Source organism: Leucoraja erinacea, chromosome 7 (assembly GCF_028641065.1).
Source record: "Leucoraja erinacea ecotype New England chromosome 7, Leri_hhj_1, whole genome shotgun sequence".
NCBI classification, from domain to species: Eukaryota; Metazoa; Chordata; class Chondrichthyes; order Rajiformes; family Rajidae; genus Leucoraja; species Leucoraja erinaceus.
Genome location: NC_073383.1, coordinates 24,373,608 through 24,661,965, shown reverse-complemented (window position 1 = coordinate 24,661,965; position 288,358 = coordinate 24,373,608). Strand labels below are relative to the sequence as shown.

At 41.1% G+C, this 288,358-nt stretch overlaps 3 protein-coding genes and 3 long non-coding RNA genes across 6 annotated transcripts in view; 4 read left to right on the top strand and 2 right to left on the bottom strand.

Moving 5' to 3' along the window:
- Positions 1-62,998: 62,998 nt before the first annotated feature.
- Positions 62,999-69,086, bottom strand: LOC129698756 (uncharacterized). Its single transcript, XR_008723719.1, has 3 exons — positions 68,980-69,086; positions 64,621-64,669; positions 62,999-63,347 (listed from the first exon to the last, which is right to left on the bottom strand). It is a non-coding gene; the product is annotated as an uncharacterized LOC129698756 (long non-coding RNA).
- LOC129698755 (cytoplasmic dynein 1 intermediate chain 2-like) lies at positions 69,033-143,709 on the top strand. Its single transcript, XM_055637989.1, has 16 exons — positions 69,033-69,169; positions 85,887-86,010; positions 88,640-88,747; positions 93,426-93,520; positions 106,509-106,624; positions 118,536-118,619; positions 119,138-119,300; positions 119,390-119,489; positions 123,683-123,808; positions 124,996-125,142; positions 126,694-126,807; positions 127,211-127,344; positions 132,774-132,918; positions 135,543-135,683; positions 135,875-136,000; positions 142,312-143,709. Exons 2-16 carry the CDS (start codon positions 85,897-85,899, stop codon positions 142,411-142,413), a joined length of 1,815 nt encoding a protein of 604 aa, XP_055493964.1. The 5' UTR covers positions 69,033-69,169; positions 85,887-85,896; the 3' UTR covers positions 142,414-143,709.
- A 280-nt stretch (positions 143,710-143,989) lies between these two features.
- On the bottom strand, positions 143,990-209,687 carry LOC129698753 (electrogenic aspartate/glutamate antiporter SLC25A12, mitochondrial-like). Its single transcript, XM_055637986.1, has 18 exons — positions 209,612-209,687; positions 208,864-208,917; positions 193,895-194,037; positions 182,245-182,360; positions 180,172-180,311; positions 178,431-178,577; positions 173,812-173,950; positions 172,512-172,605; positions 172,180-172,264; positions 168,025-168,109; positions 166,408-166,566; positions 162,817-162,869; positions 161,511-161,591; positions 153,265-153,405; positions 151,043-151,181; positions 147,796-147,954; positions 147,593-147,683; positions 143,990-145,928 (listed from the first exon to the last, which is right to left on the bottom strand). Exons 1-18 carry the CDS (start codon positions 209,621-209,623, stop codon positions 145,724-145,726), a joined length of 2,043 nt encoding a protein of 680 aa, XP_055493961.1. The 5' UTR covers positions 209,624-209,687; the 3' UTR covers positions 143,990-145,723.
- On the top strand, positions 185,868-193,883 carry LOC129698758 (uncharacterized). The gene is made up of 3 exons (XR_008723721.1): positions 185,868-186,329; positions 186,443-188,605; positions 193,493-193,883. It is a non-coding gene; the product is annotated as an uncharacterized LOC129698758 (long non-coding RNA).
- On the top strand, positions 209,682-214,181 carry LOC129698757 (uncharacterized). The gene is made up of 2 exons (XR_008723720.1): positions 209,682-209,888; positions 214,118-214,181. It is a non-coding gene; the product is annotated as an uncharacterized LOC129698757 (long non-coding RNA).
- A 54,308-nt stretch (positions 214,182-268,489) lies between these two features.
- Positions 268,490-288,358, top strand: part of metap1d (methionyl aminopeptidase type 1D (mitochondrial)) — a 130,057-nt gene continuing 110,188 nt past the window's right edge. Inside the window, exon 1 of the mRNA XM_055637978.1 lies at positions 268,490-269,501. Coding sequence (XP_055493953.1) covers positions 269,468-269,501 — 34 coding nt within the window. The 5' untranslated portion in view covers positions 268,490-269,467. The remainder of the gene's footprint in view (positions 269,502-288,358) is intronic.

Here is a 288,358-nt window from a genome sequence, read left to right as displayed (position 1 = left end):
CGTTTTGGATATATTTGGGGGTGAAATCCTCTCAGGGGCAAATAGTAACAGCAGACAATGGCACCACATCCGGGCCTGTTAAACACCAGGATAGAGCACAGTCTTGGTGAATCATAGGGACAGGGGGCTATATAGTTAGTGGTACAGACAGACATTTATGTTGTGGCAAACGAGACTCCAGCATGGTCTGTTGTCTCCAAGGTGCCAGGGTGAATGATGGCTCGGAGCAAATTCAAAACATTCTGATAGAGGGGAGTGAGCAGCCGGAGGTTCTGGTTCATATTGCATAGTGGAAGGGAGATGAGGTTCTACAAAGATAATTTAGGGAGAAAGTTGCTAGTGAGGAAAGGAATTGAAAGATGTGCACATGACTAAGGAGATAGTGCAGGAGGAGGGCTTAACAAACGTGGATCATTGGGCTCTCCTCCAGGACAGGTGGGTTCTGTACAAAAGGGGTGGGTTGCACCTGAACTAGATGGGAATCAATATCCAAGCATTGGTGTTTGCTAGTAGTACTTGGGATGCTTCAGACTAGAGTGGCATGGGATGGGAACCAAAGCAGCAGGTTAGCAAATGGAAAGACTGATGGGAAGGTAGAGATTCTGACCAGTAAGCCTCAAGGGGTGGACAGGCAGGGAGAGGTGAATGAACATGCTGAAACTAATTGGCTGATGTGTGTTCATTTCAACGCAAGGAGTCTTGTGGGTAGATGAATTTAGAGACTGGGTCAGTGCTTGGAATTATGGCCATATGGAGATTTGCTTGCTAGACGGACAACACTGGCAATTCCACATTCCAGGTTCACAATGTTTTAGATGTGATAGAGAGGGCGGTAATGAGGTGGAGGAGTTGTACTACGAATCTGGGAGAATACCATTGCGGCCCTCAGAGAGGACATACTATTATAGGTTTCCCAATAACCAGCGGGAGATAGAGGAACAAATATGAAGACAGTTGTAAAAGCAACAGGATTGTTATATGGAGTGACTTTAACCACCCCAATATGGACTGGTACTTTCTGAGTGCAAAAGGCTTGAATGGAGCAGAATTTGTTAGGCGTATCCAAGTGGCTTTCTTAAAATAATATATGGATAAACCAGCTTGGGAAGGGGCCAAATGGGCCTCGTATTGGAAAACGAGCCTAGCTGGGTTATTGGTGTTTCACTGGAAGAACATTTTGAGGATAGTGATCATAAGTCTTATGATAGTTATTAATAAGGATAAATCTGGACCTTGGGTTATTTACTAGGGGTAAAGCAGATTACAACATTATTAGGCAGTAGCGAGGGAGAATACATTGGGAACAGCTTTTACTGTTTAAGTCCACATCAATCACGTGTGAGTTGGTTAAAGATCATCTGAGAGCTCAGGACTGGCATGTTCCAGTAAGGAGATGGGAAAGGAATGGCAAGATAAGGGAATCTTGGGTGACCAGAGAGGTTCTGAATTTGGTCAAAAAATAAAATAAAGAAAATGTAAGGTTTAGGAAGATGCAATCAGACAGGACTTTAAGGAATATAAAGCCAGTGGTAAAAAACTCAAGAAGGCAATCAGAGAGAGCCATGAATGTCAATGGCCAGTTGGATTATAGAAAAGCCAAGGCTTTTTAAATGTGCATTAAAACCAAGAGAGTAATTAGGGAGAACCACGCATGGATAAAGGAGGGAATGTATGCCCGAAGGCAGAGGATGTAGGCAAAATACTAAACAAGTACTTTTCCTCTGTATTCACCAAGGAGAAAGACATGGTGTGAGATCAGTGTAAGGTATACTAATATACTTGGGCAGTATGAGATCAAGGAGGAGGTGATGTTGGCATTAAGATGGTCAAGTCCCCAGGGCTTGATAGGATTTATCCCAGATTTTTCATAGAGACAAGAGAGGAGATTGCAGGTGCATTGACGAAGATCTTTGTATCCTCTCTAGACACAAGCGAGGAGGATGAGTAGAGAGTAGACTATGTTATTCTTTTGTTTAAGTAATAAAATAAAGAAAATCCAGGAAATTATAGGCTAGTGAGCCTTGCGTAGGAAGCTTTTAGAGGAGATTTTTCAGGATAAGATTTACTTGCATTTAAGAGAATGGGATAGTTAGGGACAGTCATGGCTTTATCCACAGCAGGCTAAGTCTTCCGATCTTGATTGAGTTTTTTGAGGAGATGACGAAAATAATTGATGAGGGTAAGGCAGTGGATTTGAAGACACAAGAAACTGCAGGTGATGAAATCTTGAGCAAAACGTAAAGTGCTGGAGGATCTCAGCGGCTCAGGTAGCAACAGTGCGAGGGTGGACAGATGATGTTTCTGAAGGGTCCTGAACTGAAACAGCATCTCTCCATTCTTCCACTTATGCTGTCTGGTCTTTGAGTTCCTCCAGTACTTTGTGGTTCAACCTTGATTTATAACCCTATTCTGACTTTCATCAACCCCTAATCTCAGATTTACCATGTACTATAGCATTTAGGATTCTTAGAACATGTATATAAAAGACTTCATTGGAAAAAGTGTATAATTAATAGTGTTTTAAGTGTATGATGATGGAACAATGCCGTCAGCCATCGTTCGACAAGCCTGAAATGTTAATAAATGTCAATAGTTTATGATACCATCTGAAGCTTTCGTTGTGCTCTTCTGATGCTTCAGAGTGTATTTAGACTCAATAGCCATCAATGCTTAGTGCATGACAATTCTATATTGCACACCTAAATTATATTATAATGTGTAAAATGTCCACTAACACTAAATTGGAGTGCACTCTGAGCCACAATTCATTCAGTCTGCTATTTTGTTTTATTGATTTGGAAAATGATAACTTAGAAACACTAGTTTTTACACTTTAATTCTTACTATGTAATTAATAATGATCAATAAATATGTGGTGTGGTTGGCAATTCTGAAGTATTTTCAGAATTGTTTAACACAATATTCATATTTTGCATTGTTTTGCCATCTTTTTTATCTTGCTTGATGTGTTAACATCTTTTAATCTCCAGGTCTTTATTATAAGGAAAATCATTGCATGATAAAATGGGCAATCTCTAAAGATTGTCCTTATCTTTCAATAAAATAGCACTTGCAATTTTATTCTTGATAAACATTCTTCTGATTACATCTTGTTCAGGGATTGGGTATAAAAAGCCATTGACAAAACAGTCACTGCAGTTTTTTTATTCCACTGAATATATATTGACAACTAATACAAGATGTTGAACATTTCTAACAGGCTTTTGTAGATATCTATTTAATCTGAAAACCTATCAATAAACAGAAAAAAATAAATGTTTTATATAAATTTATTTAAGGTTTCATACTTTAAATTTGAATACATTTCTTTAGAAGTCTAAAATTTGTTACATAAAATGTACCATACTAAAATTGGTTCTGAATGCACTGGGATCATCGGAATTACATGAATTAGATCAGGTCCATGTGAAAGTAAAATTATATTTTTCATTACTGCAATGTATATCTATTTTGTCATATCCTAATAGTAACTTCAATTTTAAAGTAGAAATACAGTAATGAAAATGACCAAAATCTTATCAAACTAATTCATAAATGCTCTGAAAGTGACAGTGTGATCCCACATAGCACAAATGTTGTCACTGTTAACATTTTAAATACAGTCATTTAATCATGTTGTTATGGTTAGGTATCTTTTCTAATGGTCTAGAACTAGGTCACATCATTAGAACAGTCACTTCAGAGACAGTTTGCTGAATTGAAATAAATAAATTCATTGAATGAGTTGAATTTGCTCATTATTTCATTTATGCAAACTGTATTTGAAATTACATTAAAGCCTTCTATCAATAATGAAACTGATTAATCAGATATCAATATAACAGAATTTTATAGATTACATAAGTCTATATTAGATAAGTAATTTTCTCTGATTACAAATCTGATTGTATCATGTAAAATCTAGAACTCTGTATATAGCTTTCATTTCCAAGCAAATTGCTTTCACATTATTTGTCATATTGAGGGTTCAAGTTGTAGTTCTGTAGATCTTGTAAAAACTTTGTAGCGTTTGAACCTAAAATAACGAAGAGAATTTGTGAATCAGAAGCTAACTTAACATCTGTTGCTGATTTCTCTTCAACTCCTTTTAATTTAGGTGACAGAGCCCTCTAGTGAAAATCAGGTGCATTTATATTGTTTCGCCATTTTCCACAGATCTTTACTTTAGATTGTCTCTGATCATTGAAAAAATAATTGAAAGAAGACCAAATATCATGCTCTCAGATAAATACTAATACAGTGTTTGGACAAAATCCAATCTGGTTAAAAAAACAAACAATGGCTGATACTTAAACATTAAAATCAAACACAAAGTGTTTGAAATACTCAGTAAAAAGAGAAACATTTAATTTGGATGATCAATAACTTTTCATTCTCCAAAAACAAACTTTTTCTCTCGTCATAAATGTTATCTGACCAGCTGAGTCTGAATCTATAAATAGTCATTTTTTTAATAGTTATTAATACAATAGAAAAATACACCTTTTCAGTGCCTTTCCAACATCCCAAACCAACTTGCAGGCATACAAGTACTTCTTAAATGTAGAGAATGCTAACTAGGAAGTAATATTGTTCCATAATAGTTATTCCCTGATCATGCTTAAATTTGGCAGAAGAATAAAATTGTTAAACCATTTTCAGTCGTGTGTTTAATCATTAATCTTATAAATCGCATGCAGTCTCAAAACAGAATACTTTGTGTATGTGAACTATAATTGCAAAATTCATACTACAATCCAATCAGCATTAATACTTCCTTATGAGTATTGAAATGAGTATTAGTATAAAAATTAATGTTAGTACAACGATTTATACACTGGGACATTTTCTGTAACATTTAGAAGACCAGGCTTTGACCTTGGATCAGCAGTTTTATCTTAAAGAGCATTGTGATTCTCTTACTTAAGGGAAATGAGTGGAATAGTATAATTGTCAATGATAATCTTATCACAATCAATTTTAACCTACCAGAAAATAGACACAATAAGCTGAAGTAACTCAGCAGGTCAGACAGCATCTCAGGAGAAAAGGAATAGGTGACTGCAGAAATGTCTCGACCCGAAACGTCACCTATTCCTTTTCTTCAGTGATGCTCTCAGACCGGCTGCGTTACTCCAGTTTTTAGTGTCTGTCTTCGGTTGAAACCCGCATCTACAGTTCCTTCCTACACATTTAACCTACCAGATCTACCCGCTGTCCGCTTCGTTGATCTTTTACCCATCAGGGACACGAAGCAATCCTTCCAATTCTGCCCGGTACAACTGGACTCTGAATCGGATCGAGATCGTCTCATCAACATTGCATATTTATATAGTCTTGGAGACAATTCCTTCAACATTTCAGCGATCTAGAAGGAGAAACCAATACAAACATATACCACATCAATATGCTTTGACTGGTTGGAGTTTCCCAAGGTGGTTGGTTTTGGATAAATCATTATCAAAATTAGACAGAAAGTGCTGGAGTAATTCAGCAGGTCAGGCAGCATCTTTAGGGGATATAGATGGAACCTTCTTCCTCAGTCTGAAGAAGGATCCCGACCCAAAACGTCACCTGTCCATGTTCTCCAGAGATTCTGCTTGACCCGCTGAGTTATTCCAGCACTTTGTCCTTTTTTTGTAAACCAGCTTCTGCATTTTCTTGTTTCCACATTATTTGAATTATTTCATCTATTCCTGGAGGGGGGGGGAAGCAAATTTGGTAGATTGTCATAAACAGGTAACACAAGTTAGGAATGACTGGGATCATCCTAATAATATGTTTACGTTTTGAAGTGTTAAAATGATTGAAATGTACAGGAACGCGTGGATCTGTTTTAGAATATTCGGACGAGACTGTGAAAAACTGTATATAAATTCCTGATCGTTTCCCCATTCGGATAGAGAGTCATAGAGTTATATGACTCGGAAACAGGCTCTTCGGACCAACTTGCCCACGCCGACCAATATGCCCCATCTACACTTGTCCTACCTGCCCACATTTGGCCCCTATCCCGCTAAACCTTTCCCATACATAATATCGCGGATGTGTCGCAGGTTGAAAGACAAGTGAAAACTGTAGATGCTGCAAATCGAATAAAAACGTGACATCATGGAGATAGACGGCAGGAGTTCTCCCCGCCGGTGTGGCCTGACCAGCTGAGGAAGTTCGGCTGATGGTGTGGATCTGAGGTTGAGATGCTCAACAGACTTACCGTGGCGCAGGGACAACACAAGTTCCAAATGTATGCAGCTTAAAGCTTCCTAAAGTTAGTCAATGTTTGAGAAAGGTTAGGCGATAACGGGGAAGGACACAGATATTGTTCACCTATTCACGCTGATAAATTCTATTATGGAGCAATTCCTCTATGAAACCATGAAAAAGAGAACTTTAGTATTATCTTTTTCCTGGCATCTTCTGCCAGGTATACTTATCTAATACTTATCTATAATTATCACTCTTTGTAAATCAAGCTTTTCACAGGAAACAGCAACAGCTGTGCGTTTGAAACTGTAGACTTAATAACAAGTAGCGGTACAAATCAGAACCCATCTCATTGGCCTTGCAGAGGGCTCGAAAATAACCTTTCGACTTTCCGATAAAATCTCTGTCAAGAGAGGTGCAAAAAAGAGTCTTGTTCCCGAGAATGTGAATTTTATCAATACATATTTCTAAAGTTTATTATTTTGACCAGTGCTCAGAATTGTCCATATTTGTGGCCTGACTATTTACCTGCTTTGGCAGTTCAGACTCCTCTTCGTCTCGTAACATATCCCGCCAACACGTTGCCTGGATTATTAGCATGGAGACGACAGTGGCAAAGACAATAGCTCTCATCATTTTGGAAACTCTCCCGATTGTCGAAGGTAGCTAAAGTCAGAATTTACAAAACATAAGAGCACAATCCTCCATAATTCCAAACGGCACTGAATGGCTTGATGTAAACTGAACAGTTACCTGGTCAGGAGTGGCGATTTCAATAACATTTGGAGCAGATCAGGAGCGTATAAATAGTGCTGGATCTTTTTATTCCTGGGAGGAGCCAGGAATTGTTTTTTTTTTTAACTAAGCTCCCTCCTACATCACGTCAATATTACCTGCGGATAATTTGGCGATTCTGGAGGAATCCTATTTCTGCTTCATTTCCTTTGAGATTAGTTCATGCTGAAATAATCACAACTAATTTCAATTAAAACAATGCAATTCACTTTTAATAGCTAGCTTTCAGATTATATTAGACAGTATAAACACAATCACTGTGTGATGGTTAAATATTTATATACATGACAATTTACTGGATAAATATATTTTTAAACAATCTTTCCGTTAATTTAGGGATATTCAGAGTGATTTAATTTTTTTCATAGATTTTCCAAGTCTATTCATATGAACTCCTTCTTGGATCCTTCTTTGGTACTCTAGTATAGTTGATACTTATTGCAATTGCAAAATATTTTTGAAGATAATTATTTAGACTATCAAGTCACTTTGGGTGACAGGGTGGCACAGCTGGTAGAGTTGCTACCTCACAGTGCCAGACCTCGAGTGCTATCTGTGTGGAGTTTGCACATTCTCTCTGTGATAACGTGGGTTTCCTCCGGATGCTCTGGTTACCTCCCATATCCCAAAGATGTGTGTTTTTTGTAAGTTAATTGGCCTCTGTAAATTGTTCCTGGTGTGCAGGGTGTGGATGCGAAAGTAGGTTAACATAGAACTAGCGTCAACAGGTGATCCATGATTACACCGACTCGGTGGGCTGAAGGGCCAGTTTCCATGTTGTATCTTGCAATTAATTCACAGTTAACAAGGTAAACTTAATAAGAAGAATAGGTGTTTACTACCGTAAGAAATTACTGACAAGCAAAGGGAGAAATATAGGTTAACTCTTTTGATGGGAATCTTTATCAATTGAAAGGATCTTGATGAAATAATGTCAACGTATGTCCCTCAGATTGTATATTACTTCTATTTGAGATTTCCAGCAGCTTCAGTTTTTACTTAAGAATTTGTATATTTTCAGTAATCACTACATAATTGTTTTAAATGAGCGTTGCATCTACATGTTTTTCAAATGAATTGGATTTTATATTTCTTGAATAGATATTCTTCAGATCGTAAGAAGTTATCCTGTAGCAAAGCATTAACTTGCAGGATCTGGTCAAAGGCCTTGTTGCTAGAACTTGACCAAGTATCAGATTTCAGATCTGGATTTAATCACCAGGTGGGGATGCTGTGAGTGGTGGTCACATGCAGCTTCCCACTCTTGGTCAGTAAACATAGAATGCTTCAAGAACTTGGAAATCTTTCCACTTTCTCAATGTCTGGATAAATTAACTCCTTCTACACTTCACACTGCCTCAGCAAGGCCAGCAGAATAATCAAGAACCATTCTCACCCTCTTCCATCAGGCACAAGGTACAGAAGTTTAAAAATGTATTCCTGCAGAGTTTCTTCCCAGCTGTTATCAGGAAACTGAATTGTCCTCTCATCAGCTAGTGTGCGGCCTGACCTCCCATCTACCTCATTGGAGACCTTTGCTCTATCTTTAACCAAACTTTATCCAATGTTATATGTTGCACTGAATGTTGTACCCTTTATTTGTGGACTGTGGATGGCTTGATTGTATTCATGTGTAGTCTTTTTACTTTAGACTTTAAATACAGTGTGGAAACAGACCCTTTGGCCCACTGAGACCATGCCAACCAGCAATCACCCTGTACCTTAGAACTATCCTACACACTAGGAACAATTTATAATTTACTGAAGCCAATTAACTTACAAACCTGTACATCTTTGGAGTGTGGGACGAAACAGGAGCACCCGGAGAAAACCCACAAGGTTACAGGGAGAATGTACACGATCAGTACAGACAGCACCCATAGTCAAAATCGAACATGGGTCTCTAGTGCTGTAAGGCAATAACTCTACCGCTGTGCCACTGTGCTGCCTGTTCTTTGACTGGATAGCATGCAAACAAAGGGTTTTCACTGTACCTTGGAACACAAGACAATAATAAACTAAACTAAACCAAACTAAAATTAGAGAAATGTCTTGAACTGTTTGCAACCCAATTTAATTATGCAATTCATCTAATATGGAACGGATTGCGTTTAGCAGCAAAATTAAATCTGACTTGAAGGTTAACCTACCATTAAAAAAAATGCATGGTAAGAAAAAATTCAATTTGCAATCTTTTAGCTTTAATAACACTTCTAACATTATTACTATGGATGTAGCTACCCATCAGGGGAACAATATAGATTTTGAAGGAACTGTAAACTGAGAAGTTCCAGTCCTGCAAAGTTGCAGGAAATGAAAAATAACAGGCATTAAATGATGTCTGCAACAGAGGAAATAAAGGAACATCAGAAAAGCCTGGATAGAGTGGATGTGGAGAGGATATTTTCACCAGTGGTAGAGTCTTGGATCAGAGATAAAAGGATCAGGAAAAAGGATGTACCTTTAGAAAGGAGATAAGGAGGAAGTTGTTCAGCCAGAGGGTGGTGAATCTGTGGAATTCAGTGCCACAGATGGCTGTGGAGGCCAAGTCAATGGATATTATTAAGGCAGCGATTGACAGATTCTTGATTAGTAAGGATGTCAGAGGCTATGGGGAGAAGGCAGAGGAATGGGGTTGAGACGGAAAGATACATCAGCCATGATTGAATGGTGGAGTAGACGATGGGCCAGATGGCCTAATTCTGCTCCTTGACCTTCTGAATTTATGAAAGGTTTAATCTTCACGTCTTTTTCAATTTGGTTCCATATATCTTTAACTATTAGTATGTAGACGTCATTAAAAACGGCTGCTTTTACTGAGTCTCCCTATTCGTCCAGATGGTATTTTGAGGCAACAATAAAATACGGGTTGGAGGTTTTACAAATTTCCTTCTGTAAAGGGCACTGGGTTTTGTAAAGTAATCATTTAATATAAGATCAATATGATTCAAATTAAACATCACAACTTGCTATGGTTGGATTATGAATTTATTGGTTTACAAGTCCTCTAAGTAGTTAATAAATAACCTGCGGCTGTACATTTAGTTGTGTAGTTTGTTCTGTGTGGTTGCTAACTCTGATTTTAGTTTATTTTTCACTTTTTTTTCAGAATCCCATTATTTTTCTCGTAACAGCAGATGGTGCTTTTAAGAATAGATTAAACCATATAGCATGGAAAGAGACCCTTTGGCCCAACTTGTTCATGCAGATCATAAAACAGATCATTTGGTGAGCACCTATGCTAGATGACTGATGCTTCTTATATTTAACACTAAATAGTGTGAAAGTCACTAAGATAAAAGGGACTAAGATACATTTTTAAAAGGGACATCAACATTTGTCTGATTTAATTCTTCAGAGAAGATGACGATGTTAACAATGTTATGATAGCTTTAAAGAGGCTTTCATCATGTACAACCATGACTAATTGGTAAACATAATATCCCTTGCTTCATTTGTGTCATAAACATCTTTATTTTTCCATATGTTATTCCGGATATTTTGCAATGAAAAAAAAGTGCAAAGGTTCTGTTTACTAAATTAGACAGCAATGACAAAAGCTTCACTCATTGTCAGCACTACCGTTATAATAAACTACAAATGTTATTGGCTTCTAAAAGCAACAAATAAGTATTTTATTCTGGAAACAGTGGAGTCCTAAACCAAACAGTTGCCAGAATAAGTTGCTGTTGTTGCTGCTGTTGTGAGCCATCAATTTGAGGTCTGGCACAAGATAAAGTCAACAATGAAACAAAAGTTGTTGATATCACAGTGTTATGCTTCACTTAAGTTGCAACCATCTTATCTGCATCACCATTGTAGAAATAGTTTAAATGTAGCGGGAATCTTGTCAGAGCCTGGCCTGATCATCCAATTACATCTCATAAGCTCTTTCAAACAGGATCTTATTTTGGTTTGCATCAAAATCACCTAACAGCCAATAACATTCAAGAAGTTGAGGATCTCCACACAGCTGAATGCAATCTTGGTAGTGGTAAAGTACCTCTCAGGCGATTACTGCTATTGTTTTGGCTATGCTCCAGTGTTGGAATTCAGCAGTGAAGCACAATCCTTCTGGCGTGGTTACTTGTGCACCCTGGGATGCTGCTGGCATGGTGACTGGGGGTGGAGAGGAGGGGAGGCGAGGGGAGAGGAGGAGGGGAGAGGAGGGGGGAGAGGGGGGGGGGGGGGGGGGGGGGGGGGGGAGAAAGGAAGGGGAAGAGGAGGGGAAAGGAGGGAGGAGGGGGGGAGAGGAGCAGCGTGCAGCGGGCAGAGGGGAGTTGGCGTCAACCAACAGAGGAAGGGGGGGGGGGGAGGTGACGACACCCGCAGGTCAAGCAAGACAGCCCAGACTTCAAAGTTTGTCAGATTTTTGAAGATTTTCATTAAAAACTTGAAAAATAAAGCATGACATTTTCAGATAAAGCGGTTTTGGACTCCAGGGGTAAAGTCTCTACCGGAATATGCAAAAAGTTTATCGTTAACGTGTCGTTTTTTCGAGAAGATGTGATAATGCACAAACTAACAAACACACTCACATCCAAGATCAGACTTTTAAAAGTTACTAGACCAAGTGGGACTCTTTGGGTCCCATTCCCTCAATGTGCGGTTGAGGTAATGGGACCCCTCTCAACCCCCTTGATAGGTTAATATTATTAATTTGTCCCTTCTACGGAAGAGGGGCAGAGACAAAGAGAGGGGGGGGAGAGAGAGAGGGGGGGAGAGAGAGAGGGAAGAGAGAGAGAGAGAGAGGTGAGAAATAGGGAGAGAGAGAGAGATAGGGAGAGAGAGAGGGAGGAGAGAGGGAGAGGAGGGGGAGAGAGAGAGAGAGAGAGGGGGAGAGAGGGAGAGGTAGAGAGAGAGAGAGAGAGAGAGAGAGGGAGAGAGGGAGAGAGAGAGGGAGAGAGAGAGAGAGAGAGAGAGAGAGATCTAGTACAGGGCCCGACTTGCTCATTTTCCCCTCGCAGTGCGTGCCGTAGTCTTCAGCAATGATCTTTGGTCTTCAATCAATGACCACACCTTTGAAATATGGGGGAGGAGGGAGGGGTGGGAGGTGATGCCAGAAGCAGAACGAGCAGATGGCAGTTAGATCCATTGTCACTTCATCAGCGAAAAACAGGCATTTTGATTTCAAAGTTTGATCGGATTTGTGAACATTTTTGTTAATAACTCAAGAAATAAAGCACAAAATTTTCAGGTAAATGGTGGTAGATTTTAAGGAGATGGTGGTTGACTTCAGGAGGGCGGGGAAACATCACCATGCACCTCTGCACATCGATGGAGCTGATGTGGAAAGGGTCAGCAGCATGAAGTTCTTAGGACTACATCTGTCTGATGACCTGACGTCCACGGCCAACACCACAGCTCTGGTCAAGAGAGCCCAGCAGCGACTTCACCCCCTACGAAGACTACGGAAAGCAGGCCTCCCCACCACACATCTACGGACTTTTTACAGGGGGACTGTCGAGAGCACACTGACATACGGCATCACTTCCTGGTTCGGGAGCTGCAAGGCGTACGAGCGGCACCAACTGGACAGGATAGTGAAGACCGCAAGCAGGATTATTGGTGCTCCACTCCCCTTCCTGCTGGACATATACAAGAAGAGATGCATCAACAGAGCCATCTCCATCATCAAAGACCCTTACCACCCATCGCATGACTTTTTCACCATCCTCCCATCTGGGAAGAGGTACAGGAGCATCAGCTGCAAAACCAGCAGGATGCTCCTCAGCTTCTTCCCACAGGCTATAAGACTGTTAAATGAACTTTTCCCCCTGCCAAGTATCGCGCACAAACCCCCCACACTGCAGCAGAGCCACTGTTGTGCCGCTGCCGGTCGGAACGGCTGTTGAATGTTATTGAATGTTATTAGAGGGTTAAATTGTTCATGACATGTATTTTAATTCTAATTGCTATTTATTTTGTAACGAAAACTGAATGGACACTGGTTGAGAAACGTTTTTTTGTTTCCTCTGAGTATGCGAATACTCAGGAAATGACAATAAAGATTTACAATTACAATTACAAGGTAAAAGATTTCGGACTCCAGGGGGTAAATCTCTACCAGAATATATAAAAGTTTTCCCGTTCGCCCGTCGTTTTTTCGAGAAGATGTGAAAACACACAAACAAATAAATAAATGCACACACACACACAATCCAAGATCAGAGTTTTATACTTATAAGGATAAGATATGTGATTGAATCAAAATCAAGAATTAAAAACTCACATTTCAAAAATGGTTTCACAATTCAGTAGTACTGATTTTCAGTATTCCATACTGATATTTGAGAATACATGAGGTTGCCTGCAAAATACTGATTTTCAAAAACCCAGTTTCTGTGTAATACGTTCCATTGCATTTATGTGAGAAATACCAATTTCCCCAATCAAATACTGATTTTCAGCCATCAATATACGGAAATGCTCCTTCTGAACCTTCTGAATTTTGTAGTCAGCAGGGCAGCACTCTGCATATCGCCACTTGGACAATTTTACATTTTTATCAAGCCAATGAACCTACAAACAAACCTACTACGTGTTTGGAGTGTGGGAGGAAACCGAAGATTTCGGAGAAAACCCACGCAGATCATGGAGAGAACTCCATACAGACAGCACCCATAGTCGGGATCGAACCCGGATCTCTGACTCTGCATTTTGCTGTAAGGCAGCAACTCTACCGCTGTGCCACCGTGACCACTCGGTGAAACTTGGCAACTCTGCTATTATTCACAATCACATTGTGTTTGAGAATTCCAAATGTGATTTGTGATCTTGTTTATGAGTCATCATGGAACTAGAATTTGTTATAATAGTATGACAGTAAAATAGGTTAGTTTGAAAGTGATCATAGTAATGTAATGCATCATTTAGTTTGACCAATTTTCATGTTGGAAATTGAAGTTGAACTAAATGTTGTATTCACATCACTATTCCAAGTTGAAATTGATGTGATGTGAAGTTGTTAGGTCAGGAGGACCATTAAAGGTGCACTGCACACATTAACACAGTCTAACAGTAAAAGGCAATCAAATCAAACACAAAACATTTTCTAAAAAAAGGTTTTCTTTACTTCAAAAATTTACAGTATTTTATTTGCAGTTTTTGCATGCCCCTTTATAACATTTTACATAACATTTTACAACAGTACTACTTGATTATTAGAACAAGGACAACTTCAATTCTTGATTTAAAAAAATGTATGCAACAATCACCTCAATCATTCCATTCCACCCACTCATTACTCAGGACTCAACCAAAATTATTTCTGAAATATTGGTCATAAATTTGATGCAAAAATGCTCCAAAATAAGGCTCAGAATACACCAGAGAGCATCTAAAACCCTAGAGCTTCCAGGGCCCTTAAGCGGGCACTGGGCCCCGGTCGCGAGGAACTTCAAGCTTCGCGCTCATGATGTGTGCTGCGCGTACATTATTTCACATAAAATTCTTGTAATCCTGTCATGCCACCCCCTTTTAAAAAGTTTTGTACGGGCCTGTCTCTTATCTTTGACATTTCCATCTTGGGAAAAAGGTTCTGACTTTCTACCCTGTCTATGCAATGTTTCTGTTCTGGAAGTATCAATCTTGAACAGGAGATGGATGACATTCTGTACTCATGCTGCAGTAATAAGGAGGTTTTAAAATTGTAACAACCAGAACAATGTTCATGTTATCACTTTGGTTCAGCCAAAACATTGAGGAGAGTTGTTGAGTCATATAAGAAGGATGCTATGAGTAAAAACATTTCCTACATTAGGGAAAAATAGGCCTTTCAACTGCTCAAGTCTATCCCACTGTCAATAAAGGGTAAATTAATAGATGAATCCAACATAGTTTATTTTCAATTCCCTATTTAAAAATTGCTGGCTTTAGTCATGCACATTTCATGAACTAATTAAATTTGGGGGATCTGTCTAAATATTACGCATTAACAATCAAACTTTGGGCTCATTTCCTTTGTATGAGGTAATCAATGGGATGAAATATTAATGTGTAATGTGACTTGAGAACTTTATTAGGAAAATATGATTTTTATAGCAAAGTTGTTCTCACTACCAAATCTATTTCCCAATGTAATCCATGTTATGCCATATTTAATAGTAAATAAAAGTTCAAATATCTTATTAAGCATCTTTTATTTTAAGTGGACTCATGTAAACTGATATTACTGTAAGAACAGGTTATATTTGATCCTACACAGTTTACTGTTTGTGTCAGGAAGAAACAAAGCTTTTCACTGGACCTAACAAAGATAAACCTAAACCTGAATATTAAGACTGATTTGAAGTTTCCTCGCCCATGAAGGAGCACTAGCTGCAAACTAGCTGATAGGTCAAATCTGAAACATCTAGTGTCGTTTTATGACTGTTTCAAAGTATTATACAAAGATACGATGATACAAATGTAGGTGGAGGGGTAGGTAGTGTAGAGAAAGCAGGAACTCTGAAGAGTTCTATGATTCTAACCCTGGGACTCTGAAGAGTCAGCGGCTTATTTCCAAGCCCCAAGGGTTTGCAATATGGAAGGGAAACTGAAGAAGGTGATGTTCCCATGCAATTGTTGCCCATGTCTTTCCACTCTGTGGAGGTTATGGATTTGGGTGGTGCTGTTGAAGAACCCCAGGCAATTTGCTACTGTACATCTGGAGGATGGTATACCCGGCAGCCATAATGTACCCATGACACAGTTCCATGCTGTCTTTTTGTTCCATGTGACGTCAATCAAATGTGCTGCTTTGCTCTGGAATGCCTGGAGCTATTTGAATATAGTTGTATCTGCACTAGTCTTGATAAATAGAGGGTATTCCACTTAGTGGCAAAGCCCAGCAGAGGGTGACAATGGTAGAGCTGCTGCCTCACAGCTCCAGAGGCCCATGTTTGATCCTGACCTCGGGCTCTGTGTGGAATTTTCATGTTCTGCCTGAGACTACATGGGTTTCCTCCAGGTGCTCCCACATTCCAAATACGTGCGTGTTTGTAGGTTAACTGGCCTCTGTAAAATTGCGGCTAGTGTGTGTTGGGAGTATTTGCAAAAGTGGGATAGTACTAATGTGAACAGGTGATTGATAGTCAGCTGTGACTCAGAACTTGGTTGGCTGAAGGACCTGTTGCCATGCTGTATCTCAAAACTAAACTAAACTAAATAAAAATAAACTATACCATTATATTCCTGACATGCCTTGTAGACATTGAAATGGCCTGGGATACCAGGAGATAAACCATTGCCACGGAATAATCATCCTGTGACCGGGGTTTCTAGCCACACTGTTTATATTGTTGGTCCAGTTACATTTCTGGCTTGTAGTGATTTCCATTAGAGTATGAGGATTTAGAAATGATAAGCCCATTGATTGTCAGGAGAAAAACAGACACAAAGTGCTGGAGAAAATCAGCAGGTCAGGCAGTATCTCTGGAGAACATGGATAGGTGAAGTTTTGGCTTGGAGGCCTTCTTGTGATAGTGAGGGGAGAAAGCTGGAAAAGAGATTGGGAGGGACAAAACAAGTGATAATGGATACAGGTGAAGGAGTTTGATTGCTCGAGGCTGGACAATCAGATGGAATGGAGATAGAAGGGTATAAGATCAGGAGAGAAAAGGAGCAAAATGTGAAGCCAGGATAAGAAATATAGGTGGAAGGGGAAGGGGGAAGGGCGGCAGCATAGTGGGAGAAATGCCTGCACACCCAGGTGTGGTACAGGGAAGAGTGCGGGAAGAGGGTGGGGGAATGTGGTGTTACCTATAATCAGAGAATTCAATGTTCTTACCTTCAGCTTGTCAGGTGCACATGCAGAATAAGAGGTCCTGTTTCTCCAGTTTGCACATGGTCTCACTCTGGCAATGGAGGAGAAAGTTGGTTAGACAGTTAATAAACTTAATTGTCTGGCATTTCTGCTGTGGAGATGGTACAAACCTGGATGTGTAGGAAGGAACTGCAGATTCTGAGTTTTTTCTGAAGATCGACACAAAATGCTAGAGTAACACAGGTAAAGAAAAGGGGACATATCGGGTCGGGACCCATCCTCAGACTGACTCAAACTCATCTGAGAAAGGGTCCCAATCTGAAACATCACCTATTCCCTTTCTCCAGAGATGCTGCCTGATCTGGTGAGTTATGCCCCTGTCCCACTTAGGAAACCTGAACGGAAACCTCTGGCGACTTTGCGCGCCACCCAAGGTTTCCGTGCGGTTCCCGGAGGTTTTTGTCAGTCTCCCTAACTGCTTCCACTACCTGCAACCTCCGGCAACCACCTGCAACCTCCGGGAACCGCAAGGATACCTTGGGTGGGGCGCAAAGTCTCCAGAGGTTTCCGTTCAGGTTTACTAAGTGGGACAGGGGCATTACTCCAACATTTTGTGTTTACAAATCTGAATGTTGACCAGGTCATGCTGAACGCAGACATTAAATGAGGAGCTGTGAATGGAACTTTACAAAATTGTCCCTCCTTCTTGAGCTATCGGTGGAAGCAATGTCAGTGATGGAGGAGCTGAAGATGGTTGGGGCTTTCATCCTGCCTTGAGAAATCCTGCTGCGACATCCAAGGGCTGAAATGATTAATGGTGGAGTCCACAGAAAATTATATTGGAATCTAGAAGATGTCACAAGAGCTCAATCTGCATGTAATTCTCGTGTTTCTTCGTGGGGAATTTTAGCCCCCGAAATCTAGATGGGCTTGAAAATGTGACTGCACGGGCCTAAGACAAAAAAGTAGACATAAGTTTAACTTGATGATTGTCGCTCACTACAGTAACACTCACACTCAAAAGCAGGGTTATAGAGAGACGAGGAACTCCCAAAATGTCCTGGCAATTAGTTAAAACTGGTTTGATTATGCTTCATTTTCTCTCTGCATTTTGCTGTATACAAATAGCTTTCTGAGGAAATGAAGAGGTAAATTTGGATATGTGACTGATTACCAAGGGCTTTATAATCTACTAGACCAAGTGCAGACCCGTTGGGTCTGTTCCCCCAACGTGCGGTTGAGGGGGGGGAGGAGGCGGCATGCAGGAGAGGAGGGGGGGGGGGGGGGGGGGAGGGGGGGGGGGGGGGTAGGAGAGGGGGGAGATAGTGCCTTTTTATTTCAACCCAAACCCCCCAAACAGCCATTTGCAAGCAGTGCTTTTTTTCGTTAACCATATTTTCATTTTCAAACCACATTAAGGGTACTTACTCACAATTGTGTGGACATGTGTTCAGTGTTATTCACAGCTCAGAGAAACGTGACCCTCTGCCTTCCTCCAGCTTGCAGACTAATTGAGGCACACCACTTCCTGGTTTTATAGTCCATCCTCCTGCCACCAGCGGGGGCAGCAGAGAGAATGGGGAATTTTGTAAAATCATTAATATCTCTGTCATTTTTCATCGACAGGAAAAATCCTCGGCACACATGCGGCGGAGGGGGACTCTGAGTGAGGTGACCAAAAATGACGGCCGTAGGTGGCGGCGTTCTCTCGGAAATCGCAGCACAGATCGCCAAAACCGGTCAAGAACAGACTTTTAGTAATATAGATTCAGGACAGAATCCATTTTTACTTTAGCCCCATTTAATGGTAGCAGAGCAGGAAATGTTTATGCTGGCAAATATTAATAAGGCCTAGCACTAGGTTGATGATCAGGATTTGTATCAACATTTTTAAAGTGATCTTTCTGTCATCTGTCTAGGCAAGTTTCATGGTTCAGTGCTCTTCAACAATGGAAAATTAATTATCATACATATTTTGAATTTGTTGAGAACATGCAGTAAAATAGCATATGAAAATATTCAGGATGCTACTGTGGCAGATTTCCTTTTTGACTTGGAATATTTTGATGAGCTTTGTGATAATTGATGAAGCAAGTAAATAAAAATAATTGAATTTTAGAATGAAAAATTTCATAAATGTGTACTGCAAGAGTTATGGCAATTGCAGATCATTTTTCTGCTCTTCTGAATGTTATTTTAGGAGCTGATTAATTTTGATTGAAGTGTATGTTAGATGCCTAAAAATACACATATATCTTAGTTTCTGATCATTAGGAGTGCATGATGCATCCATGTATTTTGGAGGAGATAGGTTCTGATTTAAAAGGAAAATATTAGAGGGCTGATTTCAAGGCTTAGTTTACTTTCATCTGATGTTAGTACATGCAGGATGTAAAATAATTTTAATTAAAATTGTGTTTGTGGTGTCCAAACATTGTTTGAGTTTTTTGAGCAAACTGCAACCTGTAAACTATTTTGCAATTAAATGTTTTTCATTGAAGTCTGAGTTAATTTGATAGCTAAATCTGTTGTAAACAAACAATAAAATGAAGATTTTTGATGTGAAAGGCTCTTGTACACAGAATATTACAATGTTTGGATATTTCTTCATAAATTTAAGTGTAACATAAATTTTGTCTTTTTAATTTATGCTACAAATAGATTGGTCATTTTAAGAGCGGTTATTAGGTATTTACAGTTCTGATTGGCAATGATGTAAGATATCCTTCTCTCCAGAGATGCCATCTGTCCTGCTGAGTTACTCCCGCATTTTGTGTCTATCTTCAAGATATATTGGTTGGGTGCCTTAAGATGAATGCAGACCACAACCTAATGTTTCATAATGGTTCAATGGTTCTTTATTGTCACATATGCCCTACACCGTGAAACTCTTGCACCCATCGCCATATTTTGGCACCATTTACAAAAGTCCAAAGTCCATGCTGGATGTAGTGGGGCGCCTCTGATCCAGGCAAGCCCGAGTCTTCTGCAGGGCTTCCTCCAACCAATGTCCCTCTCCTCCCCCGACCACCTCTATGCTCCAGGGGGCACCTCCTGCAGCTGACCTTGCAGGTGCTGGAGTCATTACTGGCCCACTCCTTGCATCTGTCATCGCCAGTGGCACCCTCCTCCTCAACTCTCCATATTCAGTATTCAGATCATTAGAATTTTAATCATCCTCCACCACCACCTCCTGAAAACTTGAAAATCCACAGGGTTTCTACTTATTTATCACCAAACCTTCATTGGAAAACAGATGGACCTCTTGAAAACAGTGGAAACTGGGTCCACATTACATCTTGTTCAAGAAAGAACTGCAGATGCTGGAAAATGGAAGGTACACAAAAATGCTGGAGAAACTCAGCGGGTGCAGCAGCATCTATGGAGCGAAGGAAATAGGTGACGTTTCGGGCCCAAACCTTTCTTCAGACTGATAGGGGGTGAGGGGAGGGGAGAAGGAAGGAAAAGGGGAGGAGGAGGAGCCTGAGGGCGGGGGGGGGGGGGAGGGGGGGGGGGGGGGGGGGGGAGACAGCTTGAGGGTTAAGGAAGGGGAGGAGACAGCAAGGGCTAGCAAAATTGGGAGAATTCAATGTTCATGCCCGCCGGCCGCAGGCTACCCAGGCGGAATATGAGGTGCTGTTCCTCCAATTTCCGGTGTTGCTCACTCTGGCAATGGAGGAGACCCAGGACAGAGAGGTCAGATTGGGAATGGGAGGGGGAGTTGAAGTGCTGAGCCACCGGGAGTTCAGGTAGGTTCTTGCGGACTGAGCGGAGGTGTTCGGCGAAACGATCGCCCAACCTCCGCTTAGTCTCACCGATGTAAATCAGCTGGCATCTAGAGCTGACATCACGGATGCAGTAGATGAGGTTGGAGGAGATACAGGTGAACCTTTGTCGCACCTGGAACGACTGCTTGGGTCCTTGAATGGAGTTGAGGAGGGAGGTAAAGGGACAGGTGTTGCATTTCTTGTGGTTGCAACGGAAAGTGCCCGGGGAGGGGGTGGTACGGGAGGGAAGGTGTAAAATGACTTACTGCACACACAAGTCTTTTACTGTAACTGTTTATTAAAGTAACTCTTTGGCACTATGCTGTAGCTGTCCGTGGTCATCACTGGAGCTAGAGAGCGAGCTAGAGGTGGGGACACTACAATTATAATGGAGACAATGGGGAGTGGTTAGTAATGGGGAGGTCACTATGGTTAAAGGAACATGCACTGATCTACATCCTTCCTCTTGGAAACAAAAGCATGGCAGGTACTATACAGAGTGACCACGGCTCATACGCTACGAACACCAACCGCACCGGCAACAGTACAACACTATGCGAGTTCCCCGTAGCGGACAGGCGGCCTGACCAGCCGGCCAGAGCGGGTGCGTAAACCGCCCTCCTCCTCATCGTCGGGAACAGAAGGGACAGCAGCCGGGGGATGGGCAGGAGAGGCGGGCGGAGGAGAACGCGGGGCTGCGGGCGGAGAAAGAGGCTTGGCAGGCGAGGCAGGTTTGACGGGCGAGGCCGGCTTGACAGGCGAGGCAGGGGAACGGGCGGACAGTTGTGAAGGTAGGGTGCGTGGCATGCGAGGTGTTGCCGGGGCGTGAGGGGCAACGGGAGGTCGAGAAGAGATGGGGGGGGGTGAGAAGGATCCGCGGGAGGCGGAGCGGGCTCATTCACAAGGAGTAGGTGCTGGCGGGAGCGACGGTAGATAGCCCCCTCGTAGTCGACGAAGTAGGAGTGCGGAGAACCGGTGTCGGCGACTACGACGGCCAGGCGGTAGTGGCCAGTGGGGGATTGCATTCGGACAACCTGCCCCGGGAGCAAACGTGGAAGTAGCCGGGCGGATTTGTCGAAGGAGCGCTTCTGGGTCACCTGTTTTTTGACAATGCGCTCAGTGACAGTGGCAGGATTTTGTACTGAGGGCTTGAGGGACTGCTGGGAGACCGGCAGGGGAGGTCTGGTGGTGCGAGACATAAGGCGCTGGGCAGGGGAACCGAGCGCGGGGTCGCGGGAAATGTTGCGGAGGTTAAGCAGGGCAAGGTGGAAATCAGCACGGAACAGGCGGCAGTGTTCCAGCAGCTCCTTGGCGCTACGTACGGCCCGCTCAGCAAGTCCGTTGCTCTGAGGATACTCAGGGCTGCTGGTAATGTGGTGAAAGTTCCAACGGGCAGCAAAGGTTTTAAACTCGTCGCTGGATAATTGGCTGCCGTTGTCGGACCGGAGGGACACCGGGGAGCCGAAGGTGGAGAAGTGGCGGCGAAGCTTCCCGATGACAGCGGCAGAGGTGATGGAGGTCAGCTGGTCGACCTCGAACCAGCTGGAATAGGAGTCCACCAGGACCAGGAAGTGCTTTCCGCGCCACTCAAAGAGGTCGGTGGCAACGGCCATCCATGGGAGCTCTGGAGCCGGCGGCTGCAGGAGAGGCTGGCGCTGCAGATGGGGGTGCAGGGCGTTGCAGGCAGCGCAGGCGGAGACCCTGTCACGGATGTCCTGAGCCATACCTGGCCAGTAGAATTGGCTCTGGGCATGGGATAGAGTAGCTTCCACCCCAGGGTGGCCGCTGTGAGCAGTCTGGAAGTAATGATCCCGCAGTGCGGCAGGCACCACGACTTTGTGACCCTTTACCACCACGCCGGCGTGAAGCACCAGTTCATCGCGAACGAGGAAATAAGGTACAGCGCCAGCAGGCAGTTCGGAGCGACGGTCAGGCCAACCACGGCGGATAACGTCCGCAAGTTGTTGCAGGGCAGGATCATCAGCAGTGTGTTGCACCAGGGACTGCATCTGCTGTGAAGGAACAATGTTGACGTTTAGTACCAGAAGGTCGGAGGATTCGTACGGGTGGCGGACAACGGAAGGCAGCGGAGCACGAGAAAGGGTGTCAGCTACAAACATGTCTTTGCCCTTACGGTAGACGATCTGGAACGTGAAACGCTGGAGCTGCAGCATCATGCGCTGCAACCGGGAAGAAGCAACATGGATAGGTTTATTCAGGATTGTCACCAACGGCTGGTGGTCAGTCTCGATGGTGAAAGAGTTGCCGAGGATGTAGTCTTTAAACTTGGAGCAAGCGAAGACCACGGCAAGCAGTTCTTTTTCAATCTGGGCGTAGCGCTGCTCGGCAGGGGTCATGGTGCGAGAAGCGTAGGAGACGGGCAGCTGAAGGCCGTCATAGAGCTGCAGACAAGCGGCACCGAGACCAAACTTGGAGGCATCGCAAGTGAGGATAATGGGTCGGTGCAGGTCGAAAAATTTCAAAGTCGGGGTAGCGGCAAGCTTCAACTTCAGAGTCACGAAAGCCGACTGGTGGTGCGGGAGCCAGACCCACGCGGAGTCCTTTTTGATTAGTTCCCGCAGGGGGGCACTCAGTTCACTGAGGTCGGGTATGAACTTACCCAGGTAATTGACCATGCCCATGTCACAGCGGTAGACCTGCGTCTCCTGTTTATTGGTTTTTATTTTATTATTTCTTTCTCCTAGTCCTTCCCTCCGTTCCTTTTATCGTATCCCACTTCTGACACCATGTAAAATGACTTACTGCACACACACAAGTCTTTTACTGTAACTGTTTATTAAAGTAACTCTTTGGCACTATGCTGTAGCTGTCCGTGGTCATCACTAGAGCTAGAGAGCGAGCTAGAGGTGGGGACACTACAATTATACTGGAGACAATGGGGAGTGGTTAGTAATACGGGAGGTCACTATGGTTAAAGGAACATGCACTGATCTACAGAAGGGAAGAATTGACAAGGTAGTTGCGGAGGGAGCGGTCTTTGCGGAAGGCAGACATGGGGGGAGATGGGAAGATGTGGCGAGTGGTGGGGTCACGTTGGAGGTGGCGAAAATGGCAGAGGATGATTTGTTGTATTTGCCGGCTGGTGGGGTGAAAGGTGAGGACTAGGGGGACTCTGCTCTTGTTGCGAGTGCGGGGATGGGGAGAGAGAGCAGTGTTGCGGGGTATGGATGAGACCCTGGTGCGAGCCTCATCTATGGTGGAGGAGGGAATCCCCGTTCCCTGAAGAGCGAGGACATTTCCGATGCCCTGGTGTGGAACGTCTCATCCTGGGACAGTGGCGGAGGAATTGGGAGTAGGGGATGGAGTCCTTACAGGAGGCAGGGTGGGAAGACGTGTAGTCCAGATAGCCATGTGAGTCAGTGGGTTTGTAGTGTATGTCGGTCAGAAGTCTGTCCCCTGCGATGGAGATGGTGAGGTCAAGGAATGGTAGGAAATGGTCCAGGTGTATTGGAGAGCCGGTGGAAGTTGGTGGTGAAGTGGATGAAGTCAGTCAGTTGTGTGTGGGTGCAGGAGGTGGCCCCAAAGCAGTTGTCAATGTAATGGAGGTAGAGGTCGGGGATGGGGCCCTGGTACGTATTGAACAAGGATTGTTCAACGTACCCGACAAAGAGGCAGGCGTAGCTGGGGCCCATGCATGTGCCCATAGCTATGCCTTGTGTTTGGAGGAAATGGGAGGAGTCAAACGTAAAGTTGTTGAGGGTGAGTACCAACTCCGCTAGGCGGAGGAGAGTGTCAGTGGCTGGGTATAGGGTGCTCCTCTGGTCGAGGAAGAACCGGAGGGCTTTGAGGCCATCCTGGTGGGGGATGGAGGTGTAGAGTGACTGGACGTCCATGGTGAAAATGAGGGGGTGAGGGCCTAGAGAGTGGAATGCGCGGAGGCGGCGGAGAGTGTCTGAGGTGTCTAGAACATAGGTGGGAAGGGATTTGACCAAGGGGGATAGTATAGAGTCAAGGTATGTGGAGATGAGTTCGGTGGGGCACGAACAAGCAGAGACAATGGGTCTGCCAGGAGAGCCGGGTTTGTGGATTTTGGGGAGAAGGTAAAACCGGGCCGTGCGGGGCTGGGGAACGATGAGGTTGGAAGCTTGGTCGGGCAGGGCGTGGGAGTTAATGAAGTCGGTGATGGTGCTAGATATGGTGGCCTGGTGCTCGTCAGTGGGGTCATGGTCCAGGGGTAAGTAGGAGGAGGTGTCTGGGAGTTGGCGCGGGGCATGAACATTGAATTCTCCCAATTTTGCTAGCCCTTGCTGTCTCCTCCCCTTCCTTAACCCTCGAGCTGCCTCCTCCCATCCCCCCGCCCTCGGGCTCCTCCTCCTCCCCTTTTCCTTCCTTCTCCCCCCCCAACCCCTATCAGTCCTTCGCCCCATAGATGCTGCTGCACCCGCTGAGTTTCTCCAGCATTTTTGTGTACCCACACTACATCTTGTTAGTTTCTGTGGTCACTTACAAGGGGATAGTTCTTGTCCATGCTTTGAAGGAAAGTAGAAATCTGTAACATAGTTTTTTGGGTTTTTTTTAATATTTACTAGACTAAGTGGGATCCGTTGGGTCCCAGCATCACACAGGAGGGCTGGTCATCCAACGCAATATTCCACCTCTCCACCAATTCTAATATTGGTGGCCAGTTGGGGGGGGGGGGGGGGGGGGGGGGGGGGGGGGGCTTTCTGGAGCGCTAGTATGGGTGTTGTGGGCTGAAGGGACTGGTTTCCAGAGGGCTAGTATGCAAATTGTGCGCCAAATGGATTCTTGGGCTGGCGTCTCAGTTAATCAAGCCTGTTGTGCTGGCAACTCACTCACTCACAGCTGGTGGGCTGGTAGTTGACTCACGGCTAATCCTTGAAATTCTATTTCAAGCAGGGTATAAGGCCACCAAATTCAAGTGCAGCTTCTTCCCACTTCTAGCAAGGTGCAAGTCCACCAAATTCAAGTGCAGTTTCATATCATTTGAAGTAATAATAATAATAATAATAATGCATTTTATTTGCTGGCGCCTTTCTGGACACCCAAGGACACCTTACAGGACATAAAATCACAATACATTCATCAATATTAAAATCAAGTTGATTAAAAACAAAAAAACAAAAAAAAAAAAAAAATACACAAAACATTTTAAGTCATTAAAATCAGGGTGAACATGGTGGAAGTTATGTCGGGTATGCTAATCTAAACAGGTGTGTTTTGAGTTGTGATTTGAATTGATCGATAGTGTCCAGGTGACGGATGGGAGGTGGGAGAGTGTTCCAGAGACGTGGGGCAGAGCAGCTGAAGGCTCTGGCACCCATGGTGCTGAGTCTAAATGTGGGGACAGTTAAAATTGCAGCTGAGGAGGAAGGAGTGTATGGTAGCAGCAGGTCAGAGAGGTATTGGGGAGCAAGGTGGTGTAGGGCTTTGAAGGTCAGCAGTAAAATCTTGTAGTTAATCCGGTGGTGCACAGGGAGCCAGTGGAGCTGAGTGAGGATGGGTGTGATGTGGTCCGATGATCTGGTGCGGGTGATGATCCGGGCTGCAGAGTTCTGAAAGCATTGGAGGCGATGAAGAAGTTTATTGGAGGTGCAAGTGAGGTGGGCGTTGCAGTAATCGATGCGGGATGTGACCAGAGCGTGGATGAGGACTTTTGTATTGTCTTTGGAGAGGGAGGGGCGGAGTCTGTAGATGTTGCGGAGATGAAATTATGCAGAGAGTGTGATATTGCTGATGTGGGGGCCAAAGGAAAGTGTACTGTCCAGAATGACGCCGAGACTTTTGACATGGGAGGAGGTGGGTATGGGTGAGCCATCAACTGAAATGGTGAACGGGTGGGTTTTTGGAGAGTATGGACTTTGAGCCAATTAGCATGATTTCTGTTTTATTTCCATTGAGTTTTAGAAGGTTGAATGACATCCAGTTGCTGATAGCTTGAAGACAGGTGGTGAGGGCAGTTGGGGGAAGGGAGGTGTTTGGTTTTGTGGAGAGGTAAAGTTGTGTATCATCGGCGTAGCAGTGAAAATTGATTCCAAAATGACGGAGAATATTGCCAAGAGGTTGAATATAGATGATAAAAAGCAGTGGCCCCAGCACCGATCCCTGAGGAACACCATGGGTGACTGTAGCAGTTGTGGATGTGACTTTATTTCCCTGGATGAACTGTTTTCTGTCGTGTAGATAGGACCTGAACCAAAGTAGTGCATTGTTGTTGATGCCGGTGGCAGATAGACGTTCCAGAAGAATTGGGTGGGAGATGGTGTCAAAGGCTGCTGTGAGGTCGAGGAGGATCAGAATGGATAAGTGTCAGCTGCGAGAAGGAGATCATTTGTAAAATTTACCAAGGCTGTTTCAGTGCTGTGATTGTGGCGAAAACCGGACTGAAATGGTTCATAGAGGTTATTGTTTTGAAGGTGGACTTGAAGTTGTGTCACTACTGTCCTTTCCAGAAGTTTAGTGATGAATGGGAGGTTGGAGATGGGGCGGTAGTTATTTGGATTGTTTGGATCAGAACCTGTTTTTTTTAGAATCGGGGTCACAGAAGCTGTTTTGAGAGATGTAGGGACAGTAGCAGTTGATAGGGAGGCGTTAATTATGCACGTTATGATGGGTGAGATAGAGGGCAGACAGGATTTAACCAGGACAGTAGGGATGGGATCAAGCAAGCAGGAGGAATTCTTGGACTTGGTGATGAGTTTAGTTATTCATTCGACTGTTGGAATCTGGAAAGTAGATAGGTTGGAGAGTGGGGAGTCCAGGGTGGGCTGTTGTGAGCAGAAGCTGAGAAAGAGTTCAATTGGTGATGAATGCTGGTGATTTTGGTACTGAAGAAGTCCAAAAAACGTATTACGCTGAGCAGTGGAGGTGAGGTGATTCGAGGTTTCAGGAGGCTTAAGCAGTTTGTTGACAGTGGAGAATAAAGTCCGAGTGTTATTTTCACTGTTGTTGATGATGTTGGAGTAGTAGGAGGATTTAGCAGCAGTCAGGGCATTTTTATATGAGAGAAGATGATCTGTATGCATTTGGTGGTGAATAGTTAGTCCAGTTTTCTTTGTAAGTCTCTCCAGACGCCGGCCCACCATTTTCATATGGCGGAGTTCAGGAGTGTACCACGGAGATGACCTGCTAAAAGAGACTGTACGGGTTTTCAGAGGAGCCAAGGAGTTTAATGAGTGGGATAAACAGTCATTGTAGTGATCAACAAGGTTAGCAATGCAGAGTGGGGGGAAGTAGGATGAAGAGAGTTACTGATTAGTCTGTTGAGTTCCACTTGATTAATGTTTTTCAGATTACGGAAGGATATGGTGCGCTTCAGATTGCGTTTAGGGAGTGGCAGATTAATATCAAAAAGGACAGTTTTATGGTCTGAAATGGGAAGCTCTGTAGATTTAAGATTGTATGGTGTCACTCCAGAGCAACAGACTAAATCTAAAATATGGCCTTTATTATGGGTTGGGAAATCGATGTACTGAGTGAGGCCAAAACTATCCAGAACAGAAATAGGGTGCAAAGCCACTAAAGACAGCGAGTCGTGACCTCTCCCTCCTCCATCTTGCAGAGACTGAGCCACACCCACATTTCCGGGTTTTATAACCCCTCCCCCCCCCACCGGAAAAGGTGTGGCTTTCATGGAGTGATTGACAGGAGAGAGATTCTCAACATTTTTTCAAAAACGAATAACACTTTTATTTTTCATTGATGGGAAGAATTCTCTGCACCTGCTCAGCGGAGGGGGACTGAGTAAGATGGCCAAAAAATCACAGCCGTAAGTGGTAGCATTTTATCTAAAATCAATATACAGTGCAAACAGGAAGTAAGTGCATTTACAGTAGTGCCTTTTAACTTCAAGCCAAAGCTCCCAAGCCACCATTTGCAGTAAGTAGTGCCTTTCAACTTCAAGCCAAAGCAACCAAGCCATCATTTGCAGTAAGTAGTGCCTTTCAACTTCAAGCCAAAGCAACCAAGCCACCATTTGCAGTAATAGTGCCTTTCAACTTCAAGCCAAAGCTCCCAAGCCACCATTTGCAGTAAGTAGTGCTTTCAACTTCAAACCAAAGCACCCAAGCCACCATTTGCAGTTAGTAGTGCCTTTCAACTTCAAACCAAAGCTCCCAAGCCACCATTTGCAGTAAGTAGTGCTTTCAACTTCAAGCCAAAGCACCCAAGCCACCATTTTCAGTAAGTAGTGCATTTCAACTTCATGCCACCATTTGCAGTAAGTAATGCCTTTCAACTTCAAGCCATTGCACCCAAGCCACCATTTGCAGTAAGTAGTGCCTTTCAACTTCAAACCACCACCCATCAGTAAAGCCACACCCAAGCCACCATTAGCAGTAAGAGATGCCTTTCAAATTCAAGTCAAAGCTCCCAAGCCACCACCATTTGCAGTAAGTAGTGCCTTGCAACTTCAAAGCTCCCAAGCCACCATTTGCAGTAAGTAGTGCCTTTCAACTTCATGCCACCATTTGCAGTAAGTGGTGTCTTTCAATTTCAAGCCACACCCAAGCCATCAATTGCAGGAAGTAGTGCCTTTCAACTTCAAAGCTCCCAAGCCACCATTTGCAATAAGTAGTGCCTTTCAACTTCAAGCCAAAGCAACCAAGCCATCATTTGCAGTAATAGTGCCTTTCAACTTCAAGCCAAAGCTCCCAAGCCAGCATTTGCAGTAAGTAGTGCCTTTCAACTTCAAACCAAAGCTCCGAAGCCACCATTTGCAGTAGGTAGTGCTTTCAACTTCAAGCCAAAGCACCTGCCACCATTTGCAGTAAGTAGTGCCTTTCAACTTCAAGCCATTGCACCCAAGCCACCATTTGCTGTAAGTACTGCCTTTCAACTGCAAGCCAAAGCACCCAAGCCACCATTTGCAGTAAGTAGTGCCTTTCAACTTCATTCCACCATTTGCAGTAAGTAGTGCCTTTCAACTTCAAGCCACAATTTGCAGTAAGTAGTGCCTTTCAACTTCAAGCCAATGCACCCACGCCCCCCATTTGCAGTAAGTAGTGCCTTTCAACTTCAAGCCACACCCAAGCCATCATTTGCAGGAAGTAGTGCCTTTCAACTTCAAGTCAAAGCTCCCAAGCCACCATTTGCAGTAAGTAGTGCCTTTCAACTTCATGCCACCATTTGCAGTAAGTGGTGTCTTTCAACTTCAAGCCACACCCAAGCCACCATTTGCAGTAAGTAGTGCCTTTCAACTTCAAGCCAAAGCAACCAAGCCACCATTTGCAGTAAGTAGTGCCTTTCAACTTCAAGCCAAAGCAACCAAGCCACAAGTGGCAGTAATAGTGCCTTTCAACTTCAAGCCAAAGCCTCCAAGCCACCATTTGCAGTAAGTAGTGCCTTTCAACTTCATGCCACCGTTTGCAGTAAGTAGTGCCTTTCAATTTCAAGACACGCCCAAGCAAAGCCAACCGGGGGGGGGGGCTTTCTGGAGCGCTAGTATGAACCATTTTAGAACCAATAGTCATTTTGTTGCAAGCTTTAGAACCAATAGACTTTTTTTTGCAAGCTTTAGAACCAATAGACATACTTTTTGCAAGCTTTAGAACCAATAGACATTTTTTTGCAAGCTTTAGAACCAATAGACATTTTTTTGCAAGGTTTAGAACCAATAGAGACACTTTATGCAAGCTTTAGAACCAATAGACATTTTTGGCAAGCTTTAGAACCAATAGACATTTTTTTGCAAGCTTTAGAACCAATAAACATTTTTTTTTAGCAAACTTTAGAACCAATAGACATTTTTTTGCAAGCTTTAGAACCAATAGACATTTTTTTTGTAAGCTTTAGAACCAATAGACATTTTTTTGCAAGCTTTAGAACCAATAGAGACACTTTTTGCAAGCTTTAGAACCAATAGACATTTTTTTGCAAGCTTTAGAACCAATAGACATTTTTTGCAAGCTTTAGAACCAATGGACATTTTTTTGCAAGCTTTAGAACCAATAGACACTTTTTGCAAGCTTTAGAACCAATAGACATTTTTTTGCAAGCTTTAGAACCAATAGACATTTTTTGCAAGCTTTAGAACCAAGCATTTTTTTTTTGCAAGCTTTAGAACCAATAGACACATTCTGCAAGCATTTTAGAACCACTAAGGGCACTTACATTTGAGTAGGCATTCAGTGTTATTCACAGCTCAGAGAAACATGAAGGGTAGCTTCTTGGAGGTGACATTTATCACAGAGAGGGGAGACAGTTGGGAAAATCTTATTCAATTTGGTCTTTGAGTAGTATAACCTATGCAATACTTTGAATTGTATCAGGCAATTCCTGACATTTAAAGAACAGCAATGTATATATAGTAGGCTTTCCTCCCATATATCTTTTGAAATGGGTAAACCCAACTCGTCCTCCCTAGCTCGCCCATAATCTCAGAAGGTGGGGTATCAATATTTAAGAGAGTGTTATAAATGTAAGATATCAACTTACTTGTATCAGCATGTCTATTCAAACAATCGTCTAATATATCTGGACCCATAAGAGGACAGTCTTGTGTATATGTTTTCACATAATCCGGATTTGAAGGTATCTAAAAAAATTGTTGGCGTTCAAGTGATATTTCTCCTGTAGTTCTTGAAAAGAAAAGAGAGTCCCCTTCTTATAGAGGTCTCCCACAGTATTAATTCCCAGGTTCTTCCATTGAACAAACACCAAATCTAAAGTAGACGGTTTAAACGGTGGATTGTTTGCAATAGGAAGAAGGATAAACATGTTTCTCAATTTAAGACTGAATTTCAATTGTTTCCAGATACCGATAGCACTACATATTATTGGATTTTGTTCATACGTTGACTTATTCAAATGTGTTGGAGATAGGAGGATCGAGCCTATACTAAAAGGCAAACAATCTTCCCTCTCCATTTTTAACCAATTTACATATTGACATGCATCGTCCAACCAGAAGGTTATATTTCTAAGTTAGTTGCCCAGTAGTAAAAAAGAAAATTAGGAAGAGCTAATCCTCCATTTTCTTTGGATTTGCACAAATGTCTTTTGTGTATTCACTGGGTTTTGTAGTCCCAAATAAAGTTAGTGACAATAGAATCAATTTTTTTTTTTTAACTTTTAGGGAGATATATCGGTATTGATTGAAATAAATAAATATAAGATTTGCGGAAGGAAGATCTTCTTTATGGCATTTACCCTACCTATAAGAGAGATAGGAAGTGTTTCCCAAAATTGAATGTAGGCATATAGTTTAGTAATTAATGGTGGAAAGTTTATTTTAAACAGCGAGGAATACTTTCTAGTCACGTAAATTCCGAGATATCTGAACTTTTCATTAACAATTCTGAAAGGAAATTTTTGGAGTTGAGAAGGGTCTTGTTCTTTTACTGGCATAATTTCACTTTTATTCCAATTTATTCTATATCCTGATAAATAACCAAATTCTTCTATAATGTTTAGAACATTTGGAATACTAACTTGGGGATTAGTAATGTATTTGCATCATCAGCATATAACAAGATTTTATTGGTGGTATATTTGGTATTATATCCATAAATGCCTGAATGGGACCTGATACTCTCAGCAAGGGGTTCTATGGCTAAAGCAAATAACATCGGAGAAAGGGCACATCCTTGTCTGTTACCCCTAGATAAATAGAATTTAGGTGAAAGCATTTGATTTGTCAGTATTCTGGCTCTCGGATTAGCGTATAAAAGCTTTGAAAAAGCTACTTTTATAACTACTAAACCAGGTTCGCTTCTTAATAAACAGACACCACACAAACTGTTTGGTAGACCAGTTCAAAACTTTACTTAACATCGGCCGATGGAAGGGAGGGAGAACTCCAGTCAAGTGACCAACACAGACACTTGACTGTCCTCAGCCACCTTCTCTGAACAACAGAATTACATTGCCTTAAATAGGGTTTTTTTGTCCCTTTAGCACATTCCACAGACATTAGTCATGGTCAGAGGTACAGGAAAAGGTTTCCACAGAATGCATCACATCAAACCTTTTGTTTACATGGTACAAGATATACTAAAAACATTGGCCATTTGCTTTAGATTCATTTTATCTCCAAATAGACCACCCTAGCTCTTTTCGCTGCTTCCTCTGTCATTTGGTCCCTCATAAACATAGGTCATTTGTTTACAAAGATGTGACTATCTATTTCTCTCTTCCTTTATTGCCTCCTCCCCCATAAACATTGGTAATTTAGTTTATGGCATCTTACTTCAAAGATATCTCTAGCTTCTCCAATGTTATAGGATTTATTATCTCACACACCCACAACCTAAGGCAAGCCTAATTTGAGACTAAATATAAGCTGTAAGCTAGCCCAGAAGCCAATTTAATATCTTCTTATATTTTTAACTAAAATTCGGCTTCATCATTCCATCCTTTTATGAAAATTTTGATAACAACTACAGTCCTTGCTGAGTACATACGAAAGACCATAAGCATCTCATCAGACAAATTAATAATACACTAGTAACACAATCAATTCATAGTGGACAATCGTTTCACAAGTCCCTCCAAACATTTTAAATGGCCTCCAACCTCCCCCGGACGTGACACTAAGATACTACCATAGGACAGGAAAAGGATCATAAAAATTGCTCAGCCTTTATTCGGCTTCATTTGGAATTCCCCGTGTACTGGTGTAACTGGTTCATGCTTCTCTTGTGTGGCACTGAATTTGCAACATAACAATGCCCTGTCACAAATATACTGTTTCCTTAAAATACACCAGTGCCTTGGTTGTGGCAAAAACAGGTAGATTTAACTGGCCTTTGCAGACCTCTTACTGTCTGTAGTCAGGGTATCTTTGCTGCGCTTGTCATGTTTGACTTCAATCTTGTTTAAAAGGAGGTGTGTACCATCCTTTAAATGTGGGTTAGTCCGCAAGTTTGCCATTCTGAAGAAAGTTCAGTCATGTGGGCTGGGCCACCCCAGAATAAAGGGAGCATCAATAGCCCATCGTCCTTGTTTCCACAAACTGTTCACAGTCAATCAAATGTATCCAGCGACGATGATCTTCAATCTTTACAGCAGTTCATGTTGTTAGCAACACTTGGTTGTTCTTTTCAATACAGTTTCAATTTCTTCTTGTCCCAGCACCATCATCGTATAGCTTTTATGGCTCCCAGCAAAGCTCCTCCAACCTGGGAATGTAGATCTGGCAAGACATGGGTTAATTGCCGACCATACATAATTAGTTAATTGCCCAGGGCCTGTAAGTGGCTTCCCCCCACTCTCCAGGGGCAATAAAAAGTTGTAAATCTTGTTCACCAGCTGTTTCTCCAGCACTTTTGTCTACCTTCAATCCTCCATTCCTTCCTAACACTTCCTTGTGAATTTATTCTTTAATCCGATTATATCCGAAGAGGCTCTCCCCACCTAAATATTCAATTCTCCAAATATGTTCTCTTCCCCAATCTACTTTATCTTCTCACCCTCATTGTGAGTTCCCTCAAACCCCCTTTTGTAAGTCATAAGACAATTTTTCATCTACCTTCATTTCTCTCACACAGCACATGCTTCAACATCTTTGTTTGGTTGAAAACAGTAATCTTGCTTCATTTACATTTTAAAAGACAACCTCTGTTATCATATCAAAACAAACTTTCCCAAAAGAACTCATTCAGAATCAGTAATCAATAATATATTTTCTTTTTCTCTGTAATTTTGACATTTCCAATCTCATTTAACACTTTAATCGGGATGAGTCTTTTTTTTTAACGGTTCAAAAGATTTATAATCAACCAACACATTTTATCCATCGAGTATAGCTCCGCCCCCCATTCATGCCTGTTTCTTTTCGGAGCACACCATAAACTTTGGGTATTTGCATTTTAAAAGACAAACTTCTTAAAGCGACACACAACTTTGCTCATTGCTTCGAATTTCACACATTCCACATTCAAAAAACATTGCTTTACAAGCAGTACATATACAAAAACATTGTTTTACCAGCAGTATATAATATTTCATCTTCAAAGACGTCTCTTTGTAATTTACTTTCCCTTTTTCTGACAAGACTTCTGTTTACCAAAATCCTGGTTACCTAACCCTAATTGGACATTGATCCAGATCATGATTAGTCAGACTCCCCTTGACTTTTCAGTCTCCCTATCCTATCCTCATTTCTCCATTGAATTTTCCTTCATCCCCAATTTTTTTATAACATAGTTGCTTGTCAGAAAAAGAATTTACCTGCGGGGTAATTTTGTTTTGCAATCCCCATTGACTCTTTCCACCATCCCAGATACCTGTGGGTGGTGTGCACAGTGAATTGCTGTCAGATATTAAAATGTGAACATTTTTCCTTAGTAATAGTGGTTGGTAGAGCTTTACTCCACCTACTAAATAAATCTAAAATGACTACGCAATATTTATAACACTGGGCCCTTGGCATTTCAATAAAATGAATCTGTATGCATTCAAACGATCGTGATGGCATTGGCGTCACCCCTGAGGGTATCTTAAAATGGTTTGCCTGGATTACTTCATTGGCAAATTTTACATTCAGAGGCCTGCTTCAGTGCCTCATCAAATTTTCGGGTGTCACCACATTTCCTTTGTTATCCTATCATTCCCTCCTTACCAGCATGGGTAAGACGGGTAAAAATGTATTGTATACACCAACTTGTCCAAGCGGGGTGTGCTGAATCAATGGCACAGCCCTCTTGTTTCCATAGTTATTACTATATATAAGAGGCGTCCCTCTGTAATGTACATACCTCCCTCATGTTTGGCAGGACCGTTCTATTTGCTAGCATCTGTTTAGCTGCTGTCACTATGCATTTGGATGTACAAGCTGCACTGTTTGGATTCACTATCAGCAACCTATTACCTTTTGCTATAGGGTCCCCAGCACCAGTGTGTGCAGTACATTTAATAAAGACCAGCTGATCTGGTAGCATCAATGCCTTAAACAAATTACACACAGAAAGGGATTCCCGTGCTCCCAATCCTGGAGAGCTTTGTAAGGTCAGAACTTCAAGTTATAGGGATGTTACTGACGGAACTGTCCCAGGTAAAGATGCCATTGCTACTGGTGGACATAGAGAGGTGGACATCTCACAAGATTATCTAACTCCTCATCTTCATTACCAAATAGGGTCGTCGTGCCAGACATGAAGTCTCCTCCAGAGGATTTACCAGTACTGGGTTTATTTTTACTAACCATCACCTGTTTCTCACCTCCTGTCTGTCTTTTAATTCTATTCTCTTGTTCCTCTGCCCACTGGCATTCTAGTTGCAATAATTTCCATCCTTTCCGAGTGCTATCCTTGTTTCTTAACTCTATCTAGCAATGTTACAAAATTGTGAGATTTAAAAAATCAAGTCTGCAATTTATCCCATCAGATAAAGCATAACAATAAGTTTAATTTGACACCTAATTCACTTTCATATCTCAAGTAATAAAAAAGTTATGGCCATTTTCATACTCGGAAATTAGCATCTTGTTCCCTATTGATTTTCTATGGACATAACAAAAAAAGCTGTGATCATGGACAGTCAAAAGCCCATAACCTTCTTAAAAATTAAGAGAACTGAATGAAATTTTCAGTTATCATAGATTGAAGCATTCTGAAACAAATATAAAATAATCTTACTTGGATGACCTGAAATTAAAGCATATAATTAGTTAGCTACCCAATTGTAGCTAATTTCAAACTTCAATTACTAGATCTAAACATCTATCCATTTCTTAATAAATGATTAACATTTTTAAATAGCCTAAGTGTCCAAATAATATTCACAAATAATTCACAATAAAACATGATTTTTAAATCTCATTTACATCAATTTATAGGCCAAATGGAAGGAATTTAGTGTTCAATTGCTGTAAATTAAAGTCTATTTTAAATCGGCTTTCTAGTGGGTTCCTGTGAACGCGCTGGTTTAGAACGTTCACATTGCGCTGGATTTGTGCCCTCAAATGCCCAGAAAAATACTGCGGGATATAAAAAGCCGAAAATGAGCTACTTGCTACTGAAAACTTTATATACAGAGTTCTTAAGAAGCCCCTTTTAATGTAAAAATAAGGTACATACCTTTAATTGTGTGCTTTATAAAACCCTGGGGCTGCGAGAGATCGCGGGTTTAGAGAGTGATTTTTAAACTACTATAACTATTATACAAGGCCATAAAAACTAATAATACCTTTTGCGACGGGGTCTTTCAGCGATTTTCGTTAATGATTTACTAGGTTGAACATTTTCGATTGCAACAGCCTAGTAAAAATCGCGTTTTAAACCTGCCCCCTCTAAACAGCGCCAAAATCACGCACACGGCCTGGGGGCAGATTCTCATCGACGATTCAGGTAGGTTTTGTAACATACCTACTCTATCCCCTTCTTACATGCAGTATCCATCCAACTTCGAACTCTACTCTCCTCATGCTTCTCCTCTGTTCCTGATTTCCATGTTTTAATTCCTTTCTTTCCCATATCAACACCTCTGCTTTTTTAATTGTCTCAACATTCCATGTGCCCCCTACTGGCCAGGCTTCATCCCCTAACCATTTGGTCAACTTGTAACTTAACATTCTAAATTTCTTATTATACATAGGATTCAAATAACACATATATAGGACCGGTAACCATAGCATTCCCCATAGATAGATAGAAAGAGAGAGAGAGAAAACAGACTTCTTAATTCCGAATCGTTCCAAATATATCAACCAGGCCGACCCACTAAATGAGACCCCAGTTTCTCAATTTGGCTGACTTTTAACTCTTTAATATACAACCCAAGTGTCTCAACAAAGCAGACCCGTTAACCGAGACCCCAGTTTTTTTTCAAATTGGCAGACTTCTTAATACTGTAATATACAACGTCACTTATTTCTCAACCCGACAACTCTTCGGATGTCTCAATAAGCCAGACACACACCTCAACCCCCGTATCTCAACCCGACAAATCACGGATATCTCAACAAGGCTGATGAGCCCTTAGAGAAAAAGAAAAAGAAAACAAAGAGAGATAGACAGAGAGATAGAGGAACCGCTCAAGTCCTTCTTAACAATATACACAAGCCCTTCTTAAAAATACATGCACAATTCTGTCTTAAAAATACACAATCCCTTCTTTAAAAAAAACATATAAAGCCCAAATGGTCTTACCTTTGTCTGTGTCTAAGAACCTCGGCAGGGAACCAATTCAATGTCTGATGAAGGACCACAGAAGTTCCCGGGAGTTTCTAGGGAGTCGGTCTTACAAGGGGGCCGATAGAGCTCAGTTATCTCCCTTCCAATCCCGGCAACCACTGCAACCTCTTGCACAGTCAGCCGTTGATGTGGTCCCAGCGAGGCCTGCATAACTACGCCAATGAAAAAGCTACTTTTATAACTACTAAACCAGGTTCGCTTCTTAATAAACAGACACCACACAAACTGTTTGGTAGACCAGTTCAAAACTTTACTTAACATCGGCCGATGGAAGGGAGGGAGAACTCCAGTCAAGTGACCAACACAGACACTTGACTTTCCTCAGCCACCTTCTCTGAACAACAGAATTACATTGCCTTAAATAGGGGTTTTTTGTCCCTTTAGCACATTCCACAGACATTAGTCATGGTCAGAGGTACAGGAAAAGGTTTCCACAGATTGCATCACATCAAACCTTTTGTTTACATGGTACAAGATATACTAAAAACATTGGCCATTTGCTTTAGATTGATTTTATCTCCAAATAGACCACCCTAGCTCTTTTCGCTGCTTCCTCTGTCATTTGGTCCCTCATAAACATAGGTCATTTGTTTACAAAGATGTGACTATCTATTTCTCTCTTCCTTTATTGCCTCCTCCCCCATAAACATTGGTAATTTAGTTTATGGCATCTTACTTCAAAGATATCTCTAGCTTCTCCAATGTTATAGGATTTATTATCTCACACACCCACAACCTAAGCCAAGCCTAATTTGAGACTAAATATAAGCTGTAAGCTAGCCCAGAAGCCAATTTAATATCTTCTTATATTTTTAACTAAAATTCGACTTCATCAGCTTCACCCATAAAATTTTCTCCCAATTGAAATTTTTCCAACACAGTGAAAAGATAAGACTATTCCACTTGGTCGAAAGCTTTTTCTGCATCTAGAGAATTAATTGTTAGATCTTCAATTGTCATTCTCTGCGAATATATTATGTTAAACAAACGTCTCAAATTATAAAACGAATGTCATTTAGGTATAAACCCTGTTTGATTTGGATGTATTAGTTTACTGATAACCAAATTTAATCTGCGAGCCAAAGTCTTAGCTAGTATCTCCTGATCCATATTTAAAAGGGCTATTGCCCTATAGGATCCAGGTTCCTTGAGATTTTTATCTTTTTTAGGAATCAATGTGATAGTTGATTCAGCTAGAGTTTGTGGTAAAGTCTGTTCTTTAAATGCTTGAATATAAAGGGCGTGTAAATGTGGGGAAATTAAATTTTATAAAATTCGTTACTAAACCCGTCCGGACCTGGAGTTTTTCCACTTTTCAATGATTTAATAGTCTCTACGATGTCTTTTGTTGTTATCACTGCTCCTAATTCATTCTGTTAGGGAATGCGAGATTGCAATTCTCAAGAAAATGTTTCATCTTTGTAGGATCGGCTGTTGTTTTTGATGAGTATAGTGCTTGGTAGAATTGTAAGAATCTTTCATTAATCTCTTTAGGCAATGTAAGCAGATCTCCATTTCCTGATCTGATTTTGTGTATTGTACGGTCATTCTCTAATTTGCGGAGTTGACGTGCCAGTAGCTTGTGTGGTTTATCACCAAATTCAAATTTGTTTTGCTTAGTATAATGAAATATCCTAATAATTTTTGCAGAAAGAATCTGATTTATCATAGTTAAGGATGCGATTCACAAACCCAATTATTCTCATGACTTGATGTCATGATGATAGGTTTATCTAATGAGTGTTCATATTTTTGTTTTAAGTTCTTGTTGACTCAAATACTAGGCAGATTTCATACTGTGAAAACTAGGCAGATTTTATTCGGACACCTACTACCAACTCCTGGATTGATAGGATCTGGATTAAGTGGCTTGGGAAAATACAATGATGTACCAGTGCTGAAAACAGCATGGATTGGTGGCAAAACATAAAACAGTACAGCACAAGAACAGGCCGTCGATCTTCACCTCACATGCTCACAGGCATCGATCTTCCCCTCCAACCGCTGCCACTGCCATCTTCCTTGGGATGGCATTGTACAGGGTTAGAATGAGAATATGTCTAACCCTAGAAATTCAATCTAGCAAGTACTTCTCCCGTGTAGTGTACGATGAGCTAGAAATTCTTTTTGCTAACATGATCGGCATAAGGATTCTTAGGGTTTGGGCATTTCCAGTGTTAAGACAAATGAATTGGTCCGATATGAATAGGAAGAATTTAGAGGGATATAGGCCAAATGCAGGCAAATGGGACTAGTGTAGGAAGCCTACTTGATCAGCATGGACGAGGTGGGCCAATGGGGTTGATACTGTACAGCTGACTATGACTCTCAGATTGTCTCATGCACAGAACACAAAAGGGAAAATGATGCTTTGTGTGCTTCCATATTTGTGACACATCTACTCCTGAGGGCCATTGGACAGACACAACACTGATATAAATCGTCATGTAACACAAAGTTGGCATTCCTGAACAAAAAATGTTGATGAGGGCAGAGGCATAGGCGTTGTCTATATGGATTTCAGCAAGGTGTTTGATAAGGTTCCACATGGTAGACTGCTCTGGAAGTCTAGATCACATGGGATCCAGGGAGAGCTGGCTGACTGGATAAAAAATTGACTTCATGGAAGGCAGCAGAGGGTGATGGTGGAGGCTTGTTTTTCAGACTGGAAACCAGTGACTAGTGGTGCACTTCAAGTTTCGGTACTAGGTCTATTGCTGTTTGTAGTTTATATCAACTATTTGGATGAGAATGTACAAGACATGATTAGTAAGTTTGCAGATGATACTAAAGTGGGTGGTATTGTAGATAGCGAAGATGGTTATCAAACATTACAGCAGGATCTTGCTCGGTTGGGCAAGTGGGCTGCAGAATAGTTGATGGAGTTTAATGCAGATAAGTGCAAGGTGTTACATTTTGGGATGTCAAACCAGAATAAGATCATAGAGCAGAGGGATCTACAAGTGTAAGTATATAGTTCCTTGAAAGTGGCATCACAGGTAGATAGGGTGGTCAGGAGGGCTATCAGCACAGTGGCCTTCATCAGTCAGAGTAATTGAGTACAGAAGTTGGGATGTTATGTTTCAGTTGTACAAGATGTTCAGTTTTGGTCACACTGCTATAGGAAAATTGTTGTTAAGCTGGAAAGAAGGCATAGAAGCTTTAGGTGGATTTTAGGACTCCTGGGCCTGAGTTATAGGGAGAAGTTAAGACTTTATTCCTTGGAATGCAGGAGGAAGAGGTGGGTGAGCAGGCAGTTCAGGAGTGAAGAGGTGGAAAAAGTGATGGGAATAAGTGAGTTGAGGACATGCAGTGTGGGTGAGATGGAAGATGCTTTGAAAGGATAGAATGGGAGAAGCAGGAATAATCGGGTAAGAAGTGATACTTGAAGATCACAGTTGTGTGACAATCCCAGCCCAAAGCCAACCTTCATGAATTTGTCTTACCTTCTCTTGCATGATAAATGGCATGTCAGTTTTTATTCCAGGAAGGTTGCTGTTTAGAAACAGTGAAGTATTGTTACATCTGTGCAAGGTATTGGTGAGACCACACCTGGAGCACTGTGCATAGTTTAGGCCTGCTTATTTAAGAAAGAATATAGTGGCATTGAATGTAAATAATATTCATTGGGCCAATTCTGGGACGACAAGAGCTTTGGGCTGAGATTGTTACACAAGCTCCCCCAAAAATAATCACATATATATTTATTTGGCATTTAGAAGAATCAGAGGTGATTAAAATCCTCAGGAAATGTGACATGGTTGATGTTGAAAAGTTTCCACTAGTGGTAGAATCTTGAATTAAAATATATTTTGACAAAATTAGGGGGCAGTTGTTTAGGGGGCAATTGAGGTGCGTTTTTGTTCTTGCTGAGGGTGGTCAATCTCTAGATTTCTTGCTTCCTACGGTACAATAACAACATTTAAAAGACACTTGGACAGGTACATGGATGGGAAAGGTTTAGAAGAATATGGGCCAAATGCGAGCAAATGGGACTAGCTTAGATGGAGCATCTAGGACAGCATGGATGAGTTGGGCTGAAGGGGCTGTGTGCATGCTCTAGGCTATGATCATTGGAAATATTTAAAGTGAAGTAAGTATTTTTTTTTGAAAAATTAGAGAACTGAGGATTGGGAAATTAAAACTGAAGAGAAGATGAGGCTTGGGACAGATTGGTCTTGAACATCTTGAATGAAGGAAGAGGCTTGTGGTGCTGAGGGACCCACTCCTGCTCCTAGTTTCTCAAGTTTTTCTGTTCTCTCTGCAACTTAAGGAGAATCTTCAAATCCACCCCAGGCAGAAGGTTAATGTAGGTTAATTGGCTTTGGTAAAATTATAAATTGTCTCTGGAGTGTGGGATAGTGTGATCAGGGTGATCACTACTGGTTGGCGTGGACTCGAAGCGGCAAAGGGCTTTTTCCCATTTTCTCTAAAGTCTGAAAAGTAAAGATCAGATAGATAAGCTAGAAAAAAAATTAGGAAAAAATTGAGAGGAAGAGAAAAATAAGTAAAAATTGGAAAATAGCAGGAGAGAAATATAGACTATTAAGAAGACCAAATGTTGTAAGTAAATGGAATACAACAACTAAACTTGTCTTGAAAATCTTACGGGGTGTTCACACTACTCATCTACACTTATTTCCTTCATTTATTATCTTTGACAAACTTTGATGTGAATGTTTGACATTAAAATTCAATTATTCACAAAACAGAAATAATTCTTGTAAATTGATCACTTTGCTACTGTGTTACCACTGGGTGGTGCTATATTATCAATTCTCCATTAGTGCTTTCTGAAGAAATTTCATCCATCATTACACTCAGTAACACAGAACTTCTAAGCTGGAAAGGCAGCAAAGAAGCTTTACGAGGATGTTAAGACTCGAGGGAGTGGTTGAGCCGGCTTGGGGTGCAGGAGAATGAGGGGTGATCTTATAGGATCATGAGAGGAACAATGCACAGGGTAAATGCACAGAGTCATTAACCCAGCGTAGAGAAATTAAGAACCAGAGGACATAGGTTTAAGGTGAAGGGGGAAAGATTTAATATGAACCTGTGAGGCAACTTTTTTACGCAAAGGATGGTAGGTAAATGGAATGAGTTGCCAGAGGAGATTGTTCGAATCAGGTATTATCGCAACGTTTAAGAAACATTTAGACAGATACATGGATTGGACAGGTTTAGAGGGATATGGGCCAAACGCAGGCAGGTGGGACTAGTGTAGATGGGGCATATTGGTCGGCATGGGCTAGTTGGGCCAAAGGGCCTGTTTCCACGCTGTCTGACTCTATGACACTACATAACCCATGGTGGCATAAGTAGATTTATTTATCTATTAATGGACGTAAAGGTAGATAAATATTTACCTGTTGCATTTTCAAAGAGATAACCTGCAAACAATGTCCAAAGCTTTCACCCGTATCCCAGTATAATTTGCAATGGGTGAATAACAGTGGAGGAAGATGCACCTCATGCGTCTTCCCATGAAGAGTTAAGCGAGAGAGAACTCCAAGCAGACTGATGTGAGAAAGCCTACTGGGGAGGTTGCCAAATGCTGAGGTTGCGGTTTGGGTTCCCCGTCATTTTGTGACATAATTGTTACTGAATTTGAATTAAAGATCAATATTGCTCACAATCATTGTAATCAAGCATATTTCACAATATCAGAAATGCTCCTTACAGCATGAAAGTCTTTGACATTGGAGGGGATACACTTACTAGTGTGGTGGCAACGCTCAGCAAATAAATTAGGTATGTGAGAATCTTTTGCGACCTGATTCTGTGGAAATCTTTCTATATGAAAATCCACCATAAAATAAATGAATGTTATCTGAATTATACTATTCAGATAAACTATTTTCCTAGAAATGTTGTATTGTTCCTCTTCATATGGCTCTTTCCAAACCAGTCTGATCACTTTGGTGCATATTTGCAATGCTAAGGGTACCTGTTTCAAGTTTCTATAATAAACACAAAACTCAGCAGGTCGGGCAGCATCTCTGCAGAAAAAGAATAGGTGATGCTTCTGATCGGAACCCTTCTTCTGTTCCCACCCGAAACGGCACCTATTCTTTTTCTCCAGAGATGTTGCCCGACCCGCCGATTTACACCAGCATTTGGTGTCTTTCTTTGGTATAAACCAGCATTTGCAGTTCCATCCTAGACATTAAGTTTCTGCGAGGTTACTACAGAGAATGTAAGAAGGGAAAATTAGGAATGTTCAGCAGATGAAGGAGAAATTGGAAATGATTAAGAAATGACAGGAACCAGTGATCAGTTATCACTAGTCATTGATAGAGTCATAAACCAAGGAAACAGGCCCTTTGGCCCAACTCATCCATGCTGACAATTAAATGGGGCACATTGTGCTGTATGTATGCAAAATATTCAGCAAAGAGCTCATACTGGCTTGGAAAGTCTGAAAACGATTTGGGATATTGATAGGAAGGAGGCTAGCATAAGTGGGACAGATGCAGTAGTTTAGAGATACAGCATGGAACTAGGCCCTTGGTCTCACTGAATCCAAGCTGACCATCGATCTCTTGTTCACATTAGCTCTGTTATCCCACTTTCTCATCCAATTTCTACGCATTAGGGGCAATTGTACTGAGACCAATTAACCTACAAACCTGCACGTCTTTGGGATGTGGGAGGAAACAGAAGCCACCGAAGGCGCTCATCTTCCAAGTTTCCACTATACACCAGCACCCACACTCCCTCACCATCCCCGACATCCCATGGACAATACTTTCCCACACGCAGTATTCAGACAGGCCTGATGATAGGTTTTAGATGAGACGAGCAAAGTTTAAAGGAGACATGCAGAGCATGCTTTTTGCACAGAGGGTGGTAGATGCCTGGAATTCATTGCCAGGGGTGATACTGGAGGCAGATATGACAGTGGCATTAAATAAGCTTTTGGATAGGCACATGAATTTGCAGGGAATGAGGGAAATATATCACGTGCAGGCAGAGGAGACTAGTTTAACTTGGTATCATGTTTGGCATGGACATTATGGGCCGAAGGGCCTAATTCCTGGGCTGTAGAGGTTTTTTTAGAGATACAGTGCGGAAACAGGCCCTTTGGCCCAATGAGTCCATGCCTACCAGCAATCACCCATACACTAGGTCCATCCTACACACTATGGGCAATTTACAAAAGCCAATTAACCGACAAACTGCACGTCTTTGGAGTGTGGGAGGAAACTGAAGCACCTGGAGAAAACCCATGCGGTCACAGAGAGAATGTATAAACTCTGTACGGACTGCACCTGTAGTCAGGATTGAACCTAGATCCCTGCTGCTGTGAGGCAGCAACTCTACCACTGCGCCACCGTGCTGCCCACAAGTGCGAGCCACCATTCAGGTGCTTTCTTTCCTTGCCCCAACATTCCACACAATGTCTTATTGCAAGTTGCGGAGTGCTGGGATGGTCCTGGTAATTGTCCAGATCAAGAAATCCCGGAGCTCCTGGATTTTCTCAGGAGCAGAGCACTTTCTAGCTGAGATTCACTGACCATGCCACCTACTCACATTGGTAGACAGACAGAGAAATTTTGATCAAATCTGTGAAATTCAGCAAGCAGTCACTTAGTGCATGGTTTAAATTTTGAAGTAAGACCCCCACACAGGACAGAAGCAAAACCTTGTTTTCTTGCCTAAAATGATTAAGCCAAGAAGATGCAGTTCATGTGCACTGAAATAGACATCTTGTTAAAGTTGGAGTAAGTGCAATCTATAATTCTGTTTGCACTAACATTTGTCTTCAAGGCAAATTTACTCCATTGTACAAGCTTATGAGTAAAATAATCAATATTTTTCGATTCTAGTAATAGTTCATTCTGATGGCATAATCCTTAGTCTTGGTTCACCCTTTTGTTGAACTCATTCTTGGTTGTAAAAGAAGAGGGTTTGGTGGGTAGACTTTATATATCTTCTTCCATTTCTTATATCCTAAGACGGTCTTGTGAATAAATGTGGTGTTGTGATGTTTTCCATGTGAAGTAAATCTGGGGGTCTTGTAATTTGTTACCATGGGCACATCTGGAAATGTTTTTCTGTTCACTCAGAATTGTGCTGCAAGCAATCTGCTCTCCGGAAAGCTGCTGTCTGCAAGGTTAATTACAGGATCAACTTCATACACAAGGACTAACAGGGAATGGACTAACAGGGAATGGAAACTAATAAATGTAGGGCAATGTTTGTGACAATATTCAATTACAAAATTATTCTTTTATTTGCAATATCGTGCTGCATTTTAGGAAGATTTTATGAATAAAGTATAATAATTTTACAGGTTTCTGTTGTGTGATTTGAAAAAAAATCCTTATTCAAATGCTTTTATCTAAGGTATGAAGACTTTGGTTCTTTCCCATGGTGAGAGTTGTGAAAAAAAATATTCAGTGCATTTTAGTATGTAGAAATATGTGGAATGTACACGATTCTAAGGGGAATTGATGGCAATATATTAATCAAAAGGTCATTAAGAAGCCTTTTGTGTCTAATTATGCTGGAATCAAATACTGAAGGTCTGAGGCAAATCTTGTCTGTAGGTGCAAAAATAGCACCTTTTTGTTTTTATATTATTTGTTTACTCATAGAAGAATAAACTTAAACCATTTTTAAGTAATACAATTTTAACATGGTCTTGGAATTTTATGATAACAAAAAGCAATTACAAAGACCTAACCTCTAATCCATATCTTTATTTGGCATTAAATGCAAAAAATAATATTTCCATTAACACTGAATGTTTAAGTTTCAGATTTTTAATATTTAGTCAACCTTTTAAGCTAACAAAATAAAATTCTATAACTACAAGTTAACCCATAGTTAATATAATGATTGTAGGATATCAGTTTCTGGCAGTTTTCATTTCATCAATGGATAGTAATTGCTGAGCAAAATAGCTCAAGTTTCATTCACAAAGTTACATGTGGAACTGAAGCTGTAAATGTTTATTGTCTAAATTGTTAATGTGGACCTGCTGAGATGCCAGCAATGTATCTGAAAACAGCTAAAATCCTGGATTTTATTTCCCAAAACAGTTCTGGAAAGAACAAAAAAACACCAACATGTCAATTTCCTCTCCATCCAAGACTGAATGATCCCTAGATGATTTTAACGGACGGATTTCATTTAATCATCTTAGAAGCTGCAAAAATTCAGAGGCCAATTGCTGATACTAGCGAGGTGGTGGGGTCAGGTTGTTGGAATCTCACCATCAGTAGCTGGGGGGGGGGGGAGATATGCAAGTCGGTAGACAGGGTGGCCTATGTTCTCACTGTGTGGCCCATAGAATTGTTTCCCCCTCTTTCCTCCTGGCCCCAAAGGAAAGTTCATAAGAAAAAAGCCTGGCATTTTGGGCCTCATCTGGTCACGATGCACTCCAATGTTACTTTCACCTGGAGGGGAATCACTGCAACTTCCAGCTCAAGAGTTCACGTTGACAGGATTCCTAAGGTCATCTCCAGGACAGGACCACCTGACATTCGTTTATGAATAGCCCTGGGACAAAAAGGGATAGGGGCATGTAACGTTGCATCCCAGGCACCAGGAGGTCATTGCTTTGTTGGAAGTGATTGTGGCAGCTCCACCCACCTGAACATGTGGGTTTGTCGTGTTTGAAACGCATGCAGAGAATATCAATTTATTTTCCTCCCATTGCAAAGAGCAAATTACATTTGTTGTTAAATATTCATTTCCACAGACGACCAAATCACTGGGTATTTTTAAAGAGGAGATTGACAGGTTCTTGATCAGTAAGGGTGTCAAAGGTTGCAGGGAGAAGGCAGGAGAATGGTGTTGAGGGGGAATTAGCTATAATTGAATGGCAGAGTAGTCTCGTGGGCCAATTCTGCTCCTATGACATGAGATTACTGTATATCACATGGAAATAATGTAAATGATATTGACATGAAACTCTGTGTTCTGGTGTCTTGAACCTTAAACTACTGGTGGAAATAGTTGTCCTGCTTCAAATGAACATTTTAAATGGGTAATATTTCAGTTTGTGCTATACCACCTATGCTGAGCAGTCAACAGTTTTCTCCCCCCTCCTACTCTACCCCCCCCCCCCCCCCCCCCCCCCCCCCCTACCACCCCTGCCTCTCCCTTCCCTCTCTAAGGAGTGGTGAGTATTGGGATCTATGGGTGAGCTGTGGAATATTGCGTTCGGGGACCAGCCCTCCCCTGTGACGCCGTGCGGTTCCCCCCCCCTGCGATTTGGGACAGGACCCAACGGGTCCCACTTGGTCTTGTATATTTCTAAATCTATTCTATCTATGTACCTCACCTTAAACCTACAGTATAACCTCGGGTTATTGATTCTCTGGGTAAAAGACTTTGTGCATTTACTCTATCCAATCCCCTCATAGCAACAGAATAAAAGGACGTACATTTAGAAAGGAGATGAGGAGAAATGTCTTTTGTCAGAGAGTGGTGAATCTGTGGATTACTTTTCTTCATTATGATTAATGTGTTTGTCAAGATTTTCCTGAATTTACATGTTAAATGTTTTTTGTACAATTCAATGTCTTAGTTATTTGCATGTTCCTTTTTGTAAAATCACTTTTCATTAACCTTACAATAACATTTTCACTATAATTTTGCATATTTCTATTTCACTTGAGCATTCAGTGAGTCATTTAGTACTTTATTGCTTGTGTTTCAACGTGTATCTTTTGCACTTTCCTTTACTTTGTTCCTTTTGTTCCACTTAATTCCCTTCTGGTTTATGTTCTCTTTAATGGTGATGATTGATCAACTATATATTTTGTAATCATTTAGATTAGTTTAATGATTCAGCGCAGAAACAGGCCCTTCGGTCCAGGAAGTCCGCACCCACCAATGACCCTGCACACTAACGCTATCCTCTACACACATAAGGGATAATTTATAATTATACCAAGCCAATTAACCTACACACCTGTATGTTTTTGGAGTGTGGGGGGAAACCAGAGATCCCTGAGAAAACCCACGCAGGTCACGGGGAGAACGTATAAACTCCATACAGACAGCACCGTAGTCAGGATCCAACCCGGGTCTCTAGTGCTGCAAGGCAGCAACCCTACCGTTTTTATTTGTTTTTATTTCTCAAAGGTAGGTCAGGTTGTCAAGTTTGACACCACTTGCATTTTTCAACATAATTTATTTGCAAAATTACGATAGCATTTGTTTAATGTCTTAAATGCAATTGTGATTTTAAAACTGAGTAGGAGATAAGTACACATAAGTACACATGTAATTATGGTCTACTATTGACTTCAATGTTTTTCTCTCCATCCACAACATCTGGAACTGTGTAATGACTGCAAGAAAGTACAAACAACTGAAGATATCTTTACCTTTGTTTGGTATGCTTTCTGTGCTAAATTGTCTATTTTCCAATTTAAATAAAAACATTGAAAACGTTTTTATCTCCCTTGTAAGATTACCAGTGGTAAAAAATGAGTAGTTTTATTGTGGTGTTTTTACTGAGTGACTCTGCAGTTTTAAAACGTATGCCAATGATATCCCAGTTGGCTTTGTCCATGCCAACTGTGAATTCTGCTGTTGGGCCTGAGGCTTTGCATCAATGACTTGGATGAATTGAAGATCTGTTACATCACCAGGCAGTGTTTTACATCCACACCCACCCTTCTTAGTGAAGGACCAAGCACAGGACAATGCTTTTGTACTGACAATTAGTATTCCTGAACAGTGCAGGGATGCTGCCTGATCCCCTGAGTTACTCCAGCATCTTGTATGTACCTTTGGTATAAACCAGCATCTGCAGTTCCTTGTTACCACAGGGTTTATAACTGTTTATTTCTTTAAACACTAACATTTAAAAAAAATTATGGAGTACATTGAAGATGCACAATCTTTGAGAACTTCTGGTGCTGCATCAGTTCTGTTGGCTTCTGGTGCTGCATCAGCGCCAGAGATCCAGGTTCAATTCTGACGTCAGGTGCTGTCTGTGTGGAGTTTGCTTATTCTCCTTGTGGCCTCATGGCTTTCAGTTCAGTTCAGTTTAGTTTATTGTCACGTGTACCGAGGTACAGTAAAAAGCTGTTGTTACGTGCTAACCAGTCAGCTGAAAGACAATACTTGATTACAATCAAGCCATTCACATTGTACAGATACAAGATAATGGAATACACTTAGTGAAAGTAAGAAATGTTGCTGTAGGAGTAGATATTTAAAAGTGTGGAGTGATTCTAATATGTGATTGTAGATTTGCTTCTACAATCTAGCACACAAATAGTCCTGGTTTGGGTGCCATCGGTTTCCACTGGGTACTCCAGTTTCCTTCTACCTCCCAAAAACATAAGGGTCTGTAGGTTCATTGTCTTCTTTAAATTGCCCCTAATGTGAACAGAGTGGATGAGAAAGTTGGATAATGTAGAACTGGGTGTGAATGGGTGATCAATAGTCAGGATTGAACCCTGGGCCTGGTGGGCTGAAGGGCTTGTTTCCATGCTGTATTTTTCAATCTATTTAATCAATATTTTCACAATGTTGTAAGGTAAGTAGTTCCAGAATTTGGACACAGAGTGCAATGTGAAGACCAGCTCAATAAATGAAATGCCAGATGCTAACTTTGTTCTGAATATCTGCAAGGAATTATCGCTGCAACTATTTTGTGTGGTTCTGCACTGGCTTTACCATGTTTCCATGTACTTGGGAGCAAAACCATCTGAAATAAAAACACTTGTTCCTGTTTATAAAAAAGGTAAATTTAAAACTGCTTTTAGAACTGCAGCACAGTGGTGCAACTGATGGAGCTGCTGCACCACAGCGCCAGAGACCAGGGTTTGATCCTGACCTTGGGTGCTGTCTGTGTGGAGATTGCATGTTTTCCCTGTGACCGGTTTCCTCCCACTTCCAAAGACATGCGGGTTTGTATGTTAATTAGCCTCTGTAAATTGTCGCCAGCGTACAGAGAATAGATTAACATGTGGGATAACAGAACTGTGTGAATGGATGATCAATGGTCAGTGTAGACTTGATGGGCTGAAGGGCCTATTGCCATGCTCTATCTCTAAACTAAAACAATTCCGCTTAGCAATACCGATTGGAATATTGCCCTCAGCTCACTTCTGAAGTGAGAGGGTAGGTGAGGGTAGGTAAAGCACTAAGAACCATTGAAAGAATATAATTTGGAATTCAATCATTCTCTGAAGGGAATAAAGGACGAATTGTCACTTCACATTCAATTTGAATCAACATCAATTTCCAATGATATCCTGTCGCTGACCCATCGCAGATGAGCAGCAGCTCAGAGCTTCTTTCATTTCAGTCAATCTTCTTATCATTTTCATAGACAGAATAATTGAATTAGCAATACATTTTACATCTGACTGGTGTGTGATTTAATCAAAATAGGCTGCTTGGGAGGTTCAGCAATCCTGATATTTTCCACTGGGTTAACTGAGAAAGCAGCAAACAATTCAAACATTAAATAGATAAACAAAGGAGGTGAGGATCAGTTAAAGTCTGACAAAATGAGCAGTGGGTTTGAAATTGACATTACTAAATTCTAATAATATGTCTATCTGTAAATTATAAATTTAATATATTTTGAAAACAACTGATTATGAAGCTATTTGGAATATACAGTATGTTAAAGTCCTTGTGAAACTCCTCAAAACAGGTCAGTTGTGTTTGCCTATATTTTCGCTGTTGCAAAGATTTGTATTTAATTAATTCACAATATTTTAGTAATAGATGAAACATGCAACAAAAATCATGAAGTATTTTTTGGAGTCACAAAGAACTACAGATGGCGGTGTTAATCCTGGTCAAATTGGGGAGGCCAGGACCCTAAAATTGAGTAATGGCTTCTGGGCTGCCAGGCCATTTGGTCAATTTAAAAGTGCTTTCTGTAGAAATGGGACAGGCTGCAGAGTGGTGCCAGTTTGGCTAGAGCCTAGATCAGAGGTGCAGAAAGAGAATGGGAACATCTGCAGATCCTGACAATTAGGTGCAAAATGCATAGAATGGATTGGATGAATGCAAACCAGACATACACGTTGTAAGTAATGTTGCAAAGCTTTACTTTGCTGAATGTTGATTGGATTAGGTATCTTGTCTGGTTTTCTTGCATATCAGGGCAAATGTTTCGATGTTCGTTTCCTTTGAGAAACACTTATTTGAATACAATGTATTAGCCACTGTATTATTGGGTTGGGGAAATGTCTCTCGTGTATGGGGTTAATCGATATCTGTAATTGGATTGTAAAGAGACCACCCCCATGTGGTTCGACCCCTCGAGGTCCGGGGACCTATAAAATTTGGGGGACCTGCCACAAGGTCCTTTCTCGATCTTATGGGAGAACGCTTAGGACTGAGTGACCTTCTGGAGTGTCTCTGTTTGAGCGAGGCCAAGAGGGCTTGGCCAGTCAGAATCGAGGATCAAACCCGTGGTGGTTAGGTGCAGTAGTGGGAACTGTAATTGTGTTTTGTCAAAATGAAGTTTAGATGCGCAAGTGCTTGACTCAGTGATTTTTGACTGAAACTAGACTGGGTGAGAGCTTAGAAAGAGCAATTTACAGTGGAATCTTGAACAAAATACAAAGTGCTGGATGACTTGGTCAGACCGCATCTCTGGACAGAATGGATAGTGATGTTTAGGATCTGAACCCTTCTTACGTATTTCATAATGTGTAGCTACTCCTGGTTCAAGTCATGAACATGTTTAATTAATTAGGAATAATATAATCGCTTGCCTATATATTAAATATCTTAAAGTTGTTAGATCATCGTAATCCAGGCAAGGACCTATGCAAGGATTTTGTTTGTTGATTTTTGCTCTGCATTCAACACCATTGTGCCAGAGCTACTACACTCCAAACCTTCCGAGTTGACTGTGCCTGAACCCCTCTGTCAGTGGATCTCCAGCTTCCTGACAGACAGGAAGCAGCATGTGAGGCTGGGAAAGCACATCTCGGACCCGTAAACTCTCAGTTTAGGAGCACCGCAAGGCTGCATACTCTCCCTTCTCCTGTACTCTCTCTACACCAATCACTGCACCTCCACTGACTCCTCTGTCAAGCTTCTCAAGTTTGCGGATGACACAACCCTGATTGAACTGATCCAGAATGGGGAGGAATCTGCCTACAGGCAGGAAGTGTCACAGCTGGCATCCTGGTGCCATCGCAACAACCTGGAGCTCAATACTCAAGACAGTGGAATTGATTGTAGACTTTAGGAGAGCTCCCCCTCCCCTCACTCCCTACAACATCAACAACACCACAGTCACATCTGTGGAGTATTTTAAGTTCCTGGGAACCATCATCTCCAAGGACCTTAAGTGGGGGGCACCATCGACTCCACAGTCAAAAAGGCACAACAGAGGATGTACTTCCTGCAGCAGCTGACGAAGCACAATCTGCCACTGGCAATGATGGTCCAATTCTATACGGCCATTGTAGAGTCCGTCCTCACCTTCTCCATCATGGTCTGGTTTGGCTCAGCCACCAAGCATGACAACCGGAGGCTGCAGCGAATCGTCCGATCAGCTGAGAAGGTTAATGGCTGCAACCTTCCCTCCATTAACGAACTGTACACTGCAAGGGCCAGGAAGCGAGCGGGCAAGATCATCTCTTACCCATCTCACCCTGGCCACAAACTCTTTGAATCACTTCCCTCTGGAAGGAGACTCCGGACCATCAAAGCTGCCACAGCCAGACAAAAAACAACCTTTTTCCACTAGTAGCTCTATTCAATAACCAAAAATCTGTAGCCTCCTTTTGCTCTGGTATTTTATTTAATTCACATGCTTAATCAATAATGTTTTATTATTAATGTTTAATGTTTTATGTATCATTCTTAACTGTCACTGTATGTCATGTTGTCACTTGTGGGCAGAGTACCAAGGCAAATTCCTTGTATCTGAATACTTGGCCAATAAACTTATTCATTCATTCATTAATTCAATCAATCATCATCATCATTGATGATTACTCGGTCGAATGTATGATTGCCCAGCTGGTGGGTCCTTTCAGTGGGTCTAGAGATGGCTGAAGGGGCTGCTCCTGGAGCCACAGACTTCACTGTTGGCATGGATGAGTGGCATTGGTTGTATGAATGTGGTCAGGCCATCTTGGTGGTGAGCCTCTTCTTTCGTTGCTGGCTTTTGTGTATTGCACCCTATTGGAGGTTCATGAGTTCATAACTTATAGGAGCAGAATTAGGCCTTTCGCCCCATCAAGCTTACTCCTCCATTTAATCATGTCTGATCTATCTTTCCCTCTCAACCCTGTTCTCCTGCCTCCTCCCCATAACCCCTGACACCCTTACTAATCAAGAAGTCTTTTTCATGGAATGCAGCTGCTTTGTGAACCATGATTCTCCAAGTTGCTCTATCCTTTTGCTAAGTCCTCCCAGGTGGGGGTGATGTAGCATTGTTTGAGATTACTCTGTTATCCTTGTACCGGGGGCTCACTGTCCTGCCAGTAGTTGGCAGTAGAGGCTCTTGAACTTGGTGGATCATCATGATGATTGTGCTACTAATCTGATATTTTTGTTTTGGTGTTTGCTTCGGGGCTACTCCTTTCAACCTAGTCCCAGTGAGAGTCTGAAAATTCACAGAGCTGGAAAGGAAGGCGGGGGAAGAGTTAGGATTGAATGCAACTTCGCCCCTTCACATTATTGGATTCCAGTCTTCTGAAATCATGACATGAGGATCGTTATCATATTATTAGCCTCTCCTTTTATTCTCTTTCTAACCTAAATAATGGCAACTTTAACTCAAGAATTTCATTTAGGTTTTTATCCTAAGGGTGCCTGTTTTACACTGATCGTGCGGGTTTCATCCCACACTCTAAAGATGTACAGGTTTGGAGGTTAATTGGCTTCTGTAAATTGTCCCTAGTGTGTAGGATAGTGCTAGTGTGTGGAATGATCCCTGGACAACGCGTATGGTGGGCTGAAGGGCCTGCTTCTATGCTGTCTCTCTAAAGTCTAAAATAAGTCCAAAGTCTATATGTTAGAAGCCAATAACAGTACAAGGTTATCTCTGTCTGCAGCTAACACATATTTAACAGGGGATTGAAACCTTGGAGCAAAACCATTTTTTTTTAAACAGAAATTCACAAGTCTTTCTGTGAGTTTGGTTTACTACTTTAGGAGATATCTCAGCAGCCCGTGCTAAATTTATGATTAAGGTAATTAACAGTAACATCTATCCTGCAAAAAATAAATAAAAACTTACATTATTTATAATTAAATTGCATGTTATCAGCTGGCATATTTGTTCTCATTGAGAAGTTCTGAATAACGAAAGGCCGAGATAGAGTGGATGTGAAGAGGATGTTTCCAGTGGTGGGAGAGCATAGGGTGAGAGGGCACAGCCTTAGAATAAAAGGGTGTATCTTTAGAATGGAAATGAGGAGGAATTTATTTAGCCAGAGGGTGGTGAATCTGTGGAATTCATTGGGTATTTTTAAAACGGAGATTGACAGAAGGGTGTCAAAGTTTTTGGGGAGAAGGCAGGTGATTGGGGTTGAGAGGGAAAGATAGACTAGCCATGATTGGTCTAGCAGGCCTCCCCACTACACACGTACGGACTTTTTATAGGGGGACTGTCGAGAGCACATTGACCTACGGCATCACTTCCTGGTTCGGGAGCTGCAAGGCGTACGAACGGCACCAACTAGACAGGATAGTGAAGACCGCCAGCAGGATTATTGGTGCTCCACTCCCCTTCCTGCTGGACATATACAGGAAGAGATGTATCAGCAGAGCCATCTCCATCATCAAAGACCCTTACCACCCATTGCATGACATTTTCTCCATCCTGCCTTCTGGGAAGAGGTACAGGAGCATTAGCTGCAAAACCAGCAGGATGCTCCTCAGCTTCTTCCCACAGGCTATAAGACTGCTAAATGGACTTTGCCCCCTGCCAAGTATTGCGCACAAACCCCCACACTGCAGCAGAGCCACTGTTGTGCCGCTGCCGGTCGGAACGCCTGTTGAATGTTTAGTAGAGTGTTAAATTTGTTCATGATACATGTATTTTTTTTTATTTCTATTTATTTTTTCATGCACACTGAATGGACACTGGTTGAGCAACGTTTTTTTCTTTTCCTCTGGGTATGCGAATACTAAGGAAATGACAATAAAGATATACAATACAATATACAATACAATACAATACAATTGAATGACGGAGCAGATTCGATGGGCTGAATGGCCTAATTCTGCTCCGATGTCTTATATTTCCAGTTGAAAATTTCAGTATAAAATTTGTATTGAATATGTATTATTTAATGTGCATCGTTGAATATTTTTCCTTATCGGGAATAGATTTAAAACCATGTACGTACAACCATCTGAATCTGAACCAATCTGAATCTGAAATTAAATTAAAATTGAATCTGAATCCATGGTGTAGATTATGTAATACGTAATGAATTTACTATTAAACTTTATTTAAAAGCTCTGAAATCATGTATATAAATTACATCTGACATTGCTTTGTTTGACTTTGCCATTACTTTATGTAATGCATACTCTACAATTGATAAAGTATTGAATTATTATCCATGCTGACAAAAGAAAATTCAACAAGCAATTTATGTAACAAATTGTGTCAAATTTAGGATATTTTAAGGTCAAATGAAATGGCTTTTGTCATTTCGATGCAATATTTTGTGTGTCACAAATGAATTTTCTCAGAGATGAAATGCTCAATAACGTGAGAAAGATTAAATTTTGAAGCAAAGAAAGAACATTCAATTTTTTTTATTAGAAAAAGAAATGAAAGCCTCCACAGAGAATTTCAATCAAAGAGTGTGACGGCAGTCAATCCGTTTGAGGTCTGGGTCATAACCCATCTTTCATAGCAAGTTTCAAACCCGCCTAATCATGAATCTTCCAAAACGGTGCATAGAAATGAAGGAATTGCTCACTCAAGTCAATCAATGGCACATAAATGAGCATTTTAGTAAAGGATTTTGGTAAGTGTGTGACTGAAGATTCAATGTGATTTTTCCGATTCAGTGGAAACTTTTCCATAGCCAGGGTTGGAGGAAGGGTTTAAACAATTTCCATCTCATGCCCATCAGTGTTTTAACTTAACATTATTATTTATCTGGCTTACATTAGGTTTTGTACAGTTAATATTTGCCTTTACATTGCAAAACAAGTTTACATTTCAAACTTGCCTAACAGATTGTTTTGAGGGATTTATAATGATTTAACTCCCTTGTTTCATTTAAAACTAGACACACACATAGTTTCTACACCTCTGTAGTGTGCAGGAATACACAATGGCTTATTATTCAACTTTCTGTCATTACGGTTCATAAATTTAATTAATTCTCTCCAGCACTTTCTCTCTAGAGAAGAAAGTCTTCTAAATCGGACAGCAATTAAATCATGACGTGAGAATCATTGGACCTGTACTCAAGATGTACCACATGAAAAAAATCTAGATTTGCATTTTTTAAATAATGGATTTTAGTTTCCATCATCTTTTCAATTATTTTACTGGGTAGGGGTCGATCACCAATCAACATCGACCAACAATCACCCTTTCGCACCAGCTAAATGATATTCCACGTTTTATCCACTCCCTATACACTGGGGGCAATTTACAGAGGCTAATTAACTTACAAACCACATGTCTTTGGGATGTGGGAGGAAACCAGAGCACCACATCATCTGAGGTCAGGATCAAACTCGGGTTTCTGGTGCTGTGAGGCAGCAGCTCTACCAGCTGCGCCATTGTGCCGCCCTTGTCATTTAGCATCTTCTGCCCTGCTATTCAGTGAGGTTATTCTCTGTGACCCGACTCTGAATGCACATCTTTTCCATTAGCTCGTATTGCATATAATTATCAATCTCTGATTTTGAATTGATCTATAGTTGAATAACATTGTAGAAGTGAGTTCCAAATTTCTGCAATACACGGCATGTATAATTTCCTTCACATCTGAAAAGCCTCATTTTAGGTCATGCGCCGCTCAGAGTTCCCAACTCATGAAAATAGTTTTGCTTTAACCTTTCAGTTCCCACTAATGCATTTTGAGCCATATTACAATTCATCTTCTAACTTGTGGGGATGCAATCCTAGCAACATCTAGGGTTGTATCCCCAGATTAGGTACTAACCCTAGATGGAATTAAAAAAAACCCTAAATACCATGACAATTTAGATTTGGAATACTCCATGCGATAGATACCATGTTAGAAATGGATTCAGTGGGGACCTGAATAATACTTAAGGAAAAATCATTCCTGGTGTACTGGCAGCTCAGTCACTCAAGCTTGGTGTGCTGGCAGCTCACTCACTCACGGCTAGTGGGCTGGCAGTTGACACGGCTATTCCTTGAAATGCCACTTCAGGCAGGGTGCAAGACCACCAAACTCAATTGCAGTTTCATGCCACTTCAGGCAGGGCAATCCCACCAAACTCAAATGCAGTTTCATGCCACTTCAGGCAGGGTGCAAGGCCACCAAACTCAAGTGCAGTTTCACGCCACTTCAAGCAGGGTGCAAGACCACCAAACGCAAATGCATGTCATGCTGACACCGAGATCCTGCTGAAAATGGGCAGCCGCCCGCTGGATGAAGTGGCAGCGGGTACTGTAGGGGCAGAAGCCGATGGTGTGCAAGATACATCTTGTACTTGGGGTGGTGGCTGAGGGAGCGCAGCTTGGGTGGTGGGCGAACTGGCAGTTGTCGCTGTAGCGGCCCATCGGGGAGCGGGTTCCTCTGGAGTTGGAGCAAGGTTGGGCTGGAGTTGGCACTGGCTGTGGGTTTGTGGGTTCTCCGTGCTGGCGGTGGGCCTGGTGGGCCCTGGGGGGATGAACCGGAGATGGTCCAGTGGCGGTGCGGCAGTGTTTGCGCCGCCGGGGATCGACACGATTCTGGGGATGAGAGCCGGTCTCCCCCTCCTCCCCATGGTCCCCTCCCCCCCCCCCCCCCTTTCTCCCCTTTCCCCCCCCTCCCTCCTCCCCCCCCCCCCCCCCCCCCCTCCCCCCTCCCCCCCCCCCCCCCCCCCCTTCCCCCCTGGTCTCTCCCCCCCCCCTCCAGTTTCCCACTGAAAAAAATACAAAAAAACGGACCCAATGACTATACTCACTGAATCTACAGCGTTTCGTTCGATTTTTATTTACAGCATTCGACCTTTGACAAATCCCATGATTCCTTGCGTTTTTCGGTATACCGAACTCACTTATTGTGAAGAACAGTCCAGTTGGGCTCCCACCACTCCGTACCCATACATCTGAATGATTTTTCTTTAAGTATTAATTCAGGCCCCCACTGAATCAATTTCGAACACATTATCGCATGGAGTATTCCAAATCTAAATTGTCATGGTATTTATGTTTTTTTTATTCCATCTCTGGTTAGACCTAATCTGGGGGTATAACCCTAGATGTTGCTAGGATTGCATCCCCACAAGTTAGATGATGAAATGTGATTTGACTCAAAATGCATTAGTGAGAACTGAAAGGATAAAGCAAAGCTATTTTCATGGGTTGGGAACTCTGAGCTGTGCATGACCTAAAATGAGGCTTTTCAGATGTGAAGGAAATTATACATGCCGTGTATTGCAGAAATTTGGAACTCTCTTCTACAATGTTATTCAACTATAGATCGATTCAAAATCAGAGATTGATAATTATATGCAATATGAGCTAATGGAAAAGATGTGCATTCAAGAGTCAGGTTACAGAGAATGACCTCACTGAATAGCAGGGCAGAAGATGCTAAATGACAAGGGCAGCACATGTATCTAATTTTGGGAGGTACTAATATAAAATTGAAAATACTAGCTCAAAGTTATTATGTTATTCCATATTTGACTGTGTTTATCTAGGATAAACAAAGCCTAAGAGTTTAAATTAAAATGACAACCAGTTGGAGCACACGCTGGCATCCTTTAATGTTCCATGAATTCTGCAGGAGTAATGAAAATATTGCAATCCTGGCCCCTGCACATTGCTTCTGCTGTTTTGTTATCCTCCCTTCAGTTCGATTTCCCACTTACTAAACAAATCAATAACCCAAACTTCTATCAAAGCAAACTGCATAATCTTAACTGCAGATGGAAATTTGTGACTTCAGGCCAGAATATCAACAGAAGAAACCATGTGAGCATTTGGGTTACAGAAGTCTCTTTTTGATACTTAGTCCCTTCAGTACTAAACAAAAATCAACTTTAAAAATTTACATCTGTGATCCTTATCATAATAGGATAATGAAGTAGTTTAGCCTATAATGTAGAGACACCACATTTTGGCTGTATGCAATGCAAACACCTAACGTATAAATAAATGATAAGTTTAAGAAGAATCCTTTTGGCTTAACTTTTAAGTATTTGGTGATCAGCAATGATCTTATTGAGTCGGCTTGAGAGGTTATGCTCCTGCTCCTATTACTTTTGTTCTATCTTCTTTTTCTAGAATATTACTGGGTGTCCAATGATGTGGTCACAAGTTCCGGGTTATCTAAACACGGACCTGTGTGTGGACTGGAGCTTGGGCCTTTCAACTGATGTGCCCCAAAGCTGTACTTACATACTTAAAATTGCTGACTGCATATGTGCCAATTAAAGCTCGAGACCATTAAGATTCTTAGGATCATCTCAGTTGAAAAGTTCCCACATGTAATTGTAATGCTGATATTCATCCTAGACTGGAACACAGGCCTCATTGTTATTCAGCTGGTGATAAATTGATGTGGTGTGGACAGTAAATTGGAAAATATAACTGATATGTTCAACTCCAGTCTGGAAGGAGCCAGAAACAAAGACTTTAAGGTCTACCAAGACATTGACTGTTGCAGACACAGGCCAGGCAAAAAGTGATGGATTGCTCCCACATTCCTTTCAAGACTTCATCAAACAACAGTGAACTTTATACCAGATCCACAAGGGGTTACACAGGCTAAATCATAACCTGTGCATGATCACCCTGAGAAGATTTAAACAAAGATACCCAGGGAGCTTGCACAATTCCTTTTTGTTGGGCAGTCAACTGTTTCCACTGAAATCCAGCCAACATAACAGACCACTCATAGTTACTAGCGACATGAAAGCTGCTGCACTCTTATCTGGCTGCGAACCCTACTCAGGACTGTGAGAAGCAGAGCAATCAATTTTACACTGGGAGGCATGTAGCCATAAGGAATATATTGGAGATCACCATAGGTACTGTGAACCAAAATTCCAGATACCTAGATGGGTTTGGAAGTGCATTCCAGGCACATGTCTCCTTTAGGATGGCACAGTGATGCAGCTAGTGGAGCTGCTGCCTCGCGGCTCCAAGTTCAATGCTGACCTCATGTGCTATCTATACGGAGTTTATATAAACTCGATGTGTCAGCATAAGTTTTCTCCTCATGCGCTGGTTTACTCCCACATACCAAAGACTTGCAGATTGATAGGTTAATTGGATTAACGTAAATTGCCATTAGTGGGTAAATTAATGATAGGATCTGCAGGGGGTTGATGAGCACGTGGAGACAAAAAAAGAGATTAATGTAGAATTAATGTAAATGGGTGGTTGATGGTCAGCATGAATTCAAAGGGCCAAAGGGCCTGTTTCTCTACTTTATTACTCTAATTATTGATGACATCGAATCAACCATAACCTATCAATGACATATATTATGTCCTTGCCGATGGTTGTGCAGCAGGAAGAAGAGGGAAAACAGGGAGAGCAAGAAAGAGTTGTAGCACAAGTCTCAGTAGCATCTCCAAAGCTCAGATAATAAGAGAGCAACAGTTGCTTAGCAATAGTTAGAAACCTTTATTCTACACAGTGACCACACAGTGACCATCCTGAATAGGAGAAGGTTTAATCAGTTCTCTGTCAATGAATCCCAGCCATATACATATTGCTGTGTTACCATTGACAACAAACTTACTTGGACCAAATACAAAGTAATTGCAGCTGTGCAAACAGACCTTGTAATTCACAGTAGATGGGAGGAGTAATTTGACCCATTGCGTCTACACCAGCTCCCAGTATAGCAATCATGTCAGTATCATTCCTTCATTCTTTCCACTCTTTACTCTTGGGCCTGCAAATTATTCTTTGCCAAGTGCCTATCCTGGTCCCTTTTGAAGGCCTGTGTTTTATCCACAACTCCGACAGGCAATGGATTCCAAATATTAACCATCTCGAGAAAATCTGTCACAAGAGGCACATGACAATTACTTTATTGTTTAAGAAGGAACTGCAGATGCTGGAAAAATAGAAGGTAGACAAAAATGCTGGAGAAACTCAGCGGGTGAGGCAGCATCTATGGAGCGAAGGAATAAAGTCATGACTTTATTGTGATCAGTTCTGTGAGGAAGAATATTGAGAAGATTAAAAGGGGGGAAAACAGCACCAAAACGTTCTCTGCCTCACTATGAAAATACTTAATGATTCAGCCTCACACCTTTCTGCACAGATCGTGAAAATCTATTTCCTCTGGAGAGGAGACCCAGGTCAAAAGAATGGAGCTAGGAATTACTTCTTCACAAAATGAGTTGTGAAAATCTGAAACCTTTTCCCCAAGAAACCTTTCAAGGCTAGATTGATATAATAGATATAATAAGGAATACTCGCATATTTATATTCCATTCATTTTTTGAAGTTTCTCCAAAATAGTGGACCCTCCAGCTCTAAACCATGTTTAATTAATGAGCTTCCATTGGGTTAGTGAGATTACCCCAACTTCATGGTATATTGTCCTTCGAGGAGAAAATGTAAGAGAAATACTTTCAAACCACATACCAAGGCAGGCTGTGAAAAGAGAGAGTGGAAAAAGTAGATAAATAAGAATATAATTGGATCTATTTTTATAGGCAATGTAAATGGGAATTATGCCTTCTTTGCTTCCTGACATTATTGCGTAGTTAGTAAAAGCAGTGCTCCATGATGTGTGTATAATGAAATGCACACACGGGGTATTACTCACTAGCTTCCTGCTGCCTAGTGAAGTCTTAATGATTAAAAACAGCTGTCAAGATAATAAGCTCTCTTCAGTCATAGATAGGTGAATTTTGGATTTGGTTGAGTGATATAACTCTTATCAGGATCTTAAACACCATTAAAACCCAAGGACAAAATCCAGACTCGTTTCAATAGGGAAATGAGAACTGAGGTATTGCTGGATCTTCTCTCATTTGGTTTTGGCATTCAAATAAACAAATCATTAAAAGCAGTAACATACATTAAAAGCAATAACATACATTTTTTTTTAAAGCATTTGGGTTTCTGTTTTATAAATGCCATTGGGTAAGTTTAGCATCCAAAAATGAGTAAAATCGCTTTATTATTCATGTTAAAATAATTTAACCTCTTGGGATGTGATTCTAACACGTCCACTTAATCTTTCAATGAAGACTGTTGGGAATTTACATATTTTAATGAGGTCAGAAGCCAATAATTTAAAATGCTTTAGTCAAGTTTATTGTCAAATACAGAGGTGAGGTGAGATTCAGGTACAATTAAAATTGCAGCAGCAAAGGCACAGAGCCTCAGACAAACTCATAAAAACAAATTACACATAAATTACAAGTAAAATTTCCGAAGAGAGAAAAAAAGCTTTATAGGTTTGTGATCTTTTAGTTTTGCCGGGACTTGGTCTTCCTGGTGGGACATAGGAGCAGGAAGTGCTTCAGGAAGGAGGCAAAGTTCTCTCCAGCTTCATGCTTGCTACCAGCAGAATGCCCGCCCCACACCACTCCATCACCCAGGAAGATACGAATTCCCTTTCTGCCAGAGCATCCCAAGACCTGGAGATACAAGGAACTGTAGATGCTGGTTTACAAAACACAACAAGGTACTGGAGTAACTCAGCAGGTCAGGCAGCACCTTATCATAGACATTTTTGCCTAAAACATTGGTGAAGACAGTAACCTTAATCACGTTTGAACAATATTTGGTTGTGTACTTGACCCACGGGACAATGACCCACAGGACAATACCCTGACCCACAGGACAATGGCATTAATGTTGGCAGGTTATTTAATTGCAGTGTTATGAGAGTCTAATTCATCTCCAGTTGATTGGCAGGTGGCTGTTTAGGTTATTATTGTCGGGTACTGAGGTACAGTAAAAACTTTTTTTGCATGCTATCTAAACAGATCAGACAAAGCGGAAGATAGAGTGCAGAATATATTTTGCAGCATTGTAGCACATTAGTATTAGTTCCGTAGACAAAGTCCTATATCCTAAAGGGGGTTGAGGTGAATCAGACAGTACCCCAGCTATGGATGGATCGTTCAGAAGCCTGATAACAGAGGGGAAGAAGCTGTTCCTGAATTGGGGTGGTACGCGCTTTCAGGCTTCTGTACCTTCTGCAGGATGGGAGCAGGGAGAAGGAGGAATGACGTGATGTGGGGCAAAGATTATAGAGCGGAGCAAAGAGACGGGATCAACAAGGATCCACTTCTCTGCGGGCCATACGAGATGTAGAGGTAAAGGCAGAGTTTTTAAAGATGTCTGAACACCCGTGTTGAAGAAGATTTATCATGGTGGCAATTATTTGTAGCATGCAATGGGATTTTCTGCCTTTGGATCTCCTGCTTAAGTTTCGAAGTCACAAAAAGGTTTAGGGTTATTATTGTCACGTGTGTACCACAGTAAGTGAAAAGCCTAATCTAGCCATGAATACAATCAAGCCAAACTCCATTTCTATTATCTAGATCACTTGAGATACACGAGTCTCCAGGTAAAAACATAATTATTTTTCTGTTTGGACCCAGTGAGTGTCAGAGTTGGTGTACATTAGATATGAGTACAGTGTCTTTGTGCCACCAATGAGTAAAAGGATGAATTTTGAAGAAAAGGAAGAATTTCCATCAGGACTTACAGTCATTGTAATCCCTCTGTTAGTAATGTGAGAAATTAATGGCATGAATTAGAATTAGGAAAACAAAAATTAAGGTTATCACCGTGCATGTATTTGTTTTAAATTAGCTCCTGTAATCAATCTAACACGAGTGAGAATTCTGGTATCAGATGGCTTTTAAGTCCAAATTTCTTGCTGCTGATATAAAAACTTACCATATATTTGGCCATACCAGTTTTTCCAGGGCTACCCTCTGTGCCATTTCTGCAATGAGGGAATCAGAGTATTTGAGTGGGTCAGATCAATGGATAAAAAAACATTTGTTTATATTGACAATGAGAAAGGCATAACATTTAGCAATGTTACAAATTTTTGAGATTTTAAAAATCAAGTCTGCAATTTATCCCATCAGATAAAGCACAAAAAGAAGTTTAATTTGACACCTAATTCACTTTCATATCTTCAGTATTGAAAAAGTTATGGCCATTTTCATACTCGGAAATTAGCATCTTGTTCCCTATTGATTTTCCATTGACTTAACACAAAAGCTGTGAACAAGAACAGTCAAAAGTCCATAACTTTATTAAAAATTAAGAGAACTGAAATAAATTTTCAGTTATTATAGATTGAAGCATTCTGAAACAAATATTAAACAATCTTACTTGGATGACCTGAAATTAAAGCATATAATTAGTTAGTTACCCAATTGTAGCTAATTCCAAAATTCAATTACTAGATCTAAACATCTATCCATTTCTTAAGGAAAGATTAACATTTTTAAATAGCCTAAGTGTCCAAAGAACATTCACACAAGAATTCACAATAAAACATGATGTTTAAATCTCATTGACATTAATTTATAGGCCAAATGGAAGGGATTTAGTGTTCATTTGCTCTAAATTAATGGCCATTTAAATCAGCTTGCGAGTGGAATGCGCTGGTTTGGAACACTGCCATTGCGGTGAATTTGAAGCCCATATGGCATGAAAAATACTGTGGGATTGAATGGGCCCCCAAGTCAGCTACTCGCAACATAAAATTTTGTATAAAGGGATCTTAAGAAGCCCTTTTTAATGTAAAAATAAACAACCTATCTTGCCTTGTCCCCTACATGAGATCCGTCCCGTTGTCGGGGTTCACGGCTTTAGAGGATGATTTTTAATCTACTATAACAATTAAATAACCCAATTCAGTTTAAAAATACCTGCAGCGAACAAGTTTCGCAACGATTTTTCGTCAGCAACTAAGTAGGCTGAACAACATTGATTTCAACAGCCTCGAGAAAATCGTGTTTTAAACCCGCCCCCCTCTTGAAGGCGCCAAAGTCGCGCACACGGGCAGCGGCAGAACTGCAGCGCTGCTGAAGGTAAGTTTTGCAACATACCTATAACATTGGCTTCAGTGTTATTTGTAAGCAATGTTGGTAACATTTAAGTAGATGATTGAGTGGGATGGAGCATTATGGCGGAGGTGTTGATGGAGGAAGGTGTACACCTTGCCCAATCTGATGGAGCATAATCCACTTCCAGCAATAAATAAAAACATTTCTTTCTAGTCATAGCGGTTTTTATATGGTAGTCAGGGCAGGATGTGGGAGATAAAGGAAACTTCCAATGTGACTATGGCTGTGGGAAGTACATCCAGCTGCAACTCCTGACTGACCACACCCGGTGGCTGGAGCTGCAGGTGAACTCATCCAGGAAGATCCATGAAGCTGAGAGCATCATAGATAGGAGCTTTAGTGAGCACCAGGTGGTGTAGTGTGGTGTAGTGAGTAGTGTAGGAAGAAACTGAAAATGCTGGTTTATACCAAAAATAGACACAAAATGTTGGAGTAACTCAGCTGGACAGGCAACATCTCTGAAGAGAAGGAATGGGTGACGTTTTGGGTCGAGACCCTCCTTCAGACTGAGAGTGAGGGGAGAGGCAGACAATATGGAGGAGTAAGGTGTGAAAACACAGATGGAAAATGAAACTAGTCGGAGAACAAGCTTGGGAGAGGGAAAGCAATGGTTGCTTGAAGATAGAGAAGTCAAAACTCATACCGCTGGGTTATAAGCTGCCCAAGCGAACTATGAGGTGCTGTTCCTCCAATTTACATTGTGCCTCACTCTAACAGTGGAGACGGCCCAGGCCAGAAAGGTCAGTATGGAAATGTGAGAGGGAGTTAAAGTGTTTAGCAGCCGGGAGATCACGTAGGCCTAGGCGGACAGGTAGAGTGCAGGATTCGCCAGTGGCCATTTGCCTCACAAACAAGTATCCCATTTTAGATACAGATGGGTGGACTTGACTTTTTAGAGGAGAGCACCAGCAGTCAGCCAGCTCTGAAGCATAGAAACATAGAAATTAGGTGCAGGAGTAGGCCATTCGGCCCTTCGAGCCTGCACCGCCATTCAATATGATCATGGCTGATCATCCAACTCAGTATCCCATACCTGCCTTCTCTCCATACCCTCTGATCCCCTTGGCCACAAGGGCCACATCTAACTCCCTCTTAAATATAGCCAATGAACTGGCCTCAACTACCCTCTGTGGCAGAGAGTTCCAGAGATTCACCACTCTCTGTGTGAAAAAAGTTCTCCTCATCTCGGTTTTAAAGGATTTCCCCCTTATCCTTAAGCTGTGACCCCTTGTCCTGGACTTCCCCAACATCGGGAACAATCTTCCTGCATCTAGCCTGTCCAGCCCCTTAAGAATTTTGTAAGTTTCTATAAGATCCCCTCTCAATCTCCTAAATTCTAGAGAGTATAAACCAAGTCTATCCAGTCTTTCTTCATAAGACAGTCCTGACATCCCAGGAATCAGTCTGGTGAACCTTCTCTGCACTCCCTCTATGGCAATAATGTCCTTCCTCAGATTTGGAGACCAAAACTGCACGCAATACTCCAGGTGTGGTCTCACCAAGACACCAAGCATAGCAGGGGAGGGTTAAGGTAAGAACAGCTGTAGTGATAGGAGACTGAGTAATCAGGGGTAGGGATTCTGTGGCTGTGAGCAAGACTCTAGCATTGCTTATTGCCTCTTGGATACCAGAGGCAAGGGTTTCTCTGAGTGACTACACAATATTCTCAAGACCTTTGCGAAGTCAGAGGTCATTGCACACTTTGGTACCAACAACATAGGTAGGGAAAGGAACGAGGTACTGCAGAGCGAATACAGGGAATTAGGGAGGTTTAAAAAGCTGGACCTCTGCATTACTCCCAGGGTCTTGTGCAGGTGAAGTTAGGAATAGTAGGGACCAACACATGAGCACTAGAAACGAGACAATATTAGATGTGCCAAATAGATGGTCTCCTCTTGAGATTCCTTCCACAGAACCTACTCTTCAGCTAAATTTTTAATTTAGTTTAGTTTGGTTTATTGTCAAGTGTAAAGCTTTTGTTGCATGCTAACCAGTCAGCGGAAAGATTATACAGGATTACAATCGATTCATTCGCAGTGTACAGATAGTGCAGGTTTAAAAGAGTGGAGTGATTGTAATGCGTGATTGCAGATCCACTTATGGGACCAGCACGCAGAGGCATGGCCACCATCTTGTAATTATTCTGGACCCTGGAAATTTGATTCACTCCACAAAGAAGTGGCTAAGCACAGGGGATGCAGCAAAGGCAACATTGAAAATGTAGTACTGGAGTAATACACTTCAGAACTAGCTGAGCCTCTGGCTGTATAGTTACAAACAAGGATTTTGCACACACTTTGTTTCCATTCAGATGTCTATCTTGATCCTATCTTGATCAAGTTTAGACAATAAGTATTAGCAGCAGTGACTCGATAGGGGTAGGGTGGGCCCACAGTGGGTGCTGGAAGTAGGATAGGCCCACACAGTGGATGCTGGAGGTAGGATAGGCCCACAGTGGGTGCTGGAGGTAGGATAGGCCCACAGTGGGTGCTGGAGGTAGGATAGGCCCACAGTGGGTGCTGGAGGTAGGATAGGCCCACAGTGGGTGCTGGAGGTAGGATAGGCCCACAGTGGGTGCTGGAGGTAGGATAGGCCCACAGTGGATGCTGGAGGTAGGATAGGCCCACAGTGGGTACTGGGGGTAGGATAGGCCCACAGTGGGTACTGGGGGTAGGATAGGCCCACAGTGGGTACTGGGGGTAGGGTAGGCCCACAGTGGGTGCTGGAGGTAGGATAGGTCCACAGTGGGTGCTGGAGGTAGGATAGGCCCACAGTGGGTACTGGGGGTAGGATAGGCCCACAGTGGGTACTGGGGGTAGGGTAGGCCCACAGTGGGTGCTGGAGGTAGGATAGGTCCACAGTGGGTGCTGGAGGTAGGATAGGTCCACAGTGGGTACTGGGGGTAGGATAGGCCCACACAGTGGGTGCTGGAGGTAGGGTAGACCCACAGTGGGTGCTGGAGGTAGGATAGGCCCACTGGGGGTCGATGGGCCCACTGAGAACAAGGAGGGACCTGTCGTGGAGAACGAAGGACTATTGGGACTACACTGACTGAAGACTTTGCCACCTTGTCGGCACACTATACACTTTGCATATTTTGTGTATGGTATGGAAAACAAAGTATTTCACTGCGATATGTCACATGTGATAATAAATGATCATTCATTCATACTATCTTGGTGAATTTGTCTTTGTTCCTTGTCCATCTGTGGCTGGGCCAGGCCGCTGGGCTCCTCCTCCTCCTCCTCCTCCTCCTCTCGCCGTCAGCTGGGCGGAAGTGGAGCGCCGAGCGGAGGGGAGGGCGGCTCCATCTTGTGCGAGTCGGGAGCGGCGGCCGGAGGAGGAGGAGTGTCGGCGCTCAGGTCAGTCAGGTCGCCGCTAGCAACTTAGATTAAAGTCGCCACGAGACCCTTGTAGCCGTGGGCTGTTTGGCGGAGGGGCGAGGCGAGGCCCGGCCTGGCGGCGAGTGCGACCTCGGCCGCCGCTGCTCAGTCTCAGCTGGTCGGGATGGGGCGAGCAGGCCGTCGTTCCCCTCAACCACCAGCCTTCTCTGCAAAACTAACACCGCTTTAGGGTCCTGTGCACGTTATTGGAAACATTTTATCTTAACAAGAACTGTCCCGGAGTGAGCAGTTGTTTCTTGCATTTCACAGCATTATACGGTGGTAATTCTAACGTTGTAAATCTTATACCCGCAACAGACAGCCTTGGCCTTTGAGGAAGGGTCTCGACCCGAAACGTCACCCATTCCTTCTCTCCAGAGGTGCTGCTTGTCCCGCAGTTACTCCAGCTTTTGGTATCTATCTTCGGTTTAAACCAGCATCTGCAGTTCCTTCTACACAGCTTGGCCTTTATGCTGCCTCCAGATGTTCAGGCGGTTCGGTTCTGTTCCGTTCCGTTCCGTGTGATTTGTGTGGGATGGCAAATGAGTAACCAGAGCAAGAGTAGGGAACGATTTACATTGGGACCTGAGGGGCAGGTCTTTTGACACGCTTTTAAGTATATAGAACGAAATGTCATAGGATAGACAGAAAATGCTGGAGTACTTCAGCGGAATAGGCAGCATCTCTGGAGAGAAGGAATGGATGATGTTTTAGGTTGAGAACCTTCTTCAGACTAGTCAAGGGAACGGGAAACGAGAGATATAGACAGTGATGTAGAGAGACATAGAATGAATGAATAAAAGATATACAAAAAAAGTGACAATCATAAAGAAGACAAGCTATTGTTAGGTGAAAATGGGAACCTGGTGTGACTTGGGTGGGGGACAGATGAAGAGAGAGGGAGTGCAGGGGTTACTTGAAGTTAGAGGAATCAATATTCATACCACTGGGTTGTAAGTGGAAATATGAGATGCTGTTCCTCTAATTTGCAATTAGCCTCACTCTGACAATGGGGGAGACCGTGGGCAGAAAGGTCAGTGTGGAAATGGGAAGGAGAATTTAAGTGTTTAGCAATAGGGAGACCAGGTAGGTTCAGGCGAACTGAGTAAAGATGTTCAGCGAAACGATTGCCCAGTTTGTTTGGTTTCGCCGATGTACAAGAGTCTACATCTTGAACAACAGATACAGTAGATAGAGTCATATAGTGTGGAAACAGGTCCTTCGGCCCAACTTGCACACACCGGCCAACATGTCCTAGCTATACAAGTCCCACCTGCCTGTGCTTGGTCCATATCCTTCCAAACCTGCCCTATCCATGTATTGGATGAGATTGGAGGAGTTCCAAGTGATCCTCTGCCTAACCTGAAAGGACTATTGGGGTACACAAAATTGTTGGAGAAACTCAGCGGGTGCAGCAGCAGCTATGGAGCGAAGGAAATAGGCGACGTTTCGGGCCAAAACCCTTCTTCAGGACTATTGGGGTCCCTGGGCAGAGTTCACGAGGGAGGGAGGGAGGGGGGGGGGGGGGGGTGGTGGTTGGTTACAGGGACAGGAGATTGGTGTGGGTCTTTCATATTAATTTCCTTCATGAGGTAGTGCCTTCCTGAGTATTTGGCAAAATGTTGAATCCCCTCAAACGTATGAGGAAATAGAGTTTTTTTATTTTAATGGCATCAATGTCTGGAACAAGGACAGATCATCCAAGACGTGAATGTCCTGGGACTTGAAGCCGTGGACACTCTTCTGCCGTTCCTCCAGTGAAGACAGGTTCATAGACCCTCTTCTTTCCCTTCGTGAAGTCAACAACAGCTCCTTGATCTTGTTAACGTTGCGAGCAAGATTGCTTTTTGGACCCCATTCCACCAGATTATCAATGTCCCTCCTGTACTCTGACTCATTACCTGTTATTCATCCAACAATTTCTTTGAAATTTAAAAATGGTGTTGGGGCTGTGTCTGTATATGCAGTCATGGGTATAGCGAGAGAGTAGAATACTTGTGCATTCTCTCACCCTTTTACACTATTTACTATGCCCTCCTACACTTATTTTTATTCTACGTTGCCTTATCCAACTTCCCTTAAGTGCATCCAAGCTATTCACATTGACTACTCCACTCTCTAGTGAATTCTACTTTCTAATAATGGGTCTGTCCCACTTAGGCGATTTTTTGGGCGACTGCCGCAAAATTTTCAACACGTTGAAACATTTTCGGCGAAAATGTTTGCTGTCCTAGGTTGACGTAGGTGAATCCCATTAAAATTAGTCAACTCATTAGGCAGTCGCCTAAGTGGGACAAGCCCATAAGTACTCTAGGTTATTTTTGAAAAAAGTTGTCTTTATTTGGTTAGACCTTTGGGTCTAGTCTGTAATCATGGCTGCCCTGCCATTCATTAACACCATGAGTTTTTTTTAACCTCTGCCAATTTTCAGCATTATCTCCCTAACCTTTGATTCCCTTAATGTCCAGAAATCTGTGATTTGAATGAACAAGTGATTGATCCTTTACAGCTCTTTTGGGTAAAAAATGTCAATGGTTGTCTCTTTTAATCCTCTGAGTTAAAAGAGAATCTGCTCACTTGAATGGCCTATCCCTATTCTTAAACTGTGCCTCCTGATGCTACTAGGACCTGGGAAACATCTTCCCTGCATCTACTCTGTCAAGCTGTTTAAGTAGTTTGTATCTTTCGATGAGATTTACACTCCTAAACTTGTGAAAATGTAATCTCAGCCTATTTAATTTCTCATCATGGCAATCGTAGCAACCAAGGAAGAGTCCAATGAATCGTCACTGCATTCCCGCTTTAGGAATTACATATTTTCCTATGTCAGAGAGCAAAACTACTCCGTACTCCAGGTGTAGTCCTATCCAAGGCCCTATACAATTAAAATAGGAGTTCCTTACTCCAGCATTCAAATATACTCATAATAGATGCTAACATGATATTTACCAAGTGTACCCATTGCTTCTTCAACTATCTCATCAAAAGCAGAATTTTAAAAGTCTCTACAAGATCCTCGTACAAGCTCTACTTTTCCTTTCTAGTGAGAGAGTCATCAGACTATTGAATTTATTCTTACAGGTGCACAACCTTTTATCCGAAAGCCTTGGGACCAGACACTTGTCGGATTTCGGACATTTTCGGATTTCAGAATGGAAGATTTTTAGCGTAGATTAGGTAGGTAGCGCGGGCGGCTTGAAAAGTCTGGAGCAGCTGCCTCCTCCCCGGAGACCGGGAGAATCATTGCATAAATGTTAGTCACTTAGTTTGGAGGGATTTTATGTGGTGGTGGTGGTGTAGGGGTGAAGGGGGAAACTTTAATTCTTAGTCCCCTACCGACCTGGTCGGCGACTCCCAACCTCGCGGAGCTGGGGGCTCCGTCCGGCCGCGGGCGGCGCCGGTTGTAGCTCCGACCCCGGCAACTCTACCCCTGGCTGCGAGGCGCTCCAAATCCAGCGCGGCCCGCGGCCGGACGTCCCAGCTCCGAGAATGTCGGGAGTCGGCGGCGTCGCAGCGCTGGGATACCAGCGGGGAGCGAGCAATGCCTTACCGGGTCGCCGTGCAGCAAGCTCCGGAGCGCTGTGGCCGCCTTCTTCCAACATTCGCGGAGCGTCGCTGGATTTGGAGCCGCGGAACTGGGGGCTCCGTCCGGTTACTATGCCGCGGGCGGCGCCGGTTGGAGCTCCGACCCCTATGGCAACTCTACCCCTGGCTGCGCGGCTCCAAATCCAGCGACGCTCCGCTACTCCATGTTGTGTGTCGGCGGGTCCCACAGTGCTCCGGAGCTTGCCGCACGGCGACCAACGGTAAGGCATTGCCCGCACCCCGCTGGTATCCCCAGCGCTGCGACGCCGCCGACTCCCGACATTCGCGGAGCTGGGGCGTCCGGGACAAGCCCGCGGGCCGCGCTGGATTTGGAGCGCCTCGCAGCCAGGGGTAGAGTTGCCGGGGGGTCGGAGCTACAACTGGCGCCCTGCCCGCAGCCCCACCGGCCACAGCGCTGCGGAGCTTACTGCACGGCGACCCGGTAAGGCATTGACCGCTCCCCGCCTCTCCGACCAGGTAGGGGACTAAGAATTAAAGTTTACCCCTTTCACCCCCCTTCACGTAAAAGCCCTCCAAACTAACTGACTAACATTTAAGCAATGATTTACAGATGTTTAAGCGTCTCCCGGTCTCCAGGGAGGAGGCAGCCGCTACAGTAGTACAGACCTGGGTTGACCGTGGGTCGTTTTGGGTCAGGTTTGGCGCCAAACGCGAGCTTTGGTGCGCAGACGACATCTGGAAAAAATGGCCGGTTTTCGGAGCTTTTCGGTTTCTGGAACACCGGATAAAAGGTTGTGCACCTGTACTTACTTGGTATATCTTAGATTCATGATTACATAAGTACACAGAAATTAGACCCATATATAACATAAGATATTCAATATAGAAATGATGGTGATCATATTGTGTTTAAAGAATTCCAAAGGAGATCAATTGTTTAAATGGAAAATATCTACATGGAAAATGTGAGGCCGAAATTAACACTAAATTGAAGATATTACATTTTCTTTGACGATGATTGAAGCAAATTAATTGTTGGACTGTATTAAAGGATCAATAAAAAATGCCAATAATGTAACCATTTTGACATTTTACAAATTATTAATATTGTCACAATTAAACTAACTACCAAACTAAAGTATAAACAGGATTCTGCAGCAATAGAAGAAATACAGTAAGGGAGTAACCAGAGAAGATTAAAGAAAGGATGATCTGATTATGATTTGTCTGTTAGGCATTTTCCTACTGCAAAGGAAAGAAATTGAAGTGAGTGCTGTTTTCAGATTCTAAAGCAATCAAATAAAAGAAACAAATTATATCACTTCACTATTTATACCACTACATGCATGGTGGTGCAACGGGGGAGCCCTGCTTCAGATTGTTGGGGAATTAAAATTAAAAATACCGTATTTCCCGGCAATGAAGACGCTAATTTTTACCCAAAAATAAGGCACGAAAATTTACCTGGAGGCCGAAGGTTAGTTTGTTAGCCAAGAAAGATAGACTTGGTTATCCCTCAGTACAGCAACATCAAGAACGACGTTGTTGCACTTAGTGCTAGCCAGGTCTATCCCTCATTGCTGGCAGCTGATGGGAAGCGGCTGGGAAGCGGGACAGCGCCGCTGGGGGAGAGAATTCCTTTCACAGCGTGTGGGGAGTCTGGCCCGGGTCAGCACGGCCTCGGCTGCACAAAGTAGTAAACTTGGCTGGGCCGCCAGGGGTAAAGTTGCGGGGACGGCAGGAGCGTTGATATGGATGGGGGTTGGGGATCATGTCAGCAACACACTCACTGCTGCCGTGGCATTCCGGGTGCAGAGCCACCGCATTGTGGCCAGGGAAGGAAGTAGCTCAGGTGGCTGCGAGCAGCCGCCGGGACCAGACAGCGGAACCAGCCGCTACCTCAGCACCTTCTCCCGGCCCGCTCACCAGCCAGCCATGGTGTCCTTTGGCGCCGGCGCAAACGGTCGGGGTGGTGTTTGGCAGGTCGCTACTGGGCGGAAGGCTGGCTGGTTGGCGTCCCAGGCTCCCTCTACCTCTCCCCCTCCCCCTCCCCCTCTCCCTCTCTCTCAATTCAATTTCAATTTTTAATTTAAAAACTTTATTGGCATGATAAAAAAACATTGTTATATTGCCAAAGTATAAAACATGACATACATATTTAAAATGCATAAGTATAATTACAAGTATACAGTGCATGGTTAGATATGTCCCTGTACATAAACTCGCAATAGGCCTATAGCCCTTTATTGATTGCTACACGTTCTTGCAGCTGGAAGCAGTACAACACAATAGCAAGTTTAGCAATTCAATATTAATTTCTTAGTGTCAATGTCAATTAGTATGTGCGTACATATTGTGCATGTTGGTCATTCACCGTCTCTCAGGTTATGGCATGCTGTCACGTATTGTGCACCAAGATGTGCTGTATTTCCTTCGCCAAGGATTATTCTTAGTTTTGATGTATCATCTAGTTCTTTAAAATCAGGGGTTGCCACACTGAGTTTGTCAAAGTATGCTTTCCTTGTTTTGTCAATTTTTTTGCATTTTAGGAGGAAGTGCACCTCTGTTTCAACCTCATCTGTCAAACAGTGGCCGCATATTCTGTTTTCTCTTGGTTGCCAGAATCTCTTCTGTCTTCATTTTTCAACTGCCAAATAGTGGTCACTTAACCTGTATTTGGTGAGGGTCTGTCTGCTTTATGTCTCTAACAGTTGAGAGATAGTCTGCCAATTTATAATCTCTTTTTAGGGCACGGTAACATTCTAATCTGCTTTGGCTTTTGGTTTCTTTATCCCAATGTTCCAAATATGTTTCTTTACATTGTTTGATAATTTGGTTCACTCTAACTGATGATTGGGGGTCAGTATTGATCTGAGGCCGGTCAGGGTTTAACTGAATAGGGGTAGTTAGTCTCAGTACCAACTGACACAGGGAACTCTTTTCTGGGCTCCCCTCTTGTGTTTGAAGGGCCTTACACTTGAGGGTATCTGGGGGGCCCAACTCTCTCTCCCCCCTCCCCTCTCAGTCTCTGTCTCTCTCTCTCTCTCTCTCTCCCTCTCTCTCTCTCTCTCTCTCTCCCTCCCTCTGTTATGTGATGTCCCTGAGCCAGAACAGGAGTACGGAGGATGCCATCTCAACGGCACTTCACTTCGCCCTCTCCCACCTCTACAACAGAGACACTTACGTAAGAATGCTGTTCATCGATTACAGCTCAGCATTCAACACCATTATACCCTCTAAACTGATCACCAAACTCGGTGACCTGGGCATCGACCCCTCCCTCTGCAACTGGATACTGGACTTTCTAACCAACAGACCCCAGTCTGTTAGGTTAGACAAGCACGCCCCTTCAAACCTCACCCTGAACACCGGCGTTCCACAGGGCTGTGTGCTGAGCCCCCTCCTCTACTCCCTCTTCACCTACGACTGCACACCTGTACATGGTACTAACACCATCATCAAGTATGCAGATGATACAACGGTGATTGGCCTCATCAGCAACAACGATGAGTCGGCCTATAGGGAGGAGATCCAGCTCCTAGCAGCATGGTGCGCTGACAACAACCTGGCCCTTAACTCCAAGAAGACCAAGGAGCTCATTGTAGACTTCACAAACTCTAGGGGCGGCACGCACACCCCCATCCACATCAACGGGACGGAGGTGGAACGTGTTTCCAGTTTCGGGTTTCTGGGGGTCAACATCTCTTGGACCCACAATACCTTAACTCTGGTCAAGAAGGCTCACCAGCGTCTCTTCTACCTGAGGAGACTAAAGAAGGTCCATCTGTCTCCTCAGATTCTGGTGAACTTCTACCGCTGCACCATCGAGAGCATCCTTACCAACTGTATCACAGTATTTGAATGGCAACTGCTCTGTCTCTGACTGGAAAGCACTGCAGAGGGTGGTGAAAATTGCCCAACACATCACCGGTTCCTCACTCCCCTCCATTGAGTGTCCAAAGCAAGCGATGTCTGCGAAGGGCGCGCAGCATCATCAAGCACTGCTTTCACCCCAACCACAGACTGTTTACCCTCCTACCATCCGGGAGGCGCTACAGGTCTCTCTGTTGCCGGACCAGCAGGTCCAGGAACAGCTTCTTCCCTGCGGCTGTTACACTACTCAACACTGTACCTCGGTAATTACCAATCACACCCCCCGCACACTCCTTCCACTAGGAAAAAAATAATTGCACTACTATGACTATGCACGTAAATATATTTATTTATTGCTCATATTCTATGTCGCTCTTCTAGGGAGATGCTAACTGCATTTCGTTGTCTCTGTACTGTACACTGAACAATGACAATAAAATTTGAATCTGAATCTGAATCGGAAGTTTCCCCGCTGCATGAACCGCACAGCGCATTGTGGGACAGGCAAAGATGGAGGCTCCCCGGTCTTCATTGCCTCCTTGAAGGAGTTTCCCATCTTCCTTTCTACTGACTAAACCAAACCCTTCATCTTGTCCCGTCAGCCTTTTTTCAAAATTTAGCAACTCAAAATGGGAGTGCGTCTTTGACGCAGGTGCGTCTTCATTGCCGGGAAATAATATTTCAGTGAGTGGTCAGTTTATGAAGCGGATACCCAAGAAAGACTGTGGTAGCAGTTATAATTGATTAATTCAAATTTTAAAAAAGAGGTAAAATTGTAATAAACCCAATTTTTTCGGACAAAGTATAGAGATAAAATGAACTGCAATATAGTGCAAAATGTCAAGGAAATATTGACATATTTAAACCAATTGATCCTCTTAATGTTTTTCATGTATTCTGTCTGGGTTTGTTATAGACATTCAAAGAAAGGGATAATTACAATTACTTAAGATTTCTGCAATTGTGTGATTACCAGGATGATTGAAGATGTATTAGATGGACTCTGGTCTGTTTATTCCAGTTGTTTCTTTGTGGTCCTTTCATTTGCATTTGTGAAAGGTGCAGAAAAGCCTTGTCAAATGGAGCTCATTTTACAATGTTAAACAGTTACTTTCTTTACAAAATATGAATTCTGTTTTATAAATATCATGCTTAAAGAGTGATAAAAAATCTCCACTTGAATCTATGTTCATTTTTCTACATATGCACAAATTTATTCATACCAGCTCCAGAAACGTTGACAACAAAGAAGTAATTGACAGTCAATCTTAATGGATTATTATTTTTTAGAAATTATTTAAATTCTGACAATTGCAATTAGTGGTTGTAATTTTATTGAGGATGGATCATTAAAAGTGAAATATGGCAAAGATAAACTTACGGCAAGGTTTTGCTTTTGGTAGTGACATGGAACAATGTTTGTGAAATATCCATTACTGTACACATCGAATGATAAGATGAAAAATATCAATTTGTAATTTATTCATAAAGTAAAATTGTGCTTAATTAACCATGCTGGCATCACGATTGTTTTCATTATTTTAATTGAAAATGTTTGAAACATTGAGGGAATACCAAACCATTGAATAGCAAAGCTAGTGAAATAGAGTCTTAGAGCTATACAGCTTGAAAATAGGCCCTTCAGCCCATTGTCCATGCCGATCAAGTTGGCATTCCAAAGCATTTGCCTGTATTTGGCCCATGCCCCGCTAAACTTTTCCTATGCTTATGTTTGTCCAAAGTCTTTTGAAGTTGTAATTGTATCTGGTTCAATAGTTTCCTTTGTAGATTGTTACAGACCCGAATTACCCTCAGTGGAAAAGTGGTCCCCGAGGTCTCTCTAAAATCTTTTCCCTCTCATTGTTGGCCTATGCTCTCTGGTTTTTGGATCCTCTACCCTTGAAAAAAGACAGTTCGCTTTATCCATGCGACTTAAATTTTTGTAGACTTCAATAAGATCAAGACATGAATAGATAAGTGAATGAAACTTAACACAGAAAAGTAGGATCAATGGATTTTGTTAGTGGCAACATAAATGGTTATTTTAGATGGAATGCAAGAAGAGAGATATCTAAAGGTTTTTGAGGATGTGTGAACAATGTGCGGAGGCTGTTTAAGAAGGCAGATGGGTTCCAGACAGTGGACTTAGTAATAACTTATTAAAGGAAATTGGATCGGCAGCTACAAAATAAATAAATTGAAGGACTGTGGGGAAAGAGTCAGAGAGTGGGTCTAATTAGAAGGTTCTTTTAAACAATAGGCAAGTGCACAGAGGGCAAGGTTGCAGCCACCTGTGCTTCATTGCCCAATTATTATATTATATATGTCTCAATGATTTGGAAGTCATGTAGATTTATAAAACTTTAGTTTGGATGCATTTGGAGTATTATGTGTAGTTCTGGTCGCCCCATTAGAGGAATGATGTGGATGTTCTAGAAAAGGTGAGAAGGATTTACGAGGAAGATGCACAAATTAGAGATTATTAATCATAAGGAGAGGTTGGACAAACTTGCATAGTTTTCTCTGGAGCGTTGGAGGTTGAGAGACGACCTGATGAACATTTATAAACTTATGAGAAGCAAGGGCAGGATAGACAGTTGGAACCTTTTAAGGTCATGGTGGGAAAGTTTAAAGGAGATGTGCGGTCAAGTTTTTTAAACAGAGAGTGTAACATGCCTGGAATGTGCAGCCAGGGGTGATGGTCGAAGCAGATACATTTTGTTGCCGTTAAGGAGACTTTTAGATCGGCATATGGATATACAGGGAATGCAGGGATATGGATCGCAAGCAGGCAGAGGAGATTATTTTAACTTAGAATCATGTTCGACACAGACATTGTGAGCTGAAGGGTCTGTTCGTGTACTGCACTGTTCTATGTTAACCTTTTACCAGGGTGGAAATGTCAAATACTAGAAGGCATAGATAGCTACAAGAACAGAGGGGAAAAGTTTAAAGAAGATGTGCATGGCAAGTTTTATACAGAGTGGTATGTGCCTGCAATGCCAGGAGTAGTAGTTGAAACCATACAATAATGATATTTGAAAGACTTTTAGATACAAACATGAATATGCAGGGTATGAACCAATATGGATCACATCCAGGCAGAAGCGATTAGTTTAATATGACATCACATTCGGCATAGACATTGTGGTCTATGCTGACAATGGAATAGACAGGAAAAGACAAGTGCCTGTTCCTATAGTGCACTGTTCAATGTTGATGGACTTGTATATTTTGGCACATTAGACCTTTTGCTATACTCTTGACCTTAAAGCCATTTGTATTATATATTGCTGGACAAGGAAGATGATAATTTTTGGTGAAGAATAGGACGGTTGCAAAAATTAAGTGAACTGTGAGACCAACAAAATATCGCCATAACCAAATGTGATTTAAAGGATCGTGAGGAACAATAGAAGGGACAAGAAGGACAGTGAATCAGAGTTAGTGATTAGTATTAGTTAGAGCTAGATCACCCGATCATTAAATGACTAACATATTTACATATTATTACCACTAAACCTTTCACAAAGTACAATCATTCTGAATGTATATTCTTTTAATGACATCATTATTAGTATTATATTTTTTAAATCTTTCATACATTTACAAATCTCAGCCAGACATTATCCAGACCCATAGTCTTTGATGCATTTGGCGTTCTTGGCAGGGGAGAACTAAATTGGCTGAAGATTGTCTTCCATGGTGAATATTTCAGGATGTATGATACATCAACGCTAAAAATACGATTGATAATAGTGTCAGCTCAAGGTGAACATCACCTTAGACACAATAGACGCATCACCATAGACTCAAAATGCTGGAGTAACTCAGCGGGACAGGCAGCATCTCTGGAGAGAAAGAATGGGTGACGTTTCACGTCGAGACCCTTCTTCAAACTGATACTTCAGACAGACAGACTTCAGTCTGAAAAATGGTCTTGACCCGAAATGTCACCCATTCCTTCTCTCCAGAGATGCAGCCTGTCCCGCTGAGTTACTCCAGCATTTTGTGTCTATTGCGATTTAAACCAGCATCTGCAATTCTTTCCTACACATTACCTTTCATGGATTCCTTGATGCACTGTGCCATTAACCATTCATGGATTATGTTTACTAATCCTAAAAATTTTAAGTTATGTATGATGAAAAAACAAGGTCACATATTATGAAATAAAATCAAAAACTGCTAGAAACACTCAATAAATCAAGCAGTATGTGCGGAAATAGTTAACATCAGATCAGATAGGACAAAAGATATATCTGTGATGGGTTGAGATTAAATCAAATGTGTAAAACTGGGCACATTTGATTGTGGTTCTTTGTTTGTGTTATATATTGGTCGTACCAGCAAGGTGGAACATTTTCAGCAGCTCAGGCAAACCTACTGACTCCCACAGCTATCGACACCACACTTCTTTCCACCCTGGTTCCTGTAAAGACTCTGTCCCCGACTCCCAATTCCTCAGTCCACGCCGCATCTGCGCCCAAGATGAAGTGTTCCTTACCAGGACATCTGAGGTGTCTTAATTCTTTAGGGAACGGGGTTACCCCTCCTCCATCATAGATGACGCCCTCACTAGGGTCTCCTCGATATCCCACAGCTACTCTTGCTTCCTCTCCCCCAGTCGCAACGGGGACAGTCCTCCTCGTCCTCACCTTTCACTCAAACGCTTTAACTTCCCCTCCCATTCCCACACTGTCCTTTCTGTCCCAGGCTTCCTCCATTGTCAGGGTGTTGCCCACCGCAAATTGGAGGAACAACACCTCATATTTCGCTTGTGTAGCTTACACCACAGCAGTATGATTATTGACTTCTCTAACTTCAAGTAACCCTTGCTTTCCCTCTCTTTCCATCCCCTGCCCCTTTTCCCAGTTCTCCGACCAGTCTGTCCTCAGTTTCATGTTATCCCTGTTTGCTTTGTTGTTAACTTCTAGCTAACAATGATCTATTCTACTTTTTCCTTGATCTCTGTCCCCTTTGTCTCATTTTCACACCTTACACTTCCTTATCTCTATCGCCCTCTCCCCTGACTTAGTCTGAAGAAGGCTCTCGATCCGAAATGTCACCTATTTCTTCTATCCAGAGATGCTGCCTGTCGCGCTGAGTTACTACAGCATTTTGTGTCCATCTTCAGTTTAAACCAGCATCTGCTGTTCCTTCCAACACAAACAGGCTTTCTTGTTCTCTTGTTTCTTATGACCCTTATCATTAGACCATTGAATTATGTGGACATTTGGGGAAAGCTAGCCTAGTTTTAAAAGAATTTTGAGCATTTCCCTCTTTGAGGTATGTGGAATAGAATTCTGTGATTATAAATATGATATCAAATTTTAAGTTAAATTGTCACAGCAGGAGACTAATTCAAACCGACATGGAAAATTTGCCATTGTTGTCAAGATTTTGCATGCAGAGAGTAATGGATATTTGGAAAGAAATTCCAGGTGCTATAGTGGGAATAAATGAAATCATTTATTAAATAGTAGAATGTTCACATAGTGACTATGGATTTTTATGGATGAGTGAGTAAGACTTGAATGGATTCTCTCATCAATATTTGTTTTATAAAAGTGAATATAAAATATGCAAGTTAGTGTTTAACATAAGAGTAGGTTTTATCAGAAATGCATGTGTTACTGATATCAGCGTAGAAAAGTAAAGTTAGATGGAACTCTTAAAGATGGTGGAGTCAAGGGATATGGGGAGAATGCAGGAACGAGGTGCTGATTGTGGATGATCAGTCATGATCACATTGAATGGCGGTGCTGGCTCAAATGGCCTACTTGCACCTAAACCTTGATTGTCTAAAATATAATCAATGATATCCTTCTACAAAGGCTCCTTAAAGTGATATACGTTTCAGAGAATTGGTAATTTGTATTAGAATTTGACGCTTTTATTATGGAGCTGGTGCTTACAAGCTTGACATCAATCTACCATATCTATCTATCTATCTATCTATCTATCTATCTATCTATCTATCTATCTATCTATCTATCTTGTATCTTCTATCTATCTATTATATTATATCTATAAAACTCTGGGGCCATCCGACCGACTGCTGTCCGGCGCCCTTCCTGCCTTTCGATTCGTGCCCGATACTCGCAGATGTCCAATCGGAATGGCCGATGCTCGCAGATGTCCAATCGGAATGGATTCATTTGCATGTACGGCTGCCGGCTGCATTTCTTCCTTTGATTCATTGCCACACCCAATCCACACCCAATCCAGACGCTCAATCTCCGAGATATTTTCCATTTCGGTAGAGATTTTGCTTTTCTTTCTAAGTATTCGCTCCTCATTACATTTCGTCGTGTTGAAGTACACGTTTTTAATCAAATCCTTCTCCCCCCCCCCCCCTCCACACCCAAGTATTTCAAAATTAACTGGCTTCTCCATTTACATGTCAGCTTCCAACACACTTCGAAACAAAGTTGCAAGACAGGAACATTCTGAACCTTTCACTGCTGCAGCAGGCAGGGGAGGTGCCATTGGATTTTTTTTTAAATCCACTGCTGAGGGAGGCAGGGCAGTGCTGGAATCTTACTTTTGGGAACGGCTTCAGTTCCATTGGAGGAGACGGGTGCATGGTGGAATATTGGGTTGGGGGATCACACCATTGGGGGAGCAATGGGTCTGCACTTGGTCTAGTTAATATATAAAACTCTCGTGCCATCCGACCGGCTGCCGTCCGCCTGCCTTTCTGCCTTTTGATTTGTTGACGGCTGCTCCTTCCTATCAGCTTCCAACACACTTCGAAACAAAGTTGCAAGACAGGAACACTTTGAACTTTTCACTGTTGCAGCAGGCAGGGGAGGTGCAATTGGAATTTTTTTTAAATCCACTGCTGAGGGAGGCAGGGGAGTGCTGGAATCTTACATTTGGGAACGGCTTCACTTCCATTGGAGGAGACGGGTGCATGGTGGAATATTGGGTTGTTTTTCTGTCACTCCTTAACATTGTTACTGCTTCAACAATTCTATGTAAATGGAAGATGTCTCTAAGTATAAAGGGCCTGTCCCACCAGCATACGATTGCATGCGTCTAGCGCGACCAAATGTGGTGGCTTGAGGCGTACGGCCTCGTGGGGCTGGTCCCACTTGCAACCGCAGAGCCGTCTGGAGTTGTGCGGGGCTGGTCCCGACATCATACTCACCAATCAGCTGGGCAGGAGGTGGGCCGACTGAATTTGGACGTCGCACGGCGTCGGGCAGTTACGTCATCATGTAACGGCACGCCGGTCGGTGACATCTGTTTGGGGAACTGGTTGCGTTGGGGGAACGGGTGACTGGTGGAATATTGTATTGGTGAATGGGTTGCGTTGGGTTGCACCAAGTGCTAGGCGTACACCATCAAGACGCTGCGTACGGCATCGAGACGCTGCGTACGCCCGTCGAGGTGCTGCGTACGGCCTCAATGCGGCTGCGGGCCGACAGGCCTTTGCTGCGCAGAATTTTTGGACACTGTCAGTTTTTCGGAGCCCCGCGCGATGTTGGGACCAGCCCCGCACAACTCCATAGGGCTCCGGCGATCGAAGTGGGACCGGCCCCGCGAGGCCGCACGGCTCAAGCGGCCATGTTAGGTCGCGCTAGCCGCATGCAGTCGCATGCTGGTGGGACAGGCCCTTAAGTGAGAATCCAAATTTGCAAGAAATGACGGAGGGTATATATAATAGGTATCGATTTTACTGGGAAATACAGCTTTAAATACTGTGGATATGCATTCACTGTTTAAATTTTTAACAGTTTCACCACGAGCAGCATGTAACTCTTAATGTGACAAAGACACAATGCCTTATTTGATGTGTATTGACAAAACATTTGTAAATCATACATTTCTGACAATCACAGAATATTTTCAAGGCCTCTTTAAGTAGCTATCTTGCAATTTACAGTGATTACCGTATATTCTTAGCTATGCTTTAGTCACAACTAGCATTCTGTTTACAAATCCATTATATTCTGTATTTTGCAACAATGTATAAAATTTAATTGGGTATATTGAAATGTGCATTGGATTATTACTAGTATCTCATGCAAACTTCTGGAAATTTAATTAATACTTGACTAAATGGGACCCGTCGGGTCTGTCACACAGGAGGCCAGGTGCCCCAACGCAACCCATTCACCAATACAATATTCCACCAGTCACCCGTTCCCCCAACGCAACCAGTTCCCCAAACGCAATATTCCACCATTCATCCATAGCCCCTAACTGCGCAGACGCGGCTCATTTCCCCATATACCCTAGCATTCCCTCCCCTCCTCCTCATGTGTGTGGGGGGGGGGGGGGAAATGGGGTGTGTGGCGGGGGGGTGGGAGGGGAGGAGTGCTGTGTGTGGATGGGGAGGTGCAGGAGGGGGGGGAGGGGGGTGTGGGGGAAGGGGGTGTGTGTGGGGGAAGTGGGTGTGTGGCGTGGGGGAAGTGGGTGGTGGGGGGGAGGTGTGTATGTGGGGGGAGGGAGGGGAGGGAGGAGGGGTGGGGCAGGGGGGATTGTCGGGGGAGGGGTGTGTTGAGTTGTGAGAGAGGAAGGAAGAGCCACAGGGGAGAGGGGGGCATCACGGGGGAGGGGAGAGGAGCCAGCGAGGAGGACCAGGGGATAGTGGCTGGAATTGGCAGTGCAATGAAGACTCGCTGGTCGTACTCCGCTGGGATCAGAGTCTCCGCTTTCCATTTGGCGACATCTCTGACTTCGGGCTGGGCTGGGTCTCCCACGCTGGGCTGCTGCTTGGGGCAGGGCCGCTGCTTGAGGCGCCGCTGCTTGGGGCTGGGCCGCTGCTTGGGGCGCTGCTTGGGGCGGGGCCGCTGCTTGAGGCGGGGCTGGGCTGCTTCGGGTCCCTCCGAAAGTCCGGTTGGAAACCTCCACCGGCCATCCTCTGCTCCAGTAAAGACGTGATGGCGCAGGGAGATGTGGACTGTGCCAGGGAGTGACAGGGGAAGAGACTGATCCGCGCGGCGCTGACTGGCAGAAGAAGAGATCGATCTGCGCATATGTGCGGTTTTTAAGATTTTTAAACCTCACTAACTTTTACGACATTCAACCGATCTGAACGAATCGTAGTGCTATCGCGAACCATTTTTGCACGTATAGAAAGACCGCCAAACCGGAAGATAACAAGATCAGCGTTTTAGTTATGTATAGATAGCTATAGCTCAATCTATGTTCCGTTGATTGTTTTTGATTTAAGTAATGAAACGAGTTAATAAAGACGTATTTTTAAATTTGAAATGCAAACATGTTGTTTACGATACTGATCTTTTTTCTGATTTATAAACAGGGCTATAGCCATGGCAGACAAAGATAAAAGTGAGCTTAAAGCAGAATTAGAGCGTAAAAAACAGCGCTTGGCTCAAATCAGAGAAGAAAAGAAAAGGAAAGAAGAAGAGAGAAAGAAAAAGGAAGTAAGTCATAAACTAACCTATAGACGTGCTTCCTCTGTAGATATAATATCTGTTCATGTGCAATGTGAATTATTTTACTATTATAGCTATTTCCTGTGAAGAACAAATTGTGCTGCGGGCAAATTAATTTTTGTCAGGCTTTAAATGAAGAATACTCAGATTTTACTTGTTTTTAAAGAATACTAGACCAAGTGCAGATGGGTCTGCTCCCCCAATGGTGTGATCCCCCAACCCAATATTCCACGATGCACCCGTCTCCTCCAACGGAACTGAAGCCGTTCCCAAATGTAAGATTCCAGCACTCCCCTGCCTCCCTCAGCAGTGGATTGCAAAAAAATTCCAATGGCACCTCCCCTGCCTGCTGCAGCAGTTCCAATTGTAATACCAATTGGCCCTCCCTCTCCTGTTGAAGCACTTGCTGTGATATCCCATTGAGGTGAAAAGTTCAGAGTGTTCCTGTCTTGCAACTTTGTTTTGAAGTGTGTTGGAAGCTGATAGGAAGGAGCAGTGAATCAAAAGGAAGAAAGGCAGCCGGCAGCCGGACGGATGGACGGCAGGCGGCAGCCACAGACTTTTATATAATAATAGATAGATAAGATTCAAATAAGAATTTGGATTATCAGCAGCACATGGAAATGTCAAATCTTTGGCTAGTTTGCATCAGGAAAAAAAACATATCTTCTGGTGGCTGAGCTTTGGTCATTTGTGGCACATCTGCCAGCTAGAATCTGCTGAGATTCCCCCAGATTTATCGTTTGGCAGAATTGGCAAGCCTATTCATTTTATTGCAAAAGGAAGGATTGTATAAGAAGTTTTTTTTAAATAATGTGTAATTTGTATCTTTGTGTTAAGTTTATTAAGCTTTTGTGTTAAATTAAAATATTTCAAATTATTTATTCCATCTTTCTTCAGTCTGAAAAAGGGTCACAACCAAAAGTGTCACCTATCCATGTTTTCCAGAGATGCTGCTTGACCCGCTGAGTCACTCTGGCATTTTGTGCCTTTTTTGTCAACGAGTATCTGCAGGTCAAGAGTCAAGATTGTTTTATTCTCATGTGTCCCAGATAGAACCATGAAATTCTTACTTACTTACAACAGAATATGTAAACATAGTACACAGCAAACAATATGATAAACAAGAGAAAAAAAAGTTCAGTGTGTATTTATATACATATCCACAAGTGAACACACACACACACACACACACACACACACACACACACACACACACACACACACACACACACACACACACACACACACACACACACACACACACACACACCCCCTTCCCACCCAAACCCCCTCCCCAGCCTTTTCCCCTCAACCGCAGCCAGCACCTGTCCCTTTTACCTCCCCCCTCGATCCAAGGACCCCACAGTCTTTTCAGGTGAGGCAAATCTTTTCCCCTGCAACCGCATACATGAGGTATGTGTCCTTGGCCTCCCCCATTGTCAGAGTGAGGCCCAGTGGCAAATTGGAGGAACACCTCCGCACTGCCTCATAAACATTTCGCTTGTGTACCGCCATTTACATGGCTGATCCCAACGTATCCCGTACCTGCCTTTTCTCCAACATTCTGACCCCTTCGGGCTAACTCCCTCTTAAATATAGCCAATGCTTTCCCTACTCTCTGTGGCAGAGAGTTCCACTCCCCTCTGTCTTCTCATCTCGTTCTCCCCTTATAGCTGTGACCCCTTGTCCTGTCTTCCTGCATCTAGCCTGTCCAACCCCTTAAGAATTTTGTAAGTTTCTATAAGATCCCCTCTACTCCTTCTACCAAGTCTGCTTTCTTCATAAGACCCTGACATCCCAGTCTGGTGAACCTTCTCTGCACTCCCTCTATGGCAATAATGTCCTTCCTCAGATTTGGAGACCAAAACTGCACGCAAGGGTCTCACCAAGACCCTCCGAAGAACCGTCCTATACTCAAATCCTCTTCTATGAAAGCCAACAGATTTCTTTACTGCCTGCTGCACTGCATCCCCTTCACTGAGTTACTACAGCATTTTCGTGTTTACCAATACTTCATTGTAGGCTGATTTATCAGATTAAAAATCTGCCAAACATTGCCACAGAATGATGCAGACCCTAGATCATTGAGAAGCAAACTTGGAGATATTGCCTTCAAGGGTAAGCTGGGGTCCCAGCTTTGCTCCAGAGCTTCCTGTTTGCCAGCCAGTTCTCTATCCACATCAATACTGAACCCCCAATGCCATGTGCTTTAACCTACCTGATCTCCCGGTTGTTCAGCACTTTAACTCCCCCTCCCATTACGAATCTGACCTTTCTGTCCTTGGCCTGAGCCCTCTGTTGGTATGTATGTGGATTTAATTCATGAGGTATGTGTATCTTTGCTCAAATTGTGTAGCTTACACCCCAGCGGTATGAACATTGACTTCGTTAACTTTAAATAGCCCTTGCTTTCCCTCTCTCTTTCCATCCACTCCCCCGTCCCAGTTCTCCCACTAGTCTTACTGTCTCTGACTACATTCTACCTCTGCCCCGCCCATTCTCCTGACATCACTGAAGGGTCTCAATCCGAAACGTCACCCATCCTTCTCTCCAGAGATGCTGACTGTCCCACTGAGTTACTACAGCATTTTGTGTTTACCATACTTCATTGTAGGCTGATCAGAAAAAAGAATTGCCACAGAATGATGAGACCGACATTGAGAAGAAACGAAGGGAAGCTGACGCTTTGCTCCAGAGCATGGGCATTACATCTGAGATGTATATTTAATGGGTATGATCTTTGCTCAAACCACTATTTATTTTTTTATATTGCAAAAGTGGTTTAATTTGTCACATTAGATTTTCATATGCTTTGTCACAAGATTTCTTCATTTCATGACTTCATTACTTGTATAATAGAATTATGTTAGTGAAACTATCTTTTATGTCATTGCAGTGTCTGAACGAAGAATTTTATCTGTCAGGTTTCTGTGACTAACTGTACAACCACGTGAAGAGTTAATTGAAGAGAGATTAAATTGACAACCAGAGTTACATTTTTTGTCTTTTTATTTTATTCATTTCTCAAGATTTGTCAATTTATTAGACATTAAACTTTCAAAAGCTATTTTTTCCTAATCTAGTAATAATATTGAGTTATCTGTAGAGGGCAGTAGAGCTTTATTATGTGTTTCTTACTTCAGTATAGAATTAGTTGGAGAAGAAAAATGCATTCATGCATTATCTTGTCATATTTAATTTAACTTTTCTCAAGTAGCAATTCATTGTGAGTTAAACCACAAACTAGTGTTAAGTGGACTCAAGAGTATTACTAAAACTCACTTCTGTACTGGTTGTTACAAAGACATTAAATTAAATAAGTTTGTTACTCAAGTTAAGTCAGGCACTTTGCTGTTTTTAAGTAAGATTATTAGCTGTTTGACAGAAATATTTTAATAAATATAGATTGCAACAGTCTTAAGGGTATTATGTAATATGTGTACAAGTGAACACGCTTGTACAATTCCATATTGAGTCAGATGATAAGAGTTTCTCTTTTAGCCATCGGTGTTCCATGTCTTTCTTAATCTCAAGATGTTTCCTAAAACCTAACTCATTCCCCAAGACTCCGATATCCTACTTTACCGTACATGGGTCGATGCCAAATTATATTTGATACTGTTAATTTTCATGGAAATTTTGCTACATTTATAGTTCTGTATAAATTACATTTCTTGTAAAAAAATTTATCTTTCCCTTAAATTTTTGACCAGGCGTATCTTTTTCAAAACTCTTTCTCATTACTTTTCAATTTCAGGTGAAGGATTGGGCTGTAAAATATGGGGATAAGAAGGAAGTCAGCTGCATGTTGCAAATATTGGAGGCTGCAGCAGATTATGGCTTTCTCCTTGTTCTAATGTTCCCCCTTATTTTTATACAGTTTGCCATCCATTCTTTTCTCCACACTTTTAACTGGATCTGTCATTGATCAAAGGCCATTTCACCTGTGCCCTCTACGTGCACAGTTGCCTTCTCTGATGCTCTATGTTCTGTATCTCCTCGTACCAGTATCCTCTTGTGATTTTCAAATTCTTCCATCCATCTCCCAAACCCTCTCCTGCCTGCTTTACCCTGGTCATTAAAATTGATGACATGCTGCACCTTCACTAAAGGTAAACGTTTGTTAGGAAGGTCAGCAGTAGGCTAACCTTTATTGCAAAAGGATTTGAGTCAAAGAGAGAAGACGCCTTACTCCAATTATATATGGCCCTGATACGATCATACCTGGGAATTGTGTTCAGGTATGGTCTTTCAGAAGTAAGGAGTACGATGAAGATTCACCTGATTGATTCTGCAGTGAGGAGAGAATAAGCAGAATGGAACCTTGAGGTTCTAAACTCAAGATAAAGGATTGGCTATTCAGGACTGACGTGAGCAGAAATGTCTTCACACAGAGAGTAGTAACTATTTAGAATTCTCTACCCAATAAGGCATTGGAGGTTCGATTCAATGTGTAGGAAGGAACTGCAGATGTTGTTTTACACTGAACATACAAGAGTTCTGGAAAACCAAATTTTGGTAAATTCAGAGAGGAGTAACTTAGCAGGTCAGGCAGCATCTCTGCAGAAAGGAAATAGGTGATGTTACACTTTTTCAGTCTGAGACCCGCTGAGTTACTCCAACTTTTGTGTCTATCTTCCTTATAATTCACACCAGACTCAGTAACATCCTTGTAACTCTTTTTTCACCCTTTCCAATTTGATGACATCAACATCCTTCTAGGAGGACAACCAGAACTGTACACAGAACTCCAAATGTGGCTGTACCAACATTTTGTACAGGTTTAACTTGACATTCCAACACCGGTACTCAATATCTTGACTGATGAATGCTTGCGTGCAAAAGCCTTCTTCACCACCCTGAATTTATCAAAATTTGGTTTTCCAGAACTCTTGTATATTGTGCAAAAGCCTTCACCACCCAACCCCAATATTTCTGGTGTTAATAAATCCAGTACCAGTACTTAGCTGCACCTCAGCTCAAACTTTTTAAGCATAGTTACAACAATGGTATCTACTTGTCAATATGGAAACCTGCCCAGTTATACCATACTAACAATATGACGGTTAAATTCAATCTAGTTAATAACTGCCCAATTACTTACCTACTATCAGCAAAGCAGTTGCAGGTGTTATCCATAGTGCTGCCAAGTGGCACAACCTGCTGAGTTTAGGATTTATCTCCAGAAGCTGAATTTCAAGGTGATGTGATGGTGATTGCACATAAGATCAAGGTAGCATTTGATTACATGAGGCTCAAGGAACCCTGGTAAAACTAAAGTAAATGAATATCAAAGCCAAATTACCCTAATGGAAGTAATCTTGTGCAAATAAATAAATTATGAAATAAGTATTTCACACCTCATCCACCGTCCTAAATATTCATTCCACCTATAACCGGCACACCTGCAATGTATAGCATTGCATCAACAGTGCTTATCAAACCCACAATTTATTTCATTAAAACAAAAATACCTCTGCCTTCAGGTTCCCTTCCAATTCACACATCCTCCTAACCTGGAAGTATATCATAGGTTGACAAAAATGCTGGGGAAACTCAGTGGGTGAGGCAGCATCTATGGAGAGAAGGAATAGGCAACGTTTTGGGTTGAGACCCTTTTTTAGACTGATGTCGTGGGGGGGCAGGAAAAAGAAAGGAAGAGGCGGAGACAATAAGCTTGTGGGAGAGCTGGGCAGGGGAGGGGAAGGAGGGAGAAAGCAAGGACTATCTGAAAATGGAGAAGTCAATGTTCATACTGTTGGGGTGTAAACAACCCAAGCGAAAAATATGAGGTGTTGTTCCTCCAATTTGCGCTGGGCTTCACTCTGGCAATGGCGGAGGCCCAGGACAGAAAGATCGGATTTGGAATGGGAGGGGGAGTTGAAGAGCTGAGCTAGCGGGAGATCAGGTTGATTATTGTGAACTGAGTGGAGGTGTTGGGGGAAGCGATCGCCGAGCCTGCACTTGGTCTCATCAATGTAGAGAAGTATATCATGATTGCTTCTATATTGCTGAGTTTAAATCTTAGAATTTCACACCTATTAATGCTGTGGGGTTACCTTTAGCAGAAGAACTTTGTAGCAGTTCAAGAAGGTGGCTGTCTGCCATTTCTTAATGGTAAGGATAGGTAATAAATATTGGCATTCCAAAGGCATCTATGATGAATAAATGATGCAATAAATTAATTAATAAATAAATAATTCCCCATAGCATTGCCAAACTGTTGACTTCACATTTGGTTTAATCTAGCTGAGCAAAGACCACGGGACCTAATTATATTAGGCCCTGACAAAATTATTTGTCGGTAGCATATCAACTTTTAGCTGGCAATTCTACTGAGAATTATCACTTAACTGCCACTTAATAGCCCAGCTCATCTATGATTCTTGCTTCTGTCATGAAAGTTGGATGAGCTGAATATCAGATCATATTTCATCTACCTTTCCATTCTGTTAGCAGTCATTCAAAGGAGCTTAGTTAATGGATGGGAAGCATTTATATTTTAAACTAATTTATATTTGTTCAACGTATTATAAAATAACTATTTCAATCTGTCATTTTGAGTATCTGACACACAACTTTATCTACAAGAGTTCGTCGCTGTAATCTTAAAATAATATTAGTGTGGTAAAAAATCTAATGATAACGGTTAAAATAAATGTTGTTAAGATCTGGTCTGAAAACACTTTTTCTTATTTGTAGGTAGAACAACATGTTTCAGGACACAGTAGAACTACTGTGTAATAGATTTTGGTTTGAGATAATCGGTCTGTCAGCAAAAGGGATAGTGCTTGTATTGGACCTGCAGGTTGTCCCCAGGTTATGAACAGCTAATTTATGGACACCTCTAGATATGTATTATTAAATTCAAAAGCCAGGCGTACATGCGTTCATTCCTAGGAATGGCAAAACTAGTTTCTTCTTGCTCTCCGCTTTCAGTAATTTTATTTATGAACAGACTTATGTGCTACTAATGCTTCTCATTACAGTTTTGTGGAGGTTCCGTTTTCAAATTGAGTGCTTTTTGTGTATTTTCTGACTTACAAACAAATTTGACTTAACAACATCTGTAAAAATAGAGCCCATTCATTACTTGGGGATAGCCTTTGAACAACCAGCGAGAAGAAACTTTTTCATATTCAAGGAAAGCATGACAAAAATACATGATTCAAATCTTGCTCATCCACCAACTGAATGCATACATTGTAAATTGCATGGAAATTCAGCATGGAATTTAACTTTGGCTTTTCCTTTCTCTCTTTTAAATTTCATTTCATTCATGTATTTTTCTTTAATGCCATCATCTTTGTTTTATTCAATACTTCACGTAAATTAATTTTGAAACATCATTACCAGTGCATCCACTACGGGTAGTAACAGCAGATACCTGTCTGTTTCACTATTTAGTCCCTCCTACGTCTCCTCCTTCAAAATCGGTGAGTACACCAAGTGAGACTGGAAGCCAGGATTCTGCTGATTGCACTCTTGGGCCAAGGTATGTCAACATATATTTATTCTACTCTATTTTCGTAAATGCTTGTAAAATGTGTAATTTATACTGTTTGCATGAACCGTATTGTTCCATTGTCCTGATGTGAATGTTGTTTGACGTGCAATAAGCTCTCCCACCTGGAAAATGTATATTTCCATACATTTTACCCCCAATACACTACTCAGGAGTTGGTTGTGATTTACAAGTGATTGTAAATGCCTTTCCTCAGCCAGCTGCTGGATGCATAATGTGATCCCGATAATAACCTTTCCCATGTCTGCCTTTATTTTTCTTTTGGGGTTTCCTAGTTTACCTTGCTTGTGGGAGCTTGGAGAAAATGAGTGTGTAAATAATCCTTTACATGTCTTTTTAAAACAAGATGCTTTTTTTACCCAAAAATAAGGCACGAAAATTTACCTGCGTCTTGGAGGCCGAAGGTTTGGTTGTTAGCCAAGAACGATGTTGCTGTATTGAGGGATAGCCAAGTCTATCCCTCATTGCTGGCAGCTGATGGGAAGTGGCTGTAAAAGGACAGCGCCTCTGTCTCTTTTTGTCTCTCTCTGTCTCTCTCTGTCTCTCTCTGTCTCTCTCTGTCTCTCTCTCCTCTCTCTCTCTCTCTGTCTCTGTCTCTCCCTCTGTCTCTCCCTCTGTCTCTCCCTCTGTCTCTCCCTCTGTCTCTCCCTCTGTCTCTCCCTCTGTCTCTCCCTCTGTCTCCCTCTGTCTCCATAGCTGTTACATAGCTGGCAAATTTCTAACATGGAGGAACATGGAGTTAGTACGTTCTGCCCATGACCTATGTGGGTTTTCTCCGTGATCTCCAGTTTTCTCCCACACTTCAAAGATTGGCTTGGTATAATTGTAAATTGGCCATATTGTGTATAGGATCGTGTTAGTGTGCAGGGATCGCTGGTGAGCCAAATGGCCTGTTTCCACACTGTATCTCTAAACTAAACTGAACTAAATAGTAGAATGCTTTGCACAAAGTATTGATTTGTCACATGAACCTACTTGTAATCTATTTTTCAACATGGACCATACATGTTCATTTTTTGTATAGTCTGCACTTCGTAACTAGTGTGACCCTTCTCCGTGTTTTTAGTAAATTAAACCAATCAGTTAGAATTAATCTGATACATTCCCATGGCTTTCCTGTCCATATAGATGACTTAATATCAAGGAATCTCAATTGCAAAGGTTTGACAAAATGTTTTTCTGATGGATTTATTCATTAGAATTAGAAAATATAGTCGCAGGCAATTGGTGAAGTAGATTAAAGCCCCTTTCACTCAAATTATCCTATTATTGTTCCCATTTCTTATTAATCTCGATTGAAAGATGCAAGTAGAGAAAAGCTAAAGCTATTGGAGTAATGCTTTGCTGATCTTGCACCCTGTGGATTTCTTAACATTCCAACATGTGGCACTTGAGCCGACATTTACTTATGTTTAAAAGAGGATCATGTGTTATAGCTGAATGTTCTACTTGAACTAGAACATTTTAGTTGAGAGGTTGGAAATTGAAATGCAATGACTTAGGGTGAACCATCAGTATATAAAATACATGTACATTGCCCTCCATAATGTTTGGGACAAAGATCCATCATTTACTTATTTGCCTCTACTCCACTATTTGAGATTTGTAATAGAAAAGATCACATTTGGTTAAAGTGCACATTGTCAGATTTTAATAAATGCCATTTTTATACATTTTGGTTTCACCATGTAGAAATTACAGCCGTGTTTATACATAGTCCCTCCATTTCAGGGCACCATAATGTTTGGGACACAGCACTGTCATGTGCAGTGCATCCAGAAAGTATTCAGACCCCTTCACTTTTTCCACATTTTGTTACGTTACAGCCTTATTCTAACATGGATTGAATTCATTTTATTCTATCATCAATCTACACACAATACCCCATAATAAAAAAGTGAAAACAGGTGTTTAGAAATTTTTGCAAAGTAATTAAAATATCACAAAATAATTGAAATATCACATTTGCATAAGTATTCAGACCCTTTACTCAGTACTTTGTTGAGGCACCTTTGGCAGCGATTACAGCCTCAAGTCTTCTTGGGTATGATGCTATAAGCTTGGCACACCTGTATTTGGGTAATTTCTCCCATTCTTCTCTGCAGATCCTCTCAAAGTAAAGTAAAGTATCCTTTATTGTCGACTTTTCAGTCTGAACGAAATTTCATGCCTTGCAGTCATAACAGAGATAAAATAACAAAACACACAATAAACACAGATTTAACATCCACCACAGCGAGTCCACCAGGCACCTCCTCACTGATGGAAGGCAAAAGTCTTCAAGTCGTTGTCTCTTCCCTCCTTGTTCTCCCTCTGCGTTGAGGCGATCCAGGCTTCCGATGTTGTGACCCTGCCAGGTGATGGTAAGTAAGTCCCACGGCTGAATCCGAGCTCCGCGAACGAGCGGTTCAAACTCTGCGGCCCGGGGCGGTCAAAGCTGCGGAAGCTGCCACCCTCCAGTCCAGCGGACGAAGCTGTTGTTGCGGGAGCTCCGGAGAACAGCTCACCAACCTGGGACCTGCGAGCTCCCGACGTTGTCGTCCACTGGGCCCTGTCAGGTTGGATGGGGAACATTGATGCACAACTATTGTCAGGTCCCTCCAGAGATGTTTGATCAGGTTCAAATCCGGGCTCTCGCTGGGCCACTCAAGGACATTCACAGACTTGTCAGGAAGCCACTTCTGCGTTGTCTTGGCTGTGTGCTTAGGGTCGTTGTCCTGTTGAAAGGTGAACCTCCGCCACAGTCTGAGGTCCACCTGCTTTAAAAGGGCATCAATTATACCGGTGCCCAAGAATAGTAAGGTGACGTGCCTCAATGACTATCGACCAGTGGCACTAACGCCGGTGGTGATGAAGTGCTTTGAGAGGTTGATCATGGAGCAAATCAACTCCTACCTCGACAAAAACCTGGACCCACTGCAGTTCGCGTACCGCCACAACAGATCAACGGTGGATGCGATCTCCCTGGCCCTCCACTCCGCACTGGACCACTTGGACAACAAAAACTCATATGTCAGGCTGTTATTCATTGATTACAGCTCGGCATTTAACACAATCATCCCCTCCAAACTGGTTACCAAACTCGCAGAACTGGGTCTCTGCGCATCCCTCTGCAACTGGATTCTCGACTTCCTCATCCACAGACCACAGTCTGTTCATATTGGTGGAAATGTGTCAGCCTCAATAACAATCAGCACGGGAGCACCTCAAGGCTGCGTGCTCAGCCCCCTGCTGTACTCACTCTATACCCATGACTGCGTAGCGAACCACAGTGCGAACTCCATCATCAAGTTCGCTGACGACACCACTATTGTGGGGCGTATCACTGATGGGGATGAGTCAGAATATAGAAGAGAGATCGAGCAACTGTCCATATGGTGCCAGCGCAATAACCTGGCCCTCAACACCAGCAAAACCAAGGAACTGATTGTGGACTTTGGAAGGAGTAGGAGGGGGACCCACAGCCCCATTTATATCAACGGGTCGATGGTTGAAAGGGTCAAGAACTTCAAATTCCTGGGCATGCACATCTCTGAAGATCTTTCCTGGTCCGAGAACACTAACGCAATTATCAAAAAAGCTCATCAGCACCTCTACTTCCTGAGAAGATTACGGAGAGTCGGATTGTCAAGGAAGACTCTCTCTAACTTCTACAGGTGCACAGTTGAGAGCATACTGACCGGTTGCATCGTGGCTTGGTTCGGCAATTTGAGAGGAAAAGACTACAAAAAGTAGTAAACACTGCCCAGTCCATCATCGGCTCTGACCTTCCTTCCATCGAGGGGATTTATCGCAGTCGCTGCCTCAAAAAGGCTGGCAGTATCATCAAAGACCCACACCATCCTGGCCACACACTCATCTCCCTGCTACCTTCAGGTAGAAGGTACAGGAGCCTGAAGACTGCAACAACCAGGTTCAGGAATAGCTACTTCCCCACAGCCATCGGGCTATTAAACCTGGCTCGGACAAAACTCTGATTATTAATAACCACTTTCTGTTATTTGCACTTTACCAGTTTATTTATTCATGTGTGTATATATTTATATCATGGTATATGGACACATTTATCTGTTTTGTAGTAAATGCCTACTATTTTCTGTGTGCTTAAGCAAAGCAAGAATTTCATTGTCCTATACAGGGACACATGACAATAAACTCACTTGAACACTTGAACTAGAACGCTCTGGAGCAGGTTTTCATGAAGGATCTCTCTGTACTTTGCTCTGTCCATCTTTCCCTCGACCCTGACCTGTCTCCCAGTTCCTGCTGCTGAAAAACATCCCCACAGCGTGATGCTGCCACCACCATGCTTCACCGTAGGTATGGTATTGGCCAGGTGATGAGCAGTGCCTGGTTTCCTCCAGACGTGACGCTTGGCATTCAGGCCAAAGAGTTAAATCTTGGTTTCATCAGACCAGAGAATCTTGTTTCTCATGACTTTTGGCAAACTCCAAGCAGGCTGTCATTTTCCTTTTACTGAGGAGTGGCTTCCGTCTGGCCAGTCTACCACAAAGGCCTGATTGGTGGAGTGCTGCAGATATAGTTGTCCTTCTGGAAGGTTCTCCTATCTCCACAGAGGAACTCCGGAGCTCTGTCAGGGTGCCATCCGATTCTTGGTCACCTCCCTGACCAAGGCCCTTATCCCCCGATTGCTCAGTTTGGCCGGGCGGCCAGCTCTATGAAGAGTCCTGGTGGTTCCAAAGTTCTTCCATTTAAGAATGTCACTGTGCTCTTCGGGATCTGCAATACCACAGAAATTATTTTATACCCTTCCCCAGATCTGTGTCTCGACACAATCCTGTCTTGGAGGTCTACGGACAATTCCTTCATCTTGGCTTGGTGTTTGCTCTGACATGCACTGTCCAACTGTGGGACCTTATATAGACAGGTGTGTGCCTTTCCAAAACATGTCCAATCAATTTAATTTACCACTGGTGGACTCCACTCAAGTTGTAGAAACATCCCAAGGATAATCAATTGAACCAGGATGAACCTAAGCTCAATTTTGAGTGTCAATGCAAAGGGTCTGAATACTTATGTAAATGTGATGTTTCAGGTATTTTTTTTTAATTATTTTGCAAAAGTTTCTAACAAAATGTGGAAAAGGTGAAGGGGTCTGAATACTTTTTGAATGCACTGTAAATGAAAGTAGTCATGTTTAGTATTTTGTTGCATATCCTTTGCATACAATGACTGCTTGAAGTCTGCAATTCATGGCCATCACCAGTTGCTGGGTGTCTTCTCTGGTGATGCTCTGCCAGGCCTGTATTACAGCCATCTTTTGCTTATGCTTGTTTTGGGGGCTAGTCCCCTTCAGTTTTCTCTTCAGCATATTAAAGGCATGCTCAGTTGGGTTCAGATCAGATGATTGACTTGGCCACTCAAGAATTTACCATTTTTTAGATTTGAAAAAACTTCTTTGTTGCTTTAGCAGTATGTTTGGGATCATTGTCTTGCTGTAGAATGAACCGCCGGCCAATGGCATTTTGAGGCATTTGTTTGAACTTGAGCAGATAGGATGTGTTTATACGCTTCAGAATTCATTATGCTACTACCATCAGCAGTTGTATCATCAATGAAGATAAGTGAGACAGTACCTTCAGCAGCCATACATGCCCAGGCCATAACACCACCACCACCATGTTTCACAGATGAGGTGGTATGCTTTGGATCTTGGGCAGTTCCTTCTCTCATCCATACTTTGCTCTTGCGATCACTCTGACATAAGTTAATCTTTGTCTCATCTGTCCACAAGACCTTTTTCCAGAACTGTGGATGCTCTTTTAAGTACTTCTTGGCAAACTGTAACCTGGCCATTTTATTTTTGCTGCTAACCAGTGGTTTGCATCTTGCAATGTAGGCTCTGTATTTCTGTTCATGAAGTGCGGACAGTGGTCATTGACAAATCCACAACTGACTCCTGAAGAATGTTTCTGATCTGTCGGACAGGTGTTTGGGGGGTTTTCTTTATTGTAAAGAGAATTCTTCTGTCTTCAGCTGTGGAGGTCTTCCTTGGCCTGCCAGTCCCTTTGTGAATAGTAAGCTCACCAGTGCTCTCTTTCTTTTTAATGATGTTCAAAACAGTTGATTTTGGTAAGCCTAAAGGGCCTGTCCCACGGTGATTTTTTCGGCGACTGCCAGCATCATTGACTAACGTATCCGGGCATCGAAAAATTTGCGGTGTGATGTGTCGTGATGATGTTTGATGCAGTGTTTTTTCAAGTGTCGCAACATTTTTTTTGGGGGCTGCTGGATTTTGAAATGTTCAAAATATTTTGGCGACACTGATATTACGCCGGCTGTCGCCGAAAAAAACGCCAAGTGGGACAGGCCCTTAAGTGCCTCTAACAGTTTTATTCATGTTTCTCACTCATAATGGCTTATTTGACTTTCATTGGCCTTTGATCCTCATGTTGATAAACACCAATAAAAGTTTCCAAAGGTGATGGAAAGACTGGAGGAAAGACGAGGTGCTGAGGGCTCTCTGATACCTGCATTAAGGAGGCAATTAAACACACCTGAGCAATTACAAACGCCTGTGAAGCAATGTGTCCCAAACATTATGGTGCCCTGAAATGGGGGGGGGGACTATGTATAAACACAGCTGTAATTTCTACATGGTGAAACCAAAATGTATAAAAATGGCCTTTAATAAAATCTGACTTTGCACTTTAACCACGTGTGATTTTTTTTCTATTACAAATCTCTAAATGTGGAGTACAGAGCCAAATAAATATATTATGGGTCTTTGTCCCAAACATTATGGAGGGCACCGCTAAGTGCTTTTCATTAATTGTAATGCAATTTTGGAAGTCAGGACACATTTAACAATTTATTTGTTGTCATATAAATTCATAAGGAGAGGTGATGACAAAGCAGCTTCAACGTGGATGGTTAAATTCATTCTGCAATGCTACCATTTCGCAGGGAAGATGCTCCAAATCTTTTCAATTATAGCATTCAATTATAGTATAAGAATCTCTGCCACATAATTGAATTGAATCGGAGAAAGAATTAAATTGAGAAAAACACAAAGTGCTGGAGAAACTCAGTGGGTCAGGCGGCATCGCCAGTCAAGCTCCTGACTTGCTGAGTTCCTCTGGCACTTTGTGCTTTTGGCTCAAGATTCCTGTAGCTGCAGTTCCTTGTGCCCCAAAGAATGAAATTGGGTGCATAACCTAGTATTGATCAGTCTCCAACATCGGGTACACGAAGTGGCTCCCATATCATTTTACCCTGTAAACACCTGGGGATCCTTGTCCAAGAGAACCATGTCCAAATTGGGAGAAGCGTTCCACTTATCAGTCACGCAGCATCCTGGCGTAGTTATCCTCATAGATATTAATTAGTAGGGAAAAAAAGCATCATAGTTCTGATAATGTAATGTTAATTGAATTTTAAATCTGCATCTGTCTTCATTATTGATTTTATTGATTCTTTCAGAGAGTTTTGCATCATTAATCACATTAAGTTGAAATCTTCTGGTGAATGGTTTAATAGAGAATTAGTTCTCTGTTCCTTTCATGCCATTGCCTTATTAAGTTATTTTCACAGGCTGTGCAGGGTCTCTGGGCTCTACTGTAAATATGGCACTGACTAATTAATCCATCCATTTTAGCCATCCAAGGTACACTGTTGCATCAATTTGATGAATTACAGATATCACAATGCAGCATCGCATTTCTACCATGTCATGAAATTGTATTGGGTTCATGGTATGCTCATGGTTTCTCCCGGAGCAAATGCATTAATCACATGATTTATCCTTGAGACTGATTCTAATCCATCTTGTGTGCAAAGTTGGCCTCGTATTAAACCGTTTTTAGTCCATCTGTTGTTAAAATGTACACTGATGATTTTGCATTGTAACACACATTCTTCACTCCTGACAATTGGCATGATTTAACAAACAGCATTTTACAATGTGCCCAAACAGTTTGAATCTTTCTAGTAAATATGCATAAAATTGACATTGATAAATTTCTCAAATTCTGGTCTGTAGTGGTCATTTTAAAAGACGGGTAGGAGTAAATGTAAAAAAATAAATTTGCCTTAGTGTAAAAGTGCTTGAATTGTATTATTAACTTTCATCCTAGATCAGTTGCATGATATTATTAAACTATTTAGGTTACAATTAAATGAAATATATAAATTTGACTGAATACTTTTTATTTAACCATTTAGAAGGGAACCTCGGCAAAGGTACAAAAGCAGAGACATTTTTGCTAAAGCCTGGGGCTATAGTTAACCTATAATTGCACCAGTGTCAAAACTTGGCAACTGTTAACATTTTTTTTAAACCCTGGTAAAGTCTCAGAGATGCTCTTCACCTGTGGGGTTACTTGTTAACCCAATTCCTGAACAAATGTTACAATTTCCTGCATGCAGTTTTTAACAATGCAGGCAATCTGTTACTTCAGTACAAAATTAAGAATGCATTTTGGCTGTGACCAAAGATTATAGTCTTTGGCTGTGACTGAGTAGTTAATTGAGATGTAGTTTAGTTCATTTTACATGCACAGTTCTTAAGCTTAAGTATAAAGTATTCAGAAGAGAGTTTTAATCAGGTTTAGTAACTTTAAACAAATATTGCAGTCAATTATGACTGAGCATTTTAACCCAACCCAGATGTTATTCCATTCTATGAATATTCCAGTATATATGGACGGATAAATTCAGCATTATGTTTTAACATGTGAAAATAATTATTTAACATATTGGGAAGTAGTAACCCTCACTATATGCACAGACTATATAGAAGTAGTTTTCTGAAAAGGTTATGAATTACCTGACTACATGTGCATTTAAGATTCTTGCTGAATTTATTTACTTGGATCTTCATCTGGGTTCATGTGATGGCATAATAAATGTAGGAGGGCCAAAGTCTCCAAAAACGCATGCCTAGTTTTCCTCTCAATTAAAATGGAAGGAAAATGTTGTGACTACATTGCAACTTTCCCCACTTTCTAATATTCATTGTGTTGAATATATATGTGTCAAGATTTCTACCAGCTTAAGGTCTTGTTCACTCATTGGTACAGTGTCATAAATGTCACATCCCCACTTTCAAATTGTTGCCATTACATACTCCATTTTCAGATTAACATTAAAGTACAATGCTCATTTATCACCCTCTAAATGTCTAACAGATGAGCCATGTAGTTTCCAAACAAGTTTGAAAGGTTACTTCCACATAGGATCCTGTGATACCTTTATTCCAGCACTACCACAAGGAAGCATGAATCACCACTGGAGGGGACTGAGTACATTTTGAAATTCAAGGTGATGGAGTGATGGGCTCACTGAAAATTGCTATTAATACAATGAAAATCAGAATGCATGTTGCATAGAGTGCTGAACAAACAGTTACAGCAAATGCCATCCATTACATCAATTTCAACATCACAGTTTTTAATCTAATCCAAACTTCCCCAACGACGTTTTATGGTAAATTTCACTTAATGAAATATCTCAGCAAAATGCTAAAAAACGCTATTGATTGTTCATTGGCTAAAGAAAAGACTAGCGAACAATATCTACTCCACCATTGCTATCAGTCAATTTTAATTCATTTTACTTTATTTTGTTTAGCTTCCCATTTTATCAATTTACGCGGGATAGGTATATCAATAAAGCAAGTAACAGGTTTGATAGGTCTCATGGCAGCCCCCTTTGTCATGAGAAAATATGATTACTGATAAATATGATATGTTAGAGTTTTTCCTCAAACCAGTGTTGTGAAACATTGGTAAATGTAAAAAACTCTGGAAATTTGTTGGAATCTAGGCTTTTTGGGAATGCTCGGTGCACACGCCTTTTTAACTAATTGTTTGCAACAGAAAATTCCTATTTCTTAACCAATAGATTAATTAAATGTACTTTCCTTAATTTAAATAAATCCTTGATGTTACTTGTTATAAACTATACGTACCTTTTAATTACTTGTTAATTACCTTTCAATTACTCTTCTCTCAAGATAAACTTCTTAATGAGCTTTCTACCACTGATATTAGATTTTAACGTTAAAATATACCCCTTGGTATTGTGTCCAAGAGTGCTACCCATAAAACAAAAACACTTTGAACTTAACTGCAGGCGGTTACAGTATATCTGGCTGATGTGACCGTGAGCTCGATCAAAGAGATTTTAAAGATATTAAGAGAAGAGAGGGACAATGGAGTTTCAGGTCTAGAACTTTGGTTGGGAAATTGTTTTTATATGTAACTACCGGTATCTTTTACATGTGCGAGAGTTAATCATTCTATGATAAAAAAGACACATAATTCAGATGTCACTTCGGCACAAAACAATTTCATTTTTCTTTCAGTTCCCTGAACGCCATTATGTCTTTTATTTTTGTTTACATTTATTATTGAGTATTTCTGTAGCCATTCTTTTTATTCTTTCCCCATACCCATGTTTTCTAACTTTTCGCACAACTTTTTGCTACTTTAGCTTAGTTTAGTTTAGTTTCGAGATACGGCATGGAAACAGGCCATTTGGCCCACCGAGTCTGCACCGATCAGCGATCCCCATATGTCATCCTACACACTAGGAATAATTTACAATCTTTACCTAAGCCAATTAACCTACAAACCTGTACATCTTTGCCGGGAAAAACCCACGAGGTCACGGGGAGAACGTACAAATACCATATAAATAGCATCTGTAGTCAGGATCGAACCCGGGTCTCTGGAGCTGTAAGGCAGCAACTCTACCACTGCTCCACCTTGCAGTAGATGTGTGCTACTTTTAAAACTAATCATAGGCTATGGGCCGAGCATCAAAAATGTGTCTAGAAATCAGTTTTCGTGACCCAAGTCACCAAACTACATGAAATTTTCCACAGATTTAGATGAAATATAATTGAGAAGGAAGTCATAACTCGTCATTGCCGAAAGTTGCACATTAATTAATTAAACTAATTAGAAAATGAGATTGGGAAAGTAAGCGCCATCTAGTGGCCAATGCCCATATTACACGATGGGCAACCTATTTCCGTGTTGCAGTCCATTTAAACTATATATCATTATACCTATATATATTCCAGACAGTAATATAGGAATAATATATTATATTATTATACCTATATATATATTCCAGAGAGTAATATAGGTATAATGATATTATATTATAATATATTATATATATTATACCTATATATATTCCAGATAGTACAGGTACAACCTTTTATCCGTATTGGGAATACACTATACATTTTCGGATATAATAATAGATTAGGTAGGTATAACAGTCTGGATGCCTCCAGACCGGGAAATATTGTAAATATTGCATAAATAGTCAGTAGTTTGGAGGGATTTTATGTGGTGGTGGTGGTGGTGGGGTGGGTGGGTGAAAGGGGAAACTTTAATTCTTATACCTATATATATTCCAGTCCGGCCGCGTGCGGCGCCGGTTGTATAGATATATTCCTCTCCTCTAGTTTTCCCCTGGAGGCAAATCTCCGCGATGTAGAAGGCGGCCTCCGCGCCCTGGACCCCCAGCGACCCGGTAAGGCCCCCCCCCCGCTGGTATCCCAGCACTGCCCCCCCCCATTGTCCGCCCCCGCTGCCCGCGCTGCGGAGACTGCAGATCCGCGGCTCCCCGCTGGTATCCCAGCGTTCGCGAATCGGCCACTTTTTAATTGAGACCACGGCTTCAGTATGTTAAATACATAGGCCCCGCGATCGGAGCACCTTTAGTGGCATTAGTGAAAATGTTTAATTTACCTTGTTATTGATACAAATAGTTTAGGCTCTCAACTTCATGAATGAGTGAGTGAATGAGTGAGTGAGTGTATGATGAAGGAATGAATGAGTGAGTGAATTAACGAATGAAGGAATGAATGAGTGAATGTACAGCCTCCAAATCTCTTTTTTTTTCAAATTATAAAGGGTGCAATTAAATTAATTAAAGCCCATACAGATTAATTTTGAGTTGATTCACAAAGTTTCACAACTTTGTGTTGCAGCATCTCAGCAGCGACTTTGCTTTCATGACTTTCTTCCACTTCTATCCACTTACCTGCACATTTTTCAGACTTCTTAATGCTTTTCTCACTAAATTCAATTACCCTGCTGCAAGTTTCCACGACAAAGAACCTTCGTCGGAATCTCCAGTAAAACAGGCATCAGTGAAGCCCTCTCAGCTATGATGTGTGCTAACAAAGCGCGTGATTGGCCAACTGGCAGACAACTCAATGTTAAACGTTAAATTGGACTAAAAATCCCGAAATATTTCCGTTTTTTCTCTAATAAAAAATGTGCACGTCTTGTTCATGACGAGTTTCAGGAGTGATTTATATAATTGTTTTACACAATATGTGAAAATTTCATGTAGTTCTGTGACTCGGCCCACAGCCTATCATGGTAGTTAAGAATCTTTCTGTCATTTCTTCCCTCACTTTTTAATTAATTTTATTATTTGTTCGATTATTCATCCTTCCTGCATTGCCTGAAAGCTTTAACATTATTGATCATCTTTACATTAGTGCAAATGTATGTCGCAAAAATTTATGTCCAATTTTTAATTAAATTGTCTGGAATAAATTGTGCATCAGTCCTAACATCACTAATTTAAACTCTTTTTGACAATGCTGCATGGTTGACTGATGGATCAATTAGGACCTTTCATTGGGATACCGATCCTTCAGTTCTACAGCTTCAAGCTGACTCTGATCTTGGGTATTGTTTACTTGTTCTATTTTTCCTATTTGTTTAGAATTGATAAATATTCCAGATATTGTGCTTTGTACTAATTTTAAAAAATCTTGGATTTGAGAGCCGAGAAAAGTATATTTTAAGTATTTATTAACATTTTTCATGCACATCTGTCGATTTAAAATAAATTAACAACCAACTATATTTTATTAAACACTCAAAAGTGTCTTCCTTCATTATTTTGCAGAAAAAGTAATAATATTAAAATGTATCTCCCTATTCTGAACATTTGCTGACAGGCGTGGATTAATCAAGCTGGAGATGGCGAAGATCACACAGGTCGACTTTCCTCCACGGGAGATAGTTACTTACACAAAGGGAACACAAACTCCAGTCATCACACAGAAGGCTGAAGGTATGTTGACTTTTAAAGTTAAAATACAAATTTTAATAATTATTAAAAATATATTTTCTAGAGTGTAGTAACCCAATGATTTGTCTATGATAGAATACGTTAATGTAATTACTCTATGAGCCGGCATTGTTTTGATGTGCTGAATGTGCCTATGTTTTAAGGTATGAAATAGCTTGAAATATAGAATGACACCTCCAGGAGCTGGACTTTTATTGGAGGTAGGCTGTGGGCCGAGGAGCTTTATTCTGCAGTTTCGTGACCCAAGTCACCAAAAACATGAAACTTTCAATATTGACCTAGGTACTCGCGGTAAATAGCGCTTGATATCCGCGATCGCGAATCGGCCGCTTATTAATTGAGACCGCGGCTTCACTTTACCGTGAGTACCTATGTCCCGCGACCGAAGCACTTTTTCCCGGTAAGTTTTCGCAGGCAGCTCCGAGATTATTTGTTAAAGACTTATTACTCTACTACAAGCTGGCATTAGTGACAATGTTTAATTGACTATGTTATAGTTTAGGCCCTCAATTTCATGAATGAATGAATGAATGAGAATGAGTAAGTGAGTGAGTGAATGATTGAATAAGGAATTAATAATGAATGAATGAATTTATTCACATTATAAAATGGTGCAATTAAATTAATTAAAGTCCATACAGATAGATTTTCATAAATTCAGACTTTAGTCTTACCTTTCAGTTAGTTGATTCATGGGGGCCTTCTTTGTGTTCCAGCACATCAGCAGGGACTTTGAAGGCTTTCTTGCACTTTAATCCACTTCGCAGCACTTTCTTCAGCCTTTTTAATGCTTTTCCCACTAAATACAATTAACCTGCTGCAAGTTTCCACGACATTTATTCCACAGAACAACAAATCGGAATCTCCAGTAAAACAGGCATCTGTGAAGCCCCCTCAGCCATTTTGTGTGCTAGCCTGAAACAAAGCGCGTGATTGGCCAACTGGCAGACAACTCAATGTTAAATGTGCTTTGATTGGACTAAAAAATTCCCGACATTTTTCCGTTTTTTCTCTAATTTAATAAAAATGTGCAAGTCTTCTTCATATCGAGTTTCAGGGGTGATTTATATAGATTTTTTTACACAATATGTGAACATTTCATGTAGTTTGGTGACTTGGGTCACGAAATCCTATTTCTAGACACATTTTTGATGCTCGGCCCACAGCCTAAGGACGTCTATCATCAACGATTTAAAACATGTATTTATATTCTTGAAAGGCATTGGAGTTTGTTGAAGCTTTTTAGATATACCTTCTTTCAATTTGGCCAAGTCCTTCACAATAGCATATCACTGGGACTTAAGTATTACAAAAAACAACATAAATCAAGTGCATTGAAACATATCGTTAAGCCCCTCAAAGTACTTATAAACATATAAAGATGTCTTTATTTTACATAGAAAGATATCCAATATCTGATCTAACGTTGGGGGTAGATGTGATGGTTGATTTGATAAAATAAGTCTTCTGCTATCTGATGTATTCCCATTAGTAGCAGCCAAAGCTGGTTGTGAGATACTCATGTTCATTAAACATATATTAAAAATATCTGGAGCAGTGGTAAAAAGCTACAATTTGAATGAGATCTTGTAAATTGGCTTAAGGGTGAAATACTTACAGAAGGTAAGTTGTAGCCCGAAGTACAAGCGCAACTTCTGGTTAAGTGAAAATTTGTAAGTCAACATTCATGGGCAATGTTTTGGATCATATGGTAGGTAGGGAGGATTTCTTTTTTTTTTCATTTGTCTGAAACTATCAAGAGTTTTTGAAGAGTTTAGATATTCTATTTCCTACTTCTGGCACTGCGAGAGAGATTTCTGGTATTTGATCAATGTAACCCCTCTGAATTTGCTTGTTTCGGAAACAGCAATGAATACATGGATAGAAAAGGTTTAGAGGGGTATGGGCATAAAGTGGGCAGTTGGGACTATTGTAGATGGGCCATCTCAGTCTGCAAGTTGGGCTGAAGGGGCGGTTTCTCTGCTGTATAAATCTAACTTTATGACCAATGATCTGGAAAGATGCCAGGACCTATGAGTTCTCCTGACCAGCCATTGTACGCTGGAGTACCCATGCAGAAGGAAGTGAGACTTGTTTCATTATTGTTGTTATATTATTTTGGTGGTTTTACTATTTTTCTTAAATTTCATGGGTTCTTTCTCCATCATTGATCCGAATCTTCAATACCTGTTTGTACTTTACAGCCATCCACAGTTCCACTTTATTCAAAGTGTTAACTATATTTTATAACCTCTGCCAATTGGAGCCACCTCTTTCTGTTTGTCAAATTTGCCACCACCATTTACAACTAGATGTGGAAGACTTCAGAGATTTGATCTGTTCCATTGATTGTTTTCTGTTAATTGCATATTATGTTTGCTATTATGCACACATTTGTTTGCATTGTAGCTTCACCAGTTTGACAGCCCATTTTAAAATATGGCAGATGCTGTTCCAGAGAAGGCTTTTTACACTCCTCACTAAAAATTTCTAGTTCTGCAGATGATTCACACTGCCTCATGGATGCTCGCCTTTGAGCTGCTGGTTGCTTTGAATCTATTCCATTTACCACAATTATGCCTCACAACACAAAGGAAGATTTGACTTGAGGAGATTTTGCAGTGGAGTGGACAAAATGTGTAAGAATGAACTGCAGATGCAGGTTTAAATCGAAGGTAGACACAAAATGTTGGGGTGACTCAGCGGGTGAGGCAGCATCTCTGGAGAGAAGGAATGTGCAACGTTTCAGTCGAATCCCGAAGATTTGACTTTTTTTGAAATGTTTTTATTAATGCTGTCATGGACAAGTGCATCTGTCACAGATCGACAGGTGGGGATTAGGTTGCAACGCACCCAAACACAAAAGGCTGTAGAGAGTTGTGGACTCAGCCAGGTCCATCATGGACAGCCCTCCTAACCAGTGAAAGCATCTATACAAGGTGCTGTCTCAAGCAGGCAGCAGGTATCATCAAGGATCTCCATCTGGGTCATGCTCTCTTCTCACTGCTACCATTGGGAAGGTGGTACAGGAAGTGCCACTCCACTCGGTTTAGGAACAACTACTTTCCTAAAAATGTCAGGTTGTTGAACCAATCTACACAACCCTAATTCTACCGCAAACAATGGAACAGTGCGGCCAGCCTCTTACACAACCATGAACTTGTTTTATTTTGCTAACTATGTTTATTTTCCACTAATGTCCTGCTTCTTGCATAGTCTTCTTTCTTATAGAATGTTATGTGAAATTTATATAGAATTTATAAATTTATTTTTGTGTGTTTGTCTGAATCTATGTGCCTGTGATGCTGTGTTTAAACTGTGGACTTTAGACTTTGGAGATACAGCGTGGAAACAGGCCCTTCGGCAAACGATTCCGCGCCATCCACCAATCACCATGTATATTAGCACTATCCTACACACTTGGGACAATTTACCATTTTACCGAAGCCAATTAGCCTACAAATGTGCACAACTTAGGGATGTGGGAGGAAACCGGAGTACCCAGAGAAAACCCACACGATCACAGAGAGAATGTACAAACTGTGCATAGAGCACAGGATCGATCCTGGGCCTCTGACGCTGTAATGCCCCGTCCCACTTAGAAAACCTGAACAGAAAACTCTGGAGACTTTGCGCCCCACCCAAGGTTTCCGTGCGTTTCCCGGAGGTTTTTGTCAGTCTCCCTAATGGTCGAAAGTGGTTTCCGCTTCTTCTATGTTCCGACAATTATTTCAAAAAATTCAAAACCATCCGCGACTAAAAATAGGTTGCCGTTTTAAAAATCGGTAATTTTTTAGTCTAAGCCAGTTGCAATGCTAGTTGAAGGTGGTTGCCGGAGGTTGCAGGTAGTGGAAGGTAAGACCTTTTTTTCACCCAGTTTTATTCCACCAGGGAGGTCTCAAAGATGTTCTTTCCAATATATTTTCATTTATGGTATAAAATTGCATTTCAAATTAATTTATCAGTTAAAATCATTTAGTACAGTAAAATATGTTTCATTGTGTTGTGATTATAGGAAGTAGATTGAGTAAAATGCCTTGTGCCTAGGACACAAAGACTTCTAAGTTAACAAAACACAACTATTTCACAGATGATTTAACTTTGATTAACCCACTCCACAGAAACACATCATCTAGACAACTGTAACTTCACTCATAGTTATTGATAGATGCACCCTAATTTACAGACATGCTTTTCTTTCCATCTCAATGAAATACATCACAATTTTGATGTTAAGACAGAGTTAAAAGTTGATGGTTCATTAACCTTGTGTTCGGTGTTCATTGGCAATAGTTGTTCACTATTGCAGTAATTGCTACATCAGTGCAGAGTCTTTATTGTAGAGTCTGCTTGAGTGAAATCTATTGATGAAAGCCAGACTGCAATAAATCTGAAAGCAAGTGGCATTTTAGTTTAGAAATTGACAATATGGCACAAAACTGCTTTGATGTAGCTGCCCTCTTGCACTCTAAATTTGTTAAGCATGTTATCATTTCAGAAAAGGGAATATTTTTCTTTAACTCCTACGAAATGGAATACCCAGGTACTTCACTGTACAAAAAACTGAAATTGTGAATGTTTTGGGGTAACCAATACGGAACTTATTAGCAGAGCTAAGTATTGAAAGCACATTACAATCAGATTTTTAATATTTGATATTTTCCAATAAATGTTTAATTTGAAACTGCGAGAATTCGATATAGCTCTTGGAGTTAACAGATTCAAGGGATATAGGGAGAAAGCAGGAATGGAATGGGCCAAGATCATATTGAATGGCGGTGCTGGCTCGAAGGGCTGAATGGCCTACTCCTGCACCTGTTTTTCTATGTTTCTATTGTACAAAATGGAAGTCAAAATATGGCCCTCTGCGTAATCTTGAAATTAAGCATCAGTGTCTGAGATTAGAAACTAGAAAATGGAAATATGTTAGGGCATTGGAAAGATTATTATAATTTCCTTTTTTTTGTCGATAACAAAATAAAAATAATGGAATTTAATTTTGAAAAGTGAAATAGTATAACACAAAATTATTTTATTTTTTAAAGTTATTTTTGGCTACAAATAATTAATCAGGCAAGATGCTATTTTTTCCAAAAGTTAAATATTAGTGTTAATCAAAAGCTAACAATAAATGTTGGTTCTCTATTACTTTAAAAAAAATCACAAGCTTTTGGATGAAAACGGAAGTGAAGTAAACAGATTTTCAGGGTGCATGTCAACAGTGATTACTGAAAATGCTCTTAAAAAAACTTTTCAATTCATTTAATTGTTTTTGCACTAGCAAATGTGTTGACAATACATCTAATAATGTTAATTGATTTTGTTTTGTGATTTTTACAATGTGGCTGCTGTGGAGGCTACTGAACAGTTGCATTTGTTGGGAACAAGTATTAGAACACCCTAGTGATTGAAATGAGTGGGTAACCCGAGAACTCCATGTTTCAGATAAGAAACGATGAATCATAAAACTTAGAAGTTAAAATCTCCAGGGACTTTTACTATGGTATTGGTTGGTCGCTAGCAGCTTGCTTCATATTCTGAATTAAAGTGATTAATGTGTTTTAGAATTATCCGTGCCATAGTAGTTATTATTTCATGTGTGTAGCTAGGTTCAGGTTACAGAACACAAACAAATTTATAATAAAAATAGAAAATGCTGGAAACCCATAAGGGATTGCTGTGACCTAAACTATTAGCTCTTCTTCACAAGTTTACAAGTTATAGGAGTAAAATTAGGTCATTCGGCCCATGGCTGATCTTTGCCTCCTATTCTCATTTTCCTGCCTTCTCCTCAGAACCCTTAACAACCGTTCTAATCAAGAATTTGTCTATCTGCCTTAATATCCACTGATTTGTCCTCCACAGCCCTCTGTGGCAATGAGTTCCACAGATTAACTACCCTCTGACTAAAGAAGTTCCTCCTCACCTCCTTTCTAAAAGAGCGCTCTTTAATTCTGAGGCTATGATCTCTGATCCACTAGGGAAACATCCTTACCACATCCACTCAATCTAAGCCTTTCATTATTCTGTAAGTTTCAATGAGGTCCCTCCTCAAACTCCAGTGAGTAGAAACATAGAAACATAGAAAATAGGTGCAGGAGTAGGCCATTCGGCCCTTCGAGCCTGCACCACCATTCAATATGATCATGGCTGATCATCCAACTCAGTATCCTGTACCTGCCTTCTCTCCATACCCCCTGATCCCTTTAGCCACAAGGGCCACATTTAACTCCCTCAGGCTCAGTGCTGTCAAGTGCTCATCTTATGCTAACCCACTAATTCCTGGAATCATTCTTGTAAACCTCCTCTGGATCCTCTCCAGACACAGCACATCCTTCCTCACATATGGGGCCCTAATTTGTTCACAGTATTCCAAATGTGACCAGCACCTTACAGAGCCTCAGCATTACATCTCTGTTTTTGTTTTACATTCCTCTTGATATAAATGCTAACATTGAATTTGCCACCTTCTTTCCGCAAATGCCATCTGGCCTGCTGAGTGCTTCCAGCATTTTCTGTTTTTATTTCACCTGTATTACTTTTTTATTTTTCTGCATGCAATTTTAGCATACACTAAGTGCACCAGAGAATAGATCTTTAAGTTTGTTGCACAAGATGAGTCCATATAGCCCAGCAGCTGATTCCTTAATGTAATGTTATTGTATTTTATGTAAAATAAGATAGGATAAAGTTTCTATTATGTTTATAAAATTGATCATCTATGAAGATCCAAAGAGTCTTCTTTCCCAAAAAGCATTGTCATTCGAGGTATTATTTCTTAGGTTGCTAGATGAGCAACAATGTTCTGTGAATGTTAGGTGCTCTTACAATTGTTATCCATTCAGATCTCTTGTTGTAATAAAGTAGCTTTCTCCCTCACATTTAATATCATGGGTAAAATTGTTTGTCTTATGTAATCTCAAATATTTACTGCATTATTAGAAACAAATATATTGAAGTGTCACTGGCCAGTTTCAACAGAGATATCAATGCATTCTCATGGATTATTGGGTTAAGGCTTGAGGTGATCATTCTGTTTCTATGTATATATTATTTTTGAATGAATGCAGCTGTATTTCCACTTTTTGCTGTAAGATTATTCCATGTGATGTAAAACATAGTTATTATAGTTGTGAGATTCTAGTCCTGAGAAAATGTTCATTTTTAAATTATTTAATGTTAAGGTTTTGGATTTGATTGTATGTAAAACTGTCAACAAAGTGACATGGGGTGGCAAGCACACCTGCAGAGATTATTTCAATCTTGGGTGTCGCGTTTCTAGTTTTGTGCTTGAACAGCGTTGGACCCCTACTATGACAGACTGCTTTCAGATTAATAGATTGTTCAGTGTATAAGTGATTTCTGTGAAAGGATGTGCGTCTTCTGTGTCTCAGTGTGATTATTTTTGAAAAAAAAGCTTTCATTTTAAAGTAGCACAAAAGCTATAATTGGCATGCTTTGTACAGAAGTGTCAGTGTGTGAGAGATCGGAATCACTGTGAATTCTTTTTAAGCATTTCTTCCCCTCTGCACTACCGCCTCCTCAGTGGGGTCATGCAGATCACTAGCTTCTCCTGAAATGGCCATTTTCTCTGGCAGGTGTATTATACCCTGTGTTTTCAGATTGTTTTTTTCTTTCTGAATGGATGGCAGGTTGATTGCTCTGGCTACATTCTTAGAGAAAGGGCTGACAAATGCAGCAGTCCTTGCTCAAAAGGCAGTGATTGCTGTTTTCCTTTGCAGCTGATTGACGCCCTTGAAAGGAAGATTTTAACTTTCCAATTTGGTTGCAAGTATGAGCATATCTGCAGGATATTGAAATTGTTCATGTTATTAACCCATTTTTGTAAACTTGACAGAATAGTAGGCAAATTCAATCCCTATTTACTGTTAAATTTATACATATGATTATCATTTTTATAAAGCAAAAGTTAATATTGTAGTATGCATTTACCACTATTTTTCTGAGTTGGGGGGGGGGAGGGGGAGATAATTGCATTGTCATTGTCTGCATAAAAAGTGTTTGTTGTAAGGATATGAAAATCTCTTATAGCAAACACATTTATGTTAGTGTGGCTTGGCAGCTGTTGTGGTCTTCGTGATGTATTTTATTCAGTCTTCAGACTGAATGGTTGCCTTTAACTCCCCTGGTGGGCCAGTAATTGCAGTCTTGATGTTGGAGTAAATGTGATTGGAGGCAGTCAGGCAGAAAATGTTGTGCCATCCCAGTGCCACCTTGTATTGGAGAACATAATCTCAGTAGTACCATCTGTTCTTTGTTGTCTAGTCATCTGGACTAGCTGCTGAGACCTGGTTTGGGCAGCTGGTTTCCATTCTTTGACTAGCTCATCTCGTGCAGTGGAGTAGCTTGCTACCCTCAGTAAATAAACTGAACTGACAAACCAATAGCTTTCCAAAATCAGAATTTATATTTGGTGCATGGAACCTTCATGCGGCACTGTTTCTCGATAGCAGTGTGACTTGGCTAAAAGACATAAACTAGGAGGTAGGAACAATGGGTAAAACAGAATGAAATAGATTTTTAAGAGAAGAAATATAAACTGGTATTTTCACATAAAAACCACATGAATTAAAGCAACAGAAAAACAATGGGAAAAGAAAAACAAAATTAAAAAAAAATTTAATATAACCATATGGACATAAGCTGCTTTTTCCCTCCTATGGTCCCATGTTAATTGTTCTTTAGGATTGCCCAGTAGTGATTCAGCATGCTTTAATAATATTTAATAATACAATCAACTCCTTAATTGAAAACAAAGTGCTGGAGTAAACTAGTGAGTCTACTCGTTCATAAGTGATAGGAGCAGAATTAGGCCATTCGGCCCATCAAGTCTACTCCACCATTCAATCATGGCTGATCTATCTTTCCCTCTCAACCCCATTTTCCTGCCTTCTCCCCATAACCCCTGACACCCGTACTAATGAAGAATCTATCTGGCATGCATCTGAGGAGGGAATAGACAAATACAATTTAATTTCAGGTCAGGGTCCCCCAGATGTATGCACTGGGGAAAAAGCTAGAAAATAGAGATGGAGGTGGAGCAAATATGCATATAGAAACATAGAAATTAGGTGCAGGGGTAGGCCATTCGGCCCTTCGAGCCTGCACCGCCATTCAATATGATCATGGCTGATCATCCAACTCAGTATCCCGTACCTCCCTTCTCTCCATACCCCCTGATCCCCTTAGCCAGAAGGGCCACATCTAACTCTCTCTTACATATAGCCAATGAACTGGCCTCAACTACCCTCTGTGGCAGAGAGTTCCAGAGATTCACCACTCTCTGTGTGAAAAAAGTTCTCCTCATCTCGGTTTTAAAGGATTTCCCCCTTATCCTTAAGCTGTGACCCCTTGTCCTGGACTTCCCCAACATTGGGAACAATCTTCCTGCATCTAGCCTGTCCAACCCCTTAAGAATTTTGTAAGTTTCTATAAGATCCCCTCTCAATCTCCTAAATTCTAGAGAGTATAAACCAAGTCTATCCAGTCTTTCTTCATAAGACAGTCCTGACATCCCAGGAATCAGTCTGGTGAACCTTCTCTGCACTCCCTCTATGGCAATAATGTCCTTCCTCAGATTTGGAGACCAAAACTGTACGCAATACTCCAGGTGTGGTCTCACCAAGACCCTGTACAACTGCAGTAGAACCTCCCTGCTCCTATACTCAAATCCTTTTGCAATGAAAGCTAACATACCATTCGCTTTCTTTACTGCCTGCTGCACCTGCATGCCTACCTTCAATGACTGGTGTACCATGACACCCAGGTCTCGCTGTATCTCCCCCTTTCCCAATCTGCCACCATTTAGATAATAGTCTGCTTTCCCGTTTTTGCCACCAAAATGGATAACCTCACATTTATCCACATTATACTGCATCTGCCAAACATTTGCCCACTCACCCAGCCTATCCAAGTCACCTTGCAGTCTCCTAGCATCCTCCTCACAGCTAACACTGCCCCCCAGCTTAGTGTCATCCGCAAACTTGGAGATATTGCCTTCAATTCCCTCATCCAGATCATTAATATATATTGTAAATAGCTTTTTATCAAGAGATAAAAATAGCAAAAGAAAAACTTTTACCTCCAAGATGCACCTGCAGAATTAGGGCTTAAAAGAATCACACCCTAACTTTGGCTGGTTGCAAACCCTAGAATTCCTTGCTGCCAATGTGAGAATGCAGTATTAAGAATAAAGGGCCACCATCATCAGCTCAGTGTGGATAGGGATGGACAAGAAACATTGTTTTCACAGCATAACACATATCTGCAAGAAATAATTAAAGAGTGATTGGCCGAGAAATTCATTCTTTTTGGTTCTGTTTTCATTCCATCGGAATTGCCAAGACATTGTAGTAAAATTTGTAATCCAATAATAGTTGCATACCAGAACATTTGCATCATTTTGTGATTCCTTTGGAAGGAGGTTTGGTTTGGATGATGTGTCTTGCGGATTTCAGCCAGGAAGTTGGAACTTGCCAAATGCTAGCAAAGATCCAATATTCCTGCAACACCAAAGCAAGAGCTGCACTAACAACCTCTTGGAACCCTAGAGTTGAAAGCAGGCTTTGAATGGAGATAGCAGGATAATTGAATATGGGATGAGATACTTCTGTGGCAGCGATCATAGAAATGGCAGCAAAGATGGGATGTTTTAATTTATTTCATTCTATGAAGTTTGCTTTGGTCTGTAGAAGGTAACCATGCAGATACTTGAGAAGGAAAGCAGATGATTTTAGTTATGGATTATAGATGCAGATTTTGCCTTGTATTTGACTTGTTTCTTCAATTTCTGTAACTTCAAGTTTTTACTTTAAAATACCTTTTTTTGTGTGATGTGATTATGCCATATGAGCTGGTCCTGATATATGTTATAATCAAATTGAAATAGATCATATAATCTTTAATGTTGTAGAATATGATACTTAGTTTTTACTCTTTATAAAATAAAAAAGTGTGCTGGGATCAATCTTTGGTTTTAAAAACACTTATCACTGACAAAATGACAAGTGAGTTGGTTTTCCCTTCTGATCAATCCACTCCATAAGAACGTACTCAGAAGCCATTGTTCTAAAAATAACTTGGCTGTCGAGCCCCAAGAGATCATGCCGCAGGCTTGTAATGCAAATTCTAGTATTATTAGAAAAAAATAAAACTATTTTGAAGTACAAAGTCTATTAAGAATTACCTTTTTTTCTGTATAAATCTTCTCTTTACATCACCTAAATAAAAATATATAATATGTATCACATTCCTACTTGTGTTGGGTGATGCTGCTGCCGTGAAAACTGGGGGCAATATCACATTTTGTAGACAAAAAAAATAGAAGTTTAAAGGCCATTTTTTTAAATTCTGATTTGTTTTCTACTCTACCACATTTCTTCAAAAAGGTATGATTTAGAAAATTTTAGGAACTACTTCATTGATGTCTTTTTTGTATATTAAATGGACTCCCAAGTGTATGTTGAAACATACTTTTTTCCAATTTTCAAGTCTGAGCTACAACTAACAAGCTGTGAACAAGATATAAAGCTGTTAAATGTCAGTACATCTGACAATAGAGACATCAAATAAAGTGATTGTCATGCCATTTTCAAGATAGATTGAAGCTATTAGTTAGTTCATTGCCTTGACATTGACGGTCTGAAAATGGTGGCTCTTCAGACAGTTGTAATATAATTTATCTTTCTCCATTTTTAGTAATGATCTCAGCAATGTTTCTTGAGATAATCAAAATTCACATGCTATTAACTTCAGAAAGGACACGTTTAATATGAAAACTTCAGGACAATATCAAAACAATGTAATTGAAGATGAGATGTTTCAGGATTTCTGAAAGGATACAGTATTCAGTTTCATGGTTGTTATGTTTCAGCAGAAGAGGAGGAGGAAGAAATTATACCCAAGCAAGTAGCTGAACCAGAACCAATACAAATACAGAAAGAAGAAGATAAAGAAGGTATTTTGGGATGATCATTTATTTTGTCGTGAAATCTATTTTCAACTACTTTGTATATTCTGTGAACAAGCACCATAGCTAAAAGCTAACCATGTGCTGTGTACTATCGATAGTAAATATCTGGCACAAAACAACTTAACTGTCAATTATGACAGAATATATTTTGCTTCAGGTTTACCCTGAGATCCTAGCATTTACTTCTAGATCTTATGTAGCATCTCTTGTTCTTTAAATTTTACAGAATTGCAGTGTTCTGTTATATGGTTTAAGTGTTCACATGAATACTTGCTTACTCCATTGTTCTGGGGGGGGGGGGGTCAAAGCCATTATGGCTGATCTGGTGATGCAGTGCCTATAACACTACATGCCTTAATACTATAATAATGCATGCTTTGATGCGCCTTGAAATGAATTGGGATTTTATAATTATAAGATTAAGATGCTAAAATTATCTCTAAATTAAATAAAAATCAATTGTGGATCTGAAGTAAGAAAACTTTGTTTACTTCATTTTATAGGTTTATCTCGTGAACTTACAGAAGAGGAAAAACAGCAGATAATTCACTCTGATGAATTCCTCACATTCTTTGATCACAGCACTAGAATAATTGAACGAGCTCTTGCAGAGCATAAAGATTTGTTTTTTGATTACAGTGGCAAGGATTTAGAAGAAAGAGAGGGGTAATATTTACATCTGTTCCTGTAGTTGTAGTGACAGCTGTGATTGATAAACAAATCAAGAGTTTTGACTGCATTTTGTTTCTTAATAGAGAACTCCAAGGTGGAGCCAAACTTTCTCTAAATAGAGAGTTTTCTGATGAACGCTGGTCAAAACATCGTGTGGTTACGTGCATGGACTGGTCACCTCAGGTAAATTGGAGACTTATTTTCTCATGCTTTAAAGTTGTTCAATCTATATATTACTAAAAATCTCATCTTGTTTGTTTCTATCTGTCCATGCGCGTATATGTGTGTGACCAAGGACCCACGGCAAAATGGTACACGATAGTGCTAACAATTTTGCACAACCTTACTCACCATTGTCTTGTGGTGGTCTGTGTCAATTTTTGTTCAGATTCACGTTATATTTTACAAGTTATTCATAATTTTTAACTTTAGAAATTCAAGTTTAAGAAACATTTAGCAGCTGAAATCCTTGTTGGCCCAGCTTGAAACAAATTTGCAATCGAGGAAGATTCAATCCTTCCAGCAAGTTTTTAGCTGAACAGGAGAGGGAGGGGATTAATTGCATTATTTTTTAAAGTCCTCAAAGCAAGAGGAGGGGGGGGGGCAGTGCTGGGGATATGCCCCTGCACAGTTGGGGGCTATGGGTGAGTGCTGGAATATGGGGGAACATGTGAATGGTGGAATATTGCATTGGGGGAACGGGTTGCATTGGGGGAACGGGTGAGTGGTGGAATATTGCGTTGGGGGCGGGTTGCGTTGGGGGAACCAGGCCTCCCGTGTGACAGAGACCCAATGGGTCCCACTTAAGGGAGCAAACTCATTCAGCCCTCCGCATTCAAGGAAAGTAAGTTCAGGAAGGGGCTACAGGACGTGAATCCAGGCAATTGATTAGATGCAGAATAATCTGGCCCAATATATATTTGATATATTTTTCTTCAGTGAGACTGTCTCATTTCCTCTCCTTAAATTTCATTTCATTTCCATCACTCCACCCTATTTTAGGTTTTATTTGCAGTATACTTCCCACCTGTTGTACATACTGTTAGAAATTGAAACTTTTTTTTGAAATACTCAAGATCAAAAATCATGAACAGAAATACAGAGGCTTACACTGCAAGATGCAAACCACTGGTTAGCTGCAAAAATAAGATGTCGACAAAAATGCTGGTGAAACACAGTAGGTGAGGCAGCATCTATGGAGCGAAGGAATAGGTGACGTTTCAGGTCGAGACCCTTCAGACTGATGTGGGGGTGGGGGGGGGAGGGGGGCGTGAAGAGGAAAGGAAGAGGCGGAGACAGTGGGCTGTGGGAGAGCTGGGAAGGGGAGGGGAAGGAGGGAAAAAGCAAGCAAGGACTACCTGAAATTTTTTCAATGTTCATACTGCTGTGGTGTAATCTGCCCAAGCGAAATATGAGGTGTTGCTCCTCCAATTTGCGATGGGACTCACTCTGGCCATGGATGAGGCCCAGGACAGAAAGGTCCGATTCGGAATGGGAGGGGGAGTTGAAGTGTTGAGGTACTGTGAGATCAGGTTGGTTAATGTGAACTGTGCGGAAGTGTTGGGCGAAGCGATCGCCAAGCCTGCGCTTGGTCTCACCGATGTAGAGCAGTTGACACCTAGAGCAGCGGATGCAATAGATGAGGTTGGAGGAGGTGCAGGTGAACCTCTGCTTCACCTGGAAAGACTCCTTGGGTCCTTGGATGGAGTCGAGGGGGGAGGTAAAGCGACAAGTGTAACATTTCCTGCAGTTGCAACGGAAAGTACATGGGGAGGGGGTGGTTTGAGTGGGAAGGGACGAATTGACCGAGTTACGGAGGGAGCGGTCTCTGCGGAAAGCCGAAAGGGGAGGAGAAGGGAAGATGTAACCAGTGGTGGGATCCCGTTATGAAAATGTCAGAGGATTATCTGTTGTATGTGACGGCTGGTAGGGTGAAAGATGAGGACAAGGGGGACTCTGTCATTGTTACGAATGGGGGGGGGTGGGAAATGAGAGCGGAGCTACGGGATATAGAGGAGACCCTGGTGAGAGCCTAACGTCAGCTATTCCTTCGCTCCACCCGCTGAGTTTCTCCAGCATTTATGTATACCATCGATTTTTCCAGCATCTGCAGTTCTTTTTGTAAAAATAGGATGGCCCGTTTACAGTTTGTCAAGAAGTACTTACAAGAGCAACCACGGTTCTGGAAAAGGGTCTTGTGGACAGATGAGACGAAGATTAACATATCAGGGTGATGGCAAGAGCAAAGTATGGAAGAGAGAAGGAACTACCCAAGATCCAAAGCATACCACCTCATCTGTGAAACACGGTGGTGGGGGTGTTATGGCCTGGGCATGTATGGCTGCTGAAGGTACTGGCTCAATAACCTTCAACTGCTGATGGTAGTAGCATAATGCATTCTGAAGTGTACAGACACATCCTATCTGCTCGGGTTCAAACAATTGTCTCAAAACTCTTTGGCCGGTAGTTCATTCTACAGCAAGACAATGATCCCAAACATACTGCTAAAGCAACAAAGGAGTTTTTCAACGATAAAAAAATTGTCAATTTTTGAGTGGCCAAGTCAATCACCCGATCTGAACGCAATTGAGCATGCCTTTTATATGCTGTAGAGAAAACTGAAGGGGACTAGCCCCCAAAACAAGCATAAACTAAAGATGGCTGCAATACAGGCCTGGCAGAGCATCACCAGAGAAGACACCCAGCATCTGGTGATGTCCATGAATCGCAGACTTCAAGCAGTCATTGCATGCAAAGGATATGCAACAAAATACTAAACATGACTATTTTCATTTACATGACATTGCTGTGTCACAAACATTATGGTGCCCTGAAATGGGGGGACTATGTATAAACACTGCTGTAATTTCTATATGGTGAAACCAAAATGTATATAAATGGCTTTTATTAAAATCTGACAATGTGCACTTTTTTTTTTTTCTCTTACTAATCTCAAATTGTGGAGTACAGAGGCAAATAAATAAATGATGGGTCTTTGTCCCAAACATTATGGAGGACACTATGACAATTAAACTCTCTTGACTAATTAAAGATCATATGTTAAACATGCTGATTTAATGTTCCAGAATTTCACAATTCTGTATCTAATCTATCCATCCATCTCTCTATCCATCCATCTATCCATCCATCCATCCACCCACCCATTCATCTCCAACTCTAACTCCAACGGTGCCATCTGTTTCATCATGTCCTGCCACTCCCTTCCGTCTCCAGCTAGCATGGCAGCTCTGACCGGAGAGTTGATGTAATATAATCAGGGGCTGAAACCTTGGTGCTGTGTTGGCCATCCATCATGATGCAGTTTTACTCAAGGGTAAGTTGGGCAGATGTGCAGTCCTCTCCCAGCAAGAATGAAACACAATACACACCAGAAATTCAACATAAAACATCCACCACAGTGGGACCAGCACTTCCCTCTGTGATGGAAGGCACAAAAGTTCAGTCAGTCTCTCACCTTCTGTGGACCTGTGGTCTAGGCCCTGAACTCTCCGCAGTCGCCGCTTCTGACTGCCCGATGTACAGGCCTTCTCGCCAGGATGATGGAAACTCCGACGTCGGGATGGATCAGGACGCCCCGAGGCTTGGAATTCCCGAATTGGCCACATCCCACCGGAGACCGCGACTTCACGATGCCAGGTCCACAGGCCCAGCGGTCGGGGCACCTCTTCTAGTGATCCTCGGCAAAGGTCACGGGCAGCTCCGCGATGCTAAAGTCCGTGCAGCTCCTATGGCTAGAAGCTCCACCGACCGAGCTCCATGATGTTAGAGCAGGCCCCCCGCGGTCGGAGCTCCAACACTGGCAATCCTCGGCAGAGGACAGTAGCTCCGTGATGTTGAAGTCCACGCTGCGCCTGCTGCTGAAGCTCTGGGCCGGTCTCCAGTCGGAAAGGTCGCACCGACCCAGTTGGTAGGCAGTGGGGGGGGCGAAAAATGTGGCACGGAGAAAAGTTGCATCTCCGCCGAGATAGGTGACTGGAATCAGTTTCCCCCATTCAACCCCAGCATCCCCGGCATAAAACACACCCAGAGACACTAATATATACTTTCAGGCACACTAAAAATAGCAAAAAGTGTTAAAAAAAAACCACACGAGCTGTTGGCGGGGCTGCCACGCGCGGCGCCATCTTGGAAAAGATTCTGTTTAATAATAAATCATTTTATATTTTCCCATAGCGCTACATCAGGTTTTTTTTCAATTCCTGAAGTGTTTTCTTATTTACAGCAGGTGTCAGCTACTTCTGTATTATACTGACTGACTCAGAGCAAAGTTTAACTTCCATTCAGAATGTTGTAACTGCATCTGAGGCAGTTTTGCTTTCCTTATCATGATCCCTTCCTGTTTTTGCTGTCAACAGTATCCAGAACTCCTTGTTGCCTCGTACAACAATAACGAGGATGCTCCCCATGAACCAGATGGTGTAGCCCTTGTATGGAACATGAAATTTAAGAAAACAACTCCGGAGTATGTCTTCCACTGCCAGGTATCGTTGGATATCTTGTCTGGGCATGGTTTTCATTGAAGAAAAACTGTATCTTTGTTCTTGAATGCATGTTAGTTATTTAATCAATCTGGAATGTTAATTTTTAAACACTTGAAGTTTTTAATGCACATTTTAGCATATATGTGAGGAACGTTTAGCAACATGCAAGAGATTTTACAAGTCTTTAGTAACAATGAAAATATATCATATTGACATTATAGAGTCATACAGCACAGAAACGAGCCCTTTGGTCCTACTCGTTAATCCAACTAAGAAACCCCATCTAAGCTAGTCATGTTTACCTGCATTTGCCCATAACTCTCTGCACCGTTCCTATCTATGTACCTTTCCAAATATATTTTAAATGTTATTATTGTTCTATATAGCCCCAAAAAGTTGCCTCTCAGATTCCTATTAAATCTTTCCCATCTTATGCCATCTATTCTAGATTCCTCTACACTGTGGGAAAAGGATGCTGTGCATTCATCCTATCTATTCCTTTCATAATTTCATACACCTCTATAAGATCAACGCTCAGCCTCCCGCACTACAAGCTATAAAGCCCTAGCCTGCCCATCCTTTCTTTATAGCTCAGACTCCAGTCCTGGCAAAATCCTTGTAAATCTTCTCTGCGCTCTTTACGTCATTAACGTCATTTTTCCAAATAGGATGATCAAAACTGAATACATTATTCCAGTGTGGCCCTACGAATGTCTTGTACAACTGTAACATAACATTCAACCTGTATGCTCAATTCCCTGACTGCTGAAGGCCAACATGCCAAAAACCTTCTTGACCACCCAATCTACTTGCGTCGTTACTTTCAGACATAGACTTCTCTGCACCATCACTGGGATTTGGAATTAATACAGAAGGGTGCTCATTGGTTGATATGGCCTATATTCTGTACCATATGATTCTGTGACTCTATTGCAAATGGCTAGGGTGCTGTTTGCAAAGGGATTGAATGCATGGAAACCACAATATCAATAGATTTTGTGTAACTAGAATGTATATAGTAATAATCAAAGATGTTTATTAATTACACATTAGATGTGCGGCATTAGATAAGTTGTCAGGAAATCAGATGGTTGAGCAACAGTTTCTGATCCATCCTATCAATTAAACATATGCTATTGAAAAATACCTTTTTATCTTGATATCAAACTGACTTTGTTTTACAACAGTCATCTGTAATGTCAGCTTCTTTCGCACGATTTCATCCAAATCTGGTGGTTGGAGGAACATATTCTGGTCAGATTGTGCTGTGGGATAATCGCAGTAATAAAAGGACGCCAGCCCAGAGGACTCCACTCTCTGCTGCTGCCCATACGGTAAAGTTCAGAACATTCATACATGGAAGCTGCTCTCTGCATTGTGAAGTATAACTTTAAAAACTCAGATATTAAAATGTATTAATGGAAAACCTGTGAATAATATCTGTTGTTTGCTCTGCTAAATGATTCAATAATGAAATAAACCCGTAAAATGCTGGCGACACTCAGCAAGTCAGGTGGCACGTGTTCAGGGATAAATAGAGTTAACGGTTTAGGCAATGGATTTTCATTAGAACTGAGGAAAGTAATAACATTTTCATACTTTTAAGTTGCAAAGAAAAGGGAAGAACAAAGTGAAATCCCTTTTTACATCAATGTTGTTAAGAGTCTTGCTATTTATTGTATAATTTCCTCTTGCGTTTCTTGATAAGCAATGAAGTAAAAGGCAACTGTAAATAGTCTGGAATATGGAGATGAAATCATAGTCACTTCAAAGATGAAATTGATGTTATTAAATAGGAGAGCAGCTTGAGGTATCGAGTGGCTTACTCCTCCTGATTCATAAGTTCTTAACAGTTGGAAAATTGAACTATGCAGTTGAAAGCTGTTTCACTTGTGCTAGAAAGGAAGTAATGGTTCAGGAAAAAAGATAGTTCAGTAGTATGGAAAGTATCATCAGAACAAAGACAGTGGAGCAGGAGGAATCGGGAGAATGGAACTGAAGTCCTTATGGAAAACAAGGGTAGGCAAGATAGCCGTGGGAATTTGTGGGCTTGTAATGGAAATACATCACTAGTTCTATCAATAATGGATAATGTTTGCTTCATTGACATGGAGATAGACAAGACAAGTCAAGAAAGGGAAGGGAACTGCCAGATAATGAACCAAGTAAAAGTGAGAGCAGAGTAGAAAGCAGCCCATCATCTTTCTAGACACATGGCAGCCCTCTGTGCTCAATATTGAATACTACAATGGCAGGTAACTATCGCTGTAGTTTGTGTTTGAAGCGGCCAGCAGAGATGCAAGGTCATCAAACGTTTTAACATTAACTTAGTTTTTCTCTCTCTGCAGATGTTACCTGAGCTGCAGAGCATTTCCAGCCTTGTGTGTTATCTGTGTCCTCATTTGTCACCCATTTACACTTGATTCAGATGGATTAGTGTAGATTAGCAAGCCTTCACCACCCTTTCAGATGGCACCAACAATATCTGCGTCACCCAGTATCTTGATCACCACCCTCTCACAGACAAGTTCCTTCCTTCTCTGCACCCCTTTCTTCTTTCAATGGAAAACATGCCTGTTTTCTTATTTTTCCCAGTTCTGATGAAAGGACATCAATCTGAAATGTTTAAGAAAGAATTGCAGATGCTGGAAAAATCAAAGGGAGGCAAAAAGCTTTGCTCCATAGATGCTGCCTCACCCTCTGAGTATCTCCAGCTATTTTGTCTACCTTCAATCTGAAATGTCATCAGTTTCCCTCTCCAGAGATGTTGCCTGCTTTCTGTATTTCTTTTGAATTTCTTGTATGAATGGCTTTATTCTGTTTTTGAATAATTGAAGTATGATCTTGCATTAATCAGATTAATAAAAGTATAAATCTTCTTTCAGCATCCGGTGTACTGCGTGAATGTGGTCGGTTCTCAAAATGCCCATAACCTGATTAGTGTTTCAACTGATGGGAAGATTTGCTCATGGAGTTTGGATATGCTTTCTCAACCACAGGTAATGTAAATGAATGCAAATAACATTAACATGTCAGCCTATCTATTTATTTCTGTAGATTTTTTAAATTACATATGTACAGATTTATTTACCATTTTAAAAATTAAAGTCTTACAAGCTGCTAAAAACAAAGATACTGTGATGGTTTCAAATTTAGTTTTAAGTTCAATTAATCTTAATACAATAAGAAAATTGGATTGTCAGTGTGAGGACACCAAGCTTTGTTCCCTCCAGGTTTAATATGTGCCTGGGCTGCGATTTTGTTCTTTCATTTTACAACACAGCCCCAACCTCTCCCCCTCTTGTCTTTCAACTGCTTGGGAATTCAGTAAAAGATAACTTGCTTTATTTCTTCAAGAGGAACTGACGAATAAGAATGTTGAATGTAAAATTCTTGTTGCAGGATAGCATGGAGTTGATGCATAAACAGTCAAAAGCTGTAGCTGCTACATGCATGTCCTTCCCATTGGGTGACGTCAACAATTTTGTAGTTGGCAGTGAGGAAGGCTCTATCTACACAGCATGCCGCCACGGAAGGTACAAAGTAGTGTAAAACATACTTGTTTTCAATATTTACTCATTTATTCTTTAAGCATGGAATGCTATAGAGCATCCCCATCAAGCTGAGATTTCCACCCCTTTCCCATAACCTATTGTGTCTAATATACCCATCATCACATTGGATTCTTCTGCCACTGACCTTCACAATCAGCACTAGCCAATTAACCTATAATTGGGATGTGAGAGGACACATCTCAAAAATAGTGGGGGATCCGAGTTTGTGGAGAATGTACAAATTCCATCTAGAAGGTACTTCAGGTCAGAATTGAACTGGGTCACTGGAGTATGTGGCAGCAGTACTAATTGCTGGCCCGTGTGCTGCCATTATCTTCTTGTGCTGCTTCACTGTAAAGTGGTGCACAGAGTAGTGTTAACTTTATAAAGATTCAAAATCTATTACACCAAGTTTTTGTGCTTTCCTTTATTTGAATGATAAAGTTATGTGAATAAAAAAGTGGCATGCAATAATCATTTTCATTTTCACAACCTCTCCCCACTTCATTCCGAATAGAAAACACAAATCTCTATGCTGGTTGTGGTGTCTAAATTGGCTACTTCCTCCATTACAACCATTCACAAAGAGCATCATTTAGAGTAAGGTAGACAAAAAATGCTGGAGAAACTCAGCAGGTGAGGCAGCATCGAAGGAATTGGCGATGTTTCGGGTCGAGACCCTTCTTCAGACTGATGTCAGGGGAGCGGGTAGGACTAAGAAATAATGTAGGTGGAGACAGTGGGACTAGTGGGAGAACTGGGAGGGGGGGGGGGGGGGGGGGGGGATGAAGAGACAGTGCAAGGGCTACCTGAAGTTAGAGAAATCAATGTTCATACTGCTGAGGTGTAAACTACCCAAGCGAAATATGAGATGCTGGTCCTCCAATTTGCGCTGGGCCTCACTCTGGCAATGGTGGAGGCCCAGGACAAAGAGGTCATATTGGGAATGGGAGGGGGAGTTGAAGTGCTGAGCCACCGGGAGATCAGGTAGGTTAAGACGGACTGAGCGGAGGTGTTCAGTGAAACGATTACCGAGCCTGCGCTTGGTCTCGCCGATGTAGAGAAGTTGACACCTGAGAAGAAGGCACGAGTTGACCTGGGAGTTACGGAGGGAACAGTTTCTGCGGAAAGCAGAAAGGGGCGGAGATGTGAAGATATGGCCAGTAGTGGGATCCCATTGGAGGTGGCGAAAATGTTGGAGGATTATATGTTGTTTACAATGGCTGATGTGATGGAAGGTGAGGACAAGGGGGACTCTGTCCTTGTTACGAGAGGGGGGAGGGGAAGTGAGAGCAGAGCTGCGGGATGTCTATGAGACCCTCGTGAGAGCCTCATCTATAATGGAAGAGGGGAACAGGAAACAGGAAGCAAAGAGTAGGAGTAAACGGGTCCTTTTCACAATGGCAGGCAGTGACTAGTGGGGTACCGCAAGGCTCAGTGCTGGGACCCCAGCTATTTACAATATATATTAATGATCTGGATGAGGGAATTGAAGGCAATATCTCCAAGTTTGCGGATGACACTAAGCTGGGGGGCAGTGTTAGCTGTGAGGAGGATGCTAGGAGACTGCAAGGTGACTTGGATAGGCTGGGTGAGTGGGCAAATGTTTGGCAGATGCAGTATAATGTGGATAAATGTGAGGTTATCCATTTTGGTGGCAAAAACGGGAAAGCAGACTATTATCTAAATGGTGGCCGATTGGGAAAGGGGGAGATGCAGGGAGACCTGGGTGTCATGGTACACCAGTCATTAAAGGTAGGCATGCAGGTGCAGCAGGCAGTAAAGAAAGCGAATGGTATGTTGGCTTTCATAGCAAAAGGATTTGAGTATAGGAGCAGGGAGGTTCTACTGCAGTTGTACAGGGTCTTGGTGAGACCACACCTGGAGTATTGCATACAGTTTTGGTCTCCAAATCTGAGGAAATACATTATTGCCATAGAGGGAGTGCAGAGAAGGTTCACCAGACTGATTCCTGGGATGTCAGGACTGTCTTATGAAGAAAGACTGGATAGACTTGGTTTTTTACTCTCTAGAATTTATGAGATTGAGAGGGGATCTTATAGAACCTTACAACATTCTTAAGGGGTTGGACAGGCTAGATGCAGGAAGATTGTTCCCAATGTTGGGGAAGTCCAGGACAAGGGGTCACAGCTTAAGGATAAGGGGGAAATCCTTTAAAACCGAGATGAGGAGAACTTTTTTCACACAGAGAGTGGTGAATCTCTGGAACTCTCTGCCACAGAGGGTAGTTGAGGCCAGTTCATTGGCTATATTTAAGAGGGAGTTAGATGTGGCCCTTGTGGCCAAGGGGATCAGAGGGTATGGAGAGAAAGCAGGTACGGGATACTGAGTTGGATGATCAGCCATGATCATATTGAATGGCGGTGCAGGCTCGAAGGGCCGAATGGCCTACTCCTGCACCTAATTTCTATGTTTCTGTTTCTATGAACCCTCGTTCCCTAAAGAATGAGGACATCTCCAATGCCCTGGTATGGAAAAACCTCGTCCTGGGCGCAGATGCAGCGTAGACAGAGGAATTGAGTGCGAGTCTTTACAAGAAGGGTGGGAAGAAGTGTAGTAAAGATAGCTATGGGAGTCAGTAGGTTTGTAGTAGATGTTGGTCAATCGTCTGTTTACAGTAACACACTTTGGGACATGTTAGGGTCAAGCAAAAATTTATATAAATGCGAGTATGATCTGACAGTTATTACAAAGGCATTGCTACAGGATGATGTAGATTAGGACATGAATATTGAAGGATACATGCCATTTAGGAAACTAGAAAATTTGTGTTAATGGTTCTCTTATTTAATAATTGGCAGTGAAAAAGAAAAATATGAACTGCGTTCAAGAAACAAAGAAGCAGTTAGGGTGGAATGTGAATGAAATACAATAAGACACGTGCATGTTGTGCGGTGGTCTCTCAGCCATTACCATATCTTAGAACAAGGAAGATATTTTGGGAACTGATGGAAAAGGCACATTGATAATTTGGGAAATCTTAATCTACATGTGGTTTGGAAGAAGCAAATAGGCAAAGGTAGATGATGAATTCATAGAATGTTTTCAGGTTAGTTTGTTAGAACAGCTTGTTTTGGAACCAGCCAGAGAAGAGGTTATACGAGAATTGGTTGTACAACAATAGTAGGCAACCTAGTCCAGGTAGCATTGAACACCAATCAATTGAATTTTACATTGTTTGCGGGAGTGGGAATAGGTCCAAAATTATCATTTTAACTAAAGGGCAAAAATGAGTGCAATAAAAGCAGAAATAGAGACCGTGCTAAAGTCATTTAGCATGTCAGGCAGCATTTAGTGGATCGAAGATGGGACCTTCTTCAGACTGATTGAGGGGGTGGGGGAAAGAAAGCTGGAAGATGGGTGGGTACAGGACAAAGTCTGACAGGTGGATATAGGTGAGGGGATTTTTTGATTGGCAGATGGTCGGGCAAAGCAATGGATGAAAAGACAAATGTGAGATAAGGATAGAAGAGGTGCGAATTGTGAAGGCAGAGGATAGAATAGAGGTAGAAGAGAATGGAGGGAGGGGGAAGGGAAGAAATGGATGCAAATCCATGTGAGTGTGGGGAGTGAGGGGCTGTTTGTAGGTTAGTCAACTAAAATTTGAAGAAGGGCCCGACCCAAAACGTCACCTATCCATATTCTCCAGAGATGCTGCCTGAGCCAGTTACTCCAGCTCTTTGCCTTTTTTTGTAAACCAACACCTGCAGTTCCTTGTGTCTGCAATACAACCAGAGTACCTTGCTAGAAAGTTGTAAATGGGTGATGTCCTGATTTTCATATACATTGCTCATATTTACAAAGATAAATATTACATTCTGTTTCATCACTTAAGATAAGTGAACAGGCACCCCTGAGTCCATTGCCTTTCTTGCAGCCACCTTGAAATAGTTCCATCTATATTATGTTCCCTTGCTCTATTGCATCTCCCCAGTGCTTTTTCTATACATAATAGGAGCCAGTATGCATAATTAATAAACATATATGTCATGTGTCTGGAAAGAAAAATGTTGACATTTAACTTTTTTTAGAGGTGCTAGTATGCAGTACTGGTTTGTACTATTTCTCCCATATTGAATTACATCCAGCATGTCTGCCCATTTCACAAGCCCATATCCTCCCGAAGTCTGCTCAATGATTTAGCGTCAGTCTTGGTTACTGGTGAAAACTATTTCAGGGCAACTGGAAGCTTAAGGTCATTGGTCATCAGCGTCCCTCAGAAAGAATTCTTATGCGTTGAAGTTCTGGAAAGTTTCACTGTCTGCTGTATTCTCAGAGGGGAATCTGGCAGGACAGACTTGGTAAAATAAGTGGACTTAAATATAATTTAAGAGATATAACAAGAAATCAGAATTATATCATTTGGATTTAATTTAACAGTAAGAAGAATTATATAGCTCCCATAAAACTGCAAAAGGTCCTAAAGCATATCAGTAAGTAGAATTTCAGAAGAGGTGAACCATGCTATCGTATGTGTTGAACAAGTGTTTGGAATGTTGCAAACCTTAAAGGAGTTGCAAAGTCTTCAAATCTTTGAGATTTAGTGACTCCTGTGAGATTTAGAGGTTGTTCTGAAAGTGAGCTCAGCCAAATTTATAGCCCATTTGCTCTAAATTGATGTTGCAAAAACTGTGATGTGGGTAGCGGAACTGGACAAATGGCGTCTATTATTCAGTAGTTAAATCACCACCAGGAGGACTGATTTCACAGTGTGACCTTGTGCTAGATCATTCCATAAGCATGACAGCTAAAAATATTAAAATATGCAGGGCCTGTGTCTGAAACGGGCAGTAAGTGTCTTGCGTACATAAATTTGGATCTTAATCGTTGTTCTTTGAACATTTACTGAAATTGGTTATAAATAGATGGGAAGTACACCGGGCAATCTCCAATTAGTTGGTCTCAGACATCACGTCACAGAAATCAAAGTATTACACCTCCTGGTAGTGAAATAATACTGTGTCACTGTCAGTATTTCCATTCTGGCAACTTCAGGACTGATCTTTGGAGCCAGCCAAAATTCCAAACAATGCGAGTGAAATTGAAACCCAACTATGCTAAATTCTGAGGCCAACAGCATTGAGTCGTGTCACCAGGACATTGACACCTGTACTTTTGACCTTATTGCTCTGAAGATTAATATCATATCAAAGAAAATGTTTTTGAAATAAATGAAGCTGTTTTCTTGTTGAGATTTATTAAATGATTGGTTCTTCTCAAATGAATATTGAGCAGATGTTTTAAACTTGGCATTCTCCTCCTTGTGACACCATGTTATAAAGATTGTGGCATCTTGCTTGTCTAAACTGTGTTTTCTCCATGCATCAATCTACAATATTTATGAACTTTATTAATAGTAATTTACAAACTTGACTTTCTGTTTGCTGCAGCAAAGCTGGAATTAGTGAGATTTTTGATGGTCATCAAGGGCCAATCACAGGTATTCATTATCACACTGCAGCCGGACCAGCTGACTTCTCTCATCTTTTTGTAACCTCTTCCTTTGATTGGACAGTCAAATTATGGACAACTAAGGTAGGTTTATATTGCTATTCATATTACTAAAGTGCACTAGAACCTGGCTACCTTATCTAACCATGAATGTGTTGGGTTCAGGACAGGTATCAAAAGACAGTGCCCTCCATAATGTTTGGGACAAAGACCCATAATGTATTTATTTGCCTCTGTACTCCACAATTTGAGATCTGTAATAGAGATCTTGAGGTCCCGACCACGGGGGAAAATGGAGGAGGACTGGCCAAATTGTGTGCCTTCCACCACAGTGATGAATGCTGTGGTGGATGTTTATGTTAAACTTTTATCGTGTTTTTGTGTGTGTTCTTTATCATTGTACCGCTGCTGACATATTCATTTCACTTGCACTTATGTGCAATGTGACAAATAAACCGTATTGTATTGTATTGTATTGTATTGTATTGTATTGTATTGTAGAAAAAAATCATGTGATTAAAGTGCAGATTGTCAGATTTTATTAAAGGTTATTTTTACCCATTTTGGTTTCACCATGTAGAAATTCCAGCTGTGTTTATACATAGTCCCCCCATTTCAGGGCACCATAATGTTTGGGACACATGGCTTCACAGGTGTTTGTAATTGTTCAGGTGTGTGTAAATGTATCCTTAATGCAGGTATAAGAGAACGCTCAGCACCTACTATTTCTTCCAATCTTTCCATCACCTTTGGAAACTTTTATTGTTGTTTATCAATATGAGGACCAAAGTTGTGCGAATGAAAGTCAAAGAAGCCATTATGAAACTGAAACGTGAATAAAACTGTTAGAGACATCAGCCAAACCTTAGGCTGACCAAAATCAACTGTTTGGAACATCATTCAGAAGAAAGAGAGCACTGATGAGCTAACTAATCGCAAAGGCCAAGGAAGACCTCCACAGCTGATGACAGAAGAATTCTCTCAACAATAAAGAAAACCCCCCAAACACTTATACGGCAGATCAGAAACACTCTTCAGGAGTCAGGTGTGGATTTGTCAATGACCACTGTCTGCAGAAGACTTCATGAACAGAAATACATTGGCTACACTGCAAGATGCAAACCACTGGTTAGCCGCAAAAATAGGATGGCCCGGTTACAGTTTGCCAAGAAGTACTCAACAGAGCAACCACCATTCTGGAAAAAGGTCTTGTGGACAGATGAGACGAAGATTAACTTATATCAGAGTAATGGCAAGAGCCAATTATGGAGGAGAGAAGGAACTGCCCAAGAACCAAAGCATACCACCTCTTCTTTGTAACACGATGGTGGGGGTGTTATGGCCTGGGCATGTATGGCTGCTGAAGGTACTGGCTCACTTAACATTGATGATACAGCTGCTGATGGTAGCAGCATAATTAATCCTGAAGTGTATAGACACATCCTATCTGCTCAAGTTCAAACAAATGCCTCAAAACTCATTGGTCGGCGGTTCATTCTACAGCAAGACAATGATCCCAAACATACTGCTAAAGCAACAAAGGAGTTTTTCAAAGCTAAAAAATGGTCAATTCTTGAGTGGCCATCAATCACCCGATCTGAACCCTATTGAGCATGCCTTTTATATGCTGAAGAGAAAACTGAAGGGGACTAGCCCTCAAAAGAAGCATAAGCTAAAGATGGCTACAATACAGGCCTGGCAGAGCATCACCAGTGAAGACACCCAGCAACTGGTGATGTCCATGAATCGCAGACTTCAAGCAGTCATTGCATGCAAAGATATGCAACAAAATACTAAACATGACTACTTTCATTTACATGACATTGCTGTGTCCCAAACATTATGTATAAACACGGCTGTAATTTCTACATGGTGAAACCAAAATGTATAAAAATGGCCTTTATTAAAATTTGACAAAGTGCAGATTTTAATAAAGTGCACTTTAACCACATGTGATTTTCTCTATTACAAATCTCAAATTGTGGAGTACAGAGGCAAATAAATAAATAAATGATAGGTCTTTGTCCCAAACATTATGGAGGGCACTGTATACGGGCTAAGTTTGGGGTTGAGCTTTATTCAGGTTAGTTTGACACTGTGTCATGAGGCAGCATTGTTAGTTGCATTCAGCCAGAAAGGACCTCACTTGGGATGTTATTTTTGGGTGTTTCAACTTTGACTGTTTTATGTCGGAGGCAAAATGTGAAAAAGTAAGGAGGCCACAGAGTGAATGAGAATCATTGCCATGGTCAGAAAGCATTATGACAGATTTCCATGGCCAGGGAGTGGCATAAACACATGACAGAATTGTTGGGAACTGGAAGGTGAATGAAGATTAATGTGGGCTTGGAATGGCTTTTTCAGCTATGAATATCACATCTGCCTCTGTGTCAATGTCCTGGTGTAATATTTTGTAAATACCTCTGTCCCAAGTAGGAAATAATGTTAGGACTCTGGCTTGGTATGGAACTAGGTCTTAATGTTAAAATTGAGCATAGCTCCACTGTACTACTGTATTCCATGGCTAGTTTTAACTTGCAATACCTCATATTGATACCAGCTGATGTGATGGACGGGTAAAGCAATATCAATCACATTTGCAGCATACCTTTATTTTGAACTGGCTTGACGAGCCTTCAATGAAATAATGTTTCTTTGTTTTTAAGGGAATTATATAATTTTGTCTTTAAAATGTAAAACCTTTTCAGAATAACAAGCCTCTATACTCCTTTGAAGACAATGCCGATTATGTTTATGATGTTATGTGGTCACCCACTCATCCTGCCATGTTTGCTTGTGTTGATGGAATGGGAAGACTTGATTTGTGGAATCTAAACAATGACACCGAGGTTAGTAGAATCTATTGGCCAACATCACATTTTTTAAAAAAAAGACAATAGTATGAATGTAATCTCAGTAACAGTATTACAAACAAGAAAATAGCTGTTAAATAAATGCATTTTTTCAAAAGACACCCTCCCCATCAAACTTTCAAAATCCTTGTATATTACAAACATAATTTTCTAAACAACTTTTCCAGGTACCTACAGCAAGTATAACAGTTCACAATAATCCTGCACTAAACCGTGTGAAATGGACTCAAACTGGAAGAGAAATTGCTGTGGGCAATTCAGAAGGCCAGATACTGATTTATGATGTGGGAGAGGTGAGTAACTCACCTTTGCTGTTAAATTGTGTATATAGCACAGCAATTTAGAATGGGTTGGGTTTGGTAGGTAAATGTTTGTACATAACAGATGAGAGATGTGAGTATCAAGAAAATTATCAGCAGCTTTGACATCTTGATCTTTCCTCAGTGTTCTTTTGTTAATTATGCCATTCTTCATTGCCTCTCGTCTACTGTCCATCTGAATGGGACTTTTATTTCTAACTAGCACATCTTCAGCACAACTTTTATTCCAACTCTTAAATGGAACCTCTGGAATGTTTATACTGCAGTGCTGCATGACTTTGTCATCTTCTTGTTATCGTTTTCTTTGATTGCACAACCAATGCATTAACAGGCCACCCAACCCACTTTTTCCAATGTGTTTATCAGGGACCTATCTAGATTAGCTAATGCCACAAGCACCTCACTACAATCTCCCATATCAAATTATTTCTTTATTCTTAATATATCCTCCCTGCATGCCAGTATAACATCCTTGTACCAAGGCTATAAATTTGTTCAAATTCAAAATCCATTAAGGTTATCTCAACTTGGGAATTTATCGTCATTCAGTTAAATTTATACTAGAGGAGTAGATCTATTTCTGTGAGGTTTTCTAACTTCTGTAAAGATAGACACAAGATGTATGGTTCATTTCTCTACCAATTCCACAGTATAATTTCTTGTTTCAAGGGAACATTAAGTAGAGCTAATCTTTTCCTTTTTACATTTGCATAGAAGCTTTACAGACTCACACTGGACCATGGCGCTGTTTTGCTTTGTTATCCATCACTACATTCTGAAATGTTCCAAATTCTCCAATTCACTCCCTTTTCTCCCTTCCTTTGCTTTAATTAGAGCCATTTTTCACTTTTGGATTTCTGTATCATAAAAGGAATATATATTGCTTCCAAACCATGTATTAATACTTTCCCAAGTGCCAGAGCCACCTTTGTAGTTTTTATTTAGAACCCTGATTTTAGATCAAACTGAATCATTTTTGATTTTAAATGAAGTTCTCCATGTAAATACCTCTGTCCCAAGTAGGAAATAATGTTAGGACTCTGGCTTGGTATGGAACTAGGTCTTAAAAATGCCCTAAAGACTCCTTGGTGTCCAATCACCAATTAACCCTCCTTCAGTACAAAATACAGCATATAAATAGCCTGTTTCTCAGCATACTAATCCAGAAAACCAATTGGTAGACTGTCTTAATTCATCAAGTACACAGTGCTCTCCATAATGTTTGGGACGAAGACCCATCATTTATTTGTTTGCCTCTGTGCTCCACAATTTAAGATTTGTAATAGAAAAAAATCACATGTGGTTAAAGTGCACATTGTCAATAAAGGCCATTTTTATACATTTTGGTTTCACCATGTAGAAATCACAGCAGTGTTTATACATAGTCCCCCTCCCCCCCCCCCCCCCCATTTCAGGGTGCCATAGTGTTTGGGACACAAACAATGTAATGTAAATGAAAGTAGTCATGTTTAGTATTTTGTTGCATATCCTTTGCATGCAATGGCTGCTTGAAGTCTGCGATTTATGGACATCACCAGTTGCTGGGTGTCTTCTCTGGTGATGCTCTGCCAGGCCTGTATTGCAGCCATCTTTAGCTTGTTTCTTTTGGGGGCTAGTCCCCTTCAGTTTTCTCTTCAGTATATAAAAGGCATGTTCAATTGGGTTCAGATCAGGTGATCGACTTGGCCACTCAAGAATTGACCATTTAGCTTTGAAAAACTCCTTTGTTGCTTTGGCAGTAAGTTTGGGATCATTGTCTTGCTGTAGAATGTACTGCCGGCCAATGAGTTTTGAGGCATTTGTTTGAACTTCAGCAGATAGGATGTGTCTATATACTTCAGAATGCATTATGCTGCTACCATCATCAATGAAGATGTGAGCCAGTACCTTCGGCAGCCATACATGCCCTGGCCATAACACCCCCACCACCGTGTTTCACAGATGAGGTGGTATGCTTTGGATTTGGGCAGTTCTTTCTCTCCTCCATACTTTGCTCTTGCCATCAGAGTGCTCTGATAAGCACTCTTGTAAGTACTTCTTGGCAAACTGTAACTTGGCCATCCTATTTTTTACGGCTAACTAGTGGTTTGTATCTTGCAGTGTAGCCTCTGTATTTCTGTTCATGAAATCTGCTGCAGACAGTGGTCATTGACAAATTCACTACTGAAGAGTGTTTCTGATCTGTTGGACAGGTGTTTGTTTTTTTCCCTTTATTTTAGAGAGAATTATTCTGTCATGTGTTGCGGCCGCAACTATTTACCATATATATTAATGATTTGGAAGAGGGAATTAGGAGCAACACTAGCAAGTTTGCGGATGACACATAGCTCGGTGGCAGTGTGAACTGTGAAGAGGATGTTAGGAGGTTGCAGGGTGACCTGGACAGGCTGAGTGAGTGGACAGATGGGTGAGGTTATCCACTTTGGCGGCAAAAACAAGGGGGCAGATTATTATCTCAATGGGGTTAGGTTAGGTAAGGTAAGGGGGAGGTGCAGCGAGACCTGGGCATCCTTGTACACCGGTCACTGAAAGTTGGCTTACTGGTACAGCAGGCAGTGAAGAAAGCTAATGGAATGTTGGCCTTCATAACAAGAGGATTTCAGTATAGGAGTAAAGAGGTTCTTCTGCAGTTGTATAGGGCTCTGGTGAGACCACATCTGGAGTATTGTGTACAGTTTTGGTCACCTATTTTGAGGAAGAACATCCTTGTGATTGAGGCAGTGCAGCGTAGGTTCACGAGATTTATCCCTGGGATGGCGGGACTGTCATATGAGGAAAGATTGAAAAGACTAGGCTTGTATTCACTGGAATTTAAAAGGATGAGGGGGATCTTATAGAAACATATAAAATTATAAAAGGACTGGACAAGCTAGATGCAGGAAAAATGTTCCCAATGTGGGGCGAGTCCAGAACCAGGGGCCAAAGTCTTAGAATAAAGGGGAGGTAATTTAAGACTGAGGTGAGAAAAAACTTTTTCACCCAGAGTTGTGAATTTATGGAATTCCCTGCCACAGAGGGCAGTGGAGGCCAAGTCACTGGATGGATTTAAGAGAGAGTTGGATAGAGCTCTTGGGGCTAGTGGAGTCAAGGGATATGGGGAGAAGGCAGGCACAGGTTATTGATGGGGGACGATCAGCCCTGATCACAATGAATGGCGGTGCTGGCTCGAAGGGCTGAATGGCCTCCTCCTGCACCTATTTTCTGTGTTTCTATCAGCAAGCTCACCAGTGCTCTCTTTCTTCTTAATGACATTTTATAACATGAGGAATCGAATATAGGAGCAAAGAGGTCCTTCTGCAGTTGTACACAGCCCTAGTGAGACCACACCTGGAGTATTGTGTGCAGTTTTGGTCCCCTAATTTGAGGAAAGACATTCTTGCTATTGAGGGAGTGCAGCGTAGGTTTACAAAGTATTCCCGGGATGGCGGGACTGTCATATGCTGAGAGAATGGGGCAGCTGGGCTTGTACATTCTGGAGTTTATAAGGATGAGAGGGAATCTCATTGAAACATATAAGATTGTTAAGGGTTTGGACATGCTAGAGGCAGGAAACATGTTCCCGATGTTGGGGGAGTCCAGAACCAGGGGCCACAGTTTAAGAATAAGGAGTAAGCCATTTAAAACAGAGACGAGGAAACACTTTTTCTCACAGAGAGTGGCGAATCTGTGGAATTCTCTGCCTCAGAGGGCGGTGGAGGCAGGTTCTCTGGATGCTTTCAAGAGAGAGCTGGATAGGGCTCTTAAAACTAGCGGAGTCAGGGGATACGGGGAGAAGGCAGGAACGGGGTACTGATTGGGGATGATCACATTGAATGGCTCGAAGGGCTGAATGGCCTACTCCTGCACCTATTGTCTATGATGTTCCAAACAGTTGATTTTGGTAAGCCTATGGTTTGGCTGATCTCTCTAACAGTTTTATTCTTGTTTCTCAGTCTCATAATGGCTTATTTGACTTTCATTGGCACAACTTTGGTCCTCGTGTTGATAAACAGCAATAAAAGTTTCCAAAGGTGATGATGTAAAGACTGGGTGCTGAGAGCTGGCTTATACCTGAATTAAGGAGGCAATTTAACACACCTGTGAAGCCATGTGTCCCAAACATTATGGGACGGCCTATCTGTAATTTCTACATGGTGAAACCAAAATGTTTTTAAAATGGCCTTTTGTTAAAATCTGACAATGTGCATTTTAACCACATATGATTTTTTTTCTATTGCAAATCTCAAATTGTGGAGTACAGAGGCAAATAAATAAATGATGGGTCTTGGTCTCAAACATTATGGAGGGCACTGTATGTACAAAGATTAATGTTCCGCAGGCCTAAAAATAACTGCTGCCAAAGATTTGTGCTTTTTATTAGTTCTACTGAAACTCTGCACTTAGCATTCTTTTTAAATTAAGGTTCTTCATCCTTGCTGTCTTTATCCCTTGCTTTAAAATCAAGCATGGACCATTCGTTCAAAATGTAGCCTAGAATATTTCATTTTTAACGTTGACTTTTCATAATTGCATCTCTAACAGTTTTAGATCGTACTCATTTATTTCTGTTCATGCCAGTAGTTTATCTTGTCACAATGCTGCTGGCATGTAGATAAACAGCCATCAATTTCTTATTTCCATCATTTTTCCTTGTCCTGACTACGGGTGTAAGAGGTTATGTGGAGTAGGCAGGAGAATGGGGTTAGGAGGGAGATAGATCAGCCATGATTGAATGGTGGAGTAGACTTGATTGGCCAAATGGCCTATTTCTACTCCAGGGAATGCCTGTGTTCTCACTGTCCCTTCCTGAAATTCGGTTTCGTCATTATCCGTGTTGCTTTCTTTATTCTCAAACCTAAATTTTATTTTGTCAGTTTCCTTCCACCCCGTTATTCAGTTGAACCATTATCCAAGGCCCCAGTTATTTATTTCAAATGAAGTTCCTCCATTTTTTGTTAATTCTTCTAAAGTTAATGTATCCCACCATTTAACATCCAATTAATTCAAGAACGTATCTTGTAAGAAATTGCCTGTTATTCTATCATCTTGCAAAGAGAGAAGACTCGTTTCTAATGCTGCTTGTTGAGTAACTAGAAGCTACATTACACCAGGGACAACTTAACAAACAATGAGGTGCATGCTGAAGTGCTCACCATGTTTATTGGAGACCTATTCAAACACATGGATATTGCCACCACCACTGATAGTGTCTTTTCAGACACTATCAGTCAAACTCTTGTAGCTAAGTGCAATTTCAAGGTTTCTATCAGGCAGGAAATAAATTTGTTATGGGCTTTTTGTTTTAACAAATCTTCACTGCTAATTACAAATGTATTCTGGCTCCCCCCTGCTTCCCCCCCCCCCCCCCCCCCCCCTCATATTCTACTAATGTTTCCATTTTGGAAGGATTATAATCTTTAGGAATGGATCCAGTATTTTGTGGTAATAGGCAAGAAAAAGTGCTTATGAGAACTTTCATTGGCTCTTTCTGCTTTGTGTTTCTTCATCAAATATATAATTTTCACAATTAAGTCAGTGAGCTTGGATATTTGCTACAATACAAGCTCTTTTGAATAGGAGACCCAATAAGTTCAGAAGTGCTAGGAGCAGAATTAGGCCATTCGTCCCATCATGTTTACTCTGCCATACAATCATGGCTGATCTATCTCTTCCTCCTAACCCCCACACTAATCAAGAATCTATCTATCTCTGCCTTACAAATATCCTTTGACTTAGCCTCCCCCTTTGACTAAAGAAATTCCTCGTCCCCTTCCTAAAGGACCATGCTTTTATTCTGAAGCTATGACCTCTAGTCCTAGACTCTCCCACTAAAACATCCTCCACATCTACTCTATCCAGGCCTTTCACAATTTGGTAAGTTTCAATGCGATCCCCTTATCCTTCTAAACTCCAGCAAGTAGACTCAGTGCTGTCAAACGCTCATCATATGTTAATGGAGTAATCAATCTGAAATCCTGTGAAGAATTATATTTATTTATTAACTTTTGTAGTGGGCTAACTGTTTATTTGAGTCCAGAGTGGCCATCATGACCAGATTTCATTTAAATGGGAGATCATTCAGACAATTGTGCCTATAGCTTTATCAGCAAAGGTATTATAACATTGGAATTCACTCACAAACTAGATGCATTTCAAAATATTATCAGAATTTAACATTACTTGCCCCTCAGTTTTGCAAGATGATACTTTGAATACTGTTTGACTATTTGTTCTGTTTTGTTTTAAATTGTCTACATACCAAATTAACTGGTATGAGAGCTTAAAACTGCTTTCTTTTTTAACAGCAAATAGCAGTTCCTCGAAGTGACGAATGGACACGCTTCGCTCGCACTTTGGCAGAAATAAATGCAAACAGAGCTGATGCAGAGGAGGAAATTGCAGCATAAATAACAAATCAGAATTCAAGCCAAGACCTGTATGTAGAGTTGGAAACATTTCAATTTACTGTCCAATTAATCTTGGTTGGTAAAACAGCTAAATGAATTGCTGCCCCAAATTGCTCATTCCATTCTCCCTCCATTCAGTAAAATGAGTCTCATTACATTATAAAAGATGGTCAAATTAATATTTGCAATGTCACGAGGGTAGAATTCTTATCAATTTTATTAAAAAATGTACCCTTCAGGAATTGATTGTAGCTGTCATAAATTTTAATATCTACTATCATAAAGGTTGTACTTTCCTGTATTAGATTTGTAATTTATGTATTTTTCTGAAAATCAGTTTTTATGGTTCAGTGATCCTGATAGCCCAATATCCATCACTGACATTTTGAACTCACCATGTCACATGTAAGAGTCACCACCCTGTAACCAGTTGACATTGTTGCACTTAATGACCAAAAAGGCAAAGGACAATGTGAGAAGTTAAACCTGCATTTTTTCCTCGTAGCATTGCTATTGTTAGAAATACAACTTGCCCTTATTTGACTTTTGAGTACATTTTTAAAACTTTGGGGAATGTGGAAGTTGCACCAACATTTATAAGTCCAGACGGCTGGGCAATGGAAAATTCAGGAAATCGAAACTAAGACAAAACACTGGACTCAGCGGCATCAGTGAAAAATAAAGTTAACATTTGAGCTTTGTGACCTGACGTACATCTTTTCTCCACAGCAGCCACTTGACCTGCAAAGTATTTATAGCGTTTTGTTTTTATTAATCTATGTTTAACAGATAAGGCATAAAAATCAATCTTTACAAATGCAAAAGCAAGCATTTCTTTTAATACTGATCAATAACAATACTAATTTCTTAAAAGGCCCAAATTACTTCAGTGGAACTACTTTAAAGTGAGATCTCTATTTACAGAACTTTAATGAAAACACCCAGGTTCTTAAAATGGTTGTCAACTGCTAACTGTTAACAGAATTTTAAAAAATAGCCCAACCATTGCATAGTTCCAACACCTATGTTAGCCAGCTTGACTGTTTCTCAACTGTCTCTGAACCAGCAAGATTTTTTTAAATGATCATGCCCAGGGTGCAACATTTACAACTGGAACACACTTGATAAATTGATCTTCTGATACTATTTAAAAGCATAATAGAACTTTTGTTATTATTTACACCAAACTGTCAGTAACTAATGGTTTAAACTAGTCAATTTGCTAGATATGTTTTTATATAACTTATGACAAATTGGCATGAGTACTATTATAAATAAAATATACAGGAAAGTAAATGTTGGAACTGATGTTTTATATTGAACCACACAAGTACATACAGACACACACAGTCCTTTTCAATTGTCATGGTGTAACTGAGCATTTTCTCCAAGTTTGTTCTTTTGGCATCGGATGAGAGAAGTGGAAAACATTTTATGATTCCCTTGCTCTCTGTTGCAATAAGTTATTTCTACTGCTAGCAGGGTTTTTTTTAAATGGATTTAGGGTCAGCAGGTAAAATCAAATTTACTGTTAATTAATTGGAGTTTACTACAGAGACATCAAAAATGCAACTGGTTTTATCTGCCATATATACAGTTTAATTGTAGAAATGTCACATTAGGTGTATTCCTTGTCACAGGTAAAACTGCTGGTGGTTAATGTACATACTTGAATAGTACCAAAGGAACCTTGATCTGTACATAGTTCAAATGTAGCTTCACATTATTGAGAAACACCCAGTTACAAAATTAAAGAATATTGTCAGCAAATATGCTGAAATATACATAATTAAAAGCATTTTTGGGCTTTGCTGATGACCTAAAATGAGCAGATCCAGTTTTCCTAGCAATTCAGACACCAAATGAACCACATTTTCATAAAACAAATCATTAGTGAAAATTATATTTCTTTAAAATATGGTAACATTTTAGATTAAATGCAATGATTTAACAAACATCATAATCTGTACAGTATTTTTCAGCAACCCTTTCACTCAAGCATATTGCCCCAGCATTGTGTGATTTATTCAGTCCTCTACGATGTCTCTGTACAGATGTACAATATGTACAGGTATATCAAGTGCAAGCTGTGCAAAGCAAAGTCTAAAATAACACAGATATTTTAAATTAAAGATCATACATGGATAATTTTATTTAAAATCAGCTATAAAGAATAGTACTATCTCCCCTATTTATCTTGTCATTACTTGTTTTAACAGATTTACACACCAAATGTTCTACCATGTCAGGGCTAAGCTTTGCCCATTGAGGCCAATGCTCTTCATAAATGCCAGAAAAAACAGCATCATGAAGGGGACTCCTTCTGCATTCATTTTAGAGTAATAATTTAAAATGTTATCCTCCACCTCATAAGTAGAAATACTACAGGGTCCATCAACAAGAATCCTGTTTTATAATTAGCATGAAGATCATGTTTTCACTGTGTGTCAAACATGCAGAATTTATGCAAAATCCTTCAAATAGATAACTCCATTACACAAAGTGAAGTATATTAAAAATGCAGAGGGAGAGAACGTATTTTGTTGTAACCGTTATTTGCCAAATGCAGTAACCAGTTGCCAATAATTGGGAGTGTTTTTTTGCTGTGATACATTTTAATATCAAGAGCGACACTTCTAACCAACCTGCCACATCCACAGTTCATTGTTCTTAGGCACAGTTTCAAGAAAACAAGTTGCTTTTAATTTTGTAGTTATCTTTCTTAGCTGCATTCACATCATTGTTAAACTTGGAACCTTGTGGTACCATAATTGTAGTAAACAGGGCATTGAGACAGAAAAATAAAATGTGCATTAAATTTGTAGCATTAGATACTTTCTCATGAATAGCAAGTTTAATACAGGACTGTGCTAAACAAGTTCTGTTTTGAACTATTTCTGATGCATCAATAAGCAACAGGAAAAGAACAGAACAAGGAAAAGCACATCAATAATTGAACCATTTTGTTTTTAAAGTGACCAGGAGTAAGCATAACAGAAATATAAACTCTTCAAACCAAACATTGACTGAATACACTGCTCTCTGAAACAATCTTGTAACTTAAGTGGTTTTAAGTATTTAGTTATAGCTGCATTAACTTTTCTTGTTTTTGTCTTTTATGATCTCTAAAATTATACAAATAAAGTCTGACAACAATTTTCTGCAATGCAAACAATTCATATTATTATTACAAAAATTTAATTAGGAAATACATGATTTCAATCAAATTTGAATTGACCTCCACCAACATGCAGCTATTACTTTCAACATTGCTCCATGTTATTTGATTTCGCCTCATGAAAGAGATCTCCTAAGATCCAGGAGAACCGGACGATACCTGTGGATGGACTATAGCTACACCTGAAGATCTAAATTTAGGCAGATAAAGCCCAAACTTGTTTTCAATACCAGCAAAAGTAGCAGCAGCTAGTTTGTATCCTCCAATATGATGAGGAGAGACTGGAGGAAGATCAGAAATCCTTGATTTCGGTGTAGGCTCAGAACCAACTGGTTTCCTGTTAGGTAAATATGTAATAGATTTTAGTAAACAGCCTTTAAGATCATAGACTAATCTAAATTCCAACATTGTTCTCAATAGGAATGATATCAGATTTAACTCTTCAAAGTAACATTGAGGGAAAATGCTACCATAAAATTGGAATACAATATCCCTCTCCCAAAACACCTCCAAGGATCAATGGCAATTTGCTCCTTTTCTCCACCATAATGAAACAAAGTAGAAAACACTGGCACTAAAGAATGTAATTTAACACAACAAACAAGCCTCTGAAACATAGATTTCTTAACCAAACTTATTATAACTGCAACTCTGGCACTAACACACTGCAGTTACATTTCAACAGATGAACTATTCTTAAGATCAATTTGCCAAATGGGGGAAAAGATCAGCTCAGATATCTGTTAGAATTTATTAAATGTTGCAATTGGCAATACTTATTCATAAAATGAATGTGTTTTTGTTAGCTAATGTACTTTCAGTTCTGAGATTTGAGCTTTGGAGGGATTCTTAAAAAGCTCTCACCTGATGGTTCCTGATATTAAAATAAGTAATAGACAACACGTCTTCAGATAGCCAAAAGCCATGCTAAGACACTGATGATAATGGTGAATTTCAATTTAAATTACCACATTTATTGAGAGGTATCTTCTAAGATATAGAATAAAGTCCATGCTTTCCAGGGTTACCTTTGGGCCTCTATTTTTGAAGGGCATTCTAGGACAACAGGGACAGGTTGGTGGAAGATTTCCATTTAGCACAGGTTCACGGCCCACATTCTCATATGCTTCAATTTGAACGACTAGACAATGATTTGGAGTTTAGCCTTCAAATGCAAGCATCACCTGCACTCTACAGCTAAAGTTGTAGCTAATTTGTTTCTGGAGTAGAGATATTGTTTTAAACTTACCCTGTAGCTTAGCTGCACACTAGTTCATTGTTTAGTTAGTTGAGTTTACAGATATAGTGTGGAAACATGCCCTTCGGCCCACCAAGTCCACGCTGACCAATGATTGCCCATCCTACACAAGGGGCAATTTGCAGAAGCCAATTATCCAACAAACCTGCCGTCTTTGGAATCTGGGAGGAAACCGGAGCACCCGGAGAAAACCCAGGAGGTCACATGGAGAACGTACAAACTCCATACGAACAGCACCTGTAGTCGGGATCGAACCTGGGCCTCTGTAAGGCAGCAATGGCTGTGCCACTGCACCACCTTGGTTATGAATACAGCATTCAAACCCACTGAGTTTCATACAGCCGTTAGACAAGAATGGAGGCATACTCATTATTGGGGAAAGAGATCGAGACAAACACCTGCTTCAAATAATTCAATAGTGACAGCTGGACAACTCAGCGAAGTACTTGGATAAACCATGCCACCACTCCTGACTGACAAGTTGAAAGATCATTTACCATTCAATAAAAACAAGACCTCAGGAACAGACTGTTCTTGCTGGAATTCTAAGTTCTTGGCAGAGAAGAACTTCATAAATTAATAAAATATTGTGAACATATGACAACAATAATTATGTTGTGCTGCACTGAAAGTAAATTTTGTTTTGAAATGTTTCACCTGGAAATGGAATGTAGACTTCCAAAACAATGGAAATTAAGAAATGGCAAGAAATGTTTTGTGGAAAGGTTTCAAAGCATACTCACATTCCCCCAAAGTCAATATTCAGCCACCGTTGCAAAAGTTCATATGTCACTAGAGTTACACCAAACTGAGGAGAGGACCGGCAGACTCGTGCTGTGAGAAAAATAAAAAGCAAATTTGTGTACGATAGTTGGCCGTTTGACTAGAGCATTGATTGATGTTTACTATTTCAAGACCTTTAATTATTTTCATAGCATCTCTATACCTCCTGCTCCCTTCCAAAAAGCTCTATGACCTTCTTCTTTTAAGATCTTTCTGAAACAGTCAATAACACCACTGTAGGTAGTTTGACCAGCACGAGCTGCTACTTGAAGTCTTGTTTTGATGACATCCGCAGGAGTTACTAACGACGCAGCTGGAATACCTAAAATAAAATGAAATAACCATGTTATATTGTGGATATAAACCACAATCAGTCTCTAGTTCAAGTAAGACATGACGGGCATGAGCGACCAATGCCATTGATTTCTACTTAAATGAAAATGTTCCAAATGTTTCCCATTTACTACACAAAGAACTAGCTCTTGCATTGGAACCTTTTGACGTGAAAAGCTTTTACCATGGAGAAAAACATGAAGGCTAGAGAACTTGGGACAGTTAATGGAGATGTCGAGGAGAGTCCGAATACGAATAGAGGAAATGTCTGATGTCCTAGTGTGTATGAAGGTAGATATATCTCAGAGGCCAGATCAGATATATCAGAGGACACTTTGGGAAGCTAGAGAAGAAACTGCAGGAGCCCTGGCAGAGTTATTTACGAATTATGAGTGAGAAGCTGGATGACTGCACGGTGGCTAATGTTGTGCCTCTATTTAAGAAGGGCTGCAAAGAAAAGCCTGGGCCCTATAGATCAGTGAATCTAACATCTGTGGTAGATAAGCTACTGGAGAAGATACTGTGGGATAATATATATGCATTTTGATAGATAGGCTGATTAGGGAAGTTCAGCATGGTTTTATATGGGAGATTGTGTCTTCCAAATTTGATTGAAGTTTTGATGAAGAAACAAAAGTTTGATGAGGGCAAGGCCATCGATGTATATATGGGCTTCAGCATGGCATTCGATAAGGTTCCGCAGGATAGGCTGCCCTGGAAGGTTAGGTTGCATGGTATCCAGGGAGAACTGGCTAACTGGACACAGAGAAAGAAACTGCAGATGCTGGTTTAAACCAACGATAGACACAAAATGCTGGAGTAACTCAGCAGGACAGGCAGCATCTCTGGAGAGAAGAAATGGGTGACTTTTCATGTCGAGACCCTTCAGTCTGAAAAAGGGTGTCGACCCGAAACATTACCCATTCCTTCTCTCCAGAGATGTTGCCTGTCCTGCTGAGTTACTCCAGCATTTTGTGTCTAACTGGACACAGAATCGCTTTATGGTGGTGGAAGGGTACTTTTCGGACTGGAGGCTTGTGATGAATGGTGTGCCTCAGGGATCAGTGCTGGGCCTTTTGTTGTTTGTGGTTTATATCAACGATATGGATAAGAATGTACAAGGCATGATAAAAAAAGTTTGCAGATGATTTAATAGAAGGTGGTATAGTAAACAGTTTAGATCGTTATCAAAAATTACAGCAGGCTCTTCATCAGCTGGGCAAATGGGTTGAGGAATGACTAATGGTTTAATGCGGGTAGCCAAAAATGTTGGAGAAACTCAGTGGGTGAGGCAGCATCTATGGAGCGAAGGAAATAGGCAATGTTTCGGGTTGAGACCCTTCTTCAGACTGATGTGAGGGTGGGGGGCGGGAAGAAGAAAGGAAGAGGCGGGGACAGTGGGCTGAGTGAGAGCTGGGAAGGGGGTGGAGAAAGCAGGGACTACCTGGAATTAGAGAAGTCAATGTTCATACTGCTGGGGTGCAAACTGCCCAAGCAAAATATGAGGTGCTGCTCCTCCAACTTACGGTGGCCCTCACTCTGGCCATGGAGGAGGCCCTGGACAGAAAGGTCGGATTCAGAATGGGAGGGGGAGTTGGTGCTGAGCCACCGTGAGATCAGGTTGGTTATTGCGAATCGAGAGGAGGTGTTGGGCGAAGCGAATGCCAAGCCTACGCTTGGTCTCACCGATGTAGGACAGCCGACACCTAGAGCAGCGGATGCAATAGATGAGATGGAGGTGAACCTCTGTCACACCTGGAAAGACTGCTTGGGTCCTTGAATGGAGTCAATGGGGGAGGTAAAGCGACAAGTGTAGCATTTCCTGCTGTTGCAAGGGAAAGTGCCAGGAGAGGGGGTGGTTTGGGTGGGAAGGGTCGAATTGACCAGGGAGTTACAGAGGGAGCGGTCTGCGGAAAGCAGACAGGGGAGGAGATGGGAAGATGTGACCAGTGGTGGGATCCCGTTGGAGATGGCGAAGATGTCGGAAGATTATTTGTTGTATGTGACGTCTGGTAGGGTGGAAGGTGAGGACAAGGGGGACTCTGCCCTTATTACGAGTGGGGGGGGATGGGGAGTGAGAGCAGTTATGGGGTATAGAAGAGACCCTGGTGAGAGCCTCATCTATAGTAGAAGAGGGGAACCCCCGTTCCCTGAAGCTTGAGGACATCTCCGATGCCCTGGTGTGGAACACCCAATCCTGGATGCAGATGCGGCGTCGATGGAGGAACAGGGAGTAGGGGATGGAGTCCTTACAGGAAGCAGGGTGGGAAGAAGTGTAGTCCAGATAGCCATGGGAGTCAGTGGGTTTATAGTAGATGTCGGACATCCATGGTGAAGATGACGGAATGGAGGCCTGGGAAATGGTTTAATGCAGATAAGTGAGAGGTGTCGCCTTTTGGGAAGTCAAACCAGTGCAAGCCCCTCACAGTGAATGGTAGGTCGCTAGGAAGTGTTGTAGAGCAGAGGGATCTAGGAGTACAGGTACACATTTTCCCAAAAGTAGCATCACAGGTTGGGTGATAAACTTTTGGTATATTGGCCTTCTTCAGTCAGGGTATTGAGTATAGAAGTTGGGTTAAACACAGGCAAATGAGACTAGCTTAAATGGGGCATGTTGGTTGGCATAGACGAGTTGGGTTGAAGGGCCTGTTTCCGTGCTGTATAACTCTAATTTAAATAATGTAATGCACAGAATAGAACACAATTTGTACACAGCAAGGTAGCACGAGATAAATAACCAGGCAATCTATTTTAATGTTTTTGGCAACTGTAAATGTCAGCCAGGTTGAGGAGAACTAATATGGGAAAGACTCAAGTAACCTTTTGTTATAAAAGGTTAGGCAAATGGCAATTATCAATATAACATCTATGTTAATTTTCAGTTATCACAATTGCTACAAAAAGTCTGAAATTCAAAATTCACTCTCAAGCTACTAAATTGTAAAATTCAAGCTTACATGCCTAATACTAACAAATACAATGCAATTCTGATACTGAATACAAACATGTGGTATTAAATCCCTCCCATCAAAATAAAAATATGCTACCAATTGAAGTTTGTGGTCTCTCCTTCTTACCTGCAACAGCACCAGCTGCAAGAAGTTGGAATGCACCCAACCTACCCTTCTCATCTGCAAATAATAGCTTAGTGTGAGCATAAACTGGAAAGTAGATAGCAGAGAATGGGATATCACGAAGGAAACAGGCTTTTGCTCCCTATCGAAAGCAAACAAAAAAAAATCAACATTTAGATACAAACTGCAACTTCTTAGACATTACATGATCAATTATGTTCAAATAACCTTGTTAAACAAATATTAAGAAAAGCTGCCTTTGAAATTCTGTCACTTTAAAGCTAACAATCTCACTGGTACATGGATAGAGAAAGGTCCAGAGGGTTATAAGCCTAATGCAGAAAAATGGGACAGGCATAGATAGGCAACTTAGCATCGACGAGTTGGGCCAAAGGTACTGTTTCAAAGCTGTATAGTTCTACCACACTAATCTAAATTCAGTTATGTAGACAGCATAGTGGAATGATATTGCAGGCCGTGCAGCCCATTATGTGCACACCAGCTATAAATTAGATAAACTGTCTAGTTCTACTCAATGGCTCTTCACAAATAGCAATGCAACTTTTTCCCCACCATATATTTATTATTCCCTCTTGTAGGCCACTATGGGACCTGCCTCCATGATATCAGGCACTTCACTTCAGATTCCAACTCTACATAATGTAAAGGATTTTCCTCATGGAAATCTTACTTTACACAATCTATTTTACAAACTAGATTTCAATTTTATTGCAACAATTAAAGAGACTCTTATCTCCATTGAATATTCCATGTAGAATCACATTCCAGAACATTACATTAACAGGACAAGCTTAGAATACTTTGAGGAACCAAAGGGAAGAGTGAATAAAATGATTAATTTACAGGGGAATATGACATAATTTAAATGTAGATAAATGAGGGTTTAAAGCATTTGGGATGAGGAGCAAAGAATGGGGGCATGGAAATGAATGGATAAGTGGCAAATACAGAAATAAGTGCATTCAAATAATGCAGGCAGATAAGGCCCCATGTTCAGATTAAATGAGGCTAATGTAGATTTTATAATTCTTCACTCATGAAGAGTTAATGATGAACATTGGTAAGGCTAATAGAAACATAGAAATTAGGTGCAGGAGTAGGCCATTCGGCCCTTCGAGCCTGCACCGCCATTCAATATGATCATGGCTGATCATCCAACTCAGTATCCCGTACCTGCCTTCTCTTCATACCCCCTGATCCCCTTAGCCACAAGGGCCACATCTAACTCCCTCTTAAATATAGCCAATGAACTGGCCTCAACTACCCTCGGTGGCAGAGAGTTCCAGAGATTCACCACTCTCTCTGTGAAAAAAGTTTTTCTCATCTCGGTTTTAAAGGATTTCCCCCTTATCCTTAAGCTGTGACCCCTTGTCCTGGACTTCCCCAACATCGGGAACAATCTTCCTGCATCTAGCCTGTCCAACCCCTTAAGAATTTTGTAAATTTCTATAAGATCCCCTCTCAATCTCCTAAATTCTAGAGAGTATAAATCAAGTCTATCCAGTCTTTCTTCATAAGACAGTCCTGACATCCCAGGAATCAGTCTGGTGAACCTTCTCTGCACTCCCTCTATGGCAATAATGTCCTTCCTCAGATTTGGAGACCAAAACTGTACGCAATACTCCAGGTGTGGTCTCACCAAGACCCTGTACAACTGCAGTAGAACCTCCCTGCTCCTATACTCAAATCCTTTTGCTATGAAAGCTAACATACCATTCGCTTTCTTCACTGCCTGCTGCACCTGCATGCCTACTTTCAATGACTGGTGTATCATGACACCCAGGTCTCGCTGCATCTCCCCTTTTCCTAATCGGCCACCATTTGGATAATTGTGAATATTGAATATTGTGGGCAATATTAGACATCAACACATAAAAATGAAGCCTTTGAAAATGCATATTTATTTGCTATGATTATGCCCGGGATAGGAAACTGATTCAGAAGACTCTGAATCTAGTACAGACTAGTTAGACCGAAACAGAAATCCAAAGATGGAAACAGATTTAAAATAAAAATAAATTCAATAAAATAAACTGAACAGTAGATTGGAAAAATTAATAAATCCTGAAACAACAATCCTTCTGAGCAGATTTTATGAATTCAAAAAAATATTCTACAGCAATCTTTTTCCAAAACAGAAATCAATTTAAATGTCTGATATTGACCACATACACATAGGTATGTTAACGCAAGGAACCACCCACCTTGTACAAACCCAGAAATCCAAGATCACGCATTACAGAGAGTGCACTGACTCTGGGACCAGTGGTGATCTCTCCTGCAACTTGCAATCGAATTTTCACTATTTCCAGTGGATTTGTAAAGATCACCTGAGAACCTCCAGCCTGAAAGAAATAAAAATGTTAAAACTTCCATTCCAATTATGGTTAATTCTAGTTTCACCATCGGATTTTATCTTAACATATTAATTTATCTGAGATATTTAAATTAATCCTAAAAAATATGGGGATAAAATTGTGGAGATGCCACAGCAGCAGAAAATGCCTTCCCAACAATTACATTTCCACAAAATAGAGACAATGTATAAAAGAAAGCAAATCTTCAAAAGTAACCATTTGAAGACAATCATTTTTGTCAAACCAAAACAATGAGAAGACCCAACCAAATATAAACTCCAACCAATGGAGCGTATTCCCAGAAAGTTAAGCACCATGTAACATATAAAAATCCATGATACACCAGACCAGGCAAATTTCCAAATGTGATGTGATTTTCAATGATAGAATTTATATATTATGATAAGGGGATCAAAGGATCTTAGCAAACATTGCGAAGATTTATTTTGAGATCACCAAACAGTGATTGTAATATAGGGCACAGCATAATTCATAAAATCAACAGCACCAGAGGTCTGGATCAAACCCAGGTCTCTACGCTGTGAGGCAGCAGCTCTACCAGATCACTGCTTATGCTGCCTGATCTGCTGTACATTCCCAACATTTTCTGATTTTATTTACTATGATGCAGTCCTTCATTAAACTCCTGATAAAATTTGGATTAAACAAACTCCCCGGGCTTTTTAATTGCAGTATTACTCAAGTGGTTAAGCTAAATAGCACATACAAAATGTTCATATTCAAAGATGCTGCTTATTAAATACGTTTCAATTCACAAGCTTGGTTAAAGCCCAGTTCATTTTAAATCTAAGAGTGATTCTCGTAAAGCCTTTACGTCGGCTGATTAACTTAAGAAACATTGAAGAAAATATTCCCGAATAAAGTTTAATTGCTGGCTTGTCAAGTTTGATTTCAAAGAAACTACTTCTCACTCCATTGTCCAAACAACCAAAAAAAAAATTCAAACTGAACTTTTACGTGAATGGAGTGCCAGCTTTCTCCAATGTAGATATTCAGAATTCTAACAGATGTGCTTACCCAAAAGTGTGAAAGTTTGTTTTAAGATTGGAAAATCTAAATTGAAGCGGCATGATATTTCCTGACATTTGACAGCATTATGTTTTTTGAAAAGGCAATTAAATTTGCTTCAGATCTGGTGCTCAATTTCTAAATTAAATTGGAAATTAACATTTGTGAACATACAACTGGTGCTAATTGACATTTCTACTTTGGGAAATCAAAATATGTTTCTCCTTTTAAATCACTAATGCGAGCTCTAAGGCAGCGGCATTACTAGCTCTGCAGAGGGACATGTAAACACCTCAAAGTGTAGGCTCCATTCAGATAGTAAAACAAACATAGGGATACGTAGTTTTGTAGGAACTGCAGATGCTGGTTTGAACCGAAGTTAGACACAAAATGCTGGAGTAACTCAGTGGGACAGGCAGCTATTGGACATAAAGAATGGGTGACGTTTCGGATCGAGACGGGTCTGAAGAAGGGTCTCGACCCGAAACACCACCCATTCTTTCTATCCAGAGATGTAGCCTGTCCCGCCGAGTTACTCCAGAATTTTGTGTCTGTATAGGGATACTTAGCTTTGTTAAAAGGACTTTGGGGAAGATTCTGGAGGATAGTGGAGATAACACCTTGCAGCACCAGAAACCCAGATTCAACCTGACCTTGGGTGCTCTGTATGTGGAGTTACTGCATTCACTCTTGACTGCGAGTTTTACCTGGGTACCACTTCACTCCCACATCCCAAAAACATGTTATGCTGATTTCCACTGGAATTTGTCGTCACTCCAATGTTATAGGAGAGCGGTAGAATCACGGGTGAGAGCAAAGGGGGCAGTTTATGGTGGGAATTCAAAAACAGAATTAAATTTAGGATTAGTGTAAATGGGTGGTTGATAATCGATACAAACTGTTTCAGTCCTGTATCCCTCTGACTTTATCATTCTATATGTTATCCACTGGTACTAAACAAATGAGAAAATACTGACCACTTGTGCTCATCTCTGTAAATATGGTTCCACTGAAGTTAATGGAACTAAACACTGATCTGCTGCATGTGTTTAGCGATAACAACCAATGAATATGTGTCAGCTCGTCAGAATACTGTCCACAAAAACCATGTTAGAAAGGTCCTAGAAAAAGCATAAAACTGATGCATCAGGATAACATTTGGGGGACATTAGATTAACAGAGTCTGAGAAGCTCAGAATGATTTTCTTTACAACTGGGAAATATGAATAGAAAGTCAAATAGAAATAGTCAGAATTGTGGGAGTCTTTAATACACTAATTAATGTGTTTTTCTGATAAGAAGGTCAGCAAGAGATCAGTTAAAATAATTAGCAAAAGTGGAGGGGAAAAAAAATCTGATATTCCTTCAGAGGAGGATTGATACAATGTGAAATCCCTAATCTGAAAAGAAAATAGAAACAAATTCCATAGGAATTTTCAAATACCAATTAGACTGGCACCTACAATTCACTAATCTATAAGACTCGACCAAGGACCTAAACAGAACAGTTCTCTTAAAAAAAAGAAATTGGGATGGGCACATCAGCCATTCATTCTTCACAGCTGTATGATTTATGTGGCTGAGTCCGGGGATAATTGTATTCTCCAGATATTTGGAAAATTGTATTTATTTCCGATGCAAAATGTTGAGTAATAAGTGAATTATCCAATCCCTAACCCTACAGACCCAATGGCATTCATAAAGCAGGGGAATGGGACTGGGTAAGGTTGCTTCATTTGAAAGCTATTACAGTGAGTGTTCTGTCATAAATGGCCTCTGAATTTGTCAGCTGTGACCACAGCCACTGGATGGCTCTGACAGATTGCCACGGCACCCTATCAAATCAAACATAGAAAATGCTGGAAATACTCAGCAAGTCGGAAGCCAGTGTGACAGGATGAACAGAGTTAATGTTTCAGGACAACAATCTACTATCAGCTCTGATATAAGCTTTCCGACCTGAGACATTAACTCTGTGCCTCGTGGAATATTGAACTAATGTTGCTTTAATTTTGAGGGCTGATTTTCAAAATCCCTCTTTCTTTCCATATGGATTGGGTTTCTGATGAGGTGTGAAGCTGATTGGCTCTGACAGAATCCACTGTGAACACTACAAGCAGACCGTCAGCAATTAGGTGCAGGGCCTCCCCAGGTTATGATCAACCAACTAATGGCAGCTTGCACACAATTCTTTGTGACTGGCTGGATGGACTCACCGGCTGCTGCAGGCATCTTCTGCTAGGTGGTAACAGGGCATCTCCACGTGCCTTCTCTCCCCACCCCCAACTCCCTTCCCCTGCCACAACAACCAAATCGAGCAGAGCTGTCAGTACTGAGCAGACCTTGTCCCTCATTCACTGAAGCAGCGAGGTCAGCTGGCAGCTGCTTTCCCTGCACCTGCTCGCTCTCCCGTCACAGCTGTTTCTGTGATCCTCCCACATACGTTTTGTTCATTTCTGACCTACAAACTGTTCAGGTTCCCTGTTGTAACCGGGGAGAACCTGTGTTGATTGATACCATTGTTGAAGTCTCTTAACAAACATACAATTGAGAAGTGACTTATAAGGTGCAACGTTTGACATGAAAATGCCCACTGTAGAAACCTTAGCCTTACAGGTCAAGGTTATCGGGACTCAGCACATATCATAGGAACACTGTTTACACAAAAGGACACAAAATGCTGGAATCTCAGCAGGTCAGGCAGCATCTCTAGAGAAGGGGTCCTGACCCAAAATGTCACCTATCGTGTTCTCCAGAGATGCTACCTGTCCTGCTGAGTTACTCTAGCACTTTATATCCTTTCACAGCATACATTAATAAAATAACATGAATAAAATAAACTGGGCTATGGTACTCATGATGGTGTGCACCACAGAATGAACTTAAGTAGGACTGTTCTCTCTTGGTAGAGAATAGTTGCATTTTCAGACACGTTGCAAACTTTTCCATACCGTCTCATTTTATGAACTTGTTCAGTTGTCCATCACCATTCTTCACTGAATATGATCGATCTGTAGAGCCTTTCCCCATTATTGTTGGACTAATTAACTATCTGGACACCAAGTAATTTGCTTTTAGCAATCTAGCTTCATTACATTTGTTTTTCATTTTTAAATCTCAATCTATACAATGTAGTGATGGAGGAATGAGAAATATGTTGGGCATGCCGATACAGAATATGGTCACATACAATTCTGCTGATGATGACCCAAGGAACTTCACTGATGCCGAGTTTTAACCTCCTATATCAGTCTACATATTAAGATGTCAACTAAACTCAGGAGCATGCTCACCGTGACTCTGTCCCTCGATTGTGAAATAGTATCCTGAGACTTACTACATGAGTTCACAGATGAAGGTCCACTTAGGAAACGCCTCAAAGGATTTCTACAATATATCAGAACAATATACTGTAATTTCTAGTTTTAATCTGCAAAGTTTAACAAACTAATTTTGCACTCTCTTTTACTAAAATTAACTAAATTAAGATGAAACTAAATGTCTGGGAAAACAGGAGGTTGAAGATTAACAATTACTTTCAGTATGTGTTGCTTGTCATTATGCAAAGATTTGAGAAATAATGTACATTCAGTGAGCAGGTAATGCAGAATACTAGAGAAAGAAGACTGTTACTGTATGAATAAGAATTGGATTTGCAAAATCAATATATTTCACAGAATTATATTTTAGAAATCAACAATTTTAACCAAGAAAATTGAAGAATAGCTTCATTCTAATTGTTTGACACACCCGTCTGACTGATGGAATTATATGCTGCAAATTTAAAAATCCCTCTACACTGGGGCAGACTTTCCACTCTCCAGAAGTTGGTCATTCCCAGGCCAGGACCACACATAGCACAGTCCAAGATGATGCCGTTAACTGGAAGCCAAGACTCTATCGCCATCAACGACCCTTTGCCCACCAATCCGTCATCCCTGGTGTTTCAAATGAATGTTTCTGATATTCACAAACATTCACTCTGCACATGTTAGAAATTACTATTAAAACAATAAAACAATAAAAAATGAATTTAAAGTTAAAATAGTAATGCATTGAAAAATCAAAATGTTTAATATGTTAATTACATCAAATAAATGCTTTTACTTATTTCTTCCAGCAGCCCATTTCTCCCAATGGGTTTGCTGTGCTTGTGCAAGGATATTTGTGGTGGGCTCAGTCGGCAGATTTCCCAGCCTGAAGACTGCGAAAGCTGCAGAGCTTCACGCTGCCCGTTGGACTCTGAGATCTGCATGGACAGTGCAGATCCCGAGTGGAAAGTGGCACCTGTTGGAGTTTTGCCCACCTACGGGCACATCCACTGATGGTAGAAACAAGGAACTGTAGATGCTGGTTAATACACTTTAGCACACAAAGTGCAGGAGTAACTCAGCATCTTTGAAGAACATGGGTAGGTGACGTTTCGGATGGGACTCAGAAGATCAGGCAGTACCAGCAGACTGAAGAATGGCCCCGACCCGAAAAGTCACCAATCCCTGTTCTTCAGAGATGCTGCCTGACCTGCTAAGTTACCACAGCACTTTGTGTCCTTTTATACATCCACTGACAGGTCTGTCTTGGTTTTCAGAATGTTTGTTCTTCTGGTTTCAGTTTTGTCTGGACAATCACAAAATTCTGAAATGCTGAGAGTCAAATACAACATTCATCAGGTCATTAGAATTTCAATTTTGTATATTGTTGCAAATAAACTTGAGTTTAGTGATACTTAATTGTTATAAATTGGAATAAGAAAAACAAATATTTCTAAAATGCATTTCACATCCTTAACACCACAAAGCACTTCACAATCACTTAATTAAACTAACAGTTGTAGCATGAGAAATGCAACTTTACAAATGTACTGCAAGGTCCTGTTTAATAGCAATGCAATTAAGGATCTGGTCATCTTCTTTAACTGTATTGGTTCAGTGAAAAATATTGCCCAGCACACATCTTCTGTGTTAATCATCAAGATGAGCAGGAAGAAAGTAAATTGCACAGAATGTTATACCAGGATGCAGTTGTAGTCGGAACACAGTACTGGAAAGGTGTTGGGATTGTGGCAGTGTGGTGTCATTGTCTAAGTCATTGGAAATGGGGTTTTATGTGTGCAAGTGAAAGATCTCAAGGTCTAAGAAGTTAGAAATGGATGAGGCAAAGTAGGAAGTAACTGTGAAATTTATAAATTAGGTTCAATATAAAAATTGATGACAGGAAGTAAAGAAAATAGCATACAATGAGGAAATCTAAATTTGTGATAAAAAGATAATAATCTAGATGAACGATAAAAAAAAATAAGCATGCATGGTGTAGATTGGCTATTGCATGTTAGCCAATTAGAATGCTTAGTAATTATAACTCCGTCTGATTATATGATTTATAGTGTAAGAACTTGCCTACTGATCTTCAGTAGAGGCTGAACATGAGATGCACTGCATGTGTGATGATGAACTAGACAATAAAGATGCTTGTGCTTCAAACCGTGTGAGACTAAGGTATTTACACATGGAGAGGATGATTAACGATGAAATTAGAGAACAAAGATGTTGAGAGCATAGATCTAGATACATATCTGTGTGAAATGGGGTTCCCAGGTTGTAATTACAACTTTAATGGTTGATTAAGAGAAAGGAATCAACATGTGATAATTGGAACAAACAATTCAGGCTGCACATGGAATGTAGATTAAAAAGGAAATATGTATAAAGACTAGTGGATAACAACAAGGGCGCAGTGAAGGATGTGCAATATGCCCAAGGTAAAAGAATAAGTGGCCATTTAAAACCAAAGACAGACACAAAATGCTGGAGTAACTCAGTGGGACAGGCAGTATCTCTGGAGAGAAGGAATGGGTGACATTTCAGGTTGAGACCCTTCTCAGATTAAATTGTCTGTATGAAAATAAAGAATTAACTAGGTACCAAATGGCATTCAATTTTTAAAAGAACAATGTGGCACTGGAAATGAAATAATACAAGAGAGCAAAACAGTGTATTTTAATGGAAAATTATTAAGTAGCAGCACTGAAATTTTTAGAAAAGCACAGAAGCAGGTGGCATGGTGCCGCAGCGGTAGAGTTGTTACCTTACAGCGCCAGAGACCCGGGTTCGATCCTGACTACATTGCTGTCTGTACAGAGTTTGCATGTTCTCCCCGTGACCTGTGTGGGTTTTCATCGGGTGCTCCAGTTTTCTCCGTACTCCAAAGATGTACTATTTGTAGGTTAATTGGCTTCGGTAAAAATTGTCCCTAGCATGTGTATGTGTGAGATGCAGAAGTAGGATAACATTGAACTTGTGTGAAAGGGTGATCGATAGTCAGCACGGACTCAGTGAGAGAATGCCCCGTTTCCAATCAGTATCTTTCAATGTAATCATTCATATGTTGCAACCCATTTGATCAAAATTATACACCACATTGAACCCAATACCAATGTAGTGAATAAGCTTCCAGAATGTAGGATATTTGTAGCCTTAGAGAACACAATAAGATAGATAATTTGGATTTGTAAGAGTGATGCTATATTTGTAATACTTTGTGTGTATTTAAGGAAAAATATAGTATTACAGAAAATAGATGATTTTAGCATATATAGATTTCCAAAATACAAATAATGTTGGAGGATCTTTTATGAAAATTAAATTGTGCAACATTGAAGTGTACTGGATAACACAATAATGGATATTTTTCAGAGCTGCGTGTTCAGGAATGGCTTATAAGTCTATCCTTCTATCCTTATGTGATTAACAATTTTCATTTTTTATCTTCTGCCAGTAAAGAAACCAAAATAAAAATGTTGAATAACTTAGGAGCTAATATGCCATCACAACTCTTTTGCCACCTTTTAGATAGTGGTTTATATCCAGAGGTATTTCTAAATATCCTTAGCTAGCAACAATTCAAAATACATATATCAAGTTTAAAGTTAGACAATTATATATAACAAAAACCTGCAAAACAAATGTTACTGTGCCAGCTCATCTGAAGAACTTCAAAACAATATTCCAAGATAACATTCTGAATCCACATTATAAAGATTCAAAGTAATCGTATACAATACTTACACAGCCACCAGCTAGGATTTCTGCAAGTAAAGGAATTCCGCCATCTCGTTGAGTGAACTTGTCTCTTATAAAATCGTTTACCTGTTTACGGTGAAAATGGGCAAAAGAATATTATTGACAGAAAAGTGTACTCGCATAAGAGGGGGTACTTTTAATTTGAGAATAAATTCCTATTCCGTCTCCACATTTACCGTCGTCTCGCAGCAGAACAGTCTTCAAGCATGAGGTGCTGAACCCACTCATTGGAAGATGAGAATGGTCAACACTCACATTTCCCTACCATTTATCTCCTTCCAAAAAAACAAGTTGGCAAAATAATCGAGGGGAAAAAAACTATTAATAGGTTAAGTTTTCATCAAACGAAAAGTCCATTACTTTGTGTAATTTAAATTTCAAACTATAGCAATTATACCCTTTTCAAGATGTTTATTCTGCAAATTAATAATTCAAATATTCTTCTTTCCAAAGTTAAAGTAATGCGTATCAATCAAACTATGTACTTGACACTTGGAAGCAAACAGGATTTATTAATTCAGTGGGGGACAGGCATATAGTACTACCCTTTTAATAACTACATTATAAATCAAGTGATAAGAGCCCATGTGAAACATCAAATCCCATACTTGGGATGCTAAACAGTTTATCTACAGACAGAAAACATTATAAAATCCAAGAAATTAAACTAATCAGTAAGGAAGCTAATCCCTGATTGATGATCTCAATCGATAAGACTGTTGTATAAATGCTGAACAAGCATATAGAAACAAACAGCACAAGATTCATATTTGAAGCATAGATATTTGCACTTCAAACCTCTCATGTTAATGATTCAAGGATTTTCATTGGTGTTAGTCTAGCATTGGGTTGGAAATTTTAAAAAACACTTGAACAAATGAGCACACCCCGAAGTGGATAAAAAGCGTTGTTAATAATTGACCACTCTTAGCACTTCCTTTCCATCATCTTCCAGAAAACATGGAACCAGCAGACCAGAAAGAAAAAGTTAACTTTACCACTCGCAGCCTTAGACATGACTAGCAATCTTATTCTACGGTTACCTCACTAAGAACGATATTTCGTTGAGCTACTTTCAGAAGAAGAATAAATAAAGACAATAGTTAATCTTGCTTTTGAAAAAATCAAGCATAGAATATCTATATTATTTATACACAAGTACCAGCTGTAACTGCATACCAATGGTGAAAAAAAATTACCTTCAAGGGGTAATTATAGACTTCCGAGTCATTAGGTTATGATGCAAAGAAAAACTAAATTAAACAATGAATGACATAAAATAAAAACTTACAGTAAGTTTAATGGCTTTTTCTGGTGCAACACCCACCAACTGTGGTAAAAGACCTAAGGGCAGAAAAATACATCATGATACCATTGGATAGTATTGGGAAATAAACACAAATTTGGCATTTGAATATAATCCACATGAGAATGTCGTAAAATGCTGATTACCTTTGTGGAAAAATAAACCTTTTATTATTTGATAATAGAATTCAATTAACTTGCCTTTCAGTGTTTGCAGAAGCTTAATAATCATGGTTGATAATGGAGAGATGCCTCAAACATTATTGCTGTAATACAGAAGCTATGCAAGTTCAAAATATTTTTTTTCTTCTCTCCGGTAGTTTTATACAAAATTGCTGATTCGATTTTTGGAAAAAAAGATCCAAGAACAAATATTAATTAATCAAGCTAACTATACTATGGATAAATGATTGCCGAGCCTCATCCCTGATTATCTCCCACCAGTCAATTTTTTTAATAATGAAAATCCCCAATATTGCATTGGATGAACAGTCATCCTCCTTTAGTTCAACCACTTATTCAAACAAAAGGGCACCATGGCTCTGCTGCCCAACGGTTGCAGAGACTCGTCTCCATCCAGATTTCAGATGCCGTCTGTGCGGAATTGGCACGTTCTCTTTGTGGTTTACTCCAGGTGCTCTGGTTTCCGCCTACATCACAAAGATGTGTGGGTTTGTGTGCAGGTTAATTGCCCTCTAAATTGCCCCTAATGTACAGGGAGTTGAGAAAGTAGGATAACACTGCACTAGTGTGAACTGGTGGTCAGCGTTGTCTTGGCGGGCTGAACAGATTGTTTCCATTCTTTATTTTTCAATCAATCATTTAAATGGTTTGGAAAGAGGTGAGAAGAGAGAAGGGCAAAAAAAAGTCACTAAACTATACCTTTCTGTCTCTTAATTGTCAGTTTCTTCCAGATACCCAACTTGTCAGGAAAAGTCTATGTTTAATTCCCTATCATAACTAAATAAGCCATTTACAGCTATTATGCCAAAACAAGCACAACTATTTATGGTGGCACAGTGTACAGCTAGCAGAGATACTGCCCCACATTTTCAATGACCTGGGTCAATTCTGACCTCGGGTGCTGTGTGTGTGTGGGGTTTGCATCTTCTTCCTGTGAGTACGAGGATTTCCTTGGGTGATCTGGTTTCCTCCCACGTGCCAAAGTTCTATGGTTTGTTAGATTAATTGCCCCAGTGTGTAGAAAAGTAGTAGAATCTGGGGAACAATGGGAACAGAGGGAGAATAAAATAGGTTTTGGTAGGATTAGTGTAAAAATTGGCGCTGAATGGTCAGCAGTATTGGTGGGTCAAAAGGCCTCGTAATAAGCTTGCTAGTTCCAAACTACACCCTTTTGTTAGAGAGGCTGACTAGTCGTTGGTCATTGAACACTGTGATTGGTGGGTTGTTAATTTTGGGGATTCTCTACTCCAGAGGAGTATAGAAACTCAACTGATTAGTAGAGTCAAAAGTGACACTGACAGATTCTTCAGTACTCTGGACATCTAGGTAAATGGACTTCGGGCAGGAGAGTGTTGTAGAATTTTAACCACAATCTTATTACATATTGGAGTGCACCACGGGGTTTACTTATATCCCTATTAAATTCTATATTTCTTTTCCTGGCTGCTATTCAATTAAGTCTCCAGAGGATCGCGCTTGCCTGCAGCAGTTACTGACACTCAAATACATGGAGCTCTGGCATCTGAGAATTGTACTATTTAGAATCTTTACAGATGATAATCTCGTTGGCTAAACTTGTTGAATCAAACTGCAGACTTCATCATGCAAGCTACCTAACCCTTGCCCTGACCAAGAAAGCTATTTTGTCAATTTGAATTTAAATATACATGTACTAGCGAACCTGCATTTGCACAGTACTCCAGAGAATGTCAAAATGTCTACCCGAATACGTTTCAAATCCATTGATTCCTTTTTTTTTTTTTACCCTGAGAAAATTTGTACAAAGAACTAATCATAAATGGCATTAATCTGGTTTGATAGTGTTCGAATGAAATCTGCTCAGACACAACGCACATTGCAGCCAAACTAGCTGTCCTTAAAAATAACACAAAACTTTTTTTAATTCTTTATTTTGCTACCCTGACTATGGGAAAAAGATTTTGAATTTTAATCTTATCTATGTCTCTCATAATGTTATATACTTCTATTATGTCACACATCAGCCTTTATCACCCCAGGAGAAACAAACCAGCCTATTGAATCGCTCCCCATAAGTAAAGTCCTCCAATCCAGGCAACACCCTGGCAAACCTCTCCTGCTCTCTGTCCAGCTCAATCATATCCTTCATAACAGGGCGGCGATCACAACAGAACACAATACCCCAAGTGAAGCCTAACCAGTGTTTTCTTCTTTTCATGTTTCATGTCTACAGTGAATCTCAACTGCATTTGAATATAAAACGGCTGTGATTTTTGCTGGTACTCTGCCAATGCAGTCAAGCAAATCTGTTGCTGTCAGTGAAATGTTCTCAGTAATAGCTGTACATCCTCAAAATTGCCATTGCTACACGGACTGAAATGATCCATCAGAAGGTGGCAGTATTTCCTTCATTTTAGCTGGTATTTGTAAAAGGTTTTCCAAACAAAATATTCTGCATGCAACCGAAGAAATTCTTCCCACTGTCATTTTGCCGATTTGTTTTTCTTTATATGGAACAATTCTGATAAAATAAAATGCGGGGCAATTCTGATTACAATATCATGGTTACCTTAGTGATGGCACAGTTTTTTTTAATTTTATCCTCATCAGCTCAAACTAGTTATTTTCATAGCCTGATTCCCCCCAAAAACATAAGATACCTGTATTAAAATAGGATAGAACATAACGCATATGATTCAAGTTTCAGAAATCTACTTTATTCAAGAACAATTTGAAAAGAAAACTGAAAAAACTATTTTATGTGGTAAAAATGAACAAATATTAAACTCAAAGCCACAGAACTGTTACATTAAAAAAACATTTTACTTCATAAGATATCTTCCGCATAGTGATAATCATAGCGTAACATAGCACAGAAAAATGCCCTTTAGACCACCAAATCCATGCTGATCATAATTCTCCCTACATTTTCCTCAATTTACATTTCCCCTTCCCCATTGTCCAACTGTACTACTACACTTGGAATAATTTACGTGGACAACTAACCTACCAACCAGCATGTTTTTGAGATGTGGAAGTAAACAAGAGCACCCAGAGAAATCCCACTCAGTAAACACGAGAAATGGGCAAACTCCACATGGATAGCATTGAAGGTTAGAATGAACACAGGTCACTGGAGCTGTGAGGCAACACCTCGCCCTGTTGCACTACTGTGTTGCCTACCTGCAGAATACCCCAAGGTCTTGAATCTACAATCTCACCCATTACAGGATAAGAGCCAACCTTGATGCATGAAGGTTCAGGCACAGAGCTCAAAGCATCTAGCAATACTAGTACAAGGAGGTGTAGGCGTAGGAAGTTTGGGTCAAATACCTTTCCATTATGGCAGAGTAGTAGTAAAGCACCATACTCCCTTAATAAATCACATAGTTGTATAACTATACTGTAGACCTACCTCTATAAAGGCCAAAAACACCTTCGTAACGTATAACTTTCTGGAAACAGTCAAAGCTATTTTTGTACATCAACTCCCCAATGAAGGATCCTGTGGAGCGTTGGTTCTGCATTCGTGTCTTCACTAAATCAATAGGATAAACTGCAGTTGCTCCCACCGCTGCATTAAAAAAATGAATATTTAATTAAGAATAGTAGCAATTGTCAATATTTAAATATTATCCCCACTTACAATACCCATGTTTACGACAAGCAAATGTCTACATAATTTTCCATCACCTCAGAAACCAGGTACAAAGTCACGATTCAGATGTTATTAGCAAGCCCAGCATTCATCACCTATCACCAACTTCCCTTGAAATGAGAAGCTTGATAAGCTATTTCAGAGGGCACTTAAGAGTCAACCAGATTGGTGGAACTGAAGGCACACGAAAATCAGTCCAGGCGAGGACAGCAGATTTCCTTCTTGAAAGGGCATTGGCGAACCAAAGGAGATTTTATAGCGATCAAGTAGTTTTGCCTTAATCTCTATATTACTCACTGAATTTCTATTCAACTTGCCATTTGAATTGAACATTCTAGATTATTGGCAAAAAGCTAGCTTCCTGTAGAACTCAGGCCTGTAATGGACGATCCCACTTGTCGGGTTAAGACCCTTTGTCTGAACTCAAAGTTTAACTGTTACTCCTACATTGGTTAAACCACCAGACCAACACATTCATATGCAGGGGCAAAAACCAGCTTCAAATCTGGTCATCATAAAAATGTACTCTGGGTGGTAAATGGCCAATTTTAAGATCCCACTTGGCTAAACTGCCATGAGAATTAAAGCAACCATGCAGAGCACCAACTGTTTACCGCGAGCAACCAGTATTCTGCACGTGGAAATTACACATGCAGCAGATCAGATGCGAAGGGAAAGTTGATTTATAATCCCCAAACTCCACTTAAATCAATGGTGTCTGAAGAAACTAACATCACCCATTCTTGTTTTCCAGATATACTGCCTGACCTGCTGAGTTACTCCAGCACAATATTCTACACAAGATTCTAGGGTCTGCAGTTCCTTGTGTCTCCACAAAAAAGGTCTTAAATTTCATCTTCACTAACAATTTGATAAACCTCTGTGACGCTCTCTCCAGAATCAAATTTCACCAAACAGTACCATCAAAGAAGCTGGTTTGTAAAAAAAATATGAGTGGTATTTTTAAAAGATTCGCTCAATGCAATGTGGTTGGTAACATTCAAAGTTAGAAGTGGAAAAACCAAAGAAGAATATTACTGCTCTTTAAAAAAGGACTTAGTTTGTAATGTAGATATTTAAAATTAGTACACAAATCGGGATTTTAGCTTAATCTGGGGATTTTGTTTAAAATTCATCTTGAAACACAAGATAATTTTCCCATTAAACATAATTAATATGATTTGTTTCTTGATCCGGAAACCTTGTGCAATTATTAAGCTTTTGCCCTCAGGACAGTCTGGAGCCAGGAGTAGCATTACAATCCTATATCAGTCCACTAATCATATGAAAGGAACTTCAGAGAGCCTTCCAGATCTGCTACTTTATGTCAATGGCTTGCACCTTCGTTGTTTTGGACTGAGATATATCACTCACCTCCAGCAATTGAGCCCAAAGTGAATCTATAAACAGATTCTGCAGCCTGGAGCCAGATAGGCCTGCTGGTACCACTGAAAGATTGCTGGGGGAACAGAAAAGACACAAGAGAGGAATGTGGAAATGCTAAATGTTTTCCAGAATGCATCTATGCAAATATTGTTGAGAGTTACCCGAGTTGTTATAATAGAAAACCAGGTAACTTCAAATTTGACTATCTTAAAATTTACATCAAAACTGAAATTCGTTAGTAGAATAGGTTACTAAAATAGCAATGATTTTTAACTAATTATGTTTATTTGGTTTAAAGCATGTTAAGAACAAATTCCATTAAGTCAAATTTTTTAAAAAACTTTCAATACTAATGTAACTACATTTCACAATTAGTGTATTAACACAGGAAACCCTTGTCCCAGCCAAGTTTTTTTGTTGGCTACTGATGATATAGCCTATGAATTAGGAAACTCATTGTGGAAGCTGGAAGAGAGATGGGGGCAGGACAAAGCCTAGCAAGTAAAAGGTGTATACAGTTGAGGGGAGGTTTGATTGGTAAATGGCTGGACAGAGCCCAGAGAAGAAAAGACAAAAAGTGTGACATAAAGAGATGATAGAAGAGGTGCGAAAGATGACCCAGAGGAACGAATATAGGTGGAAAGTGATTGGACGGGGAGGGGGAGAAATGGGTGTGCATCCAGTTGGGGTACAGGGAAGAGAGGGGAAAAGGACAGGGGAAGCAAAATTGGAGAATTTTGGATAGTTAACTTGCAAACATACCAGCATGGGAGTGGGAAGTTAAAATTGTTAATAGTCGGGAGATCGATCAGGCCTTTGTGGACCGAACGGAACGCAAGTGTTTGGCGAAATGGTCGCCTGATCTATGCTTGGTCTAGCCAATGTAAAGGAAGTCACATCGGAATCATTGAATGCATTAGATGAAGAGGACATGAACACGTCTCATCTGGAAGAGCTGCTGTGATCCCTGCATAGATGTGAGGAAGGAGGTAGAGGGACAGATGTCACATGGCCTGAGCTAGCTGGGGAAAGTATCTGTGGAGGGAGAGGTTTGTGTGAGAAGAGATGAGTGAACAAAGATGCAGATGGAGCATCCCTATTGAAAGCAGAAACTTAAAAGGGTCAGCAACCGGGAGATCCAGCAGGTTTTGGCAGATAGAGCATTCCTGCACTGACCTTTCTATTCTGGGCCTCCACCATTGCCAGAGTGAGGCCCCATTCAAACAGCACCTTATGTTCCATTTGGGAAGCTTTCAACCCCATGGTATCAAGTGAATTTTCAAATTTTAGGTAGCTAACAAACTACCCCCTTTTCCCCACATCTCTTTCCTGTGCCCCACCTTGATACAAACTATTTATCCCTTTCTCCTTCCCTCTATATTCCTTCCTCTGGCTTCCCATTTTACTTCACTCCTTTATCACTGGCCAGGCTTTGTTCTGCCCTCACCTCACTTCCAGCCATTCTGAAAAAAAGGGACTCAACACAAAATGTCACCTATACATGTTCTCCAGAGATGCTGCCTGACCCACTGGGTTACTCGAGCTGTGTGCCCTTTTTTGTAAACCAGCATCGGCAGATCCTGGTGTCTTCAGTTTATGGTGCATTGAATTGGAGTCTGGCTGTTCATATTGGAAGTGTCAGATTTCGAACTTCAAGCATATGTAAGTGTCAGCAGCTGTGCCGAAGCATGTGCAGATTTCAATGATGGAAATAACCAGTCACCGTAAGGCAAATCTGCATGTGGAAGCTCATCTTGGATGCAATGTTATTTTTGAAAAGTGAAGTTCAGCATAAGACAGTTACCATGGAGAGGATGAAGTTTAGGGAACAAAGTTTCTGATGCAGAATGAAGACAATGCTACTTGCCTTTCCAAAATCTAGCAAGAGTCAAGTTAAGAATATTTAATTAGCACATGCCAAATTGGAAAGGAACAATGAAATTCTTACCTGTGGCAACATTACAGGTACATTAATGCAACACAACAAATCAACAATTAAATTATCCGAAGTATGTAACGCATGCTATAATAAGTCCATAGTAGTTCTGTGTTGAGGTGGGTAGTGATTAGGGTTTTGCAGTATGATTCAAGAGCCTGATGGTTGAAGGGAAGAAACTGTTCTTGAACCTGGAGGTTCTCAGGCTCCTGAACCTTTGTCTCAATGGGGGCAGCAAGATGTGATTGGTGTAAGCCTTAATGAGGCAGCACTTCCTGTTAGTCCCTTTGATGGTGAGGTCAATACCCATGATAAACCAGGCAACATCCACCACTTTCTGCAGTCTTCTTTGTTCTTGGGTATTCAAGTTACTTAACTAGCCCGTGATTCAATCAGTCAGTATACTCTCTACCACAGACCTGCAGAAGTTCATCTATGCCTCTACTTCCTCAAAAGTTTGAAGATGCCAATTCTCCCCAAACCTCTGAGGAGGTAAATGCAAATTTTGAGCTTTCTTCGTGATTTCATCAATGTGTTGGGTCCAGGACAGATCTTCAGAGATGTGAAGGAAACTGAAGGTAATGTCTGCTCTTTTAGTACTGAACAGCAGGCAATCAATTGGAAAACAAAAATCAGGAATAGTGACTTGATCAAGAAAAATAAGTGCGAGGTAGAACTGGGTGTTCTTATAGATGTGGAAAGTTATGCATTTTCAGATGTTGTCAGCAAGGATAGAAAGGAGCCAAAACGATACTAACGGTACCTGTATGGTTTGGGAATAGAATCCATGACAGGCGCTTCCCTGGTTGCAGTTGAATAGACAACAATACATTCAATTGGGAACGGACTTAACTTATTGACAAAAGGAAGGTTGTGGAAGAGTATAATGTGCACTATATGGGTTTTCTAAATGTATAGAACTTTATGTTTGGTTATTATATTATCTATTGAGTACTGTGTTAAGAAACATGCTGCTGCTGCCAGTAAACATTTCATGGTTGTTTCATTACATATGAATGCACGTTAAGTTACAATATGGTGAACGCAACAATGAAGTTCTCAATTTGCAACAAATCTGACTGGAGAACGATTAATTTGGCACACGTCAGTGAAACATCCCACACATCTTACTCAAACATAACTGCAGGTGATTATTGCAGATGCTCTACGACCCCTATGCCTACTAGCTGATGTGGATTAGGTTATGATTAATATACCATGACATCTGGGTTTCAGCTGATAACTGGAACTAACAACCTCATTTAAAGATTGTTATGGCTATTTTACAAACACACTCAAGAGTCTGCGTTCTTTTCTAATCTTTATCCAGTCGCCAGAAGCTGTACACCAATAACGTTAAATTCCTGACAAGTACACAAACAAGACGCCAATCAGCAATGTGTTCTACTGAACCATCCATTGACAACTTGCAGTTCTGTGCCATAACTGAAGGAAAACATCCTAGGTGCCAAGGACAACATAAACACTTTCCCCACTCACGCCAGGATTTGTTCTCCCTTGTTTTGCTTTCTACTCTCTTGACTATATTCTCCTCTCCAGGTTTTGCCTGTACTTTGTTTGCCAGCAGCCTTGTGCTTTCCCCAACTCCTATTCCTCTCGCTTACCCAACAAAACATATGCTCAAGTCTCTCCATTGATCCAGCTCCATTTCTTCCACTCCTTTCTCGCATCCAAATAACCACCAACTACAACTAACTTTTCATCCCACCTTCTCGTTATTTTTGCTTCCCCTCTGTACACTCTGCCCTTTTCTCACTTCCAAAAATGCTTTGTGTAAATTCTTTATGTCAGATTATTCTATTACTTTTTCCTAATAAATCCTTGCATGGATTTTAAATTAGTTGTGGCACATGTCGTTATTTATACCTTTAAACAAATTTCCAAGATAAATTTACCTAGGATTTCAAAATATTTAAATACAGCAGCTTATTTGGACAATAGACAATAGGTGCAGGAGTAGGCCATTCGGCCCTTCGAGCCAGCACCGCCATTCACTATAATCATCTACAGTTCCTGCCTTCTCTCCATATCCCCCGACTCCGCTATCTTTATCTAACTAAGAGTAGTTTAGGTACATATTATTCCAAGATTGTATAAAAACAATACAAGCAACATAGATTCCAGTTCTTTTAATATTTCTCATCACTATTGCTCAAGACTTGCATTCAACACAATATGCCACCTACCTGCCTCTGGATTTCAGCCAGGTTATAGGGCAGGGCTCCTTCCTCCAATGGTGCTATTCGTTCAATGTCCGCCAGAGACACTCGTCTGAAGACAAAAAACCCAGGTATTAAAAGTATAACACTCCATTAAGCTCAATATGTCTTCCCTTTGCTCTTAGTTATAACACAAAACAAATTTTAATCAAAGATAACATTTCTTGCTATTGAGAATCAAAATGTTAACAATCGTTGATTTTTAAATAAAATTATTTTGCTATCATCAACATTGTGACTACATTCAAATCAAACCTTTAAATGTATTAAATAATGTATCAATTTTAAAAATGCATTACCCAGTTGGACTGTACAGAGCCACAAGCTGGAATAGGATATCAACTTCCAGGGGTGTTATCTGTCCGAATTTATTGGCAGCATGAGAAAACTCCTCTACATTTCAAAAGAAAAACGGAGATTATTTAGGCTACTGTCATTGACAATGGCATTAAACTCAGTACAAATAGCAGCACCGCAGAATTTGGATAGAGCTCTTCCCTAAATCAAGAAAGCAGATTTAAAGACAGCACAAAGCACAGTATTTCTATGGGTGGAATGAAGATGGAGGAGTGATATACTTCCAAGTTAGGGTTGCTTAGTACAAGGAGGACGGTGGCATAGCCATGATGGCATACCCTTGACCGTCCTAGTAGAAGTTGTGGGTCTGCAAGGTGCTAACAAAGTAGCAAGGGTGAATAACTGCAGTGCATTTTCTAGATGGTACACAGTGGCAACGCAGATGAATGATTAGGGTGGTTGATTGGATGCCAGTCAAGCAGGCTGCTTTGTACTGGATGTGTAACGCTGCTTTATAGCTGCTGATGTTGAACCCGACTCGTGCATTGTAGTTGGTGTCAGGAGGCAAATCATTTGCCACACAATTCCCCAGCTTCTGATCTGTCCTTGTGAACAATGTGTTTGTGTGGTTGGGGCCACACATGCAGATGTTGGAATATGGACCAAAAAAAATGCTACTGGAGGAACAGCTCACAAAATGTGGATCAAAATGGACAGTCGACGTTTCGGATTGACATCCGTCATCTGGAATGAAGTAGTAGAGGGGAGATGTTCAGTGTAAAAAAGTAACGGGAGAGGGGTTGGGCAGGAGTTGACAACGATAGGTGGATTTCAGTGAGTAGTAGTTTATAGGCAGATTCCAAGTTCCAAGTTTTTCTTTAATTGCTAGTAAATTCATTTAAAATTAATTTGGCATTTGCTATGCTGGGATCAGAAAGTTCATATACAATGGCTCTGCTGCAGCCCTCATTTCATAGCATTTAGGTTTCTTAATTGAAACTCTCTCTCTCTTTCCAATTGCTTTAATTAACCCATCAACTGGAAAACAACCTACAAAATAGCTCCATGTCAGCCTTGGCTTCATCCATAGATATTCTCTATGTCCCACCCCTCCATACTGCACAATCTTTACAATTTTAAATTAACGTATTCTTTTTCCCGTTCTGATGAAGTGTCTTTGACCGGAAACATTAACTCTGTTTCTCTTTACACAGATGTCGCCTGATTAGCTGTATTGTCTTTGCATTGCAATTTACTGTATTTTAACTTGTTTGAAGGAGAGAAATCCAAGGATGTTTTTACCTTTTGTAACGTCCACATCTTTTCTTGTGCCTGCCAAAGTGCTGTATATCTTTCTAATCAGCTCCATGTTATTCAGCAAAGAGTTGAATGCATTGAAGTAAGAAAAGCTGACATTATGAGAACTGGTTCCACCTGCTACCTGTTCAATAATAAAATAATGATAATTATTCTATTTTTCAAAAAGCAAACATTGCAAAAATTTGAGCAACTTCATGAAATCATCAGTAATAAGTACAATTCTGTCAAAGAAAGTGTTATTTAAGGTATAATACATTAATCCGTTTAGGGTTCATGCGAGTCCTATTATTGGACTCAACCAGACACAACTAAATTTAAGGAAGCGCTTTTTTCCCCAATAACCATTTTTTGCTTGTCAGAGTCGAGAGAGTTTAATTGTCATGTGTCCCAGATAGGACAATGAAATTCTTGCTTGCTGCAGCACAACAGAACATAGGTAAACATAATACAGAACAGGAGATAAAAGTTCAGTGTGTTTATATACCATAGACCATATATATACACAATAAATAAACAGATAAAGTTTAATAGGTTGTTATTGTTTGGAGTTTGGTGGTGGACCCTCCACCACCTCCAGTTTAAATTCCATTTGGAATATTTTTGGAGGACTGGGAAACCAAGAAGCAAGAGTTACTCCAGGAAGTTACTCCAGCTCCAGCGAGTGATTCTGCGTTGGTTTTCAGCGGTCACGGCGAGGCGGCGATCGGACAGCAATGGCGGTCAGGTCTCCCACAATGCAAAGGGAGGGAGAAAGTGCCCGGCACCAACCAGTTGTCATGGCAGTGCGTATGTGCAGGGTGGCCGATGATGTGCTGGCCGTGGTTGAGCGCATGTGCAGGGGGAGGATGTGCAGGCCGTGGCAGTGTGCATGTGCAAGGCGGTCGGCTGTGCTGGCGGATGAGGAGAGAGTGGAGACCCGGCGGCTCAGATGCGGATGGCGGGCAGAGATGGAGAGAGACAGAGAGAGAGACAGAGAGATAGAGGGAGGCCCGCTCAGAGTTGAACGGCAGGTGTCCCGGGTGCTTGCCAAGCCAGGCAAAATGACATGGCTTTTAGGTTGCCCTGCGGGACTTTAGGTGGCCATTGGCACCCGGGCAACCATTAATTTCCCTGATCTATTCATTCTGATTGATGTTTCCTCAAATACTAACTTTACAGGACCTGATTTCCCCTTCATGAAGCCATGCTAACTCGGTTTGATCAGATCTCTTTTTTGTGTGTTGGAAGACAAAATAGTGGCATAGCTGTTCGACTTGCTGCCTCACACGCCAGAGATCTGTGTTCGATCCTGTCTTCGGGTACTGTCTGTGTTGAATTTGCACATTCTCCCTGCAAGCATGTGGGTTTCCTCCCACATCCCAAAGACGCATTGGCTTTGTGGGTTAACTAGTCTCTGTAAAATTTCCCTTAATGTGTCGGGAGTGGGTGAGGAAAGTGGGATAACAGAACTTGTGCGAATGGGTGGTAGACAAAAAAGCTGGAGAAAATCAGCGGGTGAGGCCGCATCTATGGAGAGAAGGAATAGACGATGTTTCGGGTCGAGACCCTTCTTCAGACTGATGTCGGGGTCGGTGGGAAAAAGAAAGGAAGAGGCAGAGCCAGTAGGCTGTGGGCGAGCTGGGAATGGGAGGGGAAGGAAGGAGAAACCAAGGACTACCTGAAATTGGAGAAGGGAGAAGCCAATGTTCATACCGCTGGGGTGTAAACTTCCCAAGCGAAATATGAGGTGCTGTTCCTCCAATTTGCAGTGGGCCTCACTCTGGCCATGGAGGAGGCCCAGGACAGAAAGGTCGGATTCGGAATGGGAGGGGGAGTTTAAGTGCTTCTTCTGCAGTTGTATAGGGCTCTGGTAAGACCACATCTGGAGTATTGCATACAGTTTTGGACACCTAATTTGAGGAAAGACATCCTTGTGATTGAGGCAGTGCAGCATAGGTTCACGAGATTGATCCCTGGGATGGCGGGACTATCATATGAGGAAGATTGAAAAGACTAGGCTTGTATTCACTGGAGTTTAGAAGGATGAGGGGAGATCTTATAGAAACATATAAAATTATAAAAGGATTGGACAAGCTAGATGCATGAAAAATGTTCCCAATGTTAGACGAGTCCAGAACCATGGGCCACAGTCTTAGAATAAAGGGGAGGCTAGGTGAGAAAAAACGTTTTTCACCCAGAGTTGTGAATTTGTGGAATTCCCTGCCACAGAGGGCAGTGGAGGCCAAATCACTGAATGGATTTAAAAGAGAGTTAGATAGAGCTCTAGGGCCTAGTGGAATCAAGGGATATGGGGAGAAGACAAGCACGGGTTATTGATTGGGGACGATCAGCCCTGATCGCAATGAATGGCGGTGCTGGCTCAAAGGGCCGAATGGCCTCCTCCTGCACCTATTTTCTGTTTTAAGTACTGAGCCACCGGGAGATCAGGTTGGTTATTGCGAACTGAGTGGAGGTGTTGTGCGAAACGATCACCAAGCCTGCACTTGGTCTCACCGAGGTTGATCATATGCTGATAATCCAACCACATTTTTGTTTGGAATTGGAAAGAAATAATAGAAATTGCATTCATTGCAACGTGCAAAAAGAGTTGAGATACTGTATTATAATTTTGCTGCATGTCATTGTGATATATATCATGTCTTGATGGGTGAATATGTTTAGTTTGTGACTTTATTTGAAGCAGAAATAATATGTGAATGCTTCATTGAGCATAATTTAGACTGGTAACTATGCACTTCGGCCGAGCACATTATCGAACGCGTCATGCAAGCCGTCTTAAATGACCACCTAAACTGTAATTTGTCAACCTAAAAAACTGCGCACGTTGCCTGGCTGGAAACAGAGAAAATAAAAGTTAAGTGAGAGCCCTGTAGATGCAATGTTTTTGGATGTTCATCAGGCAAAATAACACAAAAGATTACTTCACAACATAAGAGCTTTTGGTGTTGGAGGTAATGAATAGAGAATTAGCTAAAGATAGACACAAAAAGCTGGAGTAACTCAGCGGGACAGGCAGCATCTCTGGAGAGATGGAATGGGTGGCGTAGTCTGACTAAGGGTCTCGACACGAAATGTCACCCATTCCTTCTCTCCAGAGAAGCTGCCTGTCCCACTGAGTTACTCCAGCATTTTGTACCCACCTTCCATTTAAATCAGCATCTGCAGTTCTTTCCTACGTAGAACTAACTCAGTTTGAAGAAGGGTCTCGACCCGAAACGACACCTATTTCTTTTCTCCAGAGATGCTGCCTGACTCACTAAGTTACTCCAGCATTTTGTGTCCATCTTTGGTATAAACCAGCATCTGCAGTTCCTATCAGCACATGCTAGAATTACTTGTGGAATCAGGCAGCATCGGGAGAGAAGAATAACAATGTTTTCAATCAAAAAGGAAATCTTCCCTATTGATTTCTACAGGTTTGCAATATTATTGTCTACCGTTGAAGTTCAATGTTCATTAAAAATACAATTTTCAGGTAGTGCTGCTGCCTCACTGCTGTCTGTATGAAGTCTGCACATTCTCCGTGACCATATGGATTTACTCTGAATGTTCCAGTTTCCTCCCGCATCCCAAGGATGTATGGGTTTGTAGGTTGGTTGGTAAAATTGCCCCGAATGTGAAGGGAGGGATTGATAAAATTGGGATAACATAGAACAAGCATAAACGGGTGTACACAAACAAGCTGGAGAAACTCAGCGGGTGCAGCAGCATCTATGGAGCGAAGGAAATAGGCAACGTTTCAGGCCGAAACCCTTCTTCAGACTGATCGGGGGCGGGGGCAAGAAAGGAAAAAGGAGGAGGAGCCCGAAGGCTGGGGGATGGGAGACAGCAGGGGGACTGAGGAAGGGGAGGAGACAGCAAGGACTAACAAAATTGGGAGAATTCGATGTTCATGCCAAGGACTAACAAAATTGTGTCTGTCTCCTCCCCTTCCTCGGGTGGTTGATGGCCTGTATGGACCGAAAGGCCTGTTTCCCTGTTATGTCTCTGAACAAATCTGAATCTACATTTGAAGCTATTTGTATACAATAATTAAATTGAGAACCAAGATTGAAGTTAACCTAACCCTATGTAATAAATAGTTACTTTCCCACAGATTGGAATAAAAGGATATTTTAGTTACATCAATTAACTGTCCATCCACAGTTAACACCAAAGGTTACTTGTTATGCTAGATTACAAGTGCCTTTAGAAATTAATCATAGTGATTAACCTGAAGCAGAAGTCAGAATCCTTTATATGCTTGTGCACAACTTAATTCATACAAGTGCTGGTAATTCCAAGCACAGTCTCTTTGATGGCAGTCTACCACACAGAAGGAGCAGGAAATAAAGCTGCAAGCAATGAAACATTTCACAAGGCTTTTTTCCTGACAATTATTCATTTTTAACACAAATATATATGTTCCATTTCAGTTTGATTCTAGCAGTGTAAGATTGAATAAAACTATAAGAATTCTTTACATCATTCCGAGAAAAAAGTATCATTAATAAAACATGATAGTTCAAAGAGTCTTTCGAAATTAAAACGGGGCAAGTTATTTCATGTTGTGAAATTACTATAATTCATAGCTCTTTTCTCAGAGAATTTATTTCACTTACTGAAACTAGATTCTCTTCAACAAACGGAGTAAGCATATGTGAGCGAATTGTGACCATGATATCACTGAAATCTAATGCTACAATTGTGCCAGTTTTGTTTTTGTCCTTTTGTGCAAAAGCTTGCCTTGCATGTTCAAGTTGTAGTTCCTGAAAAATAAATAAAAAATCATTTTTTAAGAAATAGAAATGTTTTATTCAAAGAGAAATGAATGTGCCTGTATTTCTTGGCAAGATATACCTCTAGGACAAATACTGCAACAATCAAATTATAATTTTGACTCCATCATCAGCATAAATCACACAAACTGTAACAGCTACCATCAATGAAATCATTTTTTTTTTTAAAGTATCGGGGAAAGTAAAATGTAATTAAATTGTAAAATTTAAGGCCAATTGGTCTAAAATATCCTCATTACATAAATGCATTGTCATTCCCTTTTCACTTCAGAGATGGGTTTTAATGCTCCCATTCCCATTCATACCAAATGTTTGCAGTCTTCCAGTAACATTGTTTGTAACGTACATATCTCAAAAATTATTTCAAAGTTTGGACCTTCTATGTAATTTTTAAACAAGTTCCTGGTATTGGAGTTGTTCACCAGTATGAACAATTTATCTGAATAAACTTGAACAAGTTAATTCATGCTTGGCTTTAAGCCTCCGGATTTTCCTAAAAAGCAGTCAGGTGGAGCTGAAGGTGGAAAAGAAATTTGGGAGGATGAAACAGATAGAAGACGTGAAGGTATGCGAGCAAAAAGAACAGGCAAAAGAAGGGAAAAATACAAAAAAAAGACAATAAGACAATTAAGGCATTAAAACTATAAAAATAAAATAGAATGGCAAAGAGGGTACAGTAACAGAAAGCCAAAATAGCCCTATGATTGGGACTTGGCGACGTCATGAAATCAGCCAAACCCTAAACAAAACATCATGCTAAATTACGCATGAGAATAAAAAACAGATATTGAAAATCTGAAATAAAAATAGAAAATGCTGGAAAAACTTAGCAGGTCCTGTCAAAGAGCCTTCAACTTTATTTATTTTTCTACAGACACTGTCTGACTTGAGTGTTTCCAGTATTTTTTTCCTTTGTGCACAAGGACAGATGTGTGAGGTTGGTCTTTATTGAAACCAGTATTATCTGCAAAATCCCTAAATTTTGTAACAATGGTTTCAACTTGTTTTTTTGCTTATGATCTTATTACGAGCGCAAACGTTTAAAATTTAAGTCACCATCAAAGTATTTTATGAAAGCAAAATTCACGGCTGTAGGAGTGCTATGTTTTTGGAGGTGGCGTTGAATGAGATGCTACTTGAAATAAAATAGGTACTAGAAATGCCCTGCCAATCAGGTGGCATATATGAGAGGAACAGCTGCTGTTTTGGGTCACTGATCTTTCATCACAAATCAGATGCCGTCTGACTTATAGCTTTGCATTTTAAAGGTGAATGAAATTGAATTTAAATGAATAAAATAGAATTTAAAAATGTGAAAGATGGGAAAATGTACCTCCCAAACAATATCGCCATTGCCTGATGATCTTATTCATTGCAAAATCACAGCAAACATTTTGTTGCTTGCTAAGATTAGAAAGAGTTAAAAAAAATTAAACCAAGCAGACACAAGACAATTTAGGCCTGTGAAAATAAGTGGAATAATTTGTTATAGATTAGCATTTAAAACATGGATTAAATAAAGGCCTGGCTATGGTACAAGATGAATTATAGAGATATAACTTGCCTGTAAAAACTGCGTAAATTCAGAATAGCAGAGATTCTTTTTCCTGTCAAAGCCAAAGTGTAACCGAATGAAATCACAATCCCAGTTGAAAGGGATATGATGGTGAATAATTGTTTGGCTGAAGATCTCTTTAACATTTTCTAAAAACAATTTTAAAAAGATAATTATGTCATAAATTTCACAATAGCGCCAAATGACAATCATGTGTATTATACTTATTTTTAAAGTTGCAATCTGTTATAACTGCAATATGTAATGATGAAGGTATATATGTCAAGGGCCTTGATATACAACTAGTGTGTTTACATAAAAACATGAAAAGAATCAAATGGTTGATATCAGAATCATTGTACCAGATTTATTATTTCACAATTAGAAAATCACCCCAGTAACATTAATTTACTGGATTTTTTTTAAATAAGCTGAATTGAAAGATAAAAGTAAGAAATGTATCAGCATAAGTAAAGGTGCACAATACAAAATACATTCCTTTGAATCATTATAACTGAGCTAAAAAAATACTGGCAATCACTCTGCATTAGTTTAACAATGGTATCATTTTCCATCTGTTTCTAACAGGAAGTCAAAGGTACAAAGTCTGCATGGAACTGTGATGAAAATACTGAAGTGCATTGTGAAATGCAATGGTAGAGAAGCTACCTTTTGTATGCACAAAAGGTACTCGAAGCCACGAATTCCAAATTTCACAACAGAGAAGGAAAAAATGTACATTGCAAAGAACAAAAGGCACGTCCAGAGATGCCCAAAGCTAATTTAGTTTGACTGATGTTAAAGCTGCAGGAAATCTGTGGAAAATTTTCAATTACCTGAATTACAAATTAACAGATTAAAAATAAAGTCACTGATCATTCCCAGCCAACCAAAATTGAGTTTTACTGTAATGGAATCTAAAAAACTAAAGAGATAATAACAAGAGGTAAAGAACGGATATACAAAATCTGTAAATTTAAAGCAGATCTTGGAATTAGTAGAAAGAAAATTCTTATTTGAATGCAATCAATGGCATTATTAATGTTGGTGATTTTAAGACAATATTTAGTTTGTGAAACTGTGTAATCTGTATTTTAAAATGTGTTCGAGTATGATAGCAAAAAATAAACATGTCAAAGACGTGTCTGAAGAAGGGTTTTAACCCGAAACACTGCCTATTTCCTTCGCTCCATAGATGCTGCCTTACCCGCTGAGTTTCTCCAACATTTTTATCTACCTTCAAAGACCCCAAGCCTGCTTCACATATGAAAAAAAAACATCTTGCACACTATATTTCACCCACATAGCTATGCTTTGAAATTGCTGTCTTACATTTGCCTCTGAATTAATCTGTTCAACTCAATCTCCAAGACACTGCTCTCACATGAATCTTTGACATTTAAAATCAGGCTTACTGACCAACAGATCACCTTGTACCGAACTGATCCACCACCATTCTAAGATAAACCCACTGTACTTTCCCTCCCTGGGAAAGCTGAGAAAACCCTTCTGCTGTACACAAGGGTATGAAGTTAACGAAGATATACATTTGTCATCCTTTTGTCCATTTATCCCCTTTGGCTACTTATTTTAAATCTGTCTCCTAATGAAGAACCCAATATTATCCTATTTTCTCCGTCAATTTTTTAACCACACTTTCTTTGTACCTGCAACGCTAGATTATGTGCTCTAGTTACCTTTTTATCTTTATACTACCCGTGTACGGTATGATTTGACTGAATAGCAAGCAACGTTTTGCACTGTTCAGTTGGTGCATGTGACAATGCCAATAAATCCCACATTATTTTGAGAACCTATAAGATCTCCGTTGGCCTTTTCTATACTATTGTAAACAATTCCAGTGGTTCATAAATCTTCTAAAAATGCTTGCCTTGATAGTGTATACCTTGAGTACAGTGCCCCAGAGTCAAACACACTCAGAGGCTAAGCAGTGATCTGTAATAGGAAATCTGAATTACTTGAATTATTGCTGCTTTTTATGCATATTCAATTATTTACTCAAAATAAATCAACTCCATTAACATTTTTTTACCTACTTAAAGGTGCATGTGATTAACTTACCAAAAGTCACCTCTCCATTGCCATTCTTGTCGAATAACTGAAAAGCCACCATAAACATGGCATCAGGGGCACATAGAACAGATTCAAATGCTAGAAATTCTTGAAAGGAGATCAACCTGCAATTGCAATATTAAAAGTTATCAAAGAAAACGCAACAAAAAATGCTAACACTCAAAGGAAATTCTTTATCTTATTTGAAATGCAAAACAAAAGAATGTAACTTTTATCTGCACACATTTTGTTCAAATTCAAAGATCTATACATTAAATTTGATACTGGCAGAATTACAATAGAAATTCTATGAAGCATTAAATTATAGGAATTATCAACCACGAATAGTACTCATGCTCCAAATAAGAAAGGCTATTTTGCAGTGAGTGAGCTGATTAGATTACAACGAGTTTCTGCTCCATTGCAGTCTGAACACCAGCATGTGATACAGTTAGCTCACTAAACTGAGCAATTCAAGTAAAACAAGGTGAAAGTAGGATTCCATAATTCTTTTGAAGTATCTTCACAAAGAATAAGTATGCATTAAAAATAGTAAATTGGATGTAGCCGAAAGTTTATATTTGCCTTAAGGTTTGTTTTTTTGTAAGTGCTCAACAAGACCATGGACTTCACTTGTGAACATCTTCAGATTCGCCACAAGAACATATTATCCTCCTTTTGATTCATTTTTATCTCGACAAATACATTCAAAGAACCTATCTTTGATGAACACTAATCAGAAATACACACATTTGTTTTTATAAAAGCTAATAAGTTAAAATAGGTCTCCGCTCTCAAGGATGACAAGAAGCAATATCAGAGAATGAAAAGGAACAGCAAATTCAACTTACAATTTATGTTAAGTCCTAACACTGTCCATGGCTCATTTCAAAAACATGGTCAGTGCTGCACATGAATAATAAAATTAATTCAGTCAATACATGTTCATAATTATTTAAAATATCTAATGGTAAACATATATATTTCTATTTTTAAGTTTTACTTGCTTCAAACCAACTAAATTAAATAATTTTACCACATGTTTCTGAACAAAAGTTCACCAACAAACTGCACAATCTAAAAGCAAAATATTGAACATACTGCAAGTCTGAAATAGAAACAGAAAAATGGGTTATAGTCAGCCAGCATCTGTGGAGAGCAAAATAGAGTTTTAGGTCAAGAAGCTTTAGGTCAAGTACATCCAGCAATTTGTTTTTATACGTGATAACCTATCTGGCAATATGGAGCAAACTCTCTTTACACAGTCATCTGGTGGACAAAGCTAGACTGCTTGTTCAGGACAAATTACTGCTGATTCCCAACTCTCAGTAATGGCAGTCTTCACAAAGCATTTTGTCTTTATTTCTATAAATCATGCATCAGAGTTCTGTATTTTAAAGCACTTAAACTGTACTACCATCTGCTCATAATTTTAGGAAGGAATGATCAATACACAAAACAATCTTTAAACTCTTCCAAACTTTTACATACATATCTTACAAGATACATGCTAATATTTTAAATAGCCGTTTCCTTTATACTAATTTAGTGCATAATTTAGCTTAATTTTGAATTTTTACCTATAACAAATATTGAAAATATTCTACTCTGCATTTATTCTTGTAGAGTCAAAGTACAAAATACAGCAGGGATTCTTTGATCTTTTTAAACCCATTATAATGAGTCAACTTGCTTAGATTCGTCCAAATGTAGGATTCTGCACAAGAGAACGGCAGATGCTAGAGTCCAGAGCAAAAAGATAAACTGCTGAAGAATCTCTGCTGGCCAGTGATCATCGATGGTGGGAAATGGCCAAGCCAGTGGAGACAATTCAACTGAACTGCAAGATTGTAAGGGAGAAGGCTAGTTTAGAGAGGTGATGGGTAGCCAAGCACCTGTGCTTTAAATGCCATGACCACTTGGAGCTCCTGGTTGCTAGTCATTTCAATGCATCTCCCCACTTCTACAGTGACCTGCCTGCCCTTAGCCTCCTCCAATGCCAGGGTGAGGTTAAACACAAACTAGAGGAACACCACTTCATTCAGTGTACAATTAGATGGCATAAACATTTAATTCCCAAATTTCAGATAACCTGCTCCTCTTCTTCTTCCTCCTGCTTATCTTCTCTATCCTACATTCATTTCTATCCCACAGCACCGCACCCCTCTCACCCAATTTCTTCGCCTGCCACACCATCTGCCCACAACCCACACAATCCCCCATTGGTTTTCTTTCCACTCCACTGTTCACCACTACCCAACCACTTCCTTTATCTGGTACCAAAGTTCGCCTTCCCATCCCATCAGCTTCCATCATCTGCAGCCATTATCTATCCGAATCACCTTCCAGTCACTGTCACTATCTTCCCTTCCCAAAGATTCTATCCATCAATCTACCTCTTCTCTCTTGGAATCCCCTAATGCTCGCCAGCTCTTGCCCTATCACCCACACCTCTTTATACCGGCCATTTTACCTCCATTCTTTTGACCCAAAATGTCGACTGTACATTTCCCTCCACAGATGTTGCCTGACCTGCCGAGTTCTTCCAGCAGTTTGTTTTTGCTCAGGATGAATCTACAACTTTCTAGCACATTGCACAACTTTAGGATGCCCTATATACTTGTCAGTTGTAAAAAAAACTATAATCTTATTTTGATGTTGAGAAACATATCACACGCAGCAAGATCCAGATGTGATTTTTAAATTAATTTATGAAGTACAGGTGTTACTGGTAAGCCAAGTTAATACCATCCCCAACTGTCTCCAAACGGCTGTACGCAAGAATTCCCAGGACCTAGACTATCGATAAACGACAAAGAAATATATTTCCAAGTCAGGATGATGTGCAAGTTTGCAGCATGACATTTGCTTCCATCTGCAATTCTTTCCCTTTCAGTGGTAGAGGTCAGAGATTTAGGAATTAGATTTAGGAATTAGATTTAGAGGTCTGAAGAAGGGTCTCGCCCCGAAACGTCACCTATTCATTCGCTCCATAGATGCTGCCTCACCCGCTGAGTTTCTCCAGCATTTTTGTCTATCTTCGATTTTTCCAGCATCTACAGTTCTTTCTTAGAGATTTAGAAGATGTAATTGAAACCATTTTTTATTTAGAAATTGATTTGGACGATAATTATTAACCAAAGCAATACTGTGGAACATGTCTACACTTTGATTATTGTCATGCAATCTTGTGTGAACATGGATTGAGAAGTGGGTATCACAGAAAACCTTTATTCCAACTATCTGGATCATTTTCACTTTGAAAGGATGTAACTAGTGGAGCAGGTATAGTTTCTAGCCATAACTAATTTACTATTTATATTAATGACCTGGAGGAAGGAACAGAACATAAGGTATCCAAATTTGCCCATGGCACAAAAATAGGTGGAGGGACAAGTAATGACGATGATAATTTATTGCAATGGGATATAAATAGATTGCACGAGTGGAGGAAAACTTGGCAACATAGTTTTGTGTGGCAAATGTCATGCAGTTCAATCAGAGGAATCAAAGGGTGGATAATCTAAATGGAAAGTGGCTACCAATCAATTAAGTCAAATGCAGCGATATTTAGGTGTTCTTGTGGGCAAGAACTGCTGCCTTACTATTGCCCTCTTTTTTTCTCAGGGCGGTGAGTACTTAAATCGGGCGCGGGGCTTGTTTTCACAGAGGCCCGGGACCGTTGGTGAGCAGTGGAGGAGGGTCAGGGCGGTGAGTACTTAAATCGGGCGCGGGGCTTGTTTTCACAGAGGCCCAGGACCGTTGGAGAGCAGTGGAGGAGGGTCAGGGCTTACCGAAATCCGTAACGCTCCACACTCCATAGGGAGGGTTCTGGTGGAAGCTGCTGATTGGTGGAAGCAGACTAGAGGAAGCAGCTGATTGGGTGCAACCTCAGGTTAGCATTTGTGCTTTCTGGTTAAAGGTACAGTGAGCCAAGAGTACAGTGGGCTAAGGGTACAGTGCTTTAGTAAAGGTGCAGTGGGCTAAAGGTACAGTGCTTTAGTAAAGGTACAGTGGGCTAAAGGTACAGTGCTTTAGTAAAGGTACAGTGGGCTAAAGGTACAGTGCTTTAGTAAAGGTACAGTGGGCTAAAGGTGCAGTGCTTTAGTAAAGGTACAGTGGGCTAAAGGTACAGTGCTTTAGCAGTGGGCTAAAGGTACAGTGCTTTAGTAAAGGTACAGTGAGCCAAGGGTACAGTGGGCTAAAGGTACAGTGCTTTTTGTTTATATAATAAAGGGCAGTTTAAAGGTCACGAGGGAGCAGCTGTTGTGAGTCAGATACCTGCTGATTTCTCCCAGCAGTTTCTAATGTATTATACTGGTATCAGATCCAGGGTAAGGCGGGAGAATGACAGTCAGAGCAGTGTACTGTTCTGGATGTCAGATGTGGGAGGTCATGGTGTCGAATGGCCCTCCAGACGTCCACATCTGCACCAGGTGCAGCAAGATGGGGCTCCTAAGGGACCGTATTAGGATTCTGGAGCAGCAGCTCGATGACCTCTGTCTGATCAGGGAGAGTGAGGAGGTCATAGAGGGGAGTTATAGAGAGGTGGTCACTCCAAAGCCACGGGAGAGAGACATGTGGGTCACATTAAGGAAGGGCAAGGGGCAGAGGCAGGAACGAGTGAGTACTCCAATGTCGGTACACCTCGCAAATAAGTACTTCTGTTTGAGTACGGATGGGGGTGACAGCCTACCCGGGGGTAGTGACAGCGGACGGGCCTCCAGCACAGAGACCGGCCCTGTTGCTCCAAAAGGTAGGGAAAAAAAAGAGGGCAATAGTAATTGGAGACTCTATTGTTAGGGGGTTGGATAGGCGATTCTGTGGACGCAGTCGGGAGACCAGGATGGTGGTCTGCCTCCCTGGTGCCAAGGTCTCGGACGCGTCTCAACGCATCCAAGATATCCTTAAATCAGAGGGAGAGGAGCCTGAGGTCGTGGTACATATAGGTACCAATGACATAGGTAAAAAAAGGGAAGAGGTCCTGAAGGGAGGATTTAGGGAGTTGGGAGGAGAGTTAAGAAAAAGGACCAAAAAGGTAACAATCTCAGGATTACTGCCTGTGCCACGCGACAGTGAGAGTAGGAATGGAGCGAGGTGGAGGATAAATGCGTGGCTGAAAGACTGGTGCAGAGGGCAGGGATTCAAGTTCCTGGATCATTGGGACTTCTTTTGGGGAAGGTGGGACCTGTACAGAAAGGATGGGTTGCACTTGAACCCGAGGGGGACCAATATCCTAGCGGGGAAATTTGCAAAGGCAGCTGGGGAGACTTTAAACTAGAATGGTTGGGGCGAGGGACTCAAATAGCGAAAGGTAGTAGACAGAATGGGAGGCAGGAAGCAGAAATGGGAAGCACTCGGACACAAGAGGAGAAAGAAAAAAAAGGAAATAAACAGAGAATAAGAGACAGGGGTTTTCTTAAATGTGCATATTTTAATGCTAGGAGCATTGTAAGAAAGGTGGATGAGCTTAGAGTCTGGATAGACACCTGGAAGTATAATGTTGTGGCGATCAGTGAAACATGGTTGCAGGAGGGCTGTGATTGGAAACTAAATATTCCAGGATTTCGCTGCTTCAGGTGTGATAGAATTGGAGGGGCAAGAGGTGGAGGTGTTGCATTGCTAGTCAGGGAAGATATTACAGCAGTGCTTTGGCAGGATAGATTGGAGGGCTCATCTAGGGAGGCTATTTGGGTGGAATTGAGAAGTGGGAAAGGTGTAGCAACTCTTATAGGGGTGTATTATAGACCGCCAAACGGGGAACGAGAATTGGAAGAGCAAATATGTAAGGAGATAGCAGATATTAGTAGAAAGCACAAGGTAGTGATTGTGGGAGATTTCAACTTTCCACACAGACTGGGAAACACATTCTGTAAATGGGCTGGATGGGTTGGAGTTTGTAAAATGAGTGCAGGATAGTTTTTTGCAGCAATACATAGAGGTACCTACTAGAGGAGGGGCAGGGCTGGACCTCCTGTTAGGAAATGAGACGGGACAGGTGGCGGAGGTATGCGTTGGGGAGCACTTCGGGTCCAGTGATCACAATACCATTAGTTTCAATATAATTATGGAGAGGGTCAGAACTGGACCTAGGGTTGAGATTTTTGATTGGCGAAAGGCTAACTTTGATGCGATGCAAGATGATTTAAAAGGAGTGAACTGGGAAATTTTGTTTTATGGGAAAGATGTAGAAGAGAAATGGAGGACATTTAAAGGGGAAATTTTAAGAGTACAGAATCTTTATGTTCCTGTTCGGTTGAAAGGAAACAGTAAAAATTGGAAAGAGCCCTGGTTTTCAAGGGAAATTGGACATCTTGTTCGGAAAAAGAGGGAGATCTACAATAATTATAGGCAGCATGAAGTAAATGAGGTGCTTGAGGAGTATAAGGAATGTAAAAAGAATCTTAAGAAAGAAATTAGAAAAGCTAAAAGAAGATATGAGGTTGCTTTGGCAAGTAAGGTGAAAGTAAATCCAAAGGGTTTCTATAGCTATATTAATAGCAAAAGGATAACGAGGGACAAAATTGGTCCATTGGAGAGACAGAGTGGACAGCTATCTGCAGAGCCCAAAGAGATGGGGGAGATATTGAGCAATTTATTTTCTTCGGTATTCACCAAGGAGAAGGATATTGAATTATGTGAGGTAAGGGAAACTAGTAGAGTAGCTATGGATACTATGAGGTTCAAAGTAAAAGAAGTACTGACACTTTAAAAAATATATAAAAGTGGATAAGTCTCCAGGTCCTGACAGGATATTCCTTAGGACATTGAGGGAAGTTAGTGTAGAAATAGCCGGGGCTATGACAGAAATATTTCAAATGTCATTAGAAACGGGAATAGTCCCCGAGGATTGGCGTACTGCGCATGTTGTTCCATTGTTTAAAAAGGGTTCTAAGAGTAAACCTAGCAATTATAGACCTGTTAGTTTGACTTCAGTGGTGGGCAAATTAATGGAAAAGATACTTAGAGATAATATATATAAGCATCTAGATAAACAGGGTCTGATTAGGAACAGTCAACATGGATTTGTGCCTGGAAGGTCATGTTTGACTAATCTTCTTGAATTTTTTGAAGAGGTTACTAGGGAAATTGACGAGGGTAAAGCAGTGGATGTTGTCTATATGGACTTTAGTAAGGCCTTTGACAAGGTTCCTCATGGAAGGTTGGTTAAGAAGGTTCAACTGTTGGGTATAAATGCAGGAATAGCAAGATGGATTCAACAGTGGCTGAATGGGAGAAGCCAGAGGGTAATGGTGGATGGCTGTTTATCGGGTTGGAGGCAGGTGACTAGTGGGGTGCCTCAGGGATCTGTGTTGGGTCCTTTGTTGTTTGTCATGTACATCAATGATCTGGATGAAGGTGTGGTAAATTGGATTAGTAAGTATGCAGATGATACCAAGATAGGGGGTGTTGTGGATAATGAAGAGGATTTCCAAAGTCTACAGAGTGATTTAGGCCATTTGGAAAAATGGGCTGAAAGATGGCAGATGGAGTTTAATGCTGATAAATGTGAGGTGCTACACCTTGGCAGGACAAATCAAAATAGGACGTACATGGTAAATGGTAGGGAATTGAAGAATACAGTTGAACAGAGGGATCTGGGTATAACCGTGCATAGTTCCTTGAAGGTGGAATCTCATATAGATAGGGTGGTAAAGAAAGCTTTTGGTATGCTAGCCTTTATAAATCAGAGCATTGAGTATAGAAGCTGGGATGTAATGTTAAAAATGTACAAGGCATTGGTGAGACCAAATCTGGAGTATGGTGTACAATTTTGGTCGCCCAATTATAGGAAGGATGTCAACAAAATAGAGAGAATACAGAGGAGATTTACTAGAATGTTGCCTGGGTTTCAACAACTAAGTTACAGAGATAGGTTGAATAAGTTAGGTCTTTATTCTCTGGAGCGCAGAAGGTTAAGGGGGGACCCGATAGAGGTCTTTAAAATGATGAGAGGGATAGACAGAGTTGATGTGGACAAGCTTTTCCCTTTGAGAATAGGGAAGATTCAAACAAGAGGACATGACTTCAGAATTAAGGGACAGAAGTTTAGGGGTAATATGAGGGGGAACTTCTTTACTCAGAGAGTGGTAGCGGTGTGGAATGAGCTTCCAGTGGAAGTGGTGGAGGCAGGTTCATTGGTATCATTTAAAAATAAATTGGATAGGCATATGGATGAAAGGGAATGGAGGGTTATGGTATGAGTGCAGGCAGGTGGGACTAAGGGGAAAAAAAAAAAATTTGTTCGGCACGGACTTGTAGGGCCGAGATGGCCTGTTTCCGTGCTGTAATTGTTATATGGTTATATGGTTACAGCGCCAGAGACCCCAATCCTGATTATGGGTGCTGACTGTACAGAGTTTGTCCATTCTCCCAGACACCTGGGTGGGTTTTCTCCAGGAACTCCGGTTTCCTCCCACACTCCAAAGACGTAAAGGTTTGTAGGCCAATTGGCTTGGTAAATATTTTAAGTTGTTCCTTATGTGTGTAGGATAGTGTTCGTGTGTGGGGATCACTGATCGGCGCAGACTCATTGGACTGAATGCCTGTTTCCACACTGCATCTCTAAACTCTAAAACTTGTCCATGAATTACAAACTTTACAGGCAGATAGAGCAGCAGGTTAAGATGACGATAATTGGAATAATATTTAGCAATTATGGAATTATCCTAATGTCATAATTTAGATTGTGGAATTATCCATAAATCTCAGAATTATGGAAATTAACTCATAAGATGTAATTGAAGTGGATGGAAATACACCTTTTGAAAGATTGCAGGATTGGGGGCCTTGGTGTTCTGGTATAAGGAGCAGTTAAGATGTGGGGTGGATCAACTATGATCATATTCAATGGCACAGCTGGCACAAGTGTATTGGTAACCTACACCTGCCCCTATTTTCCTGTGTTCCTTAACATCACCATGAAAAACAACAGGACTTTATCAGATGTATAAATTATGTTAGTACATTATTCAATTTGTATTTTATGAAAGCATCGACCTTGATGTTTTGCTTAATTCCAATAGAGGGTCTTGAATCCCCAATCATCAAATTTTGTTGAAAGTTTGAGTTAAATCAGTACTTCGACAAAAAATGATCAAAACTAAGTTATGACTTTTAAGAATAAAATCGATCTTTACATGGTAAACATTATATTATCTTAAATAAACAGATCTGTGTTTATTCTTTTATTAATTTTAAATAGGAAAGAAAATCAAGGCAATAGTTTTTAATTTTTATTCAAATTACTCCTCCCTTACACATCAGTAAAAATACATACCAGAAAATTGTTTGATGTTTTAACTTCTTGGTCATTTCACTGGACTTCCTTTCTGTTGCAAAATATTTTATGGCCATAAAACCAGGGAACTACCAATTCCATTGATAATTTGCAACTTGACTGATGCAAAAATGCATCTCAGCATCCCTTAATTGAGGAAGCAGAAAATGATTTGGCCTACTTCTCCTGGTTGCTATCCAATATCCTAAGACGAAGACATGATTAGAGTCAGCTGCTATACTATCCCCATCTTCAAACAACTTAATAACCTTCATTATCACAGCTCCTACAAGAATAACAGATGCTGTGCAAAGCACCAGAGGCCACGCCAACTTCAATGGGATAGCATTCAAGTAATGACCCAATAAGCTGCAAAAAAGATAAATAAACCAAAGTATAATTCTGAGGGGAAATATCAATATTGTGAAATATTTCAGGAATTTTCTTTGTTAATAGCAAGTTTACACTAAATTACCAAATTTATTCTCAATTCAAAAGATAAATGTATTAGCTATTTGTGCAGTCTTTCTTCATTATTAAAGTTCAGAGACATTTTCTTAAAACAGATATTGAATACACAATGCCAACCTCGAAAGAGCAAAACAGAAATGCCAAAAATTCATGGAAAATTAAATCTATTTTTTCCATGAAATGTTACTTAATTTTTAGTTATGTGCTGTATTATTTTTCTTTAACTACAACTCTATTTTAGGTCTATGCTGACCCCTAGGACCTTGATGATAAGATTTCGGCTCAAAGGCAATCTCATGATCAAGGGTAGGTGGTTAGACTCTCTCTTTGTGTAACTAATCACCACTGACTAAATGCTGAACGAAGGCAAAGACTGCAAAGGAGTTGCAAATGTAATTGATCATTGTTCACCAATTACTTCCTTATCTCCAAGTAAGACCTAAGATGGAACAAAGGCTGTTAGGTTTTGAATAATAGCAGAGTAACTCTTGCAATGATATTGAGGCTGAGATGATTACATAGAAAAATAGAAAACAGGTGGAGTAGGCCATTCGACACTTTGAGCCAGCACCGCCATTCAATATGATCATGGCTGAGCATCCAAAATCAGTACCCCCGGTCTGCTTTCTTCCCATATCCCTTGATTCCATTAGCCTTACGAGCTATAGTGAACTCTCCAAAGATTCATTAACGACCAACAAGAACCGCCGTCTTCCTTTCTGCAAGATGCATTAATGGCTATCGTGTTTCCCCTCAAAATCTATTGACCAATTTTACCAGAGCACATTGGTGCCACAATCATAGAACATAGAAGGAGCAGGCCCTTCAACCACAATGTCCACGCTGAACATGATGCCAAGGTAAACTAATCTCCTCTGCCTGCACATGATTCAATCGGTCAAATGCTACGTTCAATCTCACTTTAACCCCACCCCTAGAATTCGGCTCATGTGCAAATTTGAACAAATGGTGTAAAGATGCCAAGAACCATGTTTCTTGGCAAAATCAAAAATTAGCACTATGCAATAGTAATGTTGACAAACCTTCCATTTGCATACAGATGACAAAGTATGCAGTCAAAGGAGTATTTCCTGCATCCAATGATAACTGTTTAGCTTCTGTTTAACTGAAGTAAACTACCATCTGTTTATCGTAAATGTATTCAAAAATGATCCTTCAATCAAGTAATCAAGGTTTGACACCCACTAACCGATGAACACTAACAGTATGTTAAATAATGAAAAAAAAATTACTGTAACAGAATACACACATTCTTTTTAATTTTTCAAATTCAGTGAACTTGATTGTGGGCGGATAGTTATTATCACCTCAAAAATATGGCAATTTTCATTATATAATACAAACCATCAAGGCTTTTTTGTGTGTAAATAAAGTCTGGTATAAAGAAAACATAAAAGGAGGTAGTCTGGTCATTTTTTAGTTCTTAAATAAGGCAGTTAATATATATTCCTCTGAAATGGTGGGAGATCAAAAAATATCGGTGAGGTTCCATTAAGGTATCAACTCAACTCTCCTGAGAATTAAACGTGATCATTATAAATTCAGGTACCAGTTGAATGACACTTTTTGAAATTAATCCAAAAGCTTTCTGCAAAACAGACCACATTCTCTTTATTTATCAGAATATTAAGTAAAACAGACAAAATGAAAGAACATGATAATGTAAGCATCAGATTTTGTATTCCTTGGTGCAATTTGGTGCGATTAAACTCTTGTTTTTCATGTTTTATAATAAACAATTGAACATTTGGCTTTCATAGTAAGATCACATAGTTTAAATGGTTCAATATATTCCAAATCCTCAAAGATCTAGTGGCACTTTTATGCAATGCTTTTAAGAAAACATTGAATGCTTTTCAGAAATCAACTACAAGTTTAGCATCTTACCCATCTTTAGTTTGGTCGGCCACCCCGGCAAGAAGTTTTACAGTCTTTGGGTTGTAGAGTGGATCTGTGTGCAATCCCAGATACTTCTGTACAAAATCTGTCGGAGTCATATACTGCTCCCCATCCTTGGTCACACTACAAAACTAAAAGAGAAGCAAAGTTATGATAGCAAGTAATTGTTGATGGTAGGAGTCTAGGATTAGTGAAGCAACATTCAATGTATTCTGCTCCCCTGCTCCCCATCCTTGGTTACACTACAAAACTAAAAGAGAAGCAAAGTTATGATAGCAAGTAATTGTTGATGGTAGGAGTCTAGGATTAGTGAAGCAACATTCAATGTATTCTTATGCCTGAAAAAAATCAAATTACTCTAAAAGATGGTATGGGCATTTCAGCTTATATATAAAAGAGGCAGCTCAGAAACTGAAGTTAATTTATGGAGGATTTTGAATAAATACATTTCAACTTCAGTTACCCTCAACATACATCACAGGGATACAAATGACAAGAACAGATTTAAAATAATTTAACAACCATTGATAATTAAATAATTGTAATAAGATTTGAAGATTAGCAGCTTCAGCTACACTATCTTAATGCTAAATTTAACATATCGTATTCCTTTTGCTCTTCCAACATGCACATTAATACCTTCACATAATTATACAGTAAGAACACTACCAATTCAGCACATTTGGCACTTTTGTGGTGCCAAAAATCACATTTTCCATACCATTCAATGTTATTTCTATCACATTTTTAAGATATTGCATACTACCATAATAAATTTCAACGTAAACCTGATACATTTAAAAGGAGTAGGCAAACCAGTTAGTTGGAAAGAAGTGGATGAACAGGGACCTGGTCAGGAAGGAGGTAGACACAAAATGCTGGAATAACTCAGCGGGACAGGAAGCATCTCTTGATAGAAGGAATGGGTGACGTTTCGGGTCGAGACCCTTCTTCAGACCGGAAGGAGTAGGGAAAAGTCTGGGAATAAGGACCGCAGAGTCAGCAGGAACTGCAGCAAATAGTACCTGACAAATGACAAATCAGATGCCAAGCATTTGGGATTTCTAGGTAGCTGATTTTTGGTGTTTTACTGTATTCTAAATAGCTAATAACATTTTTTTTGTAAATATTAGTTCATGGGGTGTAGATTACATTGGCACAGTTGGCATTTATCATCACCTGAACTATGTGACTTGCTAGGCTATTGCAGAGGACTACTCGGTGCCACCTCCATGGCTAACTCACAGAAGTGTTTAGCAGGAGAAATAGAAATTGTGATTTTGATTGCAGTGGATTTTGGAAGGGATAAGAGGTATTGGTACAGAATTCATGTTTAAGGAACCTGGAAGAATCCTCCCTCTGGCACTAGCTGGGCTGATTTGCTGCCCTTTGAGTGGGAAATGCTTCAACACTACAAACCTGCAGTTTAGGATAATTTTTGCAATTGTTGGAAAAAGATTAGTGATGCTTGGAAGAGATAATTTGTGGCACTGCAGGAATATTGTGAAGAGAGTGCTTGAGATCCCTACTGCAACAAAGAATGAGCCTTTATATTGAGCTGCCTTTGATTCAAGATGATGGGAGAGAGAAATTCAGACATCAGTGTATTAATGAGAAAATGGTGTCAAAGGTGCCTCTTTTGGAGGAATCTTTGAACTGAGACCCCAGCAACACCATCAGGTGTACTCAGATGTATATAGCACTATTTTGAAGATCGTTGGTGGAAATTAAACATTAGTCAACATTACAAAGAGATTATTTGGTTAGAATTGGATTGCCCTTTGTAGAAGTCCATGACACTGGTATCTCTCTTAGCACATCCGGGGAACTAAAGCATTAATGGAATCAGGGCTATGAACCATTATACATGTTGTATGCATTACTGATAGCGCTTCCATGCTGGGAACCAATGTGATCCCATGCCATTCCCATACACTACTGTGTCAGAAACCTTTATATGCCATATAAACCACGATGTTTCTTTACTTCACAAACAAAAGACTTTGTCATTATTTTGAGAATCACCTTCTGTCAGCAATCATGCTATTTGAAAATAAATTAAACCTTGGTCTGTTCAGATCGGCAGTATGCAGCAAATTATTAACCAAGACAAATCAAAAATCAAACCAAATTCCTTTTCCTAGTGACTTCAAGGTCATAAATACAGAGAATATGACAGCAAATCCAAATGAATAATTAACAGCTGAACTAGCAACCAATCTAAACAAGCTGTTAAAAGGATCCCGGTTTTAAATTGTTCAATCGTCATTGCTCTATGTCACGTGCAAACCTTAATCTAAACAGAAGTTATTACATAGATTCTCATCATCACCTTATGCTGTCCCCCAGAATCGAAGATGACATGATTAGTTCCAGTTTGGATGATTCTGTGTGGTTAGGGCAGGAGATTCTGAAAGGAGAGGGCAGGGTGGATAGTTTGGGAGGTGCCACACTATTTAGGCCATTTACAATGAGCTTTTGTGCTCTCCTATTCAAAAGACCAGAGCTTCTTATTTGCACCCCTAATGTTTTTTTCCCCATTTTGAGCAGTCATAAAGGAGAAAGCATTTATTTTGACCAGGGATACCCAAATCAGTAATGATGTTACACTTTTTCCAAGTAGCTTTCAGAACACCCAAGAATTTTCCTTACGAAATTTCAGGATGCTCCTGTCTCTGCTGCTGGTGATACAAAAAATATAATGATTGGAACATCTAACCAGTGCCAACTGTAGTATTTCAAGAGTATTTTATTGCCATATGCCCCAAAACAGAATAATGACATTCTTATTTCCAACAGCACAACAGGTATGCAAGCCTAGTACTCAGTACCATAATAAACAGAGGAATTCACTATTTAAAAAAAAAAAAATCAGTGTAGTGTAAAACCAAAGCCCAAAATCCCTAGTGCAATCAAGACAACTTTAGTTGGAGTAATTACTGTTTCACAGGTATGCAATTTCATTAGTCTAAAACACCATATGATTGTTACTAGTGCTGACCAAAACCATGACTTAGATGTAATCTAGAAACAAGGAACTACAGACACTGGTTTACAAAAGACACAGGGTGCCGGAGTAACTCCGCAGGTCAGTCAGCCTGCCTCCCAAGAGAACATGGATAGGTGATGTTTCAGGTAGAGACACCTCTTCAGACCCAAGATCACTAAGGCACACTCTGAGGTGTCCTCCCTTAAATGTACACGTGCAGCCACTTGACATTACTTCTGCAAACTCAAGGACATTACCTATTAGTTTTATTGCAAGCAAAATACCACTTGTTATATTTCATTCATAATTAAGCTTTTTCTCTCGTGAAAAATATGAATAGGTTAACAGGAGAATGGTAGCAGTTAGATCGTTCCATTGATTGACTTCTCCAGCAATGGTGACTGGCAATGTCAAAAGTGCAGTTGCCTGCCCAGAAATAATTTGAGGACACCGGATGTTAATTGGCTTTTCACCAGCTTTGTTATGCACATTTGCTGTTAGACAAAGTCATTAATTAATCTTTACTTCACATCTTGGTGACTCTTAAGGCAATGATCCCATTCCACCATAATCATTTTAACTGCAACTTTCCAAATAACACCCATTTTCCAAGGTCACTCTAAAATGTCAACAATCTCAACCTGATCTGTTTAAGAGTACAGCGCAGGAACAGGCCCTTCTGCCCATCAAGTCTGTGCTGAATAGGACGCCAAGATAAACTAATCTCATTTGCCCGCACACCTTACCATTGCATTCCCCTCATATCCATATGCCCATCCAAAAGCCTCATAATCAGTACTACCATATCTGCCTCCGTTACCACCCCAAGCAACACGTTTCAGTCACCCACCACCCTCTGTAAACGATTTGCCGCACACAACTCCTTTATACTTTACCCCTTCACCTTAAACCCATGTCCTCTAGTGTTTGACATTTCCACCCTGGGGACAAAAGATTGTGACCGTCTTGCCCTATACATGTCTCTCATAATCTTATACATTTAATTTAGTTTAATCTCCCCTCAACCTCCAGTGTTGCAGATAAAACAATCCAACTTTGTCCAATCTCTCAGTATAGCGAATACCACTTTTGGTAAATCTCAAATATTACTCTCCTTGCGAGACACCACAAAAAAATGTAAACTGCTGTTTCGGTACCCCTGCAAAGTTGTGGCAAGTGGCTTGTGGTTTGGATCTGGAAAGCACTGCCTGCAAATATGGTGCAGGCAGGTTTCACTGTGGCCTTAAAGGGGCATAAATATTTGAAAAGTTAAAAATGTCAAAGTTTGCAAAATTCATGTAATGGTACCAGGGAGTTGCTCTGCTAGACGGCAGGTGTGGAAAACTCCTTTTGTGTTGTAAATACTTCACGATCTAAGGATGCTCTCTATCTGATCTGCACCGAAATCACGTTCTAATTAACACTCCTTTGTCAATATATAGTTGGAGATATTAATTGCTTATCTTATTCACTCACGTCCAAAATCCCCACTTTTCCCTGCTGTGACAATTTCAACTCCTATTTCACCAGATGGTCTGGCAAAAAAAAATTAAAAAGTTAGAATCAACATTTTACTACAAACCCACTGACTCCCATGGCTATTTGGACTACACTTCTTCCCACCCTGCTTCTTGTAAGGACTCTATCCCCTACTCCCAATTCCTCCGTCTACGCCACATCTGCACCCAGGATGAGGCGTTCCAAACCAGGGCATCATTCTTTAGGGAACGGGGGTTCCCCTCTTTGACTATAGATGAGTCTCTCACCAGGGTCTCCTCTATATCCAGTAGCTCCGCTCTCACTCCCCATCCCCCCCACTCGTAACAAGGACAGAGTCCCCCTTGTCCTCATCTTCCACCCCACCAGCCGTCACATACAACAGATAATCCCCCGACATTTTCTCCACTTCCAACGGGATCCCGCCACTGGGCACATCTTCCCATCTCCTCCCCTTTCGGCTTTCCGCAGAGACCACTCCCTCTGTAACTCCCTGGTCAATTCATCCCAAACCACCCCCTCCCCTGGTACTTTCCCTTGCAACTGCAGGAAATTACACTTGTTGCTTTACCTCCCCCCTTGACTCCATTAAAGGACCTAAGCAGTCTTTCCAGGTGCAGTAGAGGTTCCCCTGCACATCCTCCAACCTCACCTATTGCATCCGCTGCTCTACATCGGTGTGACCAAGCACAGGCTTGGCGATCGCTTCGTCCAACACCTCCGCTCGGTTCGCACTAACCAACCCGATATCCCGGAGGCCCAGCACTTCAACTCCCCCTCCCATTCCGAATCCGACCTTTCTGTTCTGGGCCTCCTCCATGGCCAGAGTGAGTCCCACTGCAAATGGGAGGAACAGCACCTCATATTTCGCTGGGCAGTTTATACCCCAGCGGTATGAACATTAACTTCTCCAATTTCAGGTAGTCCTTGTTTTCTCCCTCCTTCCCCTCCCATTCCCAGTTCTCCCACAGCCTACTTTCTCTGCTTTTTTCTTCTTCCCGCCCCCCCCACCTCCTCATCAGTCTGAAGAAGGGTCTCGACCCGAAAGGTCATCTATTCCTTTGCTCCATAGATGCTGCCTCACCGATTGAGTTTCTCCAGCATTTTTGTCTACCTTCAGTTTTTCCAGCATCTGCAGTTCTTTCTTAAACAAATGTGTTTCTTCGTTGCGTTATGAAATTGCTATCATACAATAATCATTGATCATCACCAGAAAATGAATGCAACAGACCTTACGCAATATGCAAAATATAAATCTCCAAAAGCATTTCAGAAGCATGTTTTTAAATTAGTATTTATCATTTTAACCATAACCATTGGTATTTATCATTTTAACATATCTGAACTGACACACAGAAGGTTAAACAATGCCAGTAAACCAGCACGACACAAATAGCTGGAGTAACTCAGCTGGACAGGCAGCATCTCTGGAAAGAAGGAATGGGAGACGTTTCAATTCAAGGCCCTTTTTCAGACCAGCAATCATTCCCTTGCTAGTCAATAATCATAGAACATAGCAAAGTACAGCACAGGAACAGGCCCTCCGTCCCACAATGTCTGTGCCATACATGATGCCATGATAAACTAATCTCATTTGCCTGCACATGATCCATATCCATCCACTCCCTGCATATCCATGTGCCTACCTAAGTCTCTTAAATGTCATTATCATATTTGCCTCCACCACCACCCCTGGCTGCAAGCTCGTTCCTGGCACTCACCATCCTCAATGTCATAAACTAGCACTGCACATCTCATTTCAGTTTTATCCATCTCAGCTTAAAGCCTAGCACTCTAGTTTTTGATATTTCCACTCTGGGGAAAAAAGTTCTACCCTACATTTCCTCTCATCATTTCATATACCTTTATCAGGTCACCCCTCAACCTCCAGCATTCCAGAGAAAACAATTCAATTCTATCCAAACTCTAATATGTACCATCTAATTCAGGCATCATTTCTGGTGAACCACCGCTGCATCCTCTCCATCCTTCCTATAATGGGGCGACCGGAACTACACAAAATATTCCAAAATGCAGCCTAATCAAGGTTCCATAAAGCTGCATCATGACTTCCTGATTCTTATACTCAATGCCCCGACTAATGAAGGCAAGTATACCAGAGACCTACTTTCCCCACTCTCTCAATCAATCAATCAAGTTTTATTCATCACATACACATACAAGTGCAGTGAAATGAATTTGCCAGCAGAAGTACAATCAAATAAGATCTATGTGTTGCCACTTTTAGTGAGGTATAGATTTATAGCCCAAGATCCCACTGTACATCAATGCTGTTAATCAGGGGTGTCAACTCATTTTAGGCCACAGGCCGGATTGGGCAAAATACGACTTCATATGGGCCGGATCAGTTGTGCATGCGCGAATGTCAGTCAGCCAGCCCAAGGCCAATGGGAGCTCAGCGCCGCCATCTTGTCTGTTTGACGGCGGTTGCCAGGGGCAACCGATCCCTTGGCAACCTCGGGCCAATCGGAGCATATGATGGAAGCGCCCCTGCCGGCACAGACAGCGGTGGGAGAGATAGCGTCGAGAGAGAGAGAGTAGCTGCTGCTGTACAGATACATAATAAATGGTCGAGAATATACTTTTTTGCCTGGATTGGACCCCTTCGCGGGTCGGAAGTTTGACACCCCTGCTGTTAAGGATCTTGCCATTAATTGTATATCTTTGCCTTACATTTGACCTCCCAAAGTGCAACACCTCACATTTGCTCAGATTAAATTCCGCCTGTCATTTCTCTCCCCATTTCTGTAGCTGATTTACGTCCCACTGTACACTTTGAGCCTTCGTCACAGTCTGCATCTACACCCATCTTGGTGTTGTTGGGAAACTCACTAACTAACCGACCTACAATTAATGTTCAAATAATTTCACAAACAGCAGTCCCAATACAGAACCTCGCAGAGCTCCACTGATCACAGTCCTCCAGCTTGAATACTGCCCTTCTAGCAAAACCCTCTGACTTCTATCAGTGAGCCACTTCTGAATCCACACAACCAAGTTACTGTGGACTCCTTGCATTTTAATCTTCAGGATTTGCATACCATGTGGGACTTTATGAAATGCCTTTCTAAAATCCAGGTAGACAACATTCATCGCCCTAACTTCATCGATCACCTTCATCACCTCCTCAATAAAACTCTGCTACAAACAAAGCCCATGCTGACTGTCCCGACCTAATTAACCCATTCCCTTCCAAATAGGAGTAAATCAAAGAATAAATCTGTGACTTTTACGATTTATTTTGTAATGCACTATTTCAATGGAGATATTGAAAAGAATTTTCAGCTGTTAAAAACTGGTCAGATTCTCTTTTTCCTCCTAAACATCAATTGCAGTGGCATCAGCAAAATTAGTTACTGCGATGTCATTAAGCTTCTTGCCAACCAACTGAAATTTTAGCTGCAGGTTGCAGTGCCAAGTTTTCAACCATCTTTCTTTAACATGGTACCAATCACATTCATCCAGTTTAGCATTTATATCCATAATAACCCAATTCCTCACCATGCCACAAGGTTACGGTAACATTTAATGAAATAAAGTGCTTACATTTCTTATTTTGCATGAACATTTTTACACTTTTCCAGTGACAATAAAAGACTAACAAAAAAATATTTTCCAGATGACCTAATTAAATTTTACTACATGCTGAACCGACTTCAGCAACTTCCAAACAATGTTAAACGTGTACCAGGCATGTATGCGCTTCTGATATGCAATAGATTTAGCCTTGTGCCACTCTATAACAAAGCACAGCCAAGCAGCTAGAGGTCCAATATTGTGAGATGAACTTAGGCAACATACAAGTAGCTAGATGCAGCTGTGCTTGTAAACTCTGCTTGAATCCAAATTAAATCAGCATGCCTGCAAACATAAGAGTAACATAACAGTAGCACACTTGTAGAACTCTAGTTGTGGCGATCTGGATTCAGTCCTCATCTGGGTGTTGTCTGTATGGAGTTAGCACATTCATGTTCAAGTTTCCTTTCACCATTGTAAATTGTTCCTTGTGTGCAGGTAAGTGGAGGGATCTGCAGGAGTTGATGGGAATATGGGGAAGATTTCTTTAAATGGGATTAATGTACAATTACTGTGAATGGCTGTTTAATGGTTGGTGTGTACTCAGTGGGTCTAAAGCCTGCTTCCAGGCTTTAACTCGGTGCAAAACTAATCACGGCAATAGCCCAACCTCACGAATTTCAGGAGAATTTACCAACTGTTTCAACTTCATATGCTTCAACTTAGTCATTAAATTTCCAGCTATTAAAGTTTAACAGAAAAATACTATATCCCATGGTCCCTTGGGTAAGTCGGAAGTTATGCAATCAAAAACAGAAGTGCGACTGTACACCCGTAGGTTTACCATTCGCCGCAATGAGAGCCCCAACACGGAGACCACGGAGACCACGTTGGCTTAAAGAATGTATACATAAGTGCGAGTTTACGCAGGTTGCCCGTTATGTAAATCGTGGAGTGCCTTCACTCACTGCAGTGGTATTGCTTACTCTGAAAACAGTTGGAGCCAAAGCTGTTTTTTAATGCTGCGTCACAATTAAAAGTCAACTTTGTTTTCTCCACTGTGAAATACAATAACAAGCATTGCAAGAAGACTGTCAAAAGACCTGCCAGTCAAAATGTACAAGTGATGCAATTGAACCCAGGAATGGTTGTTATTGTGTTTCAGGGAGGAAGAATGAAAGTTGACTTTTAATTATGACACAGCATAAAAAAGTTATGAAATTGAACGTGTTTAAATCCAGAGCATGACACCAGGAAAATTACTTTTGCTTCCTATAATTTAATGATATTGTCTCATAGAAACTGGGAAATACAGCATGGAAACAGGCCATTCGGCACGGATTCCACAGTGACCATCAATCTCCCATAAATCCGTTTTTTTTATTTACCAACACCACATTCTCATCAACTATCCCACTGAAACCACCACTTACCAACCCAAGATGGTGGAAGAAACCAGAGTACCCAGAGAAAATCCGCCAAGTCATAATGAAAAACTAGCAAACTCCACGCAGACAGCACCCAGAGGTCAGGATTGAACTGGTAACACAAGGCAGGGGCTCAACTAGCTCTGGTATTGTGCTGCCAGATTAAACAAACAAGGATGAAACAGAAGAGAGAAAAAAAAATGCGTGATGACCAACAGGTAATACAGCCAACAAGAAATTTCATGGGAAGCAAAGAAAATGTAAATGCAAAATATAGAATGCTTCACAAATTTGCATTAAAATCTTGTGCAGCAGCTTTATCATTTCATAGTCATAGATGGATAGTGTGGAAGCAGACCCTTCGGCCCAACTTGCCCACACGGGCCAACATGTCCCAGCTACACTAGTCCCATCTGCTTGCGTTTGGTCCATATCCATCCAAACCTGTCCAACCCATGTACCTGTCTGTTTCTTAAATGTTGGGATAGTCTCAGCTTGTTCCAGACACCCACCACCCTTGTATGAAAAAGTCCCCCCCCACCAGATCGCTATTAAATCTTTTCCCCTTCACCTTAAACTGTCCTCTGGTCCTCGATTAACCTACTCTGGGCAAGTGGGTCAGTGTATGTACCCGACCTATTCCTCTCATGACTTGATACACCTCTATAACATCACCCCTCATCCTCCTGCAATCCTGGGAATAGCCCCAGCCTACTCAACTTCTCGCTATAGCTCAGACCCTCTAATCCTGGCAACATCCTCATAAATCATTTCAATTTTAGTATATGCACTACCTTCTCATTCACTAATGGACTAAACTTTGCTTTTTAACCAAGGCTTATGTTTCAAAATCCAATAGAGACAGAAAGAATCTCAATCTCCCAGAATCTCATTCCTAGGAAAGAAGATTGGCTCTCTGCATTCACCCATATTATTCAATAATTTCATCGATGGTACATTGCAAAATATTGTAAACAATGGCCTTTGAATATCTGTTCCAGGAACTTTATGGGATATATTGCAATACCCCTCCTCATAGATGTCAGAGCCATTTGCATGATCACTCTGCGATCCAGAGGTCAACTCACAGATTGAAGGACTAAACCATGGTGTAAGGTAGTGGTGCCATTGTGTGGCCCTGGAGAGTTTAATTAAATTAATTAAACAGGTGCATTATTTAAAAAATGTACAAATCAAACAGACCTAAAATGCGAGGTGCCCGTACTTGGATTAAGCATTTGAAAATTAGCATATGAGAACGCACAGAGGTCAGACAAACATAGTGGCCAATTTCAAAATGTGTAGGTTTATCATTTAGCAGACACATTTAAACATTTAAAAGGTCAAACTCCTTTTAGCTTTGAATAGTCTAATAAACTAATTAAACGGCAGGAAATAATATTTTAAAAGATTGTACGCTAACTTTAAATGTTTCAGTTACCATCTTAATTGAATGAAGATTCAATTGACTGCAGATTCAGACCTGGGAAGTGGAACTGTCAAGAATTAGAAGGCATGGAGAGATAAGTTTGATCAATTCTAGACTGGTAACATGGTATTAGCTGGAATCATCTGGAACCATAGAAACGCACAGCACAGAAACGGACCTTTATGGCCCACCTGGTCCATGCCGACCGCAATGCTTTTCCACAGTACTCCTATATGTCCACATTCAGCCGGTATCTCTCTACTCCCTTCCTATCCACATATTTAGCCAAATGCCTTTTGTGTGTTGTAATAACATGCCTCCATTGCCTTCTCTGGCACCTTTTTTGATTCTCACGACCTGAGAGAAAATAATTACCCCTTGGATCCCCTTTCACCTTCAACCTGTGCCCTTGAGTTCTATACTTCCAAATCCTGGGGAAAAAAGTTCTGACAATCTATGCCACTCATACTTTTGTAAACCTCTATATGGTCACCCTTCTCCCTCCTACATTCCAGTGAGAGTAAACCCAGCCAGTCGAATCTCTCCTTATAGTAGTCTGTTTGATGGGGATGTTTAGAACTAGAGCGCACAGGTTTAAAGCCAGAAAGGAGAAATTTATAGATCTAATGGGTACATTTTTCACTCAGAGAGTGGTGATTATCTAAACATGCTGCCAGAGATGGTGGTAGAGGCAGATATAATTACTACATTTAAGAAGCGTTTTGATAGGTACTTGGATATGAAAGGCATAAAGGGATATGGGCCAAATGCACGCTAATGAGATTAGCAAAGACATGCATCACAGTGGCGGTACAGGGGCACAGCTGGTGGAGCTGTTACTTCACAGCGCCAGAGACCCACGATCAATCCTGACCTGGGTGCTGCCTGTGTGGAGCTTGCACATTCTTCCTGTGACCATGTGGGTTTCCTTCGAGTGCTCCGGATTCCTCCCACATCCCAAAGACATGCATGTTTGTAGGTTAATTGGCCTCTGTAAATCACCCCTAATGTGTCAGGAGTAAATGCGAAAGTGGGATAATTAGAACTAGTGTGAACAGGTGATCAAAGGTTGCGTGGACTAGGTGAGCCAAAGGGCCTGTTTCCATGCTGTATCAATAACTTAAATTAAATCAGCATGGAAAAGGTGACTGAAAGAGCTAATTTCTGTGCAGCAGGATACAAAGAGAATTTAGCAGAACCAAGTCATCATTCCAATGACAGATTAGAAACATAGATAATATGTGCACGAGTAGGCCAACATGGGGAACATTTTTCCTGATTGACCAATAGTATCCCAGTACACAATTAATCACTACCCAATCAACCTGTATCAAATACAAATATAGACCTGTTATCAAATTTTGGAATTCCTTCCAACCAAATCCAGCTAACAGATAATCAGTCTTTTCCCTGGGTACATATTTTTTTTTTTTTTAAGTGCTGTGTGAGATGAAAGGGGGATTTAAAGGAGCAGGTTTAATGGAGTTAAAAGTCTCAATTTTATCTCTAACAAATTAGCGATTTCTTCATGCATTATTTATTACTTTCTGTGCATCAACATTCAGGCTACTACATATCTATAAACTCGTGGATTTTAACCTCCAACAAATGTCTCGTTCTGCAGTTACACTTTACCTAAACCAAGTTAGCTAAATTAGGCTAGCCTTTTTACAAATCTATATTCCCTGCCCCCTTCCATGTATATTCCTCCTCCCCCTGGCTTTACATTTCACTTATCTTATCTCCTTATCAGGTGGCCTTTTGTCTCTCCCTTTTGCCGCTAACTCCACCCATCTACCAATTAAACTCCCCTCACATATCTACCTGTTATTTGCCAGGCGTTGTCCTGTCCCCATCTCTTTTTTCAAGCTTTTCCCCACCCCTCCCAATCAGTCTGAAGAAGGGTCCCGCCCTCAACCAATGCTAATCCATTTCCGCTACAAATATTGCCAGACCAACTGAGTTACTCAGCACTTTATGTTTTGCTCAAGATTCCAGTAACTGCAGTTCCTTGTGTCTCTGTTGCCTGAATATCATGTCATTCCAAATAACTATCATTTGTAATCTCCTGAAAGTGATCTAGACTAAAGTCACCCAGATTATCCTTACTATCCTGTGGAATAATTCTCAATATAATTTTTTGAAATTATGGTTAGAAGTGCCATTAATTTACCAACAATTAACAACTTTAATCTTTAATTTTCTCATCCTCGTTACTAACATCCATCCTCCTCCCGACTACTAGTCCTGTTGAACATCACTATTTTCACAAGTTCATAAATTATAGGAGTAGAATTAGGCCGTTCAGCCCATCGAGTCTTGACTGATCTCTGCCTCCAATCCCATTTTCTTGCCTTCTCCCCATAACCCTTGACACGCATTCTAATCAAGAACGTGTCTTTCTCTGCCGTAAAAATATCCACTGACTTGGCCTCCACAGCACTCTGTGGGAATGAATTCTACAGATTAACGAGCCTCTGATTAAAGACGTTCCTCCTCACCTTTCTCAAAGTGCCCTTTAATTCTGAGGCTATAACCTCTGGTCCTAGACTCTCCCACCAGTTGAAACATCCTTTCCACATCTACTCTATCTACGCCTTTCATTATGCTGTAAGTTTCAATGAAGTCCCCCCCCTCAACCTTCTAAACTCCAGTGAGAAGAGGACTAGTGCTATCAAACGCTCATCATATTATAACCAACTCATTCCTGGAATTATACTTGTAAACCTCCTCTGGACCCTCTCCAGAGCTAGCACATCCCTCAGATACAGGGTCCAAATTTGCTCACAGTAAATTGGCACACAGTATATTTTTCTTACTATAAAATACATTTCTCCAGCCCTCAGAGTTCCTATTCATTTTTTAATTTATGTTTCAAATGCGTCTGCAAGGAAATAATAAAAACTTTGAAGTACTTTAGCCTTAAAGGAGGTAATAGAAACATTATTAGTTTTGTTTGTTTCTAATTACAGTAAACCCACAGCTGTAAAACAAACTGAGTACTAGAATAAATGGCAAGTGCCAGCTTAAAACTTGGGTCTAAGACAACTTTCTCAGACTAAAACTGTAAAAATACTGGAACAGTCATCTGAAAGCATCATTACAGCTAATAAGTCTCTCAGATTTTAAAGTTGTTAAATGTCATGCTTCGTGAAGGGTACAAAATAAAATGACCTCTTTTTCCAATTGATAAGACCAGTCTGCTGGGGTGGGAGATTGCAACCTTCACGTGGTCCGCCCTGTTTCGACGAATGCAATCAACCTGGCGTACACAATCCAACGAGCTGCTTTTAATCTCATTGTACATGTATAGTGACAATAAATGGCATATCTATATCTATCTATCCAATAAGATCAAATAGAAAAAGTTGTCCTACAACTTTAGGCTGTGCACACCTTTTGCAAGAAGAAGCAGACCAGTCTGCTTTCCCTATATTTAGATTCCAATCAAATGTTTTCTACAAATAAGTCATGATTGCTGACTCAGATTAGCAAAATATTTTTTTATTTTCTGTGTGGAGCTGAACAGAAGGGCAAGACACAAATAGCCAAAAACTATTTCCTAAAACATATTTTACAACTTTTAAATACACTTAGAAATAATCACTTCTATGAAACACAATACTAGAGCTTAAAGATTGTGACATCTAATTAAATAATACCTTTGCCAGAAACCAACATCTATTACAGACTGAACTTAAAACTCAAACACTGGTTAAATAGTGTATTCGGATGTACATTATACAATAGTGTACTACTTTCATCACCACAGAATATATCAAGACGGTACTATCACACCAAAACCAAATTACCGTGACACAATCTACAAGAATCATTAAGAAAGTTGAATTTATTCACATGTCTAATTCACAAGTCTGGACCACGGTAGCGTCACATCGGTATAGTCGATAAAAACTGAACATAAACCAAGATTTTAAAGGATTTTATAATTTCAGAATAAAGGAGAATTATCTGTACGTTTTCCATGTTATCCCCAAATGTGAAATCACCACTATATAATAATAGCTACATTACAAAGTATAGTTTATTAAACAAGTTCCATAAACACTTAAATTACCTTCAAAAACACAGCCTTCAATTCGCTGGCCTCGGCCCTTTTTGTTGACTGCACCTAAAATAAAATTGGTGTCAATAAGAATTTAAGTTTAACAAATAAACATAATAAAAGCGGGGTCAATTATATTGTAGTACTACATTTCACAATGTTTATTTGGAGTACTTCACCAACCCAGAACAACAGATTGCCTTATCTATCACCCATGATATGTAACTAACAACTGGGGCTAGAAATTAACGGTGGTCTTTTTTACGAAAGGTTTCGCAAATTATCATTTATCAAGCACTTCCCTTTTTAAAATAATACACGTACCACCAAATACACTAATCTAAATTAAGAAACTGGTTGTCCCTCCGACAGCTGAAAGACATTTCTCTCTATCCACTCAGACCCATACATACAACGTTTTAAGAACTGCATTGTAACAGTTCGCTACGTGGAAGAACAAAATATCGTAACATCAAAAACAAAACAGGCAATAAAATGACTTTACGTTAAGCTATTGCAACATTAATGACTTAATTTACAATTATTTAAAAGATAATTCAAGGCCAGTCGGGCGCAAGGCCTGTAAACGATAATCACCAGCAGGATTGAAAAACATGATGAACATTCACTTTTTATTTTAAAAATCTTATATCTGGCTTTACAATGCAATCACTCATCAATGTAGAAGATTAGCCCGCACAATATCGCTTGCAACTATAGTAAAAAGCTAATATCATAGAGTTATTCTCAGTTGTGTCACCTTGACCGCCATGCTGCAGCTGTGATGTCACGGGAAGCGGTGATGCAGCCGCGCGAGCGTCGGGAGGTCAGGGGTCGAGCTGTCACTCAAGGAGTGGAGCCCGGATCCCGGGCCCGGACGAGGCGGCTGCACCTTGATTTAAAGATTATGGAGGATCCTCTAGTATCTTTGCCTTGATCTCTCGCCCTCTCGCACCCTCGCACCCGGCGTAATGTGGGCAGCACCGTCCGTCGCCGGACAATGACGACTGTGCAAAAATAACAACGCAGCAGAATTGGTATATTAGACTTGCTGTCAACTCGGGTTGAGCTTTTTGCAGGATATCTCCTTGGCATCTCGCATAAAACATATCCTCACTGTTATTGTAGCAATGTTACAACATTTTGAGATTTAAAAAATCAAGTCTGCACTTTATCCCAGCAGATAAAGCATAACAATAAGTATAAAAGATAGCAAGTAAGGTAAATTCAAGAGGGAACTGAAGGTGCCAATCCGGTGGAAATGAACAGCCGACATTTGCCGTGGATATTTAAAGGTCCAAAATATCGGGAATTATCGCGTTTGCTCGCTGAATTTATCAAAAGTAAGGCATTATTAACTTACTTTTGATAAATTCAGCGAGCAAACGCGATAATTCCCGATATTTTGGACCTTTAAATATCCACGGCAAATGTCGGCTGTTCATTTCCGCCGGATTGGCACCTTCAGTTCCCTCTTGAATTTACCTTACTTGCTATCTTTTTTTTCCCTGTAAATCTAGGTAGCTGTGCCTCACGGTCACCCCGACTGGCACAGTAAATTGCAGCTCACAACCTCGCCGTTTTCTATGTTTTTAACGGGTGGGAAAATGCGTTTTTTCCCATCCACTAACATGTACCGAACCCTCGAGTGTCCTCCACTTGAGAATTTTGGTCACGTGGGTGCGGATCTACGCTCCAGTGACCTTTAGTGAAATCACCCTATTGATTTTCTATGGACATAACAAAAAAGCTGTGATCGTGGACAGTCAAAAGACCATAACCTTCTTAAAAATTAAGAGAACTGAATGAAATTTTCAGTTATCATAGATTGAAGCATTCTGAAACAAATATAAAATAATCTTACTTGGATGACCTGAAATTAAAGCATATAATTAGTTAGTTACCCAATTGTAGCTAATTTCAAACTTCAATTACTAGATCTAAACATCTATCCATTTCTTAATAAATGATTAACATTTTTAAATAGCCTAAGTGTCCAAATAATATTCACAAAGAATTCACAATAAAACATGATTTTTAAATCTCATTTACATCAATTTATAGGCCAAATGGAAGGAATTTAGTGTTCAATTGATGTAAATTAAAGTCAATTTAAATCAGCTTTCTAGTGGGATCATGTGAACGCGCTGGTTTAGAACGTTCACATTGCGCTGGATTTGTGCCCTCAAGTGCCCAGAAAAATACTGCGGGATATAAAGAGCCCAAAATGAACTACTCGCTATAGAAAACTTTATAAACAGGGTTATACACAAGCCCCATTTAATGTAAAAATAAGGTACATACCTTTAATTGTTTGCTTTATAAAACCCTGGGGCTGCGAGAGGTTGCGGATTGAGAGAGTGATTTTTAAACTACTATAAATATTATACAAGGCCATAAAAACTAATAATACCTTTTGCAACGGGGTCTTTCGATTTTCCGTTAATGATTTACTAGGCTGAACATTTTCGATTGGAACAGCCTAGTAAAAATCGCGTTTTAAACCCGCCCCCTCTAAACAGCGCCAAAATCGCGCACACGGGGTGGGGCAGATGCTCAGCCACGATTCAGGTAGGTTTTGTAACATACCTAGTTATTGGACTCTTGAACGGAGCTCTCATGAGGAACAGGCCCTTCGGCCCACAATGTTTGCACTGAACATGATGCCAAGTTAAAACTACCTCAACTGCCTGCACATGAGACACATTCCTCTGTTCCTTGCACTGCCATATGCCTATCTAAAATCCTCTTGAACGCCACTGTATATCAGCCTTCACCATAGGGTTTCCAACTGTCCGATATTAGCCGTAACATCCCGTATATTGGCCTAAATTGGTTTGTCCCATACGGGATCGCCCTTGTCCCATATTTGACTGCTACTACGCGGGTTGAGGGGACTGTCGGGTCGGAGCGCCGCGTCCGGCACCACCTCACCCGTCCTGATGTAGTACAGCCCATGGAGTGTAGCAGCAGCACCTCGCTGGTGGCCTCGTCTGACCTTCGCTTACCGCCGATACCACCACCCCTCCTTCTCATGGCCGATCATCGGTTCATGAGTTGGATGGGGTGCCGGACTTTGCGAGCAATGACACGCAGGCCAAAACTCCTTAGCTAGCCCGCCGGCTGGGCTTTGTGTGCAGTCCAGCACCCGGGCCAACTCGTCATTCACCGAGCCATGGCCGAGTCGGTCAACAAATTGCCGTCGGGAATTTGTCCCTTATTTTGACCTTTTGTCCCTTATTTGGAAGTGAAAAAGTTGGCAACCCTACTTCACCACCACCCCTGGCGATGCGTTCCAGGTCCCCACCACTCTCTGTGTTAAAAACGTAAGTCATACATTGTGGAAACAGGCTCTTCAGCCCAACCTGCCCATCCCGACCAACAGGCCCCATCTACACTAGTCCCACCTGAACATGCTTGTCCCAGGATCCTCTAAGGATATCCTATCCACGTACCTAGATACATAGACAATAGGTGCAGGAGTAGGCCATTTGGCCCTTCGAGCCAGCACTGCCATTCAATATGATCATGGCTTATCATCCAAAATTTATACCCCATTACTGCTTTCTCCCCATATCCCTTCATTCCATTAGCCCTAAGAGCTATATCTAACTCTCTTGAATAAAACCAGTGAATTGGCCTCCACTGCCTTCTGTGGCAGAGAATTGCACAGATTCACAACTCTAGGTGAAAAAAATTCCCTCATCTCAGTCCTAAATGGCCTACCCCTTATTCTTAAACTGTGACCCCCCTGGTTCCGGACTCCCCCATCATCGGGAACATTTTTCCTGCATCTAGCCTGTTCAATCCCTTAAGAATTTTGTATGTTTCTATAAGATTCCCTCTCATCCTTCTAAATTCCATTAAATATAAGCCCAGTCGATCTATTCTTTCATCATATGTCAGTCCCCCCCCCCCAAGAAATTAACCTGGTGAATTACACTCAATAGCAAGAATGTCCTTCCTCAAAATAGGAGACCTAAAACTGCACACAATACTCCAGGTGTGGTCTCACCAGGGCCCTGTAAAATTGCAGTAGGACTTCCTTGCTCCTATACTCCAATACCTATCCAAATGCCAAACGTCTCTTAAATGTTATGATATTGCCTGCCTCAACTATTTCCTCCAGCAGCACGTTCCATATACCCACTCTCCTTTGTATAAAAAAGTTACCCCTCATGTTCCTATTAAATCTTTCCCCCCCTCACCGTAAACTTATGTCCTCTGGTTCTCAATTCCCCTACTCTGAACAAAATATTGTGCATCTATTCTTCTCATGATCTTGTACGCCTCAATAAGATTATCCTGTGCTCCAAGAAATAAAGTCTTAGTCTGTTCAACTCCTTCCTATGGCTCAGACACTCGAGTCCTGAGCCAACATCCTCGTAAATCCTCTCTGCCCCCTTTCGAGATACCAACATTTCTCCTTTAATCTTTTTCCCTCTCACCTTATATATAGGTCAGGTTTATTCAACTTCTCCTTATAGCTGAAACCCTCTAACCCAGGCAACATTTTAGCATATTCCCGTATATTTCTTATGTACAGTCTTCTTTTCCCAGGATTTTGTTTCATATTAAAAACTGTAACCACTGGTGGAAATAAAAATGTAGTGCATACAATTTGGACATTAGGCTTTGTTTCAGAATTAACTAAACTCTAAAATGTATCTGGGAAATTACAAATTATTACCTGTATGTATTAATGAAAAGTAAATTGACTGAATCATCACGTGATGAATTGATGGATGATTGAAACAAGTCAGAAGGAATGACATCTACTATCCAACTCTTCAGTAGTCCCGATGGTCCTGCATTGGCTCACCAGGTTATGTTTGCACAAATCTTTTCAACCTTCTAGGGCCCCAGTTCTCATGCTCCCATTATAATTACCAGGTCACAAGAAAATGTATCCTTTAAATTTTCATTTTATAAAGTGAATTAAGATAGTTTTGAAATAACATCAGTCGTCCAAATGATCTCTCAGTATTTCGAACATCTAAACTGTTTCATTATCAGTTTTACTGTAATAGGATGAATTTTGCCTGTAAATATCTTGCTGGTGATTATGGTTTACAGGCCTTGCGCCCATCTGGTCATGAATTATCTTTAAAATAATTGTAAATTAAGTCATTAATATTACAACACCTTACCGTAAAGTCATACCATAACTTACAGCTGTTTCTAAATTAATGCTGATGTAATTCTATGTTAATACCATCAGTAATGGCAATTTCTTAACTTTCCAATGTCCAACTTTTAATTGCAGTTACTACACTGGCAAGGAGGAGTGGAGTTTACGCATTCAATGTTAAAAACAAATCTTCCAGTCGTTATTTCCAGTATAATTGATTTTAATTGAAGTTGTTGTAAATACAAAGAAGTGTCATACAAATTGTAGCTTTCCGTTCTTATTATCTGAACGGGAGAAAACTGTTTTCTCTTCCCGTGCCAGCTCCCGTCTGATCTGACAACTCCCTGTCGTAACGCTTAGTTGAATGTAAGTCATGCCCATCTACGTAACTCCATGTGTCAAAATCCCACCCCCAAGCATTCAAAATAATACAGCTAGAAATATCTGGACAATATACTGTAATATACTAACAGTAACTAACTTAAGCATAAATGACTCCTCCACCACCCATACCTGGATGTAAAGATGCATATTCAATGTTAAAAGATAATTAGAATATTAACTAGTAATTTATCAGTTACATGCTCAACCAGCAAAACCAAGTCACTTGAAACACTCATGAGCTTTGATAAAACAATTATTATGTGTTGAGCTGGTGATCTAAATGATATACACTGAACAAAGTGCATTGAAAGTCAGTTGTGCTGAGCACAGATTTTCATATTATTGTCGGGAGTTATTGTTCATGCACTTTGCATATTGAATCTCAGTGCTCTTTTGCAGGGTTTGTATTTGGTAATAAGAGCCAGTCAAAGGACAGAGGGAGAAGGGGGAGGGGGCATGTAAGAGAAAACCTTGTGGTCCTGATGGAGGGAAGGGACTGAGAAGGATACTAAAGAGTAGATCCAAGGCTATTAGTGCTAATGTTCTGTGGCCATCTGTACATGTGAGTAGAGAGCCCATTATACGAATGTGATAAGTCCATGAAACAGCCACCACATGTTTAAAAATAAAAGCGTGAACAGGCATGTTCCATTCATCATACAATGCTTTGGACCTGGAATGTCACCATTTCGACGGACAGCTGTAAAAATTGACGGAACTGGATATCATACCACTATCACAGCCTGAGATGTGGACATTTTAATCTTGACATTGTTTCTGGGTAAGATGCAAGTGGGACAACACCAACTTCATTAAGGCCTTAAAAAGGGTCACGCATGGAAAGCTGGTCCAAAAGGTTAGAGCCTATTGGATCCAAGACAAGTTGGCAAATTAGATACAATGTTTGCTTAGTAATAAAAGATCAACGGCAACATCGGGTTGAGCGTTGGCTGCATCCATGATCAAATGTTTTGGATCATCGGGATCACCAATATAGCAAGACATGTGTTGTTAAACAAAGTGATCTTTATTGAGTTAAACAAAGAACAGCTCACACTCGACTGGGGAGGGTTCTCCTAAAGTTCTATAATAACATGTCACACCCCTAAGCCACGTGACGACTTCTTCCCACCAAACCTAATCACGTGACCCTGCCAGTCCTAGGGCCGAGGATTCACCTAATAAGTGGCCTAACCGCCGGGTGGTGCCACAACCTCGTCCAAATTATTAATATACAACGTGAAGCGTAGCAGTCCCAGCACTGACCCCTGCAGAACTCCACTAGTCACTGGGCAGCCAACCAAAAAAAAACCCTTTATTGCCACTCTTTGTCTTCTGCCATCCAGGCAACCTGCTATCTATACTAGTATCTGCCCTTTGATAACGTGGCTCTCATTTTCCTTATCAGCCTCATGTGTGGCACCTTATCAAAATCTTTCTGAAAATTTAAGTAAACAGCATCATCTGACTCTCCTTTGTCTGTCCTGCTATTTACTTCTTCAAAGAATTCCAGCAAATTTGTCAAGCAAGACCACCCCTTCACAAAATCAGCATTGGCTGACTTCGACCTATTTTATCGTGAATTTCTAAGTACTCTGTAACCTCATCTGTCTATACTATTACTAAAACTCTCATTCCGGTTTGCATTTTTTTAAAATTTGCAAAAAAACGGTAATCTATAGATCTAGGATTTTTCGCCATCGTACTCACCGTTCTCCTCTACTCCAAGCGTACCAAGGTTTGTTCAGATCGGTGAGATATTAGAATAGTTATGAAGGTTGAAAAAATTGTGAGATCAGCAAATTGGTCATCTCGCCTGTCAGTCACTATGAAGGTAATGCCCCTTCCGGCACCCGCTGGAGAATCACGCCACGGAGGTGGGTCTGAGTCTGTGAGCAACATGGTAAGTTGAACTGTTAGCCTCTGAATGAAGTCACACCCCCCTTCCCCACACCCCCCCTCCCCCCCACACACCACCTTCCCCACACGCCCCCCCCCCCACCCCCCCCCCTTTCCCCCACCCCCCCATCATACCAGACCCCCCTCCCCACCCCCACACACCCCCTTCCCCCCCCTTTCCCCACACCCCCTCCCCAACCCCCCCTCCCCACACCCCCCCTCCCCACACAGAACCCCCCCCCCCCACACACCCCCCCCCCACCCCCCCCCTTCCCCCACAATCTCCACATCCCCCCCTCCCCACACCCCTCCCCCACACTCCCCTCCCCCAAACCTCCCCCTTCCCCCCCACACACCCCTCCCCCAAACCTCCCCTTCCCCCAACCCCCCCCTCCCCCAATCCCCCCTCCCTCACCTCTCCTCCCCCTTCCTTACCCCCTTCCCCACCCCCCCCCTCCCCACACTCCCGTTCCCCACACCCCCTTTCCCCACATCCCCCTAGTGGCAATTTTCCAATCATCTGGGACCACTCCTGACTCCAGTGATTCTTGAAATATCACTGTCAATGGCCCCACAATCTCTAAAGCCACCTCTGTCCTTTGTCCAACCATCTGCCACTAAAGTCCCTCGCCTGTGATGAATGACAACTCCTTCCCACCGTGGTTGCAGACAACCTCTGCTAACTGGATTCATCACTATAACAATTTGGATTCACCTTTCACCTTTTCCCGCCTCTCTTCCAGTTTCTTCCCCCACCACAATCAATCTTTAAGGGCCCACCCCAAAAACATTATCTCTCCATGTTCTCTAGAGATGCTGCCTGACCCACTGAACTACTCCAGCACTTTGTGTCTTTTTTTGCAAACCTGCATCCAAAGTTCCTCATGTATACACACTGTCTCATCCACTACCTACGAACCAAGGGCCCTTTTACTGAGGCCAATTAACCCACAAACCCGCACATCTTTTGGGATATGGAAGGAAACTGGAGGGCACTCAGAAGAAACTCGTGTGGTCATAGGGAGAACATGCAAACTCCACATCAGACAGATCCGAGGTCTGGATTGAACACGGGTCTATGGTTCGATGAGACAGCAAGTCTACCAGTTGTCTCAACTTGCACAGTAGATAACTAAAGTCCATAGTCGTATGAAGGATCGGTAAACTCTGTAAGCAGATGAGGTCAAGAGGTGGTCGGCATGGGTGGAAGGTAGATGTGCTCCATCTGATATTTTTACTCAGCTCCTGCATGCTTCTGACAAAATAACTGCAGGCTCTTCAGACTGAACGTTTGAATGTCTGAAGAATGGTCTTGGCCCGAAACAGGGGCCGACATAGTTACTTGTTTGGGAATGGATAATGAGATCATGATGAGTGGAGTTTTTCATTGGTTACATTGTATGAGGAAATGTATGCTATTGATACTTTGAGTAGTTTTTAAAGCAAATAGACTGTTGAATTTCAAAATAATTAACAATAAATATACCATTGACATTAAGCATGTGGATGTAACAATATAAAGTGAAGCATCATGGCTTATTTGCTTCTGACTGAAAAAACTTCAGCATGGAGGCAAAGCTAAATATTTTTAGCTGTTAGGGAATAATTCACAATGTAATTAATATTAGAGCTTATGATAACAGCTAAGTATTAGACTCAAGATTGAAAGCTTTATTATAACCGAGAAGAATAAAAGGGCCAAACAATATAACACAATCTCAAAGTCACTCTCCACCATATATACTGTAATTTCTTATAATGGATACTATATTCTCACTGAAATTATCATGATGCTCATGGCAGTTAAATCCAGTCCTGAATCGATGTTGAATGAGGATTGTGACAAGCTGTTACAATAGACAAAGGAAAATGCTAACATACTAAAATGATTTACTGAAGGTGATGAATGACATCTCCTTCCCAACGTGGCAGCAGAGAACCTCTGCTAACTGGATTCATCACTATAGCAATTTGGATATCTTATATAATTTCAATCCGTCAGGTTTCATATGTTAATCTTTGTAATTTTGGATAGCTCAACTTGAGTGATGTCAATGCCGGCAATGAAATATTTATCAATTTCACTGTTTCTCCTTGAAGTTCCCTAAACTCAACAGCATAAGCTTAAGTTCTATAACACCTTTAGCGTGCTAAATATCCCCAATCCAAAGACTAAATACTTAAAAATGAAAAACAGTGAGCTCACAAAAACAGCTGAATGAAACATTTTAATTGAGTGAATTGGAAGGTTTAGAGGGATATGGACCAAATGCGGGTAGGTGGGACTAGGGTAGATGGGCATCTTGTTTGGCATGGGCAAGTTGGGCTGAAGGGCCTATTTATATTCCATATGGTTCTATATAGAGGAAAGAGAGTCAATGCCCAGGTGGGTGACTTACAGCAGAAATAGGCAGTTAAGATCCAAAGAGAGTAACTTAAAGTTATTGAATTTATATTGATCCGGGAAGGCTACCTGTGAAGATAGAGGTCAAAGTGAGAGATGGTGATTAAAGTGATAGGCAACGAGCTAATTCTTCAACTTAAAAAGTTTAACTCTCTTCCTTATTCCACAATTGCTGTGTGACCTGTGAACTTTTCTCGTATTTTCTTTTTTTTCTTTTTTTTAGATTTTCAAATTGGTTCCAGAACCAGGGGCCACAGTCTTAGAATAAGGGGGAAGCCATTTAAGACTGAGGTGAGAAAAATACTTTTTCACCCAGAGAGTTGTGAATTTGTGGAATTCCCTGCCACAGAGGGCAGTGGAGGCTAAGTACTGGATGGATTTAAGAGAGAGTTCGATAAAGCTCCTGGGGCTTGTGGAGTCCAGGGATATTGGGATAAGGCAGGCACGGGTTATTGATTGAGGACGATCAGCCATGATCACAATGAATGGCGATGCTGGCTCGAAGGACAGAATGGCCTCCTCCTGCACCTATTTTCTATGTTTCAAATTAAGATTCACCAATTCCTCAACTACTGGTTTATTTTACTTATTCATTCCTTATTATAAAAAATTGTCCCATTTCTGTTTGCAATCAACCCATAATTGTCATCTAGTTTTTCCCCTTGTACATACCAATGGAAACAAACTCCATTTATTTGTTTCTCGTCAGTTTGCTCTCATAATGTATCATTTTTCAATTTCTTGTTGAATCCTGAATCCTTAAACATCCCCAGTGCTCAAGGCCCAATGTTATTTGTGCTCATGTTATAAACCCTTCCCTTGATTTAATACCAGCTCTAATATCTCCTGCAAGACAGAGTTAGGGAAAATTGTCTGTTGATTTTCTGTTCCCCAAATGATTTTAAAGGGCTGGTCACTGTTTCTCCACCCTACTATTTTTAAATGAGTAGGAAGGAACTGCAGATGCTTGTTTATACCAGAGATAGACATAAAATGCTGGAGTAACTCAGCGTCTCTGGAGAAAAAAAAAAATGACGTTTCGGGTGGGAACACTTCTTCAGATTCTTTAAATGTAGTTTTTCAATCAACCACAGTCATCTCACCCTTCCTATCTTTGTAGCTTCCTTTGCTTAGGTTTAAGACCCGAGTATCAAATTGAACAACTTTCAAGATCCAAGTAACATGTAATCATATTTATGGTCAACTGTTCACTGAATATTATTAATTAATGCATTCTCACTGCACATTGTGGGATCAGCAAGGCTTTTACCCGGGCTGGCTCATTAAGATATTGATCCTGGAAACCATCCCCAATACAGTCCATGAATTCATCTTCTTTCTTGTTAACTCTGTCCTGAATATATGTTGGTTTACATTCTCTTTGGTTACTGTGTCAGCTCTGTTGTTTGCAGTGCTAAATTCCTGGTGTATGCCATATCCAATATTACAACCACTATTTTGTGGCTTCAAGGTAGCTCTCCAGCATTTATTTTTACCGTTGCTGTTTCTTAACTTCCCCAGATGAATTCTAATTTTACATCATGAAAAGCCAAGCCAAGAGCGCCACAGAAGGCTGTGGGGACCACGTCAATGGATATTTTTAAGGTGGAGATTGACTGGTTCTTGAATAGTATGGGCATCCGGGATTATGGAGAGAAGGCAGGAGAATGGGGTTGACAGGGAAAGCTAGGTCAACCATGATTTAATGGTGGGGTAGATGATGGGCAAAGTGGACCAATTCTGTTCCCGTAACTAAAGAGAAAATATCTCACTACTGTACTGATCTCATCTATTAAAAACTAGACTAAGTGAATGTTAACACGAGAGGGCTGCTCCCCCAACGCAATATTCCACCTCTCCACCGATTCCAATATTGGTGGCCTGTGGGAGGGGGCGCTAGTATGGGTGTCAGCATTTCAAGCAGAGTGCAGGCCACCTCATTCAATTTCATAGCATTTCAAGCAGAGTGTAGGCCACCAAATTGCCAAACAACTCATTGCATTGTCATTAAGGACTAACAAATCATTTATTGCAAGTACATTGCAGACTCATAGTTCAGTTGATTCACAGCTTAGAATGACAGTTGTGGCCTCTTCCCCACGCTCTTCCAGAGTAACTGACTCACATTCAGGCATCCAGGATTTTATACTCCTTCCTACCCCCCCCCCCCCCCCCCCCCCGGAAGGGGGGTTACCTTAATCGTGGTGATTGACAGGCGATAGAACCAGTCAGCTGATCTCAATATTTTTTAAACACTTATAATTTTTTTATTTTTCATCGATCGGAAAAATTCGCGGGGCAACCTCAGCTGAGGAGGAATGTGAGTAAGATGGCCAAAATCATAGCAATATAGGGTAGCTTTTTTTTCTAAAATCAATATACAGCCCAGACAGGAAGTGGTCAAGATGAAACTTTAGTTATATAGATGCTTCCCATTTTACTTTTGCCAGCCCTTTCTTTTGCACGCTGCAGTATTTAGTTATTGGATGATGCTGTTGGATGGCAAACAGGAGAACCTCTTCCAAGCAAGTTGGCAGCACAGTGGCGCAGCGGTAGAGTTGCTGACTTACTGTGCATGGGACCGGGATTCAAACCTGACTACGGGTTCTGTCTAAATGGAGTTTGTACATTCACCCTGTGACCGTGTGGGTGCTCTGGATTCCTCCCACACTGCAAAGGCCGTACAGGTTTGTAGGTTAATTGGCTTAGGTAAAAACTGTAAATTGTCACTAGTATGTAGGATAGTGCTAGTTGCGGGTGATCGCTGGTCAAAGGGACTGTTTGCACACTGTAACTCTAAACTAAAATAAAAGCAAGTGCTGCAGCATCATTTCAATGTTAGCAACTGTCAAAGAGAAAACCAGGTGTGGGTCCACACTATCACTCATATGGAATTTATACTTGTTCCTACAGATCTAAAGTCAGCCTCCAATCAATGGAATAGTCCTTCAAGATTTGACAGGCTATGTGTGGCTTAGCAAGAAGCACTCCCCTCTGAATTAGGAAGCTCTGATTCTTTTCCCTTGCCGGTGACTTAGGCATAAAAATCTATGCTGACACTGCAGTGAAATACTTAGAAACTGCTGCATTGTCAAAGATGCTTTTTTTATTTGCAACATGAATCACATCTCCTCTCTCAAGTTAATGCAAAACCAGCCTATTGCACAGTCTTGAAGCAGAGAAGAACAATTATTATATTAATGCTGTACAGTATATTAATGATTTGGTTAAGGGGATTGGAAGCTTTGTGGCCAAGTTGAATTGGTAGTAAGCAAGGCAAATTCTATGCTAGCATTAAATATCAAGAGGACTGGAATACAACAACAGAGATGTAATGCTGAGGCTCTGAAAGGCGCTGGTCAGGCCACATTTGGAGTACAGTGAGCAAATTTGCATCCCATATCTGAGGAAGGATGTGCTGGCTCTGGAGAGGGTCCAGAGGAGGTTCACAAGAATGATCCCAGGAATGAGTGGATTAGCGTATGATGAGCGTTTGACAGCACTGGGCCTCTACTCGCTGGAGTTTAGAAGGTTGAAGGAGGACCTCATTTAAACTTACGGAGTAATGAAAGGCATAGATAGAGTGGATGTGGAAAGGATGTTTCCACTGGTGGGAGAGTCTAGGACCAGAATTAAAGGGTGCTCTTTTGGAAAGGAGGTGAGGAGGAACTTCTTTAGTCAGAGGGTAGTGGAATTTATTGCCATAGAGAGCTGTGGAGGTCAAATCAGTGGATATTTTTAAGGCAGAGATAGGCAAGTTATTGATTAGATCGGGTGTCAACGGTTATGGGGAGAAGGCAGGAAAATGGGATTCGGAGGCAGAGATTAGCCATGATTGATCGGCGGAGTAGACTCGATGAGCCGAATGGCCTAATTCTACTCCTATAATTTGTGAACAATTATCCGCCATATCTGAAATATTATTCACCTTGGAATTCAGGTATTTCTAATAATCTTGTGAGAGCTTGCTGTGTTCCATTGCCACACCATTTCCTACATGACAGAAGTGACTAAATTGCCAAGTGTTTTATTAGATGTAAAGGTGCTCGGTAAGTGCAAATCTTTCACTCATAATCCAAGGATGACCCAAAGCCCTTAACAACTAATCAGGTAGATTTGAAGTGCAGTTCAGAGTTGACTACAGGTCAAATAACTAATGTCAGACGTATGGGACAATAGGGGCTCAGATCTGAAACCTTAGCTCAGTTCCTCTTTCTACAGATGCTTCGTGACCTGAATATTTCAAGTACTTTCTGTTTTTATTTCAGATCTCCAGCATTTGCAGTTCTTTTGCTTTTCAAAATTATTACTTCCGAGGAGAATCTTGGGTCCATCAGGGATAGCTGGCATAGATTTGGTAAATCATGCCTGATAAAACGAATTTGAATTTACGAAGTAACAAATCTCGTGATAAATGTGTTACAACAATAAACATTTTGTAAAGAATGTATGTAGAGAATTGTGAATGCAGCCCAAACCATCACACAAACCAACCTCCCTTCCATTGACTCCATCTACACTTCACGCTGCCTCGGCAAGACCACCAACATAATCAAGGATGATTCTCACTCCGGTCACTACCAATTCTCCCTTCTCTCATCAGGCAAGAAGTACATAAGTGTGAAAACGCAGAACCCCAGATTCAGGAACAGTTTCTTCCCAGCTGTTATTAGGCAACTGAACCATCCTATCTAGATAACTAGAGAGTAATCCTGAACTACCATTTATCACATTGGAGACCCTTGGATCATCGTTAATCGAACTTTACGGACTTTATCTTGCACTAATCTTTATTCCTTTTATCCTATATCTGTACGCTGTGGATGGCTTAATTGTCAGCTGTAAGTCCTTCCGCTGACTGGATAGCAGGCAACAAAAAGCTTTTCAATGGTACACCTGACAATAAAATAAACTAAGTAGCTTATAGTAGATATAAACCTAATCAAAGCGCATGTTATTAATGCAACAGTTATAATCTGGGAATGGGAGTGGATGTAGGATTATAGATATTTTCTTGATCTGAGAAAATTAGGTAGCAGAAACCCCAAAAGGGATTGTATTAAGAATTTTGCTTTTATTATTAAATATAAATGGTTTGACCTTCAGAAGGTACACTTCTGAAATATTTGTTTGAATCAGAAGTCTGCAATGCTGTAAATATTGAAGCAGACCAGAAAAGAATAGATTGATGAAATGAGGATGGTTCATTCATAGTTTATTGTCACATGTACCTAGGTATAGTGAAATTCTCTTTTTGCCTATATCGCAGTAAAAATCTTACTATCGTGTGCCATCAGGGATGACATCTGGTTTGGCAGAGAACACGCCAACATTTGAAGTAGGGTGAGCTCAAGTGAGATGTTTGATTTACAGTGACACGAAAATCTAGGACCACATGACCACAAAATCTGTCCCTCCTCGTAATGTTGGATGGCACTGGCGATCTCAGGTTTGGCCCGGTAGCTCAGCCCTGATCTCGAAGGAGGAGGTAAGGCAATCTCAGGCTTCTCCCTGCAGTCTACCCTTGCTTCGAGAGCAGGCACTGGCAGTCTGGTGGCTCAGCTTTGGGCCTGAAGAGGCAGTGCTGGTGGTCTCTGCTTATCCTGGCAGCTCAGTCTTTGCCTCTGTGTGTTGACGCAGTCCCTCCTTATCTGTGGACAGGATGAGGCTCATGCTGGGGGGGGGGGGGGGGGGGGGGGGGGGGGGGGGGGAGGGGGGTGGGGAGGGGAGCCATAAGGAGTAGGGGGGCCAACGAATAGGTGGGCCAATCCAGCTAATTGGACCCAGCGGTTTTCAAATGATGTTGGGGAATTGGCCTCTGCTGGCATATCTGCCAGTGATACGGATTAGAGCGGCCACTGAGGGAGGAGGCGCTGTCATAATAGGCACAATCGTACTTAAGTACAGTGTAGGGATAGTAGATTAAACTGAGACAGTACAGAAGAGTGTCGCATTTCTGGTGTCATTTTGTATGTCAAGTCAAAATTTGTTAAAAATGTGGAGTCTTAACTTGGCCATAAAGGCCCGTTGTCCTGGCATTGGGTCGTGGTTGTAGGGTTGGCCTGGCCAGGTGATGTAATTGGCGTTCTCCACTGCTGATCCACTGCTCTGTGCCACTGCAGGCCACATTTGATCCATGTAACCAAGCCACTTGGAGCAGCGCCTGATCTAACCTGCTGCAGGCTGCTGCAGAGCTTCCAGTGGCCCACTCCGTCTTCAGGTCGATCCGGAAATATTGGCCCGCAATTGCGCTGTCCCTCCCCTCGCAAGGTGCCCTCTGACTCCGTACCACAGGCACCTCCAGCTGCTGACCTCAGAACCCCACAGAATGGCACCAAGGGCGTGGGAGGAAAGGCCCCAGGCCGCTTACCGGCACTAGTGTTTTCCTGCATTGCCGCCACTGCCATCTTTAGGAACACACCTATACTTTGGCTGGGAAGAACCCAGCTAAAGTTGGAGGGTGTTGCCCAGGGATATGTGGTATGTACAATTTACAGAAAGTACATGTGAAATAATGTGCTTCAAGAGATACAAAATTTGGGGAATCATAATCTAAATGGTAAAGCAGGTGAAATAGCTCTGGAGTGCATTTCCATAAAACCTTGAACATGATGGGACAATTTGATTAGATGTTTAAGAATGAAATGTATCTGGAGTTCGACACAGGGGCATGAAAAATTAGTGAAAATATTTAGCTGGAGAAATGTATACAATCACCATTTTCCACTTTTGAAATAATTTTGGGGCCTCAAAGAGTTATGTAGAATCATAGAGTTATGTAGTGTCAGAGAGTTATTCAGCACAGTTACATGCCCTTGGAGCCTGAGTCTGGACATAAACTAAAGAACTGTGTTTGAAAGATGAGGAAAAATAATCACATCAAGGCAGTACTTAAGCAAAACTTTAAGAAACTCTAGCAAAAATTAAATTAATGAGTATCAAGGGGAAAGTACTTCTTCGCGGTGGAGTTGTATCTCGCCGGTCGGAAGATCATTGTTGGTGACCATACATCACAGTCCAGACATCGGTGCAGGAATTTAGTCTCTTAGGTCCAACCGTCTTCAGCTGCTTCATCTCTGATGATCTTTCTGTTAAAAGGTCAGATATGTGGTTCTTGATGGTAATGGCAAAATGGCCATTAAACAATACCCTTGTCTGTGTTGCTTGCCTTTCAAAAAATGAATTACATCAAGCTGGTATAAAACAATGGACAGAATTGTGAATTTTGGGTTGTAAAACTTCATGATTTTCTGGCACATGTAATGAGTAATGATTAAATCTGTACATTTAATTTGTCTGTAAATTTCCCCTATCGTGTAAGTGGGTGGTAGAATCTGGGAGCAACTGATGACTGCGGGGAGAATGAACAAATGTTATTAATGTAGGATTAGCACAAACTCTGTGGGCCAATGGACCCGATTCCATGCTATATCTCTCTGTGGCTATAACATCCTCCAGAGCTGTGAACAGAAAGATTAATACAGGGATATATGATCAATTAGGTTTTTAAAGAGGAAGTTATGAATATTTTTGCTAAGACTGAGCATAGGAAAATTAGAACTCGATTAGAAATCATCAGTCTGGTAAAATTGATTATTGATATGGGAAGCATAATGTACTTCATTTTATTATATGAGGAAATATCCGCTGATGAAAATAATTGAACTTGATTATAATGTTTTGAAGATAGACACAAAATGCTAGAATAGCTCAGTGGGACAGGCAGCATCTCTGGAGTAAATGAATGGGTGACGTTTTGGGTCCAGACCCTTCTTTGATATGCCTTTTGGTGAAGTGAATCAAACTATTTTATTTATAATATTTATAATACTGGTGACTTATTGACCCATTTTTGTAAATATTAACAGGCACATGAAAGTCACTGCACACAAGACGAATATCCAATTCATATCACAAGGGGGAACTGTTGTCACACCACTAGGTTATGTTATTGTACAAGTATAAATGTGGCATCATGTCATTTCCCATAAAGGGATGTTCAGAATTCTTAAGGGGACAACTGATTCCAAAAAGGTATCAAAGTTATCTTAAATTTGTCATAGTCACATCACAATGACCTTACAAATGTTTGGTGCTCAATCATTTCAATTGTTATTGGTACCTGCGTGAATTTAATTCCAAACAAGTTCCAGGATATTTTCAGACTGCCGAGGACTTACAAAAGTCATAGTGTTGATCCTTAATTTATCTGATCAACTCAGTCTATCTACTCTAGAGCAATATTATTAATATACCTAAGAGAGGATTACCGTATTTCCCGGCAATGAAGATGCACCTGCACCCTGATTTTGAGTCGCAAAATTAAAAATAAAAAAAATAGACGTTTGCCATGGTGGCGGCCTTTTCCATTTGCCGTGGTGGCGGTAGTGGCGGTGGCGTTTCCATGCACCATGGGTGGCGGTTATTGTCTATTGTCTTAACTTTTCAAAGCTCTCTAGATTTTGCAAATATAATTCTGATAATTTTTAAACAGTCAGGAGAAATCAGGGCCCTAATAGACTTGCCAGTATAGTGTCAGTTGAGAAGAAGTTTGTGAAATCTATTATTAGGGACTCGGCCCTTGAACACTTGAATGAATTTCTCATCAAAGATTGTTTCCATGGGGTAGTGAAGAATAACCCGTGACTGACATACTGTACCTAGCTGAATATTTTTGAGGAGATAACTAAGATGGTCCAGTGAACGGCCTGTCCCACTTACGCTATTTTTTAGGTGACTGCCGGCGACTGTCATAGTCGTAGCAGGTCGCTGAAAAAACGGCAACTGGACTCCCCCTACCACAATGTCTACGTCAAGCTACAACAACCTACCACCTAGTCGATGGCAAGCTACCGACAACCGGCGACCCATTAGGACGTCCAACTACGACCACACCTATGACAACCTATGTCCACGCAAGCGACAACCTACGACAACCGTAGTCAACCTATGTCCACTCGCGACAAACTACGACAAGCTATGACCCTGTCGGCGACAACTGAAGACAATTCAGTCGCCGGTACCTGTCGCCGGTTGACGTAGGTTGACGTAGGTAGTCGCCAATTGAATTCACCGAAGTCAACACCGGTGACAACCTACGTCACCTGGCGACAACCTACGACAGCACCTACGTCAGGAGAAGTCAAGCTACGCTCATTGGCGTCAACCCACTGTCGCTGAAAATGTTTGAACGTGTTGAAAATCCAGCAGCGACCAGAAAGACGCTGCGACTCTTTGGGCGACTGAGGAGACTACTCACGACCATACAGGCGACACCCCAGCGACCATGTGGCATCAGCCTAGTCGCCTAAAAAATAGCCTAAGTGGGACAGGCCCTTACGACAGACATCCATAACAAAGGAATATTTATGAGCATTGTCTGTGTACATCCAGAAGACACTTGATGAGTTATGCATATGATTATTAGCAAAACTAAAAGTGCACAGGCTTGGAGGTAATTGGTTTTGAAGTAAGTGAAGATAAAAGGCATGTACCCTAAGCAGACAAGCAGCATTAATTGGGGATCCATACAAGGCTTTTCACTGTATTTATGAAAAACTACGATGAAAGAATAAAGAGTTGTACATCAGATTTTTAGATAGCACAATGAAAGGTACAAAAAGTTGTGTAGATGAGAGCAGGAGAAAAATGAGACTTGGTAGAATGGGATTCATTACGTAGAAGTGCTGTGACCTAAATCATGAAAAGAACATACCTAGTTATATAATCTAATAGAGGAGCATAATGGAGTGTTGGCCTTTATCTCCAGGATTCTGATATACAAAGCAAATTAAGTAATACTTCAAATCTACAGAGGATTTGCCGCACAAAATCTGGAGTTCTTTGTTCAGTTTCGATCACAATACCTAAGGAAGGATGCACATTGACCTGATCACACTTGACCTGGCTAGTGCCATGCATTCACTGCCCATGACCACAGTTCTTTTTTGAGGCTGCACCACAAGCAAATGTCTGGACATTGATGTCATGGACATTCCGTAATGTGGAACAGCCTTCAAGTGACATCTAGATCACAGGCAACACAGAATGAGGTCCTGACCCCAGACTATCCTGATGGCTTAGAACTTTATCTCAAAACGATTATCCCGACCAGAGACCTTTGAAGACAATTGAAATATATTTAATTGTATTAAATCTTCTACATAGTTTTTTTTTAAAAAGAAAATGTAAATTAATTTATTTTTAAAAAGCAGCAGTGAATGAAAGAAATAAGAAACACTGCCCTTTATTGGTCACTTCAATGACATTCAGCAACCCAATTCAAATGAATAGGGCTAGCTAGGATTGTTATACCACCAGGCCTAACATAGAGCTGAGAAGCTGGATATGAAATGTTTCCTGCCATTCAGCTCAGTGTGATCAGGAGTTTCCCCTGGACTACTGAGCTCAGAGGTGGAGCAGGAGGTCAGATCTGATCTCCAGTGCCTTCCATTCTGTATTGCAGTACGGGGTTTCAATTATACACTGCCTGAAAGGATTAGATTGTGAATATGGATGCATAAAATTGCCCTATATTCTTTAGAAGGTTGATGATTCATGGAGAAAAAAATATTAAAGAATGCTTTACTTTTGGGGAAATTAAGAATAAGGATGCTTAATTTTAAAATCAAGTCCAAACAATTAGGACTAGCAATTTGTAAAAAGCATTTTTTCACATAAATTGTATTGATAATCTGAAAATCTGATTCCTGTGGTGTTGTGAGTGGTATATCAACTGAAATTCACATGATTGAAATTGCCAGCATAACTCCCTAAAGTTGGGCCTTCAGCTTTTGTCTGGCTGCAACCAAAGATCCTATAGCGGAGCAAGATAGACCACTCCTGCTAAATGCAATGGGCTGACGTGTAGTACGCAACGGAACGGAAACGTGGGCCTTTTTTTCATCCATTTCCGTAACTGGACCCGACCCGACCCAACTTGCAGTGTAATCAACGTTGCGGGGGAACAGTTTGTGTTAATAAATTAAAATTCTGAAAATGAGGAGAAGATTTTTACCAAATAGCTTTTATTTTTACGAGGATGTTTCCGTAACCGGCTTCCGTCTCTACACTATTATCCTATGGGATCTTTGGTGCGGAGACGGAAGCCGGTTATGGAAATGGGGCCTTAAATTACCCATGAATCTGCCCATGACCGTACTACGTATTTTTCGTCGAGTGGATTATCTTGCTCGCTATAGGATCTTTGGCTGCAACTGTCTGGCTCCAACCCTCTAGTCGGGATGATCGAAACTCCGGCACCGGGACGGATAGGAACACTTGGGAGCTCCATGCCACGGAGTGTTCCTATCCATCCAGAAGCCGGAGTTTCAATCATCCCGACGAGAGGCCTTGAACAGTGGCCCGTCGGCAACAGCCCCGTTCAAGGGGCCCGACCACGGGTGAACAAAGGAGGAAGATGGCTGAACTTTATTGCCTTCCATCACAGTGAGGAATGTTGATTCTACTGTGGTGGATGTTTACGTTAAACTTTATTTTATGTGTCGTGTGTATTTTTGCTTTTTACTTAGTATGGCTGTATGGTAACTCAAATTTCACTGTACCTTAATTGGTACATGTGACAATTAAATTGAATCTTGAATCTCTTGATTCTTGAACTGTAATCAAATCATGAGGCACATCAGAACATCCCGCCCAACACAAGCTTCAGAATTACAACTTGTAGTTACATTTATTCTCCAGAAGGTTGTTGGGCTGTTTAAGGGGCTGGCTATTAAAACAGTGATTCACATTTTCCATTTGTAAAATCACTTGAAAGAAGTTTCTACAAATTCACTAAGGATGCTTTGACTAACAAAGGAACATACAAGGCGATATGAATACAGTTAATAACACTCCAAACTTGAGGAAATCCTGCAAACTATACAACCACTTGCAGTTATATAGTACCTGGAATTTAATTAATTGTCCTGAAGCAGTTAACAGCTGATCATCTAAAAATTTGATGACGAGCCTGAAAGAGATGTATGGGAAAATGGATTTTTAGATGTTAGATAACTAGGAAACTAATTGGATATGGCATGTAATAGACCATCTTCAAGAAAGAAGACAAGACTGACTGCAGTGTTTACATCAAGGTCTTCCTGCTATCCAGGTAAAAACGTTGCCTGGGTCCTTCTTCATCTTGTTCTCCCAAAGGTTAAAGAAATGTTCCTTGAATCACAGAATGGGTTTTGACTATCCAAAGGCAGAATGGACATGACCTTCAGCGCACAATAACTTAAAGAATAACGCAGGGAACAGTATCATCTACTTTCCATGGCCTTTATCAAGCTTGCCAATATCTTGGACTCCATTAATCAGGAAGAACTGTGGAATAATCCATTGAAATTCAACTGTCAAACAAATCTTCTTACACTTGCCTCATGAAGGAATGCAAGTTGCAATATTAACCAAAGGGGTTTACAACAAAGTCAAGTTAAGCTGCAATAGGGTCCCGACTCGACATGTTGCCTATTGTCCTCCAGATACGTTGCCTATCGTCCTCCAGATATGTTGCCTGTCCTGTTGAGTTACTTCAGCACATTATGTTTTACTCATTCCAGCATCTGCAGTTCCTTGAGTCTCCATTTTACTGCAAGACAATGTTGCTTCTCAACTTCAAAAAACTTCCCACATAAATGGGACTAATCCACTAGAAAGCTATCCAACCCTCAATGACTGCATTCTGAACCCAATGTGAGCAAGTTGGTGCATTTAGATAAGCATTCAAACTGGTTAATGCTGCCCCATACTACCTTCTGACCATGAAGAGTCACAGCAAGATCCTGGTAAACATAGACTACTTCCTGTGCCTCTAATGAGGTTAATATTGAGAGGCCAGGGCAAGTCTGAGATGCCAGTGCCTCTTCCTGCCCACGGACCACAAGGAATTGCGCTCACACACAGATGCAATAGCTGAACCACCAGGATAAACATGAGATTGCCAGCACTTCCTCTTGAAGCAAGAGTGAACTGCAGGGAAAAGCCTGAGATCTCCACACCTTCTCCTTCAAAGACCAGGACTGCGCTGTCAGGACAACCCCAAGATCTCCTGTCTCCCTGCTCATCTGCCCTGATGGTGCGGAACTGTAAATAAAATATAACACATGCGTTCACCCTATTGTGAGTGTCGGTGTTGCCACTGCTAAACCTGGCGTCATCCTTGATGCCACAACTGCTATAGCAGTCATTCCAGGATACTGGAAAATACCACCAACACTAGAAAATGTTGAACACTGAACAGTGAACTCTGCCTCCAGGTTCGCTGGAAAAGCAATTGAACCAACGGCATGGGCTGCAGAACTGGGTAGGGGCTGCAGCCCACCCACCTTTTTGGCTAGACACGTTTCATAATGCGTAGCCTATAGTTAACGCATGCAGTGTACAAGTACCACACTTGTACACTGTGATGGAAGGCAAAAAAGTCCAATCTTCTTCCTCTTTATTCTCTCGCGGTCGGGGCAGTCGATCAATCCGCAGTCGAGGCGATCAAAGCTCCCACGTCAGGGCAATCGTATCTCTCCCGATCGGGGCAATCAAACCTGCCGCATCGGGGCGATCAAAGCTCCTGCATCGGGGCGGTCGAAACTCCTGCGGCTTGGAGTTCCCGAAGTCGGTCTCAAACCAGAGATCGCAAGCTCCACGATGTGGCATCTGTGGTTGGAGCTCCGATGTCGATCCCTGGCAAGGGGATCGCAAGCTCCACGATGGTAAGTCCGCAGGCACCCGTGGCTGACGCTCCCAAAAGCTCCGCACACATAAAACAAGCTAAAATTTAATTTAGCTCCTATCTCTTATATAGGCCCTACATTATCTTAAGAATATTTCAAACAAAAAACATTGAAATCATACTTCTACAATGCACTAAAACATGATTTTAATACATCAAATTTCAAAAAGTCCCTACCGTAGGATCTACCTCCCTCCACCTCTCCCCCCCTCACTCCCCACTACTCACTCCCCCTCACCACCTCCCCCCTCTACACCTCCCCATCACCCCTCCCCCTCTCCCCCCCCTCCCCCTCCCCCCCCCCCCCTTCCTTTCCCCCTCTCCCCCCCCCCCCCCCCTCCCCACCCTCCCCCCCCCCCCCCCCCCCCCCCCCCCCCCCCTCCCCCCCCCCCTCCCCCCCCCATCCCCCCCCCACCCCAACCCCCACTCCCCCCCCCCCCCCCCCCCCCCACCCCCCCCCCCCCCCCCCCTCCCCTCCCACCCCTCCCCCTCCTCCTCCTCCACCTCCCTCCCCCCCTTTTCCCCCCCTCTCCCCCTCACCCCCCTCCCCCCCCTCACCCCCCCTGTGTGTGTGTGCGGGGTGGTTCGTGTGTGTGGGACGAATGGCCTACTCCTGCACCTATTTTCTATGTTTCTATGTTTCTATGTCAGTGATGCAGTTGAACAAAGGGGATTATGAAGGCATGATAGGGGAGTTGGCCAAGGTAGACTGGAAAGGGATCCTAGCAGGAATGACGGTGGAATAGCAATCGCAGGAATTTCTGGGCATAATCCGGAAGACGCAGGATCATTTCATTCCAAAAAGGTTCTAAGAGGAGTAGGAGGCAACCATGGCTGACAAGAGAAGTTAGGGATAGAATAAAACTAAAAGAAAAGATGTATAACACATCAAAGAGTAGCCGGAAACCAGAGGATTGGGAAACTTTCATAGGACAACAGAAGGAAACAAAACGGGCAATACGGGCTGAAAAGATGAAGTACGAAGGGAAGCTGGCCAGGAATATAAAGAAGGACAGTAAAAGCTTCTTTAGATATGTTAAGGGAAAAAGAGTAGCAAAGTCAAATGTGGGTTCCTTGAAGGCAGACACGGGTGAAATTATTATGGGCAACAAGGAAATGGCAGAAGAGTTGAATAGGTACCTCGGATCTGTCTTCACTGAGGAACACACAAACAATCTCCCAGATATACTGGAGGGCAGAGGATCTAAGGGGGTGGAGGAACTGAAATAAATTTTCATTAGACACAAAATAGTATTGGGTAGGCTAATGGGACTGAAGGATGATAAATAGCAGGGTCCTCAGGGAGGTGGCTCTAGAAATAGTGGATGCATTGGTGATCATTTTCCAATGTTCAATAGATTCAGGATCAGTTCCTGTGGATTGGAGGATAGCTAATGTTATCCCACTTTTCAAGAAAGGAGCGAGAGAGAAAACGGGGAATTACAGACTAGTTAGTCTGACTTCAGAGGTGGGAAAGATGCTGGAGTCAATTATTAAAGAGGTAATAATGGAGCATTTGGATAGCAGTAAAAGGATTAGTCCAAGTCAACATGGATTTATGAAAGAGAAATCATGCTTGACTGATCTGCTGGAATGTTTTGAGGATGTGACAAGTAAAATGGATGAAAGGGGGCCAGTGGATGTAGTGTATCTAGACTTTCAGAAAGCCTTTGATAAGGTCCCGCACGGGAGACTAGTGACTAACATTAGAGCACATGGTATTGGGGGTAGGGTGTTGATATGGATAGAAAATTGGTTGGCAGACCGGAAGCAAAGAGTAGGAGTGAACGGGTCCTTTTCAGAATGGCAGGCAGTGGCGAGTGGAGTGCCGCAAGGCTCGGTGTTGGGGCCGTAACTGTTTACCATATATATTAATGATTTGGAAGAGGGAATTAGGAGCAACACTAGCAAGTTTGCGGATGACACAAAGCTGGGTGGCAGAGTGAGCTGTGAAGAGGATGTTAGGAGGTTGCAGGGTGACCTGGACAGGTTGAGTGAGTGGGCAGATGCGTGGCAGATGCAGTATAATATAGATAAATGTGAGGTTATCCACTTTGGTGGCAAAAACAAGGGGACAGATTATTATCTCAAACGGGGTTAGGTTAGGTAAGGGGGAGGTGCAGCGAGACCTGGGCATCCTTGTACACCGGTCACTGAAAGTTGGCTTACAGGTACAGCAGGCAGTGAAGAAAGCTAATGGAATGTTGGCCTTCATAACAAGAGGATTTCAGTATAAGAGTAAAGAGGTTCTTCTGCAGTTGTATAGGGCTCTGGTGAGACCACATCTGGAGTATTGTGTACAGTTTTGGTCTCCTAATTTGAGGAAGGACATCCTTGTGATTGAGGCAGTGCAGTATAGGTTAACGAGATTGATCCCTGGGATGGCGGGACTGTCATATGAGGAAAGATTGAAAAGACTAGGCTTGTATTCACTGGAGTTTAGAAGGATGAGGGGGAATCTTATAGAAACATATAGAATTATAAAAGGACTGGATAAGCTAGATGCAGGAAAAATGTTCCCAATGTTGGGCGTGTCCAGAAGCAGGGGCCACAGTCTTAGAATAAAGGGGGGGCATTTAAGACTGAGGTGAGAAAAAACTTTTTCACCCAAAGAGTTGTGAATTTATGGAATTCCCTGCCACAGAGGTCAGTGCAGGCAAAGTCACTGGATGGATTTAAGAGAGAGTTAGATAGAGCTCTAGGGGCTAGTGGAGTCAAGGGATATGGGGAGAAGACAGGCACGGTTATTGATAGGGGACGATCAGCCATGATCACAATGAATGGCGGTGCTGGCTCGAAGGGCCGAATGGCCTCCTCCTGCACCTATTTTTTATGTTTCTATGTTTCTATCACTTTATCTGAACATTTCATGATTTATTTCTCGACTGATTCTCGACTCATTACTGATTAAAATAAAATACATTGAAATGAAACCCACCAGCTTCAAATTATGTTGTCACAATGGCTCAGCTAGCACTGTTGAGCCTCAGTGAGGATTTCATCCTATATTTGCCACATTATTTGCGATTAAAGCTTTAAAAATGCCAATTATCGCAAGATTTTTACATATTCTGATTCACATATTTCACCTCGAGGCAGAGATCACTTTCACTGAACATTTTATGCTTTATTTCTCAACTTAATACTGTTTAATTACCTTGAATTTTGAACCGACCAGCTTCAAATGATGACGTCTTTGAATTTCAAACTGACCAGCTTCAGCCCAGCTGATGACGTCACAATGGCTCGACTAGAAGGGGAAGGGCAAATTGCTATTGCCACACGCAGGGCAAGTGAAATTGGAATATCTTGACGTCACAATGCCTCGAGTAACAAGGGGAAGGGCGAATTAGTATTGCAACATGCAGGGAAGTACAATTGGAATTTTTTTTTGAGATCACTGCTGAGGAAGGCAAGGGGAGTGCTGGAATCTTACGTTCGGGAATGGCTTGAGTTGGAGAACCACGGCTCCCGTGTGGACTACGGATAGGGAATGGGTGCATTGGGGAAGCAGACCAAATGGGTCTTAACTTGGTCTAGTGCATAACTAAAACTCTGATCTTGTGCTCTTCCGGTTTGCGTGGTTTTTATATTTGCGCAAAAATGGTACTTGTCAGCGCTACGATTTTTCACCAGTTTACTCACCGTTCTCCTGTGCTGCGAGTGCAATAAGTTTTGTTGCAATCGATGGTATATTGTAAAAGTTATTAAGGTTTAAAAATCGTAAAAATCGCGCATGCACAGATTGCTGTCAGTCGTCGCCATGCAGATTAGTCTCCTCTCCTGTCAGTCAGGAAGGGGCATCACTGGGATGGCAATGCCCCTTCCTGGCACCATCGCCACACTGATTGGCCGCGTCTGCTGTCAATCGGCTGGAGGTCGCCATGGTGAAGGAGTGGCACCGCTGTCGCGCCGTACCTGGTCGGGAGGGTGGTGCCGCGGGCCGAGCCCGGGGACTGGGCCTGGGCTGGAACCAAGGACAAGCCTGGGTCCAGGTTCAGGGCTGAGCCCAGAGATGAAGTAGGGCCTGGACTCGAGCCCAGGTGGCGGCTGAGGTGAGGGTTGGAGTCGTGCCCAAGCCTGGGGCCTGGGTCAAGGTGTACCAGTGCCTCAGGGGCTGCCCGGCCGCTGCCATCCTGCAGCACAGCAGTGAAAGTAGACGGAAGGAATGCATGTGTAAATCTCCACCACTGTAAGAGTATCAGTGGAAATAGTGACTGCTAACTTGCTTTATTCCAGATTCTCTTAGAAACTTCATACTCTCCTATGGATCAAGCACAGATGAATTATCAATATAGATGGAGGGGATTTGCGCCCATGAAAACTCATCAGACGGAAATCATGAAGCTTCGCCCACGCAAATTCTGGAAGCTTGATGAAATACTGGGAAAATACATCAGCATCTTTTTGTTAAGATATCTGTTATAATAAAGCAGTCACTAATGTATTCTGGTTATCATTACTGAAGGGTTATCATTCATGATAAAATGGAGGAATGTTAATATTGACTAAATTAGAGTTATTATAAAATGGAGGATCATTGCATTTGCAGGGCCTGTTTGGCCTCTGTCTGTGAAAAGCTACAGGTTGTGAGTTGGCACCAGCTAGTCTGAACCTTAGATTGATATGCAGGATGGGGAAAGATCCAGATGTCCTCTCCATTGTTAAAAAGTATGAGGACTTTGCAGAAGAGCTCAAAGGTGTTGCAAATGCATTATCAGGATTGGCGCGCTGCAGAAAGGTTGTAAATACTGTTAATAATGTTGCAAGGTGTTTGTGTTACTGTTTGATGATTGGATGAAGTATGAAGCCTTGTTTGAATTGTTTATACTCCCTGGGAGAATGTTGCATTACTTGATTAACTGATTTCTTTCCAGAAGCTTCTGTAGAAACATTGTAATGGGGCGCTTTGTAATTGGGTTGGGGAAATGTCAATAACACTTTAATGTAATCAATATCTGTGATTGGTTTGTAGGGGTACCACCCCCATATAGTTCTGCCCCACAGGGTCCGATGACCTATAAAAGGTGACCCCCACTAGGATTGTTGTCGATCTTCTGGAAGGGCGCGTGGGACTGCGTAACCTCTTGGAGGTATCTAATTGCACCAGGCTGAAGGGATTAGACAAGCAGAGACAATGATCGAACCCGTGGTGGTTAGATATTGTATAGGGAGTTTGTTATTGTTTCATGAAACAGAGTTCAGTGGTCCAGTGCTTGACTCAGTGTTTTCCTGAACTGGATTAAGGGTGGTTAGCTCTAGGAGCATAATTAAACACTTGTCATCGAGCCGCCAGGAAATGGTGCCCCCACATGTTTTAAAAGCGATTTCCGAACAGGCAGCATATGTGGAGAGAGAAATAGCGTTAATGTTTTGGGTTCTGAATGAAGGACATCAAACAGAAACATTATATCTATTTCCCATTCCAGAGATGGTACATAACATGTGTCGCACACAAAGGTGCAGGAGTAACTAGACGGGTCGGGCAGCATCTCTGGAGAACATGGATAGGTGATGTTTCAGGTTGGTACTCTTCTTCAGACCGAAAAAGGGTTCTGACCTGAAATGACACCTATCCATGTCCTCCAGAGATGCTGCTTGATCCTCTGAGTTACTCCAGCACCTTGTGTTCCACACAAGTTTCCAATATCTGCAGTCCTGTGTGTCTCCATGCCACATGATATACTGAGTATCCATAATTTTCTGCTGTTTCAGGTTTTCAAGATCAGCTAATTATGCTTTTGCTGCCTTGAAAATACTTTCAGAGTTCAAATCATGGAAATCCTTATCTACCTTAATAACAATTGTAGCAGTTAAAAGTTAAATTACTGTCTCCTTCTCAGCAGTAAACTGGATAGGCAATATATTTTGGTCTAGCTGGTGATACCCATATTCTGCAAAATTAAGTTAAAGATAGTGGATTTTATAATAATCAGATGGGTATGATGCACAGTAATTTTATGTATTAGATTTGAGTTTCACACAGGTTACATGATTAAGGTTTCTACTATTCTTGCATTCTCTGGAGATATTTTGAAGTTCTTTGATGTTCTTAAATGACTGGAGATATTTAACCGATGTCTAATGATCTTGGGGCCATTCTTAAATGTGCCTGAATATTGGAAGTTCTATGCCTTTCAAAAGAGATATTTGACATTTGAAATGTATCTGAGGTTTGGACCGGGGCATAATGTTTGAGCAGATTAGTCAATCTTTAATCATCTAATTGTGCTTTTCCTCTTGACAACATTTAACTCCAGATTGTACATGCCTACCAGATCTCCCACCTAACCAGAAAGATCAAGTGTGATTTGTATCAGAGACTTAAAACATGGTAAAAGGGCTATTTCATTTAGCTCACTGGATGACAATTTTTGCTGTATAGATTATCAGCAATTTTCCAATTCCCAGCTTGCACTTTAGTTGACATAGATCATATATCTCTCTTTATGTTAGCCATTCTAGCTTGATTCTGTTAGGAATAAGACTTGGAAGAAGAGCAATGGCAGCAGTTAAAACTCCTTAAATGATCACCAGCAGCAACTAGGCACTTCACAAGATAAGATACTATGTTCAATGTGCCATCTCTAGAGGGAAGTGGAATTGTAAAGTGGTCCTGAGAATGCTGCTGTGGATGCTATAGATAGTATCTCCGCTCTGACCTTACTTCCCTAATGGGAATTGGGAATGTATCTTGAGGAATGTATTTGGCCCCTCTCTGACTCACAGGCTCTTTACATTTCCACCCCCCCATCTTTTTTCACAGCAAACTCCTCAAGCCAACCATCATTGAATATAGACACTAAATGCTGGGGTAACTCAATGGGACAAGCAGCATCTCCAGCTCTTGCCTCACCCCTTCCCATCATCACTTTCTACTAGATATCTTCCCTTAAGTGTCAGAGGTTATGGGGAGAAGGCAGGAGAATGGGGTTAGGAGGAAGGGATAGATCAGCCATGATTGAATGGTGGAGTAGATTTGGGGCCGAATGACCTAATTCTACTATCTCTTATGATCTTAAATCCGGTCTTGAAGACGGGTCCCAACCCAAAATGTCATCAGTCTTCCTTCCTCAGATATAGCCTGACCGATCAAGTTCCTCCAGCGTTTGTTTATTAAATCATTGGATTTTCATATAATTGGCCTAGACAAAAAACATGTCCACCAAGAGACTACTTTATGGTCATACAGTGCTTGAGATGTCCTTTTCCCTTTAACTATTAATCTATTTTGGCAGCAATCCTCCTCTAAACTGTTTTTCAAGATCTCATATGTTGGCTGAAACTTTTTATTCCTGGTATGCCAAGTCAATTTATACAAGAATGGAAATTGACTGAATAAATGTCTTAAACACCACAATGAAACCCCCATCAAAAAATCATTATTCATAAAAATATTTAGATAAAATATGAATAAATAATAGTTTTTGTTCCTATGTTCATGCAAATTAGAATAGCATATGGAACATGGCATTATCCTCAGGTTCAAAGTGTTTCTATTAGTATAAGTAAGACAATTATTCTGGCTTCCTGCCATGTGTCATATTTGGTTGTTAATGAGAAAGAACAGTGCAGATTCCATTTCTTCCAATAAATGATGTCCTTGGGACTTTTCTCTGCACTGAATATACTAAAGGACTGTGCCAACAATGCAAATAGCTCTTAGCAATTGGGTTAAAGGGAAAGTGTAACACTCCCTCCAGAAAGTCTCAGAAGTTTATTGAAGAATATAGATTGTCAATAATGAGTGCAACCCTAGTGAAACTCTTTTAATGATAATTGAGGACATTTTGGCCAACAGAAAAAATATTTAAGATATCCTTTTGTTTAATTACAAGCCCTTGCAAATGATCATTGCTCACCGATTCTCCTTAATTTATTTAATGATCCTCTTAACCTTACTCTTTATTGTAATCTATTTACACAATAGCTCTCAATTGCTTCAAAGAGACTTCAAGTACCACTTTAAAAATCCTCTTCTTTCACTGAACAACGCTTCCCTTTTCAGTTTCCCAAAAGCATTACGCTTGTAGATGATCAGATAATAGGCTCCAGTATTAGCTAGTTTATGGCTTTGACCACAGAGGAAGGGAATTGTTGGATACAATATCTGCCTCAACTATCTCAGAATTTGTGGCCAAAAATAACATTCTTGCAGCTAAGCGCCTTGGCACGATTACTCATAGCACCAGGATGATGCTATCAGTATTCAAGGACAAGACCAAATATTTTATTAGCATCTGCAGGGTTCATTTTAGAAAGGAAATTGTGATGACACAACTTTGGTTTGGCTGAGGTACAGTTAATGTATGTTAGTGAATGATAGCCACATTCAGCAAAGTGCAGAAACACAGAATGTACAGAAATCAAATATGTGTGAGATTGTGCTGATGCCGCCAGCATGTTAAAATCAGGTAATATCAGTTGCTATAGAATATTATTATAAATCAATGGGGAAAGAAGAATTGGAGCACTGTAGTACATTAATATTTTCTCAAATCATGCATTGAAGTGGTGCAGGAGGCGTTGCTTCATTCTGCGTTTTGTAAAGCTTTCTAATTAATCCTCTCATGTGTTTGTCCATTGTTTTTGAGGTGAGCGTAAGGTAGCACAATGGGTATTTTCTGGACTTGAATCTGGAATGTTGAACTAATGATTGGAAATTATTTCAAATTCCACCATATCAGTGGAAGTTAATTTCAATTAAATCAATCTGGAATACATGTTAATGTCAGCAATGGTGACCACATGACTACTGAATTGCTGTAACACATATCTGATTACTCAGGTCCCTTAAGAAGATAACTCTTCTACCTGGTCTGGTGTTAATGTGACTCCTCAACCATCAACATGGTTGATCCTGAAAATGGTATTCACTCAAATTATTGAGGAAGAAGTAAAATTATTTATTTTGCAAATCTAGTTGTTTCTTCCATTACCATGTTTTCCATGCTGTCTTTAAACTTACTGAATTCACAGGAAAACTTATTATTCCACTGTGTGATGTCTTTAAAAATCATAATCATACTTCATTAGCCAAGTATGTTTTGCAACTTACGAGGAATTAGATTTGCTATACAGTCATACTAATAATAAGCAACAGAACACACAAAATCCATTTTAACATAAGCATCCACCACAGTGACTCCTCCACATTCCTCACTGTGATGGAAGACAAAAAAACTTGAATCTGTCCCTTCTTTGTCCTCTAACCTTCCGTTGACGGCGCGATCTCACTCCCGTAGCTGGCGGCGGGCCTCCTCGTCAGGGCGATCAAGCTCCTGCATCGGGGGGGTATCTCAGCTCCCACGTGCCAGGCGATCTATCCCGGGTCGGGGCTAGTCGAACGTCGTGCGGCTTTTGGTGCTTCCCGACGTTGGTGTCAACCTGAGACTGCGAGCTCCTTGATGTTAAAGTCCGCAGGCCGTGGTTGGAGCTTCTATCCCAGGCAAGAAATCGGCTCCGGTGGTACGTCCACGCCCCGCGGTGGGGCTCAAAGTCAGTCCCGTGCAAGGCCTCCAGCTCCATGATGTTAGGCCGCAGAGCGACCGGAGATACGATCTAGAAAACAATCGTGTCTCCGGCAAGGTAAGAGATTGAAAAAACGTTTACCCCGACACCACCGCACACCCCTACATAAAGTAATCCAGCGAACATTAACACATGCTTTTTAAACATACTAAAACATTTTTAAAAAGACAAAAAGGACAGACAGACTGTAGGTGAGGCTGCCATCGAGGCTGCCATCGAAGCGCCAACAGTTAAATGTTTTGGAGTATTCATGGAATAATGATCAATTGTCTGGGAAACCTCATCTGGTAGCGCTGAAGTCCCAAGCTTGCCAATTTAGTGAAGTTTTACTGTATTTCAAGTCATCAATGTCATCAGGTGAAATTATGGCAGAAATGGGACAAAATCATGCCCATTCAATAGTCGTAGATTTACTGTAACTCTAATGGGCTGGCCAGCTTCCGAACAGACTTAGTCCTGAGAGAATAGGAGACCTTTGTATAAATGAAAACATCGCTGGCAGATAATAGTCCAAATCAAATAGAGATACGAACAACTTTGTCATTGCTTGTGAGGCAACAGCAGAAGTCATTCCACATGATAAAAGATTGTTCAGTCTTGCTGGTATCCTTTACTTATGACACATTCTGCAGTCACAGAAGGCATCAGAGAATTAACCTTTAAACAGAACACATTTGACTGTTTTCTCAGTAGATAAAATAATCCCCTTAAATGTGTTCTCGAACTGAGCAATCTCAAGGATTCTCTTTGTTGATGAGTAGTTATGACATATATATTCCAGTTAAGAGAAGTTTAATCTAAGGTAGAGCTGTGTAGTATGTTCACTTGGCCAGTTCATTTGTTTGGGTCGCTGTATTACAAGTCTCAAAGTTTACAAATATGGAGTGAGGGGTTGTGAGGGGCTGCACCCTGTGGAATAAAATAATGCAAATGGCTGCCCCCTGGCTCAGTAGCTCTCTTGATGTTTATAACTTAATTTATTACAAACCTCATGCACACTAAGGGTCCACCTGTACACCTAGTTTTCTTCTGCCTTTGTACACCTTTCCCATCTATCTCTACCCCACCCCCTTCCATCTCTCCGTCAGTCCCTGACCACCTATCATCTAACAATCTCTATTCCAAACCCTTCTGCTGGTACTACCGTGTAATGTTAATCTTTCCTCTTCCCTCACAGTTCTGATCACTGCTGTCAATTAGACTATGAGCCTGAAACAGCAACATTCCCCTTTCCTAAGAAAAAAGATGGGTGATATTTTGGGATAGGACCCTTCTTCACCCATCTCTTTTCTCCAGAGATGCTGCCTGACCTGCTGAGTTACTCCAACACTTTGTGTCTATCTTCAGTATAAACCAGCATCTGCAGTTCCTTTCTACCCTTTTCCTAAGATGGTCAAAGGTCATGCTACATTGGAAGCAGTAGTAAATTTCAATATTGATGTCTGTCTTCACTGAGAATTGTCTCGCAAGGTATGTAGAGTGATCCATGTTTTTAACTGTCTTGTCATGAATTTTGTTTGTTGAGAGCAAGGTTGGCGGGGAACTACTGATTTTAGTATAAAACCATAAACCAAAATGATGGCTTGGTACACCATTTGAAAATTCATTATGCTACCTTATATAATTACACATAAGATTTCCAGGGCATTTTATGGAAAGATTATTTCATAAATACTTTCCATTTACATTTGTTGAAGTGAATTTCTTTGACTAAAGGGAAGAAGCCAAAATACATTGCAGCTGTTGAGGAGTGTTGAATTACTCACAGCAATTTTGTTAAACTATACATAGATGGAAATCTAGAAGCTGCTGCCAGTTTCAGAATCCTGGCCAAGATGTTCAGAAACTGAAGCTTGTGATGTTAACCATTAATGTTGTGCTGAAGAGTAAAGTTTCATTTCTTACATTCAGTCTGACTGAACCAAGTAGAACATCAAAATGATTTTTTTTTAATTAAATAATTTTCTGACATCCAGGGAAAAGACCAGGAAAATTGAACATAGAAAATAGAAACATAGAAAATAGGTGCAGGAGGAGGCCATTTGGCCCTTCAAGCGAGCATTGCACAACTGGCCAGATTGTTCTACTAAATATGAGCAGATAAATCAGACCAAATTACCTTCTTCTGTGGCATAGTGATTTGCATTTATCTGAGGTCCGTTCTGACTCCAGATCATTCTTGAATTCTTTGACATGAATTATACAGTATATTGAGAATATTTACCACAATAGCTCCTGTACTTCCAGCCCACTTAAAACATTTTGTTCTGAAATAATGCTAATGCTGTCTGGATCCTATGTGCTTCTTGGCTGAACTATTTATTGAACCAATGACAATGATGCAAGAAGGTAGATTATTGTAAAAAATTAACATGCTGCAGCCAATTTGGTTAAGTATCTTCCAGGGCAGGAAGAATGTATTTTTCGAGTCTGTTACTTTAATTGCTTTTTCTAATGCACATTCTTTTAGATTTTTGTTTATTATTATTAGGTAACATTAATGGCATTTCTTTGTAAAATCCTGTTGAGGTCCTGAAATAGCAAGATCTTGTCCAGTCTACCAAAGCAAATGCAAGCTGAATTAAAGTTAAGGGGCTGTCCCACTGCGGCGACCTAATCTGCGAGTTTAGAAGAGTTTGCCCTTGACTTAAACTCGCAGCATGGTCGACACGAGGTCCTAGGAGGTCCTTTGAGGTCACTGGAGCTCTCCTTAATTCTAGAGGGAAGTTTCCGAATACACGTGACCTCAGCTAGGTCGTGGAAAAACTTTCTTAATTCTAGAGGGAAGTTTCCGAATACACGTGACCTCAGCTAGGTCGTGGAAAAACTTTCAGCATGTTGAAACATTTTCCGCGAGTAAAACGGACCGGTAGGTTAAATGCCCGCTAAACTTTATTATACTTCTTAAAAGTGTCTCCACTCCTTCTCCCCCCCTTCCCTCTTTCTCTCTCCCCCTCTCCTCTCCCCCCCTCCCCCTTTGCGCTCTCTAAAGGACTTACCGTACACTCTGCAGCCGTCTTTTACCTTCCTCTTCATCGCGGGTGTTGATTTCAGACAGCGCTACCCCACTTTCCCTGACCCCTGCCTTTGCGATGTGTTTGTGTGTTTGTGTGTGTGTGTGTGTGTGTGTGTGTGTGTGTGTGTGTGTCGGATGATCCAGCTCGCGCTTTCAACGCGGACGGTCGATCCAGCTCGAGGTTTTCCAGGCGATTGCCCTTGAGCTTGAAGGTCGAAGACATTCTTCTTAACTCGTGGATTAACTCGCGGATTAGGTCGCCGCAGTAGGACAGCCTCTCCATTCAACTCCGTTTCGAAGCATTGGGGTATCGATCGATTACCCAAAAATGTCATTTTTGATTGCCAGGAATACAGTGCACATTTCAGAGAGACTGAAGGAGACCCAGTATTCAAATAACTTTTCTGTTCCTGTAAAATCTTCGCCTAATGGTCATTGGTCACCTGAATGCTGCTCCAGTACTTGTCAGTCAAAGTACTTGCTTTAGAGACCATTTCTCTCATGAAGCACTATAATGGGCCTGCCCCATTTAGGCAATTTTTTAGGCGACTACAGGCGACTAGGCTGTTGCCACATGGTCGCCGGGGGGGTATCGCCTGTATGGTCTCCTCAGTCGCCCAAAGAGTTGTACCTTTTTTCTGGTCGCCACTGGATTTTGAAATGTTCAAAACCTTTCCGTGACAGTTGGTGCCTGTGGGCCTGATGCCAACGATCGTAGCCTGACGTAGGTGCTGTCGCCAAGATGACATAGGCTGTCGCCAGGATGACGTAGGTTGTCGCCGGTGCTGACTTCAGTGAATTCCATTGGCGACTACCTATGTCAACCGGCGACAGGTACTGGCAACTGAATTGTCTTACCTTGTCGTAGTTTGTCGCGGGTGTGGTTGTAGATGGACGTCCTAGTGGGTCGCTGGTTGTTGGTAGCTTGCCGTAGTTTGCCATTGACAAGGAGAAAAATTGTTGTAGACATTGTCGTAGACATTGTCGTCGGGGGGGCCAGTCGCCGGTTTTTCGGCGACCTGCTACAACGATGACAGTCTCCGGCAGTCGCCGAAAAAATCGACTAAGTGGGACAGGCCCATAAGGAAGCTTAATTAATGTTAGTATCAGCTTGGATTTTGCGGGAACTGCTGGTAAAAAAAACAACAAATGGCCAGCACATCTCAACCCAATCCCAAGATTTTTTTGCAGCAGCTGTTTGTATTTCTGACTGCCATATGCTTGGAAAGGGATGGGGCTTGTGACAAACCAAGTTTTGCATTTGTAATAAATTATTGAAATATTTGATGACAAATTACGGTCTTATTTAGCAAGTTCAGTTGGAATTGGAAGCAGCAGTGTAGCAGTGTGGTGATAGTGAGGCTGGGAATTAAGATTCAATAACATTCTGTAAGACCAAAGATATTATTTAGATAAAGTCTGGGTCACGAAAGGGCTACAGATTTCCTTTCCAAAAAGACGTTAATGAACTAATGGATTTTTAATGGATTCACTTGCTTTTAAAATTTTATTTAACTCGCTGTTTAAATTACCCAGCTGTGATAGAGGGTTATTGTGAAGCCTCTAGATTACTGGCCTAGTAACATAACCACCATGCTGCCATTCACTGTGTGGGAAACACATTTTATTCAGGACTCCTGCATTCAACATTCTTGATGTGAAGATTTATTTCGGAGTTTGGAAGATGAAGTTTCAATTGTTAATCTGGTAATTAATCATAGATTAGATCAAACAGAAAATGCTGGAAACACCCACGTCAAGCAACGTCTGTGGGGAGAGAATTTGAGTTAATGTGTCCTTCACTGTTATAAGGAAGTTCAATGAAAGCTTGGAGGACAGCTCCTCTCCTTCCACCTGGACACAACGTTTTCTTCTGGACTCAACATCAAATTTTGCAACTACAGGTACTTGGCTTTCTCTATTGCATCAGAATTAGATAGTTCTGCTGTATGTCATCTATTTGTAATAAACCATGCTTCACACTTCCTGCTGCCCTGGGAAAGTAGGCAACATAATCTAGAATATTTTAAACACTAGTCATCCCTCTTCTCCCCCTTCATAGACTATACCAATCACAGGGTTCAATCAGAGATGCAGCATGGAAACAGGCCCTTTGGCCCACCGAGTCCACATCGACCCCATACACGTGCACTATCCTACAACTAGGAACAATTTACAAATTTACCAAAACCAATTACACTACAAACCTGTACATCTTTGGAGAGTGGGAGGAAACCTGAGCACCCAGAGAAAACCCAGGCAGTCACAGGGAGAATTTACAAAATCTGTACAGAAAGTGCCCATAGACAGGATTGAACCCGGGTCTCCTGGCTGTAAGGCAGCAACTCTACTGCTGCGCTACTGTGTGATTTATTAGGAAATGAATAGAATCTGGGTCAAATTACCACCTCCTGTGCTGCAAAAGTTCAATCATTTTATGTTTATCTAATTTGTGAATACTCATTCGATTCCCGAGCTTTCTTTATCCCATTTTTGGATTTCATGGGGATTTGGATCCCATGTTTATAATTTGTTTGGTTGTTTTGTTGTTCCGCGATCATTGCCACTTTCATTTCACTGCACATCTCGTATGTGTATGTGACAAATAAACTTGACTTGACTTGACTTGACTTGACTTGACATGAGTTATATAATATAGATCGCACCCAAACAGAAGAACATTATCCTCCACAATAGCTACCAAAACTTCCAACACATTCAAAACATTTATTTCTAAAATAATCTTAATCGTGACATGGCCCCAAATTATTTTTAGTTCAATAAGAGTTATATGAAGCTCTCAGAAAGTGGCTACATTTTGCCAATTATGTTTTCTTTTTGCTATTTTCACAAGGCTAGTTCATTATGAACTGAATTCTGCTTAAGGGCAGTGTTCAATAAAGTGCTTGATTCTAATTACACTTGATACACATCTTGGGAAAGATGAATCTTGATTATGTGCTCTGTAGCATCCTCCATGTTGGGATGCTGTAAATTAATTTCATTTGTTTGGCAGCCATGAGATGTGGTTACTACAATGGCTGCACAGTTGGCCTGTGACCCATGTTCATTCCTGGCCTCGGGAGTTTGCACATTCTCCCTGTGACCGTGAGGGTTTCATCCAAGTGCTCCGATTTCCTCCCACTTCCCAAAGCCATGTAGGTCTGTAGGTTAACTGGCCTCTGTAAATTGCCCATGTGTAGGGAGTGAATACGAATGTGGGATAACATAAAGAAGCATAACGGGATAATAGATGGTCAGTGTGGATGATAGATGGTCAGTGTTGACTCAGTGTGCTGAAGGATATGTGTCCATGCTGTATCTTTTAATCAATCAATACCTCTTGTACTCTGTATTCTACTGTATTTTATTTCTTCATCTACAGGTCAGGTCTGGGGGAGTTCCCCCCCTCCCGCTATGGGTACCATGTAACCCCGTGCTACCTGCTCCATGGTCGGATAGTCAGTGACTAAACCATCTCCCCCACCTGGTTTGCCAGGTGAGCAGGGAGTTATGGACCCCCAGCAGGACCCAAAACAAGACCTGTCAAAGGGCGGATGAGCATCTAGCAAGCAAACAGCCATCCACATTTCAGTAGGAGTTGCGATCACTGTTGTACATAGCATTGTAAGGAATGATGATAAAGCACACACACCAAAATCCTATACTTCCAGTGGCGGAAGTCCGCAGGAACTGGAGGACAGAGATGTGTGGTGCGTCCGCCACCATTCCCGTCGGAAACCAGCACCACTGCGTCGCTAATGTTTTCAAGGATGATGATGATGATGATCTACATTATCTGTATCCCCTTGATTTTCCATCATGGCTCTGATAGCAAGGGAGTGATGAAAAATGGTTTGGGTGTAAGGTCACTGTTATTGCCATAGATAGAGCAGACCAAAGATTTTCCTTTCAGCATGTTGCCCACTGTTTTCTTACAAACTCTGGGGGAGTGAAAATTACTGTTAACGTTTGTCATGTACGTGATGGGTTGAATGGGTAATTCTATGCTGTAGGTTTCTCTCATTCTACAGGCAATCTTCTTGAGCAACATTCCATCTTAATCATCTTATTCCAGCGGCACACATTTGTTTACTGTTAAGCTAATGCACGTCAATCGACGTATGATCTCACCCAGTGGACGAGATAACAAGAGGTTGAACAATAAATGGAAACAAAGCTATGTGTTCTCACAACTCCCTAAAAATCAAAAACGCCTAATCGATTCACAAATGCCAGGTTAGTAACAAATCCAAGACACAAGGGACTGCAGATGGTAGAATATTGAGCAAAACACAAAATGCTGAAGTAACTCAGTGGCTCTGGAGTAAATTGATAAGCTGCATTTGTGGGTCGGGACCCATACCTCCTCTGCGATGTTAAATGATATCAGCATTTTGATGGTCTCAAGTTTCTTGTTTGCTTTAACTGCAGGAGGTAATCATAGTGTTAATTTTCTGCAGTAGCATTGGGAGTGCAGGCGGTCAGGATTTGTAGAACAGATGGTAGTAATTGAAGATACTAGTGCTAGTTATGTAGGATTTGAAGGTTTTTTCTGTGCCTGCATTATTTATAAAATGTAAGATGTACAATGCGAATGCTGCCAAATGACTTTTCATTCAGGAAAAGGAATAAGGTGAATGCCAAATTACTAATCAAGATATCCAAAGAAAAAAACCCAGCAATGTTACTCACTCATTGTGGGTCCAAAAGCTTTTCTGACTCATAACCCCATAGAAGGCCTAAGGTGCAGCGATGCCATACCAAGGCTACAGTTCTCTATTTCTGAAGAATGCTGTAAGTTCTCGACATGGCAGCAATGGGGCAAATAAATAAGTGATTATGTGGTCGCTCCCAGAGAACTGTCCAACCCAGTAAATTTGGAAGTTATGAGATATACCACTAAGCAGATGTTTTGTCTGTGGCTTACAAGATGAGAGTATCTTGACCGAGTTATTCATCAGTATTATTGACTCAGTTTTCTATGTCCATGAACGCAGCCTGATCTACTGAACATTTTGTACTTTAGATTTCATAGGTTCTACTTTCCTTTGTTTGTATTACTTCTCAAAATGCATTCATTGCATCGATTTTACATTCCTTTTTTCATGTTATCTCTGTAACAGCCTCACTAACCTGTCGATCAGGTAATTTCATTAAAGTGACAACTCCGGTGTGATTCGATCAGAGATATTCCTCTGTCATATCCATATCTGCAACTTAAGCTAATGTTTAAGTCCTCCTAATTTGTAACAAAGAATCTTCGACCTGAAACTTTAACAGCATTCTCTTTCCGCAAATGCCGCTTGACCTGCTGAGTATATCCAAAATGGTCTGCTTTAATGAGTAATGTAATCTTCAATGCTGAATGTAGAATTGGCACATGGAGCTGGTAGTGAGAAGTACAGAGGAGCTTCGTCCAAGACCACCTTCATTGCTAATAGTAGGTTGCAGCAGTCAAAAATGTGGGGAGGCAATTCGGCTGAAGCAGCCAGCAGACTACTGGCTCAGGGTATGCTATTGTCAGCCGCAGATGACATGCAGCACATCATCCAAATGTCTGCTTTTTCAGGAAGCAACATACGTTTCTTGCCAGAGGAAAGGAGATATTGTCTCCATCTTTCTGTCGAAAGAAGGTCCAACAACAGCTATCACAGGTGAGGAAAGTGGATGTTTATTGTCTAGAATACCGAGGATTTTAAAAAGCAGGCCAAAACCAAGGTGCGATCCCATCCAAGGGATTTTGTTCTCTCTTTGTTGAAGATTAATGGCAAACCTCTAAGAGTTAGTAGCCGATTAGTAACTTGTAGCTGATTATTCAATAATAGATCAGGATTTCTGTAGCCAATACTTTGTGCATATACCTTTATTATGACACAAATGCACATTTATGGATGTATTTATTAGCGTTCTTCAACAATACAAGTAAAGGATAGTACATCAGAGAAAAAGGAACCAATAACATGGTTATTTTATTGTATTGTATATCTTTATTGTCATTTCCTCAGTATTCACATACCCAGAGGAAACAAAAAAACATTGCTCAACCAGTGTCCATTCAGTGTGCATTAAAAATAAATAGAAATAAAAATACATATATCATGAACAAATTTAACACTCTACTAAACATTCAACAGGCATTGACATTATTGACATTTATGTAAAACAAACTAGATTGCAGTGCAAGAATTGTTGAAAAATGCCATTGGAGGGCAATCTTCAAGGAGTCATATTGCACATTAGCACAAAAACAGGCCTTTCAGCTCCACTCATCCATCCCGACCAAGTTGTCTAACCAAGCTAGTTGCCTGCCTGCTTCTTGCCCGTATCCCTCTAAACCTTTCCAATCCCTGTACCTTCCAAGAATCTTTTAAATATTGTAATTGTACTGTAGGGGTTTTGGTTCCCTTTACCCCACTTTGGGCCCCACTGCCCGAGTTATTCTCTCCCTTGCCGAGGATCAAACGGCCACCACTCCACTCGAGCAGTTCCCAAGAGAGAGAATACAACAAAAGGGATTCCCCTGGGTTCTAGACCTCGGAATTATGGTGGGATATGATAAAAGGTTGACTTGACCAGAGTGTGCTGATCAGAGAAAACAGGAACCAAGATGGACTCAAAGCAAGTCTAAAATTCACAGGCTTTATTAAACAATGAGAAATCGAATCTCACCAACACTACGTAATATGTGGCTAAACTTATGCTTTAAACTAAGACTATGGAAGGAAAACTCTCGGGCACGTTGTAAAACTTACTTTTACACAATTTTACTTGCAAGTACACCCTCCCTTTCCCCTTCTTCTCTCAACCTCTATCCTATTTCGGGAACTTCACCAGGTCACTGGGGTACTTACAGCTAGATTGATGCAGGGTCACGAGCCGTCCAGCAGAGCAGAAAGAGAGAATGAGATCTGGCTTGACTCCTGCTTTTTATACCTGAGTTTCTCCCTTGAAACCCCCCAGGTGGTCCTCTGGACAAAAGGGTCTTTTGATGATTCCCAGTTTTGATCTGGCATGAACAATAGGCTTTCGATGATAAGGGGTTTGCTGATGTCATGATCCCTCAGCCTGGTCGTTATCCCATCGCCTAGATAGGCTCCCATTGTCCCGATGGATGGGCCATCCACGATGGTGATATGTTTTGTTGTTGGGCTGTTTATTCCCGTCTGCTGAGGCTCGGTTCCTTCCTTTGTGTATCCAAGATAATCTCGTTATCTCCGTCTCAGCCTTTCTTGCCCACTCCATTTGCACAGTCGTATAATGCCCAGGTCCACAGACAGGTTCGAAACTTGTTCTTCCTTTGTGGATTGGGGGTTTTTCCGTTGCAGCCAGCAAATCTGGTTTAAAAACGTCCATGTCCTTATCCGAGTTCTTCCATAATTTTGGAGGAATTGCCCCAATAACTTACAGTACCGATCTCTTCAGGTAGCTCCTTTCGTATACATACTATCCAATATGTGAAATAGTCTCACCTTAAACCTGTGTCCCCTAGTTATAGATTCCTCTACTCTAGGGTAATGACTGTGGCTATTCACTTTATCTATGGCCCTCATTATTGTATAAACCTCTACAAGGTCTCCCCTCGGCCTCCTATGCTGCAGGGAGAAAAGATCCAGTCTCTTAAACCTTCCAGATCTAGAAACATCCTTGTTGTACTCTTTCCTATTTAATGCCATCTTTGTTGTACTCTTTCCTATTTAATGCCATCTTTCCTACAACAGGGCAACCAGAACTGTACACCATATTCCAAATGTGGTCTTACCAATATTTTGCACATCTATAACATGACATCCCAAAACCTGTATTCGATAACCTGACTGGTGAAGACATGCATGCCAAACATCTACATCACCACCCTGTCCATTTAGTTAAAGATTTATTTTCAGTTAAAGATTTTTTGTGAGAATGCTCTGACCACTTCACAAGCACGTTAACCAAAACTGGGAAGTTGCTGAGGTAGGTAACATTTACGGCATCAGAAATTAAGTTGTGAAATTAAAAGATAGTGAATAGAAAATACACCCAGATCTTAGTCATATAACAGCAGCCACAAGTTGCGGAAGAAGAGAGTGAATTTGGTCTGATCCAAATCAGGAAGAATTATCATGTAAGCAATTAGACTCTCAGGGTCCTCAAGTACCTATAACTTTAAGAACATCTGAGACACTGACTAATTATTTAAATTAATGCACTAAACTTGCATTTAAAGATTAATTTGGAAATATATTGGAAATACCTGGAGTGCATTTCAATAATTTAGTTTAAGAAAGGGATGCATATGTGCATGTTGACTCTTTAACAATACTAATGAAAAGTATGGCATTACTCCATGTCATAATGTTCCACCATCTCAGATTAGCAAATTGACCAGGTATAGATTAGATGAAACACAAAAGATTGCAGTAAGAAATTCAGTTAACAGCATGAGATGCATGTAAAATAAATACTCACTGTTTAATTATAACATTTTCTCAGGAGGCAGTCAGGGAGAAGTCTTCAGCATATATCAGATATGCAACACCTAATGGGATAAGTGCACTACTTTTGAATGTTTAAGGGCCCTAGTGGGCTCAGAGATTGCACCCTCAGCTATATTCTTGCACATGGCTCACATTGTATCTGGAGATTCTTTCTCTATAATGTTCAAAATATTTAATCACACTTTTCTTTAAATTTAATTAGAAATACTTTCAGAGTAGTTAGATTTTATTTTTACCGTCAGAATTTCAATCCCCAGTAGTCCGCATAACTTTTTGAAAAACATTCTGTTTCCTTGTATTCTCTCCTTACTATCTGACATGAAAGATTAAATGCACGATTCTGCAGAAGAGGGCTGAAAATGCATGAGCAAAGACATTTTATATTAGCGCCTGGTGTTTTTCAAAGATTGTTTGTGGACTGCTAATAACACGCAATTGTCACGCAGAATTTCTCTCTGAAGTTGAAGTTGCTGCTCCCAGATTTTGGTGTGTGTGTGTGTATAGATATATATATATATATACTAGACGAAATGCAGACCCGTTAGGTCTGCTCCCCCAACGGTGTGCATTGGGGAGCTAATGAAGCTGTTGAAATAAGGCATTCCCCGACTGGAAGGTGTGAGATGCGGTTACCGTTGGCAACGTCCCATTGTGATGTCATTGTGGCACTCGGCAGCTTGAGAGCCCATTGTGATTGGTGCACTGTGAGTGGCATTGTGACATCATCATTGGAAAGTCCTGGAAAAAGGCTTTGTGGTGAGAACCGTTTTTTGTCTAATTTTAAAACTTGAATCGTCAATAACTTGTGAAATATGGGATGAAATCTTAAGTGAACCTGATTACTGTGTGGTGGGGAAAATGTGAGTCAGAATATGTAAAAATGTAAACGCTACCGTGTAGCGTTTTGACGAAGGTAGAAAAACACATACTTACATATAGACACACACACACACATACAAGATGACAATTTTAATAGTATACTACACCAAATGCAGACCCGTTGGGTCTGCTCCCCCAACGCAGCCGTTCCCTACCCGTAGCCCCCACGGGAGACGTGGTACTCCAACTCAAGCGGCTCAGGAATCAGCAGTGCGGCTGTTTTTAAATGCCGTCTTTGAGACTAGATGCGGCAGCCGTTATGGTCGCTGGCCAGCATGATGCGACAAAATGAGTGAGTGGGGAAGGGGGGTGGGGGGAGAAAGATTTTAATAAAAATGTGTACATAAACACAACTAAATTTAGTGGATACTTGGAATGGAAAGTGAAATCTCTACGGAAATGTAAAAAAACTTGCCGTTTCTCGGTCTGACGTTGGCGTAGCAACGAATCAAAGGCTGGCAGCCACAAGTCAGGCAGAAACACACACAGCCAGCCGGCAGCCACACAGTTAGATAGATAGATAAATAGATAGATAGATAGATAGGTAGAGAGAAAGAGAGATAGGTAGAGAGAGAGATAGCTAGATAGACAGGTAGATAGATAGATAGATAAATAGATAGATAGATAGATAGATAGATAGAGATAGATAGATAGATAGATAGATATATATATATATATAGATAGATATATAATCTATATGATTTAATTTTCATACTCTGCCTTAAAATCTATTAAAGAAACCATAGGTGTAATCATTATCTCTGCTTATAATCAAAATGGCACAGAAAGAGGCTTCTTAGTCTATGCTGCCTCCTCGGAAATCCTATTCTCCCACTCCCTATTTTCCTGTGCCCCTGCAACTTATTCTCTCATGCACATACTCATCAACTCCCCTATCGTTCTTTTTGCATGACCCTTAAGGGATAGTTTACAGTGGACAATTAACTTGCTAATGTGCCTTTGGAAGGTGGGAGGAAATTGGAACACCAGTCTGGCCAGTTTTTTTAAAATTGAAAGTTGCAGCATGGAAACTGACCATTGATCACCAGATCACACAAGTTTTATGTTATCACACTTTCACACCCACACCCTAAACACTCGGGGCAATTTACAGAGGCCAATTAATTTAGTAACCCACATGTCTTGGGAATGTAGAAGGAAATGGAGCACCCGGGGGAAACCCATGGGGTCACAGGTAGGGTTAGTATTAACGCAGACAGCACCCAAGGTCTCTAGTGCTGTGAGGCAGCAGCACTACCAGCTTTCTTTAAACAATGTACAAACACCACATACAAGGTCAGGATTGAACCCAGATCTCTGGCACTGTGGGGAAACAACTCTACCAGCTGTGCTACTGTGGGGCCCCAGTTATGGAGAAAAAACATCCAACATGGAACCCTTGAGCTTTAGTGTGCAATCCATTTTTGTTAAGAAGTTGTATTTTGAATATTAAAAAATGAAAAACATTGCACAAGGAAAAATAATGTCATGGACTTATTTTAAAATCATGAAATGCATTTATTTCTGTTTACCTATCTTTTATTTGGAAAAGCTCCTTATCTGTATTCCACCATTCACTGTGACAAGCAGAGAAGCTCACCAAATTAGAAAATGTCAGTACAAATCATTGTGTCAATGATGAATGACAGAAATGCATTGCATTATACCATCTAGATGCAGTCAGAAAAAAAAATATTTTTGCTGGATATCTATCATTAAAAAAAACTTGTGTGTTCCTATTTACCCATTACATAAATGGTGTAGTTTATGATATCTGCTTTCCACCTTGTCCAGTGATAATCAATCTATCAGGGAACAAAGTTATATTGAGTTAAATGGAAGGAATTCAGACCCTGGGGTATTGTCGCCCTATCTGGATTGTGTTTCAGATTCATTGTTCCTTCTTGGTTGTGTCTTGATTTTATTACCAAGCATTTTACTTTGGAATTGCTTTGGCTGAAAATCATAAGGAGGCTAGTCACCTGTCAGGTAACAAATGTTCCTTTTTCTAATATTACAAATTTCCCACAGAAGAAGATTCTAAACATTTTAATTTGTGAGATCTATCATCTATTATTTACATTGCTGCCGAAATCAACGTCCAAACAAAACATGGTGCGTATACCCGGATAAATGATCAGTCGTATAATTTTAAAGATACCATATAGATGATACATGCACTCTATGAAGTAGTATGTACTTTACCAGTGAGTGCTGTTTGCTTTTGAAGCAGAGATCATAGGTTTTTACAGTAAAATAAGCTCCACTGGTACTTCCTTTTAATCAAAATTTTACTGATTTACATTGTCAAATGTGAGATTACTTTCAACTTTTTATAAATTTGCTTTCATAAACAATTTTCAACCTGGTGTCATAAAATCTACATTGATAGTGGAATAAAATAGCAGCTATCAGAAATAAAAATAAAAGCTAGCCTTTGCAAAACTTAGTCCAGATTTGTTTTATTTCATCTGTTAAATCGTTCATTTTTTTAAAGCAGGGAATAAATTAAGCAGAATTGGAGCAAAGGATGAAACATTAACAAAAAAACTTTTTTGTTCTTCGACTCCCTGTACAGTCTTCTACTATAAAATTGGCTGAAGAAGAATAATAAAGTGCTATTCATCTGCAGGTGCATTACTTCCACTTAGAAATGGGATGATGTTTGAAAGGAAAGGAATTAGTAGCATGTTGTATTAGTCTTTTGTAGTACATTTTGTTCTGGGCCTCTTAATTTCCCTGTTTTGAATGCCAAGCAGCCAGGGACTTGGTTTAGAACTAATAACCATCATGCATGTAAATGCTGTGAAAGAGCTGTTTAGCAAGTTAATAAAAAGTGTTCTTATGTCAGCCCTTGTGGAAATGGATACAATACAAACATTACAGCTGAACTCAGTACAAATTCTGCTGAGTAAAACCAGGGAGGTATTGTTCAGAATCTATGAATAATAGACAAGTTCATTTCATTGAATATGCTGTCAAGCATACAGGAGACTAGTGTGGCTGTGCAGGGTTTTGTTAACTAAAATCAATTCATTAAATTTTATTGCCCAGTGAGAAGCAGATATATGTTATTGTGAAAACATCATCAAATATTCATGGTTAAAGATAAGTAGTTAATGTATTTGATTAAATATGTGCTTTGGGATCCAAGTATAAAATTCTGCTCGAATAATTCCTTGATACCTTTGGTAAACCATTTGCAGTTTAAAATACATCTTAGTCACAAGAGTATATTTATTAGACAATATTTTAAATGTTGTCCCCTTATTTGGTCAAATGATGTTGGTGGTAAATGTGAATACCAAATCAATCCAAATTTTACAAATGATATTTGTTGTGTTGCTTGATCAGTAAGGTGTTTTTTAATCTTCATTCATACTTATGACTCACATAAGAATGAAGTGTGTAAAAACATTACTTTCAGTTTTTAAACAGTAAATAGGTTTTACTTGCTGAAAAAAATTATATCATGAAGAACGGAGAAGTAGAAAACTGAATTAAATGCCTCTTTTCATCCGTACGTACACAATAGCGTTGGCGAAATGTTTCAGTTTATAATTGTTCATTTCGGCTCCATATATAATTACCTACTGCACATTTAAACCTTCAAGCTTACTGGTCCAGATCGTTCTTATTTATAATGATAATGCATTAAGGACTCTCATGTTGTAAATTTCCCCAAAAGGAATATCAACGTTTCCTCCAGCTTACACAAATGTAATTTTATTTCCATGAGTTTCAGCTGATTTTATACACTATTTTCCCTTGGCTAAGATGACACATACTTGCTTTGGAAAGCACCCTGATAGGTCTCCAAACTCCTTAATTTGGTACATTGAATTTGTTAACTTCATTGATGTTGATGATGAAAGATAGTACCACTCTCTTGTATAAGTACAGTCCTTAAGTAATTGTGGACCTTATTGCTGCAACAAAGCATCTGTTTTAATTGTAGCAACAATTGGCTGTACCAATTACTGGAGCCAGTTTAATGATATTTTTCTCAGGAACTGCTACATTGTTTGTTTAGTCAGAATTTGTATACTGGAAGACTTTCAAGATAGAGCTGCATTGAGTGCTGTTGTCTTTTGAAGCACAGAACGTGGGCTTAAACAGTAAAATGAGCTCCACTGGTGCTTTCTTTTACTTGCCACCCATTCATCCCAACAATGAGCAAGTGCACTGAAGTGATTTAAAGAGGCCTGATTTCTCTAAGTTGCTGCACACCAATTAACTGTAGTGTACATTCAGAGCATAGCAGGTGTACACATTCGATCTGTATGGAGTAGCTTGCTGATACCAAATATTCAGTTAGGAATTGAAAATGGACACAGCATGGAAGTATGATTGAAACTGACCTCCTTGCTTGTGTTTTATGTAAAGATTTGAGATGTATGAGAAGCCTGGATCATTGCTCTCTGCAATTGTTGGACTATGTAATTGTGTACAATTACTATATACCCAGTCGGCCACATGGAAGGCAGTAGATAGTAATTTCCTAAAGGTAGAAATTAGAGCTTAAAATACATCCTGTCATATTATTTTTCATTAGAAAATTTTAATTCTAAAAAATAATTATGAGAATTTCTACTATGTCTTTGAAGGGTTTTTGATTGGTGATATGTGAAATTAAAACAATACTATTACTTATTTATGCAATAACTAGACTAAGTGGGACCTGTTGGGTCCCTGTCACACGGGAGGCCTGGTCCCCCAACGCAACCCGTTCCCCAATGCAATATTCATCCACTCACCCGTTCCCCCAATGCAACCCGTCCCCTAACGCAATATTGCACCGCTCACTCATAACCCCGAACTGCGCAGGCACGACTCGTTTCCCCTCATCCCCCAGCACTCCTTCCCCCTCCTCTTCACCCTCCCTCTTCTTTCCTCTCTCCTCCTCTCTTCCCCCAATTCCTCCTTCACCTCTCCCTCTCTATCCTTTCGCCTAACCTCAGTCACTCCCTCCATCCCTCCCTCCATAACTCCTCTCCCCTCCCTACCCCCCTATCTCCCACTATTCCCCACCCACTCTCCTCACCTCCCCCACTTTCCCCCTCTCCCTCCCTTCCCCATTCCTCTCCCTCAATCCCCCCACTCTCCCTCCTCACCTGCCCAGGATCTTTCCTTTCTCCGCCCCCAATCCCTCCCTCACCTCTCCCTCAGTCACTCCCTCCCTCCCTCCCTCCCTCCATCCATAAAAAGCAGCATCTGCAGCTCCTACCTCCACAGGTCATTCATGGCACTCTGGCTGTGAGGATGCAGCTCTACCACTGGATAAATGTGAGGTTATCCACTTTGGTGGCAAAAACAGGAATGTTCAGACTATTATCTGAATGGTGGCCGATTAGGAAAGGGGGAGATGCAACGAGACCTGGGTGTCATGGTACACCAGTCATTAAAAGTAGGCATGCAGGTGCAGCAGGCAGTGAAGAAGGCAAATGGTATGTTAGCATTCATAGCAAAAGGATTTGAGTATAGGAGCAGGGAGGTTCTACTGCAGTTGTACAGGGTCTTGGTGAGACCACACCTGGAGTATTGCGCAGTTTTGGTCTCCTAATCTGAGGAAGGACATTCTTGCCATAGAGGGAGTACAGAGAAGGTTCACCAGACTGATTCCTGGGATGTCAGGACTTTCATATGAAGAAAGACTGGATAGACTTGGTTTGTACGCTAGAGTTTAGAAGATTGAGAGGGGATCTTATAGAAACTTACAAAATTCTTAAGGGGTTGGACAGGCTAGATGCAGGAAGATTGGTCCCGATGTTGGGGAAGTCCAGAACAAGGGGTCACAGTTTAAGGATAAGGGGGATATCTTTTAGGACCGAGATGAGGAAAACATATTTCACACAGAGTGGTGAATCTCTGGAATTCTCTGCCACAGAAGGTAGTTGAGGTCAGTTCATTGGCTATATTTAAGAAGGAGTTAGATGTGGCCCCTTGTGGCTAAAGGGATCAGGGGGTATGGAGAGAAGGCAGGTACAGGATACTGAGTTGGATGATCAGCCATGATCATATTGAATGGCGGTGCAGGCTCGAAGGGCCGAATGGCCTACTCCTGCACCTATTTTCTATGTTCCCTATATTCCCTTGCTTCCTTTCCCTCACCATATTTATTCCAATGCAATTTATCCCTTCCTCCACATATTCTCCTTCCCTTCATTCTTCTTTATTGTTTCATTCATTTTTGCTTCCTCTCCACACCCTTCTTTCTTTCTGACCCTAACTCTACCACTAATCCTTGCCCTCCTATCACTTAACCCATCTTCCTCCTTTGCCAGCTTCTACTGTCACTAATTTCCATCTGAAGAAGATTTTGAAGAAGGGTCGTGACCCAAAACATCACCCATTTCTTCTATCCAGAGATGCTGCCTGTGCCGCTGAGTTACTCCAGCATTTTGCGTTTATCTTCGGTCTAAACCAGCATCTGCAGTTCCTTCCTGCACTATTTTCCATATTTCTTATTTCATCCTGATTCCTTCTCACTCTTTTCTCTTTGTTCCCATTTGTTTTTTTTTCCTAGTCACATATTACATTTCCAAGACCCATATGCAATATTGTTAGTTGAAATTGTGTTTCTGAGAGGAATAAGACCATCCCTTGGAGTCTGCTGACTTCTCCCACCCATCCCTATTTCATTCCACCAAGGCAGAATGGTCATTCAGCACTGTTCGTAATTTTGACTTTTTTTTTAGTGTATCCAAGTGTTTGTTTTGGTGTCTCTCGGTGTGTCTTATGGGAGGGGGGGGGGGAAGAGGAAGGTGGTGAGGGGGGAAAAGGGGCAAACCGTTTTTCGGTCACTTCCTCATGGAGAGGTGACTTTTTCCGGGTTGCTTCTCCGCCTCCCCTCTCGTGGCCTAACAGCTTGGATTGGAATGACCTTTCCTGGAGTTGGGTTCAGAGCTTCAACAGCGGGCACAGCGTGGACTTTTCCATCGTGGAGCGGGGGCGAACCCTTGCCGGGGGTCGCCAGAGAGGAGTGCTCTGATCGCTGGCCTGGTGACTTTGACATCATAATAATAATAATACATTTTATTTGCGGGCGCCTTTCAAAGTCTCAAGGACACCTTACAGAAATTAACAAGAGAGAAAAAACATATAGTCGGAGTAAAATAAATAATAAGGACATCACCAATACACAAATTAAAGACAGAATTCGCTCCAAAGACAAAAAAATCAAAAACACAATGTGAAGAGAGAGCAGCGGCAGCTAAACCGCGCCAGCGTACACTCTCCCTTCCGACAGCCATCTTGGACACAGACTAACATATTCACTTACACACAAAAAATCATCCCCCCACAATGGTTACCACTGTGGGGGAAGGCACAATGTCCAGTCCCCATCCCCAGTTCTCCCAAAGTCAGGCCTATTGAGGCCTCCGCTATTGCCTCTACGGAGGCCCGATGTTCCTGGCCGTTCTGGTCGGGTGCTGTTGCCCCAGCGTCGGGAGAGTCCTTTCAGCGGCTGGGCCACCTGGAACGGCCGCTTCCTAACTGGGGACCGTGGCTTCCGAAGCCGACAAGGCCGCGCCGGTTTGGAGCTCCCAGGCTCCCGATGTTAGAGTCGGCGCCGCCCGCTCTGCTCCGCAGACCCGCAGCCTGGAGGTGTTGATCTCGGCGGTCACAGCTCACCAGGGCTCCAGCGTGGCGACCCAGGCAAGGCATCGCCCGCTCCGCTCCGCGATAGCGCTCCAGCGCTGTGCCGCCACCAAAGCCGAGGTGCTGGGAGGTCCCCGCCAGGAAACGCCGCTCCACGCCCGCTGGTGGGTCCACGAGGACGGGTCGACAGGGCAGCCCAGAAAAAAAGCTGCCTCACCGACCAGGTAGGGACCTAGAAATATTGTTACCCCCTACCCTCCACATTAAAAAGTCTATCTCTCCCACAAACAAGGCACAGGACTCACTAAAACTGCAAAAAAAAAGTGAATTAAACGGACGGCTGCTGGTTAGCAGCCGTTCCCCAAGATGGCTCCTACTCCTCATAATCATGGGGGTGTGATCTGCAGAGCTTCTAGCCGCGAGCGGGATGTGGACTTACCATCCGAAGTCTGGGATCCCTTGCCGGGTATTACCGGAGAAGAGCTCCAACCGCCGGCCTGCGGCCTATAGCATCCTGAAGCCACGGTCTCCGGTAGGAAAGTGGCACTCCAAGCCGCGAAGTGTCTTCGACTGTCCCGACATCGGAGTTTCAATCATCCCGACGAAAGGCCTGTACATCCGACCGTCCGTAGTGGCGACTACGGAGGGTTTATGGCCCCGACCACGGATGAACAAGGGAGGAGGACTGACTGAATGTTGTTGCCTTCCACCACAGTGAAGAATGCTGTGGTGGATGTTTATGTTGGATTTTATTGTGTATTGTGTGTTCTTTTTTCCAACTGTTTCGCTGCATGGCAAATTCATTTCACTTCACCTTGGTTGGTGCATGTGACGAATAAATTTGACTTTTACTTTTACTTTGACCAGTCAGCTAAGTGAGAAAATGCTGCAGAAGTGATTGCCAGTTGACCAACAGTGTAAAAGCAAAAGGTCTTAAATTGAACCAATTAATAATTTTAATCAACATTTTTTTGTAGATTACAAGAAAAAGGAAATGTGAGGGTACTAATAAAATTACAATTTGATGTCACTGCAAATATTCTTTTCAAAATGGTATGTAATAGTACTGGTCGAGCTTATGAGAAAATTATCTCAGACAGAGCTGCCTTGACTATAGATGATTTCAGGAATTAACACCCAAAGGAGATACAAAGTGGGGAATATTCTACACAAGAAAAGAAAGTCACGGGCTCTGAGCCTTCTGGACAAATCCTATAAGCACTCTTCAGATTGCAAAGCTGAAATTGTCTCTTTAACATCCATCTCCAAGCAACATTGATTCTAATTTTATTTTTTTTATTAATCGTTGAACCTTTACTCCAATCTGCAAAGTATGGCGAACAATGTAATTAAGTTGAAGACCATACGAAGCTATAGTTAGATGACTTCATGTTTAAAATACCATGTGATTTCTTGGTTCGTTGGATTATTACTAGTTATATGTTAATTGTACAAGATTCTATTGTTTTAGTCATGCAAATCAGAATTAAAAGTCTGAAAATAGCTTGTGTACTTTAAATAAAAAGTTCACAAAAAAATTGCGTATTGAACAATTTGTCCCATAAAACAAACCATGAGGAAAAAATAACTTTATTGCTCACGCACAAAAAAGTGAACTTGTGACCAAAAAAATGCAATTGCTGGCAGTATTTGGTGAGGGGTTTTATGTCAACATTACTGCTATTCTGGGATATGTTACATATCAAAGATTCATATCAGGTCAACAATTGCATCTTAAAAATAGTTAGTAAAGTGTGTCTGTTACAACAGTAAACAAAAAATTTACAATTTGTAATCCATAATTACTCAGATCCTGAAATATATTGTATACTGGAACAAGTGGGACACGTTGGGTCCCTGTCACACAGGGGGCCTGGTTCCCCAATGCAACCCGTTCCCTCAACGCAATATTCAACCACTCACCCATAAACCCCACGGGAGGCCTGGTCCCCCAAGGCAACACATTCACCCAATGCAATATTCCACCACTCAGCCATAGCCCCCAACTGTGTAGACCGGGTATTTCCACTTATTCACCCTCCCTCATTGTAAACTTTTAAAAAATGCAATTGTACTTGCTAAAGGACTCGGTGTACAGGGATAGCAACATTGTAGCGGGCAGAGCTACAATCCCATTGTGACGTAATTGCTGGTAACTGCCAGTGCAGATTGGAAAAAATCTTTCTCAAAAATTTGTAAACTTAAAAATGTGGTAACTTGTAAAATATAACATCAATCTGAACGAATCTTGTTGAAAACACACCACAGGACAATTGTGAGTAAGGTGGTGCAAACATTGCAGCGCTATCGTGTACCGTTTTGGCGTAATTTCAGGATCTCACTCACACGCTCACAGACAGACATCCAAACAAGATGAGAGCTTTAGTAATGTAGTAGACCAACTGGGACCCATTGGGTCCCTGTCACACGGAATATTCCACAACTCACCCATAGCCCGCAGGGGAGGCCAGGTTCCCCAACGCAACCTGTTCCCCAACGCAATATTTCACACGTTCCCCCAACGCAAGCCGTTCCCCCAACGCAATGTTCCAACACTCACCCATAGCCCCAACTGCCCAGGGGCGGCTAATTTCCCCTTATTCCGTTCTTGAGAATTATCTTAAGCTAGTTTTTCATATCAGAAATGTCGATTGCCTGAAGCTACCCACATTTTATCACTCAGCATACATTTCCTATAATTATTGTTTCATTGAATCCTCATCCTAACATTATTCATAATTAAATTAATGGAATATATACTGTATTCAGTTGTTCATGAATACCAGTAAATGTATTATTATATTAAAAATTGTATGATTTATAACTATTTAAAAAATGTAGTTGCTAATTTGTTTGGTCAGATTTCCATGTGATATGTTCAGTGTTCTGGGGAGCCCTGTATACCAAAAATCGGTGTAATTTATAGGTGATCCCAAATATGATGTCCTAAAATATAAAATTTACGCTGCAACACCGAAGTGATTCTGAGGCCAAGAATATCCAGACTGGGGCCCATCACCGACATTCCCCAAGACTGACCTTGTTGTGCCAGACAGCAAGTTTGTGAGCAATTGCCAATGGCATAACTAAGTCACTTGGACAGCCAGAATAAGCCATGAAATGCTTCAGGAAGACTTTCACAATCAGTAAGGCACCACTTTGTCAACTTATGAAGCTCTCAGGATTTGTCAATACTATTAAAAATGAAATAATCAAAAATGTTACATTTAAAATATGAAACTACATACCTAATGAAGAAATGTTACACCTAACTCTTATTCTATTTCCCCTCAGCCCTGTAACTTTCATTAAATGACTCGGCCCAGGGGTTTTGTAACATGTCTAACCTGGCACAAGATGCAGGATCAGATTTCCTGACATCAGTGCAGTGAATCTCAGCAAGTACTGCTCTGCCAAGGAAATATCTGCTGACATCTGGTTAATAAATTTTGGACATCTTCGTTAATGTGGCAGTGTTTAAATTTGTCAGCACTCATGCCAACTGGTAAAATTACTGACAAATCTCAGGCCAGTCACCCTGTGGAGGACTTACTGAACAAGTGTAACGACCTCTAGTGGGGTTGTCCCCCTGCATATAGAACGATGAATGAGTCCAGAATGTTATGATTGCAAGTATGAGTTGATCATTTGACTTCAATTTTGGCACGTATCCCTGCGTATTTAGATTTTGTAAGGCACCACTTTGAAGGCTGTTTGGGTCAATGCTTTAAATATATAATTTTCATGATTTTTCAGTCACTTTGCTAGGGCGATTCAAGTCACAAAGTAAATTATACTACTTTGTCACTGAATCAGATAGGATGGCAGATTTCCTTTCTAGAAGGATCATGGGTTAAATGTTTACTGTCCAGGGGTTACTAGTTTTTATTCCATATTTATTGAATAATTGCATTTAAATTCCCCAGTTGCTTTGTTGCATTGAACATATATTGCCAGATTATTACTTGAGGCCCAGGAATCCTGGTCTAGTAACAACTTATATGCTATGATATTCACCAATTTTAATAGAGATTTGAAGAATTACAAACCAATTCAACTCTCTTCATTCATTCATGATGTTCTTTTACTGAATAGACCTATCACAGATTTATCTGAAACACCATTTGATCAAATTAATAATTTTCACCTTCTCAATTCTTGAGAAAATAAATCAATTCTATTTTTATACAATATCAAAAGTAAAAGGCGCAGAATAACTACTGAGATGGCCCCATTGCAGAAGCGTCCACGTCGCAGGGCTGGAAACTGGAAGTATTCTGAGCTAATTCTGCTACCACCATCATCTATTGCAACAAGTTATGGCTCCCACTGATTGTCGCCAGAAGCTTGCATCCTTTTCAGGACGGAAGATGGACACAAAAGAAGCAGAAGACTACTGAGATTGAGGTGTAGCTTTTAATTAGACAGAGAAATATATTATAATTGAACAAAGTAAATGCATGCTTAATACATGGGAGGCATAGCGGTAGAGTTGGTGCCTTACAGCACCAGAGACCCGGGATCGATCCTGACTACGGGTACTGTCTGTATGGAGTTTGTACGTTCTCCCCATGACATGCGTGGGTTTTCTCCGGGATCTCCGGTTTTCATCCACACTCTAAAGACGTACAGGTTTGTAGGTCAGTTGGCTTGGTATAATTGTAAATAGTCCATAATGTGTGTAGGATAGTGTACTGGAGGATGGTGGACAAGAGCTCCTGTACAACATCCATGCCCTACTGCTCAAGGTCTGGGAAAAAGAAGAACTTCCCTCAGAACTCAGGGATGCTCTAATAGTGACCATTTTTAAGAAGGGGGCCAAGGCTGAATGTGGAAATTACAGGGACATCTCGCTCCTGTCAACAACAGGCAAAGTCCTTCCTCGTGTCCTCGCAATTCGATTTCTATCACTGTCTGCGGAGGTACTCCCAGAATCACAGTGTGGCTTCCGCCCATCCAGAAGTACAGCAGACATGATATTCACAGCACGCCAACTCCAGGAAAAATGCCGTGAACAAAGACAGCCTTTATACATGGCCTTCATAGACCTGACAAAGGCTTTTGACTCGGTAGACCGCCAGGCTCTTTGGAGCATACTATCAAGGTACGGTTATCACGACATATACATCAGAATATATGCGTGATAACCTGATGGCATGTGGGTCACAGTGCTCAGCAACTGCGGCTCTTGAGTCCGAGCCCTTCACTGTGGAAACGGGGGTCAAACAGGGATGCATCATCGCACCCACCCTGTTTGTCGTCTTCATTGCTGCCATACTTCACCTCATTGGTGAAGAGCTGCCACAGGGGATCCCAATCCTCTACAGAACTGACGGTGGGCCCTTCAACCTTAATAGGTTGAAGGCCAAGAGCAAAGTCAGTAATACCGCCAACATGGAGCTTCAGTACGCGGACGACTGCGTCATTGCAGCACACTCTGCAGAAGACCATCCTGAATGCCTTTGCCAAGGCATACAGAGCCATGGGCCTAGCCTTAAATATCAAGAAGACCCAGGTCCTACATCAATCTTCACCCAACCAGCCATCTACCCAGCCCACTATAAAAGTGGACGAAACCACTCTTGAAAACATTGACCACTTCCCCTACCTTGGCAGCATTCTTTCCTCAAAAGCTGACATCGACTCCGAGGTCAACCATCGCCTGAGTTGTGCCAGCTGAGCCTACACCAGACACAGGAAAAGAGTCTTTGAAGACCTAGACCTAAAGGCTCAAATAAAACTGCTGGTCTACAGAGTCGTTGTCCTCTCCACCTTGTTGTTTGGGGCTGAGTCTTGGACCACCTACAGCAGGCACCTCAGAGTCCTGGAACAATACCATCAAAGATCCTTACAAAAGATTGAGGATCAGCTGGGAGGCCAAACGCACCAACATCAGCGTTTTGGAGGAAGTCATGACCAGCATCACCACCACAATAATGTAGCACCAACTTCGATGGACTGGCCATGGCATCCGCATGTCCAGCACACGTCTCCCTAAACAAATCCTGTACTCTCAATTGAAGGAAGGTCAGCGGGCCAAAAAATCGCTTCAAGGCCAATATCAAGAACAGTCTGAAGAAATTCCACATCACTTCGAGCTACTGGGTGCACATTGCTCAAATTGTGGAGTACAGATGCAGATAAATAAATGATGGATCAAAAACATTATGGAGGGCACTGTAGATTGGAAAGGTTTAGAGGGATATGGGCCTAGCTTAGATGGGGACACTTTGGTTCGTATGGACGAGTTGGAGGCGATGGGCCAGCTTCCGTGTTGAATGACTCGGAGTACATTTTACTAGAGTTAAGGACCTGTCCCACTTGGCGATTTTTTCAGCGACTGCTAGCATCATATCAGGGTTGCCAAAAGATTTTGAACATTTCAAAATCCAGCTGCGACAAAAAAATGTTGCGACACTTGAAAAATCACCGCACGTCAATACGTCATCACGCCGCAAATTTTTTGGTGACCTGATGTCAGTCAATGATTCCGGCAGTCACCAAAAAAATCGCCAAGTGGGACAGGCCCTTTAAAATTTTTACTAGAAATAGGCACAAAAACCTGGAGTAACTGAGCGGGTCAGGCAGCATATCTGGAGAGAAGGAATGGGTGGTGTTTCGGGTCGATACCCTTCGTCAGGCAAGAATTTCATTGCTCTGTGTCTGGGACAATAAAACACTTTTAACTTTAAGGAACGAGCTGCCAGAGAAGATAATTGAGGCATGTACATTTACAACACATTCGGGCAAGTGCATAGATTGGAAAGGTTTAGAGGGATATGGGCCTAGCTTAGATGGGGACACATTGGTTGGCATGGACGAGTTGGGGGCGATGGGCCTGTTTCCGTGTTGAATGACTCGGGAGTACATTTTACTAGTTAGAACTTTTACTGGAGATAGATACAAAAAGCTGGAGTAACTCAGCGGGGCAGGCAGCATCTCTGGAGAGAAGGAATGGGAGACGTTTCGGGTCAAGACCCTTCTTCAGACTGAATACTTTGATCCGAAACGTCAGAGTATCCTTCTCTCCAGAGATACTGTCCGTCCCGCTTTTTGTGTCTATCTTCGGTTTATTTTATTTTTTTTATTTTTGAAAATATTTTTTATTGGAGATAGGTACATAACCTATTACATCATTACTGTCTTACATTTTTACATTGATAATATTGTCAGTTATTATTACATTATCTCCAATACCTTTTGCCTTTTTCTTCCTTTTTAAAAAAAAACTAGATAGAACTAAAGAGATAGATGAAGTAAAGAAAGTCTATCTTCGGTTTAAACCAGCATCTGCATTTCCTTCTTATCCTGGGAGACGGATAGAAAATGTGGACTCATTGCGATTGCAACTTGCAGTGTGGTGCCGTGGTGGTACCGGTGTGGTGCCCGGGGTGATGCCGGTGGTGCCCGTGGTGCCGGTGCCGAGGGCCAGTGAGCGGGGGCCGCGCGCCTGCAGTGGGCGCGAGTTGAGCTGAGCTTTGCCGCTTTGCCGCTTTGCCGCTTCCCCGCGAGCCCCGACACCGGCACCGGGGGATGCTGGGAATGATACCGCCCCAACATGGCGCTGCTCAACTTCCATCGGGGCACCGCAGGTAAGAGCGACGGGAAAGTCACTCGCTGCACTCAACCCTCTCTTGCCCCACGCCGATGTCGGAGCCGCGGGCCGAGCTCTGCGGCCAACCGCGCGGCATGTGAAGGGACAAGCTGCTCCTCCCGCTCGCCCTGGCAACCAATGTATCTTTGCTGGCGACTACCCTCCGCACATGCGCAGGCATGTAACCCGGTGACCCAAGGAGGTAGTGGGAGCTTGCAAACAATACTCCGTGGCTAGCTAATGCAGCATGTCTACCAAAAAATACAAGAGTAAAGGCACATTACAGTTGTGGGCAATAATCGCTGCTTTAAGACTGTTAATTTAGGAACTGTGTCATGCTAATTGGGCTGCAATAATGTTAAAAAGTATCATAAAAGCAGTCTGTGAGGGGTCATTGAACACAGAAAGCATTGTTTTTAGCTATAGTGAAATAACATGGAACCAGATGTTGATTTATAACAAAGAAATACACAAAATGCTGGAGTAACTCAGCAGGTCGGGCAGCATCTCTGGAAAACATGGATAAGTTTTGGTCTGGAACCTTCAAATTTTTCTTAGTTTTGTTGAGTTTTGAGTTTCTTGCTTCTCATTTATATCTGTTTGCATTCTCTATAAATTGATGTAATTGGTTATTTGGAGCCCACGGTGAAAACATATTCCATGGAACAAACTAATTGTGTGCCAATATGTTGTACCGGGCAAATTCACCTCCAGTTGTGGCAAACTGAGGTACGAACTGAAAGACGGAGATAAAGATTTTTCCATACATATTTTTTTGTAATTGTTGGAATGGTATAGTTGGAATAGTATTTTTCACTGTTCCTTGGTACACGTGAAAATAAAACTAAACCGAACTGGAAAATGAGGCTATGCAAAAGCAAGGAAATCTTAGGAGAAATCAGGTCAGATATTTATGCAGCACTGACAAACCTACCTTGGTGTCCCCTTTAACAAGTTGCCAAAACTTGGCAACTTGGGATTATCAATATTTGTGAGAGTTCTAATTCTGGGACTTGCAATGAGCTGATGAGCAGACCATCAGCAACTACTTAGTTGCTTTGAAAAACATGTTTCTGCAGTTACAAGATACTAGATGCAAGATACTAAACATACAAGATCTAACATTCAAGCGGGCAGGCAGGATAGCCATAAGTTTGGAATGGCTCCACAATACAAAGATGATTGGCTATCAGAATATATTGAAATATATGTACAGGTAGTATGCAAACCAACACCAGGCAAAATGACAGGAGATTCATCAGTGAACGCAAGTAGTTTTAGTTTAGAGTGAAAACAACTGTGTGTGCTTCTGGTCATCACATGGTAGGAGGGATGTGCTTGCACTGGAGAGCGAGCAAATTCAAGTTTTTTTTTACTCTTTCCACCACTGACTTGGCACTGATCTTGCAGATCCTCGTCCTTTCTCTTCGAAAGTCAACAATTAGTTCCTTGGTTTTATTCACGTTGAGAGCAAAGTTGTTTTTCTGGCACCATTGGGTCAGATGACCGATATCCCTCCTATGCTCTGGCTCATCATCATCAGTAATTCGTCCATCAACGGTGGTGTCGTCGATGAACTTGAAAATGGAGTTGGATCTGTGTATGGCCACACAGTCATAATTATAGAGTAGAGCAGGGGGCTGAGCACGCAGCCTTGATGTGTTCCTGTGCTGATGGTTATCATGGCGGAAGTGTTGCTGCCACTTCGTACGGATCATGATCTGTTGATGAGGAAGTCAAGTATCCAGTTTCAGAGGGATGTGCAGAGACTTGGTTCCGTGAGCTTGATAACCAACTTTTTTTTAAATAATCAAAAATAATGATTTAAAAAAAAAAATGATCACTGTATGTCATGTTGTCACTTGCAGGCGGAACACCAGGGCAAATTCCTTGTATGTGAATACTTGGCCAAAAACTTATTTATTCATTCCAAAAATATTTATTCAAATATTAAAATAATAAGTACGGTAAAAAAGAAAACATAACTCACCACCATAATACATGACGAACGATAAACTATTATACAACTATCTTACACTCCTTGTCAAGGACGCATTCAACACCCCGCGGTGCCCAGCAGTCCCGGAAATCACCCAGGGCACCCATGGACAGTGCAATTTCCCTCTCTAACACCACCCAGGCATGGATGTAACCCCGGAAAAGGGCCAGGCAGCCGGCTCGGGCAGAGGCCTCTGGCGCCGTGACTCGCGGACGGCCAGCTTGGGCCAGGCTTGATAAACAGCTTTTTTCTGTATCAAAAAATAATTAATTTAAATTCCAACAAGATACGAAAACCAAAAAAAAAACCATAACCGTGGTGACATACCCACCACCATATTACAGAATCACCAAACTATTCAGACATTAAATTACAAACAACTATGTTATAAAGATGTCCGCAAAAACTCTAGCCAGTTTGTCTGCTCAGGTTTTAAGAACACAACCAGGTATGCTATCCAGTTCCGGCACTTTTCGAAGATTCACCCTCCTGAATGATCTTGTGATGTCGGACTCTTTGACTGAGATTGTAATACCATTGGGGACTATTGGAGCACATCAGTGTTCTGCCTATAAATGCTTGTAAAACGCATTATCGCCCGGGAGTGATACTTCACTGTGGCTTGAGCTGCACCTCATCTCGCCTTGTAGGAAATGATGGCATGCAAACCCTGTCACAGCTGCCACTTCATCCTCCAGTATAGTGAAAGTCCCTTTTATCATTTTTGATGTCCTTATCAAGGTCCTATCTGGACCTCTTGTATGACTCTTCATTACCAGACTTGAATGCTTGAGAGATTGTCCTCAGAAGAATGCAGACCTCATGGTTCATGAAAGGCTTCTGGTTGGGGAACATTCGGATAGTTTTTGTTGGAACACACTCTTCCACTCATTTTCTTATGAAGTTGGTAACAATATTGACATATTCACTGGAGGATGAAATTCTGAATTCTAAAGAAGGGTTTCGGCCCGAAACGTTGCCTATTTCCTTCGCTCCATAGATGCTGCTGCACCCGCTGAGTTTCTCCAGCATTTTTGTGTACCTTTGACATATTCATTCATGTCCGTTGCAAGTTCTTGAACATTGCCCAGTCGACTGACTCCAAGCAACCTCGGAGTCAACCCGGAACCCCGGAAGTGCCAGAATTACAATCAGTTTTACCTATGCAAGCGAAACCTCAGCAGTGAGTTGTTTTATTCCATTACTACTATAGCTATATGTTGAAAATGTTGCTCCAAACTCTTATTTCAGGGCAATGATTAGTCACGGCATGGATAGTGTACAGGAAAGGCCTATTGTATACGCATCGTGCAGGTTGATAGAAAAGACATTGCATAAATTAAGGAAGCAGTATGAATATTGACTTCTCTAACTTCAAGTACCCTTGCTTTCCCTCTCTCTCCATCTCTCTCCCTTCTCAGTTCTCTGAACAGTCTGACTGTGCCTGATTACATTTTATCTGTTTGCTTTGTTGTTACCTTTTCCTAACTTACAATGAACTATTCTACATTTTCCTTGATCTCCACCCCCTTTGATGTCTCCTTCTCATACCTTGAACTTCCTTATCTCTGTATCTCCCCCTCCCCTGACTCAATCTGAAGAAGGGTCTCGACCCCAAAAGTCACCCATTCCTTCTCTCCAGAGATGCTGTCTGTCCTGCTGAGTTACTCCAGCATTTTGTGTCTATCTAATGTTTATAAATTGTGGGGATTGAATACAAATGTTGATTATTCCACCAATAGATCAAATAACATGTTTTTACATTTTATTTTTGAGCAGCAAAAGAAAGCACATCTATGAGTTGTTATTTTTCAGTTTATTATCTTAATTTGGAAATAAGTGTCTTGTTGATGTTATATATTCTCCATAAGCTGTGCCATTTGTTTTATACACCAGCAATTGGTTCTTTTGTTTTTAAAAAGGCTTACATACGATGTGTACAGATAGTTTCCAGTTACTCTAACTCCCCACGGGGAGGCATGATTACTGTTCTGCGATAATGTTGTTAATGTTCGTGTTCTTTGTTCAGTGGGAGTTGGCGAGGAGGCCTTGGATCTGAAATGTTCACTGTATGGTTGAGGGATGTCTTTCCTGATCACTGTTTACTCAAGGAATTGGTATGTTGGAGTCCGTATAGGGATGTCAATGTTGAAGTGGTCAGTCACTTAATACTCTAGACTTCTAGCATTCTATATTTTTTGTAATTCATTCATTGCACAGCTCTGCAGTCCCATTCAGCATATCTGTAGTCTTAAATAGGTATAAACATGTTTTGGTGCCTTTTGATAGTCTATATGGGCATACTCACAAATTTTGATATGTCAAATTGCTCTGGTTTATGCTATATTTCATTTGCTGGTTTCTGCAAGATTAAAAAACGGATGTTGAGATGATTATCTGTGCATTATTATGAGTATAGTTTGCTGCTGTCATCAAACAAGAGGTGATGCCCTATTATAATTAATTAGTTACAGTACGACAAAGTTCCTTTTTTTTGAAATCCTGTGATATGGACCCTTTGTGAAATGTAATTGATGGTATCAAGCACTTTTGGTTCAGTCATCCTTCGATATTCTACAAAATGCTGTACTGGAGCAGGAAAGTCGGAATTTGATGGAAGGTTATCAAAATGTTGGTGATAACACAATCATTGGCTAGAAGGAATGTGGTGAAAAAATACTGTTTGTGTTGAAATACTATGTATGCTTTATATATCAAGCCGTTATATTAATCTTGGATAAAAATAAGACAATCCCAATAAGTATACTTTTAATGAGGGAACTTTACAAAAAGTGTTTTCATTGGCATATCAGATTTCCTTTTTGTTAATATAATGTTGATGGAGTATGTACATTCAGTTTTGTTTTGTACATGCATGAAAGGAAAACATATCAGTCTGAAGAAGGGTCTCGACCCGAAATGTCACCCATTCCTTCTCTCCAGAGATGCTGCCTGTCCCGCTGAGTTACTCCAGCATTTTGTGTCTACGATTTAAACCAGCATTTGCAGTTCTTTTCTACACAGTATACCGGCATAAGAAATAGAAAGATGAGTAGACCTTGTGCTTGCTGCAGGCACAGTAGACCGTGTGCCTGTTCAAAATTTTTATTTCAAATTAATTTATTGCATTCCTTATATTGGGGTTTCCTAATTCCTTGGGTGTTGGATTCTGTATTCCTTAAGAGGTTGGATTCTGTATTCCTTAAGGGGTTGGACAGGCTAGATGCAGGAAGATTGTTCCCGATGTTGGGGAAGTCCAGAACAAGGGGTCACAGTTTAAGGATAAAGGGGAAGTCTTTTAGGACTGAGATGAGAAAAACATTTTTCACACAGAGAGTGGTGAATATCTGGAATTCTCTGCAAACAGAAGGTAGTTGAGGCCAGTTCATTGTCTATATTTAAGAGGGAGTTAGATGTGGCCCGTGTGGCTAAGGGGATCAGGGGGTATGGAGAGAAGGCAGGTACGGGATACTGAGTTGGATGATCAGCCATGATTATATTGAATGGCGGTGCAGGCTCGAAGGGCCGAATAGCCTACTCCTGCACCTATTTTCTATGTTTCTATGTTGTATTACAAGTATGGTCTTGCAAGGTTAGGGAGTCTAGACCTGTATACAGTATGCCAAATGCAGTCCCAGTAGGCCGTTTATAATTGGAACAGAATATCTCAACTATTCCTCTCAAATTCTCTTGAAATAAAGGCCACTGTGCCATTTGTTTTCCTAATTGCTTGCTGTATCTACATGGTAACTTTTGGTTCATATACAGAACATCTGAACACCAATAGCTAAAACATGATGCTTTTATTTTTTTTATGGCATATTTTTCCAAGTTAAATTTAATCTGCTGTGGCCTTAGCCATTCACTTAAGTAGAAGCCTCTCAACATCCTTCCTCACCCTACACACATTCAGCTTGATCTCATCAGCAAACTTGGATAAATTACACAATCTCATCAACCAAATAATTAATTATAGATTATAAATAGCTGGTACTCCACATATACTGCCCCAACCCAGAATAGACCTACTTACATTTGCTGCCTTTCAATTTGTGGAAACCATTCCAGATTCTGTGGAGATTGGGAGGATGAAAACCAGTGCATTTAACTAGGTATGTTACAAAACGTACCTGAATCGTGGCTGAGCGTCTGCTCCACCCCTTGTGTGTGATTTTGGCGCTGTTTAGAGGGGGCGGGTTTAAAACGCGATTTTTACTAGGCTGTTCCAATCGAAAATGTTCAGCCTAGTAAATCATTAACGGAAAATCGCTGAAAGACCCCGTCGCAAAAGGTATTATTAGTTTTTATGGCCTTGTATAATATTTATAGTAGTTTAAAAATCACTCTCTCACTCCGCAACCTCTCGCAGCCCCAGGGTTTTATAAAGCAAACAATTAAAGGTATGTACCTTATTTTTACATTAAATGGGGCTTGTATATAACCCTGTATATAAAGTTTTCTATAGCGAGTAGCTCATTTTGGGCTCTTTATATCCCGCAGTATTTTTCTGGGCACTTGAGGGCACAAATCCAGCGCAATGTGAACGTTCTAAACCAGCGCGTTCACAGGAACCCACTAGAAAGCCGATTTAAATTGACTTTAATTTACAGCAAATGAACACTAAATTCCTTCCATTTGGCCTATAAATTGATGTAAATGAGATTTAAAAATCATGTTTTATTGTGAATTATTTGTGAATATTATTTGGACACTTGGGCTATTTAAAAATGTTAATCATTTATTAAGAAATGGATAGATGTTTAGATTCAGTAATTGAAGTTTGAAATTAGCTACAATTGGGTAACTAACTAATTATATGCTTTAATTTCAGGTCATCCAAGTAAGATTAATTTATATTTGTTTCAGAATGCTTCAATCTATGATAACTGAAAATTTCATTCAGTTCTCTTAATTTTTAAGAAGGTTATGGGCTTTTGACTGTCCACGATCACAGCTTTTTTGTTATGTCCATAGAAAATCAATAGGGAACAAGATGCTAATTTCCGAGTATGAAAATGGCCATAACCTTTTTATTACTTGAGATATGAAAGTGAATTAGGTGTCAAATTAAACTTATTGTTATGCTTTATCTGATGGGATAAATTGCAGACTTGATTTTTTAAATCTCAAAATTTTGTAACATTGCTACATTTACAATCTCCACAGGTATATCCTTCGGAAATCTGGAATGTGATCAACACCTGCCTGAGATGTATTGCCTTTCAGCCCAGTTAATGTTTCCAGTGCTAGATTCAGTTTCATTACTGTAGATCTGTAGTTCTTTGCTATTTCCAGGAGGTTTTCTTTCATCATCTCCTCTCTGTTATTAGATTCCTGAATGAAATTCTCATGTAGAACTTAGAAAATAGAATGGTACAGTGCAGGAACGGACCCTTTGGCCCACAATGTTTGTGCTGAACATGATGCCAAGTTAAACTGATCTCATCTGCCTGCATGTGATCCATACCCCTCTATTCCCTTTACTTCCATGTGCCTATCTAAAAGCCTTTTAAACGCCACCATCGTACCTGGCCCCACGACCATCTCTGGCAATGTGTTCCAGCCTCCCACTACTTTGGATGGACAGGGAAAGCGGCTCAACCATGGCTGACGAGGGAAGTCAAGGATAGTGTTGAATCCAAGGAAGAGGCATATAAATTAGCCAGAAGAAGAGGCAAATCAGAGCACTGGGAGAAATTTCGAACTCAACAGAGGAGGACAAAGGGGTTAATTAAGAGGGGGGAGAAAAAAGAGCATGAAAGAAGGCTTGCGGGGAATATAAAAACTGACTTTAAAATTTCTGTAGGTATGTAAAAAGGAAAAGATTAGTGAAGACGAATATAGGTCCCTTACAGTCAGAGACGGGTGATTTATAATGGGTAACAAGGAAATGGCAGAACAGTTAAACAAGCACTTTGTTCGTGTCTTCCTTAGTGAAGACAGAACCCATCTCCCAGAAATACTAGGGGACCTAGGAACTAGTGGGAGGGAGGAACTGAAGATAATCCACATTAGTCAGAGAATGGTGTTAGGTATACTGTTGGGACTCTGGGATGTACTCAATCCACATCCCAGAGTACTCAAGGAAGTGGCCCTGGAAATCGTGGATGCATTGTTGATCATTTTGATTTGATTCAATTTATTGTCATTGCACTTTTCAGTGCAGCAAAATGGTTTAGCCTGCAGTCATAACATAGAATAAATAACAAACACTCAACACAGTTTAAGTCCCAAAGTCATTGTCTCTTCCCTCCTTGCTTTCGCTCTGCGCTGAGGCAATCTAAGCCTCCGATGTTGTGACCCCGCCGGGTGATGCTAAGTAGGTCCCGCGGCTGAATCCATGCTCCGCAAATGGGCCGGTTCAAACTCCGCGGCCCGGGGCAGTCGAAGCTGCCAAAGCTGCCGTCCTCCAGTCCAGCGGACGCAGCTGTAGTTGCGGGAGCTCCGGAAAACAGAACTCGAGCTCCCGATGATGTCGTCCACTGGCTCGCGGCCGAGCCTCCGAGGCTCCAAAGTCGGGTCGGAAGTTGGGTCGCACCGTAACCACAGCCCCGAAGTCGACCAGCCTCGTTGGTAAGTCCTGGCTCTGCCTCCGCAGCCTCGAGGTCGGTCGCAGTTGGAGACCTCAGCGCAGACGGACATGGAGACGGGGGATACGGCAAGAAAGGTCGCATCGCCCCCGAAGGAAGAGTCAAAAAACATGTTACACCCAACCCCCAACCATACACAACTAAATAAACCGAAATAAACTGTAAAAACGGGACAAGAGAAAACAGAAAGGACAAACGGACTGCAGGCGAGCCGCAGCTGCAAGGCAGCGCCGCCACTTCCAATATGTGTAAAAATACCCTTTAATAAAATCTGAACATGTGCACTTGTTCCAATGTTCTTTGACCATGGATCAGTTCCTGTGGACCGGAGGGTAGCCGATGTAACTCCACTTTTTAAGAAAGGAGGGAGAGAGAGAACGGGGAATTACATTGCCCTCCATAATGTTTGGGACGAAGACCCATCATTTCTTTATTTCCCTCTGTACTCCACAATTTGAGATTTGTAATAGAAAAAAATCACATGTGGTTAAAGTGCACATGTTCAGATTTTATTAAAGGGTATTTTTATACATTTTGTTTTCACCATGTGGAAATCACAGCTGTATTTATATACACCCCACCCCACCCCCATTTCAGGGCATCATAATGTTTGGGACACATGACCTCACAGGTGTTTGTAATTGTTCAGGTGTGCCTGTTCCTGCTCTCGCCAGCACGAGGAACTGGAAGCAAACCGGAGATAACAACTCTGGAAGTCTTGCTTTTCAGCATTTTCCCAAGCTCTTTAAAGTCACGCTGCACAATATTCATCCCCTTCTTTCCGACATTGTTTGTGCCGACATGCACTACCACTTCCGGCTGTTCACCTTCGCCCTTGAGGATTTTCTGCACTCTGTCCGTGACATCCGGGATCCTGGCACCAGGAAGGCAGCACACCATCCTCGAATCCCGCAGAAACCCCTGTCCGTAGCTCTCACAATGGAGTCTCCCACTACAATGGCGTTGCCTGACATTGGCCTCTTTGGTTTTGGCTCAACAGCCCTTTTTGCTTGCAAGCCAGTCCGCTGCTCAGTGTGATAATGTCTTCTGTCCCGACGGCTTCTAAGTGGGCGAACCTGTTCACAAGAGGTACAACACCCGGGGACGTTTGCATTCCAAGTTTCCCTCCCTTTCTCACCATCACCCACTTTCTTCTAGTACCTTAGGATTAACAATCTTACTGTAGGACTTGTCAAGGAACGACTCAGTTTCTCGGACGAACCAGAGGTCATCCACTTGCTTCTCCAATTCCCCAACACGGTCCTTCAGCAGCTGTACCTGGATGCACTTCTCACATTTGTAGCAGCCAGAGCACCAGCAGTGTCCTTGACCTCCCACATACTGCAAGCATCACACTGAATCAGTTTGCCTGACATCTCCTTCTTTCGTCTCTCCCTCTCCAGCGTTTTGTGTAGCCTCCTCTCCTCAGCCTCCTCGCCAAAGACTCACACTTTTCTCACAGGGCAATTCCCTCACAAGGCCGCTCCCTAAGTGCCGTCTTGCTTATATTGACTGATAAACTGCCTAATTTGCCAATTTACAAACCAAATTCCTCAGTTTTAAACTGTTTTCCCCCTCTGACTCACTAACTGTCAATTTGTGACCTGTGTCTCCAATTATGCCTCAATTTCTTCATTTTAGTGCACTGAAATGTATTTTTCATTTACAGTTAGATGTTTTTAGGCTTACAATATAAAGAGCTGTTTATTTTGCCAATGGGGCACCTAATAACCGTCTCCTTATCCATCCCTTCCAATGATCCCTTCAATCCCAACCACCATTCAGAATTTTGGATTAACTCCAAGGGAAGATAACATCTTCATCATTGTTGCAGGTTTTATTTTGGGTAATCTAGATGGGGGCAGCCATGTGTAATACAATGTATAAGACATTTACTAATTGACAACCACATTCTGTGGCTGTGATATGTCAGCATAGGGTATTCTTATCCATTTTTTGTGAAATGGACTATTCAAAGAGTGTATGAGAATGCTACTGCTAAGCCTCAAAGTAGTTTTTTAGAAACTAGTTGTGAATAGATGTGCAGTTGGAATCAGCATGCTACTCTTTGATCAGATTTCTTCCTGTGACTAACAAGTCAACAGCAGCTCTGGTACCACAGTTGAATTTGATAGGTTCTTGATGTGTGTAGATCTTAGTAATCTTGAACCTGCTTCCTAACAATCCATGGCACTGTGTATTGGGTTCTTGGCAATTATTCCACAGTGGCTGTATTTAAATTACTTCTGCCTTCTGATTTCATTTGCAGAAATTATAACGGACCTAAAGGTCGTATGGCCTACTTTTGATTACAATTCTTATGTTCTTGTGCTGTATAATACAGGATACCTGCCATATGTATATTCTTCCATTTAGTATCAGTTCTCTTTTATTTCTTGAAGAATATGTGGATTACCCTGGGAAAAAGGAAGAAAAATCACGTTTACCTCTTTTTCTGGACCAATAAATTTTATTACGTCTGGAAAGTATATTTTAGAAATTATGTTAACTGGAGTTTTAGAATATGAATTTTCATTGTTTATAATTTCTGTTCAGAACACAGACAGAATTAGTCCGCATAGCTCTTTGCTTTGTTTTGTTGTGATTGATCACAGATTTGCTTGCCCATATCCATAAATCAAAAGAAATTTCAATTTTGGAAATTATAATTGACCAAGAGAGTACTGAATTGAAAATGTGAGTACAGGATTTCTGTTACCCACTGCATGAAGAAACGTTCCCTTCTCAACTTCAATTCTAAGATTATGGCCTCTTGTTCTGAACTCCACCACCATCAAAGGAAATTGTTTCTTTCTTTCTAACCCATTGAGTCATTTAACTGTTTTAAATACATCAATTAGGTCATTCTTTAATCTTCTATGCTCTAGGGGATACTGGTCTATGTGTTGAGTTTGTAATCTTAGCAGGTTTGTCAGTAGGAGGAGGGATTGAAAGGTGATTAAACACTACCCCACTGAGTGTACGGCAATTCAGCTTGGGCAGGTCTGAGAATTTCCCAGTAATTGTCTTTTAAGTTATTGGCAGAAGCAAGTCTCCTGCTGAGCCCCTTAGCTTAGAAATATGGCATGCTTTGATGAGGAGGATGAACTGCAAAGATGATTCTAAATTCTTTGCAGATTTGTATTTTTCCCAAACACCCTATTTTCTGAAAAAAGACTTGTTCCTCTTAAAAATGTGATATAAGTTAAAGATTGCTTTATTATCAAGCAGTTAATGCTGTTTTGTTGGTATGATAATAGGAGACATATTCCTTTAAAATGAAGTCTGGCAAGTTTTCAGTGCCATCACTAGTAACCAGGTTTGTATTATTTACTACACATGTGGTTTTACAAAGCCCAACTATGTGGTCAGAGAAGTTCAAAGTAGGTTGTGTTTTTCTTCACTAGGAGGCAACAGATGGCAGTTATTACATGAATTGTGCATGTGTTGGTAAAGTGAGTTAAGTCAGAAATCTGAAATAGTATGTTATTGCAACTCTTTGATTTGTAGAAATTATATTTAATAGGTTATACAGTTTATAATAAATAATCAATGACTTTACCTGTGATTTTAATTATATTTATCAGTACAGTTCCAAGCCACTATTTTACGTAGATAAGCTGATAATCAATATTGTTTATAACGTTGAAGATAAACACAAATTGCTGGAGTAACTCAGACATGCAGCACTCTGGAGAGGAGGAATGGGTGACGTTTCAGGTCGAGACCTTCTTCAGAATGAGTGTCAGGGGAGAGGGAAACTAGAGATATGGAAAAGTAAGGTGTGAAAACGATAGATAAAGCCAACGATGATCAAGGAAATGTAAAATGGTTCATTGTTAGCTGAGGGGAAGGTCACAATGAGGCATACAGTCGGTAAGATTAATCTGGTGGACAGTGACTACTTATTTACACCTCTGATGTCTTGTTGATGTATCACATTTTTAATTACATTGCTGTAGTGTATTTCAAAACACTACGTTATTGGGCTGTCACAACCTCCTAATAATCATTTTTAAGTTTCTTGGCATGCTTTATGCTCAACACTGTTATCTAAATAACTGCATTTAAACAAATTTGGACCATACTGCCTAGACCTTATCTTCCTGAACTCCAGTTACTAATTAAAATGATTCCTATGTTCAAGAAATCACGCCCTTTAATAAACGTAGCCCAATTCAGCTACCCTGGGAATCAATTCCAAGGAGAGTTGAAATGAAGCTATTTTCTGGTCTTTCACTTATTCTGTTCCATGCTACATTTCTTTATCACAATATGCTTTTAGGCTAGTATATAAACAAAGGGATAATCTGTAACCTTTTGGTTTTATACTAAGCTTGTAGGCTAGTATATAAACAAAGGGATAATCTGTAACCTTTTGGTTTTGGGGTAGTGGTATATAAGTACATTTTAAAAATCTGTTCAAGTGCACACAACTAACTTATTTGCCAATTGTACAATGTCAAAAATATTTGACAGCAAGATAATCACATTTTTTATTTGTGACATAACTAAACAAAATGTGGAAAATTCGAATGATAGATGTAAGCATTCAAATAAAATTAGAATAATATGTATTGCCACTTAATGAATGATGACATGCCATTTTGATCAGGTTAATTATTTTTCTTAAAGAAAATGAATTATGTAAAGGAACAAATCCAGCTTTTTGTTCAATAGAAGCCAACAAATGGGTGTTTTTCCATGTCAAGGTTCAGTACTTTAAGGTGAAGTTACAAAATCTATTAAAAAAATTAAAATAACAGTTATGCTATTACATTTGGTAACACAGTAGTAGTGATTATTCAGCACCATTTCAATTTCACCTGAAATGTAGATCAACTGTGAGTGTACACAGATTGGGATTCATCAACGGCAAACAGTAGGAAATGTGTTCTTTGGCCTGCTCCTTCTGTGAGTTTGCAACAAAGGAGTTTAATTTGCTTGCTAGCTCGTATTAAACTGAATCGACAATTAAATCAATTTAAATAACCTTAAATAATAATAATAAAGTTATTTAGACTGATATAATTACTGAAAGTATGTCAATTCAATTTGTTGATCAAGTAATTCACAGGGCATTTACAGAAATATTAACTGATATTTCCTCTGAATTAAACACAAATCTTCTCAACTGCCTTATAATTTGACTTCAACTAGATATCCATTCAATTTTTTTTTATATAGGTGTATAAACAGTGTAAGGTTAAGACATTACAGGATTCCAAATGAGGAAGAATTCAAGATAAGAATATTTCACTGCAGGAGGGAATGTATACTGATGTCAATTCCATTTGTAACCCCTTAGAAAATAAAAAAGTCCACGCAATGCATATTTCCAACAAGTCCAACTTGGTTTTCAATTATATTACCATTGACTATATACAAACAGTAGCCAGGATATAGGGTACGAGTTACATCAGAGGTTAAAATTGGCATGTAAGAAAAGCAATGCTGTGGTGGTCATGGGAGATTTCAATATGTAGGTAGACTGGAAAAATCAGGTTGGTACTGGACCCTAAGAAAGGGGAATTTGTAGAGTGCCTCCAAGATGGATTCTTAGAACAGCTTGTAGTGAAGCCTACCAGGGAAAAGACAATTTTGGATTTAGTGTTATGTAATGAGTCAGATTTAATAATGGAACTCAAGGTAGAGGAATCATGAGGAGGTCACGACCACAGCATGGTAAGTTTTAATCTGCAATTTGAGAGGGAGAAGGTGAAATCGGATGTGTCGGTATTACCTGAGCAAAGGGGACTACAGAAGCATGAGGGAGGAGCTGGCCAAAGTTAACTGGAAAGGGACATTAGCAGCGGTGACTGTGGAACGGCAATGGCGGGAATTTCTGGGAATAAGCTGGAAAATGCAGGATCTTTTCATTCCAAAGAGGAAAATAGATTCTATGGGGAGAAAGAGGTGACCTTGGCTGACAAGGGAAGTCAAGGACAGTATAAAACGAAAAGAGAAGGCATATAACATAGCAAAGATTCGTGGGAAGCCAGAGGATTGGGAAGCTGTTAAAGAACAACAGAAGGTAACTAAAAAGGCAATATGGGAAGAAAAGATGAATTATGACGGTAAGCTAGCCAATAATATAAAAAAGGAGAGCAATAGTTATATCTTCGGTTATATAAAGAGCATGAAAGAGGCAAGAGTTGACGTTGGATTGCTGGAGAATGATGCAGGAGAAGTGATAAAGGGGAATAAAGAAATGGCAGAGCAATTCAATAACTTTTTTGCATCAGTCTTCACAGAGGAAGACACCAGCAACGCCTGAAATTCAAGAGTCGAGGAAGTGGCTATTACTAGAAGGTGCTTGGGAAACTGAAAGGGCTGAAGGTGGATATAGGGACTGCACCCTAGGTTTCTGAAAGAGGTGGCTTTAGAGATTACTAGACCAAGTGCAGACCCGTTGGGTCTGCTCCCCCAATGGTGTGATCCCCCAACCCAATATTCCACCATGCATCCGTCTCCTCCAATGGAACTGAAGCCGTTCTCAAAAGTAAGATTCCAGCACTGCCCTGCCTCCCTCAGCAGTGGATTAAAAACAAAATCCAATGGCACCTTCCCTGCCTGCTGCAGCAGTGAAAAGTTCAGAGTGTTCCTGTCTTGCAACTTTATTTCGAAGTGTGTTGGAAGGTGACATGTAAATGGAGTAGCCAGTTTATTTTTGAAATAGGCATATAACATAGGGGGGGGGGGGTGGGAAGGGGGGGGGGGATTTGATAAAAACACGTGTAACTAAAAAGGCACGGGACGAAATGTAATGACGGTAGCCAATAATATAAAAAAGAAAAGCAAAATATCTCTACCGAAATGGCATGAAAGAGGCTCGGAGATTGAGCTGTCTGGATGCAGCGTGTGATAATGAATAAAAAGGAAGAAATGCAATTCAATAGCCGTACATGCAAATGGATCCATTCCGATTGGACATCTGCGAGCATCAGCCATTCCGATTGGACATCTGCGAGTATCGGGCACGAATCAAAAGGGAGAAAGGGATCCGGACGGCAGCCGGACAAATAGCCCCAGAGTTTTATAGATATATAGATGGCGGCATTGACAGTGATATTTCAAGAATCACTAGACAGGAGTTGTCCCAGATGATTGAAAATTGCCAATATTATCCCACTGCACAAGAAGCGAGTACATAGAAGTTCACGATAAAATAGGACAAAGTCAGCATGGCTTTATGAAGGGGGTTGTCTTGCTTGACAAATTTGCTGGAATTCTTTGAAGAAGCAATTTGCAGGACAGACAAAGGAGAGTCAGTAGAAGTTGTTTACTTAGATTTTCAGAAAGCCTTTCATAAGGTGCCACACATGAGACTGCTAAGGAAGATGAGAGCCAACAGTATCAAAGGGCAGGTACTAGCATAGATAGCAGGTTGGCTAGATGGCGGAAGAAAAAGAATGGCAATAAAGGAGGCTTTTTCTGGTTGGCTGCCAGTGACTAGTGGAGTTCCGCAGGGGTTGGTGCTGGGGCCGCTACTCTTCACTTTGTATATTAATGATTTGGACGAGCGGATTGAAGGCTTTGTGGCCAAGTGTGCGGATGATACGAAAATATGTGGAAGGGCAGGTAATGTAGAGAAAGCAGGGACTCTGCAGATAGACTTGGCAGGCTTAGAGAGTAGGCAGAGAAGTGGCAGATGGAATATAATGTAGCAAAGTGTGGAGTCATGCATTTTGGCAGTAGGAATAAAGGTGTAGACTATTTTCTAAATGGGGTTATAATCCAGAAATCGGAGGTGCAAAGCGACTTGGGAGTGCTGGTGCAGGATTCCCAAACAGTTAATCTGCAAGTCGAATCGGTAGTAAAGAAAGCAAACTCAATGCTAGCATTTATTTCAAGAGGGCTTGAATATAAAAACAGGGATGTAATGTTGAGGCTCTAAAAGGCACTGGTAAGGCCACATTTGAAATATTGTGAGCAATTTTGGGTACCATATCTGATGAAGGATGTGCTGACTCTGGAGAGGGTCTAGAGCAGGTTGACAAAAATGATCCCAGGAATGAGTAGGTTAAGCTATGATGAGCGTTTGTCGGCATTGGGCCTGTACACTCTGGAGTTTAGAAGAATGAGGGGAGACTTTATTGAAACATACAGAATAGTAATGGCTTGGATAGAGTGGATCTGGAGAGGATGTTTCCACAAGTGGGAGAGTCTAGGAATTAAAGGACATTCCTTTAGGAAGGAGATGAGGAGAAATTTTGTTAGTCAGAGGGTGGTGAATCTGTGGAATTCTGTGCCACGGAAGGCTATGAAGGCCCTCAGTGGATATTTTTAAGACTGTGATAGATAGATTCTTGATTAGTACAGGTGACAGAGGTTATGGGGAGAAGGTAGGAGAATGGGGTTGGGAGGGAGAGATAGATCAGCCATGATTGAATGGTGGACTAGACGATGGGCCGAATGGCCTAATTCTACTATCAATTATGACTAGTCACAATATTCTTGCTGAATTGCACATATAAATTTCCTGTTCACTTCGAAAATTAAAATTCAGAATTAAAGTATGTAGAGAAGGCAGAAATAATAACTAGGCTTTTCATTTTTGTATATCTGAGATGTCCTCTTTAGTAAATGTGGTATTGCTCCTGTCACAGATGGATCCATTACCCTTCTTCTTCTTCTGTCGTATGTCTTTTAGACCTGCAGCTCCGTTGAAGTGAGCCAGGCCAATGTGTCATTGTCCAGGTCAATCAGACCTCGTTCACCATTCGGTGGACGGTGTTTGGGGCAACTGGTGACTATGTGCTCCATTGTCTGTATTGGGTCCCCACACTCGCAGGAGGCGCTGTCCACAAGGCCTTACCTCTTCATCGCTACTCCATAGTGTCCGATACCTGTCCTCAAGCGGTTGAGGGTTGTCCACTGCTTTCGGGGCAGGTCCTGGCCAGGGACGTCCATGGGGTCATTGATTTAATGGTGTAGCCTAGATGGTTCCACTGACTTCCACTGGTCTCTCCATCTCGTCTTGACCCAGGCGGCCTTAGAAGCGTCAGCCGGTGTTGTGCAGAGCAACTCTTGGGCTTGCGTGGCAAAGGGGTGCCGTGACTTGAGGCGGACTTGTCGTGGTGTCTCTGTGACGATCTGATGGAGGAGGTGGGATTCAGTGGTCTGTGCCTTTTGAGAGAGGGCCAGCGTGGCTGCTTCTCGTCTGATGTTGGCTGGGGCGATGCCAGCGAAGACGGGCAGTTGGTTTACTGGGGTGGCTCGTAGGCATCCGGAGACAGTCCGCAGGGCGTTGTTAAGGACCCGTGTCTCCTTTATGTCCTGGAGTTCTGTTCTCAATCCCTATCTGCCAGATGGAACAAGAATAGAGTTATCCTCGTCCTCACCTTTGACGTCACCATTTCCGCCATTTTCAACACGACCTGACTACTAAACTGACTTAGTATCTCCACCTGTTTCTGCCTTCTGCAGAGACTCCACCCTCTGCAACTCATTGGTTCACTCATCCCTTCCAACCTAAACCACCCCCTACCCAGGTACTTTCCCCTGCAACTACAGGCAACTACAGGCAATGTAACACCTGACCCTATAGTTCCTCCCTCACATCCATCCAGGGACCCCAGCAGTGCTTCCAGGTGAGACAAAGGTTCACGTGCACTTCCCTAACCTCATCTACTGCATCCATTGTTGCTGATGTGATCTCCTTTACATTGGCAAGGCCAAGTATACATACTGTGCCATTTTAACTCCTCTTCCTATCCCATACTTTCTATCCTGGGCTTCCTCCATTGCCAGTGAGGCCACACACAAAATACGGAACAGCACCTCATTATCTGCTTGTGTATCTTAAAGCTTAACGGTATGAACATTGAATTGTCCAATTTTAGGTAACTAACTTACAAACCCCCATGCCCTCCCTCTCTCCTCCCTCCTACCTCCCCCGCCCCGCCCCACACCCCCACACTTTCCCTGTGCCCCTCCTGGACATGGACCCATTTAGTTTAGTTTAGAGATTACAGAGCGGAAACATGCCCTTTGGCCCACCGAGTCCATGCCGGCGACCCCCCCCCCCCCATATTAACACTATGTTGTAGACATTCAGCTAAACTCCGTATGTTATAACTATAACCAGTTACCTGTAAATTTTACCTGCCTGTAATTATGTAGGTGGGAATTATACGTAGTTTGAGGCATGTTTGAGGCTGGGATTCTCGCGCAGACACCCTAGTAATTAGTTTGGTTTAGTTTGAAGAAGCACGGGGGAGAGGTCACAGCTTTTGACCATGCACGAGTTTGACTACGAGCAAG

Coding starts and splice junctions, on each gene's coding strand:
- LOC129698755 (XM_055637989.1), top strand. CDS start 85,897: ATGGCAGACAAAGATAAAAGTGAGCTTAAAGCAGAATTAGAGCGTAAA. Junction 86,011..88,639: donor AAGAGAGAAAGAAAAAGGAA/GTAAGTCATAAA, acceptor ACTTCATTGTAG/GCTGATCAGAAAAAAGAATT. Junction 88,748..93,425: donor GCATTACATCTGAGATGTAT/ATTTAATGGGTA, acceptor TGTCTGTTTCAC/TATTTAGTCCCTCCTACGTC.
- LOC129698753 (XM_055637986.1), bottom strand. Junction 172,606..173,811: donor AGATGTGGACGTTACAAAAG/GTAAAAACATCC, acceptor TTTGAAATGTAG/AGGAGTTTTCTCATGCTGCC. Junction 145,929..147,592: donor AATATTGACTTTGGGGGAAT/GTGAGTATGCTT, acceptor TTTACCTAACAG/GAAACCAGTTGGTTCTGAGC.